Consider the following 270,638-nt stretch of genomic DNA (forward strand, 5'->3'; position numbering starts at 1 on the left):
AGTAGCCTATTTCATATTGATGAACAAATATAATATTAGCGACTGTTCAAACAGTAAACCAAACAACAAGAATCCACCCAAAAATGTCATTTTTTTTATAATGATGTGCACGCCGAGGAACTTCAAGCTTTTGATCCTCTCCACTGCAGACCCATCGATGTGGATGGGGGCGTGCTCTCTCTCTGCCACAACCATGTTTCATGAGTGTAACTGAATGGTTTTACCTCTCTGTCTGAAACATCGACTTAAAAGCAAATGTCTTCCTAAGTTTGAATTTGATGTATTCAATCTTAAATTCATGACCTAAGATACAGCTCAATGACTAAGCAACATTTACATGTCTTCGTACCTCTGCCACAATATCAAATGGGGTATGCATGCTCATAAGAGCGTGAACAATATATACTGTAAACAGCATAGCTATTACAACATATTCTAAGTCATTGCCATGTATAAAAACTGTGACGGCCAAGGTAGGAGGATGAATTCATGTCAGTCAAACTGATGGTCGCAAGCAACAACCAGCAGTTATAAGAAAGAAAAGTGGGTCATATAATCTGGACAAACAACTTTATTTCTGGTAATGCATCTATACACTGTACATTCAGTCACTGTGGTATATAAGCATAGCTATTTTCAAACATAATCTCATAAAGTCCTTTACTTTACAATATAGTCCGTGTCATGAGAGAGGGAGAGGGTGTCGATGGGGGGAGGTGGAAAAGGCGCGTTAAAACAAGGGAAAGGAAGGAATAGATAAATAAGCCAAGCTTTTTTTTCATACTATATGCGTCATTAATAAACGAGAAAGCACACATTTACCTCTTACATAAAAATATTTCTAGAATTGTAAAGTTGATATAGTATTAGCAGCAGCGTAGGGCTAAAAAGATACAAGGATGGGAAACAAATCGACGAGGTGGCGGTAGTTCTTGTGTGACTCATTTTTACCATGGGTACACTATTTGATATTGAATATATTGTTAAAAATATATATGAACTGGTGAAAAAAGTCATTCAATATAAAGACTCTACAGTAAAAAAAAAAAAATATCCAAACAATGGGATAAAAACATATTTATGTAGGGTATATTCTCTAACGCACTGCAATAATGATTTTTTTTAAACATGTTCTCGGTTAAAACAAACAAAAAAACAAGACAGCTATTGGTCAGAAAAGATTTCTTTTTGAATAAGGATAAACCTTGTACATATATAATACAATATTGTAAATTAAAAATTATTTACATTTGTAAATTCTTCTTTTTTAATCTTCACACTGGCTAGTTTTGTCTATGAATATGTACTGTTATTGCTGCTTTATTGTCGTCCATTTAGGAAAATGGTTCCTGTTTAGAAAATGATAAATAATTTAATCGTTTTTTTCTTTTACTTGGGAGCGAAGAGCCAATGTCGTCATTTTCTCCCTTTTTGTAGAAAACCATGAAAAGGAAACTACAAATATCAATTTGTTTGAGTGTAAAAACAACTATAAAATGTGCCAATTTAAGGTCTGTCAAAGTCACAATCTCAGTGTCAGTCTCTCAACAACATTGCCCTTTCTAATGTTGGTTAAGACATGGGGCTTGGACATAATGCCCTCTTCACTAGTCAGAGATGTCCACCTTTGGATAGACAGACCAGATCATGTAAAAATGGTATGACATCTTTATCTACAACCAAGATTAACCTTATAGTACCGCATAGCTATGGTACATACGTTTTCTGTTGATACCTATAATTGTTTTTGACATGCATATCTCTGAAAGAGCATTTCTGAATGAATTACAGACATTATTGTTTTTTTAGCAGTTAAGTCATTAAATTGTTTTTGTTGATAGTGTAGAGTAAATGTAATTACTACCGTAAACTGCAATAGCTTCATCTTGTAACTTGAGCAAGGTAGTCAAGTCAGGCCTGTCGAGAGGGATAGTGCTGAGAGGAGGGAGAATGTTCTAGATACTCCCCTCGAGAGTGCAAAAAGAAAGTATCCCCTCCACTGACAGTGTCTGCACTGTGTGATGGGCTTGACATCTGCACTGTGATGGGAACGACATCCCATGGTGGAGTTGACTCTGAGCATGTCCCTATGGGCCAGCTACAATTACTTCATCGTCAGTGTTCCTGATCTGGAAACCATCTGCCCACTTTCAGGCACTTGAGGTTGTCCAGCATTGCGTTTGAACTTCGGGTTGTGTTTTGGGGTGTACTTGTGAAGTAGTTTTTCTTCTGATCTATGTAATAAACAAAGTTTAGTTTCCTTTAAAATTTGTTTTTTTTTCTTTAAAAAAGACATGTTTGCTGTATATTGCATAACACAATAAAACCCTTACATGTACAGTATCAATGCCCAATAATGACTATATGTATGGCAAACCTTCTCAAATGTCATGCATATGAAAGAAAATATGAGTTTTCGATTGGAAAAACAGACAAGCAATAAAAATATCCCACATTAAAAACAACAACAAGAACATCAACAACCAAAGGAAAATGGCATAAACACAACGTACATTCGGATTGTATTGTACCCACTGTGTATTTGGAGCATTATTAAATGTCTTTTTTAATTAATCATGAATTTCTCCCAGGTAAATATGTGAACAATGTGTCTTCGGACTCCAACAATCACTGCTTTTCCATGACTGGTCAAACAGCACTGTTTAACACCTTGGAACTTCGATGAATCATTGGCGTATTAATAAATACAAAAATTGTAGGAGAGTTGGGCACTCGAAGACATTCTGTGTTTTGCAATCCTACGTCCCACTATCTTTCTATTTTGAGGAGTGTCAATTGATTAAACAACCAAAAGGGTATAATTAGTGCCAAAAAATTATTGAAATGACATTTTTCAACAGCCCAAACTGTATCAGCAAGCAAGCGTGTACACCCCTTTTTTCTTTCTCATTTTATTTACAATATTTTGTCTTAAACACATGAATACATTGCATTTAAATGAGTTGCATATAATTAACAAAATGCTCACTTGGTTTTATATTGTTCTTGTCATGGATATGTCCTCTCCAATGTAAGATTGAAGACAATAGTGGGAGTATAACGCATTATAACAGTATTTTGTTATGACAAAGTGCGATTTATAATTGTAACGTAAAAAAAAACATATCTATATTTACATACCATAATTTAATTAAAAATAACATTTTGTGGTTCTGGCTAAAGGCGCCACTTCCAGCCCTAAAATCATAATATTCAAAAAATGTATTTTTTATCTTAATGTGAGCAAGTCATGTCAACTCTCGGTAATCAAATGAAAAGGAGGAAACACAGGCAAGCTAGTTTTAACCAACAGTCCTGGGGGAAACTGGCAGAGGTCTGGGCTTCAGATTGCACCCAGATACAAATTGATCACAAAGTTTATCTTTATAAGTTCTTTACAAGTTCCAAAGAGATAAAATATCTAGTCCAATGCAATCCTCCTCACCTCTTCCATAGTAAACGTTATGTATTTCTGGAATAGTACAAAAAAAAAAAAAAAAAACTTTTCCTCAGTGGATCACAATGGCCTGCTCTACACACCGACGAACCATGGTGGCACTGGTGGTAGTTTGTCTTGCTTGTTGTCTGTTCATATATTTTGTAAATCTTTTTTTTTTTAAAGCTCCGATAGAACAAAGAATCAAAGATTTTTTTAAAATATTTTTTTATATCACTATGCAGTCTCTTAAATAGCTTATAACGTCATAAAATTATTTAACTTCTTCACGGAAAACGGAGTAGAAGTTCTGCTGGGGCACGTGGGCAGAGTCCAGTCCTCCTGCTCGGCTCGTCTGCCGTTTTGAAAGCCCTCCATTTTGTTTCTAAACAGGCCAGTCTAATATCTTGTATTATTATCATATTTTTTTTTCATCATAGAAAAGTCTGTATCCAAAATGTTCACCAGTTTTGTCTCAGAGAAAATACAGGCACAACCATATTTTGTGCTATATTTTTTTTCTTCTTCTTCAGATTAAATTTTCAGTTTTTGGAGGAGAGGTGCGTTTCAGTGCTTGTCCTAGTAACACATACAGAGTTTGACTTGCTTTGTTTCTCGCTCCAAGGATGCACCCAAGCACTCATAAAAAAAATTTTGAGGATGGATACGTGCACATATAGAGGTTCGATATATCTGCTTTTCTCTAGTTTGTCTCCGTTACCTCAGTCTCTCTGGTCGGGTTGGGTGGGGAGAGCATAGTTTTGTTTTGGGGTGCTGATGGTGGGGGATTGGAAGGTGGTTGATGGTGGAAGGGGCTAGTTGTTGGCGGGGGAATCCTTGGTTGGCTTGTCCTGCTCCTTGGGCCACAGCTGCTGCTGCAGCTCCTTAACCACTCTCTCCAGGTGCTCCCTGGCCTCCCGTTCCAGCAATAGGTCTGCCCGGAGCTGCTCGCGGTCTGCCTCGGCATGCTGGAGCTTCATTTGCAAGTCCTCGATCTGGAACAAAAAAAAACACCATGAAGGGTTGAGCTTAGGAACCAGACAATACAGACAATAGTGTTTCTACTTTCAGCATTTTCTGTCTTTTTTTTGTTTACTACCTAATATCATCTCTTTAACTCTTAAAACTTAAATCACACACACACACACAGCCAGTTTGACAGCAAGACGCCATAGCCACATCCTTCCCCCGCCATTGCAAACCTCTAAGCCTCTCCACTTCCCGACCCAGACACACAACAGTGAACTAGCGACACAGACCTAACTTAGCTGTCTCTCCAAATACCACAAACACTATAAACATTCACTCAAGTAAAGGCTTTTAAGACAGGGTTAGAAAGCAAATTGCTCTTTTTAGAGAAACTAGGACTCAAGGCCAGTGTACTTCTCTTTTGTTTTGTCTAATCTACATTTCCCATGATGCTTAAAAGGAACTACACGTCTCTTCCTGTTTCCTCTTTAGGCTAGCACTTATCTCGTGTCTGTGCTCTTTGGGTTACACCCATTTGTTTTCGACCACGCAGAAGGAAAGTTTTTTTTCTTACCTCATTGACAATGAGCGCTTAACCTTGGTGTTAGACAGAAATGCTGCAATTACTTTGAGGGCTAGCCTTCGTTCGGAGTGTTTATGTAATCGGACTACAGACACTTTGACTATGGCCTCTTCTCTGTCTGGGTTTGAGTAGCCTATTGTGTGTGTGTGTGTCCTCACCTGTGCCGAGTACTTGGCGCGCAGGCGGCCCGCCTCGCAACCCTTGTCACACACTCGGAGCTGCCGGGCCTGCTCCAGCTCCCTCTTCAGACGCATGCGCGACTCATTAGCCTCCTTCATCTTCTTCTCGCTCTCGGCGCGCAGGCGCTCAATCTCCTTCCTCAGGTTCCGCTTGGCCTCCGTGGCCTCCCTGAGCTTCTCTTTCTTAGCCACCCGCAGGAACTCCAACTCCTATGGGACAAAGTTGACGTAAACATTAGGATGAGCTAACTAGCAGTAGCATTACTGAGTTACCATTAGCGTGTACAGGTTAGCAAAAGCTAATTAGCATTAGCCTACAGAGGAAGAGTTAAACCAAACAACAAGCTAGCTGTTGACATTGCGCCTGAGGAAACCCTGTTGAACTTTGAATCCTCTGAAACTCATAGCGAACTCCTGGAAAACAGATAAAGAGATAGCGTTAAACTCTTTTAGAAAAGTTATGAAAGCTCATCCAAACTAACAATGCAAGTTTCATGTAACATTAATCTGTTGAAAAAGTTCTACTGCACAATGTACTGTTATAATACATACAGTTGAAGTCGGAAGTTTACATACACTTAGGTTGGTGTCATTAAAACTCGTTTTTCAACCATTCCACAAATTTCTTGTTAACAAACTATAGTTTTGGCATGTCTGTTAGGACATCTACTTTGTGCATTTTCCAACAATTGTTTACAGACAGATTATTTCACCTACAATTCACTGTATCACAATTCCAGTTGACTGCAGTTGACTGCACCTTTAAACAGCTTGGAAAATTCCAGAAAATGTTGTCATGGCTTTAGAAGCTTCTGATAGGCTAATTGACATCATTTGAGTCAATTGGAGGTGTACCTGTGGATGTATTTCAAGGCCTACCTTTAAACCTTTGCTTGACAACATGGGAAAATCAAAAGAAATCAGCCAAGACCTCAGAATCTTTTTTTAGACCTCCACAAGTCTGGTTCATACTTGGGAGCAATTTCCAAACGCCTGAAGGTACCACGTTCATCTGTACAAACAATAGCACGCAAGTATAAACACCATGGGACCACGCAGCTGTCATACCGCTCAGGAAGGAAACACGTTCTGTCTCCTAGAGATGAACATACTTTGGTGCGAAAAGTGCAAATCAATCCCAGAACAACAGCAATGGACCTTGTGAAGATGCTGGAGGAAACAGGTACAAAAGTATCTATATCCACAGTAAAACGAGTCATATAATCGACATAACCTGAAAGGCCGCTCAGCAAGGAAGAAGCCACTGCTTCAAAACCACCATAAAAAAAGCCAGACTACAGTTTGCAACTGCACATGGGGACAAAGATCGTACTTTTTGGAGAAATGTCCTCTGCTCTGATGAAACAAAAATAGAACTGTTTGGCCATAATGACTATCATTATGTTTGGAGGAAAAAGGGGGAGGCTTGCAAGCCGAAGAACACCATCCCAACCGTGAAGCACGGGGGTGGCAACATCATGTTGTGGGGGTGCTTTGCTGCAGGAGGGACCGATGCACTTCACAAAATAGATGGCATCATGAGGATGGAAAATGATGTGCATATATTGAAGCAAGATCTCAAGACATCAGTCAGGAAGTTAAAGCTTGGTCACAAATGGGACTTCCAAATGGACAATGACCCCAAGCATACCTCCAAAGTTGTGGCAAAATGGCTTAAGGACAACAAAGTCAAGGTATTGGAGTGGCCATCACAAAGCCCTGACCTCAATCCTATAGAAAATCAAATCAATTATTTATTTGTCACGTGCGCCGAATACAACAGGTGTAGACCTTACAGTGAAATGCTGTAACCAATAGTGCAAAAAAAGTATTAGGTGAACAATAGGTCGGTAAAGAAATAAAACAACAGTAAAAAGACAGGATATATACAGTAGCGAGGCTATAAAAGTAGCGAGGCTACATACAGACACAGGTTAGTCAGGCTGATTGAGGTAGTATGTGCATGTAGATATAGTTAAAGTGACTATGCATATATGATGAACAGAGAGTAGCAGTAGCGTAAAGAGGGGTTGGCGGGTGGTGGGACACAATGCAGATAGCCCGGTTAGACAATGTGCGGGAGCACTGGTTGGTCGGCCCAATTGAGGTAGTATGTACATGAATGTATAGTTAAAAGTGACTATGCATATATGATAAACAGAGAGTAGCAGCAGCGTAAAAAGAGGGGTTGGGGGGGCACACAATGCAAATAGTCCGGGTAGACATTTGATTACCTGTTCAGGAGTCTTATGGCTTGGGGGTAAAAACTGTTCAGAAGCCTTTTTGTCCTGCGGGTACAGCTTGCCATGCCGTAGTAGAGAGAACAGTCTATGACTGGGGTGGCTGGGGTCTTTGACAATTTTTAGGGCCTTCCTCTGACACCGCCTGGTGTAGAGGTCTTGGATGGCAGGCAGCTTAGCCCCAGTGATGTACTGGGCCGTACGCATTACCCTCTGTAGTGCCTTGCGGTCAGAGGCCGAGCAATTGCGTACCAGGCAGTGATGCAACCATTCAGGATGCTCTCAATGTTGCAGCTGTAGAACCTTTTGAGGATCTCAGGACCCATGCCAAATCTTTTTAGTTTCCTGAGGGGGAATAGGCTTTGTCGTGCCCTCTTCACGACTGTCTTGGTGGACCATTCTAATTTGTTGTTGATGTGGACACCAAGGAACTTGAAGCTCTCAACCTGCTCCACTACAGCCCCGTCGATGAGAATGGGGGCGTGCTCGGTCCTCCTTTTCCTGTAGTCCACAATCATCTCCTTAGTCTTGGTTACGTTGAGGGATAGGTTGTTATTCTGGCACCTCCCGGCCAGGTCTCTGACCTCCTCCCTATAGGCTGTCTCGGCATTGTCGGTGACCAGGCCTACCACTGTTGTGTCATCTGCAAACTTAATGATGGTGTTGGAGTCGTGCCTGGCCATGCAGTCGTGGGTGAACAGGGAGTACAGGAGGGGACTGAGTACGCACCCCTGGGGAGCTCCAGTGTTGCGGATCAGCGTGGCAGATGTGTTGCTACCTACCCTCACCACCTGGGGGTGATGAATCAGGAAGTCCAGGATCCAGTTGCAGAGCTAGGTGTTTAGTCCCAGGATCCTTAGCTTAGTGATGAGCTTTGAGGGTACTATGGTGTTGAACGCTGAGCTGTAGTCAATGAATAGCATTCTCACATAAGTGTTCCTTTTGTCCAGGTGGGAAAGGGCAGTGTTGAGTGCAATAGAGATTGCATCATCTGTGGATCTGTTTGGGCGGTATGCAAATTGGAGTGGGTCTAGGGTTTCTGGGATAATGGTGTTGATATGAGCCATTACCAGCCTTTCAAAGCACTTCATGGCTACGGACGTGAGTGCTAAGGGTCTGTAGTCATTTAGGCTGGTTACCTTAATGCTCTTGGGCACAGGGACTATGGTGGTCTGCTTGAAACATGTTGGTATTACAGACTCAATTGGGGACATGTTGAAAATGTCAGTGAAGATACCTGCCAGTTGGTCAGCACATGCACGGAGCACACGTCCTGGTAATCCGTCTGGCCCAGCAGCCTTGTGTATGTTGACCTGTTTAAAGCTCTTACTCACGTCGGCTATGGAGAGCGTGATCACACAGTCGCCCGGAACATCTGATGCTCTCATGCATGCCTCAGTGTTGCTTGCCTCGAAGCGAGCATAGAAGTGATTTAGCTCATCTGGTAGGCTCGTGTCACTGGGCAGCTCGCGGCTGTGCTTCCCTTTGTAGTCTGTAATAGTTTGCAAGCCCTGCCATAAGACGAGCGTCGGAGCCGGTGTAGTATGATTCAATCTTAGCCCTGTATTGATGCTTTGCCTGTTTGATGGTTCGTCGCAGGGCATAGCAGGATTTCTTGGAAGCTTCCAGGTTAGAGTCCCGCACCTTGAAAGCGGCAGCTCTAAACTTTAGCTCAGTGCGAATGTTGCCTGTAATCCATGGCTTCTGGTTGGGGTATGTACGTACAGTCACTGTGGGGACGACGTCCTCGATGCACCTATTGATAAAGCCAGTGACTGATGTGGTGTACTCCTCAATGCAATCGGAAGAATCCCAGAACATGTTTCAGTCTGTGATAGCAAAACTGCTTCATCTGACCACTTTTTTATAGACCGAGTCACTGGTGCTTCCTGCTTTAATTTTTGCTTGTAAGCAGGAATCAGGAGGATAGATTTGTGGTTGGATTTACCAAATGGAGGGCGAGGGAGAGCTTTGTACGTGTCTCTGTGTGTGGAGTACAGGTGATCTAGAATTTTTTTCCCTCTGGTTGCACATTTAACATGTTGATGGAAATTTGGTAGAATTGATTTAAGTTTCCCTGCATTAAAGTCTCCGGCCACTAGGAGCGCCGCCTCTGGGTGAGTAGTTTCCTGTTTGCTTATTTCCTTATACAGCTGACTGAGTGCGGTCTTAGTGCCAGCCTCTGTCTGTGGTGGTAAATAAACAGCCACGAAAAGTATAGGAAAACTCTCTAGGCAAGTAGTGTGACCTGCAATTTATCACAATATACTCTACTTCAGGCGAGCAAAATCTAGAGACTTACTTAGGCTTCGTGCACCAGCTGTTGTTTACAAATATGCACAGACCGCCCCCCCTTGTCATACCGGAGTGTGCTGTTCGTTTGTAGGAAGAACTGAAAAAGCGTGTGCGAGCAAGGAGGCCTACAAACCTGACTCAGTTACACCAGCTCTGTCAGGAAGAATGGGCCAAAATTCACCCAACTTATTGTGGGAAGCTTGTGGAAGGCTACCCGAAACGTTTGACCCAAGTTAAACAATTTGAAGGCAATGCTACCAAATACTAATTGAGTGTATGTAAAGTTCTGATGAAAGAAATAAAAGCTGAAATAAATCATTCTCTCTACTATTATTCTGACATTTCACATTCTTAAAATAAAGTGGTGACCCTAACTGACCTAAGACAAGGAATTTTTACTTGGATTAAACGTCAGAAATTGTGAAAAACTGAGTTTAAATGTATTTGGCTAAGGTGTATGTAAACTTCTGACATCAACTGTAGTTGAACAAGTCAAGTTGTTTCAGTCAAGGGAATCAAAGTTAAGAACGTGTAGGCTAGCTACTGATACATTCATAGGAAGGTCACCAAATAGAGCTTTCCTCCATATACTGTACATGTACCTAGAATTCCTATTTCAATACACAACAGCCCAGTGTTAACTATAGGGATGGGTGAGGTCCTCTGAGTGAAGGGTTAAGGAGATGAGAGGGCGAACAGATGTGAGGTTTCCTTCCTCTTTGAAACTGAGAGACTAAGAGATTTCTCTCTCTTTGTGTGTATATGTGTGTGTGTGTATATAGAAACACCCTTCTCATGGGAACCTAACTGCCAGGACAAGCATGTCTGTCGTCAAGCTTTGTTAGCTATTTCGGAACATTATGATAAAAAGGACAGAAAAGAAATCCCCCCGTTCTACTTGCTCAATTTACAAAATGTCCTATTTGGTAAATTAAGTGGAACTTTTGAATAATGTTCCATCTCAGAGGATGCACGTTGTGTACCTTCACACACACAGTTGTCGCTTGTTTAAAAAATAGTTTCTTTCCAATACCAAAATAAAAATGGAAGTCTGCCCCGACTGCTTTTGCAGCAACATCGTTTACATTTTTTTGCCAAGTCATGGTGTAAGCCGCCAGTCATCTTAGTTCTTAACATTTTGTCCTCTGTCTGGCACTTAGAGTTTGAGGAAACTAAGACAAACTGGCATAAGAATAGGGCTAAAACCTAGACATTAGCCCTGGGAGTTGTCAGATCTTAGCCAAGGTTCCCCATCACACAGGGATAGTTCATCAACCTGTCTCTGCAATTCTATATATTTTATATTTTATAAACATTTATGGATATTTGATTAAATATACACTGAGTGTACAAAACATCAGGAACACCTGCTCTTTCCATGACATAGACTGGCCAGGTGAATCCAGTTGAAAGCTATGATCTCACTTCTTAAATCCACTTCAAACAGTGTAGATGAAGGGGAGGAGACAGGTGAAAGGAGGAATTTTAAGTAATTTAACAATTGAGACATGGATTGTGTATGTGTGACATTCAGAGGGTGAATGGGCAAGACAAAATATTTAAGTGCCTTTGAACGGGGTATGGTAGTAGGTGACAGGTGCACAGGTTTGAGTGTGTCAAGAACTGCAATGCTGCTGGGTTTCCCACGCTCAACAGTTTCCGGTGTGTATCAAGAATGGTCCACCACCCAAAGGACATCCAGCCGACTTGACACAACTGTGGGAAGCATTGGAGTCAACACGGGCCAGCATCCCTGTGGAATGCTTTCGACACCTTGTAGTCCATGCCCCGACGAATTGAGGCTGCTCTAAGGGCAAAAGGGGGGGTGCAACTGAATATTAGGAAGACTTTCCTAATGTTTAGTATACTCAGGGTACATGAATTGGGTTATAGGATAGTTGATTGATGGGTCTCTGTACCTGTTGGAGGCTGCGTTTGGCCTGCAGAGCTGAGCCAAGCTTTTCCTCCTGCTTCAACCTCATCTTGACGATCTCATGCAGGAACTTCTCCTTAGACTCCTTGGAGTCCAGCCCGCTGTCCAGCGCCTGCCTCAGGGTCTCCAGCTCCGACTCAAGACCCCCGGCCCCAGCGACATTAGGGGCCAACACCACTGCCACTGCTGCTGCTACCCTAGTGAGAGGGCCACCCTCTGGGGTCAATACAGCCGACGTCAATGTACACACTGGGCCCTGTGCGCCAGGCGAGCTCAGGTCCTTAGCCGAGCTGGAGGAGGTGAAGGATGGGGAGGAGAGGGAGGAAAGGGACGAAGTGACTGGGGAAGGAGAGGATAGAGAGAGAGTAATGTTAAGTTTTGAGTCAGAGAAAGAGGTTTTCGGCCGTTGACAACCTTAATCTTTCACTTCAAACATGACATGTTTCTGGGATACTCACATTCCTCTCGGCTCTCCACCTCAATCTCAACTTCTGAGTCCTCCTGGGGTGGGGGCTTGCTGGCTGCTGCTGATGGGGGGCAGAGGGGCTCAGAGCCTGGGTGCGGGAGCTCCACGGTGGCCATCCTCTTCCGGGGCCTGGAGATGGCCCCTTCTCCTGAGGCCTCCCTGGCGCTGGGGTGGAAGGTGCTGGGCACGGACGGGGACAGTGGCCCCGCCTTTTCCAGAGGGGGGGGTGTGAGGGCAACGTTTGGGGCCACGGCACTTTCCATCGTCTTGAAGTTGTAGAAGCTAAGAGGGAGAGAAAGAAAGAGAGAGGAGGATGTGAGAAGTGGTTGGTTTTTAGGTGTCTTTGATTGGACTACAGGGAAAGAATCTAGAATGTTGCGGATGCTTTGACAATGAGCTAACAATGAGCATGCGTGATACTTTATTTCACAATCCAAAATGGGTTCAACAGCCACACGTAATAGTCTGTTAGATATTCACTCCTACTAAGTGAAAAATTGAACAGATTAAGTGTGTGTGCCTGTGCACATGTGTGAATGTAATGTGTGTATTATGTGTGTGTGGTGATTCACTCCGAGTGGGTGCACACGGTTGAGTGTGTGTGAGTGGTGCCGTGTGGGAGGCGGCGGTACAGTCAGCACTACCCCCTGACCTCAGCCCACCCAGACAAGCCGGTGGGCCCTCCTGATCGTGAGGCATGCCGGGAGGGAGCACCTCCATGACATAGGAATGAGCACAAAATTCCCATCCAAAATGGCTGCCGTGGTTGTGCTCTCAAAACAACCAAACTGTTGCTGCTTTTAAACAGTGGGGTTTTTTTTCATTGTTTTAGAGCAGGGGTGTCGAACTCATTTTGTCCCGGGGGGAGCATTCGGTCTTCACCGAAGTCCGGAGGGACGCTCTGAAAATTGGTTATATTTCCTTGCCGTCGAAACTTGCAAAAGAATTGTCCCTCTATCCATGTGTTTTATTTCTTTTTTTGCTCCCTGACTGTCAATAAACTGTATGAATGTAGGTCCATCGACTGGGCACAGTGATTATTCGTGAGCTGGACAGTCAAGAAACTTGGTCCATAATCATTTCTACACCGTTTCGATTTGGTTGTAGTGATTTTAAAGTATATTGAGTGATTTTAAAGTATTTTTACTCTAACCACCCACGGGCTGGATTGGACCCCCCTCGCGATGGTTGATACCCCTGTTTTAGAGGCTTGGATGATTGACGTGTGTTTAAAGCATGGACTTGGTGTACTATGTTGACGTGTGTTTCTTCAGGGTAGTTTGCTGTTGTTTGTTGTTGTGCGTATGTTGAGCTCACCTGTCTCTCAGCGTCGTCAGAGGGCGGTTGGACGTCTCTTTGTCCCCAGCCGAGAGGTTAGGGGACCAGGGCCTGAAAGCTGAGGGTCTCTGTCTGGGCTGGATGCAGTTGAGCCCCGTATTGTCTGAAGCCGTGAGGGATCTTAGCCAATCGGGTTGCTTCTCTTTCTCAGCGGACAGGGGCAGCGATGGGAAGTCTTCATGTTTCGACTTCTTGGCTGGGATGGGATCTGATGCCTGGAGAGAGAAAAGAAGGGAGAGAAGAGAAAATGGCATGTAAGACAAATTGTAGGGCAATTTTAGATTTCACCTTGTACTTCTATGTTCTATTCAGAGACCGGAAGTTTCCTTTGTCCAGCGGATGGCAATTTGAGCCGCACTGCCCGCTTGGCATCCTCAATGGCACCCAGAGGTGTAAGATGGCTCTAGTGTGTGTGTGTGTGTGTGTGTGTGTGTGTGTGTGTGTGTGTGTGTGTGTGTGTGTGTGTGTGTGTGTGTGTGTGTGTGTGTGTGTGTGTGTGTGTGTGTGTGTGTGTGTGCGTGTGAGAGATCCCAGTATAAACAGAGCCCAAATCAACGATTAACTCCTCGAGACAGGTGTCACAGAAAAGGCGTCTGACAACTCGGATTGTAAGTGTGTGTACATTTAGGAGCGGTGTTGACTGTGTGTTTGTGTGTATTTGCTAGAGTTGGGAGTGCTTGAGGGTTATTATAGTGTTAGACAACACAAGACGGAAGCCTCAACTCTCACACTCGAGCTTGCAAGCCCTTCTTAACCAGCTGGTATATTGACATATGACACACTTATAAATTATATAGAGACTGTTTGACTGAGGTTGAGCTTGTTTTGGTCAAACAACTATCAACAGTGACAGCTCTTGAGCAGTGTTGCAATACTGTTGACACTAGGATAGGCTACATTGCTTCAAAAACGTACAGTACACACACACACACGCGCTCACACTCACACACAGTCTGCACACGCCAGTACTCCAGACAATTGTACTACAGTGTATTTCAGCAGAGGTGAGACCTCTCTCTCTATCCCTTTCTCTCTCTTTCTCCCTCTCTCTCTCTCTCTTTCTGTCTCTGAGCTGAGGGAGTCTTTAAAAAGCAGACAAGGGCAGGTCTGTGTTCCGGACTGCCATGACCTCAGCCTCTCCGAGCTGTGGCTGTCACTAGCCTCCCCCACCCCCCTTCCCTCGCAGCCCTCCTCACTGCAAGTCTGTCTCTCCTCGTCTTCCTTTTCTCATTCTCTCGAGCCAACCAATAAACGTAATGCCATGTATCCTTTACTACTATCTTACTTTAAAAATAGATGCACATGTTTTTTGCAAATGCTAATAGTTGTACCGAGAGTGAATGACAACAGAGCATCTGGAAATGATATATAAATGTATAATAGCTATATAATTCCAATCCCTCATCATTAGCATCATAACACAAACCTTAGGTCACAATTGCTGATTGTAGTATATTGTTGTACACAAGAACAACATTAGAGAGCCCAAATCTAGCTTTCGTTATATCACACACGTGATGTTTGGCCACAGACAGACAATAGCATATCATTACAAAATCGACTCAAATGATTGAGAATGTGGAAGTAGGAACTAGGACGTAGGAAGAAAAGACACTTTGGAATATTGGGATGTGGCCAATGTCTCTGAGAGGAGCAGATGTCTTGCTTCCGTCTACCTGACCACCTAACTAGGGCTCTGTGTGTGTGTGTGTGTGTGTGTGTGTGTGTGTGTGTGTGTGTGTGTGTGTGTGTGTGTGTGTGTGTGTGTGTGTGTGTGTGTGTGTGTGTGTGTGTACACACACTGGACGCTTGCCAAGGTCTTCCAGCCCAAACAGGAAATGCTGGGAGCAGTGCTTTGTGGGAGGAAGTGAAATCTGAAGGACAGGCCGAGGTGAATCGTAACATTGCTGTCTCCCAACGTATTGTCTCACACACAAACACTAACTGTGTGTGTCTGTGCATGTGGTGTGTCCTACACAAGGTGGGACACATCTACTTTTATTAGAAAGCCAACAGCCTTATGCTGATAAGCCACTGCATTGCAACAGGATTGCCAATACCACCGATTATTAGAATATCTTCAGAGAGAGAGAGAGAATCTCCTGGCTTGGGCTGCAAATGCGGGGCAAGAGTACATGCTTGTATAGCAAGTGAGGTGGAAGAAAGGGAGGGGCAAGGCTTATTTTTATGATCCTGTCTGGATTACACAGCATAGACAGGATGTCACACTCGAATATAAGGCCTTTGATTAGCCAAGTTGTGTGAGAGACATGCCCAGACGAGTGTCGGCTCACTGAAAATACCCGCTTTTGAAATCTCACACCTCGGTGGAGTCATAGTATCTGCACCCCCACTGCCTAGGAATAACCCTGGGTTGAGAGAGTGACAAAGCCTTTTCTCATGAGGGCTGGCTGGAGGTAAGGAGGGAGAAAATAGAGAGAGAGAAGATAGAGAGAGTAGCGGGTAATGCTCAGCTGCCAGGAAGCCCTCCGGATGAGTGTGTGGCATGCATGTCTGCCAGTGTGTGTGTCTGTGCTCGTGTGTCTGCTCATGTGGGTGGGGCACGTCACACTCTGTCAGTCACGCTCAGTCAAGGTCCATGTGCCCTGTGTGAAACTCTTCAAGTTCTTCTGTCTGCTAGCTATCACAGTGTGGTACACCAATGTGGCGTCCAGCTCAGCACAGTCAAAAACTCACGCTATGGCTAGATAGCGCTGAGGCTAACACTAGAGCAGATGAGGAAGCAAAGGTCACCTCTGGCCACACAGGCATGGGGCTCTTAGTTACTGAGGACAACTCCATGTCCGAGCCCTCAATGTTACACATCCAATGAGGGGGAAGTTCACTGAGTGGTTTTGGATGTTACAGAGCCAATCAAATTCCTAGTAAGTTAGAGAATTGCTTTATTCTGAGGGGGGTGGGGGTGGGGTGGTGTGACTTGGCAATTTTGATGGGAGGATAATTGTCGGATCTAAAAAGGCTTGAAAGAAAATCCTCCTCGCCGAAAAAGCCCAGGCTTTGTGGTACAGTGGATAGACGGTCTGTTTTCTCAAGAGGTAGAACTGACACTCCCATGACACAATCTGTCATTTTCATTGCTCTCTCCCTCAGTCTCTGTCTCTCACTGTCCCTGCCTCCCTCTGTCTGTTTGTCTGTCTCAATTCAACACTGCATTTCTTGGATGTCCTCTCCAAACAAGCAGAATTCCATTCAACAAAAGCAAGCAAGCAAAACGAAGCTAGAATGAAGAAAAAAAGTCCCGGTAACACAGGGAGGTAAACAAACAAACTGTCGGGGGTAAACAGCCAACCGTATCTCAACCCAATTTAAAATGTCAATCTCAAGATGAAACAGAATTGCTGCAACTCTCGGACAATGCGGTTCAATGTCATACTCTGGTCTTCTTCTGGTCAGGTTTCAACTATACTACATCTGGTTGTCTAGGCAAACCCTGACCGTGACATTGACCACGTGAATGAGGTCACTTCCAGTTTGGCCTGACGACCTCACTTGCACGTTGAGTTTGCGGCCTGAGTGTGAAACCTTGTCAACAGTGTCAGTGACGTGGTTGTGTCAGAGAGAAGAATGGCCCGTGGCGCTGGATTGTGTGTATGTGGCACCAAACATGTTGTGTTAGCTAGTGCAAAGCTAACATCCTCTCAGACTAAGGGGAAATGAAAGTCTCTAACTATCGTGTCCCACCCTGCCTGTGACCTGTCTTTGACCTCCTTGCTGGAGGGCCACACTGTGACTGCAGGAAGGGAGGGCCTTCCTGGAAATTAGCCTAGCACCTTGTCTAGTGTTCACTGCTAGCTCGCAGAAGGACATGAAGCGAGAGATGTCTCACTGCGCCTTAACCGCAGAAACCTAAAGTTTACATCTGCTGGCAAACAAACAGGTGTCAGACAACACGTTTCTGTGAAAATGTGATTAAAACACACACACCTGTGTCTCTGTACTCGGTGAGGTAAATAACTATAAACACGTTTTTGAGTTACAGCAACACAATCTCAACACTGCAGACTAGGGTCAATTTCATCTTAAGTGTCTACTCTATACTATCATTATTTAAATATCTAAGTACGGTGCAACTGGATATGTGCATTTTGGAGATTCTACTTTTCTTTGCTGACTAAACTTGAAAGTACCTAATTTAGTATTCACTTTGATATACCGAGGAACACTTTCTCTGTGCTCAGCAGTTAAGTGAGTGTGTTTAGCCCTTCTAGTTGGGCTGCTGTATAGAGAGGGTGTATTCACTTGTTGATTGAATATCCCTGTTCTAAGGCAGTCGTGTTCAAAATATACAGCCGGGGATTTACTGACACCTGTTTCTGTGTGCGCGCGTGTGTGTGTGTGTACTAGTAGCAGCAAGGGGTGAGACGAGGGGCAGATGTTCAGGTAGCTGACTTCTGTAGCAAGAGAGAGGGGCCAGAATCTGTACTATCTTTACTTACACACAAACACCCTCATCTAGCAACCCTATCTCTTTTCACGTCTCCCTACTACGAGAACAAAAACAGCCCAATTCCACAACTTAACCTTCAACCTGCAACTTCAACAGTCCTAGCCACCCCTTATCAAATCAAATTTGTCTTATGAACATGCCATGCTATGATATTTAGCAGATGTTATTGCGGGTGTAGCGAAATGCTTGTGTTCCTAGCTCCAACAGTGCAGTAATATCTAACAATTCACAACAATACACACACATTTTAAAGTAAAATAATGGAATTAAGAAATATAGAAATATATGTTAGTCCAAAGTTAAGACTTTGCTCCTGACAGCATTCTCTCAGTCCTTCCTTATGGAAGGACAATGTTGATAACTTTGAGAAAATACAGACTACAGAACATAGTTGTCTTTTTTTTATATGGCTGATGCACTTTGGGCTTTCCCAGAACAGAATGCGGTCTGGTGTTGTTCCTCCTCGACTGAGGTTTCCACTTCCAGGAAGAGTCCATAGGGACAGACATAACAGACCCTCCTACGTGGTTGTGCTCGGCTACATTAGGCTAGGCTAGAGGCTAGGCTAGGGCCACCACAAAAAGGGGAGAACAGGCTAGCCAGCCACAGCTAAATTAGGCCCAGGTCCCAAGGGGACAGGAGTCTCACACACCCTAGCCACATCAGAGAGAGAGAAGGGGAGGAGGAGAGAGAAGGTGTCTGGGCAGATAGAAAGAGGGAGCGAAAGGTGAGAAAGACTGAAGTAAAAGCAAAAGAGGCAAGATAACCACTGGAGGGATCATATTTAAGCAGACTGCAGAAACTCTCCCTTAAATACAAATATATGAGAGAAGCGAGAGAGAGTGGGAGAATGCGAGGGAGAGAGAGCAGTTAATGACTTTCCTTGTTCCACAGGCCTCCCATCCTGCCTGAAAGTAACTGTCCAGTGAAAATCTCACTTTTAAAAGTTAACATGCTGTTAACTCATACCTAAATAATGCATATTTTTTGTGCTCCGATTACACGCAAGCGCCTAGTTCAGCAGTTTAAACATGATGACTTCAGCCTTATGTGAAAAACCTTACTAGCTAGCTAGCAAGCTTCCCTCTCTTGTTGGTTAGCGACCTAGCCAACGTTTGCTCTCATTTGACTGGTATAACGTTACATTAGCTAGCTGGCTAACTACCGAGCTAATCAAAACAAAACCACATTCATTGGCTAGCTACCTTTATTTGCCTGTTCGTTAGCTAGCTAGCTAGCTACAGCGGCTGGCTAACTGCTGGGCTTTGTACAAGCAAACTAACGTTAGCTAAGTAGCGTTAGCTAGTTAGCCACCTAGCTAATCAAAATATATGTTTGCATTTATCGATTAACCTCAGTTTATATAGCTAGCTATATAGAGTAGCCTAGGTTTGTTAGCATACACTACAAATGACTGGCAGCAATAGTCTTGCGTTTTGGCTAAAAAAGATGTTAGCATTGTCAGAATTTCTAACGGATTATTAAATTATCCATTTAATAAAAAAACTGTTGCACGTACAAACTTAATCAATACGTTTTTAAGTCCAATGGTAACTTTATGGATGCTATAGTCTCGTTTTAATTCGACGTCAAGAATTTGAGCTAGGTACTATAGGCGCAAGAAATACTCTTAAAACTCAACCGCTAACCACCCTGTTAATCTGGTATGTGGATTTTTGGTAATGTGGCCAAAGCATACATTAAGAAAAAAACGAAACAAAAAGAAACACTTTATCTGAATTTGTTCTTATCTGAAACAGGCCGTTTAAAAAATGCTTGCTATTTCCTCAGAGGATTGACATCATCCACCTGAGGATGAGCTGTCCACTCAGCAGTCTACTTGCACTAATATTTTTAATGACCAGTATACGCCCTCACCATTCTGTTGTTGGTGTATACGCCCACACCATTCCAACACAGAAAAGCTACTTTTTAACGCATATTGTAATTAATTGTTCATCATATTTCATAGAAATCTGGAAAGTTACTTGAAGGCCTAGCAGAGAGCAGTGAACACACACTCCTGACACACACACAGAGACCTGGCGCAGCGCCAGTGCTTCAGAATAGTCTAAACCAGGTCGGAGAGTGAGAGAAAGAGGGAGAGCGAGAGAGGGAAAGGGAGAGCGAGAGAGGAAAGGGAGAGTGAGAGAAAGAGGGAGAGCGAGAGAGGGAAAGGGAGAGCGAGAGAGGAAAGGGAGAGTGAGAGAAAGAGGGAGAGCGAGAGAGGGAAAGGGAGAGCGAGAGAGGGAAAGGGAGAGTGAGAGAAAAAGGGAGAGCGAGAGAGCGAAATTGAGGGGGGGGGGGCTCCCATTTCCTATGGCCAAATTTGCTTTGGCAACTGTTTCCGTGGGAATAGTGCGAGACTGGTTCCCCTAAGCCAGAGAGGGATCGGCTCCACTGGAGGAAGGGTTGAAGCATGGGGGGTGGCCATGGTAAGCAAATACAGCTGGACTTTTCCATCCTCCATCCATATCTATATCCCCCCGTGCCAAAACAAAACATGAGCCGGTCTGTCTGCTAGATGAAGCTAGTTAGCTGATTGTGGAGCGATCAAATGCTAGCCAAATGCTAACACAACACGTTGGATGGCAGTGCATAGCTATACACAAAGACATGTCCGCATTGTGACATGACGTGTTATATAACCCTACACCAACTGGCCATAAAATGTCTTATGAACATGCCATGATATGAAGCATGGAATGATGTCTGACTTATGTAGCATTATGTAGCCTTTTTGTGAAGGCTTCAAAGCCAGCTTTGTCACCTTATGTGTCTCAACACCAGTGGGTAGTGGGCAATTAAGAAGAGCATTGGAAGACTCAAATATCACAACTAAATATTTGTGGCTTTTGACTTCTTTGCTCCCTGGCCAAGTAAGATGGGCCAAAGAGCAAAGTGTCCATTTTCAGATAGGCACATAATGCTAGAAAATAATCCAATGTCTGCTTTACTATCCAAACAAGTAATGTTTTATAGCCATCTAAAAGCAAGATAATTCAATTGACTATATTTTAAAAGTTGTTCTAATCCCTGCCACACACTAATGGACAGTTTTATCGATCTGCCTCTGTGTGTGTGTGTGTGTGTGTGTGTGTGTGTGTGTGTGTGTGTGTGTGTGTGTGTGTGCTTGCGCATGTGTATGTGCATATCTCCTCCTTCCTGGAGAATAATTGTACTCCCCATCTTAATGATAACATGACTGACCATCAAGTAACAGAACACAACTCATGGATAATCAAACATGGTCATGTGGCCATGCCTTCTCACCATATCACAGTGCCGTACTGCTCACAGCTATTGGGTGCTGTTGAGGCAATAGCTAGCCTAGAGGAAAGAAACAACATTTCACAAAGGAATGCCGGCCAATTTAGGTGGGGCTTCATTGCCGTAGGTTATGACAGGGCTTTACAGTCCACTCCAGATAGTTTATTTGGCGTCAGAAGGCCTCCCCTTCATATGGAATATTCTGAGTGGGAATGGCAGAAGAGAACAAAAATGCTAGCCTTTACAGCCTCGTAAAGGCTTGCTCTGGTTAGGGAAAGGCTGAGAGGAGGAGAGACAGGAAGACAGAGGGACGGAGGAGAGGAATCCACTGAGGAAAACTAGGGCCCGTTTTCACAGGAGCAGATGTGGACAACAAGGCGAGGGGAACGGTGTGTGTGTTGGGGGCGGAGTGGGTGTACAGTTGAGCCTAGTGTGTGTGTGACAGCGCACCCCCATTTTTTTATATATTTTTTATTTAACCTTTATTTATCTAGGCGAGTTAGTTAAGAACTCATTCTTATTTCACAATGACGGCCTACCCCGGTCAAAACCTCTCCTAATCCGGACGACGCTGGGCCAATTGTGCTCCGCCCTATGGGACTCCCGATCACGGCCGATTGTGATATAGCCCAGGATCGAACCAGTGCCTGTAGTGACGCCTCTAGCACTGAGATGCAGTGCCCTCGGGAGCCGGTTGAGGTTGTATGTGAATACATCAGTTGCAGCGAGGGGTGTGTGGGCATTGCATGCTCCAGCTGGCACGGAGGCACACACACACACACACCGCCAGTTTGATTTCCAAGTATTACTTACGGGGCAGTGGAACACCAGCAGGTACAGTATTTTTGTTGCGCAGGCTACTGCTTCAAATGCCTCGACATGTGACGCCCTAAACCTACCACACACAGACAATCCCCAGAAAGCAGTGTGCAAGCTCTCACTGCTACAGACACACACACAGGCATGTTTACACACCTATGCCAAATTTCACACACGCGCACACACACATGCTGTGCCACACAAAAAAAGCAAACATGCCCACACACACACACACACACACACACACACACACACACACACACACACACACACACGCTGTGCCACACAAAAAAAGCAAACATGCCCACGCCCACACTTCAAAGAGCTGCAGTGTAGGGTTAAGTTGTGGAGACAAGCCTTACCCCACAACAATAAATCACAGATCTGAGCACCTACAACAAACTCCCAACTGCACTTCTATAGACACCCCAAATAAAACATGCCATGGGGTGCCCTGCACTCACATAGATAACGTTAGGCCCCCTCTCAATACTTGAAGACAGGCATTTCTCCGTAATCCTACTTCTTTGAGGATTTCGCTGATTTGACAGAATACGGATAGGTTTAAAGACAACTTCAAGGTAGAAAACCTATCACGTTAAATCAGTGATCGCAATGGGATAGGAGGAAGGAGGGATGCATGTCTCAAGTAGTTGAGAGCAGCCACAGGACTTTCCCCATGCAGTGTGCCTATCTGTTGCTAACCTTGTTGTAACTGTTTTAAATTATTGAACACAGCTGCATTGATAACAGCTGAGCATCAAGCTGCCTTTCTCTATGTGTGTGTGTGTGTGTGTGTATGTGAGTGTGTGTGTGTGTCTGTCTGTGTGTTTGTGTGGTCCACTAAGGCCCGGGCATGGGGTGGGGAATTTAGTCAGGCTAGTTGTGAGGCAGCACAGGCTAGACGTCACAACCCCCCCTCCCCTGTCTATAAGGCTAAAGCCCTTCCCTGGAGGCTGCCAATACCAGGGATAAGGACAGACGACCAATTACAATCTTAACCTCGATCGCCCGCACACAAAGCCGCTTTGCTGCTTTCTCCTTTTTCCCCCCTCTCTCTCTCTCTACCAATCTACCAAAGGGGGGAGCCGCCACACACAGAACCAGGAAGAGGAGACGTCGACTCACTCTAGAGGGTGGTGGCCATTATAGAAATAGACGCAATAGAACAGAAGTAGTTCTGAAATGTAGGATCTGGATTGTTCTCTCTTTCTACAGCCACTATGGCTGCCTGTCCATATAGCCCATCGCCTGAGCACGTTTTAATATTCACACTGGCATACCACTTGGAATGTAATCCTTTGCTTCAATGCAAGTGTTATGCTGGTATGAATTTGGGATTTTGTGCCCATAGGGGCTGATTAAACTTGGTAGCTTGATTGTTTCTATTAGCTCCTATATGGAATTCGGCGTAAGGAAAGAGGACCTTGAAGCAATCTCTTAGAGATGGAGGGGTTTGTTGATGAAAGAGGTGGATATTGTGCCACATGAATAGGAGTCAATGGAACTCAAGATACTGAGGATAATGAAAGGTATGAAAATGGTAAAAGGTGTGAATAGAATGAAGGGTGAGTATTATAGGGTTCTCGAGTAATCGTACTCCACAACGAAGTAGCTCTCGAGACCGATCCACAGCATGTATAAGGGGACTATTCATGTCAACATCAAGGTCCACAAGGAAGCTGGAGAAATGAGTGTATTTGTTTAAAATGTATGGGGGTCTGTGTGTGTATAAGTAGTTTGTTTATGTGAACGTGAGTGCGTGTATGTAGAGGCCAATGTGCTAGAGTATACCATGTAAAGGGTAGTTGTTTACCAACTGTTAAACTGCTGTCACTGTGATGCCATTCCAGAGTGTGTGACACTAGACAGACTGGGAGGCTAGCCCGTATTGAGTAGAGTGCAGGTCAAAGAGCAGGAACCCTTTCTCCCCTCTGCCTGCAGCAGCTGTAGTCTGAGCTGGAGAAATCTGATTTTTGCCACCTGGCATTGTCTGCCGTGTGTGTGTGTGTGTGTGTGTGTGTGTGTGTGTGTGTGTGTGTGTGTGTGTGTGTGTGTGTGTGTGTGTGTGTGTGTGTGTGTGTGTGTGTGCGTGTGTGCGTGCGTGCGTCGGTGCGTTGGACTGACTCAGATTTCCGGAGCTATGTCAGCGCCGGCCCTCATTTTCATAAGAAAATCCTATAAATCCTCTCTCTACCTCCTTCTCCATAGCAACCCGGGGAGACACTCCGATTAAGCGGCTCCATCTCAGCCGGGCGCCCCCGTCCTTTTCATCTTTTAAAATTCTAATTGAGGACTCTTTTCAGAATGGAGCTTTTATGGCTTTTATGGGTCACCAGAGACCAGGCTCCCGTTTTTCCTACAGTTTTTCTGGTTCTTTCCGACGGATGTTGAGATAAAACCGGGGGCTGGATGTGGGATGTGGCAGGATTAGGCTCTTCAGGGATTGACCCCAGCCGAGCTGTCTGCTCAATCCTCTTGATTAAAAACCGGGGAACGTGTGATACGACAAACGGGTCTCGTTCGCGGTTTCCCGCCGGGCGCAACTAAGGTTAGGGCCTTAGGCAATCCTGAAAGAAAACATCCAAAACACGTGTGTGTGTGTGTGTGTGGGGGGGTCGGGGTGGGGGGAAGCAATGCTTCACAGTCCTCACACACACAACTGCATAAGCCCTGAACCATCTGAGACAGCAAGTTTTTCAGATCTCTAACACGCCAGAGAACACATTTATCCTAGAAGAGAGAAGGGGGGTCACTCTCCTTTCCTTTCCTCTTCTTCCTTCCTACGGGGCAAGGTAGGTTAGCCATTTTACAAACCGATTCAAGTCAGCCGTGGTGGTTGACGTATGGCAGCAAGCGAGCGCGACTCCCAATGTCGATTTTGGACACCCAGACTACTTGAGACACAGCCACTCCTGTGGAGCGTACAAAAGGCGGACTGTGTTCACTGATGGACGTGTTTGTTGTAGTTGGGCATTCAGCGGGCCGCTCGGGGCTACGGTAATGAGCTCGGAGACATGCAGGTCAGTAGATGGACCACGCTGAGTACATCATCATCGGCGCAGGAGAAACAAGTTCTAATACATAGTAGGACTGACGTGGAGGACTCCATTATATAGAGAGGGACAAAACAAGGAAGGCGGAGGGGAAGGCTGAGTCTGGGTAAAATGAACGGAGCATGCTGTGTTGAATTCCATAGTGACTGCAATGTATGACTGTGCAGGAGAACAAGTGGGAGATGCAAAGAATATGCTGTCAGAAAAGGTTTCAGAAAAATTACAGGGCCTTTGTGGGGAAAACGTTGACAATGTGACGCATGTTTTCAGAGATCATTCGGATATCATGTCCATCCACTTCAATGAGAATTAGAGATTTGGATTGTAGAAAATGGCACATTATACTTGGTTCCTGTATGTAAAGTAGCCAATGTATTGCTGCTGTTCAGTTTAGCAGTGCACTGGTTATACACTCGCTTCCATAGAGCCAGCTTTTCCGCTTCCCTTCCCATTTAGACTGCAAGACAGTCAATAGTGGAACAGCTGCAGCCGCCCCTAGTCCTCCCCTCTCCTACCCAGAACAAACCCGCCTAGGACAAGCAATCATATGCCAGTACTATAGCATTAGCACAAATTCCAACACTTTAAATGCAATGACAACAAGAGTGCTAGTCTACAACTGTCATGACAAAACACTCTATGTGATGGCCAGCCAGCAGTTTTCCATACCCTCTGACAGTCAAACACTATGAAAATGATGCGATGGGCAACTTTTGCATATAGTGGCCAGCTCCTGCGGCACGAGGTTGGGGGGGGCGAGACATTTACGGTCGCGCCACTGGCATTTTGACAGTGGCTGCCATCTCATTTGCAAACCACTAGAAAGCAGGAGTGGCTGAAGTCGCCCAAACAAACACTATTAAATGGTAGACTATGAGACAGGAAGCTGCCAATCACAATGGGGAAATAGGCCCAGCCGAGAGACGTCAGGTGACATCGTCGGGGGATACTGCATGGTGGCCTGAGGAGCATGCAATGCATGGCCAACAAAGTTTCTCCATTGACTCCAATGGCTCAGCTTAACAACTCCCCCAAGGAGACAGCCTAGCCCAGCGGTGTCTTCCAACCCGCACTAACTGTGACAACGATGAGGTTATTTTTGGAAAACCACAAAAATGTCCAAGCCAACCGTCACAACTGTCAAGTACCGCACAGCACCGAGTTGACGCCACACCAAGACACTGACATTCCAGCCTTGGCTGAGCAGGAAGAAAATGTCAGCTTCTGTGCTTTTATCTGCCACAAAGTCGCATTTCAATGTCTGCAGCAGCTTGTCTTGCTAGTCAGTGGCTTGACTTGAAGTCAAGGCTGTTCTGTGAGTGAGGCATGGTGGTCCGGGGGTTGTTACAGCTCCAACGTTGGTGTGATGGAATGTTTCTGACAGCTTTCAGACACAAGCTCACTAATGACGCTCTGCATGCCCGATGGGCAATTTGGATTTTTTTCCCCTTCTCTCCCCTTCCCAATCAATGTACCATACAATTTAACCAGCCATGCAAACAAGCAGCAGAATGCCAGCCCATGAGCTCATCCAAGGTAAATACTATTGGGGATATGTGTGTCCAAGTTAGAACTGTGTCTACGCTAATACTCTTTAAATAAGGCTTTGGTCGTAACCAAGTCTATTGGAAAATATTGACACTTAATTGTCTATATGTCTATAAAAAGTCTGTCTGGGATATTTCCTAGGTCTAAACTATAAAAGCAACCTTTTAACTATAGTACATGTGTCAAATCTTTGTTACCAAACAGTGTTATCGGTCCGTTCTTTTCTGTGTCTAGCTAACAATGTTAGATATTAGACATTTACATTTAGAAACTAAAATGACATCTATACTAATCTACCAGTCTACTGTCTGTCAAATCCTTGTTATGTCTACACTGTAGCCTATTGTAGGTCGAAGCCTAGTTCCACCAGCCAGTAGTGGGAGGGAGAGCAGCGGACGTGAGGGACAAACCAATGAGCAGCACCATCAGGGGGGAGGTAAGGTTATTGTTAATCAATGAGCAGCCAATTCATTTCCATTGATACCATCAGCCTAATGACACTGTGTAATAAAATTATAATCAGGGCTTTAGCTTGTACAGATGCAAAGTTTGGTAACAGAATGACAGCACAAACATCACAAACCATCATTCTGTTACCAAACTTTGCATCTGCACTGTTCTTTAAATAAATGTTTTTTGTAAAATTTTCGGTGGAAATTGTTAAAAGTAGTCATTGTGCAAAGAGTTGTATGGTTTGTTTAACTTTGCAATGTTTTTTTGTTTGGCGTACATTTTAAAGTGAAAAATCAGTCTCAGCGTTATTCTGCTACCGTGGAATTGCCATAAGGCTACAAAGTTGTTTGTTTTATTGTTTAAACAGTCGTTGAGATTATATTTGGTTATCTTTTTATTTTATTTAACCATTATTTAACTAGGCAAGTCAGTTAAGAATAAATTCTTATTTTACATTGACGACCTACCCCGGCGAAACCCTCCTCTAACCTGTACAATGCTGGACCAATTGTGCACCGCCCTATGGGATTCCCAATCACAGCCAGTTGTGATACAGCCCGGGATTGAACCAGGGTCTGTAGTGACACCTCTTGCACTGAGATGCAGTGCCTTAGACCGCTGCGCCACTCAGGAGCCCTTATCGATGCAATAGACTGCTTATTTGATTGAAGCATGGTCTATAGATCAGATGAAGATCTTCACAACACTGCCCCCACCCCAACGTATGGAATGATACGTTGCACCAAAGGATTGGAGCGGAGAAAATCTGCGTAGCAAGCGCCTTAGCCAACGCTACATGCTACAAAGAGCCGCCCATTTTGTGACAAAAAAACGACATGCACATACTGCGCTATGCTCAGAATCGCTACATTGCGTGAAGTCTGCCGAGGCTCTAAGCCAACCGTGGGGAGGAACGACAGTCAGTCAGTGGCCCACATTCCCACTGTACTGGGGGAATGGGATCCATGTTTCGATGATTTGTTCAGCCCTTTGAGCACCACAGACATCTGACACGACAACCAATCAACTGAGACAAACTACCAAAAACCAGAGGTGACGCACTTAAGTCAAACCACAAAAAAACATAATTGGATAGCGGATCACGGCCGGGCTATGTGCGAGTGAGAAAAGACGAAGTCATTAGCGGAAATATTGTTAGGGTTTTAGATTGTGGCGGGGGCCAAACATTCCTGGAGTCGAGGGTTCCTGTTTGGCTGTTGTTGACGTAGAGAATTAAATGTGGGTCAGCCCATTGTGAGGCCAGCTGTCGGGGCCTAGTTACCCATGGTCCATTGGTCCGGCTCATTAAAATGCCCCCGCACCCCTTCCTTCAGCCCAGCCAGAGAACACATCAACTCAGCCCTGTCTGGGTCCAGGTGTCACACAAAACAATTGCAGATGCCTGAAAGGCCTCACGTGAACAGTTAAGCCCCCCCCCACTCCCCCCCGTCACTTACCCGAGCCTAGGAAGAGCTTCCTCTCTGCTTGCCACGCACCCTTGGTCCATACGCCAGACAGACAGACAGACAGACAGACAGGCAGAGGAGTAGAAATAAACACTGACTACTGCCAAGCCCTATGCCCTACTTCCCCCCCACATACACACCCATGTGCGGTGCCAAGCTCCCTCTATGTTGCCAGCCATTATAGAGGACAGGGCGATGCCACAGGAGCCAATGTCACTCATGTGAAATCTATATCTGTAAATCAATTCTGTCTGGCGGCGAGCGTGTGCACTGACGACAGATCTGAAAGCTGACGTCTTTGAAGATAGGTTTAGTCTCGGGCACTTGGGAGACACGAGCCAGAGTGCTATCAATCGAGATGGCGTCGTCACGGGGTTCCACATAGTTCACATACATAGTAGATCAACGGGCTCCAGCTCCCTTGTGACTTGCCGCGTCTGTATGACAGAGGGAGAGAATATCTTCCAATATCTTTTCATAGATACCACAGCTACCTGTAAAAATCCTCATTTGGAACCTTTGCCACACACATAAAAAACAGGATCCACTCAGCTTAGCAGGGATACTGTCAGTCTGTCAGAACTGAGGAAACAGGTGGCGGATTGATGAGAAGAAATTAAAATAAGTAGTAAAGAAGTGAATGTTGGAATGAAAGGGGTGGGGGCAGTTTTAAGAGATAGTGAGTGTGGGGGGCCATATACTGAGCCATCCCATCAAAGTCCTGCTACAGGGGCAGGAGCAGGGGCAGGGGGTGAAGTTGGGGTCACATTGTTTCGCCTGGCAGGAGGATAGTTGTGTCTATTGCAGGAGTTCACCCAGAGGTGAGCGAGAATACTGGTGCTGTAAACAAGTCTGAAGTTTATAGCCACTTTTGGGTTTGTTGTTCCTTCAGCCCATTCTACCCCGCTGCTCTCTGGTGGGCCACAAAGCAACGATGGCGGCAAGAAAAGCAAGGGCAGGCCGTAAAAGAAGAGTAAAAACAGCCATGTGGTAGCTCAGAGGACCAACTGGCCCGTTAAGACTGGGGTCAATGAAAGAGCAGCTTCAGGTCAAGCCCCCATATCCTTCATTCCCTTCCTCGGTCAGGTCAGCCCAGGAGCCATCTCGTTTTACCTTAGCCCTGTTTTGGATTCCCTTCTGTTCTACTAGGAAGTTCAGTCAATGTAATCTCAGGGAACTACAGTTTAGACACACGCAGGACAGAGAAGAGAGAGAGAGAGAGAGAGAGGGAGAGAAAAAAGACAAAAGGATGTTGTGGTTGAGGAAAGAACAGAGAGAGAGAGAGAAAAATAAAAGAGAGAAAAGGCCGGCACTCTTTTCCTCACCGGAATCCGTTTTAATTAAAAAGGATTGGTTTTATGTGACTGCCCGAGGGGAGATGTGTTTACTGCAAACATGTTCAGAAACGTGGGAGAGACTGGAGGAAGGAAAGAAAGGGGAGGAGGCTATGGGAGGGTGAAGTATATGGGTATTCTTTCCTAGTAGCTCACAGCTACGGGGCAAAGCCCTACTTTATTGCAGGCGATGAAAGCTAAATGAATAGGTGGTTTGGAGGTCGGGTGAGAAGAAGATTAATGGACCTGGCTGGGACTACTTTTCATCAGTTTTGTGCCACTGCAAATCACAGTGAAAAACCCTGTGTGACTGTTTCGTTCAGGCCCTTGTCTCCAGACTGGAACAGTTGGATCCTTCACTGTCTCGTCAATCAGGATTTGTTTGGTAGGATGTGTTAAACACCACTTCCTTCGCCAGCAACACACATCTTATCCTCCATAAACACCAATGCTGAGACATTTTTTTTTTTTTACATTTACGTCATTTAGCGGATGCTCTTATCCAGAGCGACTTACAGTATTTTCATACTTTTATGTACTAGTCCCTAGTGGGAATCGAACCCACGACCCTGGTGTTGCGTCCCCTAACAACTGAGCCACACGAAAGTACAACTGACAGATGCTGGTGTTAATGGATATTTTATGGCGTCAACCTCAGGGACCACTGTCACACAGAGAGATGGAGATTGATGTCACCAATAAGCTATTCTGTTCAATTAAATATGTTCATTATGTCAATGTAAATGTATAACGTTCCTTCAACGGCGACGTAATGTATTATTTTTATGTATCTATTTATGTTGAAAAATTGGATCACAAATTCTGGATCGTCCTCCATCGATTCCAGTGTTTGTTCAAGCCCAGATATGTCTAGGCGATGAGGTAGGTTGCTTGGCCTGTGTGACGTAAGAATAGCAGACACATTCTTTGGTCATGGAAGATGTTGCGAGCCAAAAGGCCAACAGAACAGGACTCTGCACCATAGCAACGAGTAAACCCAACAGTTGTGGAGAAAGGCTAGACTAAACTGTTGACGCTCTCTGACTCAAACCAGAACAAGCCATTTGATCCCTTGACCAGACATAACACATACACACAAGCATGCAGTCACAAACACATACACGCGCGCACGCACACACACACCGACACACACACACCGACACACACACACCGACACCGACACACACAGCCTTTCTGCCCACAGCCTGTACAGGGGGCATTGCGACCTGCCAAAAGCCAGGGTACATGATGTTGTTGTTTAGTTGGTCAAGGTGACATCTGTTGGGCAAGGGATTTGACCAGACGGGGTGCGTGTGTGTGTGTGTGTGTGTGTGTGTGTGTGTGTGTGTGTGTGTGTGTGTGTGGGAGTGGGTGGCTGAGAGAAAACCCACCCGGCGTGACTGGAAGGACACAGATAGTGAGTCACCTCGCCAGTCTACCGTCACAATTGGCGAGGGGGCTTTGTGTGTGTGTGTGTGTGTGTGTGTGTGTGTGTGTGTGTGTGTGTGTGTGGGCACAGCGTGTGGGAGCAGCGGCTCAGTTCCCTTACTGCAGGTGAGCTGCATACCAGAGCCTAGGCACAGCTAGACAGATAACAGGCAAGCAGGTACGGGCACGATCCACACACACACGCGCACACACACCAACACTTATTGGGGGAAACGTAACGCAGCTGTGTATGTGAGAAAGAGATCTTACCAAAATACACAAATGAGAAAACAAAAGATCTCTAATTTATCCCCAAAATTCTTAAAACAAACACACACCAATCAAGAAAATGGAAGAGTGGTATTACTTCAATTTGTTAAATAAAACACACCCCATCAATCTACTGTCTGACAACATTAATATACCTCATCTCTTATTCATTCTCTCACGCACGCACGCACGCACGCGCACACACACACACACGTGACCCCACATACTAATGCATCTCATCTTTCATTCACGGAGGGGGGAAAGCATGAAAAAGCCACAATTCTGTTCATACTAAAATGTCTGATAAGCACTCCTATGCAACATCATAGGTTAGGGCCAGGACAGATTTAGAATGAAAAGGGTCATGAGAAAATGTAAAAATAACGATCATATTCAAATGCACTGAGAGGTCTTCTGGTGGTGCATTCCAGCTCGACTTTGCTTGAGTTCTTTTCTTCACACCAAATATTTGAGGTGATCTTTTCCAGCATAAACATGACTCCTCCTTACGCCTGCCAGATCTGGATAGGTATTTTACATATCAGCTAACCACTTCATATGTTACAGCAATCTGTCGGTCGCTGACACAATCAATGAAATGGCACGCAACCATTGGTAGATGCATGCAACGTCTGAGTAGGGGAACGCGACCGGAGTCTGCTGAGCGAGACAGCAGCCATTTTGTTTCCATCAGACTCCATTTTTCATCCACTGTCTGAGGGAGGCTGTTACTCCTCGTTCACTCACTCCAGTCTCTCTCTCTCCACGCCCTGCAAATTCTTGGATCGAGTTTCCTCGCTTTTTTTCTTTCCAACATGTGTTTTTTTTGTTCCTTGTACTCTTCGGAGTCTGGCATGGCCTGTGTTATTCACCATAGAAACCGACATAACAGGCCAATACACAGCCAAGCTCAAGCTCTACAAACAGAACCAAATAAAATCTATCATTCAGTTGCTCTGTGCGTATGAGAATTCCCCCCCCCCCACACACACACACACAGCAACTCGTGCCATAGTTTAGAGCTGGGAGGTTTGGTAGGCGATTTAACAAAGACGTAATTCGCCAAGCTCATCACCGGGGGGGTTAAAGTGTTGGAATCTGAAGAAAAAAACACAAAAGCGAGTGAAGAAAAACGGGGTAAATGAAAGATGAAATCATCTCTTTCACTTCCCAAGTCTGAATTTGGTTTAAACGTGGTGTTGGGTGCACCTTCCTGACTGCTAACACAATTAAGCTAGCCATTCAGGCAGAAAATAGCCCTCCCATCTGATCCGTTTATGATGTAATTCCCCTAAAACTTGGATATTTGTTTTAGTTATGTAAGTTCTCTTGCTACAGATGGAATGAGTGACAAATCTCAGATGTTTGGTGTTTTCTGTCCAAGAGGTGGTAGGGGTAATTTTCAACAATTTCCCAATGCATAAGAACAAAAACATTGAAATCTGTGGAAGCATAAAGCTACGTGAAAATCCTTAAGCCTGACTGTCATACAAAGTCGTGTACAGTACATATAAGGAATTATACACAGTATATCCAGAATATACAGCAAAAGTGTTATGTATTTGCCAGTATAAGTAGGCTAGTGTGTGTGTGTGTGTGTGTGTGTGTGTGTGTGTGTGTGTGTGTGTGTGTGTGTGTGTGTGTGTGTGTGTGTGTGTGTGGCCTGTGACAGTGTGTGTGTGTGTGGCCTGGATGACACCAGCTGACATTGGCCAGCGCAGGCCCCAGCCAACCAGACGTGTGTGCCTCCAACCAATCACCTCTCTGCCCTCAGCCAAACTCTCGCCCTCTGGGATATGTGTCCTTCAAGAGCAGGAGATCATGATTGGTGGGCTGGGGAAGTGGACATGACACACAGACAAGAGCCAGAGAGACAAGCCATAGGAAGACGTCATAGTGCCGCTATCACCGGCCTGCTCTGGACTTTGTCAGCTCTCCGTCTGTCTCTTCCAATATCTATCGTTCTCTCACCCTTTTTCTCCTCCTTTCCCTAATGCTCTCTTTTCCTCTTTCCTTCTTTCTCTTCCTTCCTTCTTCCTCTGGGTTTGCATTACACCCCAAAAATCCCCCAAAACTCACTAGAGCTCTTACTCAAAACACCTCTCTCTGAGTTCCACTTGGGTCTCATCCATGACACCATTACATAACGGCATTTAGTAAACAATGAGGGACCCCCCTCCCCTCGGTTATGCCAGGGCCAGCGTGTTGTGTCTGGGGCTCAGGAGATAGATTCCAGACAGACTTATCACAATCTGTTTGTTACAGCGCTAGGCACACAGAGTTACTTTTATCTTTCTCTTTCTCTTTCTAAAGGCCAATGAACGAGAGATGACAGAGTTCCTGACCCAATCTTCCCGTGATGCCGAGCATTGTATAAAGGGCTGATAGTAAACTCTAAGAAATAGTTTATCAGTTATTATAGGTTAAGACAAAAAAAATGCTTATAGGTTATTATAGGGTTACAATGGAAAGGTCTCTGAGCTCTTACACTAAATATTCAACTTTCTTTCTGACACAAGCCCATCAACACAACTGTAGGTCGTGTCAGGAACTCCAGTCCTGTGCCAGGAACTGATGTTTGGTCTAATTTGTCCCTGGTGACGCCTATATAAGCCACGCACAGAGGGAAACGGACTAAGTGGGAGAGCAGAAAATGAAAACAGCTGTCTCTATGAGAAGGGAGGAAATACAAGTGTTCTCTCCAGAGCTAGGCCCCAAGATTTTTCCACTGACATTTTTCCCCAAGGTTTCTCTTTTCTTCCTTCTCTCTCTCTCTCTCTCTTTCTTTATCCAACTAACCCTGCTCATAGAGTGCACACACACTGACCTAGCCAGAGAGATAGAGAGAGAAAGTGGGGATGTGAGAGAAAGGGAGGGGCATTTCCTATACTTTTCCATACTCTGTATCGTGGCTAGATGAGGGGGAGGAGACAAGGTTCCATAGCCTACCGGCGAAGATGAAAAGACAGGAGAGGGAAAGCAAAGAAAAAAAGAGGGAATATGAGGGGGGGGGGAAGAGAGAGAGAAAAAACACTGAAGAAGAACAATAAAAAATGCATCGGATGGGAAGCAGGAAGCAGCCTGTGGGCTTAAGTGCTGTGGAAATTATCATCAAACCGTCCCTGATCTGCAGCTAGCCGCAAACAAGGCCTGCCCCTCCCCCAGCGTCTATAGAATCATAAAATATACATTTAAAGAGTGGAAATTCACACATCCCCTCCTGCAGCTGAGGTTAGACAGAACACAGAATGGTCTAGGATGAGTTGTGCACCAAAAGATACTGGAGTGTACTACACTTAAAGACTTGAAGTTAGGAGGATGTGCGCGCAAGCCTGCGTAGTTAGACACAGAGTATAGACTTAACCTGTCTTAGCGAAATAGCCACACGAGGGAAGCCTAGCGGAGAGTTCATCTCAACCACTGTGACACACAACGTCGTTTGTCGCTTCACTCTCGAAGACGTTGTGGCCACGTACATGAACTTCCATTGTGTAGACGCCAAAGAGATGCGTCGCATCTAGCTATGTTGGACTAAGACCGAGCGTGATTCAACACCGAGCCCTTCCGGCTTAAGGGCTTAGGCAGGCAACCAAACACTAGCAGATCTCCACTGGTGTGTGTAGGCAGCTAGCTACACATATCCATTTCATTGAGCAGATTAGATTTGGGGGAGTACACAGGCTCGCATCGATGCTACTTTGTGAGGGGGGGGGGCATGAGGCGCCTGCCTAGTCTTTTGGAGTCTGGCTGAGGCATGTAGACACACACACACACACACACACACACACACACACAAGCCCAGGGAGTAGCAAGCAGTCAGGCAGCTGTTAGCGTTTCAGAAAAGATTAGCACCAGGTTTGACTGTCAACAATGAGCTCATTCTCCTGCGCGGCCGAGTTGCAAAACTCTCTCCACATCTGCTTTGGAACAAGCTGCCTTATTCAAGCCCCGCAGCGAGCGAGCGAACAACCCACGTACACCCCCTTGTAAAATAAAGGAGAGGGGAACGCACATGTGGGGGAAAGGGGCTACTTTCGAGTCATGCTGTGTAATGGCATGTCGTTAGCCATGTAGCTCGTAACCATGTTCCCGGTTCCTTCACCAACGCATGGCTATGGCTAAATGCGTAATGCTAATGCTAGTCAGCGGGGCCAAGCGGCCTCCCATAACGTGGCTTCCTGGCTACGTTCTGTGCTGGAGTGCCGTGTATCTGAAGTCCACAGCCACACACTCCTAGCGAGGCTTTATAACTGTTCAAGAGCAAGGCGTCCATTTTGAAGGCATACTCTGATTCCTACTCTGTCTTCAATAAGCTCTTGGGTGAAGCATGAGCTTGGCGTAGGACCACCTATAGTATACACACTAGGAGGGAGGGGGTAGTGAAGTCAAAAGCACATCCCATGAGTCAGGCTTGGTGTGTGTGTGTGTATGTGTGTGCGTGCATGCATGCGTGTGTGTGTGTGTGTGTTCGTATGCAGGCATGTCATGTGATCATGGAAGTGTGTGTGTGTGTGTGTGTGTGTGTGTGTGTGTGTGTGTGTGTGTGTGTGTGTGTGTGTGTGTGTGTGTGTGTGTGTGTGTGTGTGTGTGTGTGTGTGTGTGTGCCTGAGCGTGTGCCAAGCTGGAGGACGGGTCTGCTGGCCTGCGAACCACAGACGAGGGGAACAGGTGGCACCCAGGTGGGGGTTGGCATGGAGGGGGTTGGGGCTCAGAGCGGACCGGGCGCCGTTGCCCTTTCACGCTCCACGTGCCATCTGCCTCTGTTGGCACGGCAACACTGCAGTGACTCACCTCCGAGCGAGAGAGAGAGAGAGCGAGAGAGAGAGAGAAACAGTAACATCTCGTTGTGTGTGTTATTGACAACGGCTAATACCTACTATCATCACTAAGAGTGGTATAATTATTAGTGGTTGTGATAGCAGTGGTAGTCACAGTGGAAGTGGTGGTAGTTGTGGAAGAGCAGTAGTAAGAGAAGCATAATGGTAGTGATTAGGGCTGGAAATTACCAGGGACCTCATAGTACAATATCACGATACTTGAGTGCTGATATGATATGTATTGCGATTCTCGCGATTCTATATGTATTTCGATTTTATACAGCAATTTTATTGCAATTTGATTTCCAAAACATATTGCTCAATATACAGTATGTCTGCTGCAGAGAGTCAAGAGAAAGCATTAGAAAAGGAGTTTTGATCAGTCATGGAACTAAAAGTGCTGAAACCATGTTGGCTCACTATTTAAATAGAAGATGGAGAACAAGCTATAGGATGACAAATACCAGAGTTTTGCCGCAGGTACAGCCGACAAGCATTAGCAAATGCTACCTAGCAAATAAATCAATAATAATATATATTTTTATGACATGTAACTGTATCGATGTTTCCCCCATCACTAGTAGTGATAATGGTAGTGCAAAAGTAGAAGTGGTAGCAGTCATAGTAACTGTAGTAGTGGTGGAAGCAGTCATAGTAACTGTAGTAGTGGTGGTACCAGTCATAGTAACTGTAGTAGTGGTGGTAACAGTCATAGTAACTGTAGTACTGGTGGTACCAGTCATAGTAACTGTAGTAGTGGTGGTACCAGTCATAGTAACTGTAGTAGTGGTGGTACCAGTCATAGTAACTGTAGTAGTGGTGGTAACAGTCATAGTAACTGTAGTAGTGGTGGTACCAGTCATAGTAACTGTAGTAGTGGTGGTACCAGTCATAGTAACTGTAGTAGTGGTGGTACCAGTCATAGTAACTGTAGTAGTGGTGGTAGCATTCATAGTAACTGTAGTAGTGGTGGTACCAGTCATAGTAACTGTAGTAGTGGTGGTACCAGTCATAGTAACTGTAGTACTGGTGGTACCAGTCATAGTAACTGTAGTAGTGGTGGTACCAGTCATAGTAACTGTAGTAGTGGTGGTACCAGTCATAGTAACTGTAGTAGTGGTGGTAGCATTCATAGTAACTGTAGTAGTGGTGGTAGCATTAAATGTTGCATGCAAGCAATGTACACCACACCAATAACAGCACACTGTCTCTGTTTTTAGGAATACAGACCACAGTGCATCACATTTCACCAAGCAGAAGAACAAAAAACTGTGGTAAAACTTAGTTGACCGTGTCTCCAAAGACTTGACGATGGTTGCACTCTGCCAATTTCATTTGGCAATCCAATTCATGGAATTGTTAATTGCAAACACTGCTCTATTTAATTGTCCAAATGAGTTAGAGGGGGTGTTCTGTTCCGTGACCTCGGAGAAGTCAGAATTGAGAAGTATGTGGTCCCGTGTGGCTCAGGTGGTTGAGCATGGTGTTTGCAATGCCAAGGTTGTGGGTTCGATTCCCACGGGGGACCAGTATGGAGAAAAAATGTATGAAATGTATGCATTCACTACTGTAAGTCGCTCTGGATAAGAGCGTCTGCTAAATGACTAAAATGTAAGTGTGCTTGTGTCTTCTTGGAACTATGAGAGAGAAAGCAAAATTGCTGTGGCATAATGCTCAACGGCTGTTTGAGTATTTGACGTTAAGTAAGATGGCATTCACTTCTGGTAATTCTTTACAAAATACTTCAAATATCTAAGTCTGTGTTAATGGAGAATTGACATTGTGAACAGGTTTTTCAAAATTTGAGAATGGATGTTGTTGTGTATACATGTATATTTGTATATGTATATTTAAACATGTATGTTGTGGCCAGTGTCCATTCAGACCGAAATACGATTCAACATACTTCTCAGCTCAAATCTGTTAGGATTTTCTCTCTCCTTACTTCTCTCGTTTTTTCCCTTTTCAAAAGAGGGAAGAAGAAAAAAATTATATGTGCTATTTGCAAGCAAGGTCAATAAGAAAGGGCATGACAAGAAGCCAACATTCTCTTTCTCTCTACCTCCCTCCCACTCCCTCCCTCTACCTCCCCCTCACTCCTTCCCTCTCTCTCTGTCTGTTAGGCAGGCAGGGAGGGGAGCCACTGCTCAGGAACTCAATAATAACTTTCAGCAGTCTAGCCAGGAGGCCCAGACTGCAGCTGTTCTGTCATCTCGAGCTCCCTCCCCCCTCCGCAGCCTGGCTCCCCTCTGTTCCCTCCCCCTGTCGGCCTGCTCCACAGCACTAATGCATTCTGCAGGTCTCTCTCTCTCTCTCTCTCTCTCTCTCTCTCTCTCTCTCTCTCTCTTTTAAAGGGCCAGGCGCCTAATTTTTCTTCAACAAAATCGCTTCCTTCCCTCAGCTTTTCGATCTCCGTCTCTCTCTCTCGCATGGCCTTTTTCTTTTTTGTCGGTCCCCATCTCTTGAAAACTCAACAGACCCACTACAGAGGAGTGGGCGAGAGGAGAGCGTAGAAGGGGAGATTGGGTGTGAAATGTGTTAGCGACTTTCAAAGAAATTGAGCGCAGCAGCGGTACTGCCAGTGTAGGGCAAACGCACCTTGTCGAGGGCTTCCTTTTGATCTTTCATTTAGAGAGCGAGTGAAAAAAGGAGAGGAGTAGAAGTGTTGAGTGTGCTGAAACCCCTCCGTTTTCATCAAAGGCTTTATGATTCTTTCTTTTTTTTGCACTGGTGAAGTACTACAAACTGAAGTAGCAGAGTGCGGGAGAAGAAGAAGGGAGTGTGAAAAGGAAGTTAGCAGGGTTGCGTTTGCTTGGGCAGTTTGGGTTGTGATCTTGTGTGGGTCTAATTGTTGTTTTTTGACTACATTTGTCAATCACCCACCTTTGTGTGTTTGACTAGGAGTGCTAGCTGTAGTGAACGATAACAAGGCGCGACATGAATGAACCCTGAAGGTATAGAACACTATAGGTATACAGTATAGACTGACCCGCCATCTTCTTTCCTCTTCCCTCCTCCCCTCTATTTCCCCCCCCCCCCTTCCCATCCTTTAACTCCCCTCTACTCTTATCTGGTTTCCACTCCTCTCCTCTTCTCCCCATTCTACCAAACTCCTTTCCCATCCTCTCTTCTTTCTCATCCCCTCCCCTCTTCTCCTGCTCCCATCCCTCTCTTCTTCTTCTCTTCTCCTCCGCTGGGGAGTTTTCCGTTTGTGGTCATTGGGTGAAAAAGTGGAGCTGTGTGCCAGGCAGAGGGAGGAAGCAATTAAAAATGAATGGAAGCTGAGTGATAAGAGAAACCTGCAAGGGCGTGCCGCCCGCCAAACACACACACACACTCTGCTTCTCCCAGCCGTCAGCGCTTTTCCATCCATCCATCCCTCCCTCTTTCACTCACTCGCTCTGTCCCTCTCTCCATTGCTCATACACGGGACGTCCAAAACAGACTATGTTATTCTGTCTCACCAGTTTCTTCAGAGGAAATGACACACAAAAATAGAATGCAATTGTAGCGTATACGTATATCGTGATTAATTACCTACATACAATATATGGGAAAGGTAGCGTGCGCATCTCCACCCTCTCTCGCTCTGTCTCTGTCTGTCTCTCTCTCTCTCTCATCATGTGACACAGGCCTGCACTTTGCTCCTGCTTCACTCTGTGCTGCTGTACTCTGTGGAGAGTTGAACCACACTCCCCCTTCTTCCAACAATACCTCCCCTCCCCTCCCCCAGAGAACCCCTCCCCCCATTCTTACTCTCTCTCTCTCTCTCTCTTTCTCAGCTGGTCCTGACTGATCTCTCCGTGCCAGGAGACCCCCTCGCCAATATCCCCCACAAGTCCCCTGAGGCACGCCATATTAACAACCCCGGGGCTCATTTGCATGTTGGAGACCTTGCCGCCTGTCCCTCCGGAGAGGCCGACCCCCCTCCAGGGGCCACTTCTAACCCTTGACCTTTCTTTGTCCCCTCCCCTAGTCTCCCACAGATGTGGCTCTCTCCGTAGGCTGGCGCATTATTTTAGCCCTACAGAGATAGATGGTTGTTGCAGGCAGTAACCCCATTGTCCTGGGTGAGACACGTCAAAGTGGGCATGGAGGAGTGGGTTGAGGAGCAGGGTGGATGGAATTCACTCCATTTTTTTGACCAATGTGTGTCTGGCTGAGTACAGTCTGGCTGGTTACCAGAATGGACATTGAGGGACAATACAGCTCTCGTCATGTCAAGTCGAAAGGAAGCAAAATTAAGCACACTATTGATAGGTGCAACCATCCATAGTCAAGACAGCATGTCACGGGACAGACGCTACGCAGACAGTCCAACCCTCTCCAAAATGCCGCCTCATATTAACTACAATCTACTGTGACAACAGAGACAGTGGAGAGACTAGTGGTGGAGGAACACAAAACAACAACTTCACTTAGACAGAATATCAAGCAAACGTGCGTTTGTCATTCAGTGTAGTAGCTTTGTGTGATTTGGGTTTGTTGCATCAAAGCAGAAAATAACCCACGCGGTGAGGCCTACTGGCGTCCTCTATCAGAGAGACTGTTGTGGGCGGCCATTTTGGTTTTGGTAAGCCAAGGTCGGTCTGCACCGGGGTTTCAGTACTGTGGTACGCAGGTGCTCTGAACCCCCCTCACCACATCAGCTCCCTCTACTTAGTTCCTCCCTTCGAACACAACAGCAGCACTGAGAGTTATCAGATGAATCTCTGCTTACACAGGAATCCATTTTAAGAAGAGGGGAATGTAATTCATGTAATGTAGGCTGCATAGGGGTTTAGACTGTTTAGGTGGTGCACTGGGGTGTAGTTGTGTATTCAACGTGATGTATTCACCACACTCTCCTGTCTAACAACCTTTAGAAAGTATCTTAGAGCCAGGCCATTTTTTTTGGGACATTATTTTGGCCACCATGGCTATGGCCCATAGGATGAAAATCACCCATCCACATGGCATGAGTGGTCACTGAATGGTTTGATGAGCATGAAAACAATGTAAACCGTACGCCGTCTCAGTCACCAGATCTCAACCCAATTTGAATAGGTATGGGGGATTCTGGAGCAGCGCCTGAGATAGCGGTTTCCACCACCATCAACAAAACACCAAATTATGTAATTTCTAAGTGGAAAAATGGTGTCGCATCCCTCCAATAGAATTCCAGACACTTGTGGAATCTATGCCAAGGTGCATTGAAGCTGTTCTAGCTGGTGGTGACCCAACGCCCTATTAAGACCCTTTATGTTGGTGTTTCCTTTATTTTCAGTTACCTGTACGTGTTATGTGGTGTGTCGTCTGCATTATATGTGCTGTAGGTGTAGAGGGCAGGCAGCACGGTCTTTGCTGGGAGGAAAGGGCCCACTAACTGTACAGTTGATTTGGTATAAAATATACGAATTGGAATGAAAGACACTCACCTATTGATGACCAAGGACAGCACCAAGGAGACATGGAATAAAAATAGGAAGATTAGTTACATGACAACGTATCACAATGATCTAAGATTCTTTCGCTTTGTGGTTTGAAAAACAGCTGAAGTTCAAGGAGAGGAATGTCTAAAGTCCCATAGGGGTAAACTCCCCCCCCCCCCCCCCCCCCCCCCCCCCCCCCCCCCCCCCCCCCCCCACACACACACACACATCTCATGAAAGGTGGGCTATTTTTTTGCATCTGCTACTCGATGGGCGACAGCTTTTTTCAGTAGTTGTTTTATTTTTCCTCCGTCTGCTTAAGTGACATGGCGAAGAGGGCCTGTGAAATTCCCGACAGGCTCATTAAAGGCAGTAATTGCTTTGAGAACAGTGGCTTGTAAAGGACTCTGCTGCCTCCATCTCTTTCTAGAAAGTAGGGGAGAGGGAGGGACCCCAACTGTGGTAGTGGGTGGGGGGGGGGCTCAACAGCCCTCCGCTCCCCCCTAAATTACCTTTCCCCCCAGCACACACATCACACTGTCAAGCACACAACTAACATGCACAAATACAAATTCACAACAACAAAAAACACGAGACAGAAACAGATATCTTACTATCTGACTCTATCCATTTCTTATTTTATCTTTGGAGGGTAAGCTAGGAAAGAGGTTATGACCGCAGTACCCTTTATGGCTTCTTAATCGCCCCTTCACCACACCCTTCCACCCCTTTATCCACATAGCCAGAGGGCCATAGGCACTGAGTGAGTGGGGCTGCAGTGCGTTCCCTTGCACAAGGCTGGTTAATGAGAGTAAAACCTCCACACTCGGCTCTGCTAATTACTTCCTAGCTATACTATAACCCCACAGTTTGCATAATCATACAAGTTGATGCTTCAGTCCTCCATGCTAACGATGGTTAAAAAGGATTGGCTGTAAAGTATGAGTTAAACCTCTAATAAATATAGCCTGTGTAGTTTGCTTAGCCAGATGTGGGGTAGCTCGGCTCGGGTATACAAAGGGTTAAGACCGAAAAGTGGCTTTCTTGCAAATATCTTGCAAATATAATGTTAGTGTTTTATGGAATTTCAATGTTCTCTGATGGAATCTGTGTTGGTATCCGGTGAAGTACCGTATTTTTCAAAGTGTCTCAATCCCACCCTGTTTTAATAGTTAACCATATAACATCCGTTGTAGAAACCCAATGTCCTTTGCAGGGAAAACTATAGAAAATATCCCAAAAACCTCCCCCACCCACGCTACTGTTAGGTGAACTCTGTGCTATTTAGGCCCGGGGGAAAAACACATCAGCCATAAATAAGTTAACATTTCAAGGTGGATAATTCTTGATTGTCGATTAACCACTTAAGAAGATTGCCCCCTCCTTCTCTTCTTTTACATTGATGCCGCTAACAGGGTTGGTCTGGTTAATGTTTTCAGGCCGGCTGAAAAGTGGCACGTTTTCATGTGAAAGGGTGGATCATTACGAAAGACAAAAGGAAGATGGTAGCCCTTGACTTTCTCTTTCCTTCACTTGGTCTCAACAGGCTTGGCTTACCCTCCACGTAGGCTCACCACATCCTCCCAGCTAGCAGGGGGGCTAAACTTTCTCTGCGCTAAAGGGATTAGCTGTAATTGGGATAAAAGGTTTGTCCCCTAGGTTTTCTAGCCCTGGGACTCCCATTACAGACTGTTAGCTGTTGTATATCCTCTCAATTCAACCCCCCCCCCTTAAGTTAGCTTCTTTGCTAATGCCTCACTCTGATGTAGCATTCCATTTCAGGCTGATATATTTCAGCTTCTCTACTGCTAAAGACTGCTAAAGCTAGATTCTCTTGTAGAGCCCCTAATTCCTGGCCTCCCAATTCAGCTACAAACGCTAACTGACCCATTCATCAAGTCTCGCTGGTGAGGTGACGCATGCATTTGGTGGCTGACGTCTCAGGATGAGAGTACATTTTCCTTTATCTCTGTGTGACCTTTCAACTGGGACTGCTGTTATCTCTGTCTAGTCTAGCTCTGGTGGTGCTGAGAATGTTCACATGTTTCCTTTCTCACTCTCTTATCCGTCTGTCTACATGGTCTAGCCAAGTCAAGTATGAAAGCGGTGGTGTTAAGGCAGAGAGAGAAAAAAAAGGGTCAGAGAGAAGAGAAAAAAGTGTAAGAGAAAGAGGAAGAAAGAGAGGAGAAAAGCCTGTTCCTGTGACTTATCTATCGAAAGTGTCAGCAAACAGAGTTCTCTCTGTTTCTCTTTCAGACTTACAAGTCTGAGCGGAAAGGAGGCTGCTGTGTAAAATGTTACTGCTGCACCCTCCTCGCAACCTTCAGCACACATTCCACGGCCAAACAATCTATAAATAATGACGAGAGCTCAACATCTGGGGCTCGCTACTGAATTTGTCAGTCGCGCGTTTCTCTCTTTAACGTGACAACCTGGTGACACACTTCCCCCCTCCCTTAACCCCGGCGAACAACCCCACACGGACAGAAACACTTACTTTCCGACCGAAATCAAAAAGACAACAGGTTTGAACTTTTGACCCCCTTAGCTCCCCGGGTTTGGCGGAGTGAAGCTGTGTGGAACTCTGACGGAAGGTGAGAAGCCAGGGGCAACCCAGGAGACCACTACTTCTCCCCTTCCTTTCCCTCTCTCTCACCCCCTAAAAGCCCCATTAAAGAGCACAAAAGTCGGACTTACTGGGCTGACTTTATGGCTACCAGATGGCATGAGATGGGCCTGGGCTGCATGTGAACTAGCCTCCACCCCTGTAAAAGACTGACCAGTTGACCCTGGGGGGCATATAAACCTGCCGTCTAAGACAACAAGACTCCAACCGCCGAGACACATCACGCCAGACAGTCAGCCAGTCAGTCACACAAGGAGACCAACCGGCTCTGTCTTTAAACAGTTCTTCCTGCCGCCATTTTAACTCATGGTTTGGTGCGCACTACAGAGCTGTTCTCTGAAGCTAAAATGGCTGTACAGTGGAGCCTTGGAGTGGAGTGTTTTCTCCGTGCACAATGAGGGGGGGGGGGTATAGAGACTCAGTTGAAGGCCAGGTGAATGTTGGAATCATAATATTTCCTGAGATGAGCGATTTGACCCAAGGACAACTTGACTATGGGATTTTTTTAAAAGCACGTATACAGTACAGTTGAAGTGGCATATCCAGTTTGTGATCAACAGTTACACTCTTAATAGCTATGTAAAGGTTAATGTCGATAGCACTGAAATATGTTGTCGGGCTGCTGCTTAAGCCGGCACCTTATCAGTGATCCTCATGATGGTGCTTGATAAGAGAAGCGTGTTCAACAACCGACTTGCAATACATGAACCCTGGGTGTCTTGGAGGGTTCACGATCCTCGCTGACCTCCCTCTGGAATGGCCAAAGCCCCCCCCCCGGACTAGGTTTACGGTCTGAACCACTGTAAAAAACGTTTAAAAAGGTGGGGAGGGAAAAGGAGGGGGCGTCTGGCTGTTTCTTTGGAAATGCAGCCTCGCTCTTTAACGCTATCATGAGAAGTAATGAAGGGAGGGACACTTAAAGCTTCATTACGCCAAATGTCTTTTAATGACTCCAGTCACAGCCTCCTTAATTAATGGCCAGGCTGGGGAGCCAGGAGCCTGGCCTGCGGGATTCAGGAGGGGGTCACGTTGAATAACAGGGACGTAAACCTTGGGTCGCCTCCAGAGGATCGGCCCACACGGTGGGGATAGAGAGGAGAAACTGGAATTGGGAGCTTCGCAGAGGCTGCAGAGGCGTCAGGAAAGGCGTTTGTTCAGGAAGGGATGTAGGCCTAGCAGGCAAGCCAACTTTTAGAAACCAAGTATAAAATACAATCTACGGTTGGAGGGGGGGGGGGGGGGGGGGGGATAAACTAAGGTGAGGGGTAATGATGTCATATCTGTGTGGCTGTCGTATTTGTGTGACGCCCCGCAACATTATAATGAGCAACTGAGTGGAGTGTCACTGGAGCCAATCAATAAAAAAATAGTCATATTTAGAGAATGGGAGAGAAATCTTTGCTAATTTCCATTTTTTTTGTTCCTTCCTGTCCTCCTTTCCCTCCTTTTTTGCACACATCTGGAAAGCAGGACTGTGCCAGCCACACGCCTCGCTCCAACACACACACACACCCCTCTCGCTCTCAGGCACTGACATCATGTGTATCTTACTGCCTGATAGGAAACACATTAGGGAGGGGGGGGGGCATGAGGAAACTGCCAGAACTTTCTACTCTTTTCTAGCCTTTCCTCCCCTTATTACACAGCTCTGATGCTAGAAGATTCCCTTCCCCATTGACCGCAGCATATTCTCATCCACGCGACCTTCCAAACACAATTTTGTCTTCATAAACATTTCAAACAGCCGACTGTGCTTAAAACGAATGGCCGATAACTGTGATGCGACCCCCCCCCCCCACATCCCACCCACTCCTATTGCCATAGTTAGCAAATAACAACATTCAGGATATATATATATATTTTTTTGAATATGAAACTTATGTCCACAGTCATTTGTACTCCTCCCTTTAGCAAAACAAGCCGAGCGCAGAAGGGGTAACAAATCATCTGGGCTGGAGGGAGAGTTTCGTGCCTTGGGTGGCTAACTCTTTCCATGGCTTTACTGAGCACACCCCCATGGCGCCTCTTCCCTATCCTGTGTTTCAGTTTCTACTTTCTTCTGCCTGTTGGTGAGCCACTGGAACTCACCAGAGGACAAAATGGTAGAAGAGGTGAAGCAGAAGAGGGGTTGATCGATACTTGTGCTCTAACCTTTTTCAATTATACATGACATTATGCTGTAATCATAATCATCACAAACACTGTCCTAATACTGCACAGAGACACACACACACACACTCCCACACACAGGCTACTCTGCATTCATGAAGCTAATCCTGTAGGTGCAAGCAAACAACTGGCTAATGCAATTAATTGGAGCTGCTGTTGGAAGAGGACTCAATGGAAGCTTCATTTCACACAGTTCAGATAAGCTTGTGTAATGAAACAAACCCCATTTCCCCTGTTTCATGTGACAGAGTGAGAAAGCCACACTGCCACATTTCCTGTCCCTGCCTCCCTCTCCCTCTCTCTCAACAACGTCTCAGTGCAAGTCACGCCTGCCAACATCGGTTGGGTAAAGGCCGCAAGAGAGGTGCGAGCTCCAGCCGATACACACGCACACACACACAAACGTCTACAAGCACCGATGCACTCTCACAAACAAACTGAGACTAGTCCAAATAAAGAAACACAACAATGAACACAGACACACCCACACACACTGCAGACAGTGCAACACATACAACTAAACAAAAGAAGATTAGCGTCTCGAGTGGAGGGGGCGGTGGTGTAAATGAATTGTGCGCACTCTGCAGTTGCTAAGCCCCTTCGTGCCAAGGGGCCGGCCGATTACCGAGTTTGCACGATGCTAATCTGAAAAGCTGCTTGGGAGTTGTTTTAAGATATACGACTGTGTGGTTGAAGGCTGTCCTCTCTCTCCTGTCTCTCTCCTCTCCCTCCCTCGGCCTTGCCGGGGCTAGATTCCGAGGGATGCTAATAGCGCTAATTCAAGAACAATGAGGCATGTACGCTGCAGTGAAGAGCGGAGGAGCTGGCTCTATTTTAAGGCTAGCTAGCCCTCCTCTACCCATCCCTGAGAGAGTGTAGGCACGGCTGGAAATAAGGCCAGACTCCCTCAGACACCACCCCCTCCATGGAGAGAGAGAGAGAGAATTGATAAAGGGCCAAAGGTTTCCCTCAGGAAGGGAAGCTAAGTGTGAGTGTGTTGGTGTCCTCCCCTCTGATGTCAAAGGCAACTCGCTTCGTCTAAACTGGACAACAACACCAGTAGACCTTCTCTCCTGTAGCCCACCTCCACCTCTCGCCCAGTCCCTCCTCTTCCCCACACACTCAGTTTTTCTCTCTTCCACTCAAGTGTCTAAGACCAGATCATAGCCTCATTACGCCCGGTTATTAAAGTGTGTGCGTGTGTGTGTGTGTGCATGTCTGTCTGTCCTTGTAGGTGTGTGGCGATAAGTAAACTATCACAGTACAAATACATACTTTGCCTGAAGCTTCTTCCACAGCTCCTGTAATTGCTTACAGAAACCAGTGAGCTTTAAGATTAGAAGCTGTACCCAATACAGTGCGTAACATGTGGGCTGGAGTTGGCCAGTGAGGCCCTTACATAAACGCCTCAACAGTGGCTTCGCTGGCCACCCCCTTTATGTCACCGTGAGAGGGACAGAGGGAGGAGATGGAGAACGAGAGGAAGGCGAGAAAGAAAGGATTAGAGGGATAGAGGCCGAGTCCCACGTCTGGGTAATTGGGGGTGACAGGCCCGGGATGCTGCATCAGCCGCCCAAACAACAGGCCATCTGAGAGGGGGAGAAAAGGGATGGATGGAGGGAGAGAGAGAGAGAGATAGGGGAGTGAAAGGAGCAGTACAGCCCCCCCCAGACCCTTCCAAAAAAAACTTCTGAGTCAGCCATGAAAAAAAAATAGGGAGAGAGAGGGACGAGTGCTAATGAGCGGGGGGGGGGGGTGGATATGGGATAGGAGAGGGTGAAATAATGTGAGACGTCAGCCACGCCATAGCGTCGGGTTACATGGCTAGCGAGGCGGTAATCTAGAACGTGTCTAAGAGCACCCTGGCTTCGTTTACCTCTCAGGGTTTCTGTCGACATGCCGGGCCCCGTGTGCGTATGTGCGCGCGCGCGTGTGTGTGTGCAGTGCAATGCACATGTGCCAAAGTAGATATTCCCTAACCCTGCAGAATGCGTCACACACCGACCGAGCTTTCCACCTGCCTCGCAGAATGCTGCAACGTAAAGCGTCACTGTTTACACATGTATATGTTACACTGACCTAGTACACCAACGCCATGAAGTAGTCTATCTAATACGTAGCTGCTTTGTAAGAAAACAATTATGGCATTGTCATTTTGTATCACTATATATTGCTATAAAACAGACTTTATCCGTATTGTCATGTTACTCCATAGGCTATGTCGCCACCAACACCCAGTTTGTCTGAACTGTAAGTAGCTGAGGTGAGTGAACATGCCAGGCCGGGCTGTGGGAGAGGGGGGGGGAGTCTTGTGTTTGCTCATGCGTGTGTGTGTGTGTGGTGTGTGTGTAACTCTGACTGTGTGAGACCGAGCTGTGCTGCAGAGTCGCTGAGGTGCACAGTAATGCGGCTCCGGAGTGGGGGAGAGAGAAAGAGAGGGAGAGAGAGAGAGAAAGAGGAGAGACGTGCTCGACTCACGCACACCATGCCGACTAGAATCAGGTCAGAGCAGGCACAGGAGGCCCTCTCGCAAGTAGAACTGGGCTACAGCAAAGCTCTGTATTCAGAGGCCTGCCGTTCACACGTTCCCACCGCCTCTTTCTCAGGCCCTTTTGTTTGTAAAGAATTTAGTGGTCGAAACAGCACTTAATAAAAATTGTAATGGTGACGATAGTAGTTTTCTATTTTGTTTTATAACGTGCCATAGCTGTCCCACAGCGCCAATGTTATTTGTGTGCTGTTTATTTGAGCTTATGTGTAACTAGCAGTGGAAATATATTTATAACTGTCGGATGAATACGGTGACTGAGTTCATCAGGAAGTGGATAGGAGATGTTGTACCCACTGTGACTTTTAAAACCTACCCTAACCAGAAACCGTGGATAGATGGCCACATTCGTGCAAAACTGAAAGCGCAAACCACTGCATTTAACCATGGCAAGGTGTCTGGGAATATGGCCGAATACAAACAGCGTAGTTATTCCCTCCGTAAGGCATTCAAACACGCAACACGCCAGTACAGAGACAAAGTGGAGTCGCAATTCAATGGCTCAGACACGAGACATATGTGTCAGGGTCTACACACAATCACGGACTACAAAGGGAAAACCAGCAACGTCGCAAACACCGAAGTCTTCCTTCCGAACAAGCTAAACCTTCTTCGCCCACTTTGAGGATAACACAGTGCCACCGACGCGGCCCGCTACCAAGGACTGTGGGCACTCCTTCTCCGTGGCCGACGTGAGTAAAACATTTAAGCGTGCTAACCCTCGCAAGGCTGCCGGCCCAGACGGCATCCCTAGCTGCTTCCTCAGAGCATGCGCTTAACAGCTGGCTGGAGTGTTCAATCTCTCTCTATCCCAGTCTGCTGTCCCCACTTGCTTAAGATGCCCACCATTGTTCCTGTTCCCAAGAAAGCAAAGGTAACTGAACTAAATGACTATCGCCCCGTTGAACTCACTTCTGTCATCATGAAGTGCTTTGAGAGGCTAGTTAAGGATCAAATCATCTGTACCTTACCTGACACCCTAGACCCACTTCAATTTGCTTACCGACCCAATAGATCCACAGACGATGCAATCGCCATCGCACTGCACACTGCCCTATCCCATCTGGACAAGAGGAATAAGAATGCTGTTCATTGACTACAGCTCAGCATTCAATACCATAGTATCCTCCAAGCTCATCATTAAGCTCGGGGCCCTGGGTCTGAACCCCGCCCTGTGCAACTGGGTCCTAGATTTCCTGACGGGCCGCCCCCAGGTGGTGAAGGTAGGAAACAACACCTCAATTTCGCTGATCCTCAACACAGGGGCCCCACAAGGGTGTGTGCTCAGCCCCCTCCTGAACTTCCTGTTCACCCAGGACTGCGTGGCCACGAACGCCTCCAACTCAATCATCAGGTTCGCAGACGACACAACAGTAGTAGGCCTGATTACCAACAATGACGAGACTATAGGGAGGAAGTGAGGGCCCTGGCAGAGTGGTGCCAAGAAAATAACCTCTCACTCAACGTCAGCAAAACAAAGGAGATGATCGGGGACTTCAGGAAACATCAGAGGGAGCACGCCCCTATCCACATCGATGGGACCGGAGTGGAGAAGGTGGAAAGCTTCAAGTTCCTCAGCGTACACATCACTGACGATCTGAAATTATCCACTCACACAGACAGTGTGGTGAAGAAGGTGCTTCAGCGCCTCTTCAATCTCAGGAGGCTGAAGAAATTTGGCTTGGCCCCTAAAACCCTCACAAACTTTTACAGATGCACAATTGAGAGCATCCTGTCGGGCTATATCACCGCCTGGTACGGCAACTGCACCACCCGCAACTGCAGGGCTCTCCAGAGGGTGGTGCGGTCTGCCCAACGCATCACCGGCGGCAAACTACCTGCCCTCCAGGACACGTACAGCACCCAATGTCACAGGAAGGCCAAAAAGATCAAAGGACATCAACCACCCGAGCCAAGACCTGTTCACCCCGCTATCATGCAGAAGGCGAGGTCAGTCCAGGTGCATCAAAGCTGGGACCGAGAGACTGAAAAACAGCTTCTATCTCAAGGCCATCAGACTGTTAAATAGCCATCACTAGCCGGCATCCACCCGGTTACACAGCCCTGCACCTTAGAGGCTGCTGCCCTATATACATAGACTTGGAATTACTGGCCACTTTAATGATGGAACATTATTCACTTTAATAATGTTTACATACTGCTTTACTCATCTCATATGTTCAGTATATACTGTATTCTATTCTACTGTATTTTAATCAATGCCACTCTGACATTGCTTAATCTAATATTTATATATTTCTTAATTCCATTCTTTTACTTTTAGATTTGTGTGTATTGTTGTGAATTGTTAGATACTACTGCACTGTTGGAGCTAGGAACACAAACATTTCACTACACCCGCAATAACATCTGTTAAATATGTGTATGTGACCAATTAAATTTGATTTGATTCAGCATTACATGGAGGTCTGAGCATTGCACTTTGGGAAAAGGGAAGCTCTGGGATAGGCTACATATCAACTATGAGACTTCTGAGTAGAAGCTTACTGTACACAGAAAACGCATGTGTTCCAAGTGGAAGCTTACTGTACACAGAAAATGCATGTGTTCCAAGTGGAAGCTTACTGTACACAGAAAATGCATGTGTTCCAAGTAGAAGCTTACTGTACACAGAAAATGCATGTGTTCCAAGTAGAAGCTTACTGTACACAGAAAATGCATGTGTTCCAAGTAGAAGTCGACTGCACATATAGTGTGTTAAGTTAAGTAGCCTCCAATACTGAGAAGGTCAAAGTAAACGACACACACACACACACAACCCCAAACAAATTTGTTTGAAAGTGGATCCCGTTCTCTATCTCTCACGTCATACAGTCACATCTTGGCATCTGGCTACACTAATTGCTGCGCCACCTGTCTCGGTCTCCTGTCAGAATTCTAGCCAGGCGCTAAACGCAAGGCTGCTCTCTCCATCCGGCAGTTTATTTAAATTGCCTTGAGGAACTGACCCTTTCCCCGTTCACCTTCCCCTGTCTCTCTTCCTGACGGACAGTTGACCCACACCTGCAGGCTCGGATTACAGAAAACCTAGTCGACAACTAACGGGAGAGCACTATAGCTACGCTAGGCTACGCTAAGCTAAAGTTAACGCTCCTGGGCTATTCTAAGGTAAAGCTTCTTCTCCAGTAGAGGAGGACGTTTCACCGGCTGGGCCACCCAGAAATAGACTCAGTTGTGGCCCAAAGCCAGAATACGGTTACACCTAGGCTAGCTTAGCAATGAGTTGTGTTAGCAAGATAGGCCAATGATCTCTTCACAGCAGGCACTTCCCTCGCCCATTCAGGATGGGCAAAACGGATTAGCGCATCAGCCTGTGATATGATTATTATATAATGATTACTGGGGTGATTTCATTGAGAAACTCCACGTTTCCTGTTGTGCTCCCTGGAGGGCCTGGCTGCTTCAGCACAGACAGACAGACTGACTGACAGACTGCTTCCTGGGACAAACAGACAGCCAGACATGCAGACAGAGCCAAGGCCCACCCGCCAGCTCAGCTTGCATGCAGCTGTGTGTGTGTGTGTGTGTGTGTGTGTGTGTGTGTGTGTGTGTGTGTGTGTGTGTGTGTGTGTGTGTGTATGTCTGCATGTGTGCGAGCGTGTGTGTGTGTGTGTGTGTGTGTGTGTCTGCATGTGTGCGAGCGTGTGTGCAAGCATGTGCCTTCGTGTGTTAGCACACTGGCATGCTCCCCTCCAGTCCAACCCACCAGCCAGGAAGCAGCCTACCCATTATTTTTTAGCACAGGAAGGGCAGATTTGCTTAGCAACCACATTAGTGCTCCAATCAGAGTGGCATTTGGGATAATGTGGGGCCAAGCGTGCGCGGGGGGGGGGGGGGGGGGGGGGGGCGGTGCGTTAGACACATAAACACAGAGAGACTACTGCTTCTCCCTTAATGCTCCAGCTCTCTCCAAGCACGAGAGAGAGCGTGGTAGAGTACAGTTTGTCACACTAGCCTTTCCCTTAATGCTTGAGATGTCTCTACGCACAGTCGAGAGAGAGAGAGAGGGGGGACTCCCCCCGCTGTCTGGCACCTTGGCACACACACTTAAGTAAATACATTATCACTCCCCCCCCTCTCCGTTATCCCTCCCCCGTCCGCCATAGAGGTGTCTGACTGTCTGCATCACCACATCAAACTAATAGACTGAAATAGAAAATCCTCTGCCATCCTGGCTGGTGTGAGCCGCTGCCTTGGAGCTCTGTACTGAAACCCTTTCATAGCGGAGGACACTGTCTGCTTCCCAAATGTCACCTCATTCCCTATAGTGCACCACATTTCACCAGAAACCTATGGGCCCTGGTCAAAGGTAGTGCGCTGCACAGGGAATAGGATGCCATCTGGGACGCACTCACTCTACTGCAGCGCTATAGTTCTATAGTGAACTCTGGGTCATTGAACTTGAGGTCAAAGCTAAACACACCCTTCCAATGGGAGTTCCTTCAGTAGTATCTCCTACCATATATAGCCTAGCTTTTACCAATGCCATTGTATTTATACAGACAGGTGTTGTAGTTATAGTTAAGCCTAAAAAAAAATATTTGTGTGATTTGAATATGTTACATGTTGTGAAAGTGTTACATGTAGGATATTTCAGACATAGACATGCACCAGAGGCTCCTGCACCAGAGGCTGTGTGGTTATCGACGGCTAAATAAACATTTATCTACCTCCGGGCTGTGTTTACTACGGTACACATGGCCAAGGCCCTGAGCCAGGGTTCAAAGTTCACCAGGCACCGCCACTCACACCTACAGTTGAAGTCGGAAGTATACAGTTAGGTTGGAGTCATTAAAACTTGTTTTTCAACCACTCCACAAATGTCTTATTAACAAACTATAGTTTTGGCAGGTCGGTTAGGACATCTACTTTGTGCATGCCACAAGTAATTTTTCCAACAATTGTTTACAGACAGATTATTTCACTTTATATTAACTGTATCACAATTCCAGTGGGTCAGAAGTTTACATACACTAAGTTGACTGTGCCTTTAAACACCTTGGAAAATTCCAGAAAATTATGTCATGGATTTAGAAGCTTCTGATAGGCTATTTGACATCATTTGAGTCAATTGGAGGTGTACCTGTGGATGTATTTCAAGGCCTACCTTTCAAACTCAGTGCCTCTTTGCTTGACATTATGGGAAAATCAAAAGAAATCAGCCAAGACCTCAGAAAACAAATTGTAGACCTCCACAAATCTGGTTCATCCTTGGGTGCAATTTCCAAACATCTGAAGGACCACGTTCATCTGTACAAGCAATAGTACACAAGTATAAACACCATGGGGCCATGCAGCCGTCATACCGCTCAGGAAGGAGACGCGTTCTGTCTCCTAGAGATGAACGTACTTTGTTTGTGAAAAGTGCAAATCAATCCCAGAACAACAGCAAAGGACCTTGTGAAGATGCTGGAGGAAACGGGTACAAAAGTATCTATATCTACAGTAAAACAAGTCCTATATCGACATAACCTAGAAGGCCGCTCAGCAAGGAAGAAGCTACTTCTCCAAAATCTCCATAAAAAAGCCAGACCACGGTTTGCAACTGCACATGGGGACAAAGATCAAACTTTTTGGAGAAATGTCCTCTTGTCTGATGAAACAAAAATAGAACTGTTTGGCCATAATGACCATCATTATGTTTGGAGGAAAAAGGGGGAGGCTTGCAAGCCGAAGAACACCATCCCAACCGTGAAGCACGGGGGTGGAAGCATCATGTTGTGGGGGTGCTTTGCTGCAGGAGGGACTGGTGCACTTCACAAAATAGATGGAATCATGAGGAAAGAAAATTATGTGGATATATTGAAGCAACATCTCAAGACATCAGTCAGGAAGTTAAAGCTTGGTCGCAAGTGGGTCTTCCAAACGGACAATGACCCGAAGCATACTTCCAAAGTTGTGGCAAAATGGCTTAAGGACAACAAAGTCAAGGTATTGGAGTCGCCATCACAAAGCTAGGATTAAATGTCAGGAATTGTGAAAAACTGAGTTTAAATATACTTGGCTAAGGTGTATGTAATCTTCTGACTTCAACTATACATATACACACTGAGTAAAAAAGACCTGGTTAGAAAATAGACATGGCAAAGGGTGCGTTTGGCATGAACAGTGTTCTTTGCCTTTCCTAGGGGAAACCTCCTTTGCCCTGTTGCGTGGTCATTGTGACTTAGGATATGAGGGGGAAACTGAAAAAAGTCCTTTCTACAGCAGCTTCTTCCTCTTAATATTCACGGTTTTATTGGTAACCTCCATAACTTTGATAGTGCTACTGTACAAACAGGCTGGTATGTGTATTTATTAAAATATATATTTCTTTTTTACGAGGCGAGGCACAAAGGCGGTTTAGTTCAGGGAGCCTCAAACAAGCCAGGGTGGCCAGCACATGCTGGAGCTTTCCACCCCAAGCCCCGGACATTTTGTTCCAAATGAGTGAACTCTGGGAGATAGAAAGAGGAAGTGAGAGAGAGGGACAGAGACTTCGCTCGGAGGCCAGATCACAAGAGCTCAGAGTGGCCAAGTCTCAACAGAGAGGGGGGAATGGGGTAGAGAGAGAGAAAGAGAGAGGGGAGGGGGAAAGGTGGGAGACTGGTGGGAAAGAATGAGAGAAACAAGAGGAGAGGCAAATTGAGGTACATTAATATTCGGGTAACATTCAATGAACGATTGAGCCCTCTCGTACTATTTCCTGTACACTAGAGATGTGCCATAGGCCTATGCTGTGCTCACAATCCAGCTTGCCTGGTAATACACCAAGCTTGGAGTAGCTAATAATAGGCCGAAGATAGTTGATAAAGTGCAGGAGAGGTGAAACTCCCAGAGTGACAGTCAAATGCAGAGTCACAACAACCTAACCCTGGCTGGGTGTGTCACAGTCGCATAGGAAATCACTGTGGTGTTACATCAAAACCATAGTCTCCGTTCCACCGCAGCCAGGGAGGGGGGGAAGAGTCATAGCGAGACACCGCAGACTAGTAGCAGCGCCCACTTATTGAGGCATCCGCATGCTTAGAATTTTGTGATGTTTTGTTCGTTTTGGACTTCGGTCAGGGTTTTTTCGGCTGTCCGAGCACATTACATTTTTTCTGAAGGCAAGCCGAAGTCTACGCCCCTTCGTCGGTTATTGGTCAACAGTAGGGATTCTTCAATAAAGACTTTGTTGTCATTCAATGAGAGACGACTCGTTTTCACGCATTTTTTTATTGAAAAATACTGCACCAAACATATTAGTTAGATGTAAAATTGTGCGACTAAGATCTCTTCGATAAAAACGTCAAAATGAATGACAGATTTAGTTTTTCAAGCGAAGGTCTTTTAAGGGAGTATGCGAGCTCACTCTTTTGGTTCGGTTAGCCGAGTTCGGCCAAACTGAAGCATGCTAACGCCTTTAGTCATTCAGGAGGAGGAAGTGGAGGTCTATGGATTGTGTGTGGGGGGGACGACGACTCTGTGGAGAGGGAGGTGTGTGTGTGTGTGTGTGTTAGGACCGTCCGTTCCTGCGTGACCCCAGCTGCTGTTTGTCCACTGGGCGATCACCCCACTCAGGACACGTGACACGCCCACACAGGCGGCCCACTGTTTGGGGACAGGGGTGGGACAGGGGGCAAAGGGGGGTGGGGGCTAGCTGGGACACTCCAGAGAAAACTCTGGCATCAGCAACCTCGATGACCTTTGAACTGTGGCCGGCCTGGCGCACGCAGAAGGAAACAACAATGGCCTTTGACATCCCCGCTGGTGGAAAATACCAAAATACACACAGCCAGCTAGCATAGCATGGAAGCTAGGAACTGTGGGAAGCTAACTCCATTCAATAACATGCCAAAATGCATATCATTGAAGCTACCAAGCTCACTCCATTCACCCAGAGCTTGATACAAAAAACCTGTCTCCACTAAACAATATCACAAGAGTGGAGTGTTCGATTCAGCAGTTTGTGGGCAGCCATTTTGTCAAATTGGGCTATGAATGAGCTCAGTACATTGAAGAAGATGATGTGTTCTGTTCTTTCCTTTCCTCCTCGTCAGTCTTTTCTCTCTAGTTTTGTTAGTTTCTCCGGCAGAGGACGACGCTAATGGACATATTAGTTGCTGGGTTTTCCCAACATGACGATTAGGTGCCTGTGAGGTCATCCCTTCACTTCTGGCCCGCTCACATCGGGGATCTATCATTTAATTACCGCTGCACTGAGGAGGGAGGGATCATCCATCCATCCCATCCAAATGCTGAGTGCAGTGGGTTTAGCTTGTAGCCTAGCACTGGTAGCATTTAGCATAGGATAAGCAGTAAAATTAAGCCTGAAATGTTTTGCTAGTGCTGTTTGCAGTGGCGCTGGGTGAATTGTTGAAAGCTTGCAGACAAGGCATAGCAGTATCCCTCCATACCACATCCGTTTTCAGCCAGGGAGGGTGGGGTGCTCTGATTCCCTGCCATTTCCAGCAGTTAGTCTGAATACCACAGACATTTTGAGGCCGCCATTACATAAATGGTGCAATAAACCTTTTTATTTTTGCCCAAGTCTAATTCAAACACAAGGGCAATTAGTTTATCCTCTTTTCCTATGTGTGTCCCGAGGATGTGTGTGTGTGTGTGTGTGTGTGTGTGTGTGTGTGTGTGTGTGTGTGTGTGTGTGTGTGTGTGTGTGTGTGTGTGTGTGTGTGTGTGTGTGTGTGTGTGTGTGTGTGTGTGTGTGTGTAAGCATGCCATTGCAGATTTGCGTGTGTGCACGCATTCCCAACCGTATGCCAATGTGTGGGTCTGCACAGGACCTGAGATGTATTGATTTCTGCAGGAAGTGGATTCTGATGTTTCATGGCACGTCCTGAGTCGGGTGGCTTCTACACGAGAGCCAGGGAAGAAAGGAACCCCAGCCAAGGAGAGAGGGAGGGAGGGATGGGGAGGGGGGCAGAGAGACAGAGAGAGGGAGAGAGAGAATACCAGTCAGAGAGAAAGAGAAAGAGTAAAAGAGAACGAAAAAGAGAACACGTTAGAGAGAGAGAAGAAGAAGAAATTGATAATGAGAAAGAGACACATAACATCTCTCCCTCTGTCCATTCGCGAAGACTTAACACTCGCCCTGCATCTCATTTTCTCTTACAATAATACCAACCGGCTCGGCAGGCGCGTGGAAAATCAAACATGTACAAAACCCAAGCCTCTCTCTCGCTCACTCCTATGAAATTAACCTTGCTAAGGTATCATTCCTACCACAAAATACACCGTCTCGGACGCGAAGCGGGGCCAAGAATTCTCCTTCTTTTGTGACCGTCCAACAAACTCAGACGGCAGCATGTAGGCCTATCCGTCGGACCGTTAGGCGTTGTGACACAGACTGTCTCTGGCTAGTGTTTGTGAAAAGGTGCATGCTGTACAGACCACACACACACACACACACACACACACACACACACACACACACACACACACACACACACAAAGGAGTCAGTTTAATCCAGAGCCTTGCAGACCACCAGTTGTCAGGCCCGGAGATGGGGAGTGGAAGGAGGGAGGGAGGTTTTCCATCATTCTCTGCCTTCTCCAGCCTCTGGATGAGTCTGTGTGGCCCAGAGGGCAAGGTTCACCGGGAGCCTTGACCTGTGTGTGTGTGTGTGTGTGTGTGTGTGTGTGTGTGTGTGTGTGTGTGTGTGTGTGTGTGTGTGTGTGTGTGTGTGTGTGTGTGTGTGTGTGTGTGTGTGTGTGTGTGTTTGCAAAGATAATTAAACAGGGCAAACAGATGAGCCGAGTGAAGGGGGTAGAGGTCACAGGAGATGGAATAAGGATAAGATGACCGCCCGCCTGCCACCGCCCCACACCCATACACACAGACACACACACACACACCCCCACAACACACGTGTGTGAAGGGAGATTAACAGGGACGGATATAAATGGTGGTATGCTTTATATAAACAGATGTCCTACTGCTGAAGATAGCTTTGACAGTCTTCCCCCTTGAAGAACAGCTAGGGATAGGGTCTTACGCAGGGAAATAATGCCTTTGTGCTCCTGGGGAGGCTTTACACTGAGGAGGCTGTTACACACTCCACACATTTGCCTGTCTGCACATCTACAATTACATGAATTATAAGCTAGGGGCTTCAAGAGATCCATTGTCTGCCCTGGCGGAGTGTTGGGGGTGCAAGTGTGTGTAAATAGCATGTGCGGATGTTTGACTGTGTGAATATTTATGCATTTGGCTTGGACTATGGGAGTGTTTGTTTCAGTGGTGGTGAGTGTGTTTGACTGGAGTGTGTGTGCATGCCGTCATTTATTTGTGTGTGTGTGTGTGTGTGTGTGTGTGTGTGTGTGTGTGTATGCGTGTTTCTATGAGAGATTGTGTGAGGTGGGGGAAGGGCACAGGAGACATTAAATCAATAGGTCACACTCAAGCCTAGAGAGGTAGGGAGAGAGAGAACCATGGGAAATGGTAAAGGAAATATTCAAGAAAGAAAGAAAGAACAAAAACATAAAGAGTTGTGTGCCGTGGTCGGCGGCAGCTTCCTTAATTTGAGACCCAAGCGCCCTATAGCCAGGACTCCAGGAGGAGGGATCCCCTTTCAACACCTTGTTTTATTTAGTATCTATGCTGCCAGTTCATTTGCCAGAGTGGGCTAGAATGGGATTAATTGGGGAGATCAGTGACTTGGAGGTGGAGGTGGGGGAGGCTGAAGGGAGAGACTGCAGGAAAGATGTTAATGACATTATAAGCCATTGTTTCAGAAACTTCATTCCCGAGGCATAAACTGAGCCGGGGGGCAAGGCCGGGAGAGGAGGGGGGTACACACACATACACATCCCACCTCTGCTTCCTGAAAAGCTGCCACGGTGTGACCGGCAGCCGAGTTTGTTTCTTTTGCTGCCCTGCTGGCTGGCGACAGTTAACGAAAAGCTCTAAACTGATCCAACATTGCTCTCTAAACAGTGAACTACCTTGCACCAGTCTAAATTCCACCTCTTTGCTCACTAGTTCCAGTCTAAACTTCATCCTCAAAGCCCTCCTTTACTGACTGACTAACAGACAGACGTAGAAGTTAGATCATTTGGGACAGACATTCTTGGGGAACCAGTCCGGTGACTTCCGGCAGCCTGAGGGGAAGAGTGGCATGTGACTAGAAGTTGATCTCTGATCCCCTGGGTGAGTCACCCTTATCTCTCTCTCCTCGAACCCCCTTCTCTCTGTAACTTCTCCACTGTTCTCCAGTCCTAGCTTACATCTAATATTTGTATTGGAAAATAATTACTTGAATCGGTAAAATTACCAAAAACTAACTAAGTAACTGTTGTTGGATCAATGTATAGCAGTTTACATAATATGGATAGCTAGTCCAACTGAGTACTGACATCTATAGTGGATAGTTAAGATTGGAGTACAGACAAGAGAAATGTGTTGTTCTATTTGTTACTAAATGTAGCCTAGCTGTGGTGATCAAGAGTTGCAGCTTCTAGTCACCGGTCAAAGTTCGGAACAAGTGGCTTTGTTGGATCGATAGGGCAATTACTTCCGTCTCCCGTCGGATTCATCTTCTGTAAGATTAACCGAGGCAGAGAGCAGGCAGACATCGCAATGAGTCGGTAGACTAAACAAAGCAAAGATCACAGACGTTTATGGATTCATATCACTCCTCTACCCTCTCTCTCCACACAAGAGAGATGCCTCACAATTCCTGCCCTGCCCAAAAGTAAACAGCCGCGCGTACATTCAGTCGTTTCCGAGGAAATGTTTATTTCGTTCTTATCTCAGAAAGAAGAGGGTAAGCTACATTGTGGCTAGCTACATCATGACTCTATAAAATCTTCTATAATCTTCTCCAGTATACTATAGGATATATGTCACGGTTGTCGAAAGGAGAAGCGGACCAAAGTGCAGCGTGTGTGTTGTTCCACATTTTATTTATACTGTGAAACTACGCAATACATAAATAAACTGAATGACAAAAAACAACAAACCGTGACACAGAGGTGAAACATGCACTACTCAAAATTAATCTCCCACAAACCAAGGGTGGGACAAACACCAACTTAAATATGACCTCCATTTAGAGACAACGATGACCAGCTACCTCTGGAGATCATCTCAAACAAAGCCCAACATAGAAATACAAAACTAGAACAATACAACATAGAAAAACTAAACTAGAAAACCCCCCCGTCACGCCCTGACCTACTCTACCATAGAAAATAACAACTTACTATGGTCAGGACGTGACAATATAAGATAATATGAATGTTTATGATGCTACAGTAGTGTCAATGTCCTGGGTTCAAATACTATTTGAAATATCTCAATTACTTCACATAAAATCGAAGTAGGTATTCAGATATACAGTACCAGTCAAACGTTTGGAAACACCTACTCATTCGAGTCTTTCTTCATTTTTACTATTTTCTACATTGTAGAATAATAGTGAAGACATCAAAACTATGAAATAACATATGGAATCATGTAGTAACCAAAAAAGTGTTAAACAAACATATATTTTATATTTGTGAATCTTCAAAGTAGCCACCCTTTGCCTTGATGAGAGCTTTGCACACTCTTGCCATTCTCTCAACCAGCTTCATGAGGTAGTCCCCTGGAAAGCATTTCAATTAACAGGTGTGCCTTGTTAAAAGTTCATTTGTGGAATTTCTTACCTTCTTAATGCGTTTGAGACAATCAGTTGTGTTGTGACAAAGTAGGAGTGGCATACAGAATATAGCCCTATTTGGTAAAAGACCAAGTCCATATTATGGCAAGAACAGCTCAAATAAGCAAAGAGAAACGACAGTCCATTATTATTTTAAGACATAAAGGTCACTCAATCTGGAAAATTTCAAGAGCTTTGAAAGTTTCTTCAAGTGCAGTTGCAAAAACCATCTAGAGATATGATGAAACTGGCTCTCATGAGGACCACCACAAAAGGAAAGAAGACCCAGAGTTTATTTATTTATTCTTCATTTAACTAGGCAAGTCAGTTAAGAACAAATTCTTATTTACAATGACAGCCTGGGAACAGTGGGTTAACTGCCTTGTTCAGGGACAGAACAACAGATTTTTACCTTGTCAGCTCAGGGATTCAATCTAGCAACTTTTCGGTTACTGGCCCAACCCCCTAACCACTAGGCTACCTACTGGCCCAATGTAGAAGTTACCTCTGCTGCAAAGGATAACTTCATTAGAGTTAACTGCACATCAGATTGCAGCCCAAATAAATGCTTCACAGGGTTCAAGTAACAGACACATCTCAACATCAACTGTTCAGAGGAGACTGCATGAATCAGGCCTTCATGGTCGAATTGCTGCAAAGAAACCACTGCTAAAGGACACCAATAAGAAGAAGAGACTTGCTTGGGCAAAGAAACACGAGCAATGGACATTAGACTGGTGGAAATCTGTTCTTGGGTCTGATGAGTCCAAATTTGAGATTTTTGGTTCCAACCGCCATGTCTTTGTGAGATGCAGAGTAGGTGACCGGATGATCTCCACATGTGTTGTTCCCACCGTGAAGCATGGAGGAGGAGGTGTGATGGTTTGGGGGTGCTTTGCCTGTGACACTGTCAGTTATTTATTTTGAATTCAATGCACACTTAACCAGCATGGCTAGCACAGCATTATCCAGCGATACGCCATCCCATCTGGTTTGTGCTTAGTGGGACTATCATTTGTTTTTCAACAGGACAATGACCCAACACACCTCCAGGCTGTGTAAGGGCTTTTTGACCAAGAAGTCGAGTGATGGAGTGCTGCATCAGATGAATTGGCCTCCACAATCACCCGACCTTATTGAGAATTTTCCAGGACAAGTGTGGCCATTATACATTTCAGGATAGTCCGCAAGACTAGGTCATTAGACACCATTAGACATGCACCTGTCTGGGGAGTGGACATGACTGGTTATTTCTGTAAAATGTATCTATGGACTGTTGCTATGGTCCTACATGCATGCACCTGTCTTAGTAGAGAACATGTCTGTATTTTTGAAATATTGGTGTGGTTCTACAGTTTCCATGCCCTAATATGAAACAGAACTAAAATTAGTGCAAGGCAAATGAGATAACGGTGGCTAAATGCCGGAGGGGATGAGTCATTAAGAGGACTTACTGTGTGACGTCAAGAGGAAAAATGTATAAGAAGTATGTGCCAAGACTGGAAAGTTAGTTGTTTTCATGAACCAGCGTGGCTTGTATTATGTTGTAATAAAAGTCTATTTGAACTCACAGGCTCCGGTATTTGAGAAATATGATTGCCTGAATATTTCCACGACAACCTCAACCCAATTGAGATGGTTTGGGATGAGTTGGACCGCAGAGTGAAGAAAAAGCAGCCAACAAGTGCTTAGCATATGTGGGAACTCCTTCAAGACTGTTGGAAAAGCATTCCTCATGAAGCTGGTTGAGAGAATGCCAAGAGTGTGTAAAGCTGTCTTCAAGGCAAAGAGTGGCTACTTTGAAGAATATAAAATATATTTTGCTTTGTTTAACACTTTTTTGGTTACTACATTATTCCATGTGTGCTATTTCATAGTTATGATGTCTTCACTATTATTCTACAATGTAGAAAATAGCAAAAATAAAGAAAAACACTTGAATGAGTATGTTTGTCCAAACTTTTGACTGGTACTGTATTTTACTTGAAAAGACAAGTAGTTTAACATTTTAATGTATTTGTAAATACACTTGGAAAGTATTAGAAAAACTAAAATACACAGAGTTAAATGCACTCCCGTGCATTTAACACAGCTATCGAAAATAGTATTTAAAATAAGAATTTGAACATACTGTCAAATACAAGTTGCAGACTATTTGGTTTATACAAATAACCATTGAAATACTCAAATAAAGGTATTTGTTTTGGGCTGTGTATTTGAAAATACTCAAATACACAGAAAAACATTTTTTTTTAAACCAGATACTCAAACACACATGTATATAAACCCAGGTCTGCTATATATATGTAGGCCTATCCCATCTTGGCACCTTAGCTAGCATTCATTCATTTCTAAGTAAAACTCTAGGAAGGGAAGAACAAACAGAGGAGAGTAAAGGTAGAGGAGGGGGAAGGTAGGGGTCCGATAATGAGCAGTTGTCTGTGACTCAGTAGCTTGGGACAAGTAATGGGGCGATAAAGGGGGTGGGGAGAGCGCAATGTCCCAGCTGATGCCCTCCATAGAAAGAGATGACAAAGGTCAGCCACAAAACCCCGTTAGAGGAGGGGGTCACAATACCCCCCAGAGCCCATGGGACCTGCCCTTCGACATGGCTGCGGCTAAGCATGCACAACCACTCTTTAATAACTAACCCACCCCCCCAAAAGAGGGAGTTGCAGCCTCCCTCCACAACAGAATACCCCCAAGCCTTTTCATAATTCAATAGCCACACAGGGCCTGGCATCCGATGTTTGCAGTGATAGATCATGACGCCGCTATTTACATTTTTTGGGGAGGGGGGACTGTGGGAATTGTGACATTTGAGTCCCCCCATCCTCTGAATGAGAGATGCAGTGTAGGGGACAGCAGGCGCTCTCTGTTTGCTATAAACATGTCTGTGCTAGCATATAGCGTTAGCATCTTTCTAATACAGAAGCTTTGTTTTACCAACCAGTCCACCCCCGATCCCCACCATCACCCACATACATTACTGAACATATGCAGCCTACATACAGTACATCCACTGTGCAAAGCAAAGTGATTTCCCCTATTCATGGGTTGCGTGTTTTATCACAATATTGTTCTGAACATTTGTTTTGGACTGATGCCCGACTGAGCATTTTACTCAATGCATCGTCAATGAGCGCTAATGAAGCTCTCATCAAAAGTGCATTACAGTGGCATGGAAATACAACAAAATTCAAAGGGAGGCAAATAACTAGTAGGAAAACCTTTTGTCATCATTTTGATGTCGCCAGATTGACTTTAGATGCTGTATAAAATTGACCGCATTGCTAGCTATTTTTGACGAACTTCGCTAGCTAATGACAACATTGCCTACAGTCTAAAGTACATTTGACGACATCATAATAATGCTGGCAAAGTATTCATATTTGACTACTTTAGCAATGTCATCGTATTTCCAGGCACTATAGTAGAATTCAGACAAAACAGTGGTTAGCCTCCGTCCAGAATGACTGGGTTTATCACCACTTTAGGGCACCACTATGGCGCCACTGTTAGAGGACGACTTGAGAGCGGTCATAACATTGGCATGATGCGACCGAGTAACGGTGGTGCCACCTATGAGAAGTACACTTAGCAGCTGCCCTCCCGTCTAATCGTGCTGTTTCAATCTGAAACAAGATTAGCCAGGCTTTGGAATTGGCTTTTCCCATTACACAGTGGGAGTAGGATCCTGCCAACCTCATGACTCTCTCCTGTGAGCCGCCTAACAGCCTCATAACAGTGCCTGCCTACACACCTGACGACGGGAGGTGTGTGCGTGAGTGTGTGTATGTGTGGAGAGGGGGCAGGGAGAGGCAAGCCTCCATCACCGTGGGAGACAGACAGATGGAGATGGAAATGAGTAGGCAGTAAGCAATTGCAAACCTCCTCCTACAGCTGATCCAGGCCTAAAACAACGCAGACACACACACACGCTTGCCCATGCACAATCACAAACCAAACGAGGCAGAATAGGCCATTCCTATTCAAATGTTCCCTTGTCTCTCACATGGGTATTTGGCTAGTTAAGCATTAGATGACTAGTTGAGTGTTAATTAAAAAAACGCCTCACTGCGAAGCATTATATCTAAAAAAAACACTTTCACCAAAGCAGAACGTAGAGTTCCTTCCTTTTAAATGACTGTACTGTTGACAAGAATTTGTGATAATGCTGTATAATACTTTTTATGTGATTGCGAGTATGTATGCTGCAGTGTGTGTTTTTGTGTGTGTCTGGCTTCCTTCGTCAGACAGCCATCTGCCCCCGTGGGAGCTGTTCTGAGGCACACTATTGGCTTACGCGAGCTGAAAGAGCTGAGAGGGTGAGAGGGATCATCATTTTGGGGGGAGGTCATGTGACAGAGCGCTCTTTCAAAAGGCCGACACCACTGTCACACAAAGAGAGTCCGGGCTGACGCAGCACAAATCGCCCCCCAGCCAGCCATGCCAATGAAGCCCCCCCCCCTAATCTCCCCTCCCTCTCTCTCTCTCTCTTTCTCTCAGCAATCGGCTACCTTCTACACACAGCCGCTTTCCCATTACAAACCCACACAGGATTGGACCAATAGGACTTCAATGAGCGTCATCCATTCATACTGTTTACTGACGCGCCCTAATAAAAATGTTCATGCAATTTCATGAAAATTATAATAAGCTGAAAAATAAATCAGCTGAATTTCAATAGGCGGAGGAGAGCATATAGTCTCCCGGTTGTTCATGACAAGTTATATTATTAAAGTATATGGAGGTAGTTTCTCTAGTCCTCTCTCACCCTCCAGAATGATTGAGTTCATGGCAGGCTGAAGTGTCTGAGTGCCAGTGTGTGCCAATGACAGAGTCCTTGTAACTGGGCCACTCCTTCCAAAAAAAAAGAAGGAAAGAGCGAGAGAGAGAGACAAAGAGAGAGAGAAAGAGAGAGAGAGAGAGAGAGAGAGAGATAGATACCGGACATACTACTACTGTAACATAACGGCTCGCCAAACACTGCATCTATCTTTATCCACACACAGATACATGAGAAAACGGCGGCATCTCATTTTTAGCCTCTTGATATAGTGTGATATGTGGCCGTGAGTCAAAACAAAAAGTATCCACTCCGAGGGGGGTGATGATTGTCAGCGGTGCGAACACGGAAATAGACTGGGATGTTTATCGTGCGCACACAAATACTTGTAGGGAATTCCCTGTCTGGCGGTGGGCTAATATCTTCATAGTGTGAGATTTATTTTAGAACCAAGTACTGTTGGTTACCAAAGTGTTTGGTTTTTCATGTCGGGCATATATGCTTCATTGAAAATTTTTCCAATCTTGAAGCCCAATAAATGCCCTACATCATAATTTCATTGATTGGCTGACGGCTGTAGTAGCTCTGAGGCAATTGGACGAGGCGGCGGTCGTGGTTGATTGGATGGAGGTTGAATGTGTAGCCAATTGCAATAGTTTGTATGGAAGTTCCATGTGTGTCGATTAATATTTCAAACCCCAAGTCATCCTGCAAACATTCTATGTCATTAAATAAACAAGGAGGCCCTTGCCACTTACGGTAATCCGCCATCAATAATAAAAAAACAAAAATGGCCACATTGTAATTAGCAAATAGGCAATCTGTATGAGTCATCAAATTGCAACCGGACAGCTGATTTAAAAAAAAACGCACGACACCGAAAAGAAGTCATCGGGCTCTTCTGTGTGACGTCACAACGGTACTAACTGGCAAACGTCTTCTGGTTGCTACGAGATACCAAAATCAGTAGCCCGGGTAACCTGCTGGCACTACTTTTTCACTTTGGGGAGTGGAAGGATACCCGTAGTCATTTACATGTACGAGGACCTTTCCCTGTATCCCCCTCCTCCTCTCTCACCATCCCTCTTTCCTTCAGAGCGTCATAGCACACCAGGTCCTGTTCACTGCTCCCCAGTCACTCAGGCAGTCAGGTATATTAATGCACTCTCCAGCCCTCTTGACCTTTGCCGCTCATAAACACGTCCCCCAGATCGCCATTTGTCATATGCAGACACTCCTGACTGACCGGGAGGCAGGCAGACCAGCAGGGGGGAGACAGGAGGCAGGGGAGGGGACACACTGGAAGAGGAGAGGGAGGAGGGAGGCAGCACAGACAATGGCTTGTGATGAGGGATTGAACTTCTCTCTCTTTTTGTCTTTTTGCTCCCTTTTCCAGCACATAGGATTTGTGCTATTCCCCAAGGACGACAGTAGTGGCAAAGTTGGTGGAAGGGGAGGGGGTCCCATGGGACGTGTGTGTGTGTGTGTGTGTGTGCGGACGCAAGTGTGTGTGGAGGAGGATGGCAGGCAGTGAGCTTCTAGAAAAGATCGCTAAGGAGAGAGGGAGAATACTCTAAGGACTCATGGAATCTATCGACATACAGAGCAGCCACAGTAATAACACCAAATCCCTGGGAGCTTAACATGATAGTATACAAATTACTGTATGGTAACTTCCATTGAAAATGCTGCATGTGTCAGAGCTAAACCTCTGAGTACTAGCCATATGAATTCATCATTGAGAAATTAAACAGAAAATGCAACAACAAAAAATGCCCTTGGAAAAAATCAACAAACGGAACATAGATCACTATTAGATCTGTTGTTTTATCAAGTCTTTCCAGTGAACATTCAGCCTTTCGTAGAGATAAGCTCCGTTTGTTAGACTAACTTTAAAAGGCTGTGAATTAAAATAGCTGCCGGCAGGGTGGAAATGAAAGGAATCGGCGCATTTAATTTATTCTCCCTCGCTGTTATTGTGCTCTTTTGAAGAATTTCCCAGACACCACAGTCAAGTATGTCACCTGTGATTCCCTGGTTGCCTCTCGTAATAACGCGTGTTGTGATGCCGTGTTGTGATGCTGTGTAAGCCTATTGTCTTTGTGGTGCAGCACAAGAACGCGCGTCGATGCTGCGCACTTTTCATCTTGAAACACATCAGTTCCTCAAAGTTTTCCATAGACGAGCCTTGATTCCCACCTAATTCCCATTGATTCCCATCTGAAAAGAGTGGTTGCTTCCCCCGCTGTGTCTTCAGAGGAAATAATGACAAAATACACCTATACACTTCCCTCCGTATTTATTTGGACAGTGAAGCTAAAGCTTTTGCTTTTGCATCCACATTAATGTAGAAGTGTTCAGAAAGATATTATATTGTTATTTACAATAAAAGTGACTCCAAAATGACACAATACTTTAGTCCTAATTCAGTTCCTATTGGGCAAAACATAAGGAATATGGTACCAAATACTAAACGTTTGACTACTTTAATACACTAATTGAATTTGTCCAAATACGTGTGAGAGAAAAAATACGTATTCAAACAGGGGGACTACTAGATACATAATTGCTTTCATTTCTAAACGGTAAAACAGATATGAAAATACCCTCAAATAAAATATGTCATTCTGTACTATCGCCTCATATGATACATTTGATGTCAACTCCAAAATGCTTGAGTACAAAGCTAAATTTACACATTTTAGCTTCACTGTCCAAATAAATATGGAGGGGAGATGTTTTTTCCCCAGCGAGACAACATAAAACAGAGCAAGTGAGCGGCACATGTTGCAAATAAATAACGTGAGCCTCTTTGCACATGAAGTTAACTGCTAATTCAAATAAGAAACGTAATTGACTTGCATTTGAATACCATTCAAGCTACAGAGCAATTATCATCCAAATTGTTAACGGGAGGTTTCCTCCGCCACCTTATCTACACTGTGGAATCAGCATCTGTTTATCAGTATGAAATCCACGCCTTAGGTCTCATTGAGAAAGAAAGCCCTCTTAGCTTAGCTAAGACAAGTATTAGTAAAGCGCTAAATGTCAGAGCCATGTATAACAACGTATAGATTTAGAACCATATATAGTATCTCTCGACATACAACTCTGCTAAACTCAATCATCAAACCAACTGCAATGAGATGTTCATTGCACAACTACCCCTTGTGGTCGATAGAACTGATACGAGGTCAGACGAGAAAACGGACATCCCCGTGTCCCTTCTGGTTATGCAGTGGAGGTGAAGGAGTGATGGACTCTTCAGCCGCCCTTGACAGGGGAAGACCCCGGCCGTCGATATCCTATTGATCCCGCTGACCCATCATGCTGGTCCAACAAGGCAGGGCTCACTGTACCCAGACAACTCAGAGTAGTCACAGTCTGCCTGGTCAGAGATAGAGTTTGGAGGAGGACTCATTTAGCTAGGCACTATGCAGGCTTCTGGAGAGTTTGTCATTTCTCGGTCATGCACAGACACACACACACACACACGGGAGTCATTGGATGGGTCTTCTGCGATCACAACAGCCCTCACGACAACACCAAGCAAAAATGTCCTTCAATCAATTCAACCACTACCCCAAAACCACTGGCCCATAGCAGCCGTATATGTATTTTAATGCAGCGGCAGTTGCTGCATTTTCCCTACTGAAAACCCTCCCAAAACGAAGTGAAGAGGGATATTCTCTCTGTGGCCATTGATATGCATGGCTACCAGCTGTTGTGCTGTCCACAGTGTGGATATGGCTCTCCGTCAAAAGGCTTAGCCGTGCCTGTGCCTTGCATATGAAACAGGACATGGTCTTCTGTTCCCTCGGGGAGTTCACTTCCTACCCCTTCCTTTCCCTCCCTCACTCCTTCCCTCCCTTTCCCTCCTCCAACAAGCGGCCCCTTCAGCTGGAGGCCAGATATCCCAAGGTGCACTGGGGACATTTTTGGGCAGTGGGAAGGGAAGTTTCAGCCCCTGTGAAACGGGGTCTGGAGCCCAGCCACACTTTTGGAGCAGTGCTTTTGAAAACAACGAAGCCCCCAGATCTCCTTGCTAGAGAGGGCTAACTCTGCAGAAAGAGGGGCCCACCTCCTAGAAAGAGAGAGGGGCCTGCCTGCTACCTGGCTTGCACTCTACAAAATGGATCTCTTTGCACTTTTGCCACCCTATTGAGAGTCCACAAAAGAGCTTGTAGTCCAAACTCAGTTTTAGGCTTCTTCCATTTTCAAACTTAATTGCAACTGCAGACCAAAAGCATCATGACGAAAGTCCTATCTGAACGCATCATCCTTCACAGCCTCTCTCTAACAACTGCTCTTTGCCTACAGTTGCCTTCCCCGCCGCCCCGGCGCAAGAATGAAACATGGAGGGAAAACAACTTGATTTTCCTGTCCCAAAGAAACTGGACGGTGGAGGGTTGGATATAACAGTGCCGCGCAGGTGTGGGGACATGTTTCATTCATGCCTATTCAAGAGGGTTTGCTGGGGCGGCAGGTAGCCTTAGTGGTTAGAGCATTGGACTAGTTACTGAAAGGTTGCAAGATTGAATCCCCAAGCTGAAAAGGCAAAAAAAATCTGTCGTTTTGCCCCTGAACAAGGTAGTTAACCCACTGCTCCTAGGCCGTCGTTGAACATAAGAATTTGTTCTTAACTGACTTGCCTAGTTAAATAAATACAAAAAAATGAAAGGGTTTGCAGTTGATGCTTGCGTAAAGGGCTTGTCTCCTCTCTCTCTTGCAGGGAGTGGCGGGTCTGGAATGTAACGTCTGTCGCAACTCTCCCGTTTCCCAGACTAACTACTAGTTTTTCCCCTGGCTAACTACTAGTCTTGTCTGCTGGCTTCCACAACGAGGCGTCTGCCAAAACACATAGCTAAACAACGTCTGATAGCCCTGCCGCACCAGAGAGCAACCAACCAGCTTGCTACAGTAACAGGGCCAGGCAGGGAGAACCATTGAGCCATTGAGATTTTTAGGCTCAGAGTCTGAATGCTTTAGTATTCTTTTTTTTTCGCGCCTTACGCAACCAAAAGACTGCGCTGCTGCTAAATGTCTCAGCAAAACTTGGCCGTTGGTGGAAACGTAAACTGCCTGTGCATAAACTAAGCTCTCTCCCATTCTTTTTCTCTCTCGTTCATATCTCCTCCCAACAGATGGGGTGCATATAAATCACACCGTCTCGATGTGAAATGAAACCTAGGGAGGTCCTAAATCTGCGGCCGCCATCCTTATCTAAACATCCTGATGCGGAAAGCCACTGATGATGTTTGCCACCCACATGTGTTCTAGCCAGAAACCATAATAAAGGCAAGCCAACGTTGGCATGGTGAACTTAGAGACCAAGTCTACTGCTCCACACCCTACTTGTAAACGTTGAACCCATTCAACAGTTCACTGAGCTGACTCACTTGCTCATTCACCGTTGTTTGCACTCCCACGGTCAACACCGGCGTGCTCACATCTAAAATGAAAACGGAGAATGCACTTGTATCGCAAATTCCAACACAGCCTTTTATAAGGGAAGTAGGCTGCAATAAGGAAGGTGTACTGCAAAGTCGGTGTGGTGACATCTATGGGTGGGATGTGTGCGTGTTGGGTAATGCTCAGACGGCTGCTACCGAGCAGCAGTCTGCTCCTCAGTTGAGCAAAGTGTCTCTGAGGCCAGGAAGTCCTTCGAGCTCACTTCCTGTGTCTGACTGTGAGATGGCTGCCAGCTACATTCACAAACCTTCACAAAACCACCCTTTCCTCTTGCCAACAACTCAAGAAAAAAAAGGTATTGAAAGCACAATAAATCCAATCCGGTCTATCACTTACTTACTTCTCGGAAATGCATTTCAAAGTAACACCCCTGGTGAAATGTGCTGACAAATGGAAACTTGTACAGTAGCGAGAGAAGTTTAGCAATATTATCATAATCCAAGATTCTGCAAATTTTCTCTCATTAATTAGCATTGCTTTTACAAAGCCGCTAAACAAAAAAAGAGTGAATTCAAAGGACGCTCATATTAACAATGTCTAACACACAGGCGCCTTTTGAGACCCTCTAAAAATAGAAGAGACTTTTAAAGAGGGGTCCTTTAGGTTCCCCCACTCAAGCACAGATGAGTACCAAGAGAAAGTGTTGACTGTGCATGGCAAGGCTCTGGCCCTCCTAAAATACTGGCAAATGGAAGGGTAAAGACTGTGGTGGCGAATTGTTAGACCTCTGTTGGTAAACACTTCCACTTAGTTTGTATGGCCCACCGAAAACTGTCTTACCATAATCACCCACTCTCCTTTCACCCTCCTTTCATGCTGAGGGGCAAAGGAGTAGGTAATAAGGGGGAAGGGGAAAGAGTGTGTGTGATGGGGGAGGTGAATGTCCCCCTTTGTTGGGATCATATTATGTTTCCACCACAATACTCCTATCCCTGCTTCATCAACTCTATTCATCTTAACAGTTCATGCAAATGACCATGCTTGCCTTTCATTTGTGGAGGGGGCTCTTTTATCAGTCTTAGATGCAGGAAGAGGGGAGGGATGATCCCCACCCCAAAGCACAGACTTAATCCCCCCATATGACTTAAGGCTCGCTCACATCGAACTGAATGTGGATCTAGCGCTCGTCTGCCAATCGTTCAGCGAGCTGTGTTTTAGGGACAACCCGTTGTAGACGTCTGACTGCTGGCATTGTTCATGTGATTCTACGTGTTAAATCGGTGCGCACTGGGTTAGCAAATTACATTTAGCGGTGCCAAGTGCTCTCCGCCAGCAAACGCTATTGGCGTGAGCCCTTGGAATCAAGGGTCTGCCTGTTGTAGTAGCAGTTCTAGTCTAAAGCCTATCTATCCTTCAATTTAAAAAGTCAGGGTTAGGCGAACTGAGGCCCTCATACTCTTCACAGCGCTCAACTACCCCGAAAAGGGTGAGCCTGGGTGGCATGCAGGAGACGAGACTCTGAGCCCCTCTCACGTGTGTGATAGGCTCCACTCTCCTTCATTTAGGGCTCATCAGAATCCACCTGATAAATCATGGCTTGTTGTGGTGGGTCGTTCGCGAACGAGTCGCTCTTTTTGAACAGATATTGTTGGTGAACATCGGGAGCCGAATCGCATCCGTGAAAGAGACGTTAATTTCGCTCCCTGATTTGCATACTGCTACTACTGACTTCTTTGCTGAAAACAACGTTTTTCTGCAGAAAGTTACAAAATAATTATATTAAGAGGGTGAATCCTCACGGCAGAAACAATAAATAGTAGGGAGAGCGCGTAAATCTGGTCCCCGCTGATTTTTTCCCCGGGCCATCTAATAATTTGGCCAAGTAAAAATGTATTTGAACGCGCATTTCACGATCTGACATAATGGTAATCTACCTTTAGGGATTTACCATTGGAGATGTTCAATTGTTTCATTGTTATAGGTCGATTTTTAAGCATTTTGAATGAAGAACCGGTTGGGAGCCAAATGAGCCAGCTCTTTTAGGTGAATGGATCGAAATGGGCCAGTTCACCGAAAAGACTCGGAATGCCCATCACTAATGGCTTGCAGAAACAGTGCTGGTCTCCCCTCCCTCTCGTCTTCTCATTGGAATATAAGTGCTCTGAAATAATATCATATTTTTAGAATCACTGCATTTGGAGGGGGGAAAAATAATCATAAAAAAGTGTTTAGTAATATTTAACATATTTTGTTGTGACATAGGATTTGATCTTACTATAGTAACCCATTGGCACAAACACAGACAGATTGAAGCGATAGCTACTAGTTCTTCAGCTGACAAAGTAGACGTATTCTACTGTAACGGGCTCTCTAGGCAGACACAACAATTAACCTATCTCGCGCGTCCTAATAAAAAGCCAGCCCCCCATTACGCACGGAAGAGTCCCTCGTTAACGAAACATCCACCTTCAAGTACCTGAGATAACTTGGCCAGACCAAGTGCCTCTTTCTCAAACACAGCCAGTCTGCCACAATACACTGCAAAGTGCGAACTGAGAGAGCGGCAGCCCCCACCTCAAGAGCTGTAATGGGGGAGTGGGGTGCGTGCGTGCAACTGCCTGCAGAGCAGGGGGGAGTTTTGCTGTAGGAGGTGTTATCCGGACTTAAGAAATGACGACTTTATTTCCTTGTCCCGTCCTTACATCACATGAGTTCTCGATAGTTGTTGTAACACTATTATAGGGTAATTTGTTGGTAAATGGGATTTAAAAAAAAGTAAGGTCAATAAAATTGAGCCATTGACACCCGTAGAGGTGTTTCACAGGCAAATAATGTTTTTATTGCCACCAGAGGCGTTTAGCTAGTGTTGGTGGACAATTAGTAACAATATGTTAAGTGTAACCAAATCCTGGAAAGACTCGCCCTCCAATCTAAACAAACCCATGGCAGCGACATGTCATTGCAGTTTGCACCAATAGTATACTGTACTCTAGAGAGGAGTCTTTGACTTTCTAGATAACATTGTATTTACAAGACAACACAACAACACACCAGAAAGAGAAATGGAGACAAACGTTCAACAGTGTAACAACATTCGTATAATGTAACAACACTTACAATGTAGTTGCACTGTGTTGCAACATTTGACTTCAACTCACCCTTGATGCTTTCCTCTTATACTTGTTGGCGAAGTCAAATTTCTCTTTAATCTCGTCCAAATGCTGCTCCAGGCGTGCCTTCTCCTCTTTCCCCGTGTAATCCTGGCCCAATAGGATGTATGCCCTCCATTTGGCGGAGTCAAAGCCCCAGTGGCAAGTCCTGTTTTCCAACGATTTGTGACTGTGCACCACGAACTTATGTGTCGGGTACATGAGTCTGCAGTCCATGCACTGGATGCAGGCTGCGTTGGGGCTGGTGTACAGCTCCGGGACGAAGAGACCCTTGCACTTTCCGAAACACTCGTGGTATATTTTGAAGCTTCTCTCCGTGATCTCCAGCTCCAGGGAGCCAGAAAACTCTTTCTTGCAGTGCGGCGGGTAGGTGCCCCCGTAAATCAGGGCATTGCACAGGCGCTCCGCGTCAGTTTTGGTTATGAGTCCGCAGGAAGGCGCGGAGAATGGAAGAATCCCCATGACTTTGAGGATCTCCAGCTGTTCCGCCGTGCACCTGGAGCAGTAGATGTGGAGGTCGTCGCACACCGAGTTGATCTGCTGGAGGGAGAAATCCCGAAGGACGGTGTTAAGGATCTGCGGCAAGCACAGACGTTTCTCGCCGCCGACCACGAAACAGGAGACAGTCTCCGTCTCCAAGACCGTCTCGCACCTCTCAGTGGAGCGGTCGGACGGGATGAAGAGAGGCCCCGGCATCACTGTCGGCGGTTGCATGGGCAGATGCAGCACGGGCTCGGGCTCTTTCCCATCCTTCTTGAACAGGAGGTCATGTGGCCATCGAGCAGAAAAAGCTGCCGGTCCGCCGAGGGAGCTCATAGAACTCAGATGAAACTGCTTGAGAGTTTGTTGCAGTCCTGGGTGAGGTTGGAAGCTTTGTCGAGTTACAGTCTCCATGTTTTCACTGCGACTTTGAAAGCGAGAGTTCCTTTCAACTGGGGAAAACTAAAACAATCGAAAGACACGATAGGTCCCGGTTCCTTGTAAATCCAAGGTATCCCAGAATTAGCCAAGTGCGGAAAGCGCTTCATCAAACATCCACAAAAAAAGTCCCAGGTAGTGAGTTTCCAATTCCGTTGACTAGGAGCCTACTAGGCGAATGGTGACACCGGCGAGTCTTCCCATGCAGTAGACTCCCGACTGTCCATATCTAAAACGCGTCCCTCTGAAACTCCTCCAAAAAAGAATGATACGCTTTTGAAGTTCCAGAAAAAGTAACGACCGATAAAGCAAAGCCTTCTCTCTATGTAACAGGTGTAAAACGCATACAAAAAATCAGTTTCAAATACTGCAGTAGAGCCCGATGCAAACACTCCGTTTACCCACGCAGTTCGCTACGCCTGTGTGGAGATGGCTAGTCTGTGAGCTGGGTTGCGCTCGCTCACTCACTTGCCCCCTTGCTCTCTCTCTCTCTCTCTCTCTTTCTCTCTCTCTTTATCTCTCTCTCTCTCTCTTTCTCTCTCTCTCGCATCCCTCTCTCAGTGTTTGTGAGTGTCTGGCTCAATCATTGAATCCCAGCCAAGAATGTGACTGACTCCGCAGGCTGGCTCTTCCAGGAACAATTCGGCACTCCCCTACTTCTCCTAGAAGCCTTGTGCGGACTATGCGAAGGCGAAAAAATGCACAGGGCTCATTGAATCCCTTGATTCACAGCTAGGAACGGCTGTAACCGAAAGAGAATGGGTGGAGTTTGCTACAGACAGTCAAATTTAGACTTTAAGGGGAAATGCAAATTATACGACTGACTGCGGTTTGTTTATTTAGGTTTATCTTTCCAGGCTGGCTTATACTGTGAATTGCGGAAACTAGGGAAGAATACATATTAGGGCCACATATTTTCAGATTATAGCAACATATGAATAACTATTATTATTGTTATTTGGACGCACCATTCCAATTCCATTAATTTTACGCATAGGCTGTTTTTACGCATAGACTTGTTTTACTCTATAGATGTGCCAGATAATTGCGCAAGCACGGCTATACTGTTCGAGCTCCCCTACAGTAGCAGCACAGTCTAATGCAATGAAACAATTATGTTTGAGTCACTTTCCCCCAGGGTTTTTTAGTTTGAATTGTAATGTGCATCAACGAGGGCATGAATACGCACACTTTAACCTTATGAACAATTGAGCAGTGCAGTGGGTGTTAGGCTACGATCAAGTGGACTAGCCTACACCGAATCATTCCTATTGTGCTGGAAAGAGTTGGGAAAAGTGAGAAAAATACAAAGTGAACTGTCACTGTGCATTTAAAATGTACATTGTTACTTGGGTGTAATTAACTTGAGCAATGACTGACTCACATCAATGAATGTGATTGAATAAATAATCTAGCCTACGCCTAATACACTTGTGGAGTATAGATTCGCTTTTTTACTACTACACGGTTTTAATACAAATCGGCCTTCAAAAGATTCATGAAATTAACTGTATGCCAGTCTACACATGCATTGTAATGTTGTTCATTTGTTCGGGTCTGTTGTCGTTTGCTGTCATCTCCAATAAAGATTTACTGTGATGACGTGAGCTGAAAATGAAAGGTGAGGCAATTGTTTGCCGTTCCTGTGGCTCCTCCTAGCCATGAGGCAATGTAACTGCAACCGCACGGCAATTGGAGATATGCTCAGTCACAGAGGTCATTAGAATATAAATTAGGCCATAAATTAGTACTCTGGATATTAATATCATCAATATATTTACATGGCATATAGCAAACATAACCATGAGTAGGCTACAATGTTCATGTGAGCAATATTCTGACCCCTAGACCAAAGGCCAATGTGTTATATTGAGTTTATATGCCAATCATGACCTACCCTCCAGAGGCAATCCACTTGCTAAAGCCTACACCAACAGTCTCAACCATTTTCCACAATGGATCAGTCCAATCCTTTTTGAAACAAATGACAATTATGACAATGTTTGAGTGCAAGTGGACAAACTGGTACACAGGCTAGGATTTTTCCATTTTCCTCAGAAACCCACCCACGGTAATTGACATGGTGGGTTGACAGATCTGGAGCTATAGTGATGAGCTATATCCCGAATGGCTTGCGGATAACTTACCTTTTTGAAGGGACAGGGGGGACCTGGGGCTTCGTCTATTTGCTAATGGATATAAGTGAGATGCAGTGTATGCGGTGGCAGGTAGGCTAGTGGTTAAAACGCTGACTAGTAACCGAAAAGTTGCTGGTTTTTATACCTGAGCCGACCAGGAGAAAAATCTGTCGATGTGCCCTTTAGTAAGGCTCTTAACCCTAATTTGCTCCAGTGATGCCATACTACTATGGCTGACCCTGTAAAAAAAACACACATTTCACTGTTCCTGTCCGGTGTAGGTTACTATATATATATATATATATATATATATATATATATAAAACAATCAAAAGACACGATTTTTCAAAGGGTGGTTACTTTGAAAAATCTCAAATATTGTAACAGCAGTCGTCAGAAGGAGTGGACCAAAACGCAGCGTGGTAAGTGTTCATCATTTATTATATATAACGAAACACTTAAACAAAGAAACAAAATGAAAGCCAACAGTTCTGTCAGGTCACTGATAACAAAACAGAAAACAACTACCCACAAAACCAAGTGGGAAAAAGGCTGCCTAAGTATGATTCCCAATCAGAGACAACGATAGACAGCTGCCTCTGATTAGGAACCATACTCGGCCAATACAAAGAAATACAATACATAGAATGCCCACCCACACAGTGCGAATCACTGCATAACATGGTGACTGACTGTTCACCTGCTCCCCACGGTAAGCACGGGGAGTTGGCTCAGGTCTCCACCCTGACTCTGCCAATCTCCCCGTGTCCCCCCCACCCCCCAATTTTCTTTGGGGATGCCTCTCGGGCTTCCGTCGTTGGGCTAGCTCCTTGTAATGTCGCCGTTCCGCTTGCGCCGTCTCCCCCTGCTTCCATGGCAGGGTCTTATCCCCTGCCATTACCTCCTCCCAGGTCAAGGACGTCCTCCATTCTCTCTTCTCCTAAGCCCAGGATCCCTGCTCCTCCTGGGCACGCTGCTTGGTCCGTTTTTGGTGGGTAGTTCTGTAACGGCAGTCGTCAGAAGGAGTGGACCAAAACGCAGCGTGGTAAGTGTTCATCATTTATTATATATAATAAAACACTTAAACAAAGAAACAAATCGAAAGCCAACAGTTCTGTCAGGTCACTGATAACAAAACAGAAAACAACTACCCCAAAACCAGGTGGGAAAAAAGCTGCCTAAGTATGATTCCCAATCAGAGACAACGATAGACAGCTGCCTCTGATTAGGAACCATACTCGGCCAAAACAAAGAAATACAATACATAGAATGCCCACCCCATATCACACCCTGACCTAACTAAACAGAGAAAAACGACTCTCTCAGGTCAGGGCGTGACAAATATAAACTATATTTTGATTAGTTTAACACTTTTTTGGTTACTACATGATTCCATATATGTTATTTAATAGTTTTGATGTCTTCACTATTATTCTACAATGTAGAAAATAGTAAAATAAAGAAAAACCCTGGAATGAGTGTGTCCAAACTTTTGACTGATACTGTATATATATTTTTTACATCTGCTGAGCCACTCGAGGCCAAGCCTGAGAGACAGTTGAGAGAGAGTGAGCGGCGAACATCTTTCCTCTTTTCAATGATTCATAATACATCAAGTCCTTCTCCTCTCTTTCGAGTTCCCCCCCTCCTCTTTCTCTCTCTCTCTCGCTTCGGCTCCTCTCTGCTTTTGTGAGCCTGGATGGTCAGTTGGTTCTGCTATTTTTATTTCCCCCGTCTTCCTTCCTGTATCCATGGCGATGGCACACAACAGGATCACAACTCCTAAATGACATAACCTTTCTTTCCAGGCGCCTGGTTGCTTTTCCCAGTGTAACACTGCAGGCAGGCATCCACAGCCTGCATCGCCTGGGTCTGCTTTTGTGCTTTTCCCTCTGCGGTAAAGGACTACCCATGTCAGCAATCTAGCCCTCTGGAATTCTCATCTTCTGGGGCACTGTTTCAAAATTGTCCTCACCTATTTTCAAAGTGGCAGGTTTTCCCATAGTGTTATTTTTCCCTGTTGCCCTCCTCTCTCTTTTCTTTTCCTTCCATCCTTTAAGCTTTTTTCCTTGTCTTTTCCATTACATAACCTCCATAGCTGTTCTTTCTGTTCGTCCTCGCTTTTGTCCCAAAGCTTAGAAAGTCCCACTATTATATGACTTCAACTTTCCACCACCTAGTTCTGTGTTCTAGAATGACAGTATGATAACAGGCTACAGTGGCCATTGCATAACTCAACCCTTGCATTGACCATCAGTGACCTATACTGCTGACTACAGTGTGGTACAATAATAAAGTTAGGAGGAATTAAAAGCATATAGCTTTTTCCTGTATATCATTGTAAAGTAAAAATGATCCTTTCTTACTTACTGTTATTGTACAAATAACTACACATGAGAATGACAACATCTTTTTTAAACCGAGGAATGACATCAAGAGAGAAGTATACGAACTATACAATTGCAGAAAGTTCCTAAACTGTAACTAATTAGAGCTGATATAAAAATTATAACATGTACATTTCCCAGTGGCAGATATTGTGAATGCAAAATGTTGGTATAAATGAACATTTGAACAATCGAGTTTACTGGATGGATACAATGTTTCAAATAACTTTGAATCTGCTACTTGCGTTCTTCACCCGACGTGTGTGCCTGCGCACTGACGTCATCACACAAACAAGGAAGTCTGTGCTGTTCTGTCAATGCCGCGAAAAATCGAACTGTGGCAGACTGGAGAGATAGATCATTGCTATGGCTGAGAAATGCCCAAAGTCAAAACTAAAAAGAAAGAAATTGTCTATCGAGGAGCCTCTAACTGATATATTTTTCAGGAACACGCTGATAAAGAACAACGAAAGTTCCAGTGCATCGATTGAAAGCTTGAGTTCAACGAGGTAAGCAAGCAGTTGAAGTGTAGTAACGTTAGTCATCTATCTAGCTCCCCCCTATCGCGATTTACTCTTTTGTTTTTATTGCAATACAGGATATGTATAACTGATACCCAGATTGAACATTAGCTTCTACAATTACTCTGTGCTGTGGTGACAAGAAGATCGTGTCTTCCTTGAATGCAATGCATTGTCTTCATTTCAAATAGATAGTGGTTGGTTCTCATCGTCAAGTCCATATTAAATTAAGAAACATAATTGCTCGTGTTTTCTTTACTAGTCATATTTATGTGCTCTATTATTTTGCTGTGTTCTGTAGACCTGTGGTCCCTACAGAGTCGTGGTGGTCCAGAGGTGACCTGGCTGCAGTTGAGAGTCTCTGGGCCCTGACTCTGAGTTCTGCTCTTCCCTGTCTTGACGCTCACCCCTGGGACCCAGTCCCTGACCTCCCAACAGCCTCCACACTGGTGAGTTAGCCAGCCCAAGAGTGTGGATGCATCTCACTAGTTGTGTTGGAGCAGGACTTTGTTTCAGCCAATCAGTAATAGATTGTACTAATCAACTGGTCATCGCCTTAAATCGAGACCTTTATTAATTGAATGTAGCGTGTTGTATGGCTTGAACAAAAGCTTTTATTTACAAAGTTAGCAATCCCACTATAAGTAGCTAATTCTCCATCCAATTGGAGACAGATTTTCATGCAAAAATAAAAATAAATCTGCATAAATAAATGTGCATTTTCCCACCAGTGGTGTTTCCATCAAACTGACTTGTGGATAAAAAGCAATGTTTGACGATGTAGTGCACGTCAAATGTACTTTTTTTCAAGTGCTTTTGAAGTCAGAACAATTTTTCAACCAATAAGATTGTCGTTAGCCTGATAAGCTTGCTAACATTGCTAATAATAAAGTTATCAGCTTGCTAACATGGCGAATAATAAAGTTATCAGCTTGCTAACATTGCTAATAAGTTATCAGCTTGCTAACATTGCTAATAAGTTATCAGCTTGCTAACATTGCGAAGAATAAAGTTATCAGCTTGCTTAACATTGACAATATGGTCAGACTAGCTACGTTATCCATATTGATGGTTGTAGTTGTCAAAAACTGACTTGTTGTAAAGGTAAAACTTCCGCGGTAAAACGTCACAACTTGGCAACTCGGGTAACAATATTTTCTCAGAGGTTACCACTTGTATTTTCAACTTGGGGGGGCATTCAAGTAAAATTTCCACTGGGAACTAGGAGCTTCCGATAGCACATGAACGAGGCAAAACGGCATGCTTTCCCTCGTCATTGTGGGAGGACCACACATCATATCATCGCGACTCCAAGTTTAGGCTGCTTCGATATGATCGTTATTCAATCAATATTTGCGCAAAAATGCATTTCCACCGCCATTTCTCACATAATACATTTAAGACACAAAAATATCTCACCTTGTCTAACATATTTTGTTATCTGTTAATTGGCATGTCACCAGAATAAGACCCTCAATATTTATTGGAAAGGAGCATCAAGCGCATCACCATGCAGTTTCACCACCCTGTGAAGTTCATCATGATTTATTTAATATGTAGCCTAATTATTTATGCTAGCTTCCCATTTCCGATGAGCACGTGAAGTCGTAAGTCCGACCGTGATTATACTTTTGAAGTCAACAATTCTTCAACCAATAAGATTGTCGTTAGCCTGATAAGCTTGCTAACATTGCTAATAACAAAGTTATCAGCTTGCCAGCAGAGTGAATGGAGATGATGTAGCCTCAGTGAGGACATTACTCCCTTGCCCTCCTCTCCCATTTGGACAGTTTACAAATAGGTTTCTATCAGGCCTGTCGTGACATTTTTTTATCCGGCATATACTTTACTCAAATAAAAAGGTTGGATGAATTCTCAACTCTCAACCGCCACTGTTGTCAATTCCACCTTGTACCATGCAGGACTAAACAGAATATGTCAGAAAATTACAATTTCTCTCACATACAATAGCTGTTTTTGAACAGCACTCTGCACTAGACTAGTAGAGGAGGAAACCAATGTGTCGTTGAGTACTGCTGAGCTGACTAAAATGGTGGTCACTGTTGACCTCCCAGACGGCTATAGCCTGCTGGCTGGCTCTGGCTCTCAGAGCACCGGTCAGACAGTGGCAGTTCTGGCCCACGCGCGCCACATGAACCAATCACTTTGACAGGTAGCTGATGCAACCTTGCATTTGCTGAATAATTGACTCCAGTGGGCTTCTCTTAGAAAAGCCCTGCTAGCTACCAGCTAAAGGAGCCAGTTAAGCTCCTATGTGACAGACATATGGCCCAGACGAAAGACTGGATGAAATGATGTCTGATGTACCGCCGGGATAGCAACTCCAAGGCTAGCGTCACTTTTTCTTTTAACACTCCCAGTTCTTCCTTATTACGTATTTGGACACATTAGACTTAGTCACATTTGAGAGGATCTCAAGGCTTGATGGGGACAAAGTTACTCTAAGCATGCCCCCCCGCTCTCTGGCTCTCTCCTTCCCATTCTCTCTCCTTTCTATTGCTCTCTCATCTCCCTATCATTTCACTCACCCTCTCTTTCTGCCTCTCTCCTTTCTTTCTGTCAACCCCCCCATTTTCCACTTTCTCTCTCTCTGTCTTTCTCTGTGTTTCAGAGCTCTAATGTAGACCATCAGATTGAATGGAGATGGTGTAGCCTGAGTGAGGACATGACTCCCTTGCCCTCCTCTCCCTCTCCTCCTCTGAGTACTCCCACGGCCCCACACAGTTCCACCACAGACTTTCCTCTCAATCCTTCTCCTGGGCTGGAAAAGACTCTCCTCCCAGTCCCAGTACAGACTAGCCAGACAACATCCACCATCAATGGCCCTCCTTCGAAGTCTGCTCCCTGTCTAGAGGGGCCCGGAGAGGGGAGCAGTAGTTGTGGTGCTGGCCGCCCCAGACCACCAAGTCTGGGAGCCCGAGTGCCTTCTAGCTATGGAAGGGGAGGCCCGTGGAGTGGAGGGGGGAATAGCAGAGTGCCATCCAGAAAGGACACAAAACGAGGGGAAGGAGGGCAAAACACGGCAGCGGCCAGACCCCACCCTACAGCCAGGCGACCCGGAGGAGAGAAGGAGAGTCATCCCTCTATTCCTCAGCCCTTCATCATCAGAGCAGGGAACGGAGGATCATCATTACCAGCAGAAGCAAGAAAGGGTGGAGGAGGAGTAGGAGAGGAGGGCGAGAAGAGGGGGATGAAGAGGCTGCAGCTACCTGCAAACCAGGTGGACGCCACGTCCTCTACCTCTGACAGCTGCTCCCATGGAGGAGGAGGAGGAGGGGAAGGGGGAGAAAAGGGAGGAGGGGGTGTCTGGGATGGGCAGAGCTGATTGGGTTGCTGGCAAAGGAGGAGGAGGAGGAGGAAGGGCAATGCAGAGCTGCCCCATGTGCCTGGTGCCGTTTCCAGCTGGGTAAGTTAGAGCTGCCTGCCTCTTCAACCTCTCTGTATTCAACACACTCATCTGCTCTCTCTCGTTCCCATATGCCTGCTGCCTTATACTACTTTCCTTCCTAAATACTAAAATTCAATGGTAGTTGGCTGCTTTTCTGCAGAGGTAAAACCTTGGTGTCTGACAAATCCAAGGTATAACCATTGACTGTATGGATTCCATTCTTTCACATATGCAGGGCATTTCAAAATGTAGCTCTGGGATATACATCCTAGACAGAATTTCAAAATGTAGCTCTAGGATATACATCCTAGACAGAATTTTAAAATGTAGATCTTTACATCCTTGATTGCATAGCGGACCATGCTGGGTTTGCATGTAAACAGTGGAAGGGAAGTGGGTTGAAGAAAAGTACACAGTAAATCATTCATTGAAATGGGTAAAAAAGCCAGGCCGTTTTAAGTGAGGTAGAGGAGGAGTGAATGAATGACGGGGCTAAAAAGCAGGGCTCAGGGCCAGTGGTACGAGAGCTGGATCCCTTTCCCCTCTCTCGTTTTACTCTCCTTCTGAACAGGCCGGCCTTTGTGTTGGCCAGGGCCTGGCCTGGGTCTGGCCCCGCATCATGGTCTGCTCGCCTAGCCAGCTCTGTGTACCTTGGCCCGGCCACACAACCCCGCTGTACTCCCCTCCCAACTATCTCTCTCTCTCTCTTGGCTGGACTAGCAGGAACAATGGCTTCCTCTGTCTGGAGAGATAGAAGGAAGAGGAGAGTGACCTAGAAGGGGGAAGTGAGAGGGGTCTCTCTATCTCTTGTTTAGAAATATGAAGAGCTTTTTCTCTATAACGGCATTTATCCGTCGTGTGTGTGTGTGTGTGTGTGTGTGTGTGTGTGCAAGGGTGCAGGAGGATAACTCTGCTCCAGTTTCTTCTTTCTCAGTCTTTCTCTCCTGGAGAGGACCCTCTGCCCTTGCATTACCCTCCAGCAGAATTGCATAGAGAGAGATGCAGAAAGAGTGATCGAGAGGGAGAATGAGAGGGAGCGAGAGATACTGAGAGAGAGTCAATCTCAGTAGGCCTTTTAAAACAGGGCAAGTAAAAGGTACATGAGACCCAAACTGTGCGAGGGGGGCCCAGCAGGAGAGTAGCAGCAGCAATCTGAAGTTAATAAGCCGAAAGCACTGAAGCTCAAGAAGAGACACTGAAAAGATGTCTGTTCCATCCACACCCCCATCCATTCAGATTCAGTGCACTTTCAGTGCAGTCGACAGTTGTGTTGAGCTTGAGCATCATATCGATACAATACATGCGATGAAAGTTGTGATCATTGAAGGTATTACATGGCGGTTATGATTATTGACTGCCGTTTTTAAAGTAGGCCTCGAATTGTAACTTTTTTTTTCTTCTGTAAGAAATATTTGATTGCTGCCTTCTTGGGACAGATTTCTCCTGTGGAAAGAGATTTGAACCACCTGGATTGATAAAAGACAAATGACTGAAATGCTGTCCATCCATCTCTCCAGGTTCACTCAGATGGACTGTGACAGCCACCTGGCCAAGTGTCTATCAGAGATGACCGTCGACATGACCTGGTGATAGTCCACAGAGTCTTCTTCTGACACCAAGGATGGATGGAGGTTTGGAAGGACAGCCAGCTGGCCGTTGCACCACATTTGGGTCGTGTTCACTTGGCACGAAACAGAAGAAAATGGACCGAATTGGGGAGGTGCTATCGGAACTTGTCGAATTAAAAATGCTTGTTTTTGCCTTTACCCTTTGTAAGATTTCCAACCCTTGTTAGGACCTCTTACTGGCCCACCTCCGCCCCTTCCCACCAACCTATCATCATGCACTACAAGGTTGGAATCATAGAGATGGATAGAGGGCACACCTGCCACTAAGCATTTGAGGCGTACCACTTCCCATCGCTATGGTTGGAAACAATCTCTGATGTGTCCCATATTGCTTCATTCAGATACACATTTTGTTCTCTCTTCCGCTCCTAACCGCATATGCTGCCATAGAAATAGAATGAATAGAACGAGCGTCCCCATTCAAGCCAACAAAGGTATAATGGGTGGACTGGTGGGCAAAGCGAGGAGCAAAGCAGGAAGTGAACCCTGTAGTAGTTAGTAGAAATAGTTGCCATTGCGCCCTGGTAGCCTAAGCAGAAAGCTCCTGTAAATACTGCCTTCAGAAAGTCTTCACACCCCTTTACTTTTCCCACATTGTGTTACAGCCTGAATTTAAAATGGATTAAATTGAGATTTCTGTCACTGGCCTACACTCAACACCCCATAATGTCACAATACCCCATAAGTAGAATTTATGTTTTTTTAAATTTTATTTGACAAATTAATGAAAATCTGAAATGTCTAGTCAATAATTATTCAACCCCTTTCTTATGGCAAGCGTAAATAAGTTCAAGAGTAAAAATGTGCTTAACAAGTAACTTAAGTTGCATGGACTCACTTTGTGTGCAAAAAGTGTTTAATTAGATTTTTAAATGACAACCTCATCTCTGTACCCCACACACACAAATCAAATTAAACACTTATCTGTCAGGTCCCTCAGTCGAACAGTGAATTTCAAACACAGATTCAACCACAAGGACCAGGGAGGATTTCCAATACTTCACAAAGAAGGGCACCTATTGATGGATGGGTAAAAGCAGACATTGAATATCCCTTTGAGCATGGTGAAGTTATTACACTGAACAAAAATATAAAGGCAACATGCAACATTTTCAAAGATTTTACAGTTACAGTTCATATAAGGAAATCAATCAATTCAAATAAATAAATTAGGCCCTAATCTATGGAATTCACATGACTGGGAATATAGATATGCATACAGTGCATTTGGAAAGTATTCAGACCCCTTGACTTTTTCCACATTAAGTTATAGCCTTATTCTAAAATGGTTTAAATGTTGTTTTTTCCATCAGTCTTCACACAATACCCCATAATGACAAAGCAAAACGTTTTTTAGAAAGTTTTGCAAATGTATTACAAATAAAAAACTGAGATCATATTTACATAACTATTCAGACCCTTTACTCAGCACTTTGCTGAAGCACCTTTGGCAGCGATTACAGCCTCGAGTCTTCTTAGGTATGATGCTACAAGCTTGGCACACCTGTATTTGGGGAGTTTCTCCCATTCTTCTCTGCAGATCTTCTCAAGCTCTCATGTTGGATGGGGAGCGTCGCTGCACAACTATTTCCAAGTCTCTTCAGAGATGTTCGATTGGGTTCAAGTCCGGGCTCTGGCTGGGCCACTCGAGGACATTCAGAGATTTGTGCCGAAGCCACTCCTGCGTTGTCTTGGCTATGTGCTTACGGTCGTTGTCCTTTTGGAAGCTGAATCTTCACCCCAGTCCTAAGCGCTCTGGAGCAGGTTTTCATCAAGGATTTCAATGTAGTTTGCTCCGTTCATCTTTCCCTCGATCCTGTAACAGGATGCACCTGAACTCAATTTCGAGTCTCATAGCAAAGGGTCTGAATACCTATGTAAATAAGGTATGTTTCTTATTTTTAATACATTTGCGAAAAATTCTAAAAACATTTTCGCTTTGTCATTATGGGGTATTGTGTGTACATTGATGAGAAAAAATGGTTATCTAATCAATGTCAGAATAATTCTGTAACGTAACGAAATATGGAAAAAGTCAAGGGGTCTGAATAATTTCCCTAATGCACTGCGTGTTAGCTACAAATACCTTTAAAAAAAAGGCAGGGGCGTGGATCAGAAAACCAGTCAGTATCTGGTGTGACCATCATTTGCTTCTTGCAGTGCGACATCTTCACATAGAGTTATTCAGGCGGTTGATTGTAACCCACACAGCCATTGAAGAGGAGTGGAAGTTACTAGATATTGGCGGGACCTGGAACACGCTTTCGTACACGTCGATCCAGAGCATCCCAAACATTCTCAATGGGTAACATGTCTGGTTAGTATGCAGGCCATGGAAGAACTGGGCCATTTTCAGTATCCAATTATGGTGTACAGATAGATCCATGACATGGGGCCATGCATTATCATGCTGAAACATGAGGTAATGGCGGCGGATGAATGGCATGACAATGGACCTCAGGATCTTGTCACGGTATCTCAAATTGGCATCGATAAAATGCAATTGTGTTCATTGTCTATAGTTTATGCCTGGCCATAGCATAACCCCACCGCCACAATGGGGCACTCTGTTCACAACATTGATATCAGCAAACGGTTCGCCCACACAATGCCGTACACGCTGTCTGCCATCTGTCCGGTACAGTTGAAACCAGGATTCATCAATGAAGAGCACACTTCTCCAGCGTACCAGTGGCCATTGAAGGGGAGCATTTGCCCACTGAAGACAGTTTTACTGAACTACAGTCAGGTCAAAACCCCGGTGAGGACTGGGAGCACACAGATGAGCTTCCCTGAGACTATCTCTGACTGTTTGTGCAGAAATTATTTGGTTGTGCAAACCCACAGTTTCATCAGCTGTCTGGGTGGCTGGTCTCAGACGATCCTGCAGATGAAGGTGGAGGTCCTGGGCTAGCGTGGTTACACTTGGTCTGCGGTTGTGAGGGTGGTTGGACGTACTGCCAAATTCTCTAAAACGACATTGGAGGTGGCTTATGGTAGAGAAATGAACATTAAATTCTCTGGCAACAGCTCTGGTGGACATTCCAGCAGTCAGCATGCCAATTGTACGCTCCCTCAACTTCAGACATCTGTGGCATTGTGTTGTGATACACAACTGCACATTATAGAGTGGCATTTTACTGCCCCCAGCACAAGGTACACCTGTGTAATGATCATGCTGTTTAATGAGCTTCTTGATATACCACACCTGTCAGGTGGATGGATTATCTTGGCAAAGGAGAAATGCTCACGAACAGGGATCGAAAGACATTTGTGCACAAACTTTTAAGCTTTTTTTTGTGTATGGAAAATAGTTTTTTTTTAAATTTCAATTCATGATACATGGGACCAATACATTGCATGTTGTGTTTATTTTTGTTCAGTATAATTACACTTTGGATGGTGTATCAATACACCCAGTCACTGCAAAGATACAGGTGTCCTTCCTAACTCAGTTGCCGGAGAGGAAGAAAACCGCTCAGGGATTTCACCATGAGGCCAACGGTGACTTTACAACAGTTTCAGAGTTTAATAGCTGTGATAGGAGAAAACTGAGGTTGGATCAACAACATTGTAGTTACTCTGCAATACCAACCTAATTGACAGAGTGAGAAGACGGAAGACTGTTACAGCATTTAAAAAAATCCAAAACATGCATCGTGTTTGCAAAAAGGCACTAAAGTAATACTGCAAAAAATGTGACAAATCAATTCACTTTTTTGTCATGAATACAAAGTGTTAAGTTTGGGGCAAATCGAATGCAACACATTACTGAATACCACTCTCCATATTTTCAAGCATAGTGGTGGCTGCATCATGTTATGGGTGTGCTTGTAATCGTTAAGGACTGTGGAGTTTTTCAGGATAAAAAGATATGGAATGGAGCTAAGGCACATGCAAAATCCTAGAGAAAAACCTGGTTGTCTTTCTAACAGACACTGGGAGATGAATTCACCTTTCAGCAAGACAATAACCTAAAACACAAGGCCAACTCTTCACAAGAGTTGCTTACCAAGAAGACAGTGAATGTTCCTGAGTGGCCTAATTATATTTTTTGTTTTTGCCAGGCATAAATGGGACCCATGTCGTCCAAAAAGTTGACTCAAGTTTGCAAAAAAGCACCAGGAATCACCTGGATGATCATCAAGACTCTTGGAAGAATGTTCTATGGACAGATGGTTCAAAAGTATAACATTTTGGACGACATGGGTCCCAGTATGCCTGGCGAAAACCAAACACAGTTAGAACCTCATACCAACGGTCAAGCATGGTGGTGGGAGTGTGATGGTTTGGGGATGCTTTGCTGCCTCAGGACCTGGACGACCTGCCATGAATTCTGCTCTGTATCAGAGAATGTCAGGCCGTCTGTCTGTGAGCTGAAGTTGAAGCGCAGCTGGGTCATGCAGCAAGACAATGATCAAAAACAAACAATCAAGTCTATACGAAAATAGCTAAAAAGTAACATATGAAGTTTTGGAATAGCTTAGTCAAAGTCCAGACCTAATCACAATTGAGATGTGGCAGGACTTGAACCGAGCATGAACCGAGCATACTTGAAAACCCACAAATATACCTGAGTTAAAGCAGTTCTGCATGGAAGAGTGGGCCAAAATTCCTCCACAGCGACATGAGAGACTGATCAACAACTACATGAAGTGTTTGGTTGGAGTCATTGCCGCTAAAGGTGGCACACACAGTTAGTGTATGGGGCAATTACTTTTCACACATTGGGTGTTGCATAACTGTTTATGAAATAAGTATGTAATTGTTATTTGTTCACTCAGGTTCCCTTTATCTAATATTAGGTTTTGGTTGAAGATCTGATAATTCAGTATAAAAAATATGCACAAGTACAGATAATTACAAAGGGGGCAAATATTTTTTCACGGCACTATGAAAATGAGAGATTTCTGTATTTAATTTTCAATTAATGTGCAAGCATTTCTAAAAATGTGTTTTCACTTTGTCATTATGGGGTATTGTGTGTACAGTTGTGGCCAAAAGTTTTGAGAATGACACAAATATTTATTTTCACAAAGTCTGCTGCCTCAGTGTGTATGATGGCAATTTGCATATACTCCAGAATGTTATGAAGAATGATCAGATGAATTGCAATTAATTGCAAAGTCATGCAAATGAACTGAATCCTCCAAAAAACATTTCCACTGCATTTCAGCCCTGCCACAAAAGGACCAGCTGACATCATGTCAGTGATTCTCTCATTAACACAGGTGTGAGTGTTGACGAGGACAAGGCTGGAGATCACTCTGTCATGCTGATTGAGTTCGAATAACAGACTGGAAGCTTCAAAAGGAGGGTGGTGCTTGGAATCATTGTTCTTCCTCTGTCAACCATGGTTACCTGCAAGGAAACACGTGCCGTCATCATTGCTTTCAAAAAGGGCTTCACAGGCAAGGATATTGCTGCCAGTAAGATTGCACCTAAATCAACCATTTATCGGGTCATCAACAACTTCAAGGAGAGCGGTTCAATTGTTGTGAAGAAGGCTTCAGGGCGCCCAAAAAAGTCCAGCAAGCAGCAGGACCGTCTCCTAGAATTGATTCAGCTGCGGGATCGGGGCACCACCAGTAGAGAGCTTGCTCAGGAATGGCAGCAGGCAGGTGTGAGTGCATCTGCACGCACTGTGAGGTGAAGACTTTGAGGATGGCCAGGTGTCTAGAAGGGCAGCAAAGATGCCACTTCTCTCCAGTAAAAATATCAGGGACAGACTGATATTCTGCAAAAGGTACAGGGATTGGACTGCTGAGGACTGGGGTAAAGTCATTTTCTCTGATGAATCCCCTTTCCGATTGTTTGGGGCATCCGGAAAAAAGCTTGTCCGGAGAAGACAAGGTGAGCGCTACCATCAGTCCTGTGTCATGCCAACAGTAAAGCATCTTGAGACCATTCATGTGTGGGGATGCTTCTCAGCCAAGGGAGTGGGCTCACTCACAATTTTGCCTAAGAACACACCCATGAATAAAGAATGGTGCCAACATATCCTCTGAGAGCAACTTCTCCCAACCATCTAGGAACAGTTTGGTGACAAACAGTGCCTTTTCCAGCATGATGGAGCACCTTGCCATAAGGAAAAAGTGATAACTAAGTGACTCGGGGAACAAAACATCGATATTTTGGGTCTATGGCAAGGAAACTCCTCAGACCTTAATCCCATTGAGAACTTGTGGTCAATCCTCAAGAGGCGGGTGGACAAACAAAAACCCACAAACTCCAAGCATTGATTATGCAAGAATGGGCTGCCATCAGTCAGGATGTGGCCCATAAGTTAATTGACAGCATGCCAGGGTGGATTGTAGAGGTCTTGAAAAAGAAGGGTCAACACTGCAAATATTGACTCTTTGCATAAACTTCATGTAACTGTCAATAAAAGCCTTTGACACTTATGAAATGCTTGTAATTATACTTCAGTATTCCATAGTAACATCTGCTAAAAATATCTAGACACACTGAAACAGCAAACTTTGTGGAAATTAATGTGTCATTCTCAAAACTTTTGCCCACGACTGTAGATGGGTTATTTTTGTTTTAATACATTTTGAATTCAGCCTGTAACAACAAAATGTTGAATAAGTCAAGGGGTATGAATACTTTCTCAAGGCACTGTACATATTTAATTATTTGTAAGTGTTTTTGTGTGGTTTTTTAAATCAGCTGTTTTATTTTGATAACGTTGAGTTTTATTGCATATTTCTGCTGGTTAGGTCAACTATTTTTGTCTGGGCTAGCTAACCAGCTAGCTAGCTAATTGTTTTTGTTTGAATGATGCATCAGGACACCGTACCAGCTTTTTTGTTTAAACTGGCTGCTAGTTCCTGGTCTTTTGAAAACATCAATTGAGGAGTCACCTGAAGCTTGAGAGGAATGGGAGAAGCAGTAAAGTGTGTGTGGTTGCTTTCCGGTGCCCAGAGCTGCTGAGGTATCACCAAAGTGGGTGCTACAAGTACAGTAGCTACACAACTGGTTCCCAGAGTAGCCCTCGTCACTAGACTCTTCATCAACCATCTCCCTGACCACCTTCCTCTGATCAAGCCATGAACTGTCCCTCTCCATCTTTGTAGGATGCACTCAAAGACTTGGCCTCTGTTGGTTGACCTAACTATAGTTAGGCTACTCATAATGTGTTGCTTGCTTGTTTTTTGCTTTTTGAAGCGCTTTGAGATTCTTTATGAAAACGCTATAGAAATAATGATTATGTATTTAGTGAGTTGTTTGCTGTTTCTGCATTATGATGCATGACACTTTACCATTCTATGGCGGCCATGTAAGTGCCCCATTAACATTACATGGCGAATATTAACTAAAACTGAATCTCTAGAATGAATTATGATGCTTTTACATGACACTACAACATTATATGGCAGCCATGTTAGCTCCCCATTAACATTACATGGGTAATATTTAAACAATGCTTTAACTGAATATCTAAAATTAGAGCAAAATTCAACATTCTAACTCTCTAAAGCTGCATTCGTAAATTACCTCCAGTGTATAAGTTCACTCTGGGTCGTTCGTAAATTGAGTGTTGTCAGATTGTCTGTTCATAAATTCAGAGCGTTTCGCTCTCGGGGTGTTCAGAATGGACACTGGCGGAGGAGTAGGGTCGACCTCAACGGCAGTCAAGCACCCAAGCTAACTGGCTAAAGGTGGCTAGCTTCCTAGCTACTTGCAGACACATGAGAGAACACCTCACTCAGACCATTTTACTTGCCCTAGCAGAGCTGGTTAGGCTGTTTTAATGTTATCTAGAGTTTAAGGACTAACTGTGCTGCTGGCAACAATGTTATATATTTTTTGCCTGTCGTTTACTGACACCGGTCATATTCAATGGTTGTTGCGCGCTCGTAAATTCATCAGTTATTCTGCACTCTGGCACACTCAGACGAGAGTGCTCTGAAATCAGCGTAGATAGCCAGAGTGAATTTACGAACACACCCAAAATATATGGCTCTGGTTAACATAATTTGAATGAACAGTCTACATTACCATGGAAATGATTGCATCACAATACCAGGCAGACATTGCGAGTGTACCCATGAGTTTACCAGACCAAATATCCAGGGTTAGAGTTTCCAAGCCCGTTCCATTCATTATATGTATATATTTTTGTATTTTTCACCCTTCTTTTCTCCCCAATTTCGTGGTATCCAATTGGTAGTAGTTACAGTCTTGTCTCATCGCTGCAACTCCCGTACGGACTTGGGAGAGGTGAAGGTCGAGAGCCATGCGTCCTCCAAAACACAACCCAACCAAGCCACACTGCTTCTTGACACAATGCCCATCCATCTCGGAAGCCAGCCACACCAATGTGTCGGAGGAAACACCGTACACCTGGCGACCGTGTAAGCATGCGCTGCGTCCGGCCCGCCACAGGAGTCGCTAGTGCGCGATGAGACAAGGATATCCCTGCCGGCCAAACTCTCCCTAACCCGGACGACACTGGGCCAATTGTGCGCCGCCCCATGGGCCTCCCAGTCACGGCCGGCTGCGACAGAGCCTGGACTCGAACCCAGAATCTCTAGTGGCACTGCGATGCAGTGCCTTGTGCCACTCGGGAGGCCTATTCATTATATTTCTATGTGTGCTGCTGCTGCAGGGAGGGGGGTGTTGCTTAGGTAACCGAAGACTTGTTTGCTACACCTTGCTTGTTTCAGCAAGGAGCAACAAAGTTTCATTACGTTGTTAAGAGTCCATGTTACCGCAGAAACGGACTCAACCACATGAGTACCCGGCCGTCCCGTCTTCGTTCCACACACGGTATGCGGTAATTGTGCCGGCTCTAATGATAAACATTAGAGTTTTAACCATGATTTGAGTCTATAAAGTGTTTGTTTACAAACATTGGAGTAAAACCAGCTTATTTTGGGTGCTGATGGGGTATGACATTTGAACTAAGCCCATGAGGCATTTACAAGTTCTATTCTTTAAGAATCAATGGGTATACAGTGCATTCGTTAAGTATTCAGAACCCTTGACTTTTTCCACATTACAGCCTTATTCTAAAATGGATTAAATAGTTGTTTTTCTTCTAATCAATCTACACACAATACCCCATAATGACGAAGTAAAAACAGTTTTTTAGAAATGTTCAACCAAAAATGGATGTAACTACTAAGGGTTCTAGCTTTAAGTTCTATGGGATAGAACTTGGAAACCGCATGGCAATAATTATGAATGACTAATAAATGTGCTTTTCAAAAATGTAGATTCTTTAAAACTAGCGACCAGAGATCTAACGACCAGGGTTTTCCGATTTTTGAAGGGTTTCTTCCAAAGAAACTGCAGAGACAAATGTTGAGCGTGGAAGATTTCCTCATGTTGCTGCAAAAAAAACGGGATCAGTTCACGGGAAACCATTTTTGTTTTTAATAATTACAGATATTTACAGAGATGAATTGAAGCAGAATTAAGCACATCCAACCAGCAAACATGTTAGAACACAAATCATGGACTTAGTTTATTTTTTTTACAGATACTCTGAGTGAATCTCAATTGTATTGGGAGGAACTTCCGATCTTCTGCTCCAATGCATTTTTAGAAGGAGAGGAGGTGAGGAATCAAGGAAATACAATTGAAATGAACCCTTTTCCTGGTTTTAATGGCCGTTGCTGTAGCGTTAGGAACAATTTCAAGAACTACCGGTTCAGTTCATCCGTTGGTCCCTCAAGAGACAATGTCAAGTGAATGTATTCCTGTGAGTTCAACATAAAACACAGTTCATAAATAAAACAAAAAATGGTGACACTGATGTGCTGTCGAAAGTGAGATGGCTTTGAAAAAGTTTAACCTCCCCTTACGTGGATGAAGAGAATCTTGGTCCTTGAAAATTGTGTGTGTGTGTGTGTGTGTGTGTGCTTTCGAGTTTGCGACTAATCAGTGAATATGCCACAGCTTCATTATCTCCCTCTCCCTCAGTCTCCCTCCATCCTTCTTTTCACCCACATATTGGCCTGCCAGCTAATTGAAGCCCTTTAACTTGGGATTATCTAATTAATCTTATTACTCCGTTATCAAATTAATGCGGGTCAGATTTCATCAAATAATTCCCATCCAAGAGGGCTTTTTCATTTCTGTAGGAAACACAAACGTTCTAATCTCAAAGCTCATTTTCGCTGGGGACTTAAGAGGCAAATTGTTATTTCGGTTAAAAGGGGAGAGTCTTATCTTTGCACTGAATGTGTTGAATTATTAATTGATGGCAATGCATTGTGGACTTCATTAGATCTCTCAACTTAAGATACTACTGGTTCCTTATTTGATATGGGAAGTAAGTTATCTTTTCTTTATGCACTTCAAGGGTCTAGTATGGATGATATTAGATTTCCTGATACATTTCTTCCCTTAAGGATGTACATATGTACACACAACATTATCTGTATCTCTCTCTCTCTGTGTGTGTGTGTGTGTGTGTGTGTGTGTGTGTGTGTGTGTGTGTGTGTGTGTGTGTGTGTGTGTGCACATGAAACATTGCTAAAACCCTCAGTAGAGACAGTAGAGCTCTGCTTATTCACTAACCCAAGGTCAGTTGTAGTGCAGGTCAGCATGTACACTTTGACAATGTCTTCCCCCACCATCATGTCCAGTCCTGAACTGAACTATTAGAATCAGTGCGGCCTTCTGCTGGTGCAAAGTCCAAATCACCAGCCTGCCAGTTACTGACATCCAACACGGTTTGTCACATTGTACACTAGTGTATGCAGACAATAACTTAAAAGATTCGATCATTCAGGCGTGATGTAGCTCTATACTGTATTTCCAACCTAGTCTCAGAGCATTTCGTATTATTCTGTATGTAAATCCAAGACACTCCATTTAGTATGATATGTTACATTTGCTATGGTTATATAAGACAGATGGCTACTTAAGGCTATACCGAAATGTGGTTGGTTGGAAGTGTAACGCGAACGACTAGCAACCCAAAGGTTGCGAGTTTGCATCTCATAACGGAAAACTTTAGCAACTTTTCAACTGCTTACTATTTTTTAGCTACTTTGCAACAACTTAGCATACTAGCTAACCCTTACCCAAACCCTAACCTTAACCCTTTTAGCTAACCCTTCCCCTAACACTTAAACCTAACTCCTAAACTTAACCCTAGCCTAGCTAACGAGCTAACGTTAGCCACCAATCTAGAATTCGTAACATATTGTACGTATAGCAAATTGGTAATATTGTACATTTTGCAAATTGGTAACGAATAGAAATTCGTAACATGTCATACGAAATGGATGATGGACATCCACAAATTAATACATACAGTTGAAGTCAGAAGTTTACATACATCTTAGCCAAATACATTTAAACTCTTGACATTTAATCCTAGTAAAAATTCCCTGTCTTAGGTCAGTTAGGATCACCACTTTATTTTAAGAATGTGATATGTCAGAATTATAGTAGAGTGATTTATTTCAGCTTTTATTTCTTTCATCACATTCCCAGTGGGTCAGAAGTTTACATACACTCAATTAGTATTTGGTTGCATTGCCTTTAAATTGTTGAACTTGGGTCAAACGGTTTGGGTACCTTCCACAAGCTTCCCACAATAAGTTGGGTGAATTCCTCCCATTCCTCCTGACAGAGCTGGTTTAACTGAGTCAGGTTTGTAGGCCTCCTTGCTCGCACACATTTTTTTCAGTTCTACCCACACATTTTCTATAGGATTGAGGTCAGGGCTTTGTGATGGCCAATCCAATACCTTGACTTTGTTGTCCTTAAGCCATTTTGCCACAACTTTGGAAGTATGCTTCGGGTCATTGTCCATTTGGAAGACCCATTTGCGACCAAGTTTTAACTTCCTGACTGATGTCAATATATCCACATAATTTTCCTACCTCATGATGCCATCTATTTTGTGAAGTGCACCAGTCCCTCCTGCAGCAAAGCACCCCCACAACATGATGCTGTCACCCCCGTGCTTCATGGTTAGGATGGTGTTCTTCGGCTTGCAAGCCTCCCTCTTTTTCCTCCAAACATGACAATGGTCATTATGGGCAAACAGTTCTATTTTTGTTTCATCAGACCAGAGGACGTTTCTCAAAAAAGTACGATCTTTGACTCCATGTGCAGTTGCAAACCATAGTCTGGCTTTTTTATGGCGGTTTTGAAGCAGTGGCTTCTTCCTTGCTGAGCGGCCTTTCAGGTTATGTCGATATAGGACTCGTTTTACTGTGGATATAGATAGTTTTGTACCTGTTTCCTCCAGCATCTTCACAAGGTCCTTTGCTGTTGTTCTGGGATTGATTTGCACTTTTCGCACCAAAGTACGTTCATCTCTAGGAGACAGAACGTGTCTCCTTCCTGAGCGGTATGACGGCTGCACGGCCCCATGGTGTTTATACTTGCGTACTATTGTTTGTACAGATGAACGTGGTACCTTCAAGTATTTGTAAATTGCTCTCAAGGATCAACCAGACTTGTGGAGGTCTACAATTTTTTTTCTGAGGTCTTGGCTGATTTCTTTTGATTTACCCAAGATGTCAAGCAGAGGCACTGAGTTTGAAGGTAGGCCTTGAAATACATCCACAGGTACATCTCCAATTGACTCAAATGATGTCAATTAGCCTATCAGAAGCTTCTGATATTCATTTTCTGGAAATTTCCAAGCTGTTTAAAGGCACAGTCAACTTAGTGTATGTAAACTTCTGACCCACGGGAATTGTGATTAAGTGAAATAATCCCGTCTGTAAACAATTGTTGGAAAAATTACTTGTGCCATGCACAAAGTAGATGTCCTAACCGACTTGCCAAAACTATAGTTTGTTAACAATAAATAATTTGTGGAGTGGTTGAAAAACGAGTTTTAATGACTCTAACCTAAGTGTATTTAAACTTCCGACTTCAACTGTATCTAGTCACCCCCATGGGAAGAACTCATAAGTATTTGGACAAATTCACTGATTGTTTTTCAAATAAAATGAAATAGGCTTATGATGGCCCGCTCCTATCCAACAGCAATACAGTAGCTTACCCATACTGTCAAACGTTTTACATAAGCTACCGCTCTATTTACAAAATGTAACATAGTAAATGGATTCTCAGATTTACATACAGAATAATACGAAATGCTCTGAGACCAGGTTGGTATTTCAACAGAATGGTTAGAGTAACCATGTTTTCATCAGAACCATGGCTGGCTACTGTGCTCCATAACGTTCATTCCTTTTTAAAGATTTAACCATTTGGATTGCCTAAGACATTGGGCCTCATTTATAAAATCAGTTGCTATACTAAATTTAAGCATTCAATCAGTTCTCAAAGTGTTAGTATGCACAATTTAAAGAGCGACTGCCTTTAAAAAGCAACGAATCCCTTTGAAAACGGCCTATGTGGCACCGATATGAGTCAGAAACTGTTATTCTAGTGTCAAAATTGACTCGTGTAAATAGGATAATTTTGGTCATAAAGTCAGTCTCATCTAAAACGGAGTTTGGAACATCCGTGCGTCACAACGGGTAAATGAAGGTTGGGTTTTGATTTGACAATGTCCATTTGCCCACTAACATGGGGTGAACAGCTGCGGTGATTGCTCTCTATCCAATAGCATTAGACAGTGAGACAGACCTGCCCAGCAGCTCTGACTTTGTTTGTTTATTTAAGACAACATGTCGCACATTTCTTTACTTCAGAAATACTGCCCAAAATGTAAAATGGATGTAATGGATGTAAAGTTGCACAACTAAAACATCCTCTTCACAAACATCAACATTAATTACAGAGTTCTTTAGTTATCTTAGATTCATTCTGGGGAGTTTGAGGAAGGGAACTAGGCTGCAGTGTCTCATGGGGATAAACATCCTTCCCCAAACGTAGAATCGGTCAGGAAACACACCGCCAAGGCTGAAATCTCGTTTTTCTAATGAGCAACAGAAAAACACACGTGCCAAACAGCGTGTTCAGTGGTTCTTTCAAAATATTTCCCCATTAAACAGCTTTCACTCAGCATCTACATTTTTATATGCTGTGAATGGTAAAGGACTATGGCAACATAGACTTCTCAAGTTTGAAGTATACAGACTTACAGTTGCCCATACTTCAGTGCTGAGGACGATGCACTCTCGTTCAAAATTCTGTTGACCGACAGATGATAGTTTGCCTCTTTGTGCTATCAGGGTATTGGGTGATCTACAAAAATGCTTCCTACTGCATATTTTCTTGTCAAGCTCAAGGTTGTTAAAGATTTAACTCTTAAAACGTTGGCATAATTTACATTTACGTGTATGCGCAATTTACAATAAAATCTGTGCACAAAAACCCTTTAGAAATGAGGCCCTTGGTCTTTATGCGCGATGTGTTCCACTGGCTTTCTTCACCAACTGACCAACCCACCAGGCAGCTGAAAGGTATTGGAACAATCGGTAAGTGCAATCAGAAACATGGTGTAGATTGGATCTTTGAGGCACTTCTTAAATAAAAATAAACTTTCGTCTCAGTTTTTTTTTCTGTTAATGAAAATCAATGCTGAGGAAAACAAACAAAAAGAAAGTTCATGGTCATGAATAAAACGTGCCACTTTGCATCAATAGAAAGGCATCATCAATTTGGAGTTGCTACCTACATTATAATACACTAACTTGTATCATCATTTTTTTCCCTTCGTCATTGTACATTCTTATTTTGCTCGAGGCAGCGGAGCCTCCTACAAGTAAAAAAAAAAAAAAAACGAATTAACAAAACAAAATGCACATAACTTCAAGTTCTAGTCGTAGAACTGTCATATTCCATCCAGGGATGCGAGGGGCGGGACTGTCATCTGTTTTACCATGGCAGGCACAGAATGAAGTCGCTTTCTGTTTTTGAAATGACATAGCCAGCCGTCCTGCTGACACAGAGATGGAGTTGTTGGGGAAACAAACAAAAAACGTGAAGACAATCAACAACCAAGTTTTGGGAATGTTCCTGTGTCCTTTTGTATGTTGTCCACCTCCAAAGAGTTTTTCCCAGGTGACAAAATAATGCAATGCATTATGGGGGATCCACAAAGAAAAAAAAAAGTAAAATTTTCGCACTCGTGTCCTCGAACCTCGTGCAAAGCCGGGAGTTTCTTGTCCTCCCTCCATCCCAGAGGGAGTTGTTCATAGATTTGGCTGAGAGGGGAGTGGGGGGTGGACAGACACAGGTGGGAGAAGAGGTCTCTTCTCCCTCATACAGACTCCTCTGCGGATAGCAGCAGAGGGTTGATGTATTCAAATCCCTCAAACTCGGACTGGTCTATTCTCTTGATGACGTCCCTGGGAGAGGAGAGGGAGAAAAGAGGAGAGAGAGAAAATGGGGAAAAGGTCAGTTAACTCAGAACAAATAAAAAATGCTACAATGTGCTACTTTAGCCTGATTGGCAGCTTTAGACTTCTTTTCTAGACATTTGTACAAGATAGTTATACGTAGGGAGGCGACGTGGCATACGTTCACGAGAGGGTAGTAGCTTACGGCTCCAAACATCGCCGGTTCGCTTCCCATGTCAGACACTCATCTTCAAATATAGCAGTGTCTACTCACAAATTGTGTATCTGTTGGTTTCCTGTGTTTCATGGTTTTCGTGGCTATATGTGTTGCTTTTACCCTATCAGTCCCGAGACCCCAGCAAAAATCGGCTTTTCATTTATCTGACTTTCATTTATCTGCATGTCCAGCCCTTATATTTAGCCTCACAATGATGTGTTTTACCATTTTCTTTTCAGGACAACCAGGGCTACAAGTATAAATCAAAACTATTTGATATAAATAGTTGTATTCATGAGTTTTATTGACAAATGTCAATAACAAAATAAGGTTCTCCAAAGCAAAAACCTGGAAAAAAATGAATTTATATGAATGCTGTAAGTACAGAAATTGCTGGCTCATTGAGAAGTGAATATCAAACTAGTCAGTAGCAACTGTTTGGAGTTTGCGACAGCAACTATGTGAATTTATTACAATATTATAGATTATAGGAAATCCCAGAATATAGGGTCTATGTAGAAGAACCCCATACCTTCTAATGACCCTTGTGTAACATATGTGACTGCCATATGTTACATTTGCATGTTTGTGAGAGTCTCAGATTTGCATATGTAGCTTTTAGTAGTTTCTAGCTCAAACCATTCAGACTCTTCAGACATTTTTGTAAAAAGTCCTAGCTCCGGGCCCCTTTGGGATCCGCCCTTGTCTCACAAACACCGCTCTAGGTCAGCCCTCCTTAATCGCACATACTACTGGTTGGTATCTACAGATGCAGAAGAAATGGAAAAATCCAATGGTACAATTCTCCAGTATTTTTGTATACTTTTTAGCCAGTAGTTCTGAAAGTAGCGCTCACGAGCCAAAAGTGGTCCCTGAAAATTGTTTTGCACACTCTTGGCATTCTCTCAACTAGCGTCACCTGGAATGCTTTTCCAACAGTCTTAAGAGTTCCCACATATGCTGAGCACTTTTCTGCTTTTCCTTCACTCTGCGGTCCAACTCATCCCAAACCATCTCACTTTGGTTGAGGTCGGGTGATTGTGGAGGCCAGGTCATCTGATGCAGCACTCCATCTAACTCCTTCTTGGTCAAATAGCCCTTACAGAGCCTGGAGTTTTGTTGGGTCAGTGTGTTATTTCATCACTATTATTCTACAATGTAGAAAATAGCAAAAATAAAGAAAAACCCTTGAATGAGTAGGTGTGTCCAAACCTTTGACTGGTACTGTATGTCACATATGTGCATCACGTCATTGCTTTCTCTCTTGCTCTGTTGTGGGTGATTGATGTGCCTCTTGTTAGCTGTCACTCAAATGGTGAAGTGCTGAAGCTCATTGGTTAAACTTGAATTGCTAGGGGGCTGGCCCACGAGGGGGAAAAATGTAGCGCAGCACAGCTTCCAGAAAAACAGTTGCTTTCAGACTAGGGATTTCGTGGCTAATTGAAGTAAGACAGTCATTCTTCTCAGATTATGCATGTGTGAACTACACATTGAAGCGGGAAGTTTAAAAAAATACGTAGTAGTCGGCAGAGGTCTGGAGTATGTCTTTTAAAGGGTACAGACATGCTAGTGCAGTACTTCAGGAGTTACCTTTACAGCTCTCCTATTCATAGGGAATCTTTGGCAGGCGGATGAGAATAGTCCTATTTCAAGTCATACATGGACATCACTACTAGGGCGCCAATGAGGAAGGCTATGATCCACCTAGTAGCTTACAGTTATTTCAAGCCAGCAATGTTCAAACAACCTCATCACTGTTCTAAACACACAAAATCTACCATTAAACCCCAGCAACAACAAAAAAACGTCCCTTTGCACAATGTGAGAACGTAGAAGAAAGAACAGGATGTTGTTGCCTCATCAGTGAACTCTCCCTGTGCTTATTACTCTCTCCCCAGCTGAGCCCCCGGTTGGTTCCATTAACAAAGCGGTAATCATCTATAAATTAAGTGAACCGTGTGACTGGTTTGGAGTGGCTGTGTAAAAATAAATGTACTACTCTGAGAGTGTAGCTTCTGCTGCAGCTGCTTCTCCAACAACAGCAACATGTTGTTCCTCTGCATCTCAAATGGCACCCTATTCCTGTGATAATGCACTACTTTTGACCAGAGCCCTGTCAAAAGTAGTGCACTATATAGGCGAAATGGGTGCCATTTGAGACGCAACCCTCATCTGCCGTAGTAAAGAAGGCTGACCGCACTCCCCAGGAGGGTAGGGTGGAGCCGCAGGAAGGAGGCCTCTTGCTGGGGAAAGAGAGAGGAATAGAGAGGCTTCCATACTAGAGATGTAGGTTTTCTTTAAACGCTGGTCCTGTTTGGTTGTGGTTATTTTGCCTGTAATGGCTGAGGTGAGGTTTAATGTTGGTAGAGATGATCCTAGACCAGTTTTAAGGAGAAGCCTCATCTCCAGCTCATTGTAATCTAGATCCAGACACTTTAACACACCACCATGCCTTTAGAATCCCATTCAACACACTGAAATACACCCAGAAAGTGCAATCTGGAAGATTCAACTGAAATTATACAAACAGACGAAAATGATCGATGGATATTCTATCTGTGAGCACACTTGGGTGCACACAGTAGGTGCTGCTAGCTAGATAACATTGTTTGAGTGAAGTCAGCGAGTAGCAGCAAACTTGAGGCAGTGAGAAAAGGAGGGGAAAGGCACAAGACCACAAAAGAGAAACAGAGCGAGGAGGGAACATTTGGGACACAACCAAAACAAACAAGAGTGCTCACTAGCACAAATGTTGCCTTTTTTCCAGAGACAGCTTAAAAGTGCTACCAGATGCGGAGAGAGGGAGAGAACGAGCAACACAGAGAGCGAGATGGAGAAAGCGGGGGAGAAAGAGACTGAGAAAATGAGAGAGAGAACCAAGTGAGAGGAGGAAAGGGAGAAAGAAAGAATTATAAGAGGGGGAAAAAGGTTGTCAGAGCCGGGAGCTGAGAGAGAGGGGGTGGGTGGATGAGGTTCAAGGAAAGAAAGACAGACAGCCTTGTATTTCATGGTGGTGCCCACACACACACAGCATTCATAAAACAAAGTGGGACGGAACCAATCCAATCAACCTCCTCACTCTACCTACAATACAGATCCAGGGATTTTTTAAAATTTCGTCCCTGTCTATAGAGACTAAGTAAAGCCTTTGAATCTCTGTGGCTAGCCATAGAACATAGAAAAGACTGAATCCTTATTGCTTTGGGTCTCGCCGTACTCGCCATTTACAAGACTGGTGAAGTCCCAGCGCTGGCAAAAGCAAATTATATCCTCTCTCTCACCCTCTCTGCTAGCTCCTTGGCAAGGGCTCTCAGGAAGCTAGGGTTTTTTAATGCAGCAAAGTAAATCCTAACAAGGAGGGTTTACCCATTTTCTCCCTCCCACTCACTCTCTCTCTCACTTTTCTTTTTTCGTCTGCCAAACCCATCACAGAAGAGGAGGGGGCGTGATTTACATCACTCCCTCTCCCGCTCGGCAGGAGTGGGCGACATCACCCCTCTCTCCTGAGCGACACAGAGAGAGGGAGAGAGAGAGGCATCGTGTCTCTCCTTTTGAAGTGCTGTGGGGCTGCCATGCCATGGCGTTTGAAGCCTGCTTGAGATCTCTTCTCCCATTGGACTGGCAGAGCTGCCAACTCACAACCCCCCTTCATCTCTTTCTCCTCCTCCCCAACGCTAAACCCCGCAGACTGTCACAGCGAACGTCAAATCCCGCCGCAAATTACCCCAGACAAGTGTGTGAGCCCCCAGTTTGCCCTAATGAGATGAGAGGTGCAGCTCTGGTTGATCTGACACACCTCGGCTGTCAGAACCCCAGAGATACTGAGGGTAGTTGGATTGATGCGTAGATGATGGGACTATGTTAGAGTTCAAAACAGACAAAGGCAGGTAGGATACAGAATTTGAAGGTCAAATTGACTTTTTTTTTTAAACCATATATAGATTTATGGACCACAGTTTCCAAGTATTTTGAAAACTGTACCTCGAAGTGCCTAGAATTTGTATTGTTCTCAGCCTTTTTCTTCTGATTTATATGGCATCTGATTGCCAATACATTTATATAGAAAGCTGAATGAAAAGAAAAACATTGAGCCTTAACATGAAATTAGTCCACAATGTATCATTTAATTTTGCTAGCACAGACTGAAATATGTTCCGGGATTCTTCCGATGGCATTGAGGAGTACACCACATCAGTCACTGGCTTTATCAATAAGTGTCCCCACAGTGACTGTACGTACATACCACAACCAGAAGCCATGGATTACAGGCAACATTCGCACTGAGCTAAAGGGTAGAGCTGCTGCTTTCAAGGAGCGGGACTCTAACCCGGAAACTTAGAAGAAATCCCGCTATGCCCTCCAACGAACCATCAAGCAGGCAAAGCATCAATCCAGGACTAAGATCGAATCGTACTACATCGGTTCCGATACTCGCGGATGTGGCAGAGCTTTGTAAACTATTACAGACTACAAAGGGAAGCACAGCCGAGAGAGGTGCCCAGTGACACGAGCCTACCAGACAAGCTAAATAACTTCTATGCTCACTTCGAGGCAAGTAACACTGAAACATGCATGAGAGCATCAGCTGTTCTGGACGACTGTGTGATCACGCTCTCCGCAGTCGATGTGAACAAGGCCGCAGGGCCAGACGGATTACCAGGACATGTACTCCAAGTATGCGCTGACCAACTGGCAAGTGTCGTCACAGACATTTTCAACCTCTCTCTGTCTGAGTCTGTATTACCCACGTTTCATCCCAGAAAACCTAGACCCACTCAATTTGCATACTGCACCAACAGATCCACAGATGATGCAATCTCTGTTGCACTCCACACTGCCCTTTCACACCTGGACATTCTCACACCTATGTGAGAATGCTATTCATTGACTACAGCTTAGCGTTCAACACCATAGTGCCCTCAAAGTTCATCACTAAGCTAAGGACCCTGCTAAGGACACCTCCCTCTGCAACTGGATCCTGGACTTCCTGATGGGCCGCCCACAGGTGGTAAGGGTAGGTAACAACACATCCGCCATGCTGATCCTTAACACGGGGGTCCCTCAGTGGTGCGTTCTCAGTCACCTCCTGTACTCCCTGTTCACTCATGACTGCATGGCCAGGCACGACTCCAACACCATCATTAAGTTTGCTGTTGACACAACAGTGGTAGGCCTGATCACAGACAACGATGAGACAGCCTATAAGGAGGTCAGAGACCTGACCGTGTGGTGCAAGGACAACAACCTCTCCCTCAACGTGATCAAGACAAAGGAGAAGATTGTGGACTACAGGAAAAGGAGGACCAAGCATGCCCCCATTCTCATCGACGGGGCTGTAGTGGAGCAGGTTGAGAGCTTCAAGTTCCTTGGTGTCCACATCACCAACAAACTAACATGGTCCAAGCACACCAAGACAGTTGTGAAGAGGGCACGACAAAACCTATTCCCCCTCAGGAGACTGAAAAGATTTGTCATGGGTCCTCAGATCCTCAAAAAGTTATACAGCTGCACCATCGAGAGCATCCTGACGGGTTGCATCACTGCCTGGTATGGCAACTGCTCAGCCTCCGACCGCAAGGCACTACAGAGGGTAGTGAGTACGGCCCAGTACATCACCAGGGCCAAGCTTCCTGCCATCCAGGACCTCTATACCAGGCGGTGTCAGAGGAAGGTGCTAAAAATTGTAAAAGACTCCAGCCACCCTAGTCATAGACTGTTCTCTCTGATACGGCACGGCAACCGGTACTGGAGCGCCAAGTCTAGGTCCAATAATAAAATGGCTAATAAAATGGCTACCCAGACTATTTGCATTGCCCCCCCCCCTACACTGCTGCTACTCTCTGTTAGTATCTTTGCATTGTCACTTTAATAACTCTACCTACATGTACATATTACCTCAATTACCTCGACACCGGTACCCGTACCCCCTGTATATAGCCCCGCTATTGTTATATACTGCTGCTCTTAATTATTTGTTATTCTTATCTCTTACTTTTTTTTAGGTATTTTCTTAAAACAGCATGGTTGGTTCAGGGCTTGTAAGGTCTGTATTTGGCGCATGTGACAAATAAAATTTGATTTGATTTTAATGAAAATGTTGACAAACTTCAGCCCAGTAATAACTATTGGCACCGCCTGCAAAGCCACATTGGAATAGTTTCCTGCAGCCGTCGAGAAAAGCCTGGCTTGTTTGTCATACTCTGGCTACAGAGCCCCTCGGTAGGACAGCAGCCACCTCTGTTGCTATGCCAAATCTTTTCAGCTCATTCTTTTGAAGTGAATCTAAAACAAGGATTCCGTCAAAGCCCCCGTGGACAACATGTCCACATTGATCAAAACATGGCGTATACACTGGAGAAAGAAGTCATTGTTGGAACCAAGGGCATTTTCTTTTTCTCATTGAAGACAATTTTTTTCAAAAACATTGAGTCGGGACTTTGCATAGTACCACTTGTAAACAGACTGAAGAAACGTGGATAGCTGTTACAATATAAGATGTTGACACTTATGTTGCAGATTCTCAGGTGGTGAATGCTCTCTGGTTGTTCAATTTTAAGATATTGATGATCTTCACCACTACTATCATAGACTATTGATGTCTTTGAATGACCGTTATGCACTGAGTATACAAAACATTAAGAACACCTGCTCTTTCCATGACATAGACTGACCAGGTGAAAGCTATGATCCCTTATTTATGTCACCTGTTACCTATCCACTTCAATCAGTGTAGATGAAGGGAAGCCTTGAGACAATTGAGACACAGCTTGTGTATTGTGACATTCAGAGGGTGAATGGGCAAGACAATATATGTAAGTGTCTTTGAACGGGGTATGGTAGTAGGTGTCAGGTACACCAGTTTGTGTCAAGAACTGCAACACTGCTGGGTTTTTCATGCTCAACAGTTTCCTGTGTGTATCAAGAATGGTCCACCACCCAAAGGTCATCCAGCCAACTTGACACTACTGTGGGAAGCATTGGAGTCAACATGGGCCAGCATCCCTGTGGAACACTTTCGACACCTTGCCTTGTAGAGTCCATTCCCCCTACTAATTGAGGCTGTTTGAGGACAAAAGGGGGGGGCAACGCAATATTAGGAAGGTGTTCCTAATGCTTGGTATAATCAGTGTAGATATCCATGGAGCCACAAAGGGGCAGTAAAACGAGTCACACGTTGAAAAACCCTGTATAGACTCTGTCCAGAAACAACCCCTAGTGCCTAGCCCCTCCTAGACACTTGTGGAGATATGAGATGTTTTGATATGTGTAAGGAATATGTAGACAGCTCAACCTTGCTCTCTGATAGGCTATAGGTTGAATTTTCACCATATTGTTTAAACGTATGAAATCAAGTGTCTCATAGTGGGTAGGGGTTGTTCCTGGACAGGTCCCTAGTCTCAGACTCCAGTCTCCAATCCCTTATGGTACAGAGGCGACAGACAGACTGGATTGGACTGGTCCTGAGAGAGGAGTGCCCCCTACTGGCCAACAACCATCACCATTCCCAGAGTTTAACTGGCCTTGCCCTGTCTAGCTCCCCTATCCACTAACCGTCCATATGTTGTCAAGTTATTATAACATTAGTGTTTAAAATATGTGGTCATACACGCTTCATAACTAGTTTGATGACTAAACTATATAGTCATTAAATATCTAGTCTTGATCAAATATGTAGTCTTCTGTTAGGCTAGTCATGTCGGTTTAGAGTGTGTTCACTTACTCGTCGTCTGGTGTTAGCTGCACTGGTTCGTTAGTGAACTGGGTGTCAAAGTTCTCCAGGCCATAGTCGTCTGCGATCTGGGGCTTGAAGGGCGGGGCCATCTGTTTCTTCTCCAACTGTATGGGAAGACAAGCACAACAACTTGGATGGAAAATTGGAGGATAATAGCAGACAATATTGTCACATCTTAAATTTAAGCCTACTAGAAAGTGTGTGCCCTTAGGCCTGGAGGGAAGCAAAAGTCATTCCGCTACCTAAGAATAGTAAAGCCCCCTTTACTGGCTCAAATAGCCGACCAATCAGCCTGTTACCAACCCTTAGTAAACTTCTGGGGAAAAATGATGCTTGACCAGATACAATGCTATTTTACAGTAAACCAATTGACAACAGACTTTCAGCACGCTTATAGGGAAGGCCATTCAACAAGCCCAGCAGACAAATGACTGATGATTGGCTGAGAGAAACTGATGATAAAAAGATTGTGAGCTGTTTTGTTAACCTTCAGTGCGCTTTTGACATTATCGATCATAGTCTGCTGCTGGAAAATCTTATGTGTTATGGATTAACACCCCCTGCTATATTGTGGATAAAGAGTTACCTGTCTAACAGAAGACAGAGGGTGTTCTTTAATGGAAGCCTCTCCAACATAATACAGGTAGAATCAGGAATTACCCAGGGCAGCTGTCTAGGCCCTTTAATTTTAGAATCTTTACTAACGACATGAGTAAAGCCAGTGTGTCTATGTATGCGGATAACTCAACACTATACACATCAGCTACTACAGCGACTGAAATGACTGCAACACAAAGAGCTGCAGTTAGTTTCAGAATGTGTGGCAAGGAACAAGTTAGTCCTAAATATTTCAAAAACTAAAAGCATTGTATTTGGGACAAACCCTAAACCTCAACTAAATCTTGTAATGAATAATGTGGAAATTGAGCAAGTTGAGGTGACTAAACTACTTGGAGTAAACCTGGATTGTAAACTTTCATGGTCAAAACAGGTTGATTCAAAAGTAGCTAAGATGGGGAGAAGTCTGTCCATAATAAAGCGCTGCTCTTTGTTCTTAACAACATCATCAACAAGGCAGGTGCTAGAGGTCCTAGGTTTGTCGCACCTGGACTACTGTTCAGTCGTGTGGTCAGGTACCACAAAGAGGGACTTAGGAAAATTACAATTGACTCAGAACAGAGCAGCACGGCTGACCCTTAAATGTACACAGAGCTAACATTATTTATATGCATGTCAATCTCATGGCTCATAGCGGAGGAGAGATTGACTTCATCACTACTTGTTTTTGTAGGAAGTGTTGACAAACTGAATGCACCAAGCTGTCTGTTTAAAATGCTAGCACACAGCTCAGACACCATGCATACTCCACAAGACATGCCACCAGAGGTCTCTTCACAATCCCCAAGTCCAAAACAGACTATGGGCGGCGCACAGTACTACATAGAGCCATGACTACATGGAACTCTATTCCACACAGGTAACTGAAGCAAGCAGTAGAATCAGATTTTAAAAACAGATAGAAATACACCTTATGGAACAGCAGGGACTGTGAAGAGACACACACACAGGTACAGACACGTATTCACACACGGGTGCTAGCATACGCACTCTACACACACATACATTGTAATATTGTTGTATGGTGGTATCTTACATTTTGTGTTGTGGATATATGGTGGTGTGACTACTATATGATGTACTGTTTTATCTTTTGTTTTATGTGTAATGTGTCTTAATGTGTTTGGACCCCAGGAAGAGTAGTTGCTGCCCTAATAAAATGCAAATACAAACAACACTGCCATTAGTGCACACCGTAGAAAAACATTTTGCAACGGACGACTAAAACAAGCGTTTCTAGAAAGTAAAAGGTTCAGGTAGTCCCTCCATGTTTCAGTCCGTTTTCTGTTTTCGGAGCCTGGTAAATGTTACCTGGTCCAAGCTAGCCTGGTCCAGATTGTCACAGAATAGCAATTACGTATTTGAAAGGAAACAAATACTTATGTGACCCAGGTGTGACATGCACACGTTATCTTTGTAAATGTTGCACTGTATGTCTGTTTATTGGCTTTGTTGAATATACAGTATCAGTCAAAGCTTTGGACACAGCTACCCATTCCAGGGTTTTTCCTTTATTTGTACTATTTTCTACATTGTAGAATAATAGTGAAGACATCAAAACTATGAAATAACACACATGGAATCATGTAGTAACCAAAAAAGTGTTAAAATATATTTTGATTTGTTTATATTTGAGATTCTTCAAAGTAGCCACCCTTTGCCTTGATGACAGTTTTGCACACTCTTGGCATTCTCTCAACCAGCTTCTTGAGGTAGTCACCTGGAATGCATTTCAATTAACAGGTGTGCCTTGTTAAAAGTACATTTGTGGAATTTCTTTCCTTCTTAAGGTGTTTGAGCCAATCAGTAGTGTTGTGACAAGGTAGGGGTGGTATACAGAAGATAGCCCTATTTGGTAAAAGACCAAGTCCATATTATGGCAATAACAGCTCAAATAGCAAAGAGAGATGACATTCCATCATTACTTTAAGACATGAAGGTCAGTCAATGCGGAAAATTTTAAGAACTTTTAAAGTTTCTTCAAGTGCAGTCGCAAAAACCATCAAGCGCTCTGATGAAACTGGCTCTCATGAGGACCGCCACAGGAAAGGAAGACCCAGAGTTACCTCTGCTGCAGAGGATAAGTTAGAGTTACCAGCCTCAGATCTCAGCAATTAACCACCTCAGATTGAAGCCCAAATAAATGCTTCCCAGAGTTCAAGTAACAGACATCTCAACATCAACTGTTCAGAGGAGACTGCATGAATCAGGCCTTCATGGTGGAATTGCTGCAAAGAAACCACTACTAAAGGACACCAATAAGAAGAAGAGACTTGCTTGGGCCAAGAAACACGAGTAATGGACATTAGACCGGTGGAAATCTGTCCTTTGGTCTGATGAGTCCACATTTTAGATTTTTGGTTCCAACCGCTGTGTCTTTGTGACACAGAGTAGGTGAACGGATTATCTCCACATGTGTGGTTCGCACCGTGAAACATGGAGGAGGAGGTGTGATGGTGTGGGGGTGCTTTGCTGGTGACACTGTCAGTGATTTATTTAGAATTCAAGGCACACTTAACTAGCATAGTGGGACTATCATTTGTTTTTCAACAGGATAATGACCCAAAACACACCTCCAGGCTGTGTAAGGGCTATTTGACCAAAAAGGAGAGTGATGGAGTGCTGCATCAGATGACCTGGCCTCCACAATCCCCCGACCTCAACCCAATTGAGATGGTTTGGGATGAGTTGGACCGCTGAGTGAAAGAAAAGCAGCCAACAAGACTGTTGGAAAACCATTCGCTTGTTGAGAGAATGCCAAGAGTGTGCAAAGCTGTCATCAAAGCAAAGGGTGGCTACTTTGAAGAATATAAAATATATTTTGATTTGTTGAACACTTTTTTGGTTATTTCATGATTCCATATGTGTTATTTCATAGTTTTGACGTCTTCACTATTATTCTACAATGTAGAAAATAGTAAAAAAATATAGAAAAACCCTTGAATGAGTAGGTGTGTCCAAACCTTTGACTGGTACTGTATATCAGATGAATAAAATAACAAAGAAAAAGAGAGAAAAGCAGGGGAGGCGGAAGGAAGGGTGAGCCTATCAATATTGGTAGTGTGTGATTGACTGAGCCCTGCAGAGTGAGTAAGGGTTCACGTGGTTCGTTTCCATGGTTTTCAAGTCCTTCTCAGTCATGCAATAGTCCACTGAGGACCTTACATTGTTCGAAGAACGATGGTAAACGTTAGATGGATTTTCAAAACCATCGTTTTTATTTTATTTATATACACTCCCCTCCATATGTATTTGGACAGTGAAGCTTGACATTTGTATTTGGCTCTATACTCCATCCAGCATTTTGGATTTGAGATCAAATGTTTCATTTCAAGTGACAGTAGTCTACAGAATGTCCGCTTTTATTTGAGGGTATTTTCATACATATCTGTTTTACTGTTTAGAAATGAAAGCACTTTATGTACAGTTGAAGTCTGAAGTTTACATACACCTTAGCCAAATACATTTAATCCTAGTAAAAATGCCCTGTCTTAGGTCAGTTAGGATCACCACTTTATTTTAAGAATGTGAAATGTCAGAATAATAGTAGAGAGTGATTTATTTCAGCTTTTATTTATTTCATCACATTCCCAGTGGGTCAGAAGTTTACATACACTCAATTAGTATTTGGTAGCATTGCCTTTAAATTGTTTAACTTGGGTCAAACATTTCAGGTAGCCTTCCACAAGCTTCCCACAATAAGTTGGGTGAATTTTGGCCCATTCCTCCTGACAGAGCTCGCACGCACTTTGTTCAGTCCGGCCCACAAATTTTCTATAGGATTGAGGTCAGGGCTTTGTGATGGCCACTCCAACACCTTGACTTTGTTGTCCTTAAGCCATTTTGCCACAACTTTGGAAGTATGCTTGGGGTCATTGTACATTTGGAAAACCCATTTGTGACCAACCTTTAACTTCCTGACTGATGTCTTTAGATGTTGCTTCAATATATGCACATCATTTTCCTTCCTCGTGAAGCCATCTATTTTATGAAGAGCACCAGTCCCTACTGCAGCAAAGCACCCCCACAACATGATGCTGCCACCGCCGTGCTTCACGGTTGGGATGGTGTTCTTCGGCTTGCAAGCCTCCACCTTTTCCCTCCAAATATAACGATGGTCATTATGGTCAAACAGTTCTATTTTTTGTTTCATCAGACCAGAGGACATTTCTCCAAAAAATATGATCTTTGTCCCCATGTGCAGTTGCAAACTGTAGTCTTGCTTTTTTATGGCGGTTTTGGAGAAGTGGCTTCTTCCTTGCTGAGCGGCCTTTCAGGTTATGTCGATATAGGACGCGTTTTACTGTGGATATAGATACTTTTCTACCTGTTTCCTCCAGCATCTTCACAAGGTCCTTTGCTGTTCTTCTGGGATTGATTTGCACTTTTTGCACCAAAGTACGTTCATCTCTAGGAAACAGACGTGTCTCCTTCCTGAGCGGTATGGCGGCTGCGTGGTCCCATGGTGTTTATACTTGGTCCTGCCGTACATACCTAAACGTACGCTACGGTCACAAGACGCAGGCCTCCTAATTGTCCCTAGAATTTCTAAGCAAACAGCTGGAGGCAGGGCTTTCTCCTATAGAGCTCCATTTTTATGGAATGGTCTGCCTACCCATGTGAGAGACGCAGACTCGGTCTCAACCTTTAAGTCTTTATTGAAGACTCATCTCTTCAGTAGGTCCTATGATTAAGTGTAGTCTGGCCCAGGAGTGTGAAGGTGAACGGAAAGGCACTGGAGCCACGAACCGCCCTTGCCGTCTATGCCTGGCCGGTTCCCCTCTCTCCACTGGGATTCTCTGCCTCTAACCCTATTACAGGGGCTGAGTCACTGGCCTACTGGTGCTCTTCCATGCCGTCCCTAGGAAGGGTGCGTCACTTGAGTGGGTTGAGTCACTGGTCTCAGGATGGTAAGTTGGTGGTTGAAGATATCCCTCTAGTGGTGTGGGGGCTGTGCTTTGGCAAAGTGGGTGGGGTTATATCCTGCCTATTTGGTCCTGTCCAGGGGTATCATTGGATGGGGCCACAGTGTCTCCTGACCCCTCCTGTCTCAGCCTCCAGTATTTATGCTGCAGTAGTTTGTGTCGGGGGGGTTAGGGTCAGTCTGTTATATCTGGAGTATTTCTCCTGTCTTATCCGCTGTCCTGTGTGAATTTAAGTATGCTCTCTAATTCTCTCTTTCTCTCTCGGAGGACCTGAGCCCTAGGACCATGCCTCAGGACTACCTGGCATGATGACTCCTTGCTGTCCCCAGTCCACCTGGCGTGCTGCTGCTCCAGTTTCAACTGTTCTGCCTGCGGTTATGGAAGCCTGACCTGTTCACCGGACTTGCTATCTGTCCCAGACTTGCTGTTTTCAACTCTCTAGAGACAGCAGGAGCGGTATAGATACTCTCAATGATCGGCTATGAAAAGGCAAATGACATTTACTCCTGAGGTGCTGACCTGTTGCACCCTCAACAACTACTGTGATTATTATTATTTTACCATGCAGGTCATTTATGAACATTTGAACATCTTGGCTATGTTCTGTTAAAATCTCCACCCAGCACAGCCAGAAGAGGACTGGCCACCCCTCATAGCCTGGTTTCTTCCTAGGTTTTGGCCTTTCTTGGGAGTTTTTCCTATCCACCGTGCTTCTACACCTGCATTACTTGCTGTTTGGGGTTTTAGGCTGGGTTTCTGTACAGCACTTTGAGATAATTTGATTTGATTATACTTCCGTACTATTGCTTGTACAGATGAATGTGGTACCTTCAAGCGTTTGGAAATTGCTCCCAAGGATGAACCAGACATGGGGAGGTCTACAATTGTTTTTCTGAGGTCTTGGCTGATTTCTTTTGATTTTCCCATGATGTCAAGCAAAGAGGCACTGAGTTTGAAGGTAGGCTTTGAAATACATCCACAGGTACACCTCCAATTGACTCAAATGATGTCAATTAGCCTATCAGAAGCTTCTAAAGCCATGACATCATTTTCTGGAATTTTCCAAGCTGTTTAAAGGCACAGTCAACTTAGTGTATGTAAACTTCTGACCCACTGGAATTGTGATACAGTGAAATAATCTGTCTGTAAACAATTGTTGGAAAAATTACTTGTGTCATGCGCAAAGTAGATGTCCTAACCGACTTGCCAAAACTATAGTTTGTTAACAAGAAATAATTTGTGGAGTGGTTGAAAAACAAGTTTTAATGACTCCAACCTAAGTGTATGTAAACTTCCGACTTCAACTGTATCTAGTCACCCCCATGTGAAGAACTCATAAGTATTTGGACAAATTCACTGATTCCATTTTATTTGAAAAACAATAGGCTTATGATGGCCCGCTCTATCCAATAGCAATACAGTAGCATACCTATACTGTAAAACATTTTACATAAGCTACCGCTCTATTTACTGTGTTGGCAGAATGTAAAAAAAAAAAAAACCTTCATACTTTATTTGGCAAAGGACTGTTACAGTTTCTGAAAGAGTAAACAATAGAAAATTGTTGTGGACCTGCCAGCAGAACGTTGGAATTCAACAATGTTTTGCATTGGCTTTTCCCCCAACCTAAATATGCTGGACTGCCCGTGAATTCTGAAACATCATCTATGCTACTTAAAACAAATAGAAATTACAGTAGTAGCATACATAAGTCAAAGTAAAAGATCAACTGTCTTGATGTTTACCTGTTAAAATTGTCTGTAGGCTATAAACCGCGCTGCCTATGGGATCACATACATCAAACCTTGAAATACATAGCCTATATATTTACATAGACTCAATTCAATGAAGAATAACCATGGTAATTTGTTGTATAACTACTTCGGGAATATGAGCCCATCATGGACAGAAAAGGTGAGGAATTTACTCTGCAATGGTTATGAAAATAAATCTAGATTCCTGTGTCTTATTTTAGATTCCAAAAATAAAAAACACACTTGATTTTCACTATTCTCACTAACAGCAAATGGCTGCATCTTATTATTATTTTTATGAATAAGCATGTCATCACATCCCCCATTTGCACAAAATACTTAGGCCTTATTTCAATACAATACTTCAAGCACTGGAAGATGTGCGTACGCATGCTTCATAAATGAGGCTCCTGCTCTCCTACTCAGAGAGGAAGTGGCCCAGGAGCCCGAGGGGACGTGAAAGGGGAGCTGGAGCCAAGGATGAGCGGGGTAACCAAAGACCCTTAGATCACATCACCGTCTGACGTTGCCTGTGCGCGTGATGGCCGAGAGAGTGAGAGAGAGTGTGTGTGTGTGTGCGTGCGAGTGTGTGTGTGTGTGATACGGCAGCAGGGAGGACTCCAGAGGGGTGAGGAGATGATGATGGTTACTAATTACAGCCAATCAACAGCAGGGGCCCGGCAAGGAGCTCTCTGTCTCACAGACTCTCTCATACACGCACTCAAATGAACACACACACACATGATTACATCCGAGCACACAATTCATTTTTCACATCAATGCGTAGTTCCCTCAGTTTTCTCCCTCTGAAACCTTTAGTCAGTCTCTTGTTGAGTCATCTGACAATCAAATTATCAGGGCTGTTTAAACAGTTAAACTACAAGAAGGGGGGCTTTCAAAACAAACAAAAAAAGGGTTATTTCAAAACAGAGGGTACTGTAAGAACAGATTTGGGGAGTGCTAATAGATATTTAATTTATCAACTATATAAAATCTTATAGGAAAGGCCGGAGCCTGTTTTTAAATTTTTTTATTTCACCTTTATTTAACCAGGTAGGCCAGTTGAGAACAAGTTCTCATTTACAACTGCGGCCTGGCCAAGATAAAGCAAAGCAGTGCGACACAAACAACACAGAGTTACACATGGAATAAACAAACGTACAGTCAATAACGCAATAGAAAAGTCTATATACAGTGTGTGCAAATGAGGTAAGATTAGGGAGGTAAGGCAATAAATAGGCCGTTGTGGCGAATTAATTACAATTTAGCAATTAAACACTGGAGTGATAAATGTGCAGAAGATGAATGTGCAAGTAGAGATACTGGGGTGCAAAGGAGCAAAAATAAATAAAAATAACAATATGGAGATGAGGTAGTTGGATGGGCTATTTACAAATGGGCTATGTATAGGTGCAGTGATCTGTAAGCTGCTCTGACAGCTGATGCTTAAAGTTAGTGAGGGAGATATGAGTCTCCAGCTTCAGTGATTTTTGCAATTCGTTCCAGTCATTGGCAGCAGAGAACTGGAAGGAAAGGCGGCCAAAGGAGGAATTGGCTTTAGGGGTGACCAGTGAAATATACCTGCTGGAGCGCGTGCTACGGGTGGGTGCTGCTATGGTGACCAGTGAGCTGAGATAATGTGGGGCTTTACCGAGAAAAGAGTTATAGATGACCTAGAGCCAGTGGGTTTGGCAACGAATATGAAGTGAGGGCCAGTCAACGACAGCGTACAGGTCGCCGGGGTGGGTAGTATATGGGGCTTTGGTGACAAACTGGATGGCACTGTGATAGATTGCATCCAATTCGCTAAGAAGAGTGTTGAAGGCTATTTTGTAAATGACATCGCCAAAGTCAAGGATCGGTAGGATAGTCCGTTTTACGAGGGTATGTTTGGCAGCATGAGGGAAGGATGCTTTGTTGCGAAATAGGAGGCCGATTCTAGATTTAATTTTGGATTGGAGATGCTTAATGTGAGTCTGGAAGGAGAGTTTCGTCTAACCAGACACGTAGATATTTGTAGTTGTCCACATATTCTAAGTCAGAACCGTCCAGAGTAGTGATGCTAGACGGGCGGGCAGGTGCGGGCAGTGATCAGTTGAAGAGCATGCATTTAGTTTTACTTGCATTTAAGAGCAGTTGGAGGCCAGATGTATGGCATTGAAGCTCGTCTGGAGGTTAGTTAACACAGTGTCCAAAGAGGGCCAGAAGTATACAGAATGGTGTCGTCTGCATAGAGGTGGATCAGAGAATCACCAGCAGCAAGATCGACATCATTGATGTATACAGAGAAAAGAGTCTGCCCAAGAATTGAGCCCTGTGGCACCCCCATAGAGACTGCCAGAGTTCCGGACAACAGGCCCTCCGATTTGACACACTGAACTCTGTCTGAGAAGTAGTTGGTGAACCAGGCAAGGCAGTCACTTGAGAAACCGAGGCTGTTGAGTCTGCCGATGAGAATGTGGTGATTGACAGAGTCGAAATACGGCTGCACAGTATTGTCTTTTATCAATGGCGGTTATGATATCGTTTAGGACCTTGAGCGTGGCTGAGGTGCACCCATGACCAGCTCGGAAACCAGATTGCATAGCGGAGAAGGTACGGTGGCATTCGAAATGGTCGGTGATCTGTTTGTTAATTTGACTTTCAAAGACCTTAGAAAGGCAGGGTAGGACAGATATAGGTCTGTAACAGTTTGGGTCTAGAGTGTCACCCCCTTTGAAGAGGGGGATGACCGCGGTAGCTTTCCAATCTTTGGGGATCGCAGACGATATGAAAGAGGTTGAACAGGCTAGTAATAGGGGTTGCAACAATTGCGGCGGATAATTTTGAAAGAGAGGGTCCAGATTGTCTAGCCCAGCTGATTTGTAGGGGTCCAGATTTTGCAGCTCTTTCAGAACATCAGCTATCTGGATTTGGGTGAAGGAGAAATGGGGGAGGCTTGGGCAAGTGGGGGGGGTGCAGAGATGTTGACCGGGGTAGGGGTATCCAGGTGGAAAGCATGGCCAGGTGTAGAAAAATGCATATTGAAATTCTCAATTATCGTGGATTTATTGGTAGTGACAGTGTTTCCGAGCCTCAGTGCAGTGGGCAGCTGGGAGGAGGTGCTCTTATTCTCCATGGACTTTACAGTGTCCCAGAACATTTTGGAGTTTGTGCTACAGGATGCAAATTTCTGTTAGGAAAGCAAAGGCTAGCTTTTTCAAACTGCCTGTGTATATTGGTTCCTAAGTTGCATATCTCGGGGGCTATTCAATGCCAATTCAGTACGCCACAGGATGTTTTTGTGCTGGTCAAGGGCAGTCAGGTCTGGAGTGAACCAAGGGCTATATTTTTTTATTTAACTAGGCAAGTCAGTTAAGAACAAATTCTTATTTACAATGACGGTCTAGGAACAGTGGGTTAACTGCCTTGTTCAGGGGCAGAACGACAGATTTTGACCTTGTCAGCTCGGGGATTCGATCTAGCAACCTTTCGGTTACTGGCTCTAACCACTAGGCTACCTGCCGCCCCATTTCTGTTCCTGGTTCTACATTTTTTGAATGGGGCATGCTTATTTAAGATGGTGAGGAAAGCACTTTTAAAGAATAACCAGGCATCCTCTACTGACGGAATGAGGTCAATATCTTTCCAGGATAACTGGGCCAGGTCGATTATAAAGGCCTGCTCGCTGAAGTGTTTTAGGGAGCGTTTGATAATGATGAGGGGTGGTCGTTTGACCGCAGACCCATTACGGACGCAGGCAGTGATCGCTGAGTTCCTGGTTGAAGACAGCAGAGGTGTATTTAGAGGGCAGGTTGGTAAGGATGATATCTATGAGGGTGCCCGTGTTTACGGATTTGGGGTTGTACCTGGTAGGTTCATTGATAATTTGTGTGAGACTGAGGGCATCTAGCTTAGATTGTAGGACGGCCGGGGTGTTAAGCATGTCCCAGTTTAGGTCACCTAACAGTACGAGTTCTGAAGATGGATAGGGGGCAATCAATTCACATATGGTGTCCAGGGCACAGCTGGGGGCTGAAGATGGTCTGTAGCAAGCGGCAATGGTGAGAGACTTGTTTCTGGAAAGGTGGATTTTTAAAAGTAGAAGCTCGAATTGTTTGCGCACAGTATGACAGAACTCTGCAGGCTATCTCTGCAGTAGATTGCAACTCCGCCCCCTTTGGCAGTTCTATCCTGTAGGAAAATGTTATAGTTAGGGATGGAAATTTCAGGAATTTTGGTGGCCTTCCTAAGCCAGGATTCAGACACGGCTAGGACATCCGGGTTGGCAGAGTGTGCTAAAGCAGTGAATAAAACAAACTTAGCGAGGAGGCTTCCAATGTTAACATGCATGAAACCAAGGCTTTTACGGTTAGAGACGTCAACAAATGAGAGGTCCTGGGGAATGGGAGTGGAGCTAGGCGCTGCAGGGCCTGGATTAACCTCTACATCACCAGAGGAACAGAGGAGGAGTAGGATAAGGGTACGGCTAAAGGCTATAAGAACTGGTCGTCTAGTGCCTTTGGAACAGAGAGTAAAAGGAGCAGGTTTCTGGGCGCGGAAGAATAAATTCAATGCATAATGTACAAAAAGGGTATGGTAGGATGTGAATACAGTAGAGGTAAACCTAGGCATTGAGTGACGATGAGAGAGGTTTTGTCTCTAGAGACACCATTTAAACCAGGCGAGGTCACCGCATGTGTGGGAGGTGGAACAAAAGGGCTAGCTGAGACATTTGAGCAGGGCTGGAGGCTCGACAGTGAAATAAGACAATAATCACTAGCCAAAACAGCAATGGACAAGGCATATTGACATTAGGGAGAGGCATGCGTAGCCGAGTGATCATACGGTCCAGTGAGTAGCTAGGCAAGCTGGAGACATGGCAATTCAGACAGGTAGCGGGCCGGGGCTAGCAGAAGGGCCTTAGGGGACGTCGCGACGGAAGAGTCTGTTGAAGCCCCCTCGGACGGTTACGTCGGCACTAGTCGTGATGGATCGGCGGGGCTCCGTGTAGGCAGAAAAAGGGGTCCAGGCCAATTGGCAAAATAGGTATTGTAGCCCAAGAAGTGGCTGATGGACCTCTTCAGCTAGCCGGGAGATGGGCCTAGCACGATGCTAGCTCCAGGCTAACTGGTGCTTGCTTCAGGACAGAGACGTTAGCCAGGAGTAGCCACTCGGATAGCAGCTAGCTAGCTGCGATGATCCAGGTGGAAAGGTTCAGAGCTTGCGGTAGGAATCCGGAGATGTGGTAGAGAAAAAGCAGGCTGATATGCTCTGGGTTGAATCGCGCTGTGCAGACTGGCAGGATTTGTCCAGGCTGAGGTTAGCTGATGACCGCTAGCAGTGGCTAACTGACTACTAGCTAGTAGCTAGTTAGCTGGCTAGCTTCTGTTGGAGGTTCCAGTTCTAAAGAATGGAAAATAGCAGATCCATACCACATTGGGTGAGGCGGGTTGCAGGAGAGTATGTTGAAATTTAGGTTAAAAATATAAAAAATATATACGAAATATATACAAAGAAAAAAAAGATATATACACGGGACACGACAAGACATTTGACTGCTACGCCATCTTGGATACAATGTGTTGTGATTAATATGCTTAAACAACAGTAGTCAAAGTGCTGCTCAGAGCCCGGGAGTTATGTCTGGGCCAGAGACTGCTAGGTTTCTGTTGGAAGGACGTTGCGTCGTGTACGAATTCCACACCTTCAATGGTCAACCGCCACTGAGGCACACCGTCAATGGTCAACCGCCACTGAGGCATGCTGTCAAAGCTTCGTCAAGCTTTTTAACATGGAGGTTTCACGGGGACTTGGGGGAAAATATCAAAGTGGTTAAATTCACAAGATTTTTCCTTTGGTGTCTGCACTGCACCACGTGTCATGGCAAGGCACGTTACTGATGTTTAGAAATGTTTTTTTCCTTCTCACTTTCATGGTGGGACCCACACCCAATTTCCCCAAGAGGCAAACATTGTATGTTTAAACCAGCATCTCAGTTGCATCCAAAATAGCACCCTATTCCCTCCAGAGTGCACTACTTTTATCCAGGGCCCATATGCCCTATTTTTTTTACTAGAGCCCTATCGGCCCTGGTTAAAAGTAGTGCACAGTGTAGTGAATATGGTGCCATTTGGGACGCAGATATGCTGTTTAGTCCAATATGAGTAGGAGTGTGACTCACGCTATTAACACAATTTATTTTCATTGCATGCATGACGAATCAGATATTTTAAACTATTGGGAGATTATATATTTAAGCAATAAGGCCCACAGTGCAGAGTGCCTGGATACAGCTCTTAGCCGTGGTATATTGGCAATATACCACAACCCCCCGAAGTATCTTATTGCTATTATAAACTGGTTACCAATGCATATACGGACTGATATACTACAGCTTTCAGCCAATCAGCATTCAGGGCTCGAACCAGCGAGTTTATAATAAAGGACAGGATATGTTTGGTATTTTAGAACTTACAGTTATGGTTTCTTACACTGGCAGTAGTCTAAGAGAGACTTATCCATGGCTTTGTATCTTTGAAATCATTCCTTTTGGCAACGTTTTTTCCATCGTAGGCTATAGCCTATTTAGTGAACCGAAATCAAGTCAGGGTATCTATCTGTCTGTCTGCTCTTCTATGTCTAGTTGAGTTATCCAATCACTGCCTGTCAGTCAGGGTATCTGTCTGTCTGCTCTTCTATGTCTAGACGAGTTATCCAATCACTGCCTGTCGGTAATCATTTTGCAGTGGATTTCAGAAAGATTTTCCACTGTTACTCTGGTAAGAGGATGTGGAGCAACGCTGTTCTCTTGAGAGGGGCAGTCAGAGACGCAGTCAGAGATGTGGGCCATAATGCTGCTGCAGGGGTTCTGATCCCCCCACAGGATAGGCTGGCAGCGCTGTCTCTGACGTCACTATGCTGAGTTTGGCACTGAGCTAGGGAGGCTTATGTTATGGACACGGGCTGCACTTCATTCAACAAAGTTGTTCCCTCCTCCCTTCTGCCCTTAGTTAATCCACCTGCAGGATTTATCTGATAGGACTGGGAAGGATCGTAAGGCAGGAGCTAACCCAGCGGGCAAAAGTTGTTGCCGTGATGTCACTTTTACGAACTCCAAAAAGACGCTTTAACTGGTCATAGTAATCTGACCAGATACCAAACAAAATTACGTTTTTCAAATCAAATTGTATTTGTTAAATGTGCCGAATATAACTGGTGTAGACTTTACCTTGAACTGCTTGCTTACGAGACCTTCCCTATGATGCAGAGTTTCCAAATAATAATACAAATAAAATAGTAACACAAAGGGTAATAAAATAAACAGGGAGTACAGGTACCAGAACAATGTGCAGAGAGATACGAGGTATTTGACGTAGATACATGAAAGCAGGGTAAAGCGACTAGGCATCAGGATAGATAATAAGAGAAAAGAGTAGCAGAAGCAAATGATGAGTGTAAAAGTGAGAGTGTGCGTGTACAGTTGAAGTCGGAAGTGTACATACACCTTAGCCAAATACATTTAAACTCAGTTTTTCACAATTCCTGACATTTCATCCAAGTTAAAATTCCCTGTCTTGGATCAGTTAGGATCACCACTTTATTTTAAGAATGTGAAATGTCAGAATAATAGTAGAGAAGGATTTATTTAAGCTTTTATTTCTTTCATCACATTCCCAGTGGGTCAGGAATGTATTAGTATTTGGTAGCATTGCCTTTAAATTGTTTAACTTGGTTTAAAAGTTCGGGTAGCCTTTCACAAGCTTCCCACAATAAGTTGGGTGAATTTTGGCCCATTCCTCCTGACAGAGCTGGTGTAACTGAGTCAGGTCTCATTGCTCGCACACACTTTTCAGTTCTGACCACAAATATTCTATGGGATTGAGGTCAGGGCTTTGTGATGGCCACTCCAATACCTTGACTTTGTTGTCCTTAAGCCATTTTGCCACAACTTTGGAAGTTGTGCAGTTGCAAACCGTAGTCTGGCTTTTTTATGGCGGTTTTGGAGCAGTGGCTTCTTCCTTGCTGAGTGGCCTTTCAGGTTATGTCGATATAGGACTCGTTTTACTGTGGATATAGTTACTTTTGTACCTGTTTCCTCCAGCATCTTCACAAGGTCCTTTGCTGTTGTTCTGGGATTGATTTGAACTTTTCGCACCAAAGTACGTTCATCTCTAGGAGAGAGAACGCGTCTCCTTCCTGAGCGGTATGACGGCGGCGTGGTCCCATGGTGTTTATACTTGCGCACTATTGTTTGTACAGATGAACGTGGTACCTTCAGGCGTTTGGAAATTGCTCCCAAGGATGAACCAGACTTGTGGAGGTCTACAATTTTTTTCTGAGGTCTTGGCTGATTTATTTTGATTTTCCCATGATGTCAAGCAAAGAGGCACTGGGTTTGAAGGTAGGCCTTGAAATACACACACAGCTACACCACCAATTGACTCGAATGATGTCAATTAGCCTATCAGAAGCTTCTAAAGCCATGACATCATTTTCTGGAATTTTCCAAGCTGTTTAAAGGCACAGTCAACTTAGTGTATGTAAACTTCTGACCCACTGGAATTGTGATACAGTGAATTATAAGTGAAATAATTTGTCTGTAAACAATTGTTGGAAAAATGACTTGTGTCATGCACAAAGTAGATGTCCCAACCGATTTGCCAAAACTATAGTTTGTTAACAAGAAATTTGTGGAGTGGTTGAAAACGAGTTTTAATGACTCCAACCTAAGTGTATGTAAACTTCTGACTTCAACTGTATGTGTAGCATCGGAATGTGTGTTGTGTGTAGTATATGTGAATGTGTGTGGATTTTCTGTTCGAATGTAGTGTGAGTGAGTGAGGGTGTATACATTAAGAACATGACATAGACTGACCAGGTGAATACAGGTGAAAGCTATGATCCCTTATTGATGTCACCTGTTAAATCCACTTCAATCAGTGTAGATGAAGGGGTGGAGACAGGTTGAAGCCAACTGAGACATGAATTGTGTATGTGTGTCATTCAGAGGGTGAATGGGCAAGACAAAACTTTTAAGTGCCTTTAAACAGGGTATGGTAGTAGGCGCTAGGCACACTAGTGTGTGTCAAGAGCTGCAACGCTGCTGGGTTTTTCACACTCAATAGTTTCCCTTGTGTATCAAAGGATATCCAGCCAACTGTGGGAAGCATTGGAGTAAACATGGGCCAGCATCCCAGTGGAACACTTTTGAGACCATGCCCCGATGAATTGAGGATGTTCCGAGGGCAAAAGGGGGGGAGCAACTCAATATTAGGAAGGTGTTCTTAATGTTTGGTATAGGGTCAGAGCAAGATGGAGTCAGTGCAGATAGTTTGGGTACCATTAATTGACTATTTAGCAGTCTTGTTCTTATGGCTTGGGGGTAGAAGCTGTGCCGGAGCCTGTTGGTTCAAGAGCCCATGCTCCGGTACCATTTGCTGGATGGGAGCAGAGTGAACAGTCTATGGCTTGCTTGGCTGGAGTCTTTAGCAATTTTTCAGGCCTCCTCTGATACCGCCTGATATAGAGGTCCTGGATGGCAGGGACATTGTTGTTGCCTACCCTCACCACCTGGGGCCAGCCTGTCAGGATCCAGTTGCAGAGGGAGGTGTTCAGTCCCAGGGTCCCTAGCTTGGGGATGAGCTTGGAGGGCACTATGGTGCTGAGCTGTAGTCTATGAACAGCATTCTCACTTAGTTATTTCCCTTCTTGTCCAGGTGGGAGAGGGCAGTGTGATGTGCAATTGAGATTCCGTCCTCTGTGGATCTGTTGGGGCGGTATGCGAATTGGAATGGGTCTAGGGTATCTGGGGTGATGGTGTTTATAATTACAGATGTGAGTGCCACAGGGTGCTAATTATTTAGGGAGGTTACCTTAGAGCTTTTGGGAACAGGGACAATGGTGGTCAGCTTGAAACATGTTGGGATTACAGACTGGGACAAGAAGAGATTGAAAATGTCTGAAGACACTTGCCAGCTGGTCTGCGAATTCTTTGAGAACACGCCCTGGTATGCCACCTTGTGATTGTTAACCTGTTTAAACATTTTGCTAACAAAAGGCCACAGAGAGCGAGATCACACAGTCATCCAGAAAAACGTAAGACATAGCGTTTTATTCCTCGACACGAGCATAAAAAGGCATTTAGCTCGTTTGGTAGTTCTGCATCGCTGGGCAACTCATGGCTGGATTTCCGTTTGCAAACTGTTATCATCTGCAAGCCCTGCCACATACGACAATCGTCGGAGCCGGTGTAATAGGATTCCACCTTCCTCCTATATTGGTCTTTTGCATGTTTGATGTCTCGTTGGAGGTCTTTGTGGGCTTTCTTGTATGCGCCCATGTCCGTGTCCCATTCATTGTAAGCGGTAGCTCTAGCCTTTAGCCCAACTCGGATAATGCCTGTAATCCATGGTTTTTGGTTTGAATACATTCTTATGGTCACTGTGGGGAGGATATTGTCTATGCACTTATTGATGAAGCTTGTGAATGTTGCGGTAAACACTTATTGATGAAGCCTGTGACTGTTGTGGTAAACGTAATGCTATCGGATGAATCCCGGAACATATCCCAGTCTGTACTAGCAACAGTCTCGTAGCCCTCGAGTCTTCTATTTCCCATGACATCTTGATGTCATCATGAAAAAGACTCCTTTACCTGGTTAGAACAGAGACCAGTTGATTGTAATAGTTGTTATACATGTCTTCTCAACCAGAAAAGTCTACATTATAACACTATTGTTAGACTTAAACATTACCTCATGAGAGACTAGTGTTGTCACGATAGCAGAATTTTTACTTCAATACCAGGTTTAGTATCACTATACTCGATACCAAAACGATTCCACAGCAAAAAAAAATAAGTCCTATTAGCCAATGTCACAGAATGGCAGTTGATCTGTACCAGCGTTTCCCAAACTCGGTCCTCGGGACACCAAGGGGTGCACATTTTGCTTGATGATTAGCTGATTATTTGAATCAGCTGTGTAGTGCTAGGGAAAAAAACTAAACAACTTATTTTATTATACTGATCAACAACATTTGCATCGAAGAAGCAATCTCTTCTTTTGTAAATGTGTGCGCTGTCGCTTTAAGACCATTACGTCATGTGCACACACACTCAGTTCCAGGCTTGAGCAAAGAGGATGATCTTGACTGGGAGAGACGTCAGGCGGGGGAGACAAAGTGAATGACAATTGTTTTTGGTGACAATCAGCTTTGAAATCAGCAATATTTTGCTTTATGGTTTGCATAATATATACAAGGTACTAGGGTAGGGAAATTATTTTGGCTTCATCTGTAAGCTAGCAAGTAAAGTTCCCACTGGGCACACACTGGTTGAACCAACGTTGTTTCCAGATCATTTCAATGAAATTACATTGAACCAACGTGGAAAAGACGTTGAATTGATATCTGTGCCCAGTGGTTTAGCCTACAAAGCGGAAGCTTCCGGTATCTTCTTGCATTGTAAAGTGTTCTATCCTGTAATGCGAACAGTAATTAACAGTTTAAAAATGTCTACATGCCATGTTGCATTATTCTAGTATGTTAACTTCTGTGCAGCGTAAGTTGTGATACAGCCCAGACTCCCAGGGTGAGCAGTGGTTCCTCAGGACAGCCTAGAGCTAGCAATGAGTAAGTAGAGCAGACACGGCGCAGGCACGTTGCGCTCACGCTATAAGGGGACATCGGCTGTGCTAAAAGACAGACCTGATCCTCTCTCAATCAGTAGACGACGTGAGACACATTTAAAAGAAGTACCGAAAGTAACAAAAAATGTGAGAACCGAACCCTTTTTGATGGTCTAGTATCGAAAATGTACCAACGATTCGGAGTACTTTGCAACACTACGAGACATGCTGTTGATTGACATTCAATTGACCAATGATATTGCACAGAAAAGGAGGCACCGCTGTGATCAAGGCATCTCCCCTTTTTTGTATTGAATATACAGAAGAGGCTTTGACTAGAAACTAATAATGTGCGGAAACACCGAATCCCACTGTGTATGTGCACATGAGCATCATTTCTGATGACATACCGGATCCCCTAAATATTGTATGGGCCCATCTCCCACTTTGAAATAGCTGCTTGCGTCAGCTGTACGCCATCAACCTCCCCTCAACACACACACAGTTGGATGGTGCATGTCTGTCATTTAGAACTCACTTTTATTCTTGGTGGTGCAACAAAGAGGAGGCTGTCACTTTGTTCTACACAGCAGTGGTGTAACACTCTGTGTCTATGCGTGTTCTATTCATTTAAAGCTCCCTAAGGTCCCTCCTCTCCCAACACGGGTCAATTAAGACATTAACAAAGGCTGATTGCTGAGGGAAATGACTCGGAAGGAATCTGATGGGAAACTTCCTAGTTGTCAAAGTTAGGAAAGCCATGCAAATCGGAAATTACTTGAATTAAACATTAGCAATAAAAGTAAATATTGTTTCACCCCCCCAATAATCAAGTATCTTCTCTACCATTTTTGCAATATTAGTCAAATAAAATATAGCGTACCCACCATTTAAAGCATGACGTAATGCAAATAGACATAATGTGAATCAAAGTAAACTGATGACCGTCACACTGACCAAGATGGGTTCCCACAGGTGATACTGACTAACCACGGAACACAATTACTCACTGTTGAGTTCCCTGACTCCCTCCCATCACAAATACTCTGTCAGACGGATTCATTCACTTCTATTCTTCTAAGTTGAGTAGATTTGATTGGAGACTTACCTGGTCCCAGTCTATACTGCGGAAAAACGTGTGCGACTTGATGTCAGAGAAGCCCGTTTGGACCTGGCAACCCAGCCGCTCTTTGGGGTCCTGTTAGGTGGAGAGAAACAAACAAAGTCCATAAACAAACAAAGTAAAAATTCATTACAGAAAAACTATATCTGCCGCCAGTCATTTAAGCATATTTGTGGCACCAATTTTAATAGATGGTTTATAACACCAATTACAGCAATGTGATCTTGGTCGAATGTAATGTTTACTCAAATTAAACAAAGTTCAGTCAGTATTTCCCTCAAACAAACTCTTACACAATTCCTTCACCCTTGAAAAATCCCAAAACAAGGTGATTATCAAAATACCACCAATGAAAAACACACACTAACTCCTGCCAACAATTTACAGATCAACGATTGTATTAACAGTTTAACTCCATAATCACAATAGATTTACATTATATTTATCTGTTGTTTGATCTACTACTATTTTAGATTATTCTGTGGAAATGTAATCCAGAGCAGTAATTTTTTGTTACAGTTGAAGTCGGAAGTTTACATACACTTAGGTTGGAGTCATTAAAACTCGTTTTTCAACCACTCCACAAATGTCTTGTTAACAAACAATAGTTTTAGCAAGTCTGTTAGGACATCTACTTTGTGCATGACACAAGTAATTTTTCCAACAATTGTTTACAGACAGATTATTTCACTTATAATTCACTGTATCACAATTCCAGTGGGTCAGAAGTTTACATACACTAAGTTGACTGTGCCTTCAAACAACTTAGAAAATTCCAGAAAATGATGTCATGGCTTTAGAAGCTTCTGATAGGCTATTTGAGTCAATTGGAGGTGTACCTGTGGATGTATTTCAAGGCCTACCTTCAAACTCAGTGCCTCTGCTTGACATCTTGGGTAAATCAAAAGAAATCAGCCAAGACCTCAACATTTTTTTTTGGACCTCCACAAGTCTGGTTCATCCTTGCGAGCAATTTACAAACGCCTGAAGGTACCATGTTCATCTGTACAAACAATAGTACACAAGTATAAACACCATGGGGCCATGCAGCCGTCATACCACTCAGGAAGGAGACACGTTCTGTCTCCTAGAGATGAACGTACTTTGGTGCGAAAAGTGCAAATCACTCCCAGAACAACAGCAAAGGACCTTGTGAAGATGCTGGAGGAAACAGGTACAAAAGTATCTATATCCACAGTAAAACGAGTCCTATATCGACATAACCTGAAAAGCCGCTCAGCAAGGAAGAAGCCACTGCTTCAAAACCGCCATAAAAAAGCCAGACTACGGTTTGCAACTGCACATGGGTACAAAGATCGAACGTTTTGGAGAAATGTCCTCTGGTCTGCTGAAACAAAAATAGAACTGTTTGGCCATAATGACCATCATTATGGTTGGAGGAAAAAGGGGGAGGCTTGCAAGCCGAAGAACACCATCCCAACCGTGAAGCATGGCGGTGGAAGCATCATGTTGGGGGGTGCTTTGCTGCAGGAGGGACTGGTGCACTTCACAAAATAGATGGCATCATGGGGAAAGACAATTATGTGGATATATTGAAGCAACATCTAAAGATATCAGTCAGGAAGTTAAAGCTTGGTCACAAATGGGTCTTCCAAATGGACAACGACCCCAAGCATACTTCCAAAGTTGTGGCAAAATGGCTTAAGGACAACAAAGTCAAGTTATTGGAGTGGCCATCACAAAGCCCTGACCTCAATCCCATAGAAAATTTGTGGGCAGAAATGAAAACCTGTGTGCGAGCAAGGAGGCCTATAAACCTGAGGAATGGGCCAAAATTCACCCAATTTATTGTGGGAAGCTTGTGGAAGGCTACCCAAAATGTTTGACCCAAGTTAAACAATTTAAAGGCAATGCTACCAAATACTAATTGAGTATATGTACCCACTGGGAATGTGATGAAAGAAAAAAAAGCTGAAATAAATCATTCTCTCTACTATTATTCACATTTCACATTCTTAAAATAAAGTGGTGATCCTTACTGACCTAAGATAGGGAATTTTTACTAGGATTAAATGTCAGGAATTGTGAAAAACTGAGTTTAAATGTATTTGCTAAGGTGTATGTAAACTTCCGACTTCAACTGTACATTCACTAACACGACTTTGAACAAAACTATAAACACACATACAGTTACATATTACGTTAAAAAAACAAAAGTCTTGACTAAAAAACAGCTGCCCTAAAGACAATTACACTCTTCTATGATATATACATCGTTTAAGTGTTTAAACCCCACCAACAAAACGAGATCATCACATTTTTAAATGAGAGAATTCCAGGACCACGGAGCTGAGTAACTAAAACTATTTCTACCATGACTGAGCACTTGTTGGCTGCTTTTCCTTCACTATGCAGTACAACTCATCCCAAGCCATCTCAATTGGGTTGAGGTTGGGTGATAGTGGAGGCCAGGTCATCTGATGCAGCATTCCAACACTCTCCTTGGTCAAATAGCCCTTAAACAGCCTGGAGGTGTGTTTTGAGTCATTGTCCTGCTGAAAAACAAATGATAGTCCCACTAAGCGCAAACCAGATGGGATGGTGTATCGCTGCATAATACTGTGGTAGACACACCATCACACCTCCCCCCATGCTTCACGGTGGGAACCACACATGCGGAGGTCACCCGTTCACCTACTCTGCGTCTCACAAAGACATGTGCGGCTTATTTATGTTCAAAATAATATTTTTTTTAAAATTCAGTGGGTGCGGCTTATATTCAGGTGCGCTCAATAGTCCGGAAATTACGGTATTCCACACACTCACACACTCCTAGAGTATATTATACAGCATAAGCAAATCCAATGCAAGTCATTCTCTTTCTTTCCCTCTCACAAGCACACGTGTACACACATACGGTTGTGCATGGATGTCTCATGGTAGGGTGGGATATGCAAAATGGGTCATGTTTGAGCACTTTCTGACCACTTCTAACATGGGCAAACATGTATGGAAGGTTTTGTTTGCACCGCAACAGAATCTCCCATAAGTGTTCAATTGGGTTGAGAACTGGTGACTGACATGTATATGTCGTTGTCATGCTCATCAAACCATTCAGTAACCACTCGTGCTGTATGGATGGAGGCATTATCATCCTATGGGGGCAGACCCTGGTAGCCAAAATAATGGCCTGCCCAGAATTTTTTATACGTGACCCTAAGCATGATGGAATGTTAATTGCTTAAGGAACCACACCTGTGTGGAAGCACCTGCTTTCAATATAATTTGTATCCCTCGTTTACTTAAGTGTTACCATTATTTTGTCAGTTACCTGGAGGTTTCCCTGAGAGTTGTGCAAGGTTGGTAGAACCTTATTCAAAATGATTCACAGCTGTAATGGCCACCAAGTATTAACTCTGGGGTGTGAAGACATACGCAATCAATCCACCCTCATTTTGTATTTCTTAGTCATTTGGACAATTTTCTAGAATTTTTCTGTCACTTTGAAAATGTGGAGTAGGTTGTATAGATCGGCAGGAAAAAAAAAAATTGATCCCTTTTTAGATTTAATTGTATGGCAGCGAAATGTGAAGACTGTGCAAGGGGTGTGTAGACTTTCACTAGTGACTGTATGTATGTATGTTTGGACAAACCAATTCCCTCAGCTGACTTCAACAGTGGGACGGTGTTCTTTTTCATCAGTACCATTATTGTATTATTAGCACCCTAAGTAGCAGAGGCTTAATGCATGTGATGAGCTCCAAGGCCAGTCACACAATACTATACTGTCTTACTATAGCCATGCACATCACGGATGATACACTCGCACACGTGTAGAAACAAATACACTTGTAAGTAACTGTAGTGGATCTGAAACTCGGCCATAGCATAACACACACAACAACAAAAAAAAACGTGAAAGCACACACACACACATACATACATACATACATACATACATACATACATACATACATACATACATACATACATACGCACACACAAACTCGCTGTCTCAGCCAAATGGGTAAGGCCTTCACAGAGTGGCTGTCATGTTGCTGTCCTAATGTGGTCTTGGCCACGTTCCTACACAAGCTGATTTCACTGAGCACTGCAAATAGACAGGGAGAGGGGGAGGGAAGGAGAGAGGGAGACACCTGATTGGCCACACTGGGTTTACACTTCAGCGTTCTTCTCTCACCTTGTTTAAAAAGCCCTTCAGCACGCTGGCAGCCTTCACCGACAGAGACCTTGGGATGCGAATGGGCTTTTCGAGAATAACTGTTTGGAGAAGACAGAGAAAAAGAATGATTGAGAAAGAGAGAGGGAAAGACAATCCTGCGGAGGGAGGGAGGCAAACAATTGGTGATTCACCATTCGGCCTGCCTGTGGGTCCCCGTGCCTGCTGCGTACGAGCGAGTGGGCGGAAGGGGGGATGAGAGAAGAGGAGGAGTAGGAAGGATGAGGGGGCTCTGTTCTGTGACTGCGTCAGTCGTGTGCAGCCTTGAGACTAATGGCATTCACAATATTGGAACAACAGCCTCGACATTAAGAACACATGTGCTGTAGTACAGCACGTTCGGTTTTTTTGCACCGGGAAACAGTTTGGTAGTATTGTGTAGCGCCTCATCTTGTGTTGGTTAGTTGGACTCACTGCCACTCTGGGTATGTCCCAATAATATCTTCCTCCTGAGGTGCGCACATGTTCACTCCTCCCCACATTAAAAGCATTGGATTGGTGAAGGCATGGGCTAGATGAAGTTTCTTAAACCAGTCATTTCCTGTTAAATCCATAAAGGCAAGTGAACAAGTGCGTACTTCGGGAGAAAGGAGAGGTTATTGGGACGCACTCTGTCGGGTCAAGTCAATCCTTGATTGACCTCAAATCCCCTCTCCCCCAGCAACACAACAAAACAGATAGATATTTCTGATTTCTCATCAACAAACATTGCATGTCTAGGAGCAGACGAGGCGGACGCAAAGCCTCTCTGATGAACAGATTACAGACAGAAGAGTAGGGTTGTTTATCCTCTTCTTCCTAAATGCCCCCAGCCGGCCGGCCCCCTCTGTTCTGTTTGTTTACACTGAGTCCTAATGGAATGTTAACTGGATCAGTCACTGGCTGCATATCAAATGGCTAGGGCTCTGTTCAAAAGTAGAGCACTGTGTAGGGAATAGGGTGCCATTTGGGATGCAACCTCTGTGATGGGGTTTAGGGTGAAGGAGCTTGGCCTAGGGCCAGGGTTAGGAACACTGATGGTGACGTGTCTAGTGGTCGCCAGAAGGAAGGGTTGGGGAGTGGTATAGTATGGCAGAGCGTAGCGTAGTATAGACGGAAAGGCAGACAGACAGATAAGCGGACAGACTGACAGTTAGTACAAAACGTTCCATGACATTCTCATTTGGTTACAACCTAATTGTCATGGAACTTTGGATACCACCATGCCAACCCCGAACTCTGTCTGCATGTCTATGGTGCTGTGGTCTGGCATGTGTACCAGGGTTTCCCAGGGTGAGGTTGGCACAGGTCAGGCTTGTGGCATAAAGCTAGCCCTCCCCTACAGAGAGAGGGGCTGGTTTCCGCTAGCGAGGTGGCATCAGGGAGACATGCTGCTTGCCCTGTGGGGGCGTGAGGAGGACCAAAAGGCTGGCAGATGCCCGTTCCAATGCCCATGCCCAGACTGCCATGGGTGGGCATGGTGGAGAGAGACTGGGGGGAGGTATGGAGGAATGTTCGCTACAGCGGGGTATGGGGGAGTTGTAGTACAGTATAGCACATACAAATATAATTACTGGAATGGACATCCCATTCAATCAATTCTATGGTATAATACATATGTCATACAAGAGGCAATTGTCTCTCCAGTCGTCTTGCCTTTCCAGATAGCTCTAGCTGTCCAAATGTCTCATACTTATTTTTAGTGTACAAATCTTTATCGGTTTTAACACAAAATACATAAAACATAACATATTGAGTGACGTGTGATGTGTTTGTGTGCTGTCTGATAGGGTTTTGGAGCACCAAAAGACACATTTTGAGATTTAATATATAGGAATATGAAGTACTACTATCCTGGATAATCATGCCCTTGAGTGGAGGAGTGAGTAGCCAATGTCTGGAGAGCATTTGTTTTTGTTTTTGACACAAAATGGCCACCATGCATCAAACCCTGTGGCTGCTACACATTGCGTAGTAGTAGTGGATGTCACACTTAACAATGTCAAGCACTTTGAGACATTAGTTGTGTTCGAATACTCATACTAACCGCACTAACCGTACTATTTGTGACGTGAATTGAGTATATAGTATGCTTATTGGTCATAGTATGGATATAGTTAGTCGTACTAAATTCACCAAAATATGAAGTATACACGCAGAGAACACTATTTCCGTACTTTAGGGCCCATAATGCAATTCTTCAGGAAATGGGTGAGGCTTCACATTGTTTCAAGATTTGAAGAAAATGGCGGAAAATATGCAGTCGAAGTACAACGAGAGCGGATACAAATTCATTTCTTTAACTAATTATGACGAATTTTGAGCAATGTAATAAAGTAATGACTTTTCACATAAGTTACCTTACACGTTATATTGGCTGACAATTTGTTAGCTATGCTAGCCTTACGAACCACATAGCATATCATTACAGCAGTATGTACCGGTATGTTAGCTAGCTACCTAACGTTAGTAGTTATACATCAAACTTGCCAGTATATTAACTATAGGCTATCTAACTACCCAACGTTTATTGACTTGATTATTCCCATCATTCTTAGCTTAGCTAAATGGTATAGTCGTTGTGCGTTCTCAATGGACATTCGGGTGCTTTCGTAAATTCGCTCTGGCTATCTACTCCGATTTCAGAGCACTCTCGTCTGTGTACCAGAATGCAAAATAATTTATTTACAAATGCTCAACACCCGTTGAAAATGTCCGGTGTCAGTAAACGTCGGCAAAAAAGTGTAATTAAATTGTTGCCAGCAGCACAGTTACAGTCACCAACGCTCTGGATAACATGAAAACTGCCTAACCAGCTCTGCTAGGGCGAGTAAAATGGTCAGAGAGGTTTCATTTGTGTCTGGAAGTAGCTAGCTAGCAAGCTAGCCAACGTAAGCTGGGTGCTTGACTGCCGTTGTAAGGTCAGAACGCTCAAATCAACCCTACTCCTTGGCCCGAGCGCCCAGTGTGCGCGCCGAGAGCGAAATGCTCTGAATTTACAAACGGACAATCTGACAATGCTCTGAATTTACGAGCTCACTCTAGCACTCCAGATTGAATTTAAGAACACACCTGAAGTCGTAAAATGTCTAACTAGTCATTTGTTATGCTAACTAGCTAGCAAGAGGTTGCATAGCAACAGCATCAACTTCCGGTAGACAGGCTAACAGCTAGTACGCTCAACTGAAAGCATACTGTTCATTTACAGTATAGTAACATTAACTAATAGTATATAGTATGTAGTATATACTCATTAAGTATGTAGTATACAGTATATTAGTATGGGTATTCGAACACCCATATTGAGTTAGTTAGAAGAGCTGTTATGAATCCACATCATACTGTAGTAGAGGGATCTCTCACCTTGGAAGAGGTACTCCTCTGTGTTCATGTCAGGATTGTCGGTGATGATGTCGAAAGGGGACCTCCCGGCCATCATCTCAAACATGAGTACACCTAACGCCCACCAGTCAACACTGAACCCTGGAGAGAGAGACACAGACAACGTCGGCCATCTTGGTTAGATTCAGCAATATTTTGGTAATGACAGCAATAGTATGGTAATGACAGAGATCTGTTCATTCTTTTTTTTCACATATTTTCTATTTACTTGAAGTGGTCGTTTTTTACAATAACTCCTAAATAGCCAGTTCCCAGAGCTGAAGTTCTCCCCATTGCCTCCATGTATGTGTTTGTTGATGGGAGGGACTCACCGTAGTCTTCCCCTCTGAGGATCTCGGGGGCGATGTAGTTGGGGGTTCCACAGAATGTACTGGTGGTGTCTCCTGGTCTGATGCCCTCCTGATAGGGGGAAGGAGGGCGAGAGAAATGAGGGGGGAGAGAGAAGGTGGTGAAGGGAAGGGGAAAGAGAGAGGGGGGAGTGGGGGAAAGAGTGGAGAAGAGAGAGTAGGGGGAAGGACGAGAGAACAGAGAAAGATGGAGAGAAAGAAAGAGCCAGAGAAAGACAAGTGAAAGAGCGCGAGACATTCGATGCCTAGTGTATTGATCCACTTCTACATAATGAACGGGAAGTCAAGTAAGCAGCATAGTAGCACTACTATAACAGTATACAGTAGGTCTGTGCATGGGTCTCACCTTGCACATCCCGTAGTCTGTCAGCTTGATGTGTCCCTCGTGATCCAAGAGAACATTGTCCAGTTTCAAATCTCGGTAGAGGATTCCCTTTTCATGCAGGAAATTCAGAGCGATACAAATTTCAGCAGCATAGAATCTGAAAGAAAAGAAAAAGATTCATTCAGGCATGCTTATCCTCGTTCAGAGAATTCCCGGCACCCAGACTCGGTGACACAGTTTATCCAACTTACAGTTCCATTCTGACCTTCGCACAACGTAGAAAACATCCCGAAGCCGACATACAGTATATGGTATTATGTATATTAAACAGGAAGGAGTTTCTAATGAATAGGTGATTTCTTTTCAGTATTTACATTCTCCACCTCACAATTAGCATAGTGAGACGTGATGGGCTAAATGCTCGTGATTTCTCTACCTCTGGTGTGCTTTCCTGAAAAATACAATATTGCCTATCATATTGGGACGCTAATACGGCCTATTCATCCTCAAAATAAATGGATACGTTTATAGGTTAGAGGAAATGGTAGAGAGCCATGATTGAGGGTTCTATCCGTATGCTGTTGAAGCATCAAAGGAGCAGGAGGATGTTGTTTGTTTACCTTGCGTGTTCTTCTGGTAGTTTCCGTTGCCGTTGCATATGAAACATCAGATCTCCTCCGTTGACGTACTCGATCACGAGAAATAATCTACAATCAGAAGAAATGGGAGAGGAGAAGACATTGGTAAACAATCAGTCTTGGAGAGTGTTTGGAGTTTGAATGCAGCCTGAGTGACCCTCTTACCAAGATTGCCATTTTCCAAAACAATAGCTAGCATTATCATTGGCCAACTGAAGGCTGCATTTCAAATTGAATGGCCATTATCTGGCTAAATACGATTTTAAAGTTCTTCGTATAAAAAACATTGTTTTACCTTGGTGAACATTTGTGACAAAAGACTGGGTAATAATGACTGTCTACAATCCCTCTAAAAATGTGTGTTTGGTTTCACTTTAAGTCATGGTTTATGGTCTTATGGTAAAGGCTCTCATAGCCTACCTCTAATTGACTACAACTATACATTTCTTTACTTACAATGAGAAGTCTGTCATTGAATGTGTCACTTTTCCCAGAAGCCACAGCTCCATAGTTTCTTACTTCACATAATGAACAGAGGTCTAATGGTGAGCAATTCAGTTGCCTAGTTCCAAGGCCAGTGGAACAATTGTAGAGAAATGGATTCATTTCATCTCTATTTAGCCTGGATATAAATCATTCAGAACACATTCTCTATCTGCCTCTTACCGGCTCTCTGTCTGAAAGCAAGAGTGAAGGCCCACTAAGAACGGATTGGTAGACGCCTGCTCAAACACGTGCTTCTCTGTCTGCACCCAGTCAATGTCCTGTAAAGGAAACGCACAAAGAGAGAGACAGAGAGAAAGACAAAACATTAGCAACAATTTTGTCTTATCCATAATCATCTTAGACGAGCTGCTAAACAAACAAACAGACCGAGATGCATGATGCCATGTATGACAGTCTTTGTAAACATACTGTATACAGTATTAGCATCCTTTCATAGCTCTGCCTTTTATGTCTATGTGCTGTCAACTCGGTTCCCCAGAGGAAGAAGTAGTGGCACATTACGCCACAAAACAGCCATTTTCTTTTCTCATTGCATGGTACAATACAAGAAGGTTCTCTTATCTAAGCCACTTTTTATTCAACCCAATGGATTTCTACTCTATTGGTATTAACCCTTTGGATTAGACTACCTTTAATAAACAAGGAAAGACAGAGTACATTTACTAGTAAATTGATCTAAGTTAGATCACGACGTATGTAGGTGTCACCCTAATGACGACCCAAACTGTCTTCTTTCAGATAAAAATAGAAGGCATAACAGAAAGCATAACACTTAAGTAATGGAAAATACAGTCTGGTCCATAAGTATTGGAATCCTTGATAAAGATTAGCAAAAAAGACTGTAGAAAATAAATAATACAAATACTGAGCTATATTGTATGCTCCAAACATTTTGGAAATTATAAATTTTTATACTAATACTCAGAGAAAGTAATTTCTTTTTTTTAAAGATGGGGGTCAAAATGATTGGCAACCCTGTTTCCAATACTCTAGCACCCTCCCCTTGCGAGGATAGCGACTAAGCATTTTTCTAAAATGTTATATGAGAACACGTTGGGGGGAGTCTTACACCATTCCTCCATACAGAATCTTTCCAGATCTTTGATATCCTTCATCTGCTCTTATGGACTGCCCTCTTCTATTCAGAGATGGCGATTGCAAAATGTTGATTTTGTGGTCAATTCATCATTTCTTTGTTGATTTTGATGTGTGCTTTGGGTTATTGTCTTGCTAGAATATCCACTTGTGGCCAAGTGCAATCCTCCTGGCAGAGGCAATTAAGGACCTGACTGTACATGGAAAATATGGGATAAATAAGTATCTCAAAGACAAACAAATGAAGAAATATACACGTTTCAGTGTCTACATGGTACATCATTAATTTGTAGTTATTAGTAAATAGTACTACTGGACTATGATCTAATGCAGAGGGGAAACCAAGGGGCACAATCACAAATAAGAGCACTAGTTAGAGAAAGAGGCACCTTATGTTCTCTTACTCTGACAAATGAAGGAGTAAAAATAGGCCAACAACACATGCATAAACCTCACACTAAAACACTGCATTTAAAGGAAACCATTTCCAACCCCATAATGACCACCTAGATGTAACGTGTAAAATGAGGAGCTCCACTCTAAGCTTCACAAACAACTCAGTAACCTGTTGTAGTGTAGACTAAGTCATACCCTATGCACAATACATCTTTCTCTCACACAAACACACATACACACAGAAATCTTTACAAAAAGCTTCAGAAATCAGAGCACTTTAATATCCGAGCTCAAGCCAGAGTTGACAGACAGTGAGCAGTTTACAGAGCTCTGCCTACGATTGCGCCAGGAAGACAAACATCTGATGCTTTTTCCAGGTCTTAACCTTATACTCCTTCTGACTAAAGTCTTTGGATGGGTGGGTCTCTGTACTCTCTACCCATCTCTATGAATTTATGCCTGTTGTTTACAAACCGCCAATCTACTCATAGAAGTAGACAATGAAATAATTCACTAATATAAAACGGAGAATGCCCTGAGTGGTTCTGGCATCGTCACAGAAGCGATCAATAGCAATTGTTGATTAGAGGTGTGCCCTCTATCTATCTCTATGGATCAATGGCAAATATCAGAGGTGTGCCGTCCATCCGTCTCTATGGATCAATGGCAAAGATAAGAGGTTTGCCCTCTAGGTTGTATATCTATAGGAATAGCAACCTGTCTGGCTTTAGCTGGGCGGATATTTTTCTGCTCATTTCTAAAAGCCAGGCCTTGGCTACCCTGGCTGGTAGCCTTGGCGGCCCTGGCAGGGACAGAGACAGGATGCCAAGCTGAGGGGCTGACTAGGCTAAACCGGGGCTAGATACCCATTCAGTTCGTCATCAGGCCTCAAACATGGCCAGGACTGACCCCTTTTAACATGTAAACACTCCCCTTTGTCTTTCTGGAGTCGCAATTCAACGGCTCAGACACGAGACGAATGTGGAAGGGTCTACAGGAAATCATGGACTACAAAAAGAAAACCAGCCACTTCAAGGACACCGACGTCATACTTCTAGACAAACTAAACACTTTCTTTGCCTGCTTTGAGGATAATACAATGCCAAAGTCGCAGCCCGCTAAGGACCGAGAGACTGAAAAACAGCTTCTAAAGGCCATCAGACTGCTAAACAGCAATCACTAACTCAGAGAGGCTGCTGCCTACACTGATACCCAATCACTGGCCACTTTAATAAATGGATCACTAGTCACTTTAAATAATGCCACTTTAATAATGTTTACATAGCTTACTTCACTCATATCACATGCGTATACTGCATTTTATACCATCTATTGCACCTTGCCGATGCCGCTCGACCATCGCTCGTCCACGTACTTATATGTACATATTCTCATTCACCCCTTTATATTTGTGTGTATTAGGTAGTTGTTTGGAAATTGTTAGATTACTTGTTAGATATTACTGCACTGTCGGAACTAGAAGCACAAGCTAATGCGAGTGTAGCACAATGTGCTACACTCGCATTAACATCTGCATGTGACCAATAAAATGTGATTTGATTTCTGTCTCTCATCCCCTGAAATTGACTTCTGGGTATTGTTTTGTTTGGCTAGGCATGGTGTTGTGCTCTAGTATTGCCAGTGGTGGTGAAGGAAGAGTGTTGCTGTGGCCAATGATGCTGTTCTTAAGAGCTGATCAGAGTTCAGTTGTGAAGCTTTTAATCTTTGGATAGATAGCTGATCCTAGATCTTGAAGGCAACTTGTGCTTCAGACTAGCATAGTGAATCCTATGATAACCACAACCTTCTACAATAGTCAAGAATACTGCATTCATTTAATTAAAGTAATGGACAATTAATAATGGCTGTCCAACCCTCTTCCTCCATTCCGTGTTCTCTCACAATACAGATGGATTCAAATTCCTATTGGTCAATTTGACTTCATTAGTAGTAATAAAGGCGTAAGTCTCTTTCTGCTGTTGTCTTTCTGCTGACACCTTTGATGTCAGGCTTTACTAAATGAATTAATAATTAACCACATACTGTATACAGTGGCAAGAAAAAGTATGTGAACCCATTAGAATTACGTGGACTTCTGCATAAATTGGTCATAACATTTTATCTGATCTTAATCTAAGTCACAACAATAGACAAACACAGTCTTCTTAAACAAATAACACACAAACAAGTATACGTTTTCATGTCTTTATTGAAAACACTAATGTAAACATTCACAGTGTAGGGTGGGAAAAGTATGGGAACCCTTGGATTTAATAACTGGTTGACCCTCCTTTGGCAGCAATAACCTCAGCCAAACAATTTTTGTAGTTACGGATCAGACCTGCACAACGGTCATTAGGAATTTTGGACCATTCCTCTTTACAAAACTGTTTCAGTTCCACAATATTCTTGGGATGTCTGGTGTGAACCACTCTTGAGGTCATGCCACAGCATCTCAATCGGGTTGAGGTCAGGACTGGCTGGGCCACTCCAGAAGGTGTATTTTCTTCTGTTCAAGCCATTCTGTTTTTGATTTACTTTGGTCTTGTTGTCCTGTTGCATCACCTAACTTCTGTTGAGCTGCAATTGCCGGACAGATAGCCTTACATTCACCTGCAAAATGTGTTGATAAACTTGGGAATTCATTTTTCCATCGATGATAGCAAGCTGTCCAGGCCCTGAGGCAGCAAAGTAGCCCCAAACCATGATGCTCCCTCCACCATACTTTACAGTTGGGATGAGGTTTTGATGTTGGTGTGCTGTGCATTTTTTTTCCACACATAGTGTTGAGCGCTCCTTCCAAACAACACAACTTTAGTTTAATCTGTACACAGAATATTTTGCCAGTAGCGCTGTGGAACATCCAGGTGCTCTTTTGCAAACTTCAGACGTGCAGCAATGTTTTTTTGGACAGCAGTGGTTTCTTCCATGGTGTCCTCCCATGAACACCATTCTTGTTTAGTGTTTTACGTATTGTAGACTCTTCAACATACAGTTTAAGTAGGAAGTTTACATACACCTTAGCCAAATACATTTAAACTCAGTTTTCCACAATTCCTGACATTTAATCCTCGTAACAATTCCCTGTTTTAGGTCAGTTAGGATCACCACTTTATTTTAAGAATGTGAAATGTCAGAATAATAGTAGAGAGAATGATTTAATTTAGCTTTTATTTCTTTCATCACATTCACAGTGGGTCAGAAGTTTACATACACTCAATTAGTATTTGGTAGCATTCCCTTTAAATTGTTTAACTTGGGTCAAATGTTTTGGGTAGCCTTCCACAAGCTTCCCACAATAAGTTGGGTGAATTTTGACCCATTCCTCCTGACAGAGCTGGTGTAACTGAGTCAGGTTTGTAAGACCTCCTTGCTCGCACAGAGGATTTCAGTTCTGCCCACACATTTTCTATAGGATTGAGGTCAGGGCTTTGTGATGGCCACTCCAATACATTGACTTTGTTGTCCTTAAGCCATTTTGCCACAACTTTGGAAGTATGCTTGGGGTCCTTGTCCATTTGGAAGACCCATTTGCGACCAAGCTTTAACTTCCTGACTGAGGTCTTGAGATGTTGCTTCAAAATATCCACATAATTTTCTGTCCTCATGATGCCATCTATTTTGTGAAGTACACCAGTCCCTCCTCTAGCAAAGCACCCCCACAATATGATGCTGCCATCCCCTTGCTTCACGGTTGGGATGGTGTTCTTGGGCTTGCAAGCCTCCCCCTTTTTCCTCCAAACTTAACGATGGTCATTATGGCCAAACAGTTCTATTTTTGTTTCATCAGACCAGAGGACATTTCGCCAAAAAATACGATCTCTGTCCCCATGTGCAGTTGCAAACTGTAGTCTGCTTTTTTATGGCGGTTTTGGAGCAGTGGCTTCTTCCTTGCTGAGTGGCCTTTCAGGTTATGTCAATATAGGACTCGTTTTACTGTGGATATAGATACTTTTGTACCTGTTTCCTCCAGCATCTTCACAAGGTCCTTTGCTGTTGTTCTGGGAGTGATTTGCACTTTTTGCACCAAAGTACGTTCATCTCTAGGAGACAGAACGTGTTTCCTTCCTGAGCGGTATGACGGCTGCGTGGTCCCATGGTGTTTATACTTGCATACTATTGTTAGTACAGATGAACATGGTACCTTCAGGCATTTGGAAATTGCTCCCAAGGATGAACCAGACTTGTGGAGGTCTACAATTGTTTCTGAGGTCTTGGCTGATTTCTTTTGATTTTCCCACGATGTCAAGCAAAGAGGCACTGAGTTTGAAGGTAGGCCTTGAAGTACATCCACAGGTACACCTCCAATTGACTCAAATGATGTCAATTAGCCTATCAGAAGCTTCTAAAGCCATGACATCTTTTTCTGGAATTTTTCAAGCTGTTTAAAGGCACAGTCAACTTAGTGTATGGAAACTTCTGACCCACTGGAATTGTGATACAGTGAATTATAAGTGAAATAATCTGTCTGTAAACATTTGTTGGAAAATTACTTGTCATGCACAAAGTAGATGTCATAACCGACTTCCCAAAACTATAGTTTGTTAACAAGAAATTGGTTGAAAAACAAGTTTTAATTACTCCAACCCAAGTGTATGTAAACTTCTGACTTCAACTGTAGATGTTAGCATCTTCCAGAGATTTCTGTAAGTCTTGCTGACATTCTAGGATTCTTCTTAACCTCATTGAGCATTCTGCGCTGTGCTCTTGCAGTCATCTTTGTAGGACGGCAACTCCTAGGGAGAGTAGCAACAGTGCTGAAATTTTGTCTTAATGTTGACTGACTTTGAGATACTTTTGTAACCCTTTCCAGCTTCATGCAAGGCAACAATTCTTAATCTTAGGTCTTCTGAGATCTCGTTTGTTCGAAATTTTGTGAGTGTTTATGGGGCAGGGCAGCTCTAACCAAAATCTCCAATCTCGTCTCATTGCTCCGACTCCAGGTTAGTTCACTCCTGACTCCAATTAGCTTTTGGAGAAGTCATTAGCCTAGGGGTTCACATACTTTTTCCAACCTACAATGTGAATGCTTAAATGATGTATTCAATATAGCCAAGAAAAATACAATAATTTGTGTGTTATTAGTTTAAGAACACTGTATTTGTCTATTGTTGTGAATTAGATGGAGATCAGATTTAATGTCAAATTTATGCAGAAATCCAGGTAATTCCAAAGGCTTCACATACTTGTTCTTGCCCCTATATGCATGAATCCATTTATACATGTATAGAATCTATAATATACGGTGTGATATCCACTAAAAACATTGGGAGAGATCCATAAAGAGAGATCTGTAAAGCTCTGAACGGCCATACTATGTAAGATAAATGGGGAGCGGGAGAAATGTCACCACTTTAAAAGTGAAAATATAGACGTATAATCCCGGAATGCCCCTTTAACAGTATGTTGAGTGGCAATAGAAGGAATGGTCCTTTCCACATGGTTTTTTTTTGGCAATGTTGTTATGTCCATCTCTTAGTTGTCCATTGAAACGTGAAGAACTCAGAGCTCAAATAGCTAATTACAAATGATTACATTACTATCATCAGAGGACAATCAATCCAAAATGTCGATCCTCTCCCTCTGTAGCAGTTCTGTCATTAATCTGGTGTGCTATGTCTAATAGTAATACCATAGCTCCACCTAGAGGTGGAAACTATAACATCTCTCAATTACTCTCGTCTCTTCCTCACCCTCCTTGTATATCTTCCCTCTCTACTCCTTACCTCTTTTCCCCCTCATTTCATCTCCCCATCTTCCTATCCCTTCATACCGCGCCATTTCCTCCTTACTTTAATGACTTCTTTCACCCCGTCTTTCTCCCTTTCATCACCCTTCTGTTTACTCATCCCTACTTCACTCCTCCTCATCTTTTTTTCTGTTTCCTTTTCCGCCCCAAGATCCTCTCGTCTTCCTATTTCACCACTGCACGTCCATTGACTTTTCCCTGCCTGCTCTACAGATCCATCTCTCTGCCTCCCTTTTCCTCCACTCCCCGTTTCTCTCTCCCTTCCCCCCTTTCCCTCCATCCCCCTCCCTCTACCTCTCCTCCTCCTCCCTCTCACCTCGTCGTCGTGCACCAGTTCCTTCTTGACCACCTTCATGGCGTAGATCTGTTCGTTCTTCTTGAGTCGCACCAGCAGCACCTTAGCGTAGCTGCCACGGCCGATCACCCGGATCAAGTCGAAGTCCCCCAAGCCCAGTGCCAGCCCCTGGGAGATCTTGATGCCTTCGATCCCATCCACCACTGCTTTGATATCCTGTAAAGGAGGTTTGGATGGGAGACAAACATTATGAAAGAGACACAGTGAGCTCAAAAGTATTTGGCCAGTGATCATTTTGTTGTTTTGGCTCTGTATTCCAGCCCTTTGGATTTGAAATTATACAATGACTATGAGGTTAATATGCAGACTGTCAGCTTTGATTTGAGGGTATTTTTATCCATATTGGGTGAACCGTTTAGAAATTACAGCATGTTTTGTACATAGTCGCCCCATTTTAGGGGACCAAAAGTATTTAATTCATGTATATTAAAGTAGTAAAAAGTTAAGTATTTGGTATACCTAGCACATAGTCATAACATCAAGCTTGTGACTCTACGCACTTATTGGATGCATTTGTTGTTTTGGTTGTGTTTCAGATTATTTTGTGCCCAATAGAAATGAATGGTAAATAATGTATTATGTCATTTTGGAGACACTTAATGTAAATAAGAATAGAAAATGTTTCTAAACACTTCTACATTAAAAAGAATGCTAACCTCCCCTGTTATTGTAATAGTGAGAGGTTAGCATGTCTTGGGAGTATGATATTTATGTGTTTAGCTTTCTCACTCATCATTATTCACATTAATGTAGCAGTTGTTTAGAAACATTCTATTCTTGTTTACAATAAAAGTGACTCCAAAATGAAACAATAAATTATTTACCATTCATTTCTGTTGGGCACAAAATAATCTGAAACACAACCAAAACAAACAGCAAATCCATCTAACAAGTTTGTAGAGTCACAAGCTTGATGTTATCATTGCATGCTAGGAATATGGGACCAAATACTTAACTTTTAACAGAACCAAAACAACAAAAATGTGTCACTGTCCCAATACTTGTGGCGCTCACTGTAGATAACAGTACACTGTTGAAAGCTCCTGCAGTGTATTTAGTGTAGCGTTTCGACCCAAAGGTTTCCGTCAGGCTTGAGGGAAGCGTTATGGTCATAGATGGAGATAGATAGAGCTAGTGTCATGCACATGTTGATACGATAAGCATATTTATTATAAGAATGCATTATTTACTGTGTCTGAATAAACTCACCTCTGAGTCCTCTTCAACTTTGTCCATCTTGCAATTGTGTGGTAGGAAAGGTACTGAAGACAAGAGAGAAATAACTTGTTACCTAAGCTGTAATGCAGTCCTACCTAGAGTGGACTGAGGATTAAAAACCTTAGAGATCTCTATAGTCTACAGACATTTCCATTTAAATAGGGTGTTCCACAAGAATCCATGGCTCTATCTCGAATCTTCTTTCCGCGACTCCTTGTATGCCATCTCCTCGCCTCTTCGACCGTATTGGAGAAGAAGGTCCAAGATCATTTTGAGAAGGTCCTTATCCATTGGATGAGAAAGTCAGAGGGAAGGGACCTCTCACCTTCTCATCCAATGGGTTTTGAGAATGAGGCAAAGGGAGAGGACGTGAGGAATCAAGGAAATGCAATTGAGATTCTCCCATTGACTCTTTCTCAATTAATCTTTCCTTGATTCCTTGCCTCCTCTCAAGGGAGCATTGTGGGACGTATAGTTCACCCTTGTGACCAGCAGAGGGCCCAATGCTGTTCAAAGTGAGATGTAGCTTTTTCCCGCCTCTGCCCAAATATAATTATTATTGTACTATACTGTACTTTACAACCTACTGTCTAGTCTGCTGCTGGATGAGTGACCACCTACTGGATGTTCAACCTTCACACTAACCCTCATAGAGAACCAGTGCACAAAAACAAGGAAGGCCCTGTGCACAGCAGTGCATCTTGTTCAAGGTGCTGCTTCTGGCAGAAACAACTGGGTGTAAAAATCGCACACTTAGAAATAAAAACAAATTCTTATTATTTTACAAATTGTGCTGTGCAGAATAGCACATACAACTTTCTGATCAGTCTGTAAACAACAAAGGCATACTGATTCAAACATGCTCTCTCACTGTGTGGGAGAAAGTTCCAAGCTAGTTATTGGTTTTCATTGAATAGTGCCTTTTAAAGCCTTTGAAATGAGTATTCACAAAGTGTCTCATGGTAGGAGTGCTGATTTAGGATCAGTTTTGCCTTTTCATAATGAATAAGAAAGATCAGCACTCCTACTCTGAGAAGCTTTTTTGCATACAGGCCCAGACCCAGACCCAATGTATCAAGACCATGAGACCAAGCCTGCATTTTTGTGGTCTCAAGACTAAGACCACAAGATATCTTACTTGACTACTTCACATATTAAAGGTTGAGTATGTAAGAATTTTGTTCACAAATGTACCTAAATGTATATTATATGTAAATAGTTTATGATTAGTGAATGCCATAATGTAGTTATTTTGTTAGATACTTCTCCCTAATAGCTGAAAACACATTTTTTTCAAAGTCATTTTAGCTGTCGCGATAGCTGTTCTGTCTGAACCGATTTGCAAATCACGGGAATTTGTTGCACAATGCAGAAGTTGACTCCCACCAAGGCATGTGTTGCTAGGCAACCCCTATGCACTTGCCAGCATAGGCCTGCTCCCTCCCCCTCCGTGGCTAAAGCCAGTGTGAGAAACATGCTAACAAATGGTTGTGCTATGAAGCTAAATAAATACTGCACTCTGACCCACAAAACTGTAAGCAAGGAAAGTGAACTTTAAAACGTGATGTAGTTTTATTGGAATTTGCAGCTGTTGTTGGTAAGTAATGAATCTGCTAGCTTCTGACAAGACTTACTGCATCTTTAAGTCTATATTGAAAAAATACAATTTGTTTTATAGGAACTTACTTCCATCTGTATCCTCTGTGTCTTGAGGGAGGAGGTCCACCTCTTCACTCTTCTCATCTAAAGGGGGCTCCTGTGATGGCATGACTGGCTCCTGCCAAGAGAAGACCGGCAAATAGCCTCACGTGGTTTTGAGGCTGACAAAGAGCATCAAACAAATCATGACTAGGTCCTTAGAGACACTGGGAAGAAGGGGATTTATTTTAAGAGGTGTTCCACGTTGATAGACATCTTAGGCACATAGATGTATCTTTTTAACAAAAGACCACAGAAGGTGAGAAGTCTGGATATGTCTCACAACAAAGCACTTAAAATTAATTTCATGCAGTTCTAACCATGAGGCTCACCTCGCTATCTAATCAACAGGGAAATCTCAGGTGCCATTTCAAAGGGGATCAAAATGTTTGTTGATAGACATTCGTCAGATTACATGAAAAAAACGCAGCATAGAGATCTACTAAAATGGACATTGGTTGACTATTGCCCTGGATTTTCAGGCACCGGGTTTGCTTTAGTCTAAATGCCAAACGGGCTGATTGCAAGGACCCCTTAGATTCTGTATGTTAACCGTCTGTCACTAGAGATCAACCTCATGATGTCTCAGTATACAGTACACTACAGTATGGGTGCATCCCAAATGGCACCCTGTTCCCCATATAGTGCACTTATTTTGAACAGGGCCCAGCTCTGGTCAAAAATAGTGCATTACATAGGGAATAGGGTGCCATTTCAGATGCAGCCTATATCTAAAGATAGTGGATGTGAAACTCGCCCATAGCATGTTAGCTGGAGTATATTGACAAGTTATGCCAACTGTTTCTCATGAAATGACAGACCAGTCTTTTGCTCTGTTGACAAAGGAGGTTGGCTTTGAGTTATATATGTGTTGGGCAAAAGGGTTAATTGCTAGTTCGATTTATGCTCGGGCAGAACAGAATTTACTCTGTTACAAATATACACCAGTACTTCAAAAGTACACCAGTACTTTATTCCTGAATGTAATCTTATTTTACTCAAAAGTTGAATAATTAAAATGCAAAACTTAGTTTCACCCTAATGCAGTTGAATAGTACCCCCTCCCCCCTCAAACATTCACTGAAGTTTGTGAAATGCTTATGAAGACTGAATGCTCTATAAATCAATTAGAAGCTCACCATTATGCCTTTTGCAATGCCGTTTGTGAAGTGTCTATATAGTGCTTATGAAGGCTCTATAAATAATATGTGGTTCCGATGCTTTAACATGACTGATTGGGCAGAGTACTGTCCAATCCGTCATGAGATTCTATATCTATGGTACTCACCATATGCCTTTGGCAGGTCAGAGGGACAAGTGTGTGACAGCGCTTATGGACCAGCAGTTTGCAGTTGATACACTTGTAGCCCTGCCTCCCCAGCCCCCATATCCTTTCACTGCAGTGGCCACAGTACGCTTTCTGTTAGGGACAGACAGAGACAATTGGGAGATGGTTAGCGTAACAATCCCTATCGGTCTGAGCTCATGACAATGGGTTGACACTATCGCAGTCATTGATCAAGAATCAATGGACAACAGGCGAGGCAGACATGTGAAGGAGATCATGATAGATGCAGAGTGGTGGAGTTAGGCCTAGGCACCATCTTACATCAACTGGGAGCATGTTTGTTTTGTTACCATTGGCTATACATTTCACAGGTATATGTGCCATTTAACAGCCGCTTTTATCCGAAGCGACTTAGTGTGTGCATACATTTTCTTATGGGTGCCCCAGTGGGAATCAAACCCACACTGTTTTGTCTGGCCCAGACGCTATTAGGCTTATAACATCTGTGGTCCAATACACATCAGAATCCGGACACTTAGGGACGTTTTGTCTACCACAAGCATATCCACAAACACATTCGGTGCCAGTTGTTTACTAACAGTCTGAAAAGAGCGGCACCAATGAGTGCTGAAGTTAAAAGTGACGTTGCCATGGAAACGCCATGCAGAGGAACTTCAAAGCTTGGCTACCCCTACCCCACTACTCGGCAGCCCAAACTGACTCAATAGAGACCGAAATAAAGAGAGAAAGAGATGGAGGGAGAGACAGCGTTTGAAAGGGAGAAAGAGATAGGCAGCGGTTCGGGCGAGTCATAAATAAATCAAGACAAAATCTGTTTTCCCTCTCCGCTCAGCGCAGAAGAGGGAGTAATTAAGGCGCCAGTTGTGAGGTGAGAAACTTTGAAGGCAGACTTTCCACGCTCCCTGTCAAGACTTTGGGGAGCGCATTTCAATAGCAGAGGATACACGAGGGGCCATAACATATGCCCTTTGTTCTTTAAAAGAGCCACAAGATCTTCAGATTCTTCTTTGACTCACAAGCTGTGTTCGATGTTCCAAAGACACTAACAAAAGGTACAGGTAGACTAGGAAGGAGGAAATACTGAGGGACTAAAAACGTAAGATGTTAGGCCTACAAAACAAACATATTTGGTCTTCTTGACTAGAAACATGTTTAATATGGACATTTTTGTGATTTAGCACAATTTAAAGAGTCACTTATAGGCCTGGTGCAGTGTTTTTAATTTACAATTTTAAATCCTCACTTTATGTATAATAAATTAATGTGTGTGTTCATTTTTTATAAATTATTTCCCTGAGCCTCCATCACTGAAATGCTTAGTCAGACTGTACAGGTGTGGGGATACAAATTTGATACATTTACATACAGCCCCGATTGGCTGATAGAATCGTCTAGAGCCCACCCCCTTACCCCTTCAAAAGACTGTACGCACATGGTATTCAGCCTGTCAGTTGGAGCTGGACCCTGAAAGCGACAAACTTTCACAAGTGTGTAGGCTACTTTGTTTTGTCATCAAAACAAAAGGCATACAAAATACATGCTTAATTTGCTATATCATTGTTATACTGTTTTCAATAGATCACCAGAAGATGCAGGACCAGCCTTCTTGCATGGTGGACCATCCTGGCCTATACCCTGTCTGCCGTCTATTCATTGCAGAATGCCATGATCATCTACAGGGCAGACTATATGGTATAATCTTTAGTATCATCTCAAAGTTCATTTCAGAATTTTACAGAATGGACTTTGATGATACTGGATATTATAACTTATTACCATTTTTCTAACATGTAAACAATCTTGAATTACACATTTTGGAATGGTTTCTGCTGTTGAAAGTGAATAAAGAAACCAGACTGCAATGAAAGGTTGTTGTCTCGTCAGTTATCACACAACAACATAATAAACAGATCATAAACAAGGTTATGATAAAAGTCTAAATCATGGCATGTAAGTATCTTTTCCAGTTTTTGTTGTACATGTGCTCAAGCTTGGGAAGGTGTTCCTGTGAAAGGAAAACATTGATGGTATCGAGAACAAAAAAGGAGTGGCTTTATTTACATTGTCATCACCAGCTTTCTCGAACACTGACTATACACAACTATAATCTCATCCCGTGACAGGAAAGGTGGACGACTTAGTGTTGCACACACCCAATTACACTCAGCTTCTCAACAAGAAATAGTTTGGCGGAATTTGTTGTGATATGTGATGGTTGGGGTGAAAATTCACTGGGGAATAGATCTCCGGGAGGATGGTTGGTGACCACTGCCCCTACACACACTACAAATGTGTCTTCAAATAGTCATAATCAATCACAGATAGACTCATAGCCCCTACCCATTGACAATTCCTACTAATCGGTTATAGGGCATGGTTCAACCACTACACTGTCTGAAAAAGTGAATATATATATATATACATTTTGTCCCCATAGCAGAACAATCTTGGGTCTATTTAGACACATTTTCAGTGCATGTACTGGCTAAACCCTGCTCTTTGACAGATTTAGTAGGAATTGTCAATGGACAAGGGATACTCGTCTATCTGATTGGCTGTATGACCAATAGAAGAAATTGGTATTCATTACAGGTATCTGGCCTATAAGAGCTTTGTCAGTTGGGGCTGGGACTATCTGGGCCATAGGAACAGAGTGGAGCTACAGCCTGCGTAGTCCTTTGCATCCACCAGGAGTTCCAAGATGCCAAGGGAACACATCCTGGATGGGTTTGGGAGCTTGTCTGCAGAAAGAAATGGACAGACAAACAAAATATGAGCTGCAATACATCTGAACCACTTTCATATCCATACCATAATTTGCTAGATTAAAACTGAATATTCAATGCCCTTTTACACTTTACCCTATGCTTATAGAATGTGGTGACATAAAAATAGTTCTTGGTAAGTGGCAATCCAATCAACAGCCAACGTTAACTTTTTTATTCTGGGCTATTACAGTCTGTTATTACAAATCAGTCTGACAGTACTTTGACAGTATTTCAACCTGAAGGAAGTATGGTTTGAAGTGACTGAAATTATTCAGAAAGTTATTTGGAAGTGATGAGAAGATCACCAGGCAATAATTGTGTATGATCTTCTGTGTAGATAATTGCTTTCAATGATGTGGTGCTTTTCCCCCCAGTCTGATTATGCCTGGTCCTGTCTGCTCTAATGTTGTCCTGCACAGCTTGTGAGCAGCTCATGTTCCTGAGATTCTTAGCTTTCAGGAATGGGGTCATAATACAGTGGCTCCAACCGTTTAAAATTTAGAGCCACATTTGCAGGAGAAAAATAGAAAGCACTCTGTTTATCACAACCGCATTCTATGAACTGCTCTATGAATTTAGCAGCACATTTGTATTTTATTCAGAGCTGTCTCGTGACCCCATTTTCAAATCAGGCGAACCCTTTGGGGAAAGCAGCGGGGAAGTCGGGTTGCCTCACACAATGCAAACTGTAAAACTTCCAGCCTACACTTTCCGTGGGGATACAGTTAGCAAAGTAGTTAGGTAGCTAGCTAGCTTCGACCGCAATATGCTGACGTGACATACATTTACTTACGTACCTGTACGTAATAAAACAATGTCAGAATCACAGAATAGCCAAAAATGTCATGTCAGTGTCCTAGCTAATTGCTATCGAAGCTAACTTTAGCTAGCTGAATCCCAGACATAGGAGAAAAGTGTAGCTGGCTATGTGAGAACGTTGTTTACATTGTGGGAGGCAATGTCTGCCTACTAAGCCCTAGGGCAACGTTTCCCCTTTACAATTCTGACATTACATTTTATGTAGCTAGATACAGGTACATATGTAAATATAAATATCACGTCAGTAGCTAACAGTAGCTAGCTAGCTATCCTAGTTGCGATCGAGGCTAGCAGTTAGCTCGCTAGCAGCAGCACCACGATATCATGTTCTTTACTTTTAATAATAATAGTTAGCTATAGGGATAACTATTTAGAAACTTACTTCTTGAAAGGTTACTGCTGGTTGTCACCTGCCACAGCCAGATGCAATATGTATGGGACAGAAACTTCATGGAGATTGAAAGCTGCCAATCCACAGGCTAGTGTAAGTGTAGCTAGCTACCCTGTCGAAGTGTGCCGAGCATTTGCCAAATCAGACAAAGTGATTGTTCTGATGGAAGACAGTGCAAAGAAACAATGACTGCCTTGCAGCAATCTACTACTCAATATCTTATGTTTGGCCGTGCATAACTATCTACATACCTATCCTGTGCATGTCAACATGACGAGGCCAGCATCCCGGAGTCGCCTCTTCACTGTTGACATTGAGACTGGTGTTTTGAGGGTACTATTTAATGAAGCTGCCAGTTGAGGACTTGTGAGGCGTCTGTTTCTCAAACTAGACACTTTAATGTACTTGTCCTCTTGCTCAGTTGTGCACCGGGGCCTCCCACTCCTCTTTCTATTCTGGTTAGAGCCAGTTTGCTCTGTTCTGTGAAGGGAGGAGTACACAGCGTTGTACGAGATCTTCAGTTTCTTGGCAATTTCTCGCATGGAATAGCCTTCATTTCTCAGAACAAGAATAGACTGATGAGTTTCAGAAGAAAGTGCTTTGCTTCTGGACATTTTGAGCTTGTAATCGAACCCACAAATGCTGATGCTCCAGATACTCAACTAGTCTAAAGAAGGCAAGTTTTATTGCTTCTTTAATCAGCACAACAGTTTTCAGCGGTGCTAACATAATTGCAAAAGGGTTTTCTAATGATCAATTAGCCTTTTAAAATGATAAACTTGGATTAGCTAATACAACGTGCCATTGGAACACAGGAGTGATGGTTGCTGATAATGGGCCTCTGTACGCCTATATAGATATTCCATTAAAAAATCTGCCGTTACCAGCTACAATAGTCATTTACAACATTAACAATGTCTACACTGTATTTCTTATCAATTTGATGTTATTTTAATGGACAGAAAATGTGCTTTTCTTTGAAAAACAAGGAAATTCTAAGTGACCACAAACTTTTGAACGGTAGTGTATACCCCAAGTGGTCACTACTACTACTCTCTTGTCTGTTCTTCCCTGATGGGACTGTAAATTATTCCAGCGCGTATCTGGGGGGGGGGGGGATAGGGTGCCATTTGGGATGCTCATCCTGTATGAGCCAGCTCACTGTCAGCTCCAAAATGGCTAATACACGTCTTCTCACTGGCTGGCCTTTGCTGGGCCATAATGCTGCTAAGCGCTAGGAGAGCACTAGGGAAGCAATGTGGAACGAGCCCTATTTAAAGTGCATTAGCTCGGCATGCGGTTGGCCCTGAGTCATAGCGGTTAAATCAACCTCTCAGAGACAAATTCCCCACTGCTCTGTTAGATAACAGACGTTATATAGCCATCCCAGTCTGGGATATTTACATGGGATATTCGGTTGTGTGTGTACAGGAATGTTTTGCTCATGTTCACACATAAAAAGGTTGCTAACAATGCAACAAAAATCTACTTAGTGCTATTGACCGCAACAAGTGGACCCCCCCTTCTGTAAGTCAGCTTACCGTACACCAAAACTGACAACAAGTAAGTAATATATTTTATTGGAGAAAATTAAAACAATCTCTCTCTCTCTCACGTCTCATTGGAGTGCTGTGAACTGACGACTGCTTTGTTTGGGTTCTATATCCGCAGCATGCTAAACGAGCTTCTAACTAGACAGGAGCTCCAGTCAGTCATCTCCCTAATGGCGTGCTAGCTCATAGCTGAGAACGCTAATGGCAGGAACACAACATTCTGATACATTACCTGCACCACAGCTACTAAAGGGACCCCATTATGTCTAATGGTAGGCATTCACAAATAATCTTTCTCCTGTACAACAGAGGGAAGAGATGGAGAGAGAGAGGGACAACAAGGGAGAGGGATAAAGAGAGGGAGGGGTGGTGTGAGGGATTGAGAGAGGGGGAGGGAGAGAGTTGAGAGAGGGAGGGATGAAGAGGGATGGGAAAAGAATAGGGGAGAGGAGAAACCTGACCTACTTCTGCTGGATGACTTGTTTATACTGTATAGAGGAGCGAGATAAAAAGAGGGGAGAAGGAGGGATGGTGTGAGGCATGGAGAGGAAAGACGTTTGGGAAAGACTGCGCCAACAAGGACTTACTGTAAAACCATGTGCCGTGGCAACGATCGTACATATAGTGACAAACGTGACGTCATAGCGACACAACTATCAACCTTAGACAAGCAATTTGGTGTAGCTAACATTTGATGTAGCCACAATAACAAAATAGAACATTTGCCAAAACTATACCAGTCTAATGTCTAAGCAAATAAACATGTCTCCAACATAATTCAGTCTCTTCCAGCGCATCAGCGAGGGAGATGGGCTGCCTAATGGAGGTCTATTGGAATGAGGAGACTACAATACAGTGCTGAGTTGGCAGATCAGAGCTCTCAGTCTGGTCTAGACATCCACCAGTAGACAAAAGCACCCAAGGTCCATCCGGTATTTTGGTAATATTTTCAAGCACACGAGCCCTGCCCCTGACTCCCATTTCCTTTCAGATGCAATAGGTACTTAAGGGCCTTCCTTTAACAACATTGCCCTCCTTGGCTCGCCTTCAAGCCAGAGTGGACACTAACACTGGCAGTGCATTAAAGCATTACAGCTAGATTGCCACAACAACATGCAGACGCATACACTTTCTGTCTCTAACCTTAAACTACCTGTCCAGTGAAAATCTCACTTATAAAAGTTCATATTCGGTTAACTCAAACCAAAATAATGTTGTTGACTCATCCTATACTCGTATTTGTGGCCAAAGCATAAATTGGAGGAAAAAACACTTAGAAAAGACCCACCTCAAACTTGTATCAAACTGACTGTTTTAAAAAATACTTTATTTTTTATTAGGTAACACTTTATTTGATGCTCTACAGACTATTAGTAACATTTCATCTAACTATCTACTAACACTAACCCTAACCTTAACCCTTATCTTAACCCTCTCCAAACACCCCACAGAGCCGACATCCCCGTTATTAGCAAGAGGAAGCGACGCAGGTACAGAGGACAAAGAGCCGGATGCCTGGTCAGGACCTGGAGAAGGCGAGTGGGAAAGCTGCCGTTACCGTCAATACTACTCGCCAACGTGCAATCATTGGACAATAAATTAGATGAGGTACGATCACGAATATGCTACCAATGGGACATCAAAATCTGTAATATCCTATGTTTCACGGAATCGTGGCTGAATGACGACATGGATATTCAGCTAGCAGGATATACGCTGCACCAGCAAGATAGAACAGCACACTCCGGTAAGACGGGGGGGGGGGGGGGGGGGGTCTGTGCATATTTGTAAACGACAGCTGGTGCACGAACTCTAAGGAAGTCTCTAGATTTGGCTCGCGTGAAGTAGAGTATATTGTGAAAAATTGCAGGCCACACTACTTGCCTAGAGACTTTTCAGCTATACTTTTCGTAGCTGTTTATTTACCACCACAGACAGATGCTGGCACTGAGACCACACTGAGTCAGCTGTATAAGGAAATAAGCAAACAGGAAACCACTCACCCAGAGGCGGCACTCCTAGTGGTTGGACTTTAATGCAGGGAAACTTAAATTAGTTCGACCAAATTTCCATCAACGTGTTAAATGTGCAACAATTCTAGATCACATGTACTCCACACACAGAGACGCGTACAAAGCTCTCCCTCGCCCTCCATTTGGTAAATCCGACCACAACTCTATCCTCCTGATTCCTGCTTACAAGCATAAATTTAAGCAGGAAGCACCAGTGACTCGGTCTATAAAAAAGTGGTCAGATGAAGCAGATGCTAAACTACAGGACAGTTTTGCTATCACAGACTGGAACATGTTCCGGGATTCTTCCGATGGCATTGAGGAGTACACTACAGCAGTCACTGGCTTTATCAATAAGTGCATCGAGGACGTCGTCCCCACAGTGACTGTACGTACATACCCCAACCAGAAGCCATGGATTACAGGCAACATTCGCACTGCGCTAAAGGGTAGAGCTGCTGCTTTCAAGGTGCAGGACTCTAACCCGGACGCTTACAAGAAATCCTGCTTTGCCCTGCGACGAACCATCAAACAGGCAAAGCGTCAATACAGGACTAAGATTGAATCATACTACACCGGCTCTGACGCTCATCTTATGTGGCTTGCAAACTATTACACACTACAAAGGGAAGCACAGCCGCGAGCTGCCCAGTGACACGAGCCTACCAGACAAGCTAAATCACTTCTATGATCGCTTCGAGGCTAGCAACACTGAAGCATGCATGAGAGCATCAGCTGTTCCGGGCGACTGTGTGATCACGCTCTCCGTAGCCGACATGAGTAAGACCTTTAAACAGGTCAACATACACAAGGCTGCGGGGCCAGACGGATTACCAGGACGTGTGCTCCGGGCATGTGCTGACCAACTGGCAGGTATCTTCACTGACATTTTCAACATGTCCCTGATTGAGTCTGTAATACCAACATGTTTCAAGCAGACCACCATAGTCCCTGTGCCCAAGAACACTAAGGTAACCTGCCTAAATGACTAAAGACCCGTAGCACTCACGTCCGTAGCCATGAAGTGCTTTGAAAGGTTGGTAATGGCTCACATCAACACCATTATCCCAGAAACCCTAGACCCACTCCAATTTGCATACCGCCCAAACAGATCCACAGATGATGCAATCTCTATTGCACTACACACTGCCCTTTCCCACCTGGACAAAAGGAACACTTATGTGAGAATGCTATTCACTGACTACAGCTCAGCATTCAACACCATAGTACCCTCAAAGCTCATCACTAAGCTAAGGATCCTGGGACTAAACACCTCCCTCTGCAACTGGATACTGGACTTCCTGATGGGTCGCCCCCAGGTGGTGAGGGTAGGTAGCAACACATCTGCCACGCTGATCCTCAACACAGGAGCTCCCCAGGGGTGTGTGCTCAGTCCCCTCCTTTACTCCCTGTTCACCCACGACTGCATGGCCAGGCACAACTCCAACACCATCATTAAGTTTGCAGACGGCACAACAGTGGTAGGCCTGATCACCGACAACGATGAGATAGCCTATAGGGAGATGATTGTGGACTACAGGAAAAGGAGGACCGAGCACGCCCCCATTCTCATCGATGGGGCTGTAGTGGAGCAGGTTGAGAGCTTCAAATTCCTTGGTGTCCACATCAACAACAAACTAGAATGGTCCAAACACACCAAGACAGTCGTGAAGAGGGCACGACAAAGCCTATTCCCCCTCAGGAAACTAAAAAGATTTGGCATGGGTCCTGAGATCCTCAAAAAGTTCTACAGCTGCAACATCGAGAACATCCTGACTTGTTGCATAACTGCCTGGTACGGCAATTGCTCGGCCTCTGACCGCAAGGCACTACAGAGGGTAGTGCGTACAGCCCAGTACATCACTGGGGCTAAGCTGCCTGCCATCCAGGACCTCTACACCAGGCGGTGTCAGAGGAAGGCCCTAAAAATTGTCAAAGACCCCAGCCACCCCAGTCATAGACTGTTCCCTCTACTACCGCATGGCAAGCGGTACCAGAGTGCCAAGTCTAGGACAAAAAGGCTTCTCAACAGTTTTTACCCTCAAGCCATAAGACTCCTGAACAGGTAATCAAATGGCTACCCGGACTATTTGCATTGTGTGCCCCCCCCCCCCCAACCCCTCTTTACGCTACTGCTACTCTCTGTTTATCATATATGCATAGTCACTTTAACTATACCTACATGTACATACTACCTCAATCAGCCTAACTAACCGGTGCCTGTATGTAGCCTCACTACTTTTATAGCCTCGCTACTGTATATAGCCTGTCTTTTTACTGTTGTTTTATTTCTTTACTTACCTATTGTTCACCTAATACCTTTTTTGCACTATTGGTTAGAGCCTGTAAGTAAGCATTGTATTCGGCGCACGTGACAAATAAACTTTGATTTATTTGATCCCTTACCCTAACCTTAACTCTTTAAAAAAAAAAATGTTTCATTGAATGTTTAAAACATACAATATACCTGCAGTGAAGCCGCTCAACAACTACATCACATTAGTCATCTAACAGACTCCCATCCAGAGCGACACACAGAAGCAACCAGGGTCAACGCCCTGCTCAAGGGCACGTCGACAGATCTCCCACAAGGTCAAAAACGGGGACCCGAGCCAGCAATCCATCAACCCAACCGCCAGCCCTTCAAGATCCCCCCCACAGTTCCCCAAGAGCTGCCCCTCAATGTTTGAGTGCATGTATGGCACTATTTACCTGTGTGTGTGTCCGTGTATGTGCACATGTGTGCATTTGACTGAGTGTGTGTGTATATGCATGTGTACAAACACCTGCACGGCATCAGTCTCAGGCAAACCGGCATTAGCTGTAAAAACCCTGCCCTTCACTGTCATTCAAACACTTTTTGTTATGTTTCATTTTGACTTTCTTTTTTTCTAATTTTCTTTGACTATCATTCTATCCCCCGCCCAGCAACTCCACTCCCACATCCCAACCCTCAGCTTCCCTCAGTCCCTCCCACCTATCTCTACTGGCCACCGTTCTCGGGTTTCTACGCACCATACACACACACACACACACACACACACACACACACACACACACACACACACACACACACACACACACACACACCTTTCAATTATGCTGGGATGTTTAACATACCATTTCAATCTATCTAATCGAATAGAATCCACAGATTGCGAGTTGAAGATAAATACTTTTACTAAGAGTATTAGTATATTACTAATTGACTGACCCGTTATCTCCAGATCTCCCAACAGTACTATTTCTAGAGTCAATTTTAGATCAATGTTCTGCATTTTCAGCCATTCCTGAACCTGAGACCTGAGGGCAATACCAAAATAAATGGTCTATTGATTCTGCAGAGCTTGGATGATTGAATGCCCCAAATATTCAACATTTTGTTGGTGGCAAGAATTCTATATAATAAATTTAGCTGAAAAGCACTAAGTCTTGAATCTTGCATCATTTTATATATCAACTCATACACCCTGTATCATTGAATCGGTACATCAAAAATCTCTTCCCAATTATTTTTAAATCTGTATGGCACAGCTGTCAACATCCTGGTCCTCAAATGAAACTGGTATGCTTTCCTATTTATGCTATTTTTATTCCTCCACCAGTTTTGATCCTTTATATTGGGCAGACAGACCAGTTCCCTATGTTTTAAAAATACTTGCCATTTCCTCATAGAGGATGATGGCCAATCAGCAGTCTACTCGCATGAATATTTTTAATGACCTTTATACACCTACACCATTCTGTTGTTGGGGAACGCCCACACCATTCCAACACAGAAAAGCTGCTTTTAAACATACTTAATTACAATTTTTTTGGAAGGAAATAAATTTGACTCATATTATAATTATTTATTGGTCATATTTCATTGAAATCTGGAAACACTGGACAGTTACTTTAAGCGAGTGGGGGGGGGGGGGCAAAACAAGGCAACCCGTTAAATAGGCCACCAGCAGCAGCCATCTTGAATCATGCATATCCAGACAGCTGTGGCAGTGACTTGACTATTAGTCATGTATTATTCAACCACTACGTGTTTGTGAATGAATGTACTGTACTAGCTGTACTACTCTGTATAGTAGTAGTACAGGATTGTTAACACTTTCACACCTTCTTTCAAAAATACCAACAAGGTCTGTTCTCATCAAATTCTTAAGTGACTGTTTTATTAAATGGATAGTTCACCCAAATTACTAAATCACATTTTAGTTTACTTGCCCTGAAAGCAGGCTTTGGTCAAGAAGAACAGCAATCCATGCTTTGGTCTTGTTTACCTGGCTGCTGTCACCAAATGCTAACTTTGTCCAAAATCTTTGTCCAAAAACCAAGTCAATATCACCAATATATATATATATATTTCATAATCTTCAATAGTAGTGTTAAACAGGTTGAGAATCATTACACTATTGACAAACCTACCAATGACTCTGCAAATGATCTCTAAAGTGGAAGTAGAGTGCTATTTATTTTTTTATTTTTTTATTTCACCTTTATTTAACCAGGTAGGCAAGTTGAGAACAAGTTCTCATTTACAATTGCGACCTGGCCAAGATAAAGCAAAGCAGTTCGACAACATACAACAACACAGAGTTACACATGGAGTAAACAACATACAGTCAATAATACAGTAGAAAAAAATAAGTCTATATACAATGTGAGCAAATGATGTGAGATAAGGGAGGTAAAGGCAAAAAAATGCTAGAGGAGGAATGGGATGCGTCGGGGAGGGGGAATGTGACAACTCACCCTGTTAAAGCGCTTGGCCTGGAAGAGGTGTCCGTTGACTCGGTAGAGCTTCCTCCATCTTCTGGCCCCGCGGCGGTAGATCGATTCTAGGAGAGAGAGGAAAAGGTTGTACAGTAGCTGCATGGCAGGGAGTGAGAAAGGGATGGAGAGGTAGAGAGAAGGATGGAGAAGATAGTGGTGGATGGAGCAGTGCAAGGTCCTCCAAAATCACACAGGAGCGAGTGAGTAGTCATAGAAAAAAGACACGCACGCATGCTCACACAAATTCTCTCAGCACTTTCCTCCCTCCCTCCCCTCTCTATCCATCCTACCCTCCCCTTTCTCCATCCAACAGAGGAGAAATCTCTCTCCCCTGACGTCCTCTGTTGAACTTTCTCACCTTTCTTTCCTTCTTTCTTCCTTCCTCCCTTCCTCCCTTCCTCCTTCCCTCCCATCCTCTCTCTCGTTCTCTCCTTCGTCCCGCTGTACCTCCACTTCATTCTGTCCCTCCTCTCTCCCTTGAGGTCCTGGTCTTATTAATTTCTCAGTAATGTCTTGAATCCTGATGGGAATGTAAAAGGTCCAGGCTGCTATTTATACCTTCTGAGCTGTCTATTAATACAGTGTATAATACTGCATAATAAACAACACTGTATCAACAGACTTAGCACAAGGATTTAGCACTATGTAGCTAGCGTCTCAGAGTAGGAGTGCTGATCTAAGATCAGTTTAGACTTTTAGATTATAATGAATGAGGTTAAAAGAACAAAGGGGACCTGACCAGCACTCCTACTCTGACACACTTTGTGAATATGGACCAACGTGTTTCATCAAGGATCCTAACACTAAATACACCTCCCAGATAATTATCAGTGATATATATACAAAAGATAAGACTAAGTGGAATTTGTTCTGCATAATATTATTATGAGATCCAAGTATTGTATTAAAAAGGAAATTAATAGATTGAAGACGGGAGCGTGCGTCACTATCTCCTTAAACAAATACCAGGCAAATGAATTAAATAACATGCTTCACAGAAATGTGATCCATCTTAAAACGTCAATATCAAATGAAAATATTTTTGCTTACTGGCAACCATGAGATGTTAAGATGATTAAAACGCATATAAATAGATATGATCAAATAATATGATGAAATGCAATGTATACTTGAATGTTCTATACTGTCGGTACAATTCAACGACTGCCGAGCTGAGAATAGCTAATCCAGCTATAAATGATGATGACAATGCTGTCAGACATAATGATGATGTCAAATATGATTCACTGTGACACTCATTTCCAGCAACAGGATGTTGTTACATGAAATTGACAGTTTGCATGTGTTGACAGTTTCCCTGAAGTCATATCCCAGCATGAGCTGAATTGGGTATACTAATCTGTTTGGGGGAATCATACTAATACGGGTTTCTTTCTCTCCCTCTCACACACATATACACTTCCTCTGGTCTCTCTCCACCCCTCACTCACACACGAACAAGCACACTCTCTTTCTCCCTCCCTCACACACAAACAAACACACGAAAAAAAGCACACTCTCACACGCTCTCTCTCTCCCTCTCTCTCCTTCTCTCCCTCCCTCCCTCCCTCCCTCGTCTAGTCTCAACATGCATCCTTACTGGTTCGCTGGATGGCTGCGGCAGAAAGCATCCTACGCTCCCTTTGCCTCTGTTGCCATGGCACCCCAACCTCGCCAGATGCTAGCTGTGGTTAGTTATGTGGTTAGCGTACCATGGCCATGCCTACGAATAAAATGTCCATCAAAGAAAATCGACCCTAAAACAACTCATATGCCTACATTACGACATCATGATCTGTGGCTGCGCAAACTGTGAGATTTTGATGCCTCTGATCTGTTTCTACGGTTTATCTCCAGTTGGATGCAACCATTCAGTCAACCAGTCAGTTAGCCAGTGCAACCAGCCAGTCATTCAGCAAGCCAGTCAGTGGCTGTTTCAAATGTCATGTACTTTGCCTTCCCTTGGTATCATTAATGGGGAACCCACACCATTTCCATTTAAGCCTAAACATCTGTTTATGTCTCTCTCTTTGTGTGAGGCACATGAGTGTCTCTCTCCCCATATGTTTGTCTATCTCACTATTGACAGTCGACTTTAGCCTTCACATATTCACCCACTGCTCCATTTGAAGCAGGTATAGTGAATCCCTAAACTTTATGTACAGCAACTCTGTATTCCTTCGGTGCCCCCTAACTACACTCTCAGCTTTGTCTCGCTCTGTCTCTCTGAGCAGCTAGCTACAGCCAAACAGGCATAGCGAAGGGGATTAAAGCACTAGACGAGACACTTAAGGCCGTTTGAACAACTGGATGAGGATTAAGGAGAGGAACAAACGGCATAAAGAAAGAGAGAAAACAACAAAAAAAGACCTGGAATAGCTACATATCCCTGTTGCAGAGGTTGAATGAACTGTAGGTTTTATGGAGAGGCCTACGTCCAAAATGACATCCTATTCTCGATATAGTTTTAAATGTTAAAATCAGCTTTGGCAGTGATTACAGATGTGAGTATTTCCGGGTAAGTCTCTAAGACCTTTGCACACCTGGATGTATAATATCTGCACATTACTCTTTAAAATTCTTCAAGCTGTCGCGTTGGTTGTTGATCATTGCTAGACAGCCATTGTCAAGTCTTGACATATATTTTCAAACTGATTTAGGTCATAACTGTAACTAGGCCACTCAGATACATTCAATGTTGTCTTGGTAAGCAACTCCAGTTTATATTTGGCCTTGTGTTTTAGTTAATTGTCCTGCTGAAATGTGAATTTGTCTTCCGGTGTCTGTTGGAAAGCTTAGAGCTATTCCTTTTATTTTTATCCTAAGAAAACTCCCTAGTCCTTGCTGATGACAAGCATTACCATAACATGATGCAGCCACCGCCATGCTTGAAAATATGAAAAGTGGTACTCAGTAATGTGTTGTGTTGGATTTGCCCCAAACATAACGCTTTGTATTCAGGACATAAAGTGAATTTCTTTGCCACATTTTTTGCAGTATTACTTTAGTGCCTTATTGCAAACAGGATGCATGTTTTGGAAAATGTTGTATTCTGTACAGGCTTCATTCTTTTCACTATGTCATTTAGGTTAGTATTGTGGAGTAACTACAATGTTGTTGATCCATCCCCAGTTTTCTCCTATCACAGCCATTAAACTCAAACTGTTTTAAAGTCACCATTGGCCTCATTGTGAAATCCCTGAGCGGTTTCCTTCCTCCCCGGCAATAGAGTTAGGAAGTATCTTTGTAGTGACTGGGTGTATTGATACACCATCTAAAGTGTAATTAATAACTTCACCATGCTCAAAGGGACATTCAACGTCTGCTTTAAAAAATAAAAAAAAACTATCTACCAATATGTACCCTTCTTTGCGAGGCATTGAAAAACATCCCTGGTCTTTGTGATTGAATCTGTGTTTGAAATTCACTGCTCGACTGAGGGACTTTACAGATAATTGTATATGTGGGGTACAGAGATAACGTAGGCTTTCAAAAATATGTTAAACACTATTGCATACAAAGTGAGTCCATGCAACTTATTGTGCAATTTGTTAAGCACATTTTTACTCCTGAGCTTATTTTGGCTTGCCATAACAAACGGGTAAAATATTTAATGACTCGACATTTCAGCTTTTCATTTTTAATTAATTTGTAAAATTTTTGAAAAACATAATTACACTTTGACATTATGGGGCCAGTGTGTAGGCCAGTGACAGAAATCTCAATTTAATCCATTTTAAATTCAGGCTGTAACACAACACAATGTAGAAAAAGTCAAGGGGTGTGAATACTTTCTGAAGGCGCTGTATATAGTGCACTACTTTTGACCAGGGCCCATAAAATTAATAGTGTACCATTTTGGACACAACCAGGGCCTTTCATCCAGATGTACTGTTTGGATGGTGTCTGTTGTGAACAGTTGTACTCAGCCAAACAGACCTTGTCATCTCAATGAATGTCTCTGATTACATCTCCTCTGATCAATGGCAGCGGGTTCTCGGTGCAATAATGTGGAGGCACACATTGCTAACGAGGTATTTTCTCAACATCTGTCCTGTGAATAAAGACGGGGCAGACACACCATGCAAGACAGAGACAAAGAAATAGATCACTCTTTTTAACAACACTCCTCTTCAGATTCTCTGTCTAATCCTGTTATAACTCCAGGCACCCAAAGGGAATGCACCAAATCTGCCACAAATCAACAAGCTCGCTGTGTTTCCATAGATACTCGGTCTTCCCTCTTCTCCTTCCTCCACATCAGTAGAATGGGGGGGGGGTTGGACGAGGCGGATGAGACAACATGCCACTGTAGAGAAGCAAAAATGAGCCATCCTCTATTCGAGGGTGCGTGTGGGCGTCGGCGAGTGAACTACCTGCCACATTATAGGTGGGCGGCGGCCACATGTCTGACGCTAGCAGTTTGGCTGACTCAGGTCCTCTGACTCAGCTTGATATGGACATAAGATCCCCCTCCAATCTCTCTCTATCCCCCTCTCTTTTTCGAGTAAATTGCAGTAGGCCTACTTGACTCTATGTGAGTCTCATGATGCAATTCCATAAAATGTGTTGTTACAATCTGTTGAAGAGTAGTTGAGGGATGCAGGTGGTAAAGGAATTTGGTCCCATATTCCTAGCATGCAATGACTACATCAAGCTTGTGACTCTACAAACTTGTTGGATGCATTTTCAGTTCATTTTGGTTGTGTTTCAGATTATTTTGTGCCCAATAGAAATGAAGTGGTAAATAATGTATTGTGTCATTTTCACTGGCGTAGCACCCCCCACACACCCGCAGCCAACAAGCTTTTGGGGGCGGTGGTCCCCCCAGAGATCGGGCCCCCCGGATAGCATATAAACATGTCATATTTTTTTTAATTTATGAGGAAATTATAACATTTTCTGTCAGCCTCATGGGAGTCACAAGCTTGATGTAAGGAATATGCTAGGAATATGGGACCAAATACTTAACTTTTGACTACTTATTTATAAGAATATTTAGGAGTGTCAATCATTTTGACCCCTAGTTTTGTATTAGTATAAAAAAATATAATTTCACCTTTTTTTGCATACATTAAAGCTCAGTATTTTAATTATTTATTTTACACAGTCATTATTGCTCATCTTTATGAAGAGTGTCAATAATTTCGGGCCCCACTGTATATTCAAGCAAGTATGTTTTTCCCACATCAGCAAAACAGAAGCCATGACACTGCACAATAGGGAGCAGTTACTAGTATGTACAGTGCCTTCAGAAAGTATTCTTACCATTTCACTTATTCCACTTTTTTTTTGTGTTACAGTGTGAATTTAAAATTGATTAAAATGTATATTTTTTCTCACCCATCTACACACAATACCCCAAAATGACAAAGTGAAAATCTTTAGACATTTTTGCAAATTTATTGAAAATGAAATACATAAATATCGAATTTACTTATAATAAGTATTCAACCCCGAGTCAATACATGTTAGAATCACCTTTGGCAACGATTACAGCTGTGAGTCTTTCCGGGTAAGTCTCGACGAGCTTTCCACACCTGGATTGTGCAACATTAGTCCATTATTCTTAAAAAAATTATTCAAGCTCTGTCAAATTGGTTGTTGATCATAGGTGAATTTTGCTAATCATTTCATTAATTTTAACTGTCCCTCAGTTTTTTTGAAGACTTAGAAATACAGTCCCTTTAGTCATATGGACTCCCAAACAAGGAGCGTGTGTCTGTGTGTGTGAGCACGAAGTTAACCCAGTCAAATCTAATGTCTAGCCTTACAACCAGCCTGCAGGAGTGACAGTACTCCTGACCTCGCGCCGCCTTAGGGGCTTGTATCAACAGTAACACTTGTCTAAAGGATGAGGGTGGACGGTGTGAACACAACAAACAAGACTCGAGTCACAGTGTGTCGCTGGTGCCAGCTAACATTGCACTGCGCCTATACCACTAAGCAGGTAAACTAGGAAGTTCATGAGTTTGTTATGGCTGTCAGAAAGGTTCACTACTGCATATTCTGCATATGGTGTCCTGTATGCACGAGGAGATAGCTAAATAGGAGCTAGCTACATATGGGGCGTCAGGTAGGTTTTTTACCTGCTACATTGGATGTGTAACTTTTTGCCGGCATGAGCAGATTCACCCTATTGCTGTCCAGCGGGGCTGTGCGGCAAAATCTTGAAAATAGTGGAGCCCGGGGGTGCTTTTGCTCAGATTTCATTTAAATGAATAAGAGCATCTCAGTCTGCAAAAGTGATGCGTCTAGCGTAGCAGGCCAGTAAGAAGGCGTCTGTATGCAGAGGGTGTCCCGGTGATGAGACAGCAGAAGAGCAGGGTGATGTAAATTGTCATTGTCGATCATTAGTGAGGTCATTTCTGATCATTCTTCGGCAATGTCAGAAAGAATAGAATGCCTGAGTCATTCGATAGTACAATTATTAGGGATACAATTATATTGTCTTGCTTACTGACTTTAAGTGGGCTTATTAGTGGGACTGCCGGATTCTGTCTTGACCACAATTGTTTTCTGAATGTTGATTATCTTTTCATCTTCGCTGTGGCAAAGGAAATGACATTACATTAGCCACAGTTAGCTAGCCACGCTAGTCAATAAAAAAAGGTTATTGTTTATTATCTGTGAGACCTTTTTTCCACGAGTCCTCCCCCGTGAAAATGTTGAGAGGAGACCCCCACACACACACCCACACACTTCCTCTGGGCTAACAGACATGTTCCTCTGAGACACAGACAGACTAGTGTTGCTTTGCCCCATTTTCAACAGACGAGTGAGGAAGATGTGCAAGGAGAGAGATCGGAAGAGAGGAGAGAAACATAGAGAGAGAGAGAAAGAGAGAGCGTTGGTGTGGTAGAGAAAAAACAGAGATAAGCCAGACAAGTAAAAAAATACTGCACCTGCACAAGTGTATGGCAGTGGGAAGAATCCAGCCATGTTGTAAGAGTTGTTATACCCAGTCCATGTAGGTCTAAAGGTGTTCATATGCTCTACTAAAGTAGGAGAGAACAAAGCAGGCAGCTGCTCTCTAGAGGTGGTGGCAGTTGTTCCAGTGGCTCGAGGACAGGACATTTACAGGGGCTAGACTCACTTCCAGACATTGTTCCTGAACCCACTAGCAGGAAGATGATAAACTCTACCAACACCCACCCTCCCTCCCTCCCTCCCTCAAGTCCCCTTCAAAGAGTGCACTCAAAGATGTTGGGGCTTTCCACATGTGGGTCACTTACAAAAACAGTATAATTAAATAAATTATAGTTGCTTTTTTGAATAGCCAATAAAAACTAAAAAGGAATTATAGGCAACTAGCTAGTACCTCACAATAAAATGCAATCCATTCTTAAAGCATTTCAGAATCAGCAGAATCAGCATTTTTTTTTAGATGCAGGCAGTTTATTTGAAAACGTCAAAGGTATAACTGAGCCCCCTATGAATTTACCTGACACCCCTGTGCACTCCTTCGCCAGGTTCTCCTTTTCATCCTTCTCTGTTTCAGATGTGTGTAAAGCCCTGAAAGAAATTGATGGAAAATTCCCCTGGCCTGATTAACTAGACCCCTGCTTCCTACACCTAGCTGCAGACATCATTGCTCCCCCCTTAACATGTATTTTTAACCTCATGCTTGATGTTAAGGAAATCCCCAAGTTATGGAAATCTGATTTTGTACTGCCTCTCCTGAAAGGTGGAGATCCTTCGCTACATGACAACTATCGACCCATATCAAAATTGTCTGTACTGTCAAAGGTACTGGAGTCCTTAGTTAGTAGGCAGTTCTAAAGACCTACTTCCAAGAAAACATAATCTTAAATGGAATGCAATCAGGTTTTAGGTCTGGCCACAGCACTGTTTCAGCAACATTGAAGGTTTTAAATGACATCCACTGTGCTCTTGACAAGAAGTTACATTGTGTGTCTGTCTTTATTGATTTGTCGAAAGGCTTTTGACACCACGGAACATGCTGTGTTAGTGCAAAGGTTAAAATGTTGTGGAATTACTGGTCATACTCTAGATTGGTTTATAAATTACCTATCAAATCGTACACAATGTGTAATGGCGGATGGTTGTAAATCTGAGTCCATAGAGGTGTGCTCAGGTGTTCCGCAAGGTTCTATTTTGGGCCCACTGTTGTTCATTTTGTATATCAACAACATTGGGGATCTTATTGAAACAGCGGATGTTCATTTTTATGCAGATGATACTGTTCTTTATTCAAGTGGTAGTAGTTTATCTTTAGCTTTTGAAAATGCCCAAAGAGCATTTAACATCATACAACAGAATCTGTATGATTTAAAGCTGGTTCTAAATTTTGGTAAAACAAAATGCATGGTATTTTCAAATGACAGCCATGTTACTAATCATGTCATTGCTACATTGGCTGGATATACTATAGAGCATATATTTGGGTGTGTAGGTTGATGATAAGCTGAGCTTCACTGTGCATCTAGAGAACTTGATAAGGAAGCTCAAGCTGAAAATAGGTTTTTATTACCGGCATAAGGCTTGTTTTTCTTTGGAGGCCAGGAAGGAGCTGGTACGATGTACATTGCTGGCGGTTTAGATTTTAGTGATGTTATATACAGTTCAAGTCGGAAGTTTACATACACTTAGGTAGGAGTCATTTAAACTTGTTTTTCGACCACTCCACAAATGTCTTGTTAACAAACTACAGTTTTGGCAAGTCGGTTAGGACATCTACTTTGTGCATGACACAAGTAATTTCACTTCTAATTCACTATCACATTTCGAGTGGGTCAGAAGTTTACATACACTAAGTTGACTGTGCCTTTAAAGAGCTTGGAAAATTCCATAAAATGATGTCATGGCTTTAGAAGCTTCTGATAGGCTAATTGACATAATTTGAGTCAATTGGAGATGTACCTGTGGATGTATTTCAAGGCCTACCTTCAAAATTAGTGCCTCTTTGCTTGACATCATGGGAAAATCAAAAGAAATCAGCCAAGACCTCCACAAGTCTGGTTCAATTGTAGACCTCCACAAGTCTGGTTCATCCTTGGGAGCAATTTCCAAACGCCTGAAGGTACCACATTCATCTGTACAAACAATAGTACGCAAGTATAAACACCATGGGACCACGCAGCCGTCATACCGCTCAGGAAGGAGACGCGTTCTGTCTCCTAGAGATGAACGTACTTTGGTGCGAAAAGTGCAAATCAACCCCAGAACAACAGCAAAGGACCTTGTGAAGATGCTGGAGGAAACATTTACAAAAGTATCTATATCCACAGTAAAACTATATCGACATAACCTGAAAGGCCGCTCAGCAAGGAAGAAGCCACTGCTCCAAAACCGCCATAAAAAAGCCAGACTACGGTTTGCAACTGCACATGGGGACAAAGATCATACTTTTTGGAAAAATGTCCTCTGGTCTGATGAAACAAAAATAAAACTGTTTGGCCACAATGACCATCGTTATGTTTGGAGGAAAAAGGGGGAGGCTTGCAAGCCGAGGAACAACATCCCAACCGTGAAGCACGGGGTGGCAGCATCGTGTTGTGGGGGTGCTTTGCTGCAGGAGGGACTGGTGCACTTCACAAAATAGATGGCCTCATGAGGAAGGGAAATTATGTTGATATATTGAAGCAACATCTCAAGACATGAGTCAGGAAGTTAAAGCTTGGTCGCAAATGGGTCTTCCAAATGGACAATGACTCCAAGCATACTTCCAAAGTTGTGGCAAAATGACCTCAATACTATAGAAAATTTGTTGGCAGAACTGAAAATGTGTGTGCGAGCAAGAAGGCCTACAAACCTGACTCAGTTACACCAGCTCTGTCAGGAGGAATGGGCCAAAATTCACCCAACTTATTGTGGGAAGCTTGTGGAAGGCTACCCGAAACATTTGACCCAAGTTCAACAATTTAAAGGCAATGCAACCAAATACTAATTGAGTGTATGTAAACTTCTGACCCACTGGGAATGTGTTGAAAGAAATAAAAGCTGAAATAAATCATACTCTCTACTATTATTCTGACATTTCACATTCTTAAAATAAAGTGGTGATCCTAACTGACCTAAGACAGGACATTTTTACTAGGATTAAATGTCAGGAATTGTGAAAAACTGAGTTTAAATGTATTTGGCTAAGGTGTATGTAAACTTACAACTTCAACTGTATATGCAGGCCTCAACCACTACCTTGAGAGCACTTGATTCAGTATATCATGCGGCCCTCAGGTTCATTACAAATCAAAACCGTCTAACACATCATTGTGATCTCTACAGCAATGTTGGCTGGTCGTCATTGACCTTGCATAGGCTTAAACACTGGTACAGTGAGGGAAAAAAGTATTTGATCCCCTGCTGATTTTGTACGTTTGCCCACTGACAAAGAAATTATCATTCTATAATTTTAATGCAAATCAATTTATAACATTTTTGACATGTGTTTGCCCACTGACAAAGAAATGATCATTCTATAATTTTAATGCAAATCAATTTTAATGCAAATCAATTTATAACATTTTTGACATGTGTTTTTCTGGATTTTTTGTTGTTGTTATTCTGTCTCTCTCTCACTGTTCAAATAAACCTACCATTAAAATTATAGACTGATCATTTCTTTGTCAGTGGGCAAACGTACAAAATCAGCAGGGGATCAAATACTTTTTTCCCCCTCACTGTATATACTGATTTCTAAGGCCATATTGGGTAAAATGCCATTTTATCTCTGTTCTTTTTTAGTCAGGTCGGTAAATAAATATCAATTACGGTCCCATTCTCATTTGCTTCTAACAGTACCAAAAATTAGAACAGGACATGGTAGAAATAGTTTTAGTTACCTAGCTCCGTGGTCCTGGAATTCTCTCCTGAACATTTCAAATTTGATGATCTAGTTTCGTTGGTGGAGTTTAAACACTTGATCAATGTATATATCATAGAAAAGTGTAATTGTCTTTAGGACAGCTGTTTTTAGTCAAGTATGTGAACTGTATCTGTGTTTATAGTTTTGTTTAATGTTGTGTTAGTGTATGAAGTTGTTTTGTCTGAAACGTTGTTCATCCTGCTGCTATTGGACCAGGTCTCTCTTGGAAAAGAGATGTTATCTCAATGAGAAAAACCTGGATAAATAAAGGTCAAATAAAATAACTACACAGCACGCTACAGAATGAACATTTCAACGAGTGCCCAGCCCATATACAGTCCAGCCCATACTTATAAACTGGGGACCTTCCCCATTTGAACATCTTCGTGGGAGACATCAGAGATATTATAAGCTATGTAGAGCTAGAGAATAGATGTAGTGTATCCAATAACCCCAAAGCCACTCAGACACATTTAGCCCTCCATGTTATAGTGTGACAAAGTATGTTCTAAATTTAACGGTTGTTTAATTCATTTCAACTTAACTATCTGTGTGGAAGATAACAGAAGTAGCGGTTAGCAGTAAACTTTGAAAAGAAATCGTCTTTCAGGGCTGTGGCGATTTCAGCATGTCCAAAGGGGACAGTGAGTGGGATATCCTGAACTGCAGTCAACACACTGCTATGAGCCAATGAGTCAGCAGCTCTAAGATGCTGTTGCTAAGACGACACCATGGTAATGGAATTCCATCCATCTGTCCCAACACCCCATATGGATCCACTCAAAATAACTACTATACAAATTAATACGATTGATTGATTGTAAGTTTGTGATAGTATTATAGCCTATTCCCAGAACTGTTTGTGCCTACTCCTTTTGACTCAATGTCACACCAAACATGTTTTGCATGACAATTCCATAAGGAGTTCCATAAGGCAAAAACAGACTGGTACCCATTCTAATAGAATCAGCAGCTTTAGCAACTCAAACCATTTTTTTATGCCGTGACTATGGCTTCACTGGCAGATGACATATTACAAATTAAATCAAATTTTATGTCACATGCGCCGAATGCAACAGGTGAAATGCTTACTTACAAGTCCTTAACCAACAATGCAGTTCAAGAAATAGAGTTAAGAGAATATTTACTAAATAAACTAAAGTAAAAATAAAATAAAAAGGAACACTGAAATGGCATGTTGCAGGGTGTGCTGTATGCAAAAAATACATTGCGATACAGTGGACACACACTATAATAGCTGCATCCCATTACAAGGGTTGTATTCACTAGGGCACACTCTAGCAACACGTTTTGAAATGAAAAATGAAAACAATCATTTATTTTTGGACAAGTTCAGGTAGCACCCTCCCTCTTTCAATCCATTTTCTTCCGTTTGATGCCTAATGGTGAATGTGAACTACCATGACACCCCCGTACACTCATCATCAAAATGCCATCCTCGATCTCCACTTCCTTTGATGAAGGGAATCTAAGGGCTCCTGCTCTGCAGGCTTGAAGGCATGTCTTTGATTTAAAACGTTTTCGATAACTTATTTTCTATTCCCCTTACCACACACTCTCTCGTGCTCTTTCCCTCCATTTTATCGTCCGATCTCTCGTCATTATACTTTCCATCCATTCTTTCTCTCTCTCCATCTATCGTCCTCGCTTTCCCTCTGTCTCTCCAATTCCGCAACAACATGTGACACCAGTTCCCAATTATCTGGTTGCCTTTGTCTTGCCTTACATGGGGTGCTGCTGCGGCGTCTTATGTAATAATCACTGTCCTGGATTAAACTAGCCCTGCTACTAGTCATCATTCACACTCGGCCTTGCGAGTGTAGAGGGGTGTGTTATCATCATCATCACCACTGTAACTGTTTCACAACCTCACCACTGAGCCCCCATCTGTCAGGCTAGGCCAGACAGCTAAATCCCAGGCAGCCTCACTCCTTCTATATTTTTTGTTTATCGGATAGAATATTGACAGAAAAGAAAGGTAGAGAGTGTGCTGAAATAGCAGTGGATCTCGTGGTTGAACCCATGCTGCAGCGCCATTCGTTTTTCTTCATTGGCAGCGACTTAGACCACCCCAGGCTACAGACCCTCTTCTATATGTACAAAGAACACATTAACATACAGTAATCAGTGTTGGGGAAGCTACTCTGAAAATATAGTTTACCAAACTACCAATTACTTCACACTGGAAGAAGCTAAACTACACTAAAGCTACCCAAGGAACAAATGTTTCAAGTGAGAATTAGGCAGGTGTGATGGCGAAAAGAAAGAAAAGGATTGCCAACTTACCCAGATTTTATTTGAGCTAAAACAGTAGTGTGTAGTTCCAGTAGTAAGCTGCATGGCAAAAAGGTCATTAACTACTGAAAACACTACCTAGATTTGAATTTAGTTTAACTACCACTAGGCTACCGCAAAATGGAGTTAAACTACTAGCTGACCTACATGTAGCTCACTACTCCCCAACACTGATAGTACTAGTGAAACGTGTGTTCTAACTGATACAATGCAGCTGTATATTTTCCTGCCCTAAGAATAGGCTCTCACTAAGATAAGGATAAAGATAGACATGAATCTAGACATAGATCTGTACACAGAATACCATCTGCAAAAGTAACTCACCCAACATACCTCTATAAAAAAAGAACACATACAACCATCCCTTTTACCCCAAACCACTTGGCCGCTCAGCCCCACCCCATGACATCCACGAAGCAGAGTCCCTGCCCATCTTCCGAAAACATCTGAAACCCTACCTTTTCAAACAGCATCTTAAATAATCCTCCTCCTTAACCAGCACTTGCACTTAAACCCCCCTTCTAGCTCTGACTCTACTGATAGCTACGATATTAAGGAAAAATGAACTTTCTATGCCCGTGATATGTGACTGTCCTACCTAGCTATCTTAAGACGAATTCGCTAACTGTAAGTCGCTCTGGATAAAAACGTCTGCTAAAAGAACTAAATAAAACAAGGAGAAGAGGATGACACAAGACAGATAGACTTAGCTCAGCCACATCGGTATCGTATCTTTCTGTCAGTGGAGATAGATGGCGACGTGGGGACTCTAAATAGGTTACACAGATTACCATCCCCAGTCTCTGTGGTCTAGAACACTACTGGGAGGCAGAGACTGTCAGGGCTGACAGAAAACAGTCCAGGAAATGCTCTTAGCAGTAGGAAATCGCCACCGCCTCCCCGCAAACGCTGATGAACTTCCAATTGTGGTTAATGTTTGGTCAACAACTGTTTATTTGTGGTTGTAATCTGGGTTAAATTGAGAGAAACTGTATAAAATGAAATAAATTGGACAAAGACATCAGATGAACATCCAAACGTGGTTGATATTTGGTTGAGGTCAACAACAACCGTGAATTCCACCGAACCATGAAACCTTGAAAAGCAATCGTCGATTTGTGGTTGCAATCTGGGTTCAAATGAGAGAGAAACTGTGCGAGTTTATGAATGAAATTCAACAAACTAGTCACATTGGTGCAATGTCATTATGTTGATAAAGTTGAATATTCTAGATCATAGGCTGCAAACCGCCAAACAATATTGGAGTGACTTTAGAGTCAGTAAGGCTAATAATGTCATTTTTAAAGGAACAACTATACTGCCATTACCTTGCAGTCCAAATATGCATGACCCTAGGAACAAACTCAACACGCAAGAGTATTTAGTAGCTCTAACGAGAAAATGGAAGTCAAAAACGGTTTATAATTAACAACTAGACTAGAGTATAGAGAACATTTTCTTCTAAGACATGCTGACTATTTATTCTCCTACACATCAACTCTTAAACTATTTGAAACAAGTACTATGTCGTGAGGGGTCCATACAGAGGCTCCAATCTTAAACACGTACACGGGTACGGACACACACACACACACACACTCTCTTGATCTCGCTTTCTGTTTCTAATAAGCTCACACATCACACACCCCGCCGTACAAAAAAACACTATCCCCGTGTACAAACATACACACATGCCAGCCATCACACATACACAGGCTCACATGCACCCTGCATATATCAATCTGTTTCACGCAGTAGTGAGTTACAGTATCCTTCAGCTCCGGGTAGAAGTTGCCCGTAGGCACAGATCTACGATCAGCTTATCGTCCCCAAATCCTATTGTTAACCATAAGGAGGGGGACATGAAAAACTGATGTTAGATCAGTGTCTAGGGGGGCAACTCCATCCTTCTCCTACCTTTCACTCGCAGGTAGAAAAGGAGTGTTAGCAGCATCCCTCCTTTCTCTGACAGCAGCAGTATCATCCGCTCCCTCTCTTTACATCCCGGCTTTCCTCTCCTCCTCCTATTCCTCCTCCTCTTTCTTCCTCCGACACTGTTCTCCTCCTGTCTCTCTCTCTCCCCACTCCCTCCTCCCCCGTTCCCCACGAGGTTGCTTCTCAGCAGCCGTCTTTCTCTCTCTCTCGCTCGCTCGCTCTCTCTCACACACATACATACACCCCACCAGCTGCCCCCTCCACCCTCCAGGCATAGCCAATAGTAACCCAGTACATTCCTACTCCCTAGTCTTTGGATATGGAGTCTAAAATGTAATACAGTATAAAACAGTTCCCACCAGGGTGCAGTTACCAAACTCACCCACATGATGGCAGAGCTAGCTGTGGGTTTGACACCATCATTTGCACTGAATACATTTCCATCTTTAAATTTAAACCACAGTTTCTATTTTTAGACTAGATGCTGAAGCTCAGAGGACAGCGGAGGAGGTGGATGAGAGCAGAGGAGAGCAGAGGAGAGCAGAGGAGGTGGATGAGAGCGGAGGAGGCGGAGGAGAGCGGAGGAGGCGGAGGAGAGCGGAGGCAGAGGAGGAGAGCGTAGGAGGTGGAGGAGAGCGGAGGACAGCGGAAGAGGTGGAGGAGAGCGAATGAGGTGGAGGAGGAGAGTGGAGGAGGAGAGCGGAGGAGGTGGATGAGAGCGTAGGAGGTGGATGAGAGCGGAGGAGGTGGATGAGAGCGTAGGAGGTGGATGAGAGCGGAAGAGGTGGAGGAGAGCGGAGGAGGTGGAGGAGAGCGGATGAGGTGGAGGAGAGCGGAAGAGGTGGAGGAGAGCGGATGAGGTGGAGGAGAGCGGAGGAGGTGGAGGAGAGCGGATGAGGTGGAGGAGAGCGGAGGAGGTGGAGGAGAGCGGAGGAGGTGGAGGAGAGCGGAAGAGGTGGAGGAGAGCGGAGGAGGTGGAGGAGAGCGGAGGAGGTGGAGGAGAGCGGAAGAGGTGGAGGAGAGCGGAGGAGGTGGAGGAGAGCGGAGGAGGTGGAGGAGAGCGGAGGAGGTGGAGGAGAGCGGAGGAGGTGGAGGAGAGCGGATGAGGTGGAGGAGAGCGGAGGACAGCGGAAGAGGTGGAGGACAGCGGAGAAGGCGGAGGAGAGCGGAGGAGGCAGAGGAGAGCGTAGGGGGTGGAGGAGAGCGTAGGAGGTGGAGGAGAGCGTAGGAGGTGGAGGAGAGCGAAGAAGGTGGAGGAGAGCGAAGGAGGTGGAGGAGAGCGAAAGAGGTGCTGTGTCCTTAAGCTTATGGTGTTCATGTCCTGTGTGGTGGCGCTATTGTTCTGGACCTAGAGGCTATGGGTGTGCACTACTTTATACCTACTACACACACTCACATATTGTTACATACAGTATATGGAAGGATTTCAAAGTTATGACATTATTCCCACGCACCTGCAATGAATTAACTCAGATGTGCGAGCGCTTTTTTGAATATATTGGAAGATTAAAACAAGCGTAACACACACAATTGCAAAAAGTTCACGCCTTACATGAGGAGCTAATGAAACACCATAAATTCCACCTTTGGCACCATAAAACCCTTCTTCTGGGCGGCTGCATGCTGCTGCATTCTAACAGTATCTACCAGCCAAGTATTTTAATTTTTTTGTATGCCAAGTAACAGTGAACATTAACAGTGAACCAGCTAATAATGTTGCAACAATGGGGAGGTTGTGCAAGCATTTTCCACATTCCTTCATACATTGTTTATTGCCGTCTCCCTGTCCGGTACCACAGGCTTTATCAGAGCAGGGCTGAGGTGGATTGGGACCAGAAATCCGCTCCTTGGGCATTTCCAACACACAGTTGAGAGGAGTACAGGGTCAAGCTGCAGTACAGGGCCCCTGGATGGAGAGCATGTTGTGGGGTTAAGGGACTTGCTCAAAGGCCCAACGGTAGTGGATTGATAATAGGATATGAATCCAGTTGCCAGATAAATTTCCCCCTTTTTATCCAGCACCCAGCCTAGCATTCGAACAGGTGACCTTTCGGCTACAGGTCCCCCTCCCCAACACAATCCTTTTCCACATTCCTTCACAGTGAGAGTATAGTCGTCTCCCTGTCCGGTACCACAGGCTTTATCAGAGCAGGGCTGCGGCGGACTGGGACCACAAATCCTCTCCTTGGGCATTTCTAACAAACTAGACAATTATTATCCTCAAGGCCCCCACACCGGCCCATTTTTTCCCCTTCAGGCCACCATTACTAGACAAATAATCAGACAGGCCAACTGGGCTAAAGATGGACTAGCCCATCTGGCATTTGCCAAACTTGCCCTATGGCCAGTCTGTCTCTGGAGCAGGGCTAAGGCACGTCACTTTATCAGCCTACCACTGAAGGAGACCTCACCTCCACAGCCCTACACAAACATTGACACCTATCTGAATCTGGCCTTCACACCTTCTACATGAGCAAAGTGGAACCGATGGTGATGCTTTTGGTGATATAACAAGAATGAACAGTAGAAGACATAGGAGTGCAATGCATTGCACCCAGTCTTGCGTTTTGGGCCATGACAGTTTGAGGCTATTATTTAGGGAGGTAAATCTGATCCTAGATCTGCAGATAAGAAGCTAAGACCAGATCGGCAGTTGAGACTAACAACGCCATTTTGTGATGTTCTAAACATGCTCTAAACATCGAGAACCCCCACGTAGATCGCTGTTGTCATATTATGTAGGAGTTGAATATTGCTAGCGCTCAATCCTGTTATTTTTTTTTAAAGAGAAGAGACAGATAAAGTAACAGAAAGAAATACAGAAAAAATAGGGGGTGGGTTAAAAAGAGGCAATCATCACATCCCCCCAGCTTTATCCCCTGCCCACTGGAGATGTAGCCTAGCCCTAGCTAGCGCTATAGTCCCATTGTTGCTATTGAGCATATGCTAACTAAGTGGTTCCCCAGTGGGGGCATTAACCAGTGGGCAAGCCAGGCCTTTGTGGATTAGCTGCGCTGAACAGATGCGCCTCGCGGGCTAGCACCACTCACCAGAGGTCCAATCTGAGGGAGAAACATGAAATTCAGCGACCGCCTGGTCTGAACCACTTCAAATCCTGTCCCATCAGCTCCAATTAAGGTCAGCCCAGGCCTCATCCACAACATATGGGTCAGATTCATAATTGAAGACAGAAAACGATACTAACGATAGTGGTGTGTGAAGTCAATTGCAGTCAGGCCAGATACGGCTATGAGGGTGAGACAAAATGAGGGCAGGCGATAGGTTGTTGAGTTTTTTCCTGGGTTGTTTTCTGGGTTATGGCCGTTCAACACATTCCACTGATACCCAGCTTAGCGTTTCCCCCAGGCACCACCAGAGCTGAAGTCTGGCAAGCATCCCATCAGCAGTCTGCGACAGGGCCTGAGCTATTTTTATGCCTGTCGGTTTTCTCTGTGTGTGTGTGTGTCTTGCACCTATGTGTCTCATTTCCTTCCTCCCGCTCCTCCTCTTCCCTGTTTCTTTCTCTGTCCCCTCTCTCACTGTCATTTTTTGGGGGGGAGTAAAAATCTCAATCTCACTTTTCATTACTGCGTCAGCAAATCGACAGACTCCATAATCTCTGCCTCCGAGGCTTCAGAGGACATTGGAGCAGATGTGAGGAGAGAGAGAAGGCTTATACTGTACTGTAGATTAAGCTGAATCCATAATCTCTGCCATAACAGAACACGGCAGGGCATTTCTCACACTCTGCACTTGACCTCTGCTCGGCTGGGTCCTATTCATTATGAACATCGATAGAAAAAAAAAAATTGTCAAGGAAAAACATAAACAAGCGTTTCTCATTGGATAAGTTTAGGTACTCCATCCCTGTTCCGGTACGTTTTCTTCCATTTCATTCCTAATGAATACAACCCTCTCTCTGACCCAGAATGTGTCGACTCCCTACCAACTAGCCATATCTCCCAGCCAAATCCCCTTCCTCCCTCCCTTCCTAAATCTTGCACACTTCTTCAAATTATAGTGATGGATAGACTGGGTGAGGGAAAGATAAAAAATCTGCCAACCTGCAAGTCTTTCTCGGCCAGTTAGTTTATTGCCCTCCTAAATCGCATCCTCCCAGCAGTCAAAATATCCACACTAAAGGTCCCACCGAAAACTGTTCACCACACTGCACAATGACTACATCACAGAGATAAATGAATACAGGAGTGGAAAACTAGAAATAAAAAGGAGAGGTGTGTAAAAGAAAGTTCTAGTTAGCTATACAGATGGTTCTGGTTCAGCCAAACACAGGCCTACAGTATCTGAGTCCTTCTATAGTGGCAGGGGGCGGCAGGGTAGCTTAGTGGTTCGAAAGGTTGCAAGTTCAAATCCCTGACCTGACAAGGTACAAATCTGTCGTCCTGCCCCTGAACAAGGCAGTTAACTCACTGTTCCTAGGCCATCATTGAAAATGAGAATTTGTTCTTAACTGACTTGCCTAGTTAAATAAAGTTTTTTTTTTTTTTTAAAGTAGGACACCATCCTACCATTACCAAAGTATCTGAGACATGGGAGTATTTTCTTTTCACTAACAAGACTGATGCTAGGACTTGAGAGAGGCAGATGCTAATGCTATGCTAACAAAGAACTCTTACAGAGCTTACCGACCAAAAGGATTTTGCTAATAAAGTTAGCATACATTTAACGACTGTACAGACAACAGACAGGCACTCATATCTTTACGCAGTAACTGAGTCCTCCTACAATGGCAAGTAGGCTATCATCCTACCATTATAGCAATATCTGACAGTTAAATTTAATCAATCATCTGATCAGGTCTATCTAGGCTCTGAGAGAGGGAGAGAGAAAAACAGAGAGAGGGGTCATTCTCATCAGAAGGTAATGATGTAGGGGCGAGCGCTGCAGGCCTATACAGGCCTATACACGGCATTACATAATGAATGGACATGCTGAGGCACAAAACAAGGTACATGGGAAAGAGATGGATGGCTAGGCAGTGAAAGTGCATGGGAAAATGACTCAGAACGACCTTCCCTCCCAGAGCTTTGTGCTAAACGCAGAGAGCAGTGTTGCATCATCGAGTGAGCTAGTGGTGCGCATGGTGTTAGCATTTAGCATCACAACTGGCATGGTGTGGTAAACGATTTGGCGGCAGGTCAAAAAGAGGAAGAGACACAATGCGTGATACAGGGTCAGACAGCTCACGTGTAAGGACATTACAACCAAGAGAGTAGCCATCTGAGCTTTTTCCATCATCAGATAGGAACGCCTCACACACGCTGCCGTAACTATTGATTTATGGCCTCGTCCGTGTACGCACACACACACCCACTGTGACACACTGACTCAGTCTCCGGGGGATGGGTTTCATCTGCAAGTCAGCCGAATCATCCAAGCCGTTATAGACTAGTGTCAGCAGCAGTCTGAGTGGCAGGGAACGATTGGGGAAAGTGTGTGTGTGTGGCGTGTGTCTGTGGCTGGACCTGGCCTACAATGTGCAGGGCTACTGTGATGTGAATATGTATGTTAGGCATGTATATGTAACCAATGTGAATATGACCTTGGTGAATCATATTCTCAAACAATACAGCAATCCTACTTTGATTGAGACGTATATATTTTAACATTAATGTATTCCTGAGTGGCGCAGTGGTCTATGGCCCTGCATCGCAGTGCTAGCTGTGCCACTAGAGATCCTGTTTCGAGTCTGGGCTCTGTCGCAGCTGACCAGGAGACCCATTGAGCGGTGCACAATTGGCCCAGCGTCATACTGGTTAGAGGAGGGTTTGGCCGGCAGGGCTGTTCTTGTCCCATCGCGCTCTAGTGACTCATGTGGCGGGCCGGGGCGCAATACACACTGACACGGTCGCCAGGTGGTTCCTCTGACACATTGGTGCGACTGGTGTTAAGCGGGCATTGTGTCAAGAAGCAGCTTGGCTGGGTTGTGTTTTACGGAGGACGCACGGCTCTTGACCTTCGCCTCTCCCGAGTCCGTACGGGAGTTGCAGCGATGAGACAATTGGGTACCACGCTAAAAGTACAATTTTCAATTAGTATATCTTCATTCAGATGAGTCTGTCAATGAAAGAGCGGCATGGCCTTGACAGATTTTACTTTCTTTCTTGTCACACGTGCGCACTTGCCTTCCACAAAGGGTAATTCTGGTCAGTATAAGAGAGCCCAGTGTGCTAACGAGAGAACAATGGAGCTGCACTGTACCAGAGCTACTGACAGAGCTACTGATATCTAGGCTAACAGCTAGACTAACAAGGCTATCTATCTCTCCTACTGCTGTACTGTCCCACTGACAGACCTACTGACAGCTAGGCTAACAGAGGTAATGGACTTGTGCTATCCCACTGACAGAGCAACTGCTAGGCTAACAGGGCTATTTCTATTTTTACCTTTATTTTACCTTTCGTTTAGCAGGGAGTCCCATTGAGACCAAGGTCTCTTTTACAAAGGAGCCCTGCATCTCACAAATACACAATTATTCTAACTTGACTACAGCTTCAGTCAGGCCTAAAGCTTGTCAGAAGGATTTACCGCCAAGATGGGACTGGGGACATGGTGTTTTCACCAACAGCATACGACTTGGCGGTGCTAATTGGCAGTGCTAGATGCTAATGCTATGCTAACAAAGCTACGGTAACAGAGCCATCTTTACCAACCAACAGGATTTTGCTAGTAAAGCTAGCATACACTAAGGGCCTTTTCAGACAATGGACAGGGACAGAGACTGATACATATGCATACATGAACATCTTGCATCCATCTTTGTTTGTGCAGGCCCTAGACTAGATCTACTAACAAAGATACCCAGGCAGACTCTGATCAATGCTACTACTGCATCACAGTCTGCAGGACAGGGCAGGAGGAACCATTTCTACTTCTACTAAATGGGTGTTGGACATGTGGGAGTGCTGCAGCACATTACCTCACACTACATGACTCAAAATGATGTAAAATATATATCATGATATTATCTGTGTCTCTTCTTCCCTCCCCTCTCCAATGTTGCTGAAATTGTAGGGAAAGTACACACTATTGTGCAGCACTGTACTGAAATGTTTGATTCAGCCTTTACCGTTTAGTAACATTGTTAGACAGTTATTGCCTAACCGGTGGATAGTCATCACATCAAGTGAAATCACCATATCTAAACTGTGTAGAGTACACACATGGCCTGGGCTCGTATTCACAAAGGGTATCATAGTAGGAGTTTCCCATTTTAGATCGTAATGAATCAGATTACATGAACACAGAGGACCTGATCCTAGATCAGCAATCCTATTGCCTGGCCTCTCAAAAACATATTGGAGCTCTGGGTGTTTCTCTCCACTAGAGGGAGATCAGAAATAATAGGCAACCTTAACCACAACAGGGGTGGCCAACCCTTCTCCCGGAGAGCTACTGGCTGTGCAGGCTTTTGCTCAAAGCCTGATCCAACACACCTGATTCGACTAATCAGCTGCTCATCAGGACCTTGATTAGATGAATCGGGGGTGTCTGAGCAGGGCTGGGACAAAATCCTGCACACTTATTGCTCTCATGGACGAGGGGATGGTCACCCCTGCCTTAAGAATCCAACTTTAGCTTCTACCCCCAAGCCATAAGACTGGTGAATAGTTAATCAAATGGCCACCTGGACTATTTGCATTGACCCCCCCTCCCCTTTGTTTTTACACTGCTGCTTCTCACTGTGTATTATCTATACATAGTCACTTTACCCCTACCTACATGTACAAATTACCACAAACTAACCTGTACCCCCGCACATTTGACTCGGTACCAGTAACCCCTGTATATAGCTTCATTAATATTATTTTATTGTGTTACTTAGTTGTTGTTTTTTTCACTTTAGTTTATTTAGTAAATATTTTCATAACTCTATTTTCTATAAACTGCATTGTTGGTTATTAAGGGCTTGTAAGTAAGCATTTCACGCTAAGGTGTACACCTGCTATATTTGGCGCATGTGACAAATAACATTTCATTTGAACATCGTAATATGACAACTAATGTTACTCGACTACAGTTATGAAACACAAAATGATAAATATTAGAATCCTAGCTGGTTTTTGCCAAGGGATCACAGCGAGGTTCTCCCGTATCATGGAAGTTGTCATTAATAACAAGGAAGTGGAACTTCTGTAATTTCTGAAGAAAGAAAACTGCTGAATCACAACAAGCCACATCAACTGATTAGCTCACTTTGTCACAGTGAGCTCAAATTAAATGTTTTATTTCTCCCTCCTTCTCCATGACATAATCCTGGCTAACGCTGCGTGGCCTTCACACAGCACACCCATTCGCTCAGTGGTACATGCAGGGCACATAGCTTTTTGATAGCATGTGATTTCAATGCTAATACCCTCAGAGGCCTGGCACTAATGCAGTGCCTCATCAAAATGAACACTGGCTGATTTCCTTCTCTCTCTCTCTCTCTTGATTCCCTTTCTCTTTCAATCAATGTATTTCTCTATTTCTCTCTAGTCCATGCTATCTGGGATCCTTGGGACGTCCCTACCCCATTGAAGTTGACATTTTAAATGGTTATGGCAAGGGTTAGGGTTATAGTAGGGGTTAAGGTTAGGGTTTAGGTTATTAGGGACGTCCCACGGATTCGGGTAACACTAACCTTTTCTCTCTCTCTCGTCGGTCTCACCCTGTGCGTCCACATTGGTAAGTAAGTCATCATTGGTACACAGGCTTCCAGGCTTTGACAGCAACTCTCGTTCTCTCATGCGTGAAGGGCCTACACACAGACACTCTCACTCTCTCTCGCTGAGGCTTAAGGATGGACCAATGAGCGAGACATCTCCACAGCACTTGGCCCCTCACACTTATTCCCTGGCTACAGCAAAAGCTCTTGGAATATCGCTTAAGCCCTAGGGTGGAGTCTGTCTAAGCAGAGAGAGAGAGAGAGAGAGAGATAGAGGTAGAGTTAGAGAGAGGGCAAAAGAGGGTGAGTTATATAGAGAGAGAGGCCTTTGACCAAAATAACATCCACCCCACCATATACCTCAGCTAACCTCTGATCTCAGGGCCTTCAGACAGACAGCGGAAGAACCAGCTAGGAGTGAAATGGGGTGGCAGGGTAGCCTATTGGTTAGAGTGTTGGACTATCAATCAAATGGTTGCAAGTTCAAATCTCCGAGCTGACAAGGTAAAAATCTGTCGTTCTGCCCATGAACAAGGCAGTTAACCCACTGTTCCTAGGCCGTCGTTGAAAATAAGAATTTGTCCTTAACTGACCTGCCTAGTTAAATAAAGGTAAAAAAAAGTCAAATGGCTCTAGTCACAGCAGACGGTAGGGCTACATCCTCAGAGCTATCATGACACAATATTTTTTTATCAGACCAGAAAGAAAAATGCTTAACAAGCTATTATTTCTTAGTGAAATAAATGTGTCACAGGTTGTGGAATAAATATCAGTCCCATTTTCCCCTGTGGATATAAAAAAACACTTAGACATAACCAACAGCCCTTCCCCCTTCTGATCTGCTTTTACCCCACTTTGTCACATGCCGGCAGCAGTGACAGCTAGTTCACACTCGTCAGCCAGTTCCACTGTGTCACCCATTAACCTGCACTCCCGCTCAGCTACACTGCAGCCTATGAGTCAAACCACACAGACACGCCACTGAAGCTAAGCAGAGCTGTGTCTGTTTAGTGCTTGGATGGAAGACCAAAAAGGTTCATGGTAATGACTATGCCATGTATAGCTGGTGCGGGTCATACAGGACAGAATGTGAGGAGGGAGGAAATTCCCCCCCCCCCCACACACACACACACAAACACTATGTTAGAGGCTCCAGAGTTCATTTAAGCAACACTGAAGCCATTTGAAGCCTGCAGAAGAGCTACAGCGGTCCAAACATTGCTGCAATACACCAGAAGCATGTAAACAGTGAGTCTCGTTTTTTTCCCTTCTCTACAGTACCTTCAGACCCCTTGACTTCTCACACATTTTGTTGGGTTACAATCTTATTCCAAAATTGATTAAATTGTTTTTGGTCCTCATCAATCTACACACAATACCCCATAATGACAAAGCAAAAACAGGTTTATGGAAATATTCAGACCCTTAACTTATTATTTTGTTGAAGCACCCTTGGCAACAATTAACAGCTTTGAGTCTTCTTAGGTATGACGCTACAAGCTTGGCACACCTGTATTTGTGGAATTTTTCCCATTCTTCTCTGCAGATCCTCTCAAGCTCTGTCAGGTTGGATGGGGAGCATTGGGTTCGGGTTCAAGTCCGGGCTCTGGCTGGGCCACTCAAGGACATTCAGAGACTTGTCCTGAAGCCACTCCTGCGTTGTCTTGGCTGTGTGCTTAGGGTCGTTGTCCTGATGGAAGTTGAACCTTGGCCCCCAGTCTGAGGTCCTGAACGCTCTGGAGTAGGTTTCCATCAAGGACGTCTCCATTCATTTTTGCCTCTATCCTGACTAGTCTCCCAGTACCTGCGTCTGAAAAACATCCCCACAGCATGATGCTGCCATCACCATGCTTCACCGTAGGGATGGCGCCAGGTTTCCTCCAGACGTGACACTTGACATTCAGGCCAAAGAGTTCAATCTTGGTTTCATCAGACCAGAGAATCTTGTTTCTCATGGTCTGAGAGTCTTTAAGTTCCTTTTGGCAAACTCCAAGCGGGCTGTCATGTGCCTTTCACTGAGGAGTGGCCTCCGTCTGGTCACTACCATAAAGACCTGATTGGTGGAGTGCTGCAGAGATAGTTGTCCTTCTGGAAGGTTCTCCCATCTCCACAGAGGAACTCCAGAGCTCTGTCACTCCAGAGCTCTGTGGCCATCGGGTTCTTGGTCACCTCTATGACCAAGAACCTTCTCCCCCAATTTCTCAGTTTGGATGGGCGGCCAGCTCTAGGAAGAGTCTTGGTGGTTCCAAACTTCTTCCATTTAAGAATGATGGAGGCCACTGTGTTCTTGGGGACTTTCAATGCTGCAGAAATGTTTTGGTACCCTTCCCCAGATCTGTGCCTCGACACAATCCTGGTGTGTTTGCCGTTCCAAACTTCCATTTAATATTAATGGAGGCCACTGTGTCCAATCAATTGAATTTCCCCCAGGTGGACTCCAATCAAGTTGAAGAAACATCTCAAGGATGATCAATGGAAACAGGATGCACCTGAGCTCAATTTCGAGTCTCATAGCAAAGGGTCTGAATACTTATGTAAATAAGGTATTTCTGTTTTTTTTTTGCTTTGTCATTATGGGTTATTGTGTGTAGATTACTGAGGATTTTTTTATTTAATACATTTTCGAATAAGGCTGTAACATAACAAAATGGGGAAAAAGTCAAGGGGTCTGAATACTTTCCGAAGATACTGTATCTGTTCATATGAGACCTCCAGAGGAACTCAATGCTGAAGGAAGGTGATATAGGAACCGGGGAACTCTTTGCCCAAGTGAATTACCCAAATATAATGGCATTGTCACCAGTCCCCATATTAATTCCAAAGTCAGAAGACCTGCATCCAAATGAATCCTAAACTTTTCCCTTGCCCTGATTCCTAGACCCTTATTGTCATCCCCACATACAAAATATGTCACCATTTAAAATGGAGAGAGCTATCAAGGTCATCACTAAACGGCCATGTTAGAGAGGACAATAGCAGCAATGTAGAAAATAAGTCAAATCAGGGCTCGTATTCATAAAGCGTCTCAGATTAGGAGTGCTGAACTAGGATCAGGTCCTATTTGCGCATATAATATTATTCATTATGATCTGAAAGGCTAAACTGATCCTGGATCAGCACTCCTACTCAGATGCTTTATGAATACAGGCCCAGGATTCCCCTTATTAAAAGCGTTCCTGACTTGTGCTGAGGAGGTCCAAGGCATCATTTACTGTAGAACGCTCTGCGCTATCACTCCTGTTGTAATAAAGGTTAATATCCACAGGACTAATCGCATGTGATAAAGAGGGAAAAGTGAGCTAAAGGCCAGGTACATGCAGCTAAAGGCTAGCTAGCACAGTCTGCTCTCTGACTAGGGTGTGTGGAAAGTGTGTGTGTGTGTGTGAGCACGCCTGCCTGCATGCACACAATCAGTCAGGTATTGATCGGTGCTTGTGCTTGATGGTGCTTTACTGGATCCAAAGGGCAGGCCGCACCACTCCGCTCGCTCGTTTCAAGGAGCACTTTCCAAGACGAGGCCAAACTGGACTGGATTTTTCTCCTCTCACCCAGGGGTGTCCTGTCAAATTGACTGCCCATAACTAGATTACGAAAACCCCATTGTTATGTCTGGGGTAGTTACACAATATTGAATTCTCTCCAGAAATGGAGGCAAAGTTAGACGGCCTCACCATTACTTGCCAGAATGATACTCCAGGATTATTTCCTTGTGTGTGTGTGTGTGTGTGTGTATGTGTGTGAATGTGTCTGAACAGAGACAAGAGCACGGTAACCACATAATTCAAATAACAATGTGGCGGCAAAATTCGCCAAAACCCACCACCACAGTTTACAAACAATCAAGTGTGGTGAAATGCACTTTTGACTAGACACTAAAATCACAGATTGTCCCTTTAAGATTACAGAAACAGCCTAATTAACGCATCAACACGACCGCCCACAGAGTTCTAACACCTGTGTGTGATTCTGTGGAAAACAGAGCTTGAGGGACGCTGCTGCATTAGCATTTAAGCTAAATATAATTTACATGTATCTCCTCTACATCTATCTCCTGTCGATGGCTATGACTCAGGGGCTGGAAATCTGCCCTGTGAAGCGAAGCGAAGGCGATGTTAAAAAAATGAATCACCAGAGAGAGCGCAGGCAAGGCAGGCAGGCCCATGGAGTGTGAAGTGAGAAGCATGGTAGGTAGATGATGAGTGTGTGTCAGACCGTTCACACCAATATAGCAGATTAGAGGATCGGTGTTGAGGCATTGAGGTCGAAATAACGCGAGGTCAAAGGTAATATTATTATTATTCAATAGAACCCTCTCACTTTTTGTTAGGAATCATCATAAAGCGATTTGAGAGCAGAGAGAATCAGGTGGCCTTGCAGTGGAATGGCATCCGCATTCAATCAAGGGCTGTTTCCATTTAATCAAGCCAAACTTGAAGCGGGAAGTGTGTAGGAGTTCAGTGTAATGTGATTGAAAGGCAAAGTCCTTCGAACTGTTGACCTCTTCAATAGAGTGACTCACTATTTCACCACTCTGTACACTGTTTGTTCCTTCCCATTACACCCACTTAATGGACTGTGGCTTAACATGTAAAGGGCTCTGGCTGTAGGTGGCTTAACATGTAAAGGGCTCTGGCTGTAAGTGCATGCATTTGCTAAATGAGATAAGGAATGAATGGCTACTAGCTAGCAACGCAATGGGCTGCTGAGAGTAATTGGGTTGTATGAAGGCAAGGCCTGGTGGTACCAACCCACTGGGCACGCTATCATTTCAACGTGGATAATTGGGTAATATTTGGTTGAGTCGTTGATCAATGAGATTACAACCTTTATTCAGAACTCAAAAAGACAGTCAAAAATTGGTTGAATTTCCAATGTGTTATCACTATGCCTTCAACCATCTAAAAGCACAACCAAATTCCAATGGGAATCCAATGGCAGATATGTGTTTATTTATACAACAATTGAATGTGATATCACTGTGCTTCATCTAATAGCAGAACCAAATGACCTGGATTACAGGAATTACATAAAATTACATAAGAACTGTATAGTTACAGTAACCTCAAAATGTGGCCATGGATGTGTTACTCATTTTAAGGTTGAATGTTACATTAGTTTGTAAGATAGCCTTAACGTTAGTCTATTTATTTACTGTACTATAAAAGCAATGTTGAAGTGTTTAGTTGACAATGCAACCAAATATCCACACTATTTGGATAGTTCCATCGATCTACCACTGGCTTAATCCCATTCTATAACTTCTTTTTGGTTGAGTTGGAGACATGAATCCAACATATCATTTGTTAACTTGTCGACAAGTTAATAGGCTATTTACTGTGTTTCAAAAGTGATATTGAATTGTGTTTGGTTGTCAACGCAATCGAAGGAGATTTATCTTCTGCTTGGATAGTTCCATCTGTTCCACTGACTTAGTCTGGCTTTAATTCCAGTTTTTTAACAAAATAATATTTGAAATGTTGGATTCACGTCTCCATCTCAACCAAAAATCTAAGTTTTAGAACAGGACTAAATTAAATCAAACTTTAAATGCACTTTAAATAAAGTTTGATTTGATTTTATTCCTATCCTTAAACTTTTGGTTGAGATGGTTATGTGAATCCAACATATACATTTTTGATTTGTAGACAAACTGGAATTAAAGCCAGACTAAGTCCGTGGCACAGATGGAACTATCCAAACAGAAGATACATCTTCAAATGTTGATATTTGGTTGCATCGACAACCAAAAACAATTCAATATCACTAAACATCATTACATTTTAAAATCAAACAGAGCTTGAAATCCTAGGCCTATTGTACTGTCTTGAATTCTGGGTTGAATTCAAACAATTGCTGTTGATGACTTTGCAAAGCCTATATAGTATAGGCCTAAATAGCATCATTGATGATTGATAAAGCATGGTCACATTTAATTTGGACTTGGCTTGTCTTAAACTTTGGATGGGAGACCAAGAGGTAGCTGTAGATTCATCATTCTCTAGTAGGTCCTAACCAGCCTATTGGTTTTTTTATGATAACGGATATAGCGTTGAAAAGCTGACGTTGTTTTAAAGGTACAAATTCAATATATTTTATCCAAGGTTTGTCTATGTCGAAATGTGGTTAGCATGTTAACTTTTTTTTTTTAAATAATGTATTTTCCACATCACAATACATTGATCATTTACGTTGAAACAACAGTGATTCAACCAGTTTGTGCCCAGTAGAAACCCCTCCCCCACTGTCACAGAGAAAAGTCCCCAGTCAAGCCTCTCATGCACCTGACCTCCTAGACCCCCTATTGGGAGGAGAGAGAGAGAGAGACTCTCTGTGTATGAGGATGGGAGTGGTGTCTGCTCTACTCTGTTCTTGCCCCCCCCCCCCAAATTAAGCTGTGCTAGGGAGGAGAGGAGAAGCGAGTGGGGTGACCTCGACAGAAAAATTGAATTACCCAGTGATTATTAAAGGGGGAATCGTATGAAACAATGTGCTCATTGAGGGGAAATGATGGAGAAGATGATTATGATGTTACTTGCCCGGTAATAGTTCAGACTGGCAGCACAGCTTCTGTAAACCCTTTACAACCCCCTTGCTTATACGTATGAATACCAGGGTAATCACTTTCCAATTCAGTCAAGTCGGATAATCAACTAAAATTCAAATTCCACATTTTATTAATGATTCTCTATGAAAATAACGTGGAACTGACTGAATGGAAATGGAATTGACCCCAACCCTAATGCATACAGTGTCTTCGGAAAGTATTCAGACCCTTTGACTTTTTACCCATTTTGTTACGTTACAGCCTTATTCTAAAATTGATTCAATAAAAACAAATCCTCAGCAATCTACACACAATACCCCATAACGAGAAAGTGAAAACTGGTTTTTAGAAATGTTTGCACATTTATTAAAAAGGAAAAACAAAATGACTTATTTACATAAGTATTCAGACTCTTTGCTATGAGACTCAAAATTGAGCTCAGGTGCATCCTGTTTCCATTGGTCGTCCTTGAGATGTTTCTACAACTTGATTGGAGTCCACCTGTGGTAAATTCAATTGATTGGACACAGTGGCCTCCATTATTATTAAATGGAAGTTTGGAACCACCTCTTCCTAGAGCTGGTCGCCCGGCAAAACTGAGCAATTGGGGGAGAAGGGCCTTGGTCAGGGAGGTGACCAAGAACCCGATGGTCACTCTGACAGAGCTCCAGAGTTCCTCTGTACAGATGGGAGAACCTTCCAGAAGGACAACCATCTCTGCAGCACTCCACCAATCAGGCCTTTATGGTCGAGTGGCTAGATGGAAGCCACTCCTCAGTAAAAGGCATATGACAGCCCGCTTGGAATTTGACAAAAGGCACCTAAAGACTCTCAGACCATGAGAAACAAAATTCTCTGTTCTGATGAAACCAAGATTTAACTCTTTGACCTGCATGCCAAGCATCACGTCTGGAGGAAACCTGACACCATCCCTACGGTGAAGCATAGTGGTGGCAGAGTCATGCTGTGGGGATGTTTTTCTGCAGCAGGCACTGAGAGATTAGTCAGGATTGAAGGATCGGCGGAAAGTACAGAGAGATCCTTGATGAAAACCTGCTCCAGAGCTCTCAGGACCTCAGACTGGGGCGAAGGTTCACCTTCCAACAGGACAACAACCCTAATCACACAGCCAAAACAACGCAGGAGTGGCTTTAGGACAAGTCTCAATGTCCTTGAGTGGCCCAGCCAGAGCCCGGACTTAAACCTGAGCTAACGTCTCTGGAGTGACCTGAAAATATCTGTGCAGCAATGCTCCCCATCAACCTGACAGAGCTTGAGAGGATCTGCAGAGAATAACGGTAGAAACTCCCCAAATACAGGTGTGCCAAGCTTGTAGCATCATACCCAAGAAGACCCGAGGCTGTAATAGCTGCCAAAGGTGCTTCAACAAAGTACTGAGTAAAGGGTACTGAATACAAACATTTCTAAAAACCTGTTTTAGCTTCGTCATTATGGGGTATTGTGTAGAGATTGATGAGAAAATTGTTTATTTAATACATTTTAGAATAAGGCTGTAACGTAACAAAATGTGGAAAAAGTAAAGGGGTCTGAATACTTTCCTTCAACACTACCCAACCATATAAAATACATATCTAACTATGGGTTGCCCTACTCTGCTCCTGGTGCATGGAAGAGACAGTTCACATGCCTTGTCTTGAACCTGAGACATACTTAGTCTGAATTGTTCCTCTTTCGCATCATTTTGTCCTTGTTGGGTGTCGGAGGTAGGCGATCTATCAGATCTTCAAAGGTAATCACAGGAACACTCTGGAGTGTCTTCGATTGGTGTGACAATCACAGTGATACTCTCTTCAACAAAGCAGCCTGAGATTGCATTAGAGATATACTGTAGCCTTACAAAGCGATTTAACCTTCTCCGTTCCTTTGCTCACATCATACATCAGGGCATGTATTCATAAAGCGTCTCGGAGTAGGAGTGCTGATCTAGGATCAGGTCTCCCCTATTACTCATTCTCATTTAAAAAGTGAAAACTGATCCCAGATCAGCACTCATACTCGGAGACACTTAAAATACAGGCCCTGATATCAGCCCATTTAGATTTTTCTTTCTAAGATCAAAGCACACGTCTGCTCAGTTGGGCTACTCCCCACCAGATGTAAGGGTCCATTAATATTCAATAGGATCTTTGGGGGGGGTGGCTTATATAATGGATTCCTGCTTAACCAAATATAGAGCAGCTGGATTATTGCCGTTTCAAATGTTCTCAACGTGTTTGTGTTTGAGACCAAATCACCTCTTAGCAGCTGAAATAATATCATCTTTCTGAACTCTCAGATTTGTGTTGAGGGTCCAACACGTGGCTTACGCAGGGATAACGGAGGACTGTGTGTCTCCCCGCCTGGCTGCCTGTCTATTTTGAGATGGTTGTCTACTGCACATCCCCTACTGCTGCTTGGGGCGGTGTTTGCTCTTGATCCAGTTTCCGAGTCACTTCATTGTAGCAATCACCAAGGAGAGACTGGACAGTATAGGCTACTGCGCAGGCCTCCGCAAAATCCTATAGAGTCCTTACAGACAGACAGAGAAGGGGGAGAAAGAGAAAGCGTGGGATAGACAGATAAAGAGAAATATAGCCAAAAATAGAGGGAAAGAGCCACAGACAGTATTCTCCACTGTACGAGAAGAGGAAAAACGCTGCCCTGGACAAGAAACTAGGGCTGTTTGTGAAAAGAGAGTGAGCAGAGGAGAGGAGAGGAGAGAGGGTGATGGGCGTGGGAGAGGGAGAGGTGAAGAGAACACAGTGCCAGTGTGGGAGTGCAGCTCATTCCTCTGCTGACTAACACACAGCTACCATTTTCTCTCTTCAAAAGGTCTGCTAACAATGTTCCTGTGTATTCAACTACCTCACGGCAAAGTTAAAGTTATCCATCAAACTTCCTTTACATATTGCTTCCGCTCCGTAGCTAATGCTGTGATTTGACGACAGCGAGTCACTTTGGATAAGAACGTCCGCTATATATTTTAGAATCATATTTTGTAATGCTGCATAGCTTAATTCCTAAAACAAATAATTCAATGAAATAGCTAAATGCATCTTCTATACACATAGTTCATATAGTTTAGATAGCCTGCACTGTATTCCAATGTACATCTGCAAAAAATTGGATAGCAAAGTGAAACCAAAACAAAAAACATTATGTATTCAGACCAATACAGTCATTATAAACAGTCTGAGACTTTCAAAGGCTTCCTTTGCCCTCAATCTAGTCCAAAGGTAGAGTCCCGCTTATCCTTATCATTTCAAAGTCACATCCTCGATCATCAAGGGAAGCCATTTTAATCATGACTGCTCACTCGAGCATAAGCCAGACTCTAACTACTAGGCAGACATTTATTCCCAATTTGGGGGACATATAGAACAAATGACAGCGGAAAGCTGTATAGACAGTATTTTATAGTGAATTGACATCAGTAGCTAGGTTTCCATCCAATTGGCGACAGATTTTCATGCGAATATTCTAGAATACGCATAAAGAAAATATGCCCATTTTCTCACTTGTGGTGTTTCCACCAAATGGACTTGTGAGGATAAAAATCAGTGCATGATGACGTAGTGCGCACAACTGTACTTTTTCAGTTAAGTTTTCATGTAACGAATACAAATCTAAAATTCATTGTGTTTCCATCGCATTTTCAACTCTGCCGATAGTTTTGTCACAAAAACGGTTGCGTTAAATAGCATACAGGGCATTCGGAAAGTATTCAGACCAATTGACTTTTTCCACATTTTGTTACGTTACATACTTATTCTAAAATTGATTAAATCGATTTTTTTTCCTCATCAATCTACACACGGAAGTTTACATACACCTCAGCCAAATACATTTAAACTCAGTTTTCCACAATTCCTGACATTTAATCCTCGTAACAATTCCCTGTTTTAGGTCAGTTAGGATCACCACTTTATTTTAAGAATGTGAAGTGTCTGAATAATAGTAGAGAGAACGATTTAATTTAGCTTTTATTTCTTTCATCACATTTGCAGTGGGTCAGAAGTTCACATACACTCAAATAGTATTTGGTAGCATTGCCTTCAAATTGTTTAACTTGGGTCAAAAGTTTTGGGTAGCCTTCCACAAGCTTCCCACAATAAGTTGGGTGAATTTTGGCCCATTCCTCCTGACAAAGCTGGTGTAACTGAGTCAGGTTTGTAGGCCTCCTTGCTCGCACACGTTTTTCAGTTCTGCCCATACATTTTCTATAGGATTGAGGTGATGGCCACTCCAATACCTTGACTTTGTTGTCCTTAAGCCATTTTGCCACAACTTTGGAAGAATGCTTGGGGTCATTGTCCATTTAGAAGACCCATTTGCGACCAAGCTTTAATTTCCTGACTGATGTCTTGAGATGTTGCTTCAATATATCCACATAATTTTCTTTCCTCGTGATGCCATCTATTTTGTGAAATGCACCAGTCCCTCCTGCAGCAAAGCACTCCCACAACATGATGCTGCCACCCCCGTGCTTCACGGTTGGGATGGTGTTCTTCGGCTTGCAAGTTCTAGTTTTGTTTCATCAGACCAGAGGACATTTCTCCAAAAAGTACGACCTTTCAGGTTATGCCGATATAGGACTCGTTTTACTGTGGATATAGATACTTTTGTACCCGTTTCCTCCAGCATCTTCACAATGTCCTTTGCTGTTGTTCTGGGATTGATTTGCACTTTTCGCACCAAAGTACGTTCATCTCTAGGAGACAGAACGCGTCTCCTTCCTGAGCGGTATGACGGCTGCGTGGTCCCATGGTGTTTATACTTGCGTACTATTGTTTGTACAGATGAAAGTGGTACCTTCAGGCATTTGGAAATTGCTCCCAAGGATGAACCAGACTTGTGGAGGTCTACAATTTTGTTTCTGAGGTCTTGGCTGATTTTCTTTTGATTTACCCATGATGTTAAGCAAAGAGGCACTGAGTTTGAAGGTAGGCCTTGAAATACCTCCACAGGTACACCTCCAATTGACTCAAATGGTGTCAATTGGCCTATCAGAAGCTTCTAAAGCCATGACATAATTTTCTGGAATTTTCCAAGCTGTTTAAAGGCACAGTTAACTTAGTGTATGTAAACTTCTGACCCACTGGAATTGTGATACAGTGAATTATAAGTGAAATAATCTGTCTGTAAACAATTGTTGGAAAAATTACTTGTGTCATGCACAAAGTAGATGTCCTAACCGATTTGCCAAAACTATAGTTTGTTAATAACAAGAAATTTGTGGAGTGGTTGAAAAACTAGTTTTAATGACCTAAGTGTATGTAAACTTCCGACTTCAACTGTAAAACATTATTGAACTAGACAAATTCAAAACACAAACATGACATGAACATGAACACGTGAACAAAATTCATATTAGCCATCTAATACATAGACATAATTACAAGACTAGAAAACAGCGATTTGCCAAAAAAAAGACTACAGACAGACATTTGGGAAAGCATATTATACCGCATTGATATTCATATTCTCATGGATATCGCTATGGATATTATTGATCATTACCTTCTTGGCCAAGACCATTAAATATCACTCAGTAGCAGAGCACCAAAAGCATTTTATTACAGCAAATGGTGGTCTGAGACAGAGGCTGTAAATAAAATGTTTATAAATACAATTATACAAAAAAACTAAATATTACAATTGAGGGTGTACTTGCTTATGTAATAACTAGATCTGGTTGAGTATCCACAGTTGGTTGCCAAGCGCAACCATACTTTGACAGTACAGGTGAGACTTGAGTGATGGCCTCGTAAAAACGTGTGTACATGACACCTGTCATCAACACCCATGATGTGGATCCATTGCGCCTATCATATGTATTTCACGTGTACTTTGTGTGTAAAGTAGCCAATTACAGCTAGAGTACTGTGTAAGGGCTGTGTCATACATAAAAAGTATTTCATAGACTGTGCACCATAAGTTACAGTATATGGAGAGGCTAATGTAACCTTATGTGAAACCAATAAACAACATACACAGACACATGCATACTAAGATAGCTCAGAGATCGATACAGCGGATGGACTCAGGTGGCACTAGAACATGGATACTGCAACTAAAAACAGACAACATTGGTTTGCTGCACCTCCATATTAGATTTCAGCACAGTTGTAAGCAAACCTGCTTCTAGTCTATTTTGGCAAAGATCCACCCCCATATTTTACAGTAGGTATGGGGTTCTTTTCTGCTTATTCATTCTCATTTCGACGCCAAACCAGCACTGGTGTGAGTGGCGAAAGAGTTCTACTTGCATGTCATCTGACCAAAATTCCAATAGTAGATACCCATAGACTTCCAGTCATTGCGCTAACGCTAGTTAGCATTGGCTAGCGAAACTACCTCTAACTTCCTTCATACTGGACACAGAGACATAAATAAAAATGGTATACACAAGTTCATCTGACTCTGGGGAAGTAGATAAAGGGCCTCATTACCAAAATCCCGAAGTATCCCTTTAAATATCTGCTCCGAATTAAGATTTAAAGATGTCTGCAGAAGGAATGAGGTGTCAGCTATGACATGAAACCTAGGTGAAGTGGATTTAAATCTGTTAACAGAATTACATCATGGATCCCTGATCTGTACTCTACCGAAATGCATAATTCTGGATATTAATATAATTATCTAAATGATTATGTACCCTGAATAGGTACACAAAGATAGAAATATACAATATCCTTATTTTGCATATTTAGGTATTATTCTACACACTTGCTATTATTGCAATGAGCTTCTCACCCAAAAAAGACCACATTTGGTTGGTCCGGACCAGACCAAATCATAGATGTGTATGTTTCACAAGTTTGGACATCACAGCATAGTAGAATTCAGTACAGTACACTGTGCTCTACTCTAGTGTACTCTACTGTACTGTGTACTATAATGTGGAGTTTGGACATCACAGTAATAGTAGAGTACAACACAGCACAGTAGAATTCAGTACAGTACATTATACTGTGCTCTACTCTAGTGTGCTCTACTGTACTGTGTACTATAATGTGCTGTCCAAACTTGTGAAACATAGACGACATCTATGATTGGTCCGGCCAGGGTCGATTGACCAAATTGTAACTACTTTTCATCGTCCATGGACGTCAGGTGTCGGTCGGTGCTCAGTGGGTGAGGATGCTTGTTACAGGAGGGTAGGTGTCGAAGAGAAGAGAAAGAAAGAAAAAGAAAGAAAGAAAGAAAAAGAAAGAGAGAAAGAAAGAGAGAAAGAGAGAAAGAGATTGTCCAGACTGTTTTCTGCCTTGCTTTGACCACTAGATGACAAAGACAAAAAACCTGTAATGATCTGAACATAACAGTATGCCAGTGAAAGGGAGAACAGTAGCAGATTTCCCATTTTAGCCAATTCAATTTAATCACTTAATAATTAATACTTGTTACTTCTATGAACTTTCATTATCCTCCCTCCTCATGAGGGAACGAAATTAGAAAATATCTTAACGATATGTGGGTTTTTGCAAATGGAATTACAAGGCAATGTTTCTTAAACTTATAGAAGGCAAATAATTTCTCAAAAACTAAATAGAAGTATTGATGTCAGTTGGCAGGGGTCTTTACTTGACCATTATTGTGATTTGATGTAATCAAAGCCTTTACTTCTTCCTAATTTTCGATAAATGTATATACATTTTTTTTTTTTTACATTTGGAAGAAGTAAAGGCTTTGATTTCTGGTCAAACAGATGAAAAGGGGTCTTACACAACATCTACCAGTAAAAGTCTAGACGTGTGTGATCTTAAACGTTGTTAACCTAGCTAGGTTCACTGTTTACTTAGCTAGCTAGCTATATGTCTTAAGCTAAAGTGTACTGTTAGCTAGCTGGCTCCCTAGCGGAGGTTATTATTCGTTTCCCAGAGCTGTTTGCTTTTCTAGTTAGAGCCTAATGATAGGCATTGTTGGCACTTTGTTCATTGTTGTTTAACTAGCTAACATTAGCTGGCTGGCTCGTTAGCTAACGTTACGTGACGTGTGTACAACACCCGTTGAATATGGCCGGTGTCAGTAAACGTCTGCAAAAAAGCATAATGAAATTCTTGCCAGCAGATGTAAACAAATCATTGGCCAGAGAGTCAAGTGTGCGCTCGGAGAGCGAAACGGGTGGGGCTAAAGCTTAAGAGGGTGTGAACGATACCAGAGCTCTTCACTAGATACCAAAACATTCAAAGGTGATTTTCTCAAAAGTGAGTTTACAAGTGGATCAACTTTCAAAGCAGAATTACTTCCCCATTGTTCCTCAAATGCAGTGTATGATATACCATTGAGTCTCTACTTTTATCCAATGTAAAAAACACAATTTCACATTTTGTTACATAAGACCGAATCCAGCTGGTGAGTCACATATGCCTTAATTTCTCAAAAATATAGACTCTTAGCTTTCAATATTTTAGAAAAAGGCTCAGTGCCATTATCCTCGCAAGGTGAGGTATTGAAAGGTATTGAAAACAGGGGTGTCCATTTTTTTTTACAAAATCTCTTTCTCTGAGCAATTGTATTAGTATAAAATAAAACAATTTCCCCCAGAAATTGGAGCATACAATATAGCTTAGTATTTGAACAATTTAATAGTCATTTTAGTGTTAATTTTTGACACCTGTATATATACATACACAGCATATATACACATATACTACATTAAAGGGATAATTCACCCAAATTACAAAATTAAATATTGGTTTCCTTACCCTGTGTGCAGTCTATGGAGGACAAGGTATGACAACAATACATGCTTTGGTTTAATGTGCTCTTTTTGTGCCACAAATGTTAGCATTTGAAACAGTGGCCAGGTAAACAAAACCAAGGCATGGATTGCTGTCATTACTTGTCCATAGACTGCTTAGAGGGTAAGGAAACCAATATGTAATTTGGGTGAACTATCCTTTAAGACACGCAGATACAGATACACATATAGGCTACAAATCCGGTCCTCGAGTTCCCCCGACAGCACACATTTTAATTGTAGTCCCGGACAAAAAGATCTGATTCAACTTGTCAAGGGCTTGATGATTAGTTGACAAGTAGAATCAGGTGTGCTTGTCCGGGGCCACAACAAAAATATGTACTGTTAGGGGTACTGGTGGACTGGAGTTTGGAAACAGTGACATAGACCACCTGCCTTCTCCCCTACAAGTCAAAGCTAAACCCCTCTGAGCGTGCTGAGTAGAGCGAGAAATACACAATTTCAACCCAGACATGCACATAAAAACACTATAAAAGTATCCTTTTTCTGCCTGACCATCCACAACAATCCGCCTTTTGTTTTGAGCAACGCAATAATCAGCGGAGAGAGAGAAGTCGGGAGAAAGGAGAGCCTTGTTGTTAGCTACATCTGCTAAATGACACACACACACACCACCACTCCCCCAGAGAAAAAACAAACACTAACACCCACCCCCCCTCCAACCCCCATTTTGCCCAAAGCCCTGTTATTTGGGTGCTGGATGCACTTAACTAGCCAATGAGAATCATTATTAGTGTATGGGCTAATTATCTTGTTAGGGGAGGAAGGAGGGTGAATTACAGATGGGGAGTCTATTTTGGGGGGTGATTCACCCCCACCCTCCCTCTTTACACAGAACAATACGCAATCACACAAATATCACTCCTCCACGCTCTGTTCTGCCCCAACACAAGAGCAGCAGTCACAACAGCAAACCTATCTTTTACCGGAGAGTACAAAATGCCTTTACATAGGTAGCCATAGAACTTGAGTCCAATCAGAACAGGCACGACAAACAGGTTGCTTCGTGGTGCTGGTGTTAAGCACAATACAAAAAACACACATTCAAACCAATCTGGATAGGTCTGCTTTTTCCCTTATCAAATGCTAACTTCTCACGTACCGTCATCCTTTTTAGGATGCATTTAGTTCTCCTTTGAAGAGCCACCGGCCGGGTTACAAAGAGCCCTAATCTGGGAGTTCTGGTTCCTTTGTGCCTCGGTTGGCGGATGGTGTGGTGGTGATGGAGAGGGAGACGCTTCGCTTTCCCTGTTCTCTCTCTCGCCTCTCCCCAGCAGCTCTGAGTAGCACAGCCAGGTAGACAGACACACACACACAGCTGCGCATACACACACTGCTGCGCATACACACACTCGCCACCGCACACACTCATGCTCTCTCACACACAGTGCCGCACTCCCTAACAGGTCCAGACCCTTTCAGAAAACAAGGGGACTGCCAACAAGACACACCAGCCCAGAGGAAGACTAACGTTATTGCTGGAAACAAGCCAGGTAAAGCCACCAGCAGATAGCGATCAAAGCTAGTAGGAAGCATGCATCTATAGTGCACACAATCACTGCCTGCCTCCAACACATGAGGGGATGAGCTTGCTAGTAACTACAACACACCAGCCATGGAGGAAGAGCACACACACAAATTACATGCAAGCTAAAATCCAGAGAATGACACTGCCGTCAAATCGATTGTCAGCGGTGGATAGATGGATCGATGGATAGATTGCTCACCTGTGTCCTTCCTCCGTTTCTTTCTGCCTCCTTCAGCACATTATCCTGGCTGGTGTGTACGTCAAACCGGCAAGGAAACGTAGCTACATCCCCTCCTCTCTCGCTGTCCTCTCTCCCCGACGTCGCTCTTCTTCTCTCAGTGATTTATTTAATTATTTCCTCTCTCTCTGCCTGCCTCCCCCTCCTCCCTCCCTGTAGCACAGTTGCTACAGCTGTCAGTGTTGCCTATTTTTTTGTGCCTATTTAATTCCCTGTTTCTCTCTCTTTCTGACGCCTCTCCTCTGTCGACTGCTTTTTTTGGAGGAACTAATGTGCAGCGAGGGACAAAAGAAGGGAGTGCCTTGAACATTAAGAACCGATATTGTACGGTACAGTGATCTCTCTCTCTCTCTCTCCCTCCCTATCATTCTCTCTCTCTCTCTCTAAGACATCTCCTCCTGATGTAGCCAGGCATGGGGGTAGTGGTGCTAGCACTAGCGGTAGAGCGTTCGTCCCCGGAGACACAGTGGTACACAGCTGAGGCTGCTGGGAAAACGCGACATGGATGTGGCGCTGAGTAGAGGTGGTGCGAAGACCACTGGAGAGCCCGGTGCAACCTCCGCCTGAGCGCATCCGGGCTTTCAACGCCACCCCCTCCTCCCTCCTCCTCCCTCCTCATCCAACACAGAGGGGGGTCTGTTCACACTCCCAGGGCCCAGCCGAGTGCTCAACTAAAGGCTCACACAACGAGCCTGACAAGGCCGGATCAGTAAGCCAGCTAGCGCGCTCCATTTAGAGGGAGAAGAAGCCTTGTCTTTTGTTGTGAGCTGTGTGTTTTGATTAGGTCTGTGAGGAGACAAGCTAGCATAGGCCCTGCTGTACTGCAGAGTATAAGCTATGTGACAAATCAAATGGAGAAGTGCTACAGCAAAAGCCGGAGAATGTAGGCCAACTTTAAACGTTTATACGTATACCATTTCATACCACTTTATACCATTTTTATAGTGTATAATTAATCTTGAATCTGGCATCTGCCAATCAATATTCTCCAAAGAGCAAATATTCCCGACGGTGAAGTTATGTCCTATTCTGTACCATGCTGCCTAGTGAGTGTATCCATCACTGGTTAGTGAGAAATACACGTCTAATACAGGGAGTACATCTATTTATCTATTGGGCATCTGGCGCAGAGGGGTGAAAGGCTTCTAAATAAATTAGAGTGATGCTACAGTCAGTGTGTGAGGTCGTCCACAAAATAACAGGGGGGAGAGACAAGTATTTAGAGTGGTTGTTTACCACGTTCATTAATAAACAACAGTCACCTTAAAGGGCAATTTGCAGCTCAAACAATAAGATCAGCATCATCTAAGACTGGGCTGGAGAAATGTAGCCACTCTTAAATTGATATACAGGGCTATGGATGCAAGGACTGACCATTCATGGTAGAAAATGAATGGTTTAACGATGTTTTGAGGCTATACAGTGTGAAACAAGCTTGAATTGTGGATTCTGATGTGGTATGACAGTTGAACTAAGCTCATGATGTTATATTCTTTGAAAATCAATGCAGGTAGCCTAGCGGGTAAGAGTGTTGCGCCTCTAACTGAAAGGTCGCTGGTTTGACTCCCCGAGCTGACTAGGTGAAACAATCCGCCAATGTGCCCTTGAGCAAGGCACTTAACCCTAATTGCTCCAGGGTCGCCATAAATAATGTCTGATCCCTGGCCACGACCCCACTCTCTGAGGGTGTCTCAGGGACAGTGTGATATTCACCCCCCAAAACATATTCCAATTCACATGTGTATAATACAGACATGTACATCTGTGAAATAGGACAAATGTAAGCAACCACCTAATTATTATTATATATCACTCATTTAAAAGTGGAAATATGGACGTACCAATCGCATATTGTCCCTTTAATGCATATTCATTTCCGTCTTTGAAGAACCAGAAAAATCCAAAAGGAAAAGACGATAACTGCTTGTACAATAATCTGATTCTGAAATACAGTGACCATGCCTGAATATTTTAAGAGATACACCAATAGGTTTGTTAAACGGATTGTTATTGAAGTCTGGTTTGAATTTGCAGTTTTAAAAAAATCAGCCATCGAAAAATTCCAGGCCAACCCCCTTGGGATTCCATAATGAGAGCCTGTAGTATTTCCAAACAAATTCCCAATTATGGGAAACGTCCGGAAATATATGGTGGCCCCACCCAGACCAGGGACTTAATTTCATTGACTAAAAATACATTCCTGATTATCTCACTTTCTCCTTTTCCTACTAGCCAATGAGATGTCTGCATACAGTAACAGCGATATGACAGAGACCCTGCCTGGCCCTCATATACTCCAGGCTAACCCCCATTATCACACAATTAGTCAATGTCATTATAAGACTTTAAATAAGTCCCTACAGTACTGTATGAACCCCTCATAATGTTTTACTATCATCTTACAATAATCCTGAGTTGTTAACAGCTTGCTTGAGCCTGTTGAAAACTTAAAGATACATCATATTATGAGTGATAATAAAACATAAGGGCATCAAAACAATTTGTTATACCTCATTATGCCTGTTGGCTGGTAGGTTTCTATTCTGTAGTCAACTTCCACTGTCCTCTAAGAGTTGCTCCATATTTTCACACTGCTAGTATTTTACCTGACAAAATCACCAGAACAACTCCTCCCACACACTTCAGCAGCACGCCATGTCTGCCAGGGTGAAACGTTCAGATTGAAAATAGAAAAATGGCGCGCCTATTCTCTATACATTACATTTATACCTGTAACTACCCAGAGGGCCATAACGCAAAGACGTTTTGGAGCTTTCTATTCGACCTGAAAAATATCTAGAAATACAGTAAATGTCTCCATCTGGAGCAGTTCTATATGTATCTCTGTCAAAATCAACCACTTAAATCAGTAATTCAACCAATCAATCAACACAACCAAGGAACACTACGCTCTACACCCTGTAGAATAAACCCATATATTCCACCTAAAGGGAAGGAGCCTACTACACGTGTAATATGACGGACAGCTAAGAGACAGACCCTCAGACACTCTTACACGCAGGTGGACACACCCTCAGTCTCACAAGCCGACATACTGCAACACTACGACCTAACGTATTAGTAGAGTCCCCTCCCTCCTCCTCCCCTGAGCCAATAGGAAGGCTATTTCAAGGACAATTTCCTGTTTTTTCCTCTTCCTTCTCCCACACTCCTCCATGGCCACAGCAGCATTGAGCCAACCCTCTCATACAAAAGCACTGAAAGACTACTGTAGATATCAATATCTACTGTAACTAACTAACCTAAACAAACTAATTTTCTCTGTAGCACAGAGAACACAAGCATAAAACATGTTCCTTGCAGATGCATGGACCACAATATGCAGAATACATCACATGCTATATGATTACGTATGCACAGAACACAGCAGCATATAAATCACCATACACACACACATTCAATGATTGCATGTATGTATATTACCTACAGACTGGCGGTCAGCGTCCGGTAACTGTGCTCTCCTCATAGAGCAAAGGAAGGGTATGCTGTCTCTGGACAGAGCACAGGCATCCCTTATAACACACAAACACACACACACACAAACACACTCACCAACACACACACTCACCAACACACACGCTGGTGCACTAGCCGGCAAAACATGCTGGCGCAGCAGCATATATGCACTATAGACAACCTGATAGAGAGAGAGCGAGAGAGACTATAGGGTGACTTACAAGACATTTAAGTAAGTTATGTTTATCTTCTACGTTAGCCATTCTTTAACAACCAGAGAAAGTGATTCTCATTTACAACATTAGCTAAGAGGTTAACATGCACACCATCATATTGCCTCTCTGTGACGCTGAGAATAGAAAACCCAAACCAGAGGAGTCATCAACACAGACATTTTCAGAATACTGTGTCTCAGTATCACCGCCAGGGAATGTCAGAAGAAACGGAGAGAGAGATCATGTCTCGTGGACAGATGCACTTAACATAACTGGCATTGTACAGTAGTATCGGTCAACAGACTGTAGGGTGCAACAACTAACGAGAAAACTTTGTTCCAGCGCACAGATTTTTCCTAACTGATTATTTGAACAAATCACTATTTTGCAGGTGTTCGCATCTTTCGAATTTCGGAAGGGGAATGGACATTTTGCCCATACACTTGTCCGTAACTTGCAAAGAGAGGGTGTGGAGCTACGACCCTGCTTTCGCTCCTCGTTCGAATAACTTTTCTAACATGTCTCTCCCTGAAATTAATTGAGAATATGACACAGTTACGCAAGATTTTAGTTCTGGGTTTCTGAGATGAAGAGATGAAAGAGGAAATAGAGGGAGAGAAACCATAGGTGTCAAAGGGAATAGAAAGAGTAGAAAGGAAGAGGGAAAAGAAAGGAAGAGGGAAAAGAAGAGGGGGAGAGAAAGTGCAGGAGTCAGCAGTGAGCTGAAGACTTCAACTGCTGTCACCACCCTTTGAGTGAGAGGAGCGGTAAAACCATGACACTTTATAGGAGGAATGCTTCGGAACTAAGATGTGCTTCAGAAAACGTTTGAGTAATGTTCAGCCGGTCTGCTGTGCGTGTGCACAAGTCAAATAGAAAAGTGATTTTTTTATCATTAAAGTGCATTTACTGATATAGAAGCACCCATGTCCTCTAAGAGTAACTAAATATTTTTGTGTACCTAGCTTGATCTTGATTTCATGCTTATTGGTTAAACGTATATACAATGCATTTCGGAAAGTACTGACACCTTCACTTTTTCCACATTTTGTTACGTTACAGCCTTATTTCCTTCATCAATCGAAATGCAATACCCCATAATGACAAAGCAAAAACAGTTTTTTAGAAATGTTTGTAAACACAAGTATTCAGACCCTTTACTCAGTACTTTCTTGAAGCACCTTTGGCAGCGATTTCAGCCTCAAGTTATCTTGGGTATGACGCTACAAGGTTGGGGCGGCAGGTAGCCTTGTGGTTAGAGTGTTGGGCCAGTAACCGTAAAGGTTGCTAGATCGAATCCCTGAGCTGACAAGGTAAAAATCTGTAATTTTCCCCCTGAACAAGGCACTTTTCCCCACTGTTCCTAGGCCGTCATTGTAAATAAGAATTTGTTGTTAACTGACTTGCCTGGTTAAATAAAGGTAAAATAAATACATTCTTGTATTTGGGGAGTTTCTCCCATTCTTTCAAGCTCTGTCAGGTTGGATGGGGAGCGTCGCTGCACAGCTATTTTCAGGTCTCTCCAGAGATGATCGGATTCAAGTCCATTCTCTGGCTGGGCCACTCAAGGACATTCAGAGACTTGTCCCGAAGCCACTCCTGCGTTTTCTTGGCTGTGTGCTTCCTGATGGAAGGTGAACCTTCACCTCAGTCTGAGGTCCTGAGTGTTCTGGAGTAGGTTTTCATTAACCTGTTGGGGCTAGGGGGCAGTATTTGCACGGCCGGATAAAAAAAACGTACCCGATTTAAACTGGTTACTACTCTTGCCCAGAAACGAGAATATGCATATAATTAGTAGATTTGGATAGAAAACACTCTAAAGTTTCTAAAACTGTTTGAATGGTGTCTGTGAGTATAACAAAACTCATATGGCAGGCCAAAACCTGAGAAGATTCCATACAGGAAGTGCACTGTCTGACAATTTGTTCTCCTTCTGTGGCATCTCTATCAAAAATACAGCATCTCTGCTGTAACGTGACATTTTCTAAGGCTTCCATTGGCTCTCAGAAGGCGCCAGAAAGTGGAATGACGTCTCTCCAGTCTCTGGGCGAAAAACAGCAGAAGTTTTTGTGAGTGGTCAGGCAGGGAACAATGACACTGGAGATGCGCGTCCACAAGACGACTCCATGTTTTTCTTTCAGTCTTTGAATGAATACAACGTCGCCCGGTTGGAATATTATCGCTATTTTATGAGAAAAATAGCAGAAAAATGTATTTTAAACAGCGTTTGACATGCTTCGAAGTACGGTAATGGAATATTTTGATATTTTTTGTCACGAAATGCACTCACACGTCACCCTTCAGATACTGACCTGAACGCACAAACAAAATGGAGCTATTTGAATATAACTATGGATGATTTGGAACCAAAACAACATTTGTTGTTGAAGTAGAAATCCTGGGAGTGCATTCTGACGAAGAACAGCAAAGGTAATCAAATTTTTCATATAGTAAATCTGAGTTTGGTGAGGGCCAAACTTGGTGGGTGTCAAATTAGCTAGCCGTGATGGCCGGGCTATCTACTCAGAATATTGCAAAATGTGCTTTCGCCGAAAAGCTATTTTAAAATCTGACACTGCGATTGCATAAAGGAGTTCTGTATCTATAATTCTTAAAATAATTGTTATGTATTTTGTGAACGTTAATCGTGAGTAATTTAGTAAATTCACCGGAAGTTTGCGGTGGGTATGCTAGTTCTGAACATCACATGCTAATGTAAAAAGCTGTTTTTTGATATAAATATGAACTTGATTGAACAAAACATGCATGTATTGTATAACATAATGTCCTAGGAGTGTCATCTGATGAAGATCATCAAAGGTTAGTGCTGCATTTAGCTGTGGTTTTGTTTTTTGTGACATATATGCTTGCTTTGAAAATGGCTGTGTGATTATTTTTGGCAGGGAACTCTCCTGACATAATCTAATGTTTTGCTTTCGCTGTAAAGCCTTTTTGAAATCGGACAATGTGGTTAGATCAGTGGTTCTTAACCTGGGTTCGATCGAACCCCAGGGGTTCGGTGAGTCAGTCTCAGGGGTTCGGCGGAGGTCAAGACACACACCTGACTCATATGATTCGTGATGACACGCCCCGCTTGGCCATCATTGGCTGCAGGTGATCACGCAACATCGCTTGGCCTATCTGTGCTGCAGGGAATTTGGCGCGCTCAGTAGTCGAATTGTGACTGTCGTGATGGTACGTCGTGCGATTTCTTTCTTAATATTTTAATCCCTTCATACTAACTATGTCGAGCAAAAAAAGAAAGTGGTCGGACGAATATGTACAATATGGATTCACATGTATAACGGAACGTGATGAGAGTCAGCGTCCTAACTGCATGATTTGCAATGCCAAGTTGAGCAATTCTAGTCTAGCACCGGCAAAACTAAGAGAACACTTCCTTAAGCTGCATGGAGATGGACAATACAAGAACACAACGCTCGCTGAATTCAAGGTGAAGAGAGCCAGATTCGATGAAAAGGCTACTCTGCCTGTTCTCGGCTTTGTACCCATCAACAAAACGATCCTCACAGCATCATACGAAGTTGCTTACCTGATCGCAAAGCAGGGCAAACCACACACCATTGGTGAAACACTCATAAAACCAGCTGTGTTGAAGATGGCGAATATCATGCTGGGAAAAGCGGCTGAAGTTAAGTTATCCCAAATTCCTCTTTCAAATGACACCATTAGCGACAGAATAGAGGACATGAGCAAAGACATCTTGGCTCAAGTAGTTGCAGATCTGATTTCAAGCCCGGCAAAATTCAGCCTTCAACTCGACGAGACCACAGACGTTTCCAATCTAAGCCAGCTTGCTGTATTTGTGCGCTATGTGAAAGACGACGTGATAAAGGAAGATTTTTTATTTTGTAAGCCTCTTACGACAACAACTAAGGCAGCCGATGTGAAGAAACTTGTGGATGACTTCTTCAAAGACAACAATCTTTCGTGGGATATGGTTTCTGCAGTTTGTTCGGACGGAGCTCCAGTCATGCTGGGAAGAAAGTCTGGTTTTGGTGCGCTAGTGAAAGCCGATGCACCACACATCATTGTTACGCATTGTATTCTGCACAGGCATGCGTTGGCAACAAAAACCTTGCCTCCAAAACTGGCAGAAGTATTAAAAATTGTAGTGGAATGCGTGAACTATGTGCGAAATAGTGCTCTGAGGCACCACATCTTCAGTGAGCTGTGTAAAGAAATGGGCTCTGAATTCGCGGTACTTCTGTACCATTCTAACGTTCGGTGGTTATCCCGGGGACAGGTGCTGAATCGTGTTTTTGCCGTGCGTGTGGAATTAGCCCTGTTTTTGCAAGAGCACCAAATATCGTCATGCAGATTGCTTAAAAAATTCTGAGTTCATTCTCATTTTAGCGTACATGGCTGATATCTTCGCAGCTCTCAATCATCTCAATCAACAGATGCAGGGCGGTGGAGTCAACATCATCGAAGCGGAAGAAAACCTGAAGGCTTTTCAAAAAAAGCTACCGTTATGGAAACGACGAACAGAGAACGATAACTTCGCAAACTTTCCCCTGCTGGACGACTGTGTAAGTAAGATCGAAGATGTATCTGGAATCGGAGACATTTCTGTACCCGCGGAACTGAAGCAAGCAATTGCCACGCACTTAGATGAGCTTGCAAAGTCTCTCGACGGATACTTCCCTACAAGAGAGTCATATCCAGCATGGGTGAGACAGCCGTTCACGTTTAGTGTTGAGACAACAGATGTCAATGATGAATACCGATGAAATCATTGAAATTCAGCAGAGCCAGGTTCAACAGCAACTCTTCAGAACAACAACGCTCTCAACGTTTTGGTGTCAACAAATGGTAACGTACCCTGTTATTGCTAAGAAAGCTCTGGAGATTTTCATACCGTTTGTTACAACATATCTTTGCGAGCAATCCTTTTCGAGGATGCTGGACATAAAAACGAAGAAAAGGAACAGACTTTGTTGCGAAAATGACATGAGAGTGGCACTTGCCAAGGTGAAGCCGCGCATTTCTGAACTGGTCTCTGAAAGGCAACAGCAGAAGTCACACTGATTTGCAGTAAATATTCATTATTATGTTTTTGTTTTTGTGTGAAAATCATGTTTTAATGGTTTTGTTCTTTGAACACTGATGTTGATGCACGGTTCATTTTGTGCACCAGTAAAATATATACCTATGTTTTGAATTTTATTTTTCCAATTATGAAGGGTTCGGTGAATGCGCATATGAAACTGGTGGGGGTCAGTACCTCCAACAAGGTTAAGAACCACTGGGTTAGATTAACGAGAGTCTTGTCTTTAAAATTGTGTAAAATAGTCATATGTTTGAGAAATTGAAGTTACAGCATTTATGAGGTATTTGTATTTCGCGCCACGCGATTCCACTGGCTGTTGACTAGGTGGGGGAGGTTAAGAATCTCTCTACTTTTCCCTCTGTACATCCCCACAGCATGATGCTGTGACCACCATGCTTCACCGGAGGGATGGTGCAAGATTTCCTCCAGACGTTACGCTTGGCATTCAGGCCAAAGAGTTCAATCTTGGTTTCTTGACAAACTCCAAGCGGGTTGTCATGTGCCTTTTACTGAAGAGTGGCTTCTGTCTGGCCACTCTACAAGAAAAGCCTGATTGGTGGAGTGCTGCAGAGATGGTTGTCTTTCTGGAAGCTTCTCCTATCTCCACAGAGGAACTCTGGAACTCTGTCAGAGCGACCATTGGATTCTTGGTCACCTCCCTGACCAAGCCCCTTCTCTCCCGATTGCTCAGTTTGGAAGAGTCTTGATGGTTCCAAACTTCTTCCATTTAAAAATGATGGAGGCCACTGTGTTCTCGGGGACCTTCAATGCTGCAGACATTTTTTGGTACCCTTCCCCATATCTGTGCCTCGATCCTGTCTCGGAGCTCTACGGCCAATTCCTTCGACCTCATGGCTTGGTTTTTGCTCTGACATGCACTGCCAACTGTGGGAACTTATATAGACAGGTGTGTGTCTTTCCAAATCATGTCCAATCATTGGACTCCAATCAAGTTGTAGAAACATCTCAAGGATGATCAATGGAAACAGGATGCACCTGAGCTCAATTTCGAGTCTAATAGCAAAAGCGTCTGAATACATTTATTTTTAATACATATGCAAACATTTCTAAAAACCTGTTTCCGATTTGACATTATGGGGTATTGTGTGTAGATTGATGAGTAAAAAAAAGAATTTAATACATTTTAGAATAAGGCTGTAAGGTAAGAAAATGTGGAAAAAGTGAAGGGGTCTGAATACTTTGCGAATGCACTGAATAGCGACCGTATGCTTTTCTTTTGTATAATGGATTCTATGCACAGTATAGTATAATAACATAGTTGCTAGCCTATTAAGCCCCTGAGGAAATCAAGTGACGTAAGTGGTGTCCGGTTGTCTTTCTAACATCTGCAGTCAATGAACAGATCAATTGGCAGTAATTGCATATTCCCCATTTGGACCCTTGAGGACCGATATTGAGTATGTACAGGCTGGTGAACTAGGCCAACCTCTGTTTGTTTGCAGGCAATTTCGAGAGACGTATGGGACGAGACAGTGTGAGGGAACAGCTTCTAATTTGACTCTTCCTTCTTGGTCAGGGGTTCCCCAAACTCTTTCACTCGGGGCCCCTCTTCCAGCATTGGGGAACATCGCGCACGCACCATGTCTGTTTCTATGTGCACAAGCACTGTTCATGACACAAACTGTTCACATCCCTCTTGTTGGTGGAGATCATTTTGCAGTTTTAAAGCTAATTTTCTTTCAATTCTATACATTTTGCTATGTCTAATGTGTATTCATTTGTTATTTGAGTGACAAAACAATTACAACAATATCAATCGGCTAAAAAACGAAATAAAAAAAACAGCTGACATGGGCTAGTTGATCTGGAAGTTTCTGACAAATTGTAAATATCTCTCTAAGGTATGTAATGACTAACATGGAAAGAGGTACTGATGATGCACTACCCAATTTCAAAATTGCATCTTGTGCATTCTACGATTACAACTTCCAAGAGTAAGTTTAAAGCCAGACGCCGACCCCTCGCTCGCACCACAGTTTGGGAATCACTGTTCTAGGTGGTCTAATTTTCTGTGACAGCCAGACAAGCGGTGTTGTTAAACACCTTGTATCCAGGCTGTCTTGGTTTCCCCCTCAGAGGACAGGATGAGGAATCTGAACTGCCAGTTAGTGGCATGAACACTGAACACCACGAAGGTAGAGGAGCATGCCATGTTACAGTACCAAAGAGTGAAGGAAAGGTGGTTAACTAACTATAAATAACTGAATTGTTTCGTTTCACAGTCAACTATTAAATTCATTTCCAATCAGTTAGCTAGTGCTAATACTCTTGTTTGTTTGCTAGCTAGCTACAGAAAGCTGCTTCACGCTTCTAAAAATAACGGGAATTTACGGATTGTTAGCATGTTATCACCTCCGGGGAAACCAGGTGTAATACATGTGTATAATATGTAGCACTAGTACTCACGGTCTTCTCCTGGACATGGCATACCTGGCTTCACTGGGATACTGGGGAAGACTGCAAGAGAATGATGAACGACAACTATGAATATCCAGAGACATGCCCAATCTAAACCTCTGAGCATACTGACTAATGGTTACTCAAATGAATGTGTATGTATCCTAAACCACTGAATTAAAAGTAAATTATCTGCATTGAGATAATAGTAAAATTATTGCAGAGGAAAAGCTGACAAGAGAACAAGAGAGGAGGAGGTGAAAAGAGAACAGAGAGGAGGAGGTGAAAAGAGAACAGAGAGGGGTAGGTGAAAAGAGAAGTAGAGGTAAAGCGACAGAGGAATGAGTGCAGACAGACAGAGCCCTAACTGACCGTGCAGCAGGAGTCCTGAGTTCCTGTTGCGGCTGTAGATCCGGAAGGCCTCCTGCAGTTCCATCTGAGAAGAGATGGTACATGGGTCTCCTATGGGACACAAACACAGATTATTCACTTATTTCACACACATGTAGTCAAGATCAGCAGGTCATAGCTAGCGTAGCATCTTGTCTACTCTAGCGACAACTGAATTTTTCCCCGCCCACCGGTGCGAGACCAACATACCCTCATCGTCGATCCACTTGAGAGTGATTGGCTGCTGCTGGGCCAGGCTGCACATCACCCTCACCTCCTCACATAGTCCCATGTAGGTTACTGTGGCAGCCAGGTCCGTGATTAGCATGTCCCTACACACACAGGATAAATAATATCATATTATTCAAATCACACTCACTCTTTCACATTGCTTCACACCAGGGTTTGGGCAAAAGGAATTACACCCATTGTATTCAGTCAATGTCGAGATGGCTTAAATAATGGAAGTCTGGATGCCCAAGCCAGCCATGTATTCAATACACCCACTTCAGTCACTGTATTTTCTTTAGACCTCTCTAGAGGAACTTCTTCAGCAGTGGTTAATGGTCTGAATAGATGTGTGGACAAAATGTTTTGTAAATAGGGAATTACAACAGCTACGGACATTCAACCATCAAACACTCCCTGACTGCCATTTGAATGTGATAAACAGATCTCAAGGAATATAAGGATGTGAAATGACCTGTGGCGAATGTGACGGCCTGTGCAGTGACATGTTCTGCCCCACCGGAGGAGGGCGCCACCCACTCAAACAAGCTGCTACACAATGTGTGGACACTCAAGTCAACCAACAGTCACTCTGATTCAGATATCGCTCTAGTCTTTTATCATTACTTCATGTTCAATATCAACTCATCCCTGTAAAGTACTCTCATTTGCTTGGATCAATGACACTAGCACAGGCCTATGGTTCTCTGTTATGGATAGCAGGTGCTATGGTGTAGCTATTGCAACTACTATGTATGTATGGGCTATACTGACTAGTTCTACAATATGCATGTATGGTTCTCTATACAGAGACCAGTTTGAGTCCAATGACAGACAGTGGCTCCTACAAGCCAGAAGCAAGAGACAGAAGGCTACTCTTCTGCCACCTCACAGCTGCATTCTACAATACACCAGCTATCCAGCTGCTCCAGCTGTGCATTGTTAGTATGAAGACAAACATGAAGGCAATTAAGTAATTCTTATTCCTTAACCAAGAAAACCCCTGTCACATTTGATATGCGGGAGAATTCAGTCCCTGCTGAACAAGTGTATTTGTGGCCATCAGACTGTTAAACAGCCATTACTAATTCAGAGAGACTGCTGTCTACATACAGACTTAACTGGTAGCTTCATTAAATAGTACCCGCAAAACACCAGTCTCAAAGTCAACAGCGAACAGGCAACTCCGGGATGCTGGCCTTCTAGGCAGAGTTGCAAAGAAAAAGCCATATCTCAGACTGGCCAATAAAAAGAAAAGATTAAGATGGGCAAAAGAACAGACACTAGACAGAGAAACTCTGCCTAGAAGGCTAGCAGAAGTTGCCTCTTCACTGTTGACGTTGAGACTGGTGTTTTGTGGGTACTATTTAATGAAGCTGCCAGTTGAGGACTTGTGAGGTGTCTGTTTCTAATGTACTTGTCCTCTTGCTCAGTTGTGCACTGGGGCCTCCCACTCTTTCTATTCTGGTTAGAACCAGTTTGCACTGTTCTGTGAAGGGAATAGTACACAGCATTGTACAATATTTTCAGTTTCTTGGCAATTTATCACGTTATAGCCTTCCTTTCTCAGAACAAGAATAGACTGATGAGTTTCAGTGGAACGTTCTATGTTTCTGGCCATTTTGAGCCTGTAATCGAACCCACAAATGCTGATGCTCCAGATACTCAACTAGTCTAAAGAAGGTCAGTTTTATTTGTTCTTTAATCAGCACAACAGTTTTCAGCTGTGCTAACATAATTGCAAAAGGCTTTTCTAATTATCAGTTAGCCTTTTAAAATGATAAACTTGGATTAGCTAACACAACGTACCATTGGAACACAGGAGTGATGGTTGCTGATAATGGGCCTCTGTATGCCTATGTAGATATTCCGTTTTTTTGGGGGGTTTTTTATCTGCCGTTTCCAGCTACAATAGTAATTTACAACAGTAGTGTCTACACTGTATTTCTGATCAATTTGATGTTATTTTAATGGACTTTTTTGTTGTTGCTTTTCTTCAAAACAAGGACATTTCTAAGTGACCCCAAACTTTTGAACAGTAGTGTATATACAGTATTTTATACCATCTATTGCATCTTGCCTATGCCGCCCTGTCATTGCTCATATATATATATATATATATATATATATATATATATATATTCCATTCCTTACTTAGATGTGTGTGTATTAGGTAGTTGTTGTGGAATTGTTAGATTACATGTTAGATATTGCTGCACTGTCAGAACTAGAAGCACAAGCATTTCACTACACTCGCAATAACATCTGCTAACCATGTGTACAGTACGTGACCAATAAAATGTATTTTATTTGACATAAAGCACTGACTGCTAATCTGCCAGCAAGGAGCTTTATCTATGAAACAGCCTCCAAAGCAGCATCCTGACATCAGCCTCTGAGGCTCCTATTGAAACTGATCAGCCTGCCAGGAATAGAGCTCACCCACTTAATTGAAATATTATCCATAGAAATGGTAAGTGTCCATACAATAATACACATATCACTTATGCAAGCTAACAACCAGCATATAAACAAGCTAGCTAACAAGACTAGCCAAGTTAAAGTACCTTCAGAAAGTATCCCCTTGACTTCCTCCTCATTTTGTTGTGTTACAGCCTGAATTTAAAATCGATTAAATTGAGATGTATTGTCATTGGACTGCACACAATACACCATAACGTCAAAGTGGAATTAGGTTTATACATTTTTTTGCAAATTAATAAAAGATGAAAAGCTGAAATGTCTTGAGTCAATAAGTATTCAACCACTGTTATAGCAAGCGTATAAATGTCGAAATTATAGCAAGCATAGAAATGTGCTTAACAAGTCACATAATAAGTTGAATGGACTCCGTGTGCAATTACATTTTTTTAACATTTTTTTACATGATTTTTGAACGACTACCTTATCTCTTTACCCCACACATACATCAGTCGAGCAGTGCATTTCAAACAAAGATTTAACCACAAAGACCAGGGAGGTTTTTGAAATAATAAAAAGCAGATATTGAATATCCCTTTGAGCATGGTGAGGTTATTAATTACACTTTGAATGGTGTATCAATACACCCAGTCACTACAAATATACAGGCTTCATTCCTAACTCAGTTGCCAGAGAGGAAGGAAACCGCTCAGGGATTTCACCATGAGGCCAATGGTGACTTTAAAACAGTTACAGAGTTTAATGGCTGTGATAGGTGAAAACTGAGGATGGATCAACAACATTGTAGTTACTCCATATTACTAACCTAATTGAAATAGTGAAGAGAAGGAAGCCTGTAAAGAATACAAATATTCCAAAACATGCGTCCTGTTTGCAATAAGGCACTAAAGTAATACTACAAAAAAATGTGTCAAAGCAATTAACTTTTTTGTCCAAAATAGAAAGTGTTATATTTGGGGCAAATCCAATACAACACATTACTGAGTACCACTCTCCATATTTTCATGCATAGTGGTGGCTGCATCATGTTATGGGTATGCTTGTAATTGTTAAGGACTGGGGAACTTTTCAGGATAAAAATAAACTGAATGGAGCTAAGCACAGACAAAATCCTAGAGGAAAACCTGATTCAGTCTTTTTCCCACCAAATACTGGGAGATTAATTAATCTTTCAGCAGGAGAATAACCTAAATCAAAAAGCCAAATCTACACGAGAGTTGCTTACCAAGAAGACAGTGAATGTTCCTGAGTGGCCGAGTTACAGTATTAACTTAAATCTAATTGAAAATCTATGGAAAGACCTGAAAATGGTTGTCTAGCAATGATCAACAACCAATTTGAGAGAGCTTGAAGAATAATAAATGGGCAAATGTAAAGTACTCAAGTAGTACTTTGAAGTATATATATATATATATATATATATACACACACTTTTTTTGACTTCTTTTAATTCGATACATTCCTAAAGAAAATAATGTACTTTTTGCTCCATACAATTTCCCTGACACCCAAAAGTACTCCTGACATTATGAATGCTTAGCAGGACAGGAAAATGGTCCAATTCACGCACTTAAGAAAATCATCCCTACTGCCTCTGGTGGACTCACTAAACACACATGCTTCATTTATAAATGTCTGATTAACCTAAATTAAGTGTAGTCTGGCCCAGGAGTGTGAAGGTAAACGGAAAGGCTGGAGCAACGAACCGCCCTTGCTGTCTCTGCCTTGCCGGTTCCCCTCTTTCCACTGGGATTCTCTGCCTCTAAACCTATTACAGGGGCTGAGTCACTGACTTACTGGTGTTCTTCCATGCCGTCCATGGGAGGGGTGCGTCACTTGAGTGGGTTGAGTCACTGACGTGGTCTTCCTGTCTGGGTTGGCGCCCCCCCCTTGGGTTGTGCCATGGCGGAGATTTTTGTGGGCTTTACTCGGCCTTGTCTTCGGACGGTAAGTTGGTGGTTGTAGACATCCCTCTAGTGGTGTGGGGGCTGTGCTTTGGCAAAGTGGGTGGGGTTATATCCTGCCTGTTTGGCCCTGTCCGGGGGTATCATCGGATGGGGCCACAGTGTCTTCTGATCCCTCCTGTCTCAGCCTCCAGTATTTATGCTGCAGTAGTTTATGTGCCGGGGGGCTAGGGTCAGTCTGTTTCATCTGGAGTATTCTCTTGTCTTATCCGGTGTCCTGTGTGAATTTAAATATGCTCTCTCTAATTCTCTCTTTCTCTCTTTCTTTCTTTCTCTCGGAGGACCTGAGCCCTAGGACCATGCCTCGGGACTACCTGGCATGATGACTCCTTGCTGTCCCCAGTCCACCTGGCCATGCTGCTGCTCCAGTTTCAACTGTTCTGCCTGCGGCTACGGAACCCTGACCTGTTCACCGGACGTGCTTGTTGCACCCTCGACAACTACAATGATTATTATTATTTGACCATGCTGGTCATTTATGAACATTTTAACATCTTGACCATGTTCTGTTATAATATCCACCCGGCACAGCCAGAAGAGGACTGGCCACCCCTCATAGCCTGGTTCCTCTCTAGGTTTCTTCCTAGGTTTTTGGCCTTTCTAGGGAGTTTTTCCTAGGGAGTTTTTCCTAGCCACCGTGCCTCTTTCACATGCATTGCTTGCTGTTTGGGGTTTTAGGCTGGGTTTCTGTACAGCACTTTGAGATTTCAGCTGATATATGAAGGGCTATAAAAATAAATTTGATTTGATTTGATTTGATTGTTGGAGTGCTATCCCTAAATAAATAAAAACAAGAAAAGGGTGCAGTCTGGTTTGCTTAATATAAGGAATTTTAAATGATTTATAAACTTAAGTATAATTTAGCTATTACATTTACTTTGATACAGAGGTATATTTAAAACCAAATACTTAGACTTTTACTCAAGTAGTATTTTACTAAGTGACTTTCACTTTTACTTGAGTCATTCTCTATTAAAAAGGTATCTCTACTTTTACTGAAGTATGACAAATGGGTACTTTTTCCACTCCTGAATCCAGGTGTGGAAAGCTCTTAGAGACTTACCCAGAAAGACTGACAGCTGTAATCGCTGCCAAAGGTGCTCCTACAGAGTATTGACTCAGGGGTCGGAATAGTTATGTAAATTAGATATTTCTGTATTTCATTTTCAATACATTTGCATTATTTTTTATTTTTTTTGTCATTATGGGGTATTGTGTGTAGATGGGTGAGAAAATTCAGGCTGTAACACAAAATATGGAATAAGTCAAGGGGTATGAATAGTTTCTGACGGCCCTGTAGCTGCTTTGTTGCTTGCATGCGATTGGCTGTGGTTTTGAGGGTGGCATACAGCCTGGAAGACAGGCTTAAAATGTCCCATGATGGCTTAGATGCCCCACGAGCTCTTAGCTCAAGGTAAGGGACATTTACCTTGGTAACATTCTAACTTATAAACTGATAATGAACTCCAAACACAAATGAAAGCATGATGTTCACATGAAATGTACCATCCATTAGTGTAACAATCAATAAAAACATATGTGCTGATCCACCATGAGCTCTGCTGCCTCAGCCATACTGTCAATCCATCATCAATGTGTCCACTCCTATTTATAGTTTATTTCGTGATCTCAACAAAACAACTTTTTTTTCATGTCGTGATCATGAGATAATTTGTGATCTTGACATAATGAGGATTTTATTTATTTATTGATATGTCCTCTCTGCACTCCTCTAGGTTAGCCTAATTATAAGTGGATTGCAAATCCAGCTAACATTCATTGGCATGTGGTGAGCAGACCATTCATTATAATTCAGGTTTCACTTATGTTTCTCAGCTATTGATGTGGACACCCGTGATTGTTCTTTGTTTGTGACTCCAGTCAATACCAGGGCTGGGGTCCAAACACTTAAGAGACACCCCCTCGCCTTATGCCCTTGAGGGAATCCCCGTCGACATTTTGGAGGGTGGTCCAAATGATTAGCCAAGCAAGGGAAGTTTGCAACGTAAGCCCCTCAGCCCTCGTTTTCAGTCGGCTTTGAGAGTGTACAATTATGTTCACTCCGGGGCCTGAAACTCCCCATAATTCAATTTGAGACAATCCACTTAGAAAAGTCAGCGAAAACTTAAAAACAACATCAATGGAGAAGTCAACATACTTATTTGCATTTGTTTTTACTTACACATGTAAGACATTTTGCTACTACGTAAAAAGTAAATATGTTTTTGTTTGGTTATCTTTTGGAAATTGTAGAAATAAAATATTTCCCTTCTTCAGAAGTTCCAGCTAGGCAGGCTAACGTTAGTTGGATAATTAATTTGCTATCTATCATACAGTAGGCGTATATTAATAATTATATATTTAATATAAGTAGACATGCACTCATAATTGACTTTAGGGCATATAAAGCAACCACAAGCTACTGGTGGCTGAAAACACAATCATCACGAGATGAACGACTGACAAATTTCCGGCCAAGGGCGGTCCATTTAAAAATCATTCCTCCCTCCCTCGCCCCTTTCCCTGCAAGAGTATACTCATCAGATGTCATGATACGTCATCAGAAGTGTCCACTTCATTTGAGGGCTGAGGAGATAGGGTGCGTCTTTTAAGAGTTTGGACCGTAGCCCAGGACTCAGCTCGACTGCCTCATGGTTGGTACCACACAATGTAAAGTAACTACTCAGGGGCCTTGTGGTTTGAGTGTCCGTCCTGAGATTTGAAGGTTGGGAGTTCGATCTCCGGCCGAGTCGGTGCGTCTCTGCTTGGCATTCAGCATTAAGGAGATAGACTAGCGTCCTGTTCAGTGGGTGTGTTTGTACATCAAGCTGCCTCACGCTACAGAAATATGAGATCGGCTCATAGGAGCCGTTCCGGCTCGCACAACGTAAAGGTCTTTAGCATCCACTGAGTGCTACACATACAATCCATTATCACTAATCCCGTATCTTTTAATATTGCATTTTATTATGATTTGAACTCCTGCCATTTGAAGCACCTTCACCTGTCTGTCAATGACTCTGTGGGCACCCTGTAATACAATGTGTGTTCATATTCAACATCAAGTGTCATTAGGCCAACCTAACTTCAACCCACTGTCTGAACCAGTTACTGTTGACAACACACAACCCCTATTCAGGATCATTCTAAGATCAGGTACCCCCTGTCCATAATCTTACTCATTCTGAATTGAAAGACAGAACTGATCCCAGATCAGCACTCCTACTCCGCTCAATAAATATGGGCAATGATCTAGTTCAGTAATTATATTTTCAGAAGATCATTTTAGGGTAGACAGTGTTCAAATCATATAGTTCGTATTTGACAGGTTGTGGTGTGGTATTTGGGGTTGTTTTGTGACTCTGACTCCTCTGGGGAGGGAGACAGGAACAGCTTGGGCCTCAGCAGCAGGCACGACTCCAGTTCCCCTCACAGGGCACATCCTCTGCCAACACGGCACTCCTCCAATACCCTCCCACACTGCACCAGCAAACACACTCTGTTGTACACACACACACACACACACACACACACACACACACACACACACACACACGCGCTCGCTACACAGAGACACAGACACACATGCAAGCAAGCACGCACGCACAAACAGCATAGTACATGCATACGCAGATGGTTAGATGTGCATGCTGACAATGGTACATATACTGTATCAATTGTGTGGAACTTTAGAATTCAAATGTTGCTTATATAAATGCTAATCAACTGTAGCCCAATATGGATTGATGATGGGTCCTACCTTATCTTGGCTTTAATCTCAGAACCTGGAACTAAATCTTGCACACGCTAAATAAATAGTTTCACATCTGTCACGAGAGATTATTTAAGCATACAAAAATTGAAAATACAATCAAGTCAATATGTCAACAACAAACAATTCTAAACTCAACATTTGACCTTTTCAGCATTTTCACTTTGATCTATTTTTTTTTGTAGCAGAAACAGCAGACACTGCCCAAGGTGTTTAAAGCCCCCATGCAGTTTTTAAAAAAAAAGTGTATTTATAAATCATTACTTTGTATAATAAATCACTGTATATATACACACAGTGCATTTGAAAAGTATTCAGACCCCTTGACCTTTTCCACATGTTCTTACGTTACAGCCTTATTCTAAAAATTAAAAAATTCAATCTACACACTATACCCCATAATGACAAAGTAAAAACAGGTTTTTAGAAATTAACAAAACTATTAAAAATAAAAAAACAGAAATACCTTATTTACATAAGTATTCAGACCCTTTGCTATGAGACTCAAAATTGAGCTCAGATGCATCCTGTTTCCATTTATCATCCTTGAGATGTTTCTACAACTTGATTAGAGTCCACCTGTAGTAAATTCAATTGATTGGACATGATTTGGAAAGGCACTCACCTGTCTATATAAGGTCCCACAGTTGACAGTGCATGTCAGAGCAAAAACCAAGCCTTGAGGTTGAATGAATTGTTCGTAGTTCTCCGAGACAGGATTGTGTCGAGGCACAGATCTGGGGAAGGGTATCAAAACATTTATGCAGCGTTGAAGATCCCCAAGAACACAGTGGCCTCCATCATTCTCAAATGGAAGAAGTTTGGAACCACCCAGACTTTTCCTAGAGCTGGCCACCTGGCCAAACTGAGCAATCAGGGGAGAAGGGCCTTGGTCAGGGAGGTGACCAAGAACCCGATGGTCACTCTGACACAGCTCTAGAGTTGCTCTGTGGAGATGGGAGAACCTTCCAGAAGGACAACCATCTCTGCAGCACTCCACCAATCAGGCCTTTATGCTAGAGTGGCCAGACGGAGGCCATTCCTCAGTAAAAGGTATATGACAGTTTGCCAAAAGGTACCTAAAGACTGAGACCATGAGAAACAAGATTCTATGGTCTGATGAAACCAAAATGTAACTCTTTGGCCTGAATGCCAAGCGTCACGTCTGGAAGAAACCTGGCACCATCCCTACGGTGAAGCATGGTGGTGGCAGAATCATGCTGTGGGGATGTTTTTCAGTGGCAGGGACTGGGAGTCAGGATCGAGGAAAGATGAACGGCGCCAAGTACAGAGATCCTTGATGAAAACCTGCTCCAGAGAGTTCAGGACCTCAGACTGGGGTGAAGGTTCACCTAACAGGACAATGACCCTAAGCACACAGCCAAGACAACGCAGGAGTGGCTTCAGGACAAGTCTCTGAATGTCCTTGAGTGGCTCAGCCAGAGCCCGGACTTGAACCCAATCGAACATCTCTGGAGGACCTGAAAATAGCTGTGTAGTGACGCTCCCCATCCAACCTGACAGAGCTTGAGAGGATCTGCAGAGAAGAATGGGACAAACTCCCCAAAATACAGGTGTGCCAAGCTTGTAGCGTCATACACAAAAAGACTCGAGGCTGTAATCGCTGCCAAAGGTGCTACAATAAAGTACTGGAGTAAAGGGTCTGAATACTTACGTAAATGAATATTTCCAGGTATTTTTTAAAATAAATTTGCAAAAGTTTATAAAAAGCTGTTTTTGCTTTGTCATTATGGGGTATTATTTCAATCTCTTCATTCAGACTCAATCGTAGACACTCTTACTGACAATTGTGGCTGCTTTGTATGATTGTTGTCTCTACCTTCTTGACCTTTGTGTTGTTGACTTTGCCCAATAATGTTTGTACCATGTTTTTGTGCTGCTACCATGTTGTTGTCATGTGTTGCTACCATGCTGTGCTGTCATGTGTTGCTGCCTTGTTGTGTCTTAAGTCTCTCTTTATGTAGTGTTGTGTCTCTCTTGTTGTGGTGTGTTTTGTCCTATATTTATATTGTATTTTTTATTTTTTAATCCCAGGCCCCCGTCCCCGCAGGAGGCCTTTTTGGTAGGCCGTCATTGTAAATAAGAATTTGTTCTTAACTGACTTGTCTAGTTAAATAAAAGTATTGTGTGTAGATGACGAGAAAAAAAAACTATTTCATCCATTTTAGAAAAAGGCTATAAAAAGTCAAGGGGTCTGAATACTTTCCGAATGCTCCAAATCATATTTTTTTGTATAATTTCTTTCCTTGAGCCTCTGAAATGCTCAGTCCAAATGTGTGATACAAATGTGAAATATTTTCATACAGCCCTGATTGGCTGATAGACTTGTCTAAAGCCCTCATCCCTTAAAAGAAAAACGTGACAAACTTCCACAGGTGTGAAGGATACTTTGTTTTGTCATCAAAACAAAAGGCATACAGTACGCATCTTAATTTATCATTGTTGAATTGTTTTCAATAGGTCATCAGAAGATGCAGGACCAGCCTTCTTGCATGGTGGACCATCCTGGCCTATACCCTGTCTATTCATTGCAGAATGCCATGATCATCTGCTGAGCAGATTATAGGCCTCTGCATCTCAGTAATACTTCACTTGCTGTGTTAGGCCTCTGAGACGCAGAGGCCCATGATATAATCTTCAGCGTCATCACAAAGTCCAAATTATCATTTTGCGAAATAGACTGATGATACTGGAGATTACTCATTCTAAAAATTGAAATAAGTTAACACTCTTGAATTACACAATTTGGAATGTTTGTTGCTGAAAGTAGATAAAGGAACGAGACTACAATGAAAGGTTGTCTTGCTTCATAAATTCTCGTCAGTTATTACATAACATCCAGATCATAAACAAGGTTATAAGGAAAGTCAAAATCATGGCATGTAAGTACCTTCTTAAGTTATTGTTTTACAACTCAAGCTCTGGAAGATATAACGCACAGTGAAAGGAACTTATATTCTGATCCTTACAAAATAAACGTGTTTTAGTGAATGATGATACTTTTAAAAAAACTCTGGAATTTTCTGTGATTCAGACACTTTCTTATCCATATGGTAAATTAAACATATCTGGACCAAAACAAAAAAACAGAAACCATTGAGTCTTAAATGTGATGAGGAAATAAATACACAAGTAATATAATATAAATAAAACAATACATTTATTGAAAGATGAACATTAGGGGAATACATTGTCTCATTCAAAGATGAAAACAAAAGCGCAATACCTCACTATCATAACTATAAAATCATACACAACTGCCTGCCCTCACATTCACACCTGGATTGTAGACATGGACTGTATGTGTGCCATTCAGTGGGTGAATTGGCAAGACAAATTGTTTTTATGGAGTATGGTAGTAGGTATGTATATACTGAGTATAACAAACATTAATAAACACTAATGTTTGTGCCCTCAGAACAGCCTCAATTTGTCGAGGCATGGACTCCACAAGGTGTCAAAAGCGTTCCAAAGGGATGCTGGCCCATGTTGACTCCAATGCTTCCCACAGTTGTGTCAAGTTGGCTGGATGTCCTTTCGGTGGTGGACCATTCTTGAGAGTGAAAACCCAGCAGCGTTGCAGTTCTTCACATAAAGTGGTGTGCCTGGCACCTACTACCATACCCAGTTCAAAGGCACTTCATTTATTTGTCTTGTCCATTCACCCTCTGAATGGCACATATACACAATCCATGTCTCAATTGTCTCAAAGCTTAAGAATCCTTCTTTAACCTGTCTCCTCCCCTTCATCTACACTGATTGAAATGGATTTAACAAGTGACATCAATAACCAGGAACGCACAATCCCTCCATCAGTGCTCAGACTGTCCGCAATAGGCTGAGAGAAGCAGGACTGAGGGCTTGTAGGCCTGTTGTAAGGCAGGTCCTCACCAGACATCACCGGCAACAACCTCGCCTCTGGGCACAAACCCACCGTCGCTGGACCAGACAGGACTGGCAAAAAGTGCTCTTCATTGACGAGTCACAGTTGTCTCACCAGGGGTGATGGTTGGATTCACGTTTATCGTCGAAGGAATGAGCGTTACACCGAGGCCTGTACTCTGGAGCGGGATCGATTTGGAGGTGGAGGGTCCTTCATGGACTGGGGCGGTGTGTCACATCATCAGACTGAGCTTGTTGTCATTGCAGGCAATCTCAACGCTGTGCGTTACAGGGAAGACATCCTCCTCCCTCATGTGGTACCCTTCCTGCAGGCTCATCCTGACATGACCCTCCAGCATGACAATGCCACCAGCCATACTGTTTGTTCTGTGTGTGATTTCCTGCAAGACAGGAATGTCAGTGTTCTGCCGTGGCCAGGGAAGAGCCCGGATCTCAATCCCATTGAGCACGTCAGGGACCTGTTGGATTGGAGGGTGAGGGCTAGGGCCATTGCCCCCAGAAATGTCCGGGAACTTGCAGGTGCCTTGGTGGAAGAGTGGGGTAACATCTCACAGCAAGAACTGGCAAATCTAGTGCAGTCCATGAGGAGATGCACTGCAGTACTTAATGCAGCTGGTGGCCACACCAGATACTGACTGTTAATTTTAATTTTGACCCCCCGTTGTTCCATTATTCCATTTATGTTAGTCACATGTCTGTGGAACTTGTTCAGTTTATGTCTCAGTTGTTGAATCTTATGTTCATACAAATATTTACACATGTTAAGTTTGCTGAAAATAAAACGCAGTTGACAGTGAGAGGATGATTATTTTTTTGCTGAGTTTAGATAACTAGTAGCTACTAAGCCAATCACAAGCCAGTTTGTTTTGGCTCAAATACCTAATGGCAAGTACACTTCAATTTGTCAATTTCAGCATGTTATTTGGTACAGTCAAAGAAAACAAATCAAGTAGCCTACCTTGGTTCGTTTTGGGTAACTGACTGACTGCAGTTTGAACAGCAGACAGTTTGGCTCCCCCTTTTGTTTGTGAGCTATCAGTACCTTTGGTTAGCTAGCTAGCTAACCCATTCATAGACGTTAACTACCTTTAGCGCCTATTGACGACAGTATCTTCTGGCAGGGGGAGTTTTGTAAAGAGCCCCAGCACTCATTTTGAATGTTAAAACGCATCCTTACAGTAAGGTTATGAAAACAACTTTCATATCAGCGAGAAATAATAAATCAAATAAAAACTCAAGGTTAAATTATTAATCACCTTTATGGGGCTATTAGGGTTCCCACACAGCCATATGTCCATGTTACTGCGCTTGTTTACGGAAAACAGACAAAGACAGAGGCGTACCTGCGCTAATTAGCTATTTGTGTCTCCAAACACCTGTGTGTAAATGGAAGACGGACACTACAAACGTGTTGTCACTAAAACAATACTGTCGGCTGCAACTGTGATAAAACAGTAAGTGTATATTTTTGACATTGTTTTTATGTGACATAAAAGTAGAGGACTTTGTTTCTAGAACAATAGCGTAATTGAGAATCGGTTCACGTTTACACATTTAGATGGAGAATTTGTTTTTTTTAGCTGCCAGCCTCTGAACAGAACATGTAAGGTCCTTGGACTATAAGGTGTAACTTTAGGCTCCTTTAGTTCATTATTGAGCTAGCTAGCTAAGTTAGGTAACGTAAACTCACCCCATTCCGTACAAATGTGCGCAACCGTGACATTCAAACAAGGCTACAAAGAAAACTAAAGGGACTGTAGCGACTGTGTTGACTTCAAAATCTGGGGTGTGAACTACGTTTCTATTCAAGCGTTGATCGACATGGTAATGGCTCTATAGTATTGGAGAAAAGTAGAAGAAAAAAAACTGACCCTCCGTTACATCGTGACGTGTCATGCCGTAACGTACAGCACGCATAAAGCAACTATTTCTGTCTTACAATCTCTCTCCACCAGGTGTAGCACTTCTCTCATCGTTTAAAAACAAGAAACGGACAGTGACGGGGGTAAGGGGGGGATACCTAGTCATTTTTTTGCGTCATCACTGCATGCGATCATGACTTTCAAAGTCGCTGTTTACTTCTGAAGATCACTTTGGCACCCACCGCCCTAAAAACACGATTCAAATTCGACACAAACCTTCAAATAGGTATGTAATGACACATTATATAAACTCTTTATAGTGTTTTATTTACATTTTAGAGGCGATAAGGTGATATGTTGGACAGATCGAGTGAAAAAAAGCAGTTTTCCCACACATCTCCTCTCCTTCTCACTCTCACGCATTAGTTTCGCTTCCCCACCCGCCATTTTTAAAAAGACCCGAAGGAGCTCATTGCCTTCTTGAATTATGTAGAAACAGGCAGCATGGAGGTCATGTCATTAATTTTGTTGGAAAGGGGAGAAATTGTGCTTTACAATGGTATTGACATTACAGTTGATCTGGAAGTATTACGTTTTTGGGGCGCTAAAATAAGGTCAATTGTACGGACCAAGGCGATGTACAAAAGTGAGTGAGTTTACGTTAGCTAACATTATGAGGCAACACTATAGTGGCCTGAATACAATGACATTGCTAAAGTAGGCAAATAATTAGTAGGAAAAAAATCATTATGTTATAACATTTACTTTGCTAGCTAATGGCAACATTGCCATTTATCTAAAGTACGTCTAAAATATCTCATGTTAACTAGCTAGATAAAATCTGGCCCTCCTGTCCCCTCAATCTTAGCTCGCTAGCTACATTTTTACTGCAAATACATTTTCTGGCGACATCACAATGACAAAAGGTTTTCCTGCTAATTACTCGCCTCCTTTAATGTCATGTTTCAAAATTAAATTTTAATAATTGCATTGAGTAGTAGAACGTTCATTCAGACATCGGCCCTGAAGAGAACTTTCAAACGAATATTGTGCAAAGCGTGAAACCCATGACTAGCATGTCCTTTACTTTCGATAATAGAAAAATAACTATCTAGACACTTACTTCATGAATGGTTGCTGCTGCAGGTTTCAAGCTCCATGAGGCACAACCTTGATGGAGCTGCTGTGAAATCCATGTAAGTACCTGCTGACTAAAGTTAGTATGCATGCATTGCGTACACACGTTTGCTTATGACCGAAGGCACTTGTACAAGACGGAAGAAGTACATGCACGCAATGCATGCATACCAACTGAAGTCAGCAAGTGTTTACATGGTTTTGCGCATTAGCCTGGTGATAGAAATTTGAACTTTAGTACCGGCGCTCTGAAAAGTCGGGTAAACAATACTTTCCTGTGGTTATTCAGTCTCATATTTCGACCATCTGAAGGACCAACACCAAGGACAACTAGTCCAGTAGAGTAAGTTCAAATGTAATTTTATTCAACATTGTAGCTTGTAAGGAACATTAAGATTTTGCAGTCATTAGTTACAGGCTGTATATACCAATGAATTGAGTATTACAGCCTGATTAATCAGACTAGGACCACACATGTCTGACGTAAATACAGTTGAAGTCAGAAGTTTACATAAACAAGTTTTAATGACTCCAACCTAAATGTTTCAACCACTCCACAAAGTTCTAGTTAAACTATAGTTTTGGCAAGTCGGTTAGGACATCTACTTTGTGCATGACGCAAATCATTTTTCCAACAATTGTTTACAGACAGATTATTTCACTGTATCACAATTCCAGTGGGTCAGAAGTTTACATACACTAAGTTGACTGTGCCTTTAAACAGCTTGGAAAATTCCAGAAAATGATGTCATGGCTTTAGAAGCTTCTGATAGGCTAATTGACATCATTTGAGTCAATTGGAGGTGTACCTGTGGATGTATTTCAAGGCCTACCTTCAAACTCAGTGCCTCTTTGCTTGACATCATGGGAAAATCAAAAGAAATCAGCCAAGGCCTCAGAAAAAAAATTGTAGACCTCCACAAGCCTGGTTCATCCTTGGGAGCAATTTTCAAAGGCCCGAAGGTACCACGTTCATCTGTACAAACAATACAAACTGTACAAACAACAACACAAGTATAAACACCATGGGACCACGCAGCCGTCATACCGCTCAGGAAGGTGACGCATTCTGTCTCCTAGAGATGAACGTACTTTGGTGCGAAAAGTGAAAATCCATCCCAGAACAACAGCAAAGGGCCTTGTGAAGATGCTGGAGGAAACGGGTACAAAAGTATCTATATCCAGAGTAAAACGAGTCCTATATCGACATAGCCTGAAAGGCCGCACAGCAAGGAAGAAGCCACTGCTCCAAAACCGCCATAAGAAAGCCACGCTACGGTTTGCAACTGCACATGGGGACAAAGATTTTACTTTTGGAGACATGTCCTCTGGTCTGATGAAACAAAAATAGAACTGTTTGGCCATAATGACCATCGTTATGTTTGGAGGAAAAAGGGGGAAGCTTGCAAGCCGAAGAACACCATCCCAACCGTGAAGCACGGGGGTGGCAGCATCATGTTGTGGGGTTGCTTTGCTTCAGGAGGGACTGGTGCACTTCACAAAATAGATGGTATCATGAGGTAGGAAAATTATGTGGATATATTGAAGCAACATCAAGACATCAGTCAGGAAGTTAAAGCTTGGTCGCAAATGGGTCTTCCAAATCGACAATGACCCCAAGCATACTTCAATACTAATTGAGTGTATGTAAACTTCTGGCCGACTGGGAATGTGATGAAATAAATCAGAGCTGAAATAAATCAATCATTCTCTCTACTTTTATTCTGACATTTCACATTCTTAAAATAAACTGGTGATCCTAACTGACTTAAGACAGGGATTTTTTTTACTAGGATTAAATGTCAGGAACTGTTAAAAACTGAGTTTAAATGTATTTGGCAAATGTGTATGTAAACTTCCGACTTCAACTGTGGCTCCCAACAAACTCTGGCTGAGTCCACTGTTTCAATCTGCCTTGTTGAAATGTCAATTTTGTTTGAACACAAGGGCAACAACCCTTTAGCTACTGTTAGCTCCAGCTTATCGTCTATGAGCTTCAGATTTGTGGCCAAAACAATTGTATTAGTATGTTTTAGGCCGTGTGTGGCAGCGTCTCTAATAGCATTAACATGTGCAGGTGAGAAGCAGGTCTCTAACACACTTCTGCACAGTTTGCCGAAAATTCACTCAAGGGCGTTCTACACAGGAGTTGCCTATTTATAAGAACATAGGCCTAGTAGTTATCAAGATAACTCTGCCTCATCTCTCCATCAAAAGGCAGTTCTGTGAACTGTTCTCCCTGACACTAATCAATTTAGCTGAGTTTCTCAAGGGCATTACAACCTCATATTCCTACCTAATGTTCTGCTTAAAACAATTCACTCACCAGCAGCTCAAGACTAATTATTGAAAGGTGTATCCTCACTGGAGAAATTCCATTCGATCCATCCCATCCATATCATGTCTCAGGCATGTAATTAATAAACTAGCAATTTATCAGAGAGTAAACAAAGCTATTCAGATCCTAATACCATGTAAGAACTGGACGGATACAGTTCTGGGTACTTCATGATATTTAACCATTAATGGTTTGATTCATCAAAGTAATGGCTTTAATGGAATGTCCTTTGCCCCATGTAAACCCTTCCCTGGGGACCGTTCTTCAACGCAACTTCATATGGGCACTGATTTAATTGAACATGTATAGTGTGCAGGATAATTAGCTGAGAATCAAACGCTTAAAAAAGTCAGAGCATGAACCTATGCACGAAGAGATTCCCAAACGCCTGGCAATGAGCAGGGTGTAAAATTATTCACTATGACAAATCAAAGCCTAGACCCCGTCTCAGACAGCTCAGGAGCTCCACTGCACACCAGAGGTCACTGAGTTAAAGGCATATTTCACCTGAAATGAAAGTTTGCCAGACTTTTTCCATACCTTAAAATGTGGTCTAAGTCAAGCTGAACCCATATACCACACCATCTGTGGTTGTAGTTCCCATATGCATTAGGAGACCTTTACAATCTCCAAACTGGAATGAAAGCTAGCCAATATGTAAATAGATTACATGGTCCCCTTCTTCCCTACTCATTTTGACTTCAGTGTGAACTATCCCTTTAAGGAGAACTAATATGGCTACTCATAACGGGTTGCTAGGCAACTGAAAGGATTAGGCTGTCTGCGAGCCGACACTCAGCCCACCGGGGCCATACAATATTACCTCCCCCACCCCTTTTAAATACATTAAGAATTGGGAATTACCAATGCATCCGGAAAGCTCAGAAAGAGGGTTGACTCAATTCTGGGTATTCAAATACTACCTCAGTCAACTCCCCCACATTAGCACAGACTGCATCATATCCATTGCATAACTAGGAACTGTCGAGCTGTAATCTTCACAATTTGAACAGTACTTCCTACCTGTGCATGCATGCACGCACACTTCCTTATTGAAGTTCATTTGGGTTTGTAAAGTTGATGTGATACAAAAAGTAAACATTAAATACATTGAGCAAAAGAAAGGAAGGGCTATGCAAAACATAGCATTCAGTCCGAGAAATAAGTTATTCTCGTCAATATTCAGTCTGTGCACTGTTTCGACCTTTTCAACACACCGCAGGTCTGGTTAATAAGCTAATTGGGTAATGTTACTATATAAAACCAGCCCGCTTGCCTAGACCATACAGGGACACTGCCATCTTCCCTGCGTCTCTTCTTGAAACAATGATTTGTTTAGAGCAGGGAGGGACCTCCAGAGCCTCCACAAATCAAGGAGGCTGACATTTTGAATATTCAAAAACAGCTTATCAAAGGTCAGAGTATATCCTGAGCTTGGCTTGACTCCCATCCACTGTAGTGACTGATCAGGATTCTGTAATTTATGGTTGGCAAGACATTGAGGGAACGTCCTTATCACAAGGTAGCAGCCCGTCAATAACACTCAAGTCACATCAATTCAAATTGGGAAGGGATTGTTCCATTTGATTTCGATCACTTTTTGACCGCAACCCTTTTGATTTGAACAAAACTTTCCATACATATTCTCCCATGGTAGAAGTGGTCAGAAAGTGCCTTTTTGGACCTGAATGCCAAAACATTCAGGAGATATAGCTGCTCAAAGTTGATCAATTTTGCATAACACACCATACATCCTCTCGACGGTTCTGACTTAGAATATGTGGACAACTACAAATACCTAGGTGTCTGGTTAGACTGTAAACTCTCCTTCCAGACTCACATTAAGCATCACCAATCCACAATTAATACTAGAATCGGCTTCCTATTTCGCAACAAAGCATCCTTCACTCATGCTGCAAAAAAATCACTGAAGCCTCATCTCTCCCTCACTAGCTTGAAGCACCAGCTGTCAGAGCAGGTCACAGATCACTGCACCCGTACATAGCCCATCTGTAAATAGCCCATCCAACTAACGCATCCCCATATTGTTATTTATTTTGCCCCTTTGCACCCCAGTATCTCTACTTGCACACTCATCTTCTGCACATCTATCACTCCAGTGTTTATTTGCTATATTGTAATTATTTTGCCACTATGGCCTATTTATTGCCTTACCTCCCTTATCTTACCTCATATGCACACACTGTATATAGACTTTTTCTACTGTATGTTTGTTTATTCCATGTGTAACTCTGTGTTGTTGTTTGTGTCGCACTGCTTTGCTTTATCTTGGCCAGGTCGCAATTGTAAATGAGAACTTGTTCTCAACTAGCCTACCTGGTTAAATAAAGGTTAAATTAAAAAAATCCATGTCATCACTGGAAATGATAAACAGTTGAATTTGATATAATTTAAAATCTTAAACTGGTGGTGCTGACACCATTACCATATAACTGTGTAATTGACAGTTATGGATGAAGTCCATCATGAAAATATAAAAGCCGTTAAAGTATAAATATATTATTTTATTTTTCTAAATAACAACTGACTGAAGACAGGATGGCTGGGCATTCGTGCGGTTGGATCCGTTTCTGCCGTAGCATGGACTCTTAACAACATGAAACTTTGTTGCTCCTTGCAACACACCCCACAACGCCTAGTTAAATAAAAATGCAGCAGCACACAGATAGGACTAGAACAGGCTTGGAAACTAACCCTGGCAATTTGACTGGTAAACTCATGGGTACACTCGTAATGGCTGCCTGGTATTGTGATGCAATCATTTCCATGGCAATGTACACTGAGTGTACAAAACATTAAGGACACCTGCTCTTTCCATGACAGACTGACCAGGTGAATCCAGGTGAAAACTATGATCCCTTATTGATGTCACCTGTTAAATCCACTTCAAATCAGTGTAGATGAAGGGGAGGAGACAGGTTAAATAAGGATTTTTAAGCCTTGAGATACTTGAGACATGGATTGTGTATGTGTCATTCAGAGGGTGAATGGACAAGACAAAATATTTAAGTGCCTTTGAATGGAGTATGGTAGTAGCTGCCAGGCAAATCATTTTTATTAAAAAAAAAGTTAAATTATAAAATAGTTTGACAACCCCAGTTTATATTTTCCAGTGATTAAGACATGGATGTCTCATGGTATGATGGGGTATGCAAAATGTGTCAACTTTGAGCACCCATCTCTGAATATTTTGGCATTCAGCTCCAAATTGTCACTTTCTGACCACCTCTACCATGTGCAAATATGTATGGAAGGTGAAATCAAATGGAACAACCCGAAGGCAAATCAGAAATAACCTCTACACTGTACATTTGTATCGGAGCTGTCCCCCCAAAATATATGACTAGCATTATAAGTTGAGTATTTGACCCGGAGACAATAAAAGGGCATAATGAATTTGTTTCAACAACCAAAAACTTGTGAAGATCTCCAGAATGATCTCCAGAATGCAAAAGAAAGTGTGAGAATATGGGCCTGTAGTCACATAGCATCTAATAAGTGTGCTGGTCTAGGATCAATGAATCTGCTCTTATTCATAATGATTTTAAAGGCAAAACTGATACTAGATCAGCACTCCTATTCTGAGACACTTTGTGAATACAGAACACTGATGTTTGGCCATATGATATTGAATCATATTCTTACATGAAATATTGACAAGTTGCTACAGTGGCATCCTCATTCACCGTTATTAGCACTGTATCCCTCAATCTCGTAACCCACCAAGCCATTCATCTACCTACAAAATAACCTTATGTCTGTAGTTAAACCTACTTTTGCATCAAGGAAACTACTATGCACTTTATTTATCTCCCTTTGACTGTTATCCACACAGCCAGGCCCAGATTTGTTTGGCTGCCCTTCTCAGCAACACTTGACACACAGGCCTACATGTCTGTTAAATAATAGCTTCAGCCACCTACAATAAACCCTTCAGCACTGATATCACTGCACTTTTGCAAACCTGGAAAGTGCCAATGATTCTTCAGTGATTCAAGGAATCAACATTTGAACGTGAATGATGCAATGTAGCTGAATACACATTGTAACTTTCTGAATGTGTTTAGTGATGATTAGGCCTGAGGTGAATAAGAAAGGTGCTATCAAACATGACATAGCCAAGACATTCTGATATGACCATTATGTCAAGAGGTCAAAGAGGGTTGTTTATGGCCAACTCTTTGCCTGATGCATTTGCACACATACCCTTGTCACTGTCCCATATATCTCCTTTCCCATTGACATTTCTGATAAACATTTTTGATGGGACCAAGTGCTAAGGCTTTATGAAGCCATTATAAACCCAGTTTAAACCTAAATAGATGCTCCAGAAATCATTGCAAATGTCATATAAATGCTATATAAAGTGTGACAAGGTTATGCTACTTTTGACAAAGCATCGGATATATGGACCTTTTATGCCACCCTTTATAAGTTGTAATTTGTTTTAAGTGTGACCGTCCCATCTGCGCCCATCCCAAAAGTGCCTTTGAGCTACCTAAATGCCCCAAGGCTATAATGACAATTTTAGACTTATTTCATTCACAACATTGTTTTTCCATCTGTGACAGTCAGTGTATAGCAGTTTTGAACATGTAGCATAGGCTATCAGTGTTTGGGAGGCTACTCTGAAAATATAGTTTACCAAGCTAAACAATTACTTCACACTGGAAGAAGTTGAGCTACACTAAAGCTACACTAAAGTGACCCTTAATAAAAATATTCTACTTAACTAAAGTTTGTAGTTCACTACATCCAAACTACTTTGTGATAAATGATATGCAAATCAGAAATGTCAGACTAGGCTGCAAATTGGGTAATTTAGCCTATTAAAACAACTGTTTCAAGTGTCTCACTTGAGGCAGGTCTGTTGTCAAAAAAGAATGGAAACTAGCTACAATATGCAACTCTTTGAGCGCCCCAACCAAATTGACTTAGAAATGTGAGTTATAGATCTTTCATTCTCATCGAAAGCAAGTCTAAGAGAAGCGCCAGAGGTGTTCCATTTCTATGCTTCCCATTCTTGTGTCTTTTACTTCTGGTTTTGTAAACCAGCTTCAAAACAGCTGAAAATACAATATTTGTGTTTATGAAAATATATTTACAGCGGTACAATAATTATCTACACAATGACTGCTTGTTTTGTCACGAACTGAATTTAGGCAAACTATTCGAATTTTAGAAACCAGGTCTTTAATGGGGATGGTTCGGGGAATTATTTAAACTAGGCGAGTTAAGAACAAATTCTTATTTACAATGTCGACCTACCCTGGCCAAACCCTAACCCAACCCTAACCCGCGCGACGCTGGGCCAATTGTGTGCCGCCCTATGGGACTCCCAATCACGGCCGCTTGTGATACAGCCTGGAATCGAACCAGGGTCTGTAGTGACGCCTCTAGCACTGAGACACAGTGCCTTAGACCGTTGCGCCACTAGGGATGCCACCTCAAAGATTTAACGAGGATCCTACGGAGTTATAATGATGAATTTAGCCTTAAAATACTTTTGGGAAACCGGACCCAGGTCTGTTGATTTCGTATTGAAGACTGTAAACCACCTGTGGAATATTTAAAGTTTGAATTCCTCATTCACAGCAGTTTCCGTAGTCCTACCCCATGGCTAGCAGAACACTTTAGTTTATAGTGGAGTAATTAACTAAATTCAAATATTATTGTTTTAATGTTGCATTTGATAACGCTCGTAATCTAACGCCTGCCTCAGACTACTCGTAGAATCGCAACATTTTTTGCCCTCCCGCGTCACTTTATAACCAGAAGATTAACGCTAAACAGAATCACATGGTTTATCTGCCTCTCTGTAACCACGGAGAACTTCAGAACAAAGTTGACTACAAATAAAGTTGCAAGTGATACAATCGACGTATACAATTTTAAACCGAGTTGAACGCATTCAAATATAAGTACAGCAGACTGTAGGCCTATTTACATGATAGAAATACATGTCATGTTCAATCAATTAAGTTATGTTTTGCTACTTGTTGGCTACTGTCTAACTTGTTTCAATATATTTAATTATGATTTAGCGCATTATTACAGGGTAAGCGTTAGAATAAGCCGCCTCAATATTTGCAGCTATAGGCGATATCTTTCTAGGAGCTGATCCGTCGTCAGTATTGTGGAACAATGTAAAGGTAAGATTTGAAAGGAGAGAGCTGATCCGAGAGCAGCGTTGCCTTTCTTTCGATCCTATGTTACGGACACAATCGAGTGACAGGTCGAGCTTCGAGGACAGAACCGACTTGACAAACACTCACCCGCTGTAGTGCGCTTTAATTTTCACGTACTCCGAGCCCAGGTCCATCATGGATCCGTAACTTGAATGCATTGTAATCCACGATATAAACTATCAGGCAACTAAACAGACCTGTATCAACAGGCCTCACTTGAAGACACAAGTTTCCATGGCACATTTGGGATTCACCAATCGATAGAAACTAGCAGGTTACGGCGGTGTGTCATGCATGAACTATCCTACTGACTGGCATGCATGGAATTCTCACGCAACATTTAAGATTCGTCATTCTGGACTCGAGCGTTTCCGATGATTGTGTTCGCTATGGTTACCGACGGTACTGGGCGGAGAAAGCGCACTGTCAGGGCTGACTGGCCTGGTCCAAAACACCTGTTGATGATTTAGGAGTAAAATATTCCAGTTATTTGGGCCATATATAGGCTTTATGAAATTACTGCTTCAAATTCAGGAAATGCACACATTTCTTGAAAGCACTCGAGTTGAAATGTGTGACTTCTGACATTGTTCTTAATTAGCCAAAATGAAATGTAAAAGTAAAAAAACAATGTGGCTTCCAGATTGAGCTGTTCGTATCCACAATCAAAACGCTACAGCCAAATTTAGACCGATTTGCAGCTGTTATGATTAGAATGAAGTCATTCAGCAGCTAGTTTTCCATCCAATTGGCGACAGATTTGCATGCGAAGATTCTAAAATCTGCATAAAAGAAAATATGCGCATATTCCCACCAGTGGTGTTTTGACCAAACTAACTTGTTGCAGATAAAAATCAGTGGGTGATGACAGTGCACACAAAATGTACTTTTTCGCTTAAGTTTTCATGTACCGAATAAAATCTAAAGTTCTATGTGTTTCCATCGCATTTAACTCTTACGGAGAGTTTTGCCACACACTGTTGCGTTAAATACCAAATGTGTCTACTCTGCCAACAGTTTGCAGATGCAATGCGAGAACATTTTGATTTAGCATCATGATCAGCGTGCACTTTCATCACCCTGTTACGTTCATCATAAACTATTTCATCTGTAGCTTAATAAACTACATGGTTTCCCGAGTAATAGTGGGAGGACCACTCCATATCATCGTGACTACAAATGTGAGAGCTGATGCTGTTTTTCTAAAACTTTTTTGTAATTTTCTTTCATTGTTTTTTACATTTTTATTTATACGATGCTTATTATATCAATATTTGCGCATAAATGAATTTCCGCCGTCATTTCTAGCAGAATTAATTTGCCGACACAAAAAGATCGCGCCATGTTGAAAGAACAAATTATCTGTTGGCTGTCGTGATTTTTTTAGTATATAGTATGACATTACTCGCATAAATACTATGTATGGAAATTTGGTTTGTGGCTGTAGCCTAACTGTTACACTTGTGCGCCATCTTATGGATTGCGCCATCTTATGGACAGTGTTAATTAATGTCTGAGAATCAAACCATTTAGGCGACTACAGAATCAGTTAACACGTTTATTTTACATTAGTTAAAACCAATATTTTATTTGACAATTTATTAGCAAAGAAGAAGGCTATTGTGATCAGGGCCCGGTTTCCCAAACGCGTCTTAAGGGTAAATTCATCGTTGGAACCATAGAAGCATCGTTAAATATCGCTGTTTCCCCAAAACCATCGTTAACGTTCCACTTGAAAACGCTCTTGAAAACGCCTACCTCAGATCTGAGCTGTGTTTGAATACCCATACTAGCATACTGTATACTACATGCTTAATGAGTATATACACTACTAGTTCATTTTAGAATACTGTATACTTAATATTTGGTAGCACAGCCTTTGGTCAGAACAACTGCAATCAAGAACTTCCTATAACCATCAATGAGCTTCCTGCACCTCTGTACTGGCAGTTTGGCCCACTCTTGTGCAAACTGCTCCAGTTCTCCCCGATTAGAAGGTAGCCTTCTCCTAACTGCTGTTTTCAGATCTCTCCACAAGTTTTCAATGGGATTTAGATCTGGACTCATTGCTGGCCACTTCAGAACAGTCCAGCGTTTTGTCTTGAACCATTCCTGGGGGCTTTATGTAGTGTGTTTGGGGTCATTGTCCTGCTGGAAGACCCATAACCTTCAACGGAGACCCAGCTTTCTGACACTGGGTCCGACATTGCGCTCCAAAATACCTTGGTATTTACCTGATTTCATGATGCCATGCACACGTTCAAGGCACCCAGTGCCAGAGGCAGTAAAGCAACCCCAAAACATCACTAAACCTCCATGTTTGACTGTAGGGAAGGTGTTATTTTCTTTCAAAGCTTAATTTTGTTCTCTGTAAACATAGAAATGGTGTGCTTTACCAAAAAGCTCTAATTTGGTCTCATCTGACCACAGGACATTCTCCCAGAAGGATTTTGGCATGTTCAGATGTGTTTTGGCAAATTGCAGTTGGGCTTTCTTATGTCTTCCTCTCAGCAGTGGGGTCCTCCTGGGTCTCCTACCATATAACCCCCTTTCATTGAGTTGGCGACAGATGGTGCGAGTTGAAACTGTCGTTCCTTGAGTCTGAAGGTCAGCTTGAATCTGTGTGGCAGTTGATCGAGGTGCTTTCTCCACCATTCGAACAATCCTTCTCTGCAATCTACCATCAAGTTCTCTCTTGCGGCCACGTCCAGTGAGGCTGGCTACAGTGGCATGGGCCTTAAACTTCTTGATAACATTACGTACGGTGGAAACAGGAACATTAAGGTCTTTGGAGATGGACTTGTAGCCTTGAGATTGTCCAGGATTGGCTATAATCTTGTGTCTGACCTCCTCAGATAATTCTCTGGTTTTCTTTCTTTTGTCCTCATTACGGTACACACAGTGACACAAAACAGGAGAATGAGTCCTTTTTGCTATTCAAACTGGTTGAATATGTGAATTTTATACTGCAGGCACCTTCATCTCACCACAGGTGATTTCAATTCCAAAGTAAATGAGAATCACCTGCGTGAAATCTAATTCTTTCTAACTACTTCTAGAAGGTGGCAATAAATATTAACTGGGCCATTTTAGGGTTTATTTTTGGAATTAGCTAAGATTTAGTAAATTATTCAGATTTTTTTGTTTTGTTCAACTGCACACCGAGGACATACATATGTGGATACCAAAATATGTTTTAATGTCAACAGTTTTCTGGAAGAAATTGTGCATTATTTGAAAAAAGTGAAAGGGTGCCAATATTTTTGGCCACAACTGTACTTCCAGACACAAATGAGATCACTGATCATTTTACTCGCCCTAGCAGAGCTGGTTAGGCAGTTTTCATGTTATCCAGAGCATTGGTGACTCTAACTGTGCTGCTGGCAACAATTTAATGACACTTTTTTTGCCGACATTTACTGACACCGGCCATATTCAACGGGTGTTGAGCGTTTGTAAATAAATTATTCTGCATTGTGGTACACAGACGAGAGTGCTCTGAAATCGGAGTAGATAGCCAGAGCGAACGTACGAAAGCACCCGAATGTCCATTGAGAACGCACAACGACTTTACCATTTAGCTAAGCTAAGAATGATGGGAATAATCAAGTCAATAAACGTTGGGTAGTTAGTTAGATAGCCTATAGTTAATATACTGGCAAGTTTGATGTATAAGTAGCCAACTAACGTTAGGTAGCTAGCTAAAAACATACAGGTACATACTGCTGTAATGACATGCTATGTGGTTCGTAAAGACAGTGTAGCTTACAAATTGTCAGCCAACATTACGTGCAAGGTCATTACTTTATTACATTGCTCAGCATGTTCTTAACATTTGTCATAATTAGTTAAAGCAATTAATTTGTACTTCGTTGTACTTTGGCTGCATATTTTCCAAAATTTTCTTCAAATCTGAAAACCAATGTGAAGACGCCCATTTCCTGAAGAATTGCGTTATGGGCCCTAAAGTATGGAAATCTGCGTGTCAAATCAAATACATTTTCATTGGTCACATACACTTGCAATAACATCTGCTAACCATGTGTAACGAAATGCTTGTGCTTCTAGTTCAGACAGTGCAGCAATATCTAACAAGTAATATCTAACAGTTCCACAATAACTACCTAATACACACAAATCTAAGTAAAGGAATGGAATAAGAATATATAAATGTATGGATGAGCAATGTCAGAGCGGCAGAGGCTAAGATGCAATAGATAGTATAGAATACAGTATATACATATGAGATGATATGTAAGCATTATTGAAGTGGCATTATTAAACTGACTAGTGTTCCATTTATTAAAATGGCCAATAATTTCTTCTGGATGGTCCTTCTGGATGGTAGCGGGGTGAACAGGCAGGGGCTCGGGTGGTTGTTTTCCTTGATTATCTTTTTGGCCTTCCTGTGACATCGGGTGGTGTAGGTGTCTTGCAGGGCAGGTAGTTTGCCCCCAGTGATGCGTTGTGCAGACCGCACCACCATCTGGAGAGCCCTGTGGTTGTGGGCGGTGCAGTTGCCGTACCAGGCGGTGATACAGCCCGACAGGATGCTCTCAATTGTGCATCTGTAAAAGTTTGAGGGTTTTAGGTGACAAGCCACATTTCTTCAGCCCCCTGAGGTTGCGCCTCCTGCACCACACTGTCTGTGTGGGTGGACCATTTCAGTTTGTCAGTGATATGTACACCAAGAAACTTAACTTTCCACCTTCTCCACTGCTGTCCCGTCGATGTGGATAGGGGGTGCTACATTTGCTATTTCCTGAAGTCCACAATCTTCTCCTTTGTTTTGTTGATGTTGAGTGAGAGGTTATTTTCTTGACACCACACACCGAGAGCCGTCACCTCCTCCCTGTAGGCTGTCAAGCCTACTACTGTGGTGTCGTCTGCAAACTTTATGATTGAGTTGGAGGCTTGCATGGCCACGCAGTCATGGGTGAACAGGAAGTACAGGAGGGGGCTGAGCACAGACCCAGTGGGGCCCCAGTGTTGAGGATCAGCGAAGCAGAGATGTTATTTCCTACCTTCACCACCTGGGGCGGCCCGTCAGGAAGTCCAGGACCCAATTTTACAGGGCGGGGTTGAGACCCAGGGCCTCAAGCTTAATGATGAGCTTGGAGGGTGCTATGGTGTTGAATGCTGAGCTATAGTCAATGAACAGCATTTCTTACATAGGTATTCCTCTTGTCCGGATGGTATAGGGCAGTGTACAGTGTGATAGTGATTGCATTGTCTGTGAACCTATTGGGTTGGTAAGCAAATTGAAGTGGGTCTGGGGTCACAGGTAAGGTGTAGGCGATATGATCCTTGACTAGTCTCTCAGAGCACTTCATGACAGAGTGAGTGCTATGGGGCAATAGTCATTTAGTTCAGTTACCTTTACATTCTTGGGTACAGGAACAATGGTGGCCATTTTGAAGCATGTAATGACAGCAGGCTGGGATAGGGAGAGACAGCTGGCCTGCACATGCTCTGAGGATGCGGCTAGGGATGCCGCCTGGGCTGGCAGCCTTGCGAGGGTTAACACGTTTAAATGTCTTACGTCGGCCACGGAAAATGAGAGCCTACAGTCCTTGGTAGCTGACTGTGTCGGTGGCACTGTGTTATCCTCAAAGCGGGCGAAGAACGTGTTTAGCTTGTTTTGCAGCAAGACGTTGGTGTCCGCGACGTGACTGGTTTTCCTTAGGTAGTCCGTGATTGTCGGTAGACCCTGCCACATACGTCTCGTGTCTGGGTCGTTGACTTGCGACTCCACTTTGTCTTGATATTGACGTTTTGAATGTTTGATTACCTTGTGGAGGGAACAACTACACTGTTTGTATTCTGCCATATTCCCCATCACCATGCCATGTTTAAATGCGGTGGTTCGTGCTTTCAGTTTTGCGCGAAAACTGCCATCTATCCACGGTTTCTGGTTAGGGTAGGTTTTAATAGTCACAGTGGGTACAACATCTTCCGTACACTTCTTGATAAACTCAGTGACCGTCTGTGTTCACGTCCATATTATTGAAGCGTGGATTCCGATTGGTCAGACCAGCGTTGACTAGTCCTTTGCGTGGGTGCTTACTGTTTGAGTATCCTGCCTATAGGAAGGGAGGAGCAAAATGGAGTCATGGTCAGATTTGCCAAAAGGAGGGCTGGGGAGGGCCTTGTATTTAGTACGACATCTGGGAACTTTTGGCATACCAACTATATCCATACTATAACCAATAAGCATACTATATACTCAATTCTCATCACAAATAGTGCGGTTAGTATGAGTATTCGAACACAGCTCTGGGTTTCCCAAACCATACATCTGTTGTGTGATATGTAGACTAAAGGAGGATGGATTTTCCTATAAAATGCTGTGGCTCACACCAGCTCATTGAGTTCTCAGTGATCACCTCCAGGGGTGCTTACCGACCAGCTCCATTACTGCAGCAATTAAATAATACGTCTCTCCTTTTGATTACAATAATTCCACCACATGGGCCACTCAAGGACATTCAGAGACTTGTCCCGAAGCCACTCCTGTGTTGTCTTGGCTGTGTGTTTAGGGTCGTTGTCCTGTTGAAAGGTGAACCTTCACCCCAGTCTGAGGTCCTGAGCTCTCTGGAGCAGGTTTTCAAGGATCTCTGTATTTTAATATGTTCATCTTTCCCTCGATCCTGACTTGTCTCCCAGTTCTTACCTCTGAAAACATCCCCACAGCATGATGCTGCCACCACCATGCTTCACCATAGGGATGGTGCCAGGTTTCCTCCAAACATCACGCTTAGCATTCAGGCCAAAAAGTTCAATCTTGGTTTCATCTGACCAGAAAATCTTGTTTCTCATGGTCTGAGAGACCTTTGTGACTTTTACTGAGTAGTAGCTTCTGCCTGGCCTCTCTACCATAAATGTCTAATTGGTGGAGTGCTGCAGAGATGGTTGTCCTTCTGGAAGGTTCTCCCATCTCCACAGAGGGCCACTGGAGCTCCGTCAGAGTGACCATCGGTTTCTTGACCAAGGCCCTTCTCCCCCTATTGCTCAATTTGGCCGGGCGCGGCCAGCTCTAGGAAGAGTTTTGGTGGTTGCAAACTTCTTCAATCTAAGAATGATGGAGGCCACTGTGTTCTTGGGGACCTTCAATGCAGCATAAATGCTTTGGTACCCTTCCCCATATCTGTGCCTCGACACAATTCTATCTTGGAGCTCTAAAGACAATTCCTTCGACCCCATGGCTTAGTTTTTGCTCTGACATGCACTGTCAACTGTGGGACCTTATACAGACAGGTGTGTGCCTTTCCAAATCATGTCCAATCAATTGATTTTAACACAGGTGGACTCCAATCAAGTTGTAGAAACATCTCAAGGATGATCAATGGAAACAGGATGCACCTGAGCTCAATTTCGAGTCTAATAGCAAAGGGTCTAAATACGTGTATAAATAATGTATTTTTGTTTTTATTTGTAATAAATTTGCAAATATTTCTAAAAACCTGTTTTCGCTTTCTCATTATAGGGTATTGTGTGTAGGCTGATGAGGAAAAACATTTATTTTAACAATTATTGAATAAGGCTGGGGGTCTGAATTAGAGATTGACTGATTAATCGGAATGGCCGATTAATTGGGGCCGATTTCAAGTTTTCATAACAATCGGAAATCGGTATTTTTGGACGCCGATTTGGCAGTTTTTTTATTTTATTATTATTATTTTTATTTTTTTAGACCTTTATTTAACTAGGCAAGTCAGTTAAGAACACATTCTTATTTTCAATGACGTCCTAGGAACGGTGGGTTAACTGCCTTGTTCAGGGGCAGAACGACAGATTTTTACCTTGTCAGCTCAGGGATTCAATCTTGCAACCTTATGGTTAACTAGTCCAACGCTCTAACCACCTGCTTTACATTGCACTCCACGAGGTTACGCGAATGCAGTAAGAAGCTAAGGTAAGTTGCTAGCTAGCATTAAACTTATCTTATAAAAAACAATCAATCAATCATAGTCACTAGTTGATGGTTGATGATATTACTAGTTTATCTAGCCTGTCCTGCGTTGCATATAATCGCTTAGGTACACGTTGCTCCAACCATAAACATCAATGCCTTTCTTAAAATCAATACACAAGTATATATTTTTAAACCTGCATATTTAGCTAAAAGAAATCCAGGTTATCAGGCAATATTAACCAGGTGAAATTGTGTCATTTTGCGTTCATTGCACGCAGAGTCAGTGTATATGCAACAGTTTGGGTCGCCTGGCTCGTTGCAAACTAATTTGCCAGAATTTTACGTAATTATGACATAACATTGAAGATTGTGCAATGTAACAGGAATAACGTTTTGTTTTGGAGATGATAGTTTCCGGATTCGACCATATTATTGACCTACGGCTCGTATTTCTGTGTGTTATTACGTTATAATTAAGTCTATGATTTGATAGAGCAGTCTGACTGAGCGATGGTAGGCAGCAGCAGGCTCGTAAGCATTCATTCAAAATAGCACTTTCGTGCGTTTTGCCAGCAGCTCTTCGCAATGCTTCAAGCATTGCACTGTTTATGACTTCAAGCCTGTCAACTCCCGAGATTAGGCTAGTGTAACCGATGTGAAATGGCTAGCTAGTTAGCCGGGTGCGCGCTAATAGCGTTTCAAATGTCACTCTGAGACTTGGGAGTGGTTCTTTCCCTTGCTCTACATGGGTAACGCTGCTTCAAGGATGGCTGTTGTCGATGTGTTCCTGGTTCGAGCTCAGGTAGGAGCGAGGAGAGGGACGGAAGCTATACTGTTACACTGGAAATACTAAAGTGCCTATAAGAACATCCAATAGTCAAAGGTATATGAAATACAAATTGTATAGAGAGAAATAGTCCTATAATTCCTATAATATCTACAACCTAAAACATCTTACCTGGGAATATTGAAGACTCATGTTAAAAGGAACCACCAGCTTTCATATGTTCTCATGTTCTGAGCAAGGAACTTAAACGTTAGCTTTTTTACATGGCACATATTGCACTTTTACTTTCTTCTCCAACACTTTGTTTTTGCATTATTTAAACCAAATTGAACATGTTTCATTATTTATTTGAGGCTAAATTGATTTTATTGATGTATTATATTCAGTTAAAATAAGTGTTCATTCAGTATTGTTGTAATTGTCATTATTACAAATAAATAAATAAAATCGGCCGATTAATCGGTATCGACTGTTTGGTCCTCCAATAATCGGTATCGGCGTTGAAAAATCATAATCGCCCGACCTGTAGTCTGAATACTTTCTGAATGCACTATATGTTAATGTAGTCTATTTTTAGCACCTTTCAGGGATGCTTGATTGTTTTGATTGCTTTACTGGGAAGCTTAGCAGAAGTAGATATGCTCATGCTAATTATGTTAGTGCAGGGTGAGCTGCACACAGTGGACTTCCTACTAGGGCACACCGCCTCAGAGCTAACAGTATAACTCTGGTTCATAGGCACATGATTACTGCATACAATAGCTTGGGGATCAGCAGAGGCATTCAGGGCAGTTAGAGGGACATAAATTAGGTTACTTACATTGTGTGTTCCAACACCCCTGGGAAGCATTATGACAACTCAGTGACACAATGGTAGGGATTAACTGAGCTGGGCTTGGGTCATTAATAAGTAATTGTCTCAACGCAGCCTTATAATGATGTGAAAAGATCCAGGAACCCAAATGATTTGGGTAGAATGATCCAGGAACCCAGGATCCCATCCTCCTTATACAACAAGCTTTGTTTCCATAAGTTACCAAAATTGTCAATAAATGTTACACCCACAGAGCTGCAATAGTTGGGGCGGCGGGTAACCTAGTGGTTAGAGTGTTGGACTAGTGACCGAAAGGTTGCAAGATCGAATCCCCGAGCTGACAAGGTAAAAATCTGAACAAGGCAGTTAACCCAGTGTTCCTAGGCCATCATTGAAAATAAGAATTTGTTCTTAACTGACTTGCCTAGTTAAAAAAGGTCTACTGCCACAATTTAGGAAGGGCCAGATATTATAGGGTGTTTGTTGGTGTCAAGCAGTGACCCAATCAGTTCTTTAAAATCTATATTCAGCTGTTCTGAGCTGCCCTTCATACTGTCACTGAATCCCACATGAACTATGATAGACTCAATTTCCTGATGCTGGTTTAAAATGTTTGGGAGCAGCTTATTGATGTCCTATACTCGTGCTCCTGGATTGCATAACATTTTTGCTCCAGGGACTGAGACATTTCTTACCATTGAACTGTGCAATACAACAGCCGGAGAAGGGAATGGAGAAATCAGCCCATTCCTACCCCTCACACAATTAGTTGAACATTTCGCTGGTCCACGAGAAACAGGATAGCATGCGCCCGCTGCTCCCAGCGATAGGTCCAGACCTCCCACAGCATGCAGTGCCCCGTCTGATACAGAGAGAAGGAAAGGAGCCGCTGCTGGAGTCAGCGTAGTAGAAGACAGCACCGCCGTCGCAGACACAAGAAACCCCAGCGATGAAGGCGCAGGTAGATCAGGCACCAGTGCAGCGAAGCTATTCCTTATGCCTATCTGCTCCGAACCTCTCGCAGTCACTCCCGTCCACTTAACAGCATGCAGCTGCCTTCGGTTTCCACGACTTGTGACATGGTTGGATATGGGGGATGCATGCCAGCAAAGCAACCTAACTAAACAATACATTAATTGCAGTATAACAGTGACAAACGGTTCCCACAAACTGTTAGGGCCTACATAAAGCTGTCCCAACAGCAGAGCTTTCTTTTCAGCACCATGGAGGGAATCCTTACCATCGCTACACCTGGCTATCAGCTTAGCCTTGTCTGGCAGCGAAACAGTTAATTCAGCTTCATTTACTGCCTTTTTAAAAAACATAGTTGATATGGCTGACATGCTTAAACAAATGTGGTTTCTACTGACTATTGAGATGTACAAACTATGGCATAAGGGAATGATGAGCGGATAAGAGGCAATCCTTAATTTTGAGTGAGCTAAGACGGACATAGTCAGTATAACTATTTATTCAACATTTTTGAAATGTACAGCGACAGAATTCAGAACATGGGTCGTTTTCCCTGTACACCAAGTCAGAACCGTAGGATAAATAAAGGGGGCATATAAGCGGACAATGAAAGCTCTTATAATATTCAATGATGACATTTCTCTAAAACAGGCTATAGGCTACATGTGCACCACCAATTCAGAACAGTAGGCTAAGTTATGAGTGGGAAATGGACCAAATTATTAGGGTGAGACACATGGGCTACTAACAGCTTACTACACAACATACATTTAGTATTACTTTATTAGATACAGTATACATATCTCCCGAGCATATTACATCATTTATGCAGCAGCATACAAGCCTTTTTTTGGATTCACCTTGTTGTGCTGTGCTCACTTGAACAGGAAGGTGGTGCGGCCATCCTTCTTGTGGACAAATTTTGTCATCAAACTTTGTTATCAAAGTCTGGCATTCTCTGGATTTATGGTGCTTTCAAGACAACTGGGAACTAAAAAGGTTGAAATATGATGTCAGTGATCTTCAGGTCGGAGCTTTAGAAAGAGGCCAGAGTTTCCGACTTGGAATTCCGAGTTGGATGAACGTTCAAAATGTATTTTCATAGTCGAAGCTCGTTTTTTTTCCCAAATTCCCAGTTGCCTTGAACTCACTGAAGTCTGAGATTTCCCAGTTCCAAGTTTCCAGTTGTTTTGAATGCGGCAAAATTCATTTGATTGACAGCAATGTATTCAACCTTTTCTGGCCCATGCACGTGAATGTTAATCCTTTTAAGTTTGGAAAAGAGACCCTTAAATCCAGACTTGGACCACACACCCTCTCCACTGAATAGCAGGCTAGTGATTGCTTTGCAATGCTTGCAGTTAAACCACTCTTTCCTTCCAAGCCACAAATTTTTCAAATTTGCTATTTCCAACATGTTGTGTAATGTTTATGTCGAATGGCTGATGAACACCGATACGTTTTATCTATAATTTATCTTCAAATGACAAGGTTTGAAAAGAATTTGCCAGTAGATTGTCGTCTTGATTCATGATGATGACTGCTTATCTTATCAGAACTCAGGATAAGACCCAGATGCGGACAGTTCAAATCACAGGTGTTTATTAACAAAACAGGGGGCAGGCAGACAACAGGTCAAGGGCAGAGAGAGGTCGGTAATCCAGGGCAGAGTCAGTAAGGTACAGAACGGCAGGCAGGGTCAGGGCAGGCAGAGTAATCAAAACCAGAAAAACAGGGGCAAGAGAGAAACAGGAGTATGGGAAAAACACGGTGGTACGCTTGACAAGACAACACAAACTGGCAACAGTCAAACAGGAAACATAGGTATAAATGCACAGGGGATAATGTGGAAAATGGGCGACATCTGGAGGGGGGTGGAGACAAGCACAAGACAGGTGAAACAGATCAGGGTGTGACATATCAAGCTTGCTAGCTAAGATTTTGAAAGTATGATGTTGACATGTTCAGTCCAATCAAAGCTGCCTGTTTCTCAGGCCCAGAAGCCAGGATATGCATATAATTGGTAGCATTGGATAGAAAACACTTTGAAGTTTGTAGAAATGTTAAAATAATGTATGAGACTATAACAATTGATATGGTAGGCAAAAATCCAAAGAAAAACCAACCAGAATTTTTTTTTTAGGTCCCAGGCTCTTATAATGGAAAGCTATGGATCCTATGCAATTCTAGCTCCCAGATTGCAATTCCTATGGCTTCCACTATATGTCAACAGTCTTTTTTCAAGGTTCCAGGCTTGTTTCTTCCAAAACGAGGAAGAATTTTGACTTTTGGTACAAAGAGTCACATTGGAAAATATTTTTGTTCGCACGCCAGGCTAATTGTACTTTTCTATTGAACATACTTCTTTCCGTATGAAATATTATAGTTTATTTCCATTTTAGGGTACCTGAGGATTAAATAGAAACGTAGACTTGTTTGAACAAAGTTTAGTGGTAACTTTTTGTATTCCTTTGTCTGCATGTTGAATGAGTGGATTACTGAAATCGATGGTGCCAACTAAACTGACTTTTTGGCATATAAAGAAGGATTTTATCTAACAAAACGACCATTCATGTTGTAGCTGGAAGCCTTGGGATTGCAAACAGAGGAAGATTTTCAAAAGTACGTGATTTATTTAATCGCTATTTGTGATTTTATGAAGCCTGTGCTGATTGAAAAATATATGGTATGCTTTCGCTTTAAATCGGACAATGCAGTTAGATTAACAAGAATTTAAGCCTTTAAACGATATAAGATACAGTGAGGGAAAAAAGTATTTGATCCCCTGCTGATTTTGTACGTTTGCCCACTGACAAAGAAATTATCAGTCTATAATTTTAATGGTAGGTTTATTTGAACAGTGAGAGACAGAATAACAACAAAAAAATCCATGAAAACGCATGTCAAAAATGTTATACAATTATTTGCATGTTAATGAGGGAAATAAGTATTTGACCCCTCTTCAAAACATGACTTAGTACTTGGTGGCAAAACCCTTGTTGGCAATCACAGAGGTCCGACGTTTCTTGTAGTTGTCCACCAGGTTTGCACACATCTCAGGAGGGATTTTGTCCCACTCCTCTTTGCAGATCTTCTCCAAGTCATGAAGGTTTCGAGGCTGACGTTTGGGAACTCGAACCTTCAGCTCCCTCCGTGTGTTCTGGCCGTGTGTTTTGGGTCATTGTCATGCTGGAATACCCATCCACGACCCATTTTCAATGCCCTGGCTGAGGGAAGGAGGTTCTCACCCAGGATTTGACAGTACATGGCCCCGTCCATCGTCCCTTTGATGCGGTGAAGTTGTCCTGTCTCCTTAGCAGAAAAACACCCCCAAAGCATAATGTTTCCACCTCCATGTTTGATGGTGGGGATGGTGTTCTTGGGGTCATAGGCAGCATTCCTCCTCCTCCAAACACGGCGAGTTGAGTTGATGCCAAAGAGCTCCATTTTGGTCTCATCTGACCCCAACACTTTCACTCAGTTGTCCTCTGAATCATTCAGATGTTCATTGGCAAACTTCAGATGTGCATGTATATGTGCTTTCTTGAGCAGGGGGACCTTGCGGGCGCTGCAGGATTTCAGTCCATCACGGCGTAGTGTGTTACCAATTGTTTTCTTGGTGACTATGGTCCCAGCTGCCTTGAGATCATTGACAAGATCCTCCCGTGTAGTTCTGGGCTGATTCCTCACCGTTCTCATGATCATTGCAACTCCACGAGGTGAGATCTTGCATGGAGCCCCAGGCCGAGGGAGATGAACAGTTCTTTTGTGTTCGAATAATCGCACCAACTGTTGTCACCTTCTCACCAAGCTGCTTGGCGATGGTCTTGTAGCCCATTCCAGCCTTGTGTAGGTCTACAATCTTGTCCCTGACATCCTTGGAGAGCTCTTTGGTGTTGGCCATGGTGGAGAGTTTGGAATCTGAATGATTGATTGCTTCTGTGGACAGGTGTCTTTTATACAGGTAACAAACTGAGATTAGGAGCACTCCCTTTAAGAGTGTGCTCCTAATCTCAGCTCGTTACCTGTATAAAAGACACCTGGGAGCCAGAAATCTTTCTAATTGAGAGGGGGTCAAATACTTATTGAGAGGGGGTCAAATACCTCATTAAAATGCAAATCCATTTATAACATTTTTGACATGCGTTTTTCTGGATTTTTTTGTTTTTATTCTGTCTCTCACTGTTCAAATAAACCTACCATTAAAATTATAGACTGATCATTTCTTTGTCAGTGGGCAAGATGTACAAAATCAGCAGGGGATCAAATACTTTTTTCCCTCACTGTACTTGTATGTTCATAAATGTTTCATATTACGATTATTTATTTGAATTGTGCCCTCCAATTTCACCAGATGTTGTCGATAGGTGTCCCGCTGACGGGACGCCTATCCCTAAAATTAACAACAAATTCTTATTTACAATGATGGCCTAGGAACAGTGGGTTAACTACCTTGTTTGGGGGCAGAACGACAGATTTGTACCTTGTCAGCTCTGGGATTTGATCTAGCAACCTTTCGGTTACTGGCCCAACACTCTAACCACTAGGTTGCCTGCCGCCCCTATAATGTGATTTGACGTTGTCACGACTTCTTCCGAAGTCGATGCCCCTCCTTGCTCGGTTGCTCGGCGGTCGACGTCACCGGTCTTCTAGCCATCATTGATCAGTTTTTCATTTTCCATTGGTTTTGTCTTGTCTTCCTACACACCTGTTTCCAATCCCATTAATTACATTTTGTGTATTTAACCCTCTGTTTCCCCTCATGTCCTTGTCAGTGATTGTTTGTGATGTTATGTTACGTGTGGTTTTTTTGTATCGGTGTGCAACGGGTTATGTTTACCCATGTTATTTTGTACTTTGGTTTTGGAGTTTGTTTTGTCATTAAATACTCCATTTTAACCAATTTGGTTTCTCCTGCGCCTGACTTCCCTGCCACCTACATACACGATTATGACAGATCTAATTTTATCTGTGGCCAATGACCTTGAGCCTTCTTGGATGGACACTTCTAATGTAAATCTATGGCATCAACCAAGGGGCTTGAATTTTTGAGCTCTTCCTTTTCCCCTGTCTGCCCTACCACCACAGAAAGCACTGAGCTAGGCTGAAACGCCTGCATTTTGGAGCTGCCTTACACAAGAAAGCAAAAAAGAGACCATGTTTGTATGCGGCTTTATTAAGTCAATGATTTTATTTGTGACACATATTAACACCCTCAATAACGGGCCACCACTGGCACAAGCCATTCGGATAGGGACTGATGAAAAGGCAGGGAAACATCCATCAGGCCTGAGCTGCGTCCAGCCATAGGAGTTGAGAACGAGAAAGTTTCAATTTGCATTTTCCCCATAAGTTTGCGCAGAATTTAGATTTGCTTGCTAAGCATAGCCACTTCATTCCTGTAATCCTTTGCTGACAAACAATTGCTGCATTGGAACTCCGGATTGTCAATATTGTCCCGGACAAGAGCATAATAAACACAGCTTCTACAGCGCTGGAAACGTTCGTTAGCTATTCCAAGCAAAATGGGCGCCATTGACAAAATAAAAAATAAAACAAAATACAATTTCGGAAACAAAAGGCTGAAGGTGCAGGAGGTATCCAAGATACAGTAGGCTATAGGCCTATTTCAATCATATTGAATGTCACGCCCTGACCATAGAGAGCCTTCGGTTCTCTATGGTGTTTAGGTCAGAGCGTGACTAGGGGTGTGTTCTAGTCATTGATTTTCTATGTGGCTGGTTTGTATGGTTCCCAATTAGAGGCAGCTGGAAATCGTTGCCTCTAATTGGGAATCATATTTAGGAAGCCCTTTCTCCCACCTGCTTTGTGGGATATTGTTTTTGAGTGAGTGCATGTTGCACCGCAGTACTGCACGGTCGTCGTCGTCGTCGTCGTTGTCGTCGTCGTCGTTTGTTTGTTTGTTTGTTGGTTTGTTTTAAGTTTCACTAAAAATAAAGATGTGTAACTCCAATCACGCTGCGCCTTTGTCCGTCTCTCCACACGAGCGTGACATTCAAATACATTTCATGTTGAATAAATTGAGTTCTAATTTGCTACTGTCTGTAATTTGTCTCAGTATATTTCATGATGTGTGGACAATGATGTGCCAAATCGGTGATTTGGTGATTTAGTGGGTAAGTATTAGAATAAGTCGCCTCAATATTTGCAGCCGTAGGTGCTAGGCTAATATCTCTCTAGGAGCTGATCCGTCGTCAGTATTGTGAAATAATAATGTTTTGAATTGAGAAAGCTGATCCTAGAGCTGTGCTGCCTTTCTTTCTATCCTATCAGTGTTGACAAATTCTCCAACGACACACCTAGTGACTGTTCTCTCTGCGTGGTATTTTGGGAAACACATGTTACATCTTCCGCTGTTGTAGGAAAGATGCATCATAAATACACTCATAAGTTCCATCGCTATCAGGAAAACCGGGCCCAAATGTTTCATATTTTCACAATATTTACAAATGCTTTGTGCTTTCATACAAATCTCACCATTATTATACAATAGCAAAGGCAAATCACAGAAACAGAATACTGTACAGGAAACCAAATATACAGTTGAAGTCAGAAGTTTACATACACCTTAGCCAAATACATGTAAACTCAGTTTTTCACAATTCCTGACATTTAATCCTAGTAAAAATTCCCTGTTTTAGGTCAGTTAGGATAACCACTTTATTTTAAGGATGTGAAATGTCAGATTAATATGATTTTTCAGCTTTTATTTCTTTCAACACATTCCCAGTGGGTTAGAAGTTTACATACACTCAATTAGTATTTGGTAGCATTGCCTTTAAATTGTTTAACTTGGGTCAAACGTTTCGGGTACCCTTCCACAAGCTTCCCACAATAAGTTGGGTGAATTTTGGCCCATTCCTCCTGACAGAGCTGGTGTAACTGAGTCAGGTTTGTAGGCCTCCTTGCTCGCACACGCTTTTTCAGTTCTGCCCACACATTTTCTATAGGATTGAGGTCAGGGTTTTGTGATGGCCACTCCAATACCTTGACTTTGTTGTCCTTAAGTCATTTTGCCACAACTTTGGAAGTATGCTTGGGGTCATTGTCCATTTGGAAGACCCACTTGTGACCAAGCTTTAACTTCCTGACTGATGTCTTGAGATGTTGCTTCAATATATCCACATAATTTTCCATCCTCATGACGCCATCCATTTTGTGAAGTGCACCAGTCCCTCCTGCAGCAAAGCACCCCCACAACAAGATGCTGCCACCCCCGTGCTTCACGGTTGGGATGGTGTACTTCGGCTTGCAAGCCTCCCCCTTTTTCCTCCAAACATAACGATGTTCATTATGGACAAACAGTTCTATTTTTGTTTCATCTGACCAGAGGACATTTCTTCAAAAAGTACGATATGTTTCCCCATGTGCAGTTGCAAACCGTAGTGTGGCTTTTTTATGGCGTTTTTGGAGCAGTGGCTTCTTCCTTGCTGAGCGGCCTTTCAGGTTATGTCAATATAGGACTCGTTTTACTGTGGATATAGATACTTTTGTACCTGTTTCCTCCAGCATCTTCACAATGTCCTTTGCTGTTGTTCTGGGATTGATTTGCACTTTTCGCACCAAGGTACGTTCATTTCTAGGAGACAGACAGAACTCCTTCCTGAGCAGTATGACGGCTGCGTGGTCCCATGGTGTTTATACTTGGATACTATTGTTAGTACAGATGAACGTGGTACCTTCAGTCATTTGTAAATTGCTCCCAAGGATGAACCAGACTTGAGGGCTACATTTTTTTTGAGGTCTTGGCTGATTTCTTTTGATTTTCCCATGATGTCAAGCAAAGAGGCACTGAGTTAGAAGATAGGCCTTGAAATACATCCACAGGTACACCTCCAATTGACTCAAATGATGTCAATTAGCCTATCAGAAGCTTCTAAAGCCATGGCATCATTTTCTGGAATTTTCCAAGCTGTTTAAAGGCACAGTCGACTTAGTGTATGTAAACTTCTGACCCACTGGAATTGTGATACAGTGAATAAGTGAAATAATCTGTCTGTAAATAATTGTTGGAAAAATTACTTGTGTTATGCAGAAAGTAGATGTCCTAACCGACTTGCCAAAACTATAGTTTCTTAACATGAAATTTGTGGAGTGGATGAAAAACTAGTTTTAATGACTCCAACCTAAGTGTATGTAAACTTCCAACTTCAACGGTAAGATGTGGCAAGACAATCAGGCTAAATAACAGGTGAATCATATCACAGACCCCATTAACTTTGGTTTAATACAGTGAACTTCTGTCCTGACAAGTGCACAATCGATTAGTCAAAATTAAAGTGTTATCAACGGTGGTGAGGATATCTGCACGCTCCAGTTCTGGTGTGTATCATGCATCCATGGCATTTCATCTGAGTGCAGTGGATGCTGAACATGCAGTAGCTCCCAGATCAGTGCATCTTCAGTAACTTTGCAGTGTTCTCTTGTGACAGATCTCATAAAATATACAAAATAAAAAATAACAGTGGAGTAGCTCATTTTGGTTCTGACACATCAAAGGAGATGATCCTGGACTTCAGGAAACAATAGAGGGAGCAACCCCCCTATCCACATAGACGGGACCGCAGTGGAGAAGGTGGAAAGCTTCAAGTTCCTCGGCGTGCACATCACTGACAAATTGAAATAGTACACCCACACAGACAGTGTGGTGAAGAAGGCGCAACAGCACCTCTTCAACCTCAGGAGGCTGAAGAAATTTGGCTTGGCATCTAAAACCCTCAGACTTTTACAGATGCACAATTGAGAGCATCCTGTCGGACTGTGTCACCGCCTGGTATGGCAACTGCTCTGCCCACAACCGCAGGGCTCTCCAGAGGGTTGTGCGTTCTGCACAACACTTCACCGGGTGCAAACTACCTGGCCTCCAGGACGCCTACAGCACCTGATGTCACAGAAAGGCCAAAAAGATCATCAAGAACAAATACCACCCGAGCCCCTGCCTGTTCACACCGCTGTGATCCAGAAGACGAGGTCAGTACAGGTGCATCAAAGCTGGGACTGAGAGACTGAAAAGCAGCTTCTATCTCAAGGCCATCAGACTGTTAAACAACCATCACTAGCACAGAGAGACTGAAAAACAGCTTCTATCTCAAGACCATCAGACTGTTAAACAACCATCACTAGCACAGAGAGACTGAAAAACAGCTTCTATCTCAAGGCCATCAGACTGTTAAACAACCATCACAGAGAGGCTGCTGTGTATATACATAGACTTGAAATCACTGGCCACTAATAAATGGAAAACTAATCACTTTAATGTTTAAATGTTTTGCATTACTCATCTCATATGTACTGTATTCTATTCTATTCTAGTGTAGCTTGGTCTATGCGGCTCTGACATTGCTTGTCCATATATTTATGTATTCTTAATTCCATTCCTTTACTTAGATTTGTGTGTATTGAGTATATGATGTGAAATTGTTAGATATTACTGTAATAGAGACACTGAGAGTTGAGAAGCAGGCGCACATGTAACTTTTAATAAAATAACAAACATGGAACGAGACAACATAGTGTCTACGCATAAACCCAGGAACAATACTGACTGGGGAAAGAACCTAAGGGAGTGCCAGATATAGGGGAGGTAATAAGTGAGGTAATGGAGTCCAGCTGTGACTCATGACGACGTGCAAGTGCGTGCAATGATGAATGCCAGGTGTGCGTAATGATGAATGCCAGGTGTGCGTAATGATGAATGCAGGTGTGCATAATGGTGGATCCCAGGACCGGTGGTTAGTATACTGGCGACGTCAAACGCCAGAGGGGAGGAGCGGGAGTGGACTTGACAACTACTTGTTAGACATTACTGCACTGTTGGAGCTAGAAACACAAGCATTTCGCTACACCCGCAATGACATCTGCTGAACACGTATGTGACCAATAAAATTGTATTTTATTTGGGTGCTGAGATTACTTCGCAGTCCTGCGCTGTTTGATACCAGACTTTTACCTACAAGAAGTGTGAAGAAAGGCTACGTCTCCTTGGTTTCCTCTTTGGAAAGACGACACATTTTGTTAGTATAAGATCTGTGACAGTTATTACTATGATAGTCTGACATATTGAATCCAAATGGATGATGTACAGAGAGAGAGTTTCTGGTGACATTTCCCATTTCTTGCACAGGAACCTATAATGTATTACATTAGTTAGGATTACTATAGCATGTGTACTAAAACGGACTAAATTATAATAACATTGAATGCGCCCTAGAAATTATTTTCAGGTAAAAACTTTTACAATGGATTTTCTTGCATAACAGTGTTTTTAGAACACCAATGTCAAATGCAGGGTTCACATAAAACTTCAAGTTACTAAGGTTATGATTTGGATTTAAAAATATTTCAAACAGGGTACAAATGAAAGGCACAGAATTAATCTATCTTTGAAAGTTAATAGAGGCAAACCAAACTAGCTAACATGATGGGAAGGTTCTAATGAAAAGAAACTGACCTTTTCTACATTAAAGTAATGTGAATAAATGATGGTTAATAAGTGATAAGCAGTAATGGGCAGTCACTACAATCATGGGACGTTTATTAGCTGTTTTATTCTGTGTTGTTACAGCATTCAACCCACATAATGCATAGTGCATTTAATGTTTCAAATAATTATTTGAAACTGAAATCGAAAATCGTGATTATGCTCCCGAGTGGCACAGCGGTCTAAGGCACTGCATCTCAGTGCAAGAGGTGTCACTGGAGTCCCTGGTTCGAATCCAGGCTGTATCACATCCGGCCGTGATTGGGAGTCCCATAGGGCGGAGCACAATTGGCCCAGCGTCGCCCGGGTTTGGCCGGGGTAGGCCGTCATTGTAAATAAGAATTTGTTCTTAACTGACTTGCCTAGTTAAATAAAGGTTAAATTAAAAAGTAAAATAAAAATATATATATTTTGTAATCGAAACAAAACAACCTCAAAAAGCACTGATTGCTCAGCACTGACACAAACCTACTCAGTCCAAGCTATGCAGTTAACGCCATGTTGTGTGTAAAAGCCATGCTGACACTCATCACACAATGTATCTGTTGTCTTTGTTCATAAAATGTGAGAACAAAGAATGTCATTTTAAAATAACAATAACAATTTTGAGGCTCAACAACTCAAATTGACTCTAGGAATGACTTGACTTAAAAGAGTAACCATACACTATGTAGAACACTATATTAAATGTATCCGAATTATGATGTCCTGTGTGACACCTTGCCTCTACTTCATACTTACCAGGTGCTGTAGTACTCTGGCCTGGTGAACAGTGTTTATGTTCTACTGCAAAGCTACACTTTTACAGTAGAGTCTATCTACAACATCGCAGACTGTGTTGCTTGTTGTTGTGCACTCTATCTGCGTGAACAGGCCTTGTCCTGAAAAATATCAGGGTTGATTAATTTCAGGGAACTGCACCAGAGTTCCTCTGTGGAGATGGGAGAACCTTCCAGAAGGACAACCATCTCTGCAGCACTCCACCAATCAGACCTTTATGGTAGAGAGGCAAGATGGAAGCCAGTCCTCAGTAAAAGGCACATGACAGCGCACTTGGAGTTTGCCAAAAGGCACCTAAAGGACTCTCAGATCATGAGAAACAAGATTCTCTGGTCTGATGAAACCAAGATTTAACTACTTTGGCCTGAATGCCAAGCGTCATGTCTGGAGGAATCCTGGCACCATCCCTACGGTGAAGCATGGTGTTGACAGCATCATGCTGTAGGGAGGTTGTTCAGCAGCAGGGACTGGGAGACTAGTCAGGATCGAGGGAAAGATGAACAGAGCAAAGTACAGAGAGATCCTTGATGAAAACCTGCTCCAAAGCACTCAGGACCTCAGACTGGGGCAAAGGTTCACCTTCCAACAGGACAATGCAGGAGTGGCTTCAGGACAAGTCTATGAATGTCTTTGAGTGGCCCAGCCAGAGCCCGGACTTGAACCCGATCTAACATCTCTGGAGAGACCTGAAAATATCTGTGCAGCGATGCTCCCCATCCAACCTGACAGAGTTTGAGAGGATCTGCAGAGAAGAATGGAAGAAACTCCCCAAATACAGGTGTGCCAAGCTTGTAGAGTCATTCCCAAGAAGACTCGAGACTGTAATCGCTGCCAAAGCTGCTTCAAATGTGATTCCGGTTTTTTTTTGTGATAAATTTGCAAAAACATTGAAAAACCTATTTTTGCTTTTTCTATATGGGGTATTGTGTGTAGATTAATGAGGGAGAAAATACAATTTAATACATTTTTGAATAAGGCTGTAAAGTAACAAAATGTCAAAAGTCAAGGGATCTGAATATTTTCCGAATGCACTGTAGGCTTATAGGCTAATTTACAAATGTACCTTTTCTGCGCATTGGGCAGCACTGTTCATCATTAGTTTCATACTTCGCCAGTCTACAGACTTTCCCAAATGTAAGCCTGAAACGAAGGCCTGAAACAGACAAATAAGGCACAGGTTTAGTCCTCGTCACTTTATTAAAGAGAACTGACGTCATGGCATTGTGGATTCATTGGAGTGTTTTCTGAAGGCTATGTTGGTCGCAGAAAGTACTATTTCTAGCCCAAATGTGTTTTTTGTTTTTTTACGCTTTGGCCCAAAGACCAAAGCACAGAGTTTTTAAACCCAGAGGCGCAACATCGCGAGACTCTGTGCACGCTTGCAAAACAGATCAAGCAGACCGGGCCGGAGTTTGGGCAAAGATAGAATATGTGCACGTCATCGGTCGTCTCGCGCCGAACTGCGCATGTGCAGGCCATCAACTCAAAGGCACTCCTTCGTTATAAAGTTGTTTTTGACCAATGAAAACGTGTCAGTTTGTCACTTTCACGAGATTGGAGTAATAACATGTGCCACTACTTAAGAAATTGTTTCAAATCCAGGATGTGCCTTTAGATTTAGAGAAATTTAACAGCTAAGGAAGAATTTTTCACTTCTCTCATTGATTTCTTGAACCGCAAACCCCGTCCTGGGATTCATTGGCTAGTTTCACCACCATGGCGCCAACCGGCGAGTGAGAGAGGAAATGGCGACTGTGCTTGAATCTGAAGGTGCAGCAAGTGAAGTGTGTGACAATTAATGGAAAAAATGTCAATCAAAGAATGGCACAAAATGAGGAAAAGTTGTATTAGAAAACAAGGACTGCTCCAATAATGCATTTCTTATTGGACTTATCGAGGTTAATTGTATTGATGAAGAACAGAAGAAGCATGCACTGGATCTGACAACAACAACAACAACAACAAAAATAAGTAACATGTATTGATCTTCGGAGCAGGGCGCCTGCCAAAGAAGTTATAGCTGGAGTCTCGTTGGATAGAGATGATGAGTACCTTAGTCACAAATCCCAGGAGTGGTCAGTGTACATCACCTGACCCGTATGAAAGGAGAAAAGCCTGTCAATATTATTGTTGTTTGAGAAGACTCTACCTGAATATGTGAAACTTAGATATGTGAGGTATGCTGTGAGAGCATTTGTGTCCAAACCATCACAATGTGGGAATTGTAAAGGATATGGTCAGTTGTCAATTGTTTGCAGACGGGAGAAGTACAGTAATGAAGAATCTGTCAATGGAAAATATTGCAACTGTGGTGAGGATCATACTCCGGACTTGAGTGCCCTATTAGGGTGAAGGAGGTCGAGGTGTCAAGGATCAGGGCTGTGCAGCAGATCTCCTATGTGGAGGCGGTGAAGAGAGTCGAAGGGGCAAGAGGCAGCAGTGTTGAAGATATGGCGGTGGATGCATTTCAACCAGTTGCTAGTGTTTTTTAAGTTAATCAAGTGATCTGGATAAACTCATTGTGAAGAAAGTGGATTTTGTGGCATTTAGAGCCACAGTGATTAATTGTACAGCACAAGTGTCGAAGAAGCTGGACATCATATCTGCAGCCGAGAAGTTTTTAGGGCTATTTTTAGGGCAAATTGTTGCGAATGCCATTATACCTATCAAGGCCCAAGGCGAGACCCAGATGCAGACACAGGAGGCAGATGGTTGGAGTCTTACAATGTTTAATAATCCAAAGGGGTAGGCAAGAGAATGGTCGTGGACAAGCAAAAAGGTAAAAACCAGATCAGAGTCCAGGAACAGGCAGGCAGAATGGTCAGGCAGGTAGGTACAAAGTCCAGAAACAGGCAAGGGTCAAAACCGGGAGGACTAGAAAAAGGAGAATGCAAAAAGCAGGAGAACGGGGAAAACGCTGGTTTTCTTGGAAACATACAAGACGAACTGGCACAGAGAGACAGGAAACACAGGGATAAATACACTGGGGAAAATAAGCGACACCTGGAGGGAGTGGAGACAATCACAAGGACAGGTGAAACAGATCAAGGCGTGACAATACAGAAGAAGAACCCCCCCCCCCCCCCCCCCCCCCCCCGGTCTGCTTCACAAGCGTTCCCGGACGTCTCGTGAAGTTGCGTCTCTGGGTTTAGAAACTCTATGGCTTGGGGTTTGAGACATCAAGATAGTCTTTCAGTCTGTTTTTTTTCTTCAGTTTGATGCCTAACTAATGAACACCACCTGGAATGGCAACTTGCCGAGGAGGGAGAGGATACACATTATTACTACACGGCTAATAAGGGATACAAAATAAAAAGCTAGCTACATTGTGCTCCGTCTTTGTTGTGCAGAGACATTTATGCTGTCGATCTGTTCTGAGTGGGTTATTTAGATTTATTTCTTAGTTACTGCCGTGCTAAAAATCTTTAAATGGCTACAGTCAGAGTTGTTTACCGTTTTGTAATTATTTCCAGCGTAAAGGTTTACTTCCTGAAAAATATCATTTAAAAAACAAGGGTGTATATAAAACATTTGTTACAAACCACTCAACAATCATCCAGTAGCCTATTCACAACCAATAGTAATCTAATTTCGCCTCATTTAAAAAATAAACATTTGTGCATTTGCAGGGACATTCTGAAAAACAGTTGGATTTCTGTCAAGGGAGTGGCTCCTAATCCGTGACCAGGGCTGTAGTCCAAACAACACTACTACTACACCATCTTCAACGCTCTTCGGATGTGGCATGGCTTGCAAACTATTATAGACTACAAAGAGAAGGACAGCCGCGAGCTGCCCAGTGACACAAGCCTGCTAGACGCGCTAAATGTGTTACATCCGCGCCTGCCACGCCCTCTACTGCTCATCCTTGGTCTCCCTAACCTGCAGCCACTCCCTCAGTGCTCTCTCCCTCATTCTCTCTGTGTGTGTGTGTGTGTGTGTGTGCTGAGACAGGTGTGCTGGAGGCAGAGCAGAAGCCCACCAGCTGCAACCTGTTCCATAATCAAGACCTCTACAAATACTCAGCCCTGCCACTTCCACGCCGCCAGATCGTAACCTCTGCTCAGTCAGTCTGCGGTTTTAGCCGTTTGTTCCTGCATAGATCCTCTTTTCGTGTTGTGCCTGTTTTCCCTTGCCTGATGCTGCCTACCCTTACCCACGTTGTAAGTGTAGGCAACAACACATCTGCCACGCTGATCCTCAACACGGGGGCCCCTCAGGGGTGTGTGCTTAATCCCCTGATGTACTCCTTGTTCACCCATGCATGGCCAAGCATGACTCCAACACCATCATTAACTTTGCTGACGACACAGCGGTGGTAGGCCTGATCACCGACAACAATGAGACCGCCTATAGGGAGGTCAGAGACCTGGAACTGTGGTGCCAGAACAATAACCTCTCCCTCAATGTGATCAAGACAAAGGAGATGAACGTGGTCTACAGGAAAAGGAGGGCCCGAGCAGACCCCCATTCTCATCGATGGGGCTGTAGTGGAGCAGGTTGAAAGCTTCAAGTTCCTTGGTGTCCACATCACCGACAAACTATTATGGTCCAAACACACCAAGACAGTCGTGAAGAGGACACGACAACGCCTATTCCCCCTCGGGAGACTAAAAAGATTTGGCATGGGTCCTCAGACCTCAAAACGTTCTACAGCTGCACCATCGAGAGCATCCTGACTGGTTGCATCACTGCTTGGTATGGCAACTACTCTGCCTCCAACCGCATGGCGCTACAGAAGGTAGTGCGTACGGCCCAGTACTTCCTGCCAAGCTTCCTGCCATTCTGGACCTCTATACCAGGCCCTAAAAATTGTCAGAGACTCCAGCCACCCTAGTCATAGACTGTTTTCTCTGCTACCGCACGGCAAGCGGTACCGGAGCGCCAAGTCTGTCACTTTACCCTTATCTACTAATCTGTACCCCCGCACATTGACTAGGTACCACCTGTATATAGCCTCACCATTGTTATTTTATTGTTGCTCTTTTAATTTTTACTTTAGTTTATTTAGTAATTTATTTGTTTAGAGAATGCCAAGAGTGTGCAAAGCTGTCATCAAGTCGAAGGGTGGCTACTTTGAAGAATCTCAAGTATAAAATATATTTTGATTGATATAATACTTTTTTTGGTTACTATATGATTCCATATGTGTTATTTCATAGTTTTGATGTCTTCACTATTATTCTGCAATGTAGAAAATAGTCAAACTAAAGCAAAACCCTGGAATGAGTAGGTATGTCCAAACTTTTGACTGGCACTGTAGATGACATTGATTTTAGTGTTGGCAAATTGGCTTAGTCTCGTAGCGAGGACCCTAGAAAACGTAACTTGCTTCATAAACATATTGGGAATTCTGAAATTAAATAAATGACCAAACTATAAAACTAGTTAGTCAGTTATGGGTAACTGTAGCTGGGTCAATTTCACAAAACAGTATCATTTGGACCATGCAACATTTTTATTTCAGAATTTGTATTCCTTTCATGTTTTACTATATAAAGGAAATATTATACTTGTAGAAAAACATGTTGGCCAAGCTCCAGCACTTAGTTAGGTAATTATAAACACATTTTCTGTGAATCAGCCATATGATATGTCCACCCTGTTACGGACGTGCACTTAACTGTCTTTGATTACTTTCATTGGACAATTTTAGTAATATTTACATTTTCATAAAGCTATTGTGTCCCCTTGTCAACCCTGTCCATTTGGTCTGGTCAAATTATAAAGAAATAACAGATGTCGTATACAATGTGTGGTTTTATATAGAACTTAATCTAATTTGCACATTATCTTTCTAAATTGAGACAGGTATTAATGATATTTTATCCAAGTTTATGATTGTGTGGTGTTGGCCATGTCTTACTCTTTAAAATACATGACACAAATTCTTTATATTTGACAATGTAACTGAATTAATTTGAAAAAGATGCCAAGATGACAGGGTGGACCAAGGTAAAATGGGACGGAACATAAATTAAACACTGAACACTGAATAGACATGTATAATACATGTAGTAACAACATTGGAACTGCTATTTAGTTACATATTCATTGTGAAAAACAACAACACAAAAATACATTGCCGGTACAAAATCATTGGAATTAGCATTAAAACACATTCCTGTCCCTCTCTTCCTCACCCCCTCTCTCGCTCCCCCTCTTTCCATCTCTCCCCAAATGCTCTTCCACACACTTCCAGGTGGATTTTTCCATCTGCACATAACGTTTATTAACAGCCTGTGGCTCTGGCATCAGACAAATTATCTGTCCATCAGAGTACCAACAAATATGTTCCTTTGGACTTGGCCAGAAGAATTTGTTGATGCCATTCCGGTGCATGCACTTCACCTTAATGTTATGTTCCTCTACATCTATGATGATGCCAGGGTATCCTTCATGGTCATAACTGACAACACACCACTCCCCTACGTGATTAAGTTCAATGGTGCCAGGTCGCCATGTGGTGTCAGCCTTGTCATGGGATGCAGGGAGCTGGTTAGATGCTGCAGGGTCACCCAGAGTTGCCTCTTTGAGCTGAAAACAAGGACAGTCCAACATGCCACTATCCTTCTTGCACAGACAAGTAATGTCCCTGTATTTTATCTGGCCTGGTGAGACACTGATAAACTGATAAATCTTCATCGTTCCTTTAATGGCATCTTAGGCAGGCATCTGAGGTGAGAAGAGATAGCATAGCATATGATAACATATAAAGAGTAACAAACACATTATACATTTCAATACTCAACCAACTACTGTACAAGAAAAATGTATGTGTGTATGGGGACGAAGGAGGGTTACCTCTGGTCTTGCCTCAACATCACTCTCAGTAATGAAGAACATCTCCACAGAGGAGTTAAACCCCCTTAGGACATTTTACAGGGCCTGTGTATCTGGGATATCTTTTCCATGGTGCACTGCTCTATCTGCACATCTCTTGAGGGTCCCCACTTGCCGTGGCTGGCCTCAAATAAATTCCAGTTGACCTCTTGAAAGTCTTGTTTGTGTGGTTCTGTGGCAAGTAGGTAGAAGTTCCCTTTTTGCTTGTATTGTGTAGCTGGCCCGTCACTAAAGAAATGAAGCCGGCTGACTTCAGGGTACTTCTGCTTCAACATAGCAAGAACCGGATCAAGGTGGGCCCAAATGGCGGGTGGATCATGTCTCTGTGATGGTGAAATGGAGCAAAAAACATTTGGTGGTTGGCCTGCAGCAGTGTAGACCACTAAAGTGTGGAGAGTGGCTTGATGGTGAGATCCTCCAAAATGCACGGACTGGATCTCTTCACTGTATTTGCATGAATAGTTTTTGCTGAAGTCCATGTGCAGCAAGCATTCATTGTTCTTCAGACTCTCCCTAAGCTCCCTATAGGCCCTGTATTGCCACTTGATATTAAAGATGTTGCCTAAACTTGACCGGCCTATCTTGAAACTGACTGACCAGTTCGGTTTCTATTATTGTGACCTCCCTCTTCACGGTTATCATGGAGCACTTCTCTTCATCTTTTTGGATCTTCTCCAAGGTCCATTGTGTTAGAGGAACTTCTACATTCCCAGGAGGTTTCAGAGTTGGATGAATGGTGAGGAAGCAATCCTTACATTCACCATAAGCACATAGCTTCGATTTTGGGTCACACATACTTGAGTCGACCATGACCTCAAGGTTTTTGGTGGACAAAAGCCCAAGGCTGTGAAGAGAATTTGCCATGAACTGTAAATTCTCATGGGTTTTGCACTGACCAGTTTCACGATCAGTGTCATTGGGCGTAACAACCCAAAATGGCCTGAGGTGGCAGAAGGAGGTATTGGACAACTGACCTAGTTCCTCAGACAGGAATTTCCTGTGCAGATTTTTCATTGTGTCAGTAAGAAGCCTCTTCTGCATTTTGTTCTTTAGTTGTGTGATGGTTTGTTTGCGGCTGGTCGTTATACGACTTACATCATCACGGAGAAAGAAATCCTTCACTTTCCTTTTGATTTCCGTTTCTGTTTCTGTTCTGCTTCCCTTCCTCGTCAAAAAAGAGCAAAGATCCCCTTCAAACTCTTTTCTTTGAAAAGCCCAACACCGTATGGGCATACTTCTGAAGTTTATACTTCTACAGTATTTTCACAGAGGTCACTTTCGCAATGATTTGCTTGTTCTTCTGTTTTCTTGCATTTCTATATTTTGTTTTGATATCTTTAATGAGAGATGTGTGAAAGAGAAGGTGATGTCACATTCTGATGTCTCAGCAATGCTTTGACTGTTGAATGAGGCGATACAGATGCCTGTTCTCCCCTAATCCTTGCATACCTCTTCCTGTATTTTTCCTTTTTTTCCTCTCCTTTGCCACTTCTGATTTTAAATCCTCTCTCTCTTTTTGGAGTTTTCTATTTGTTGTTTCTTCTAATGTGTTCCCCTTGCTGGTGTTGCCTAAAACACAAATGCATAGGATTCTCAGGGTAGAGTCAGAGATAAAGTTAAGGATAAGGGTTAGTAGATAGGGAATAGGGTTATGAGTTATGGTTAGGGGTTGGGACTGCAGCAATGCACTAGCCTTGGCTCTGAGTATCCTTTTTGAATCTCTCCATTTCTTCCTTTCTGCATGCTGGACTCTGTCACTGAATTCAGCTATTGCCTTCTTCCCTGTCTCTTTATCTTTCCTCCATTTCTCCCTCTCTTTCTCTAGATACTCTCTCCTTTCAGCTTGACTAAGAGAAGGTGCCATTCCTTCAGAAAGACCGGATTCAATTGATATGTATTTATTCTGAAAATACTATACATGCTATATATACTGTAATTATGTAATACAATTTATATTTTGCAACACATTACTTGAAGATATCCATTTGTCCACCCTGTTGAGCGCATGCCCAACCTGTTACGTGTACATGGAAAGCAGGGTGGATCTAAAATTAGCAACTATGCTCCAAGTGATTGTGATGAACCTAGGATAATGGCTGCCACTTGAAAAGGAATTTGCATTGTTTGACAAATATATTATGAAATTCGATTTACGTCTTTTGTATTTTTACTTAACAGGGTGGACATGTTATGCTTTCCCACATCACCAACATGTAATGATGAAATTGTAATAGTATGAAATCTAGATGTTCACCACAGTTGTTTTCCCACCAAGGAAGTGACATAATTTCCTGTTTGTGATGTCATTGTATATATATATATATATATATATATATATATATATATATATATATATATATATATATATATATATATATATATATATATATACATTATTTTTTATTAAAGTGCCAGTAACCACAATGTAACAGGGTGGACAATGACTTTGAGGACATTAAAAAAATTCAATATTCTTATAAAAAGTGCAGCATTTAACCTAAAAAGACTATACATAAGATAACATTTAATGAAGAAAATTTGAACATTTGGAAATATTTTTTTAAATGTATAATTTTATTCCTAGTTATTCTCGTTGAAGTTGATTGAGCAGCACTTGGGACATTGACAAATTGCCTCCTTCCACTGACATAAAATAGTTTAAAATGTATACAATTTACTTTGAAGTCTGTCATTTGTTTCTATTATTGTGAAGGCATACACACACACAAGGATTCTTATGAAATACAATTTGGAATGATTTATCTTGAGGACAAAAAAATAACACTTTTAGTGATATTGCTCGCTAGCTATCCTAGCTTGCTAGGTACATTCATAGCTTTAGGTTAGTTGTTTTTAAGCTCAATTTGAAGATTTCCAC

General features: G+C 43.2%; 3 protein-coding genes across 6 annotated transcripts; 1 reads left to right on the forward strand and 2 right to left on the reverse strand.

Moving 5' to 3' along the window:
• Positions 1 to 555: 555 nt before the first annotated feature.
• On the reverse strand, positions 556 to 76,525 carry LOC115168950 (ski oncogene). Its single transcript, XM_029724509.1, has 6 exons — positions 75,123 to 76,525; positions 13,419 to 13,654; positions 12,094 to 12,383; positions 11,622 to 11,974; positions 5,147 to 5,377; positions 556 to 4,431 (listed from the first exon to the last, which is right to left on the reverse strand). Exons 1-6 carry the CDS (start codon positions 76,026 to 76,028, stop codon positions 4,252 to 4,254), a joined length of 2,196 nt encoding a protein of 731 aa, XP_029580369.1. The 5' UTR covers positions 76,029 to 76,525; the 3' UTR covers positions 556 to 4,251.
• A 2,078-nt stretch (positions 76,526 to 78,603) lies between these two features.
• LOC115168952 (translation initiation factor IF-2) lies at positions 78,604 to 86,528 on the forward strand. Its single transcript, XM_029724514.1, has 5 exons — positions 78,604 to 78,612; positions 81,024 to 81,086; positions 81,400 to 81,547; positions 83,731 to 84,525; positions 86,025 to 86,528. Exon 4 carries the CDS (start codon positions 83,785 to 83,787, stop codon positions 84,442 to 84,444), a length of 660 nt encoding a protein of 219 aa, XP_029580374.1. The 5' UTR covers positions 78,604 to 78,612; positions 81,024 to 81,086; positions 81,400 to 81,547; positions 83,731 to 83,784; the 3' UTR covers positions 84,445 to 84,525; positions 86,025 to 86,528.
• Positions 86,529 to 99,320: 12,792 nt separating this feature from the next.
• prkcz (protein kinase C, zeta) lies at positions 99,321 to 239,616 on the reverse strand. 4 transcript variants are annotated; one of them, XM_029724510.1, is made up of 18 exons: positions 239,236 to 239,616; positions 215,483 to 215,604; positions 215,255 to 215,344; positions 214,892 to 214,942; positions 162,857 to 162,942; positions 150,547 to 150,678; positions 149,247 to 149,337; positions 147,552 to 147,604; positions 146,304 to 146,498; positions 138,907 to 139,004; positions 138,223 to 138,309; positions 137,624 to 137,759; positions 137,242 to 137,329; positions 136,892 to 137,011; positions 133,511 to 133,590; positions 129,334 to 129,423; positions 109,309 to 109,424; positions 99,321 to 101,380 (listed from the first exon to the last, which is right to left on the reverse strand). In XM_029724510.1, exons 1-18 carry the CDS (start codon positions 239,304 to 239,306, stop codon positions 101,293 to 101,295), a joined length of 1,794 nt encoding a protein of 597 aa, XP_029580370.1. In that variant the 5' UTR covers positions 239,307 to 239,616; the 3' UTR covers positions 99,321 to 101,292. The 4 variants fall into 4 exon arrangements, with proteins under 4 accessions (XP_029580370.1, XP_029580373.1, XP_029580372.1 ...); XM_029724513.1 differs by lacking the exons at positions 214,892 to 214,942; positions 215,255 to 215,344; positions 215,483 to 215,604; positions 239,236 to 239,616 and adding an exon at positions 203,035 to 203,155 and having other exon boundaries at positions 101,293 to 101,380; XM_029724512.1 differs by lacking the exons at positions 214,892 to 214,942; positions 215,255 to 215,344; positions 215,483 to 215,604; positions 239,236 to 239,616 and adding an exon at positions 177,939 to 178,044 and having other exon boundaries at positions 101,293 to 101,380.
• Positions 239,617 to 270,638: the final 31,022 nt, after the last annotated feature.

The sequence above is a fragment of the Salmo trutta genome, chromosome 30 (assembly GCF_901001165.1).
Source record: "Salmo trutta chromosome 30, fSalTru1.1, whole genome shotgun sequence".
In the NCBI taxonomy this organism is placed as follows: domain Eukaryota; kingdom Metazoa; phylum Chordata; class Actinopteri; order Salmoniformes; family Salmonidae; genus Salmo; species Salmo trutta.

Bases quoted from the DNA above. Each gene is read 5' to 3' on its own strand.
- LOC115168950 (XM_029724509.1), bottom strand. From the start codon at position 76,028: ATGGAGACTGTAACTCGACAAAGCTTCCAACCTCACCCAGGACTGCAA. The intron at 11,975-12,093 runs GTGAGTATCCCA...CTCCTTCCCCAG, and splicing joins GGTGGAGAGCCGAGAGGAAT to TCACTTCGTCCCTTTCCTCC. The intron at 5,378-11,621 runs GTACAGAGACCC...TTTGTCCCATAG, and splicing joins CCAAACGCAGCCTCCAACAG to GAGTTGGAGTTCCTGCGGGT.
- LOC115168952 (XM_029724514.1), top strand. From the start codon at position 83,785: ATGACTCCCTTGCCCTCCTCTCCCTCTCCTCCTCTGAGTACTCCCACG.
- prkcz (XM_029724510.1), bottom strand. From the start codon at position 239,306: ATGCATTCAAGTTACGGATCCATGATGGACCTGGGCTCGGAGTACGTG. The intron at 215,605-239,235 runs GTGAGTGTTTGT...CTGTGTGTGTAG, and splicing joins ATTAAAGCGCACTACAGCGG to GGACATGCTAATCACGGACC. The intron at 162,943-214,891 runs GTGAGTACTAGT...TCTCTCTCCTAG, and splicing joins GCCATGTCCAGGAGAAGACC to AATCGATCTACCGCCGCGGG.